This window comes from Lepus europaeus, chromosome 2 (genome assembly GCF_033115175.1).
Source record: "Lepus europaeus isolate LE1 chromosome 2, mLepTim1.pri, whole genome shotgun sequence".
Lineage (NCBI taxonomy): Eukaryota > Metazoa > Chordata > Mammalia > Lagomorpha > Leporidae > Lepus > Lepus europaeus.
In genome coordinates, this window is record NC_084828.1 from 95311656 (window position 1) to 95600013 (window position 288358).

At 45.9% G+C, this 288358-nt stretch overlaps 1 protein-coding gene across 2 annotated transcripts; it reads right to left on the bottom strand.

The window, feature by feature from the left end:
* Nucleotides 1–1817: 1817 nt before the first annotated feature.
* Nucleotides 1818–178507, bottom strand: IGF2BP2 (insulin like growth factor 2 mRNA binding protein 2). Of its 2 annotated transcripts, XM_062210991.1 has the most exons (16): nucleotides 178259–178507; nucleotides 176608–176668; nucleotides 51870–51918; nucleotides 50173–50224; nucleotides 43266–43329; nucleotides 40236–40508; nucleotides 38217–38351; nucleotides 27290–27412; nucleotides 26745–26880; nucleotides 23464–23592; nucleotides 12569–12637; nucleotides 11764–11880; nucleotides 8290–8364; nucleotides 6507–6638; nucleotides 5060–5173; nucleotides 1818–3705 (listed from the first exon to the last, which is right to left on the bottom strand). In XM_062210991.1, the coding sequence occupies exons 1-16, from the start codon at nucleotides 178434–178436 to the stop codon at nucleotides 3613–3615; spliced, it is 1800 nt and encodes a 599-aa protein (XP_062066975.1). In that variant the 5' UTR covers nucleotides 178437–178507; the 3' UTR covers nucleotides 1818–3612. The 2 variants fall into 2 exon arrangements, with proteins under 2 accessions (XP_062066975.1, XP_062066986.1); XM_062211002.1 differs by lacking the exon at nucleotides 23464–23592.
* Nucleotides 178508–288358: the final 109851 nt, after the last annotated feature.

The following is a 288358-nucleotide window of genomic DNA, read 5'->3' on the forward strand; positions in this document are numbered from 1 at the left end:
TTACTCTTCAAGTCCATGGCCTTCCTCCGTCTTCCCAGTGCTGATTCACATCCCAGTTGATGCAAGGTTATTGGTTTTCCCTGTTGCCCTTACAAGTCCCGTGTCTTCTCCCACCCTTGCCTCCTGTCCCTGCAAGATGTCCTCTCCCAAAGGCTAATCATTTCCTCTAGTTCTTGGCTGAAAACCCTCCAAACTTCTGCCAATTCTGCTTCTCGTGTTTTGAAATTCTCTTTTTTATGTCAGAACCATCTTTTCTGACCTGCTATCAGCCCGTCTCATGCTTCCTTTCCAGAGTTCCATGGTTGAGAACATGAGGATGGCAGGGGGCAGAGCTAGGGGGAAACCAAACAGGGGGCTCTTCAGGCCTGATCACATCTGGTGAGATGTTAGCACACTGAAAGACCACCGTGGTGACAGAATTAGCGGGGTGGGTGGGTGGGTTTCCATCTACTGTTCACCCTCCAAATGCCTGAAACAGCCCTAGGTTGGGGTCCAAAACCAGGAGCCAGGAATTTAATCTGAGTATCTCACGTGTGCAGCAGGGACCCCACTACCTGAGGCATCATCCACTGCCTCCCAGGGTCTGCATTCACAGGCAGCTGGAGCCAGGAGCTGGAGCCAGGTATTGAAGCAAAACTCTGGTATGGGAGTAAGGTATCTTCACCGTTAGGCCAAATGCCCTGCTCCTAAGTCAGATTTTCAAGAGTGCAATCCAAGGAACAGGGCGGGGTTTTCTGAATAGTGTAGGCTAATGAATAAAACCTTGTGGTTGAGCTTGGTCTCCGTCTAACAGCCATTCTTCTGTTTCAGTGTACAGTCATGCACAGGTAGGACCTGTGAGGTCAGGTGGTCTTGTCAAGGCAGGCCAAGTCTGGGACTTAGAGCTGAAGGTTCATGCCACGTCTGTGATGGTCTGAGCACACGTGAGGCACTCAGGACCTCAGCAGAGCCCTGCCACGCGGGGCTGTTCACATGGTAGGGCGGACAGGGTGATTCCCATGGAGGGGGAGCTCGTGTTCCTGCTGCCCTCTGAATGCCCAAGGGAGCAGGGCCCAAGTGTGTCATGAATTCTTGAAGCCTCCTTGAATGAAAGGTCACCCCCAAAAGCTAACTGAGCACCTCTTCCAAATATTAGCTCTTGATTCTCAAGACTGCCTGGGCTTCAGCACCATCTCCAGTAGCCCCCCCAGATCTATGAATAAACTTTATAAAGGGAGCAGGATCTTCTTGGCCAGCCATTTCACTGCGCATTCATGGGAGTGCAAGGACAGCACCTGCCCTTCCAGTCTAAGGCCGACACTGCCCTCTACTCTCCTGGGATACTGAAAACGTAGCTTCCTTTGGAGGGCAAAACAGGAGAGAACTCCAAAAAGTTCATGGAAAATACGTATTATGAAAATAGCTTCTTAAAAACAATTCTGCAGCCAAATAAACTAATTCTAGGTTTCCAAGAACTTTCTGAAGTTGTCTTCTGTCTCTTCCTGGCTTGACACTAGTTCTGGAGGTCTCAACCTTTGTGCACACAGGTTCACCTGGAGGGCTTGCTGAAACACATGCATGCCCTCAGCCCCAGAATTTTCGCTACCCTGAGAATCTGCATTTCTACCAAGTTCCCACGTGATACTGATGCTGGGGGTCCAGGACCACACTGGAAACCACCAATCTAGCGGGTTTCTCCCTGAGACCTTCCCAATGCTCACAGCCTGCTTGTACACACAGTCCCAGGCTCCCCACACCCCTCTGATTTGGGATTCGGCTGATGCCTTGGGATAAGGCAATGCTTAGTAAAAGAAGAGACCAGACACCAAGATCTTGTTAGCTGGATATATTTCTTTTTTTTTTTTTTCCTTTTTTTTTTCTTTTTTTGTCACAGAACACTGTTTGCAGTAGAGGAAACTGGCATTGCAGTCTGGTGGTATGATGGCTTGTTCACATAAACCAGTCATGTTCATCCTTTAGCGCAAAAAGCCCTAATGGCGCGTACCCTATTGAAATTCAGGACATCTCAAATATTTTCTCTCTCTGTTTTTCTTAGTCATTTTTTTTAAATAAACATTTTCAAGGTTTGTCCAAAAGAAGGCCATATAGGTTCTTGGCTAGCGGAAGACAATTCAGAACAGCTGTTGCACACTTGGACTGTCACCTTCTCCAGGCTGGCAGTTGTATCTTATTTTTTTCCAACTCATTTTTATTAAAAAAATAAAAAAATGCTCCAACTATCAGTTTTACAAAATCTCTAAGGGAAACACAAGAGCAAGGTGCTGAGGTAAAAAACACCTGAGGTAGCTTTTTTTTGTGTGTGTTTTTCTAGTTTAAAAAAATCTGTAAATTTAACGCCCTGGGCCAACAACCTTATGTAAATTGCTATTTTCCTCCATATTTTTTTAAAAGAAAGAAATCATTTTGCTGAATATCGATGGCTTATACACCAAAATGTAAAAAGACAAAAATACATTTCTTTCTTTGTGGAAAATTTCTTTGATTGGTTGGTTGGTTGGTTGGTTGGTTTGGTGGGTTCCTGTTTTCCTCTTCCAAATGCTAGGACAAGTACCATTGACTCTTGTTCTTTTGAGTGACCAAGTGTAAGTTGAGGCTGGTTTGTGTGTTTCGCTTTGTTCCTTTTGTGTGATGTGATACTCAGAGCACTGCTTTGCCTGGGGGGTGCATAGGTACAGGGAACTGAGACAGAGGGGGGAGGGCATTCAAAAGAATGGGGATGGGGATGGAGAAGAGGGGAGGGCGGAGGGGAGAGGGAGATAAACAGAGAGAGACAGAGAATTATATAGCAGTATGCAAAAAACCAGTTTAAAACCTGTGAAGCAAAGAGAAATGGGTGTGTGAGCTAGACAGGGATGAAGAGAGACAGCTTCCTCTTCAAGTGACGGTATCCCTTCTGTTGACACACACAGGTGATCCAGGACTGCTGGGAGTGTCCCACGAGACTGCTCTCTGGGTGAACTGTGTGTGGGCGGCCTCCAAGTTCCTTTCTACCCCATTAGACCTCCCAAAGAAAGACTTTGTTCTTTAAAGTCTAGAAAAGCCTGCTTTCTCTTTAAAAAGAAAAACATTAATAATTGATTAAAAATGGGAGTTAGTTGAGTTATTTGATATATTATTTCTAAAATATATTAACGCTGCAGGCACCCTGTGTAACCCACAGGCCACATATCTTAACATCTTTCCCCTTCTAATATGTACAGACATGTACAGAGACGTTTGTCCCCCAAAAAGAAAAGGGTGTCAATTTTGCTTTGCTTTGAACACGTTCACCTATGTTAGTTCAACTAAAAGGGATAGCGTCGTGGGAGTTTCGGAGAGATCCAAGTGGATGGCGAGGTGGATGGCGGGAAGCCTGCAGAGGCCCTGGGGGCAGGCGCTGGCAGGCGGGGCCAGGCTAGGGGTTCTGTGGGAACCCGCTGGCCTTTCTCTGCCCCTCCGCAGCCCCTAGGAGCCTCAGGGCCTCTGCAGAGCCCCTGGCCGCCTCCGCAGACTTCTCATTCCTCAGGATGGTCTTTGGTTTGCTCCCGATCTGGCTGGCTGGGTTTGGTCTCATTCTGTCAGGTGTTGGAAGGGCTACATTCATCCGTTGTTTTGCTGGTGCCTGTGGGAGCCTCACTTGCTGCGCTGTGAGGCGACTCCCTGAGGATATTTCTGCTCCTGCTGCTTCACCTGTTGTACAATTTCCCTGATCTTGCGCTGTGCGGTCTGCAGCAAGGGAGAGAAGGGGAGGGGACGGGGGAAAAAAGGAACCCAGTTCTAAGGACAAGCAGTTGGGGAGGCTCTGCGACTTGGGGGAGGGTCATCTCCCCCCACCCCCGTCCCACCCCAGGGCTGCTGGTGGTCCCCCCTCACCCCCAGCAGCCTTCAGTTCATTGCTAGGCAGGCCAGGAAGCAGCAGCAGGGGTCAGACAACGTCCCCTCCCCACCTCACAGGTCAGCTCTGCCCACTTTTCCTAGAGCAGCAAGAACAGCGAGGGATGCTGGGGAGAGGGAGAAACGCTACCCTGAGCAGAGGGCCCACACGCGAACCCCGATCTGACCCTCACCCCCCAGCACGCCCACGCTGCTGAGAGGCAGAGCTGGCGCCTCGCCAGGGCGCTCGGCATGGGGAGCGGGGCAGAGCAGGTGCCCTCTGACTCCACGGCTGTCAGACGAGGCCAGACTGAGCTCCCAAAACCCCACCAGCAAAAGCAACAAAGAGAACGAGGCCAAGGTAGGAAAGAGAAGCAGTGTGTTCTGACAGGGCGTATGGAGCAGCACGCGGGGGGCAGGAGAGAGGAACCAGAAAACAGGGCCCTCTTCAACGAACGCTTATCAAGCACAGTGAGGTTCTGGGACTCGGCTTCAGCCTCCGGGCTGAGATCCCAGAGGGTGGCCCTGCCCGATACGCGGCCCCTCACTGAGAAAGGCTGCGACTGGGGCCTAGGAAGAGATGGGAGGGAAGCTGAGAACTCACTTTTTTTTTTTTTTTTTTTTGACAGGCAGAGTTAGATAGTAAGAGAGAGAGACAGAGAGAAAGGTCTTCCTTCCACTGGTTCACCCCCCAAATGGCTGCTTGGCCGGTGTGCTGGGCTGATCCGAAGCCAGGAGCCAGGTGCTTCCTCCTGGTCTCCCATGTAGGTGCAGGGCCCAAGGACTTGGGCCATCCTCCACTGCCCTCCCGGGCCACAGCAGAGAGCCGGACTGGAAGAGGAGCAATCGGGACAGAACCGGCACCCCGACCGGGACTAGAACCTGGTGTGCCGGCGCCGCAGGCGGAGGATTAGCCCAGTGAGCCGCAGCGCCGAGAACTCACTCTTGAACATGTCGGGGGCCTAACAGTCTGAGCTCTTCCTCGCTCTCCTGGCGCACTGGGGAGCTGCGCAGGGAGCAGTGTGGCATCTGTCTCCTGCCCCATGGGCAGTCCCCGAAGAGCCAGGGACAACCCTGGAAAGGTTCCATTGAGGGGTTGGGGGTGGGGCGTGGGAGGAGTGTTAAGGACCTGTGGCCACCTGACAGCCCACCAACAGAGAAATTGTGAAGAGACTGGCAGGAGAGGTAGGGCCCTCGGCTCAGGTACCTGGCTGGCAAAGAAATGCCCGATAATTCTGACGATCACTTCCTCATTTTCATCTGGTGTTTGGTCACGAGGCACGATGACTTCTGCGCTGGTTAAGTTCTGCAGTTCATTCACCTGTGAAGGGAGAAAAGGCAGTGGGCTCCAGCCGCGTGGGACCATGTGGGTCTGCGCCTTGGCAGGTTCAAGGACAGGGAGAGGGAGTCCAGCCCTGGCTCCATGGGTCAGCCTCTGGCTGCATTCTCTAATTCTGGGCTCGATCAGTGCAGCTGCACACATGCCCACAGTGCCCTGGGTGAGAAAGCTGTTGTTCCTGGGTACTGAGCGTGAGCCCACGTCTCCTCCTGTCTGACGCCAGGGTAAACTGTGCTTTCTGATCACCCTGCTCTTCACTTGCACTCCTGCCACTGAGTCATTCTGATGCTGCTCCCTGGACCCTCACCCTCTCTCCCTGCCGCTGGCTTCCATCCCAGCCCCTTTCCTGCGCCCTGCGCCGCCGCCTCTGGCCTCCCTGGGACTGCTGCCCAGCAAGATCTGGTCCCTGGCAGGAGGCGGTCTCTGGGGGAATGCAGTGAGTGCCCAGATAGCCACAGAGGACATCCAGGTGCTCAGGACGCAACTCCTCGTGGGCTTTGTGCTCCAACACTGCCTGAAGCTCGGCGTGTGTGTTCTGGCTGCATTCCATGTGACTCTTGTTCTTTTGCTTAAAGCTAATGGCTTTGAATCCCATGTAAAAGTTTTATGTAAAGAACTTTACAAAAATAGCAAACCCTACACATAATCAACACATTCCCAAGCCTCCCTAAGTCCCACCAAGTGCGCACGGCATGCACCATCCTACAGGCTTCCGAGCTGAACGCTCCGGCACTTTGCAGGAGGCCAACGCCATGCTGAAAGCAGATGATGCTTTAAGACGGGTTTTTCCTCTCAGCTACCACCCTAGTGCGAAGCCAGCCCTACTGCAGATGGAGGGCTTTCGGAACTACCAGAAGGAAGACTCTCTGGGGGAGGAGTCTGAGGCAGGGCCCTGGAGGCTTCTGTCAGGAGTGTGAAGATTCGGCAGAGAGTGCAGGACAGCGGGCCTGCAGGCCTCAGAGCATGTGGGGCCCTGCCTCCTTTACTGTCTCAGGTGTGGGTATAGAGGAGGCAGAAGACAGCTTCCCTGTCTTCAGGGAGTAGAGACCTTCATTCACCTGCCTGGAGCCGAGATGAGGGTTACTGGCACAAGGACCTGGTGCTTTTGGTGCTGGGCTCAGCACAGTGGATTTGGGGTCCCGGGTTCTGCAGCGACGCTGACCACACTTTGGTCCTTGGCCTCCTCCTGCCTCAAAGAGCTCAGAAGTCAAGTGCGCCTTGCTCTGTCAACCGAAGACCCTGACCCTGCGTCTGGAGACAAAGCCAGCCCAAGTCGTAGGGAACCGGATGCAGGTGAGGACACGCACACACTTACGGTTTTGCCACCTTTGCCAATCACCCGGCCAGCTGTAGAAGAGGGCACCCGGATGTGGGCCTCCAGCTTCACCTCTTCTTTGGGGTTAAAGAAATTTTCTTCTTTCAGCTTCCCAAAGATCCGCCCCTGGGCCTGGAAAAGCAGGACAGGGCTGGTGACTCTGAGCTCCCGGCCAAGCTGCTTTGCCAGCACTGCTAAGGCAGCTGAGGGGCCCTGGCAGTGGGCAGCTCCTACCCGAACTCACCAGGGCCACACACAGGCAGCTGCACGCCGGCCTCAGGCTCACAGCCCTGGAGGCACTGCCGCTGTCAGGTGCAGCTGGCAAGGGGCGGGACTAATCCTATTCGCATCATCTCCTGCGCCTAGAAATGTGGTGTTAACTGAATTTGCCCAGGGAATTCTTAACTTCCCCCATCATCCAGGTCCAGAGCTCTGGTTGTTGAAGTAGGGAGGTGAGGGGACAGTGATGGGATTTGACGAACCTCCTCTTGCTATTTGATGGTGACTTCAAGGGCAGGACAGTCAAGGGGGATTGCTTTTTTGTTTAAACTTGAAACAACCGAGGTGACTCACACAGTCCACAGTTGATCATTTTAAAGTGTACGCATCGTGGCCACTGTGTGGTGCAGCTATCATCACCATCTAGCCGGCGAATTTCTATGCCACCCCCAAGACAAAAATGTGGCACCTGTTATTCCAATCCCTCCCTTCCCTATTCCCCGGCGCCCACAGATCTCCTTTGCCTGCGCTGGTCTGCCTGTTTTGGACATGGCCTGTCCATGGGATCACCACACTCGTCACTCATGGCCGTCTGTGTCTGTCTCTTCGCTCAGTGTGTCTTCTCGGTGCACCAGGCTGGCGCACGCACCAGTGTCATTCTTAAAGCCAAATAATATTGTTCCACATGTGTTAATTTTGTTTTCGCTGTTAAATTTTAAATACTTTTAATGACAAGGATTGTACTTTTAATACATGTGGAACCAGTCAAGAACAATAACCCTTCCACTTACGGATGGGTAAACAAAATGTGGTATTACCCATCCACTACAGTATTATTTGGTCACCTCCCCAAGACAAAAACCTGGTACCTGTTAGCCATTATTTCCAGTGCCTCCCCCCTTCCCTGCTCCCTAGCAAACGCTGATCTACTCTGTCCTGACATGCCTTCTGGACATCTTCCACCCACTGGTGCCCACAACAGCCAAGGGTGAGCCAGGCTGAAGCCACGAACTCCATCCAGATCTCACACATGGATGGCAGGGACCCAGGAACTTGACCCATCATCTGCTTCCTCCCGAGGTACGCACTGGCAGGAGGCTGGGTGGGAAGTGGGTGCAGGACTGTCTCAGGCTCACTCCCATGATGTGAGTGCCCCAGGCAGCAGCCTAGCCCACTGCACCACAACACCCCCCTCCCCTCTCTGACTTTTCTTAGAAAACTCAAGTTAAAATTTTCCTTGGGGAGAAAAACGAGGCAAGCACAAAACAATGGCCTTTACTGAAGATCTTCCAACAAACCACACGGTCTCAACACCATGGCGATGCCCTGGAGCCCGGCAGCAGTGACTACAGGAGTTGGCCACCTCCGTCCTGAGACTGGCGAAAGGATCAGAGAGGCCGGAGGAGCTGCCGCCTGAACTGGGCACGGCCAGAGGCTGCGTCCCCACGGCAGGGAAGGGAAAGGGAGGTTCTGAGCTGAGGGGACGAGTGAGTGAGACCAGTGAGCAGAAGGAAGGGGCGCAGGCCGCCTCTGAGCAGACCGTGCCAGAGCCTGCAGGACTGACCTTGAACTGGGCTTCGGGTGGTCCAGTGATGATGACCATCCTTTCGCTGACATCCGGGCCTTCTGCTGGGGCAATCTGCAGTCACAGGAAAGAAGAAATGCTGATGCTGCTACTCCCCAAGTCTCCCTCTGTGGTCTACGTGGATGCGTGGAGGGCACACATACCCGCAGGAAAGGATGGGGCTTTGCCCAACACCAAGCTGCCTACAGCCTGGCTTGTAGGAGGTCAAGCTCATAATGCTCACTATCAACTCTGGGTCTTTGGCCACCCAGGGAGACTAGGCAGCAGCTCAGCAGTCGCCAGGGCTGGCCCTGCTCTGAGCACCACAGTGACTGGCCGCCTCTCAGCTGGGCCAAGTTCATGAAGTCGGGGGGGGGGGGTCTTCACTCTGCCAACCCACCCAGCGCCCAGAGGGAAGGAAGGGCCAGTCTGTAGAGGCATTAAAACGGGATCTCACTTGAGGCATGGTCACCAGGGTTCTCACCCTCAGCTCACACAGGCCGTCAGCCACAAGTGACATTTGGGATGGAACACATATAGCCAGGACCACCCCGTCCATGGCAAGTGAATCATAAGCACAACAGTCCCAGTGCAGCAGGGACATCTGTGCTGTGATCCTAGCTCTGCCAACCCCTCCATGCCCCCGACTATGGCACGTGGAGGCTGGGACAGGCAACTCTCCTGGCTCACTTCCTGTGATCTGAGTTCTCTGAACAACGTGCCCAGCAGCATTTGTTTTTGAGGAGATCTTCCATTCTTCCTCAGCATCTCCTGACTTACACTCCCCAACCTTTCAAGCAGCTTTAAAAGTAAACATAAAATAAGTTAAAAGTGCACCGGGCATCTAGCACGACAAGGAGGAGCCAAGAGGGACGTTAGCCCACAGGTGCAAAAAAAGGAAACTTGGTCAACGACAGGGTCACACGGTGTTCCTAAGGCAGCACCGAGCAGGGGCTCAGGGACGTGGCCATTGCTGAGCCGCAGGCTGCAGGAGACCCGGCATTCACCGCTGGCATTGCATTCACGCCCGCGCCGCCTCTGGGGCACCGGGGCTCAGTCCTGGGCTCCTCCGGAAACCCCTCTCCCTCCGCACGTGCTCCACCCTGCTCTAGAAGGAGCCCTTCGTGGATCTTCACAGGATTCTTTGGCCTTGACTCCTCTGTGGCCTGAGGACGACTGTGAGGCACAGAGAGCCAACGGCCAAGATCCTCCGGGGCCTGCCCTCCCCCATGCAGTCAGTTTGCTTGGTGTAGCCTCAGCTGAAAAACACGAACCTGTGTGTCCAGGGGCCTGAGACTCTCTAGCAGGCACACATGACCTGGCCCTGGAGGCTGCTGGCAGGACCCCCGCCTCCAGCACCAGATGTGGTCACGGCCACGGTGCTCCCAGCTCTTCCCACCAGGCAAACCGCGAAGGGCTGAGAGGCAGCATTCCACTGTCACTGTGCACGTCCCACTGGCTCACGCCTGTCTTGTTCAGATTCTCAAAGAAGCTCACTGCTCAAGTGCCCAGAAGTCAGAGAATGGAGAATGGTGCTCCGCAGAAGCTGGCGGGGGACCCCATTTTATCTATGAACCCGGTGGCACCCAGGGAGGGGAGAGGAGTGCCAACATCACAGGGATAGCAGGTGCTCAGGACGGGTCAGGGGTCTGTGTCCCCGGCTGGCACTGGGGTCACACGGCTGAATCTGGGGAGGGACTCAGAAGCCTGCTGACCGGGTGCCCTGCTGAAGGGCGGGCAGGGGCTCGCTCTCGTCTGTAACTGACGCCCCTCCCGGATCTCTGCTCACCCACCCTCGAGCGCGGCTGCTCAGATGAGCGTGACACGCGCTGTGCCCAGCAGCCCGAGTGTGGCCCTCAGTGGCCCTGCGGGCTGGCAAAGCAGCCGCTGGGGTCTCTGGGTTTGCTGAGACTGTCCATCTTACTTCAGAGAAAAATGCTTTCAGAGACCTGTGAGATACAGGGATTCCAGCAAAAACAAAACCAGACTGCCACGTTGATTTTTCAAGGCAGGGAAAGAGAGATCTATATTCCATTCACTGGTTCACTCTCTAAACTGTCACAACAGCCGGGGCTGGGCCAGGCCAAAGCCAGAGCGTAGGTCTCTATCCAGGTCTCCCACGTGGGTGGCAGGGGCCCAATGACGAGCCGTCATGTGCCATTTCCCAGGCCCCTGGCAGAGAAGCTAGGTCAGAACTGGAGCAGCCGGGACTGGCTGGCGCCACAGCCCTCCAACTCCACCCGCCCACTGATTCTAAAGCGGGAAGTTAGATTTGACTTTAAAAAGTGGGAAATTTCCTTCACAAATATTTGTCTTCACTGGCTTTCCTCCCCGGCCCCCAGTGCCTGCAGAAGTGCAGGGTCGGCTCAACAGAAAACTCACAGAGACCCTGAGCAGAGTGACAGTCATCACCCCGCCTCAGGGCACAGGGCCGGGAAGGCCGCTAGGTGGAGCCTCGGGGGTCCCTCCCTCTCCCCGCGTCACCCTAAAGGCCTGGCTGCCGCGACCCCGGCATTGGGCCAGGAATCCAGAACCTGGGTGAGGCTGCGGCCTGATGAGCCAGTGAAATGAGGAGTTACCAGCGCCGTCAGCCCGGGCAGGCGCTCAGAATCCTGGGCGACAGCGGAGTTTGCATCTCGGGGCCAGGTCTGCCGCCTGCGTGTCCTGACCATGTCCCTGCTCTGGGTCTCTCCTTTCTCAGGGGAACCAGTGGGCATTAGATGTCCCTCAGGGCCGGCCGCACCGATAGCATCTCCGTCACCCGCCTCCCAGGCCCCACACTGCAGGGCTCCTGTGAGGCCTGAGGGAGGGGGTTAGCACCGTGAACTTGGTTCGTGTCTGCCTGTGCGCTCGGCTACCCCTTCTGTCCTGGCCGGGGAGAGGCCACACTTTTTCACTCGGCGGAATCCCGGGCCGTCCCCGGCAGCACGGCCTCTCCTGGGACAACACAAACTCTGTTTCCCGAGAGGTTCGCGAGGCTGGGGACACGCTCCGCCTTGCGCCCGGGAGTCCAAGCTGGTAGTGGGGCTTGGGGCACGACCAGAGCTGGATAATCCTTGCTCTCAGCTCGGCAGAGGATGCTCCACACGGCGGCCGGGGAGGCAGGAGGGGGGCGGCCGCTGTGCACCAAGGCCACCAGCTTCTGATTGTCTAGGACTCCACTACCGCTTTCCAGAGAGCTCTGCACTCAAGTTCCTTCCTCACTGTGTGTGTGTGTGTGGGGGGGGGGGCTTGAGGCTGAGAAAGGACAGGACGCACTGACGCCTGCGGAGCGCCAGCTACTGGGAAACCCTGCTTTAGCTTCTTGGGAAGAGGAACCAGCAACAGCCCACAGAGGACTGGGGCGGCTGATCGGGTCCAGTATTTCTTTCTAATCCGGCTGTTTGCTGAACAGAAAAGGAAAACAAGAAAGAGGGGAGAGGATGGGAACAGGGCTGCGGGCCACCGCGCAGTCCTGCGGGCCCGGCTCCTTACCTTGATGGAGGCCCCGGCGAACCGGGCCAGCTGCTTGATGTGTGCGCCCTTCTTCCCGATGATGGCGCCCACGGCCTGGGTCGGGATGAAGAGGTTCACGATCTCCTGCTCTGGGTACTGGCAGACAAGACAGAAGGCATGACTCGCCCGGCTCCTCCGGCAGCCACTCAGCACCTGCCCCAGGTCCCGCGGGAGTGGCCCCCGCGGCGGCCCTCGGGCGACCCTGAGCCCGGCCGTTCTCCGGGACAAGGCGCAGACCGCTCCTGGAGGGTCGCAGCTCACGGGACCCTCGCTCGCAGGTCTGCCACACGCACATCTGACGGGGACTTCTGCTTCTTCACCCAGGAATCCAAACAGGAAACAGCCCCGTGCTGGGCCTGGGGACAGGGCCTCCGGCATGTGGCAGAGGCAAAGCTCCACCCACCAGGCAGCCAGAACATTCGCACAGGCACAAGGCGGCCGTGAGAAGGGCATGTGCTCCTGGGCCATCCTGGCCGGCGGTCCTGGCCACAGCCGTCTGCGGGAGTGACTCGACCCCACTGGCCCAATTTCAAAGATCTCCAGAAGCTCTGTCCTCGGGCCCAACACCATCTAATCTGACCTCCTGGCTGCTCATTTGCACCAGTTTCTTGCCACCCGTTAGCAGGCCTGTTCTCTGGGACAGCCCCCATGAGGAAGTGACAGGTGCACTCCAGCATGGGGTGAGCTTAGCTCTGAGCTATGTCACTCCCAGGGCACCCTGGGAAGGAGCAGGTGGGGTCGGCCCTGGGGGGAGAGGGGCGAGGCTGAACAGAGGGGCACTTACGGAGTGGTGGTGCGGGAACGGGCCGAACTGGTGATGGGGGTACAGGCTGGAGAAGTATCCCGAGTGGGTCTGCAATGTGAGAGAAACCATCAGGCAGTGAGTGGGCGCCCCCAGCCATTCCCACGCTCACGCCACCGTTGCCCCACTGTGACAGGCACTCTGCCCCAGTGCCCAGAGCTCTGCCGCGCCCCCACCCCCCAGAACAGCCAATGCTTGGCGAGACACCACCTGCCCACAGGGGCTCTCTAGGCTGTGGGCTATGTGTCTGTCACTTCGACGCTGAGCTATGCTTTAGGCCTCCCAGGGACTTGCTGTGAGAGTGAATGTGGGTGTGTGCAGACACGCGAACATGCACGCCTGCACGTGCCCTTAACCTGCCCTCGGGAGTGGAGCCAAGGCTAGTGACTTGTCAGTACTGGAGAACGTGAGACGTGGACTGAGCGGACCAGAGGGTGCGGGGACGATACCCAAGAGTCGCTCAGAACAGGTGGCCGTGCTGCCAGGAAGACCCGCCAGTCAGCTCGGGCAGAGACGGAAAACAGAGAAATTGAAAAGGAGATCAAGAAGAGGGGACGGAAACGGCAAATATGCCCCGTGTGGGCGTGAGGAGGGCGGAGCAGGGACAGGAGACAGCGGCGCTGTGAGCCAATCCAGAATGCAGACGGTCGAATCCCTGTTGCACCAGGTCGTGTGGTGGATGTTACAGCCACTCGAAAACCCAATCCTGGCAAGTCCTGCGAGACAGGCACACACCTGATTTTCTACAGTCGCAGGGGCCGGACCCTGACCAAAGTCAGCAGACAGACGGGAGTCCCGTTCACTGTGCTCTCCAGATGGCCTAGGACACAGGACGTCACCAGACAGGAAAGGGGGTGCGCGGCTGTGAGCATATGGAACCGTCTCCGCAAGCTGCCGCTACAGACAGGTGGCCCCAACGCTGCCAGGCGCGCGAGACAGGAGCTGGGGTCCTCGTTTCCATCTGGGGGCTCCTGAGCTAATCTCACAGTGACCTCCCTGTCCTGCACCGCCTGAGTCTCAGCTGCACTTGGCTCCAGACTGCAATTAGGCAAATGACACTGGGAAAACATCAAACGGTTCCCCTTTGAACTTGGAAACAGAAGGCTGTGATGCACACCAAAAGCAGACAGGGCAAGACGGCTCTGACTTGGGAAGAGGCTGCAGTGACATGGCAGTCCCACAAGAGGGAGCTCTGAGACCAGCGGTCTTGGCAACCGCGGGCCTGGCGGGAAGGAGGGGGCGCGAGGAAGCGGATCTTGCTCGCTAGAGAGCGCTGCATCAGCTCCAGCCCCTCCTCCCGGCAGGTCCCCGTCCAGGGCTGCACCCAGACAAAACTACCCTGGGAAGGGGCACTTCTGCCCTCCTCTCGCCTGGCGCGAGTTCCCTCAGTCCTCCTAGTGGAAATAACTCCTTTCGAAATAGGATTCTCGTTTTCCTTAAAAACAGACCAAGAACAGACAAGCCCCTACACTGGGTTCAAACACTTCCAACACGAACATGGCATCAAATTTAGACCTGGCACTTGGCCTAGGGAGAGACTTTTAATTAGCTATAGAGGGATGCAAAGGACACGTTCCCTTTGATTCACGAGCCACAGCTGTAAAGCCGGCAAAGGGAAAGGCCTGAACTCAGCACTCCAGCGGAGCCCCTGGGCGCAGCATTTTGGAGGACAAGATCCGAGCCTGAAACAGTGGCTCCGCGAGCTGGAAGCGTTTACTGGACTCTCCCGAGCCTCATCCACAGACGGACTCCGATACTCTCTGTACTCTCTGGACCGCGCAGCGCTGCCGTGAGAGTTCATTCATGCAGGGTGTGCGCGCCTCCTGTGTGCGAGGCACTGCTCCTGGTGCTGGGGGCGCGGTTTCCAGACAGGAGCAGCGGCTGCCAGCACAGAACTTACATCCTGCTGGGGTGAGAGCAGTCCCACAGAAGAGACGGAGCCCTGTCTGACACACGGGGCGGGGAACGCGGTACGCGGGGCTCTCGGGGGGTCCAGGGCTGGGAAAGGGGCTGCCTGGCAAAATGAGGGGGGCCAGCACGGTGAACGCAAGTAACAGCAGAGCGCGCTGGGGACACTGGCAACGCAAGGTCACATGGGGCCTCGTGGGCCATGGTTTGGACGCGGATTTGAGCCCAAGCACAAGGGCTGCCCTGGGCGGTGACACACAGCACTGAATCAAAGGGCCGGTCACGGGGCCCCACACGGGCTGCATCTTCCCCAAGCCCACGCGGAGCCTGCGGCCTCGAGGCAAGGGGCTTGCACATGTGCTTCTCAGAGCGATGAGAAAAAGCAACCTGAAGGCAGGCTGCCGGCGCCCAACCCTTGGTCCCTGGCCCTGAGCGACAGAAGGGCGAGCAGGGAACCCCACTGGCCTCCAGCGGCTGGCCGCACCGTCCTAGATGGAGGAGTCCCGCTGCTTCAGGACGGGGAAGCTGCTTTACGTTCGAGGCCTCCAAAGCACTGTAGCAGGGCAGGGCCCAGGGAGAGCTACAGTGAGGGCCCCGGCCCTCTGCCAACCAAAACGCACGGAGGGGCTGTCATCACCATGGGTTCACTCCCGACTCCCCACTGCAGAGACTGCTGTCTGCCTCCCTCCGGGTCAGAGTCGGCGCGCGCACCCGAGACACAGGAGGCCAGGGAGCCCTGCGGTCTCCTGGGAGGACTGCAGCGTGCACGTGGTCGCGGGAGAACACAGGATTCACGCTGCAGGGATGTCCTGAAGCATCAGGAATCAGGCTGGGAAAGTGCCAGGTGCCCCAATCACGTTCAAATATTTAAGTAGCCCCAGGTCACGGCAGAGCGATCCCAGCCTAGGGAAGGGGTCTGTGTTGGGGATGTGGCTTCCCCAGGGTTCAGAAGGTGCAGTGGGCTACCCCAGCCTGCCCAAGGGTCTCCTGTCATGGCGGCTGCTTATGTACCTCTGTGCTGTCTCAGGACAACCCCAGAAACTGGCAGCTAGAACTTGGCAAGCCAGCAAGAGGTACAACTGGGACCCAACATGCACCTGTGGCCCAGGATCCACCAGCTGCATCCCATACTGAATTCACCAGCTCAGGCGGGCCTGGGGACTGTGGGATTAAAAAACTCCTCCAAGGATTCCAAGTTCTCCACTGAGTTTATTTATTTATTTGTTTTTTTGACAGGCAGAGTTAGACAGTGAGAGAGAGACAGAGAGAAAGGTTTTCCTTCCATTGGTTCATCCCTCAAATGGCTGCTACGACTGGCGCTGTGCCGATCTGAAGCCAGGAGCCAGGTGCCTCCTCCTAGTCTCCCATGCGGGAGCAGGGCCCAAGCACCTGGGCCATCCTCCACTGCCTTCCTGGGCCACAGCAGAGAGCTGGACTGGAAGAGGAGCAACCAGGACAGAACCGGCGCCCCAACCGGGACTAGAACCCGGGGTGCCGGCGCCGCAGGCGGAGGCTTAGCCTAGTGAGCCGCGGCGCCAGCCATCCACTGAGTTTATTGAAGTATATGGACGGACAACTAAAACTCATCAGCAACCGACAAAGACTTAGCAGCCAGGCCAAGCGGGGCAAGCAAACGCCGCCAGTGAGTTGATCCAGGAATGAGGGAGAAGTCAGACACAGTCCGAGCTCCTAGTGAGACTCACGTGTACAGCACTTGGATAAAGCGTGAGTCCACTGCATGAGAAACAAGCAATCAGAGGACTGGGGGATCTTGGGAATTAAAGACTCGATCGGCTGCGCAGACACTGGCAGAGGATCTGTGACTAGAACAGGCTCTGCTGGAGAGCTCAGCAGTGCCCGGGGAGAGGAGCCTGCACAGAACCGAGAGATGAAGGAGAGTGGCGGAAGAGCGAGACCCAGTCCCCGTCGAGTGGGAATTCCAGGAGAAAATGAAGAAGTGGATGGAAGAAAGCAAAGTGGAAATTAATTAGCGTATCATATGGGCACCGCTTCGAGTCCTGACTGGTCCACTTCCAATCCCGCTCTCTGCTAATGCACTCAGGAGAACGGTGGAAGATGGCCCAAGTGCTTAGGCCCCTGCACTCATATGGGAGACCCAGGAGAAACTCCTGGTTCCTGGCTTTGGTCTGGCCCAGCTGTGGTCATTGCAGCTGCTTAGGGAGTGAACCAGTAGACGGAAGCTCTCTCCCTGTGTCTCTCCCTCCGTCTCCTTAACTCTGCCTTTCATATAAATGGGATAATCTTTAAACAACAAAAATTATGTATTATATATACAAGCAATCCCTAAAAACCAACAACTAAAAATTAGTATTAAAAAACACTGGAGGACTTTTAAAAATATCTTGGATGGAAGAAAGCTTTTTCCCTTAGTATGATATTCAAAAGGCCAGAAACTCAGGGCCAGTGCTATGGCATAGTGGGTAAAGCTCCTGCCTGTAAAGCCAGCATCCCATATGGGTGTCGGTTCTAGTCCCAGCTGCTCCACTTCTGATCTAGCTCTCTGCTATAGCCTGGGAAAGAAGAAGATGGCTCAAGTTCTTGGGACCCTGCACCCACATGGGAGACCCAGAAGAAGCTCCTGGCTCCTGATTGGTCCAGCTCTGGCCACTGTGGCCATTTGGGGAGTGAACCAACGGATGGAGGATCTCTCTCTGCCTCTGGCTCTCTGTAACTCTGCCTTTTAAATAAATAAATTTTAAAAATTCAAAAAAGGCCAGAAACTCAGAGAGAAACATCACTAATTTAAGTACCTTAATTCTGAACATTTCTATGTGAAGTCTGTTGGAGGGAAATCTGTGAATATTTAAAATGTGTATACTTTTTGATGTAATAATTCCAGTCTTTGGACATAATAATTCTGGCTGCTGCTAATATACATATATATGTGTGTATGCACATATAAATATATATACATTCACTTTTGCAAAGACTGCTGCGAAAGGATATTCATTTTAACACTGTAATAACGAAAACCTGGAATCAACACAAGTATCTATTTTTTTTTGACAGCCAGAGTTAGACAATGAGAGAGAGAGAGAGAGAGAGACAGAGAAAGGTCTTCCTTTTTCCGTTGGTTCACCCCCCAAATGGCCCCTACAGCCGGCGCGTTGTGGCTGTCGCGCTGCGCCGATCCGAAGCCAGGAGCCAGGTGCTCCTCCTGGTCTCCCATGCAGGTGCAGGACCCAAGCACTTGGGCCATCCTCCACTGCACTCCCGGGCCACAGCAGAGAGCTGGACTGGAAGAGGAGCAACCGGGACAGAATCTGGTGCCCCGACCAGGACTAGAACCTGGTGTGCCGGCGCCGCAGGCAGAGGATAAGCCTAGTGAGCCATGGCGCCGGCCACAAGTATCTAAAAAGGGCACGTCGTTTAGGAAAATTATGGTAGATTTATGCAATATTTATTCATGGAATATTATGTAGTCATTAAGGAAAATTAAGCCTAGTTATGGAAAGATCCCCAGAATAAGGAAACAAAAACAAAAACAAAAAAGCTTGTAATTCATTGTGTATAGTATGATCTCACTTGTATTTCTGGATAATGTGATTTTATAAATACGTTTAGAAATGTGTAAACATAACAGTGCTTCACTTCTAGGGAGTGCGAGTCGGGTGAAAATTGGATAAAAGGAGGAAGGCTGGAGAAAACGGTACATTTCACACAACAGTCCATTTGTTCCACAGATACCACAAATGAAGCAAAGACAAGTGACAGACTGGTGGGAAATGTTTACAACACGAGAAGTGTTTAACAGCCTTCATAAAGGATTAGCTGCTACATATCATTGAGAAAAAGATGACAAAAGTGACAAAGGCGGTTAAGAGTCACACAGCAGTTACTATGTGCAAGTTTTACTTCTTAAAGAACCCTCACCAGTACCCGTGATGTAGGGGCTATTACTACTCCTGCTGTCGAGCTGGGGACGCGAAGACACACACAGAGGTAAAGTTGCTGGCCCCAGGATAAAAGCTAGCGAATGCTGGTGCAGACATTCAAACGCAGACACTCTGGCTCTTGAACCTAAGCCATACTGATTCTCGACAGACTGCTGGCGGCCAGTACAGAGACAGCTGTCTGAGGTAGGTTTCCCTGGCCCACAGCCCTGGAGGTGCGAGGGCTCTGGCCAGAGGGACGCAGGGGAGGTGCCAGGTCACCGACCACGACCCACTGCTGCGAGAACTAGTCCAGTTCCCCAAGGCCTCATCCGCTCCTGTGAGGCGGCATCAGTGCATTCGTGAGAAGGCAGCCCCCGGGCCCAGCGGCTTTCCACCAGCCCAACACGTGGACCCTGGGGGACACAGCACAGCACAGCACAGCACAGCACAGCACAGCACAGCACAGCACAGCAAAGAGGAGCAAAATGGCCAATACATCCAACGTGGTTTACTTGCATAATAACCAAAAAATGTGTATTTTCAAATATCGGACTGCAAGGAATAATCCAATAGGTAGTGAGCATGTGGGAAATTGAACTTGGTCCTGTCACACACTCTTGGAGGGAATGGAAAGGACACCCTGTGCACATCAGCAGGTAAGACGTATGCGCTTCAGCTCAGCAATTCTACCAGGCTACTTCAAATGTTCATTAACAATGGAATTAAAACACAAGTTTAGTTTGCTGTGGAAAATTCTGAAATCAACATACATGAGGAGAGGTCTTCAAAAGGCTCATGGAAGATATGTATTATGAAAAAGTCATGCATAGATTTCAAATATGTTCTGCACTAAAATCTTTTTTTTTTTTTTTTTTTTTTTTTTGACAGAGTGGATAGTGAGAGAGAGAGACAGAGAGAAAGGTCTTCTTTTTTGCCGTTGGTTCACCCTCCAATGGCCGCTGTGGCCAGCGCATTGTGCTGATCCGAAGCCAGGAGGCAGGTGCTCCTCCTGGTCTCCCATGGGGTGCAGGGCCCAAGCACTTGGGCCATCCTCCACTGCCTTCCCAGGCCACAGTAGAGAGCTAGACTGGAAGAGGGGCAACCGGGATAGAATCCGGCGCCCCAACCGGGACTAGAACCCGGTGTGCCGGCGCCGCAAGGCGGAGGATTAGCCTGTTAAGCCACGGCGCCGGCCAAATCTATCTTTTGAAATTAATTTTTACTTTATTATTCGAAAGGCTCAGAGAGAGAGAGGAGAGAAATCTTCCATCTGCTGGTTATCCCTCAGATGCCTACAACAACCAGGGCTGGGCCAGGCTGAAGCCAGGAGCCTGGAACTCCATCTGGGACTCCCATGTGGGTGGCAGGGCCCAAACGCCTGGCCATCCTCTGCTGCCTCCCAGAGTGCACATTGGCAGGACGATGAGGGCAGGCGGAGGCAGGACTCCACCAGGCACTCTGAAATCCGATACGGTGTCCCAAGGGGTAGCTTATCCTGCTGCACCACTACACCTGCCCGAACAGCCTTCTCTTTTAATTTCAGTTTCCATAGACATTTTGAAATACACTTAGATTTCTAGGCATTTATTCTGTGAAACAATTGGATAAGAGAGCCCAAACATATACACAAGGGCATTCATTACAGGGTGAAAAACCTGGCATATGTAAATAATACATACACGCATCTACACAGGAACACTGGTTTAGATTAAAAAAAAAAAAAGCAACTTGCGCTTTCTGTATTTTGGTGTTATTTGCCTCACAAATACTATACATGTATTACTTTTTAAAAAAATTTATTTGACAGGTAGAGTAATAGACAATGAGAGAGAGAGACAGAGAGAAAGTTCTTCCTTCGTTGGTTCACTCCCCAAATAGCTGCTTTGGCCGGCACTGCGCCGATCTGAAACCAGGAGCCAGATGCTTCTTCCTGGTCTCCCATGCGGATGCAGGGCCCAAGGACTTGGGCCATCCTCCACTGCACTCCTGGGCCACAGCAGAGAGTTGGACTAGAAGAGGAGCAACCTGGACTAGAACCTGGTGCCCATATGAGATGCCGGCGCCACAGGCGGAGGATTAACCAAGTGAGTCACGGCACCGGCCCCCATGTATTACTTTTATAACCAGAAAGCCATTAGAAAATGATGCTGTTGTCATACACATATGTGCATTAAGAATTCCAGAGCTGGAGACCAACCAATATACAGCCAAGCCAGCTACAAGGAGGTGCAAACACTTCCTAACTTTCGGATCCTAACAGCAAAAGTAGGAGAGCTTTGTGTAGTATGAAAGCAACCCAAGGGGCTGGTGGTATGGTGTAGCGGGTAAAGCTGCCACGTGCAATGCTGGCACTACTTCTGAGCACTAGTTCATGTCCTGGATGCCCCACCCCCACTTTTAATCCAGCTCCCAGCTAATGGCCTGGGAAAAGCAGGGGAAGATGGCCCAAGTGTTTGGGGCCCTGCCACCCACTTGGGAGACTGGGATAAGCTCCTGGCTCCTGACTTTTGCCTGGCCCAGTGCTGGCTGCTATGGCTATCTGGGGAGTGGACTAGCAGATGGAAGGTATCTGTCTCCCTCTCTGTTTCAAATGAATGAATGAACAAATAAATAAATAAATCATTTTTAAAAAGTACAATACCAAAATTTTCTACTCTCTTGAAATCTGAATGCCTATGAGAGAGAAGTGTACGTATTTCTTTTCTTTTCTTTCTTTTTCTTTTTTTTGACAGGAGGAGTGGATAGTGAGAGAAAGACAGAGAGAAAGGTCTTCCTTTTTGCCGTTGGTTCACCCTCCAATGGCCGCTGCAGCCGGTGCATCTCGCTGATCCGAAGCCAGGAGCCAGGTGCTTCTCCTGGTCTCCCATGCGGGTGCAGGGCCCAAGCACTTGGGCCATCCTCCACTGCCTTCCTGGGCCATAGCAGAGAGCTGGCCTGGAAGAGGGGCAACCGGGATAGAATCCGGCGCCCCAACCGGGACTAGAACCCGGTGTGCCGGCGCCACAAGGCGGAGGATTAGCCTGTTAAGCCACGGCGCCGGCCAAAGTGTAAGTATTTCAGTGCCTCTGGGGCTCCCTGCAGAAGCCCACAAGCTTCAGTGCAGACTCCCCATGTGCGGCACCTGTCCTAGGTCAGGCACAGGGGGTGGTGAGGGCGCCTGCCCGCCCCCAGCCTCATACTTCTGCAGCCCTCGTGTCTTGCAAATCGAGGCAACTGTGTGCTCTGGATCAGAATCTCATCTTGATCCACAGAATCAAGAACCACATGCTTTCATTAAAATAGAAATGTCACTTGAATCTGTTTTATAAAGAAAAGAAAGTATATAATAATAAAATGATTGCTCTATTGTTTTAGTAGAAATCTCAGATGGAAGGAAGTTTCTGAGTGGTAAAATCCATTTTCTGGTCTAGAGAAAATTCAGTTATCACATAAAAACTCCTCTCCAGGAATCGACAATAAAATATTTTAGGCTCTGCAAGTCGTACAGTCTCTGCTGCCTGTATTTAACTCTGCATGGCAGTAGGAAAACAGAAATAGACAATATGTCAAGAAATAGCCATGGCTGTTTCCCAGTAAGACTTTATTCACAAAATTAAATGGTGGGTTAGAGTTACCCTTTGGGCTATAGTGTGCTGACCCTTATCTTAGATTATCAATTTGAGAAGTGGTCTAATTTATTATGCTCTTCTCCCCCTTCATGCTGCCAGGCGGTGAGAGTGGCCTCACTTCCGAGGTCATTCTTCGCAGAGCCCCTCTCCCAGGAAACGAGCTGTGCCTCAGTGCCACTGAGCGGTACCATGCTGGGCCGGTCTCAAGCTTGCAGCAAAGGAACGGGCATGTGCACCTCTCACGGAGCAGCCGCGTGGCTGAACAGTTGCCATGGCCCCTCCTACCACATCTTCAGTCCCCCTACCACATACACACGCAGGTCTCGTCTTTCAGCCCAAGAGGAGATAGATGGTATGGAGCAATTCGGAAGTGACTCAGAAGCGCTGTGCGTGAGCAAGACGGCAGAACGTGCACATGCATGTGACTGAGGATGTGGGCGCCAGCTCAGTTCTGTATTTTGTTGGCAGAACAGCACAGTGGGTTCTTCCCGACTCTCAAAAACCTACTGGGAATTCACACAGGGCAATGCCTACAAAGTAGCTGCTAAGGTAATGTTTACCCACCTGATTGTTCCCATTTACACAGAACGAACATTTGAAGAAAGAAAGCTTACTTAAAAAAAGAATAAGCAATATGTACAGAGAAGAATTAGGAATGGGGAAAAAAACAACCCTGTCAAGTATCCTGAATCCCAATTTGGTAATGATGCTTGTGAATAAGAGCAACAAGCAGAAAACTCCCAAAACGTAGCTTCCGTCTCTGTTCTGTTGTGAATTGATTCAAACAATAAATACTTATAGAGAACCTACTAAATACCAGGCATCATGCTAAGTGTTTAGACGCAAACAGTGTCTAGCATCTCCTTTTAAGAACCATTTTATTAATAAATAGGATACGTGCTTGCTTCGGCAGCACAGATAACAATAAAATGGGATGCATCTGAATTGTGGGCATGGGTAGGGACTGTGTATATATACACTCAGGAATCATCCAGGTACTCTATTATTTTAATAGATATTAAAGACATTCTTACTTGAGCTAACAAATCCTTTTTATATAGCAAATGGGCCTCTACTTAATGAATTTGCTAGTAGTTTCTTTCTTTCCAAGATAGGACATATATGAGGGGGTCTTCAAAAAGTTTGTAGAAAATGCATATTTATGGAAGAAACTACACACAGACTTTAAAATTTTTTTGCACCTAAATAAGCTTATCTTTTAATTCCACTTTTCCACGGCCTTTGTGAAGCACCTTCACACTGCTTAAGAGCACACGGTTACAGGATGGCTTAGCATCACCCTGCCCATTAGAAGGAAGTCCCAAGAAGTGTTGGCTGCAGCCTGTAAGTGCTCCTAATAAGCACAGCATCCGAACAAAAGCTTTAGCTTTGGTTCAGCACAGAGCAACGCAGCTGCCTGAAGGTGCCCAGAGCACAGGCACACCTCCAGATCTGAGCTACTTACAGCGAAGGGGTGGTATGGGGCAGTGGGGGGAGCTCCGCGGGGCCCTGCTGGTGGAGGCAGCATGGACAGTCCCGTTGAAAAGATGCCAAGTGCGCTGAGGTTCAACCCCGGGATCAGATTGGCTTGTTGCTGGGAACAGAAATGGAGAAAAATAATGAGAGGCCCAGCTTGCCTGGGTCAGCCTCCCGCTCTTGCGTGGATGCTACCAGTGTCTCCTAATCAGCTCCATTGGCCCCAGGGGCCTCCTCTCCACCCTGCGTCCAGGAGGAGGGTGGGGCGCCAACCTCAACGTGACCGCGGCGTTCCTTCAAGGCTTTTCTGCTGCTACACATCCTACCAGGGCAAACAGGGCTCTTCCTGAGCACCCCGGCCATCCTGCCAGCTGCTCGCCTGCTCACCCCCTGTCCCCACCCTGCCCAACCCTCCCTGAACACCCCACACTCTCTCGCATCTCTGGGCCCTGCACACACCATCTCCCTTGCAAGGAAGTGCCTCTCTCCATGCGTTCCTGGCTAAGCCTACTCACCCCGTGGATTTCACCTGGGCTCAGGTGTGCCTGCACAATAGGAAGTTTTCCCTCTCCCCAAAGGTCCCACTCAAATGTTCTGTCTGTGATCCCCAAACAGGCCTTTGTTTCCTTAAAACAAATGCTCATCACACAGCATTTGAATCACCTGTTAGTTTCTGCGTTCCCTTTTAGACCACAATGCCTTGCAGACAAAGTCTGTCCTACTCAGGGTTGTGTTCTCAGTGCCTGGTATGCAGTAAGTACTCGATAAATATTTGTTGAATGACTACATTTTAAACAGATTAACAGTTTCTTAACTCCAACCACGGAAAGATCAGACCCCATACTTATGTACTACCCAGGTTCCAGACAGCTCACCACCCCAGCCTCACGCTCATCTCGTTTGCGGATTTGACATTTAAGCATGGAGAAGCTCACAGAGGCTGGAGGTGAGTTTTCACTGCACCCATCCCAGCCCGTACTCCACTTTCCTCCTGAACGTGAACCAGCTTTCTTTCTTTTCTTTTTCTTTCTTTCTTTCTTTTTTTTTTTGACAGGCAGAGTGGACAGTGAGAGAAGAGACAGAGAGAAAGGTCTTCCTTTTGCCGTTGGTTCACCCTCCAATGGCCACTGGGGCCGGTGTGCTGTGGCCGGCGCACCGTGCTGATCCGATGGCAGGAGCCAGGTGCTTCTCCTGGTCTCCCATGAGGATGCAGGGCCCAAGCACTTGGGCCATCCTCCACTGCACTCCCCAGCCACAGCTGAGAGCTGGCCTGGAAGAGGGGCAACTGGGACAGAATCCAGTGCCCCGACCGGGACTAGAACCCTGTGTGCCAGCGCTGCAAGGCGGAGGATTAGCCTAGTGAGCCGCGGCGCCGGCCGTGAACCAGCTTTCTAACACCTTCTGTTTTCTCATCTATGACTACGGTCACCCAGTAAGTTGCCTTCTTCGAGAACCTTAGCCTCATTTGATACAGAAAATGCAGCAATTTTGTTACTTATTCCCCAGCACATGATTTTGTTCCAGACCCAAGTGCATCTAAGCGATCGATCGGTTCAGCCAAAGATGTTTGGAGCATACAGACCCTTTGTAGCTTTTCCAGATGTCCAGAGAGAGAAGGTAACCATAAGACGACAGAGCCCACAGGAAGATGAGACCTTCACATGACACTTTCACAGACAAATACATCCAATTAAGGGGGAGTCTCACTGCAGTCCTCTGCCTCATCCCTTCACGCCCCTAACTCACAGGAGAAGGGGGGATGGGCACTGCCCTGGCCGAGTGCTACAGTGAGGGAGCTGGGATAGAAGCCACAGGGCTTGTTGTCAGCACCCACTCTCTATGAAGTATTACCAGCTCGGAGATTCGCTGCAGAGCCATCAAAGAGGGATGGGAAGTAGATGAGGGTTCAGGTGAAACAAAACAGGCCATGAGCTGACAGCTGCTGAAACTGGACTACGGGCATGTGAGGCTTAGCAGGCCTGCATCCCATACCTGAGTCCCGGGTTCAAGTCCTGGCTCCACTCCCAATTCTAGCTTCCTGCTAATGTGCACCTTAGGTGATGGGTCAAGAGGTTGTCTCCTTGCCACCCACCTCGGAGACTCACAATGCCCAGCCCAGCCCCAGCTGTTGGGGGCACTTAGAGAGTGAACCAGAGGATTGGAGGTCTCTGTGTATCTTTCTCTGCCTGTCAAATAAATTCCAAAAAAGAAAATAAAAGAAAGAAGAAAGTGCACTCCTCTGAGCCGAGCTGGAGCTTGGGTTTCACTGAGGGACAATTGTTTTTTTTTAAGTGCTTTTATTTATTTATTTTTTTTGACAGGCAAAGTGGATAGTGAGAGTGAGAGTGAGAGAGAGAGAGAGAGAGAGAGAGAAACAGAGAGAAAGGTCTTCCTTTTTGCTGTTGGTTCACCCTACAATGGCCGCTGCAGCCAGCGCATCTCATTGATCCGAAGCTAGGAGCCAGGCACTTCTCCCGGTCTCCCATGCTGGTGCAGGGCCCAAGGACCTGGGCCATCCTCCACTGCCTTCCCGGGCCATAGCAGAGAGCTTGCCTGGAAGAGGGGCAACCGGGATAGATTCCGGCGCCCCAACCAGGACTAGAACCCAGTGTACCGGTGCCGCAAGGCGGAGGATTAGCCTATTAAGCCACTGCTCCGGCCTTAAGTGCTTTTAAATGTCAGACTGGTGCGGTCCCATTCTGCAGCAGGAACTGGGTAGCAATGACATGGAGAACAAGCCCCCGTCTACTAGAAGGAAACACTGGGGAGAGCTCAGAGAGCGACGTTTACCTGAAATCTACACACGTAGCTCAGCAAGCAAGAAGTGAAAATCCAAAGTTAATTTTAAAGTATATATTTTTAACATTGTAAAAGTTACAAAACGGTATTACAGAAAGTTTGGGAAGTAGGAAAAAAATTCTTTCCTATCACATCAGCTCCTTTCATTTTTGTCTGTAGCCTCCCAGTCATCTTGGTCCGTGTTATTGTGTTAATGTAACCCTTTTATGTTTCGCTTTTCCTAACAAACATTCTACCCTCAGATCTCCTCATTTTGTACTCTTCTGAATTATGGTTTTAATGACCCCACACGACCTTGTCCAGTGTGCTTACTAGCTGGCTTGCTGGCTGTGTCAATGCCACTACCCTAAGAAGTAAGGAACTGTGCATACCTATGCAGAGGTGTTTCTCATTAGCCCACCGACAACCCCGAGAGCCGCGAACGACTGAAAGCCCACGCGAAACCACGGAAGGGCCCAGCGCGTCACTTACGTTGACGGCCAGCATGTCATTCTCAAAGGCCTCGCGCAGCTTCTTCATGATCTCAGCCTCGGCGTTGGCACAGGCCTCCACGGTGCCCTTCACAGTGATAGTTCTTTCAGGATTGTAGATGCTCAAATCCTGTAATCTGGCCATTGTGAAAAAGAGAAAAAGGTCCCTGTTTTCAACAGGAAAAATAAAATTCCAAAAAAAAAAAAAAAAAATCACAAAGAAGTGTTGGTGGAATAGTAGAAAGCTAGAGTCTCTCATAATACATTCTGGTATAGAATCTCTGACATGGTAACCGTAAGTCGTACTAATGACCTAGGTTAGATCCATACTGGACAATGTCTGGCTGACAACTATTCACATATTTATTTTTGACAATGATAGAGATCACTACTTGACTTACATATTATAATTGTATTCTAATATATAATATTATATAGCATAATTATATTATGTCTAGTTATATTCCTGTTTTAGGGAAACAGCAGAAGAACTAGTTAAGCATGTAAGTTCTCCATTATCAGACACAATCCGAATGGGTGGCTTACGATGAGATCGTTATCTTGGTCCCCGTCTCATGTTCAATTTTCTTCAAATTTCTGCCTTCTTTTCCAATCAGTCTTCCAACTAAGCCATTGTGGGCCAGGATTTTCAGAGGAATCTCTTCGGCTCTGAAACAGACAAACAGTAACTGAACGCTTGGGATGATTACAATGGTTGCCTTCCAAAAGCCACTAACCTGTTTTCTTCTTATAAATAGAAGCCATTTTGCTTAGGTACCAAGTGGCCCTAGACTCTAGTTCAACTACAGTCCATGAATTTTAACTGAGATAAGCTAAATGGTAATTCTACTCCCTTGTTGTAAGTGGCTGGAAGTAGGTCCATGAGGCAGATATAGAGAATGAAGTATAAGGGAAAGTCTGTGGATGACTGTGGGAAGCCCTTCCTTGCTCTTAAAAAAGGGCACAAGGCAGGGGATTCCAACTCAATCCCATCAAGGTGGCATGTACCAATGCCATCTCGCTAGTCAAAGTGATCAGTTTCAGTTCACAATTGATCATAATGATAGGATTAAGAGTCAAAGGGATCACATAAACAAGACTAGTGTCTGCTAATACTAACTGATAGAATTAAAAAGGAGAGAACGATCCAACATGGGAAGTGGGATACACAGTAGACTCACAGAATGGCAGATGTCCTAAACAGCACTCTGACCTCAGAATCAGCCCTTAAGGCATTCAGATCTGGCTGAAGAGCCCATGAGAGTATTTTAGGCATGGAAAGCCAAGACACTGTGGCAAAACCAAACCAAACCAAACCAAAAAAAAAAAAAAAAAAAAAGCACCTAAATGAAAGATCTCTGTGAGTGAGATCCTAGTGGAAAGAACAGGCCATCAAAGAAGGAGGTACCTTTCTCTGAAGGGAGGAAAGAACTTCCACTTTGACTATGACTTTGTCTAAATAAGATTGGAGTTGGTGAACTCAAAAGGCTTCCATAGCCTTGGCAACTCATGACAAGAGCCTAGGGTGATTACTGATGCCATAAACAAGAGTGTCAATTGTTAAGTCAACAACAGGAGTCACTGTGCACTTACTCCCCATGTGGGATCTCTGTTCTTACTGTGTTGTACAATGTGAATTAATGCTATAACTAGTACTCAGACAGTACTTTACACTTTGTGTTTCTGTGTGGGTGCAAACTGTTGAAATCTTTACTTAGTATATACTAAATTGATCTTCTATATAAAGATAATTGAACATGAACCTTGATGTGAATGGAATGAGAGAGGGAGCAGGTGAGAGGGAAGTTATAGGGGGGAAAAAGCCATTGTAATCCAAATGCTGTACTTTGGAAATTTATATTTATTAAATAAAAGTTAAAAAAAGAGGAAAAATAAAAAAAGAAGGAAAAAAAGGCACAAAGGAAAGTGAGTTCATCATGAAGAAACAGGCCCTCTTTACCACCCCAGTGGGACACCAGATTAACTAGATGGACCAGAATACTTCCGTGAGAACTGTGGAGATCAACTGAGAGGCTGCAGCACTGAGGCCACTGTAACAAACAAGAAGGGATTCCAGCAAACAGCAAAAGGGCTAAGAAAATTTGCAGCCTTGCTTCACTGTTCATGCCCTTCTCCCTACACGGCATAATCAAGAGCAACTTGAAGGAAACCACACAGGCTGGAATCTTCCCTTGGCATGGAAACAAAAACTGGATCATTTACCCAATATTCTGGCTTTCCTGGGAGAAATGTCTGAACAACTGGTATGTGTCACTGACTTAGACCACTGATAGGAGGGAAGGAGGGAGGGAGGGGAGAGAGAGAGAGAGAGAGAGAGAGAGAGAGAGAGAGAGAGAGAGAGAGAGGTCTTCCATCCACTGGTTCACTCCCCAAATGGCTGCAATAGCTGGAGCCCGGCCGATCCAAAGCCAGGAGCTGCTTCTGGGTCTCCCACGTTCCCAGGGCACAGCAGAGAGATGTACTGGAAGTGCAGCAGCTGGGACTCGAACCAGCACCCATATGGGATGATGGCACTGCAGGCGGTGGCTTTTGCCACTACACAACAGTGCCAGCCCCAGCCCCAGAGTTTAGAAGCTGCTAAAAACAGAAGTAAACTGGACATGAGAGCTGCAGTTCTGCAGTTAGATACTGGATGACTAATGAGACCATGAAAGGGTGAGAGGTCCTTGCTAGGCTGACAAGTTAAAAGTCTTCCTCTGCATGAAGCCAGCAGTATGCGTGGTTATTGTTTCATATGCCTAAATCTCACCTCCTCCACCCATCAAAATCACAAGGCATATCGAGAAACAAGGAAACATGTCCCAATCAAAAGAACAAAATGAAATTCTAAAAACTGACTTTTAAAATACAGATCTATGAACTCCCTGACAAAGAATTTCAAATAACCATACAGATGCTCAGTGAGCTAAAAAGAACACAGATAACTAAATGGAATCAGGAAAACAATGTATGAATAAAGTGAGAATATCAACAGAGAGACAGAAATTATAAAAAGTAATATAACAGAAATCCTGAAGCTGAAAAACATAGTAAATGAAAAGAAAAATGGTTTCAAGGAGTTCAACAGCAGGTGTGATCAGGCAGAAGAAAGAATCAACAAAAAGGTAGGTCATTTGAAATATCAAGTCAGACAAACAAGAAAAAAAAATGAAGAGAACTAAGGGATTTATGGAACACTATCAAGCAAACCAATATAATGTGTGATGGGAATCCCAGAAGAAGAAAACAAAGGAAGGGGCAGTGAGCTTATGTGAATAAATAATAGTCAAATTCCTCAAATCTGGAGAAATGATTGACAAACAGATCAAGAATTGGGATAAATCCACAGAGAACCACAGGGACTCACTAGGATCAACTGTCTAAAGTCAAAGATAGAAACTCCTGAAAACAGCAACAGAAATGCAATTTGTGACACATTAAGAAGTTTCCGTAAGATTCTGGACAGATTCCTCAGCAGAAATGTCTAAGTCCAGAAGGGAGTGAAATGACATTGTCAGGAAAAGGGGTACAGATTAGTGTCTCCTCACACACGGCATCAAACGTAAGGAAAGGGGCGCAGAACAGAGAGGAGACAGGGTTCGAACTCACAGCCAGACTCAATTTATTCAAAGAAAATAAATCCGCAGAGGTCGATCAACTGCCAGCATGCACACAGATCAAATGTGGCACAGCCCCAGACCCCAAGGCCTGGGCTTTTTACTGTTCTTCCCTTACCCCCCACATTCCTACCCCAGTTTGGAAGCCAGTGGGCCAAGCTTGAAAATCCTGTGTGGAGAAGCTCACCTCCATCTACTGCCCAACCCCACCCATTGCCCATCTAAGATATAAAAAAGCCCAGCCTCTGGGGTCTGGGCCCCCTGCCACGTGCTGGGTCTGTGTGCATGCTGGCAGCTGGTCGACCTCTGTGAGTTTATTTTGCAGCTGTGAGTTTGTACCCTGTCTCCTCTCTGCTTCTGTCCTCTGAGTGGGCACCAATCTGCACCCCTTTTCCTCACAGACATGAGTGTATTCAAAATGCTGAAAGGAAGGAGAAAACAAAAACTGCTAACCACGAATACTGTTCCTGGCATGAACTGGCAAAAATGGAAAAATGAAAGCTTTTCCAGATCAACAAAAACAAAATACTTCATTGCCACTGCATGACTCTGGAAGTAAAGCTAACTAGAGTCCCTCAAGCTAAAAGGAATGGCAGCTAGCAACACAAAGCCATATGAAAATGTATGGTTCTTCAGAAAAAGCACATACTAGGCACAGATTTTAAAATTATTTTGTACCGAAATAAGTATTTAAAAGATTTATTTATTTATTTAAAAAGCAGAGTTACAGAGGTTGGCGGGGGGGGGGGGGTAGGAGAGAGAAAAAGAGATCTTCCATCCACTGGTTCACTTCCGAAATGTCCACAACAAGAGGCTGGGCTAGGCTGAAGCCAGGAGCTTCACCTGGGTCTCCCATGTGCTGCTTTCCCAGGAACATCAGCAGCAAACTGGATGGGAGGTGGAGTAGCTGGGACTTGAAGTGGTGCCCATACAGGATGCCAGCATAGGAGGCAGCAGCTTAAGCCACTATGCCACATGTTGGCCCCAGTATCAAAGTAATTTTAACTCCATTTTCCATAAGTTGTTTTTATTTTTAACAGGCAGAGTGGACAGTGAGAGAGAGACAGAGAGAAAGGTCTTCCTTTCCCGTTGGTTCACCCTCCAATGGCCGCTGCGGCCGGCACGCTGCAGCCAGCGCACTGTGCTGAACCAAAGCCAGGAGCCAGGTGCTTCTCTTGGTCTCCCATGGGGTGCAGGGCCCAAGCACTTGGCCCATCCTCCACTGCATTCCCGGGCCACAGCAGAGAGCTGGCCTGGAAGAGGGGCAACCGGGACAGGACTGGCGCCCCGACTGGGACTAGAACCTGGTGTGCCGGCGCCGCAGGCAGAGGATTAGCCTATTGAGCCACGGCGCCGGCCTCCATAAGCTTTTTAAAGTTCCCTTGTACATGGAAAAATATACTAAGCTATACTACAGTGATTTGGGTGCACAGACTTTAGACAGAAACACTTTAAAAACTCTGTCAGTGGGCCTGCGCCGCAGCTCACTAGGCTAATCCTCCGCCTTGCGGCGCCGGCACACCGGGTTCTAGTCCCGGTCGGGGCGCCGGATTCTGTCCCGGTTGCCCCTCTTCCAGGCCAGCTCTCTGCTGTGGCCAGGGAGTGCAGTGGAGGATGGCTCAAGTGCTTGGGCCCTGCAACCCATGGGAGACCAGGAGAAGCACCTGGCTCCTGCCATCGGAACAGCGCGGTGCGCCGGCTGCAGCGTGCTACCGCGGTGGCCATTGGAGGGTGAACCAACGGCAAAAGGAAGACCTTTCTCTCTGTCTCTCTCTCTCACTGTCCACTCTGCCTGTCAAAAACAAACAAACAAACAAACAAAAACAAAAAAACTCTGTCAGTGGGTATACAACATATAAAAATATAATCAGGGACATTCAAGGGGCTGCAGAGATCATAGAATAGTATTTTTGTATGCAATTGAAGTTACCAGTTTAAAAGGGAGTGCTGTAATTTTAACATGGTTTTCATAACTGCAATGGTAACTGCAAAGAAAATATCTATAAGAATATACACAAAAGGAAATCAAAACATATGACTACCAAAAATCAACGAAACACAAAGGAAAGCAGTGAGAGGAAAAGAAAAACAAAAATGCAACAAGGGGCCTGCACTGTGGGTAGCAGATAAAGCCGCCACCTGCAATGCCAGCATCCCATGAGCGCCAGTTCAAATCCCACTGCTCCACTTCTGAGCCAGCTCTCTGCTATGGCCTGGGAAGGCAGTGGAGGATGGCCCAAGTGCTTGGGCCCCTGCACCAGCGTGGGAGACCTGGAAAAAGCTCCTGGCTTCAGATAGGTGCAGCTCCAGCCATTGCGGCCAATTGGGGAGTGAACCAGTGGATGAAAGACCTCTCTCTCTCTCTCTCTCTGTGCCTCTCAGTCTCTCTCTGTGTAACTCTGCCTTTCAAATAAATAAATAAATCTTTGAAAACAAAAATGCAATAAGACATACAGAGACAAGGAACAAAACAGCAACAAGCAATCCTTCCTTAGCAGTAACTTTAAATGTAAACAGACTCAACTTGCATGTAAAAGACACAGAGGAGTTTAATGGATTAAAAAAACAAACCAAACCCAGGACCTGACTAGATGTTGCCTACAAGAGACTTACTTTAAGAATATACAGAGGCTGAAAGGAAAATGGTTAAAAAGACATCATTCTATGCAAATGGCAATCAAAAGAGAGGGGGAGTGGCTATACTAATATCTTAATACCACACAAACAGACTCTAAAAACTGTTACAGGAGACAAGGAAGGACATTATATAATGATCAAAGGGACAGTTCATCAAGGAGCTATGTGAATTGTTAAGTATTTGTGCACTAAACCTCAAAGATCCTAAATATACTCATATGAAACCAATTTGACAGAATTAAAGGGAGAAATAGATAACAACATAATAAAATAGGAAACTTCAATACTCCTCTTTAATAATGGATAGAATCACCAGACAGAAGAACAATAGGGGGGCTGGAGCTGTGGCACAGTAGGTAAAGCTGCCACCTGCAGGGTCGGCATCCCACATAGGTGCTGGTTCAAGTCCTGGTTGTTCCACTTCAGATCCAGCTCCCTGGTAATGCGCCTGGAAAGTAGTGGAGGACAGCCCAAGGGGGCTCCTGCTCCCACGTGGGAGACCCAAAAGAACCTCTTGGCTCCTGGCTTCGGCCTGACCCAGGACCAGCCATTGTGGCCATCTGGGAAGTGAACCACTAGATGGAAGATCTGTCTGTCTCTCCCCATCTCTAACTCTGACTTTCAAATCAGTCAATCAATCTTAAGAAAAAAAAGTTGGTGCTTTGAAAAGATCAAACAAATTGACAGATCCTTAGCTAAATTAAAGGAAGAAAGAATATTCAAGTAATAAAAATCAGAAATGAAAAAGGGAATATTACACCTAATGCCACAAAAACAAAAAGAATTATAATACTATGAATAACAACATGCCAACAAATTGGATAAACTAGAAGAAATGGATCAATTTCTAGAAACACACAACCTTCCAAGAATGAATCACGAATAAAAGAAGATCTGAACAGACTAATAACATGTAAGAAGACTGAATCAGTCATTAAAAAATCTCCCAAAAAGAAAAGCCCAGAACTAGATGGCTTCATTATAGAACTGGATCAAAAAAAAAAATTTTTTTTTTTTTTTTTACAGGCAGATTTAGACAGTGAGAGAGAGACAGAGAGAAAGGTCTTCCTTTCCCGTTGGTTCACCCCCCCACCCCCCAAATGGCCACTACGGCTGGCGCGCTGCACCAATCCGAAGCCAAGAGCCAGGTGCTTCTCCTGGTCTCCCATGGGGTGCAGGGCCCAAGCACTTGGGCCATCCTCCACTGCACTCCCCAGCCACAGCTGAGAGCTGGACTGGAAGAGGGGCAACCAGGACAGAATCCGGCGCCCCGACTTGGACTAGAACCCCATGTGCCGGCACCACAAGGCAGAGGATTAGCTAAGTGAGCCACGGCACCGGCCTAGATCAAACATTTTTTAAAAAGTTTATTTACTTTTTATTTATCTGAAAGGCAGAATGAGAGCAAGAGCAAGAGAGATTTTCCATCTGCTGGTTCACCCCCCAAATGGCTGCAACAGCAGGAGCTGGGCTGATCCGCATCCAGGAGTTTCCTCTGGGTCTCCCACGCAGCTACAGAGGCCAAAGGACTTGGGCCTCTACTGCCTTCCCAGGCCATAGCAGAGAGTGGATTGGAAGTGGAAGGTCTGGAACCAGCATCCACATGAGATGTCAACATTGCAGGTGGTGGCTTTACCCATAGTGCCAGCCCTGAAGCTATACTGATTTGTACCCCAGGTTCACAGGAGTATGGTTCACAACAGCCAAGAGCTACAGCAACCCCAAATGTCCACCAGTGGATAAATAGAGTATGGTCTATACATACAATGGAACATTATTCAGTCTCAGAAAGGAAGAGAATCCTGCTACAGGCTACAACATGGATGCATCTTGAGAACATTATGCTGCATGAAATAAATAAGCTAGTCATAAAAAGGTAGGTACCGTATGATTCCACTTACAGGAGGTACCCAAAGTGACCGAATTCACAGAAACAGGGTTGGGTGTACGATGGTGGGTACCAGAGGTGATGGGAGGTGGGGAAAGGGGAGTTGTTCAATGAGTAGAGTTCCGGGTTTTCAAGGTCAGAAAGTTCTGGAGCTCCCTACAACAATACCATGAACATACTCACCACCACTATACTATGTGCTGAAAATGACTAGCCTGGTATATCTTTTTTTTTTTTTTTGACAGGCAGATAGTGTGAGAGAGAGACAGACAGAAAGAAAGGTCTTCCTTTACTGTTGGTTCACCCTCTAATGGCCGCTGCGGCCAGCGCACCGCGCTGATCCGAAGGCAGGAGCCAGGTGCTTCCTCCTGGTGTCCCATGGGGTGCAGGGCCCAAGGACTTGGGCTATCCTCCACTGCACTCCCTGGCCACAGGAGAGAGCTGGCCTGGAAGAGGGGCAACCGGGACAGAATCCCGCACCCCGACCGGGACTAGAATCCGGTGTGCCGGCGCCGCTGGGTGGAGGATTAGCCTGTTGAGCCACGGCGCCGGCCCTAACCTGGTATATCTTACTACATGTGTTTTTTACAACAATTCTTAGAACAGTTTTCAGAGAAGATACAGGGAAGGGATGCCCTCTTTTTCTCTATCCATTTTTTAATATTTTTGTGTGAGAACACCACGTTGAAATCACCACAGCTATGCTCTTGTCACCAAGGGAGTATGAGACATCCCAAGGAAGGCAATGCACGAAACATCCTGCTGACGTGAGGACCTGTCCCACAACGTAAGGATCCCATCTTACTGCTTAAGCCACTTGTTCTCTGTTATTAAGACCAAAAGCATCTAACAGATGTATTACTTCCTCAAAAGAAACAGGACGCTCGCAGAAGAACCACTAGGGGGCGACTTTCAGAGCACAGGGCTCTCAGCTTTGTTCACGGCGGGATTCCGGCCCCAAGGAACAGTGCCTGGCACTCAAGGTGGATGCTCAGTAAATATTTGGAAAATGAGTAAAAAGATGTAGGATCTGCTGTGATTTTTATGTCGTTTAAGCCCTAAGGATCCCTGTGCTGGCGGCCTGGTCCCCAAGGTGGTGGTACTCAGAGGTGGAGGAACTTTGTGTGCGGGGCCAGTGGACGGGGTGGGGTCACTGCCCTCAGACCCCTAGGGAGTGAGGTAGCAGTTGTGAAAGCAAATTGTGATGTGGCAGCCAGAGCAGTTCTCCCCGCGCTTCTGGCTTCTGCTCTCAGTATGACCTCTCCCTCTTGAATGCGCTGTCACCACCACACCGTCCACCATACTGTGATGCAGTCAAGCCAGCTCTCAGCAGAGGCTGAAGCCATGGTGCTCCCGACCTCCCAGACTGGGAAGCCAAACAGAGCTGCTTTCTTTATAAAGAACTCAGGCCCAGGGATTTGGCGTTGGCACCAGAAAATGGACAAATGCAGGAACGCTGTTCTCATACATCGCTCCCTTCCCACTCACCCCCTCGGGGCCTGTCACCTACCCAGGGCAGCCTTCCCTGAAACGCCCACAGCCCTGCTGTCCCCCTGAAATCGGATCACAGCCTCTACTTACACATCATCATTAGACACTGCATTTTCCCACTGTTGGGTTTCTCACAGCGACACTTAGTAACTTATGGGGTTTCCATTTCTTTAGTGAGCATCTCTCTCTCGGGCTGTAAGCTCTACCAAAGGGGGTCCTGGGTCTTGCTCAGGGGCATAGTCAGTTTCAGTCCCCAGCACCATGCTTAACACAGTACAGGCACTTAAGAAAATTGATTTCAAAGATATTCTACCTTAACTCTCCATGAAAACTTAAAAATTCCATTTATTAATAGGCATTTTTGACTATTTAGAATTTTGGAAGTTGTTTATACCAGGTCAGAGAACAGGATGGTGTTGTTTATAAAGTTCTCAATAATGTGGATGAGACAGGGGCTTGCTCAAATTACGTGGCATTCAGGGGAGCTTCAAAAACCCATGTAGAGAAAGTAATTCACAAGAGAACGGTCCAAGTTTCTAAGGAAATCTGAGAATAGACTTAAATGTTCTTCTGTTAAAGATGACACTCACCTTCTTGGTTTTGGACATTCTTGTTTGACATGATTTGCTAAATTAATTTTATATTCAATATACCACTTAATGCTCCTCATAAAACTGCCACAACTGTCTACAAATGGATCTTGCCAAACTGACAGCGGTCTTTTTATTTATTATTATATCCTCTGTTCCATTACATTTATTTGTTTATAGCACAAAATCAGTTTAGAAAGAACTGCATTTGCCATCAGATTGGCACAACACTCACACTGTAGAATCTTAAACATTTTGCAAAGAAAAAGCAAGGAGGTTATAAGACAAGAAGAGCAAGAAGAGTACAGCAGAAACTTGTAAACAGTAAACTTGTAAACCGTAAACTTGTAAAGTAGAAACCAGTTTCTACTACTTAAGGAAATGTACAAGTTTCAAGAATAAATGGTTGAGAGGACAGCACAGGATGGATTTGGTGTCCAATATGACAATCATCGGCCATGTACATGCCTATTTACACTGGAAGTAACTAAAGCAAAATCCTCATTTCCTTCCCTGCAACAGTCACATTTTAATTACTCAGAAGCAACATGGTGGTGGCTATGTCATTGAACAGTGCAGACAGAACACTTCCATCATTGCACAAAGTCTACTGGGCAGCACGAATCCATACGTTTTACCAATAATTACTTCCAGTGAGTGATGGAAGGTTAGGAGCAGCAAAAGAAACACACAGTGGAGAAATAGCCATAGCGTGAATACCAAAGACCTATTTCCCACTGCACTCTTCTTGGGAACAAACTTCTTAAACATAATCCCTCTCCTAGTTTTTTGTTTTTTAATTAATTTATTTTTCATCTACTTGAGAGGCAGAGAGAGGGAAGGAGAGAGTGAGTGGGAGGGAGGAGAAGAGAGAGGGAGAGAGAAAGAGAGAGAAAGGAAGGGAGTGAGGGAGGGAGACAGAGAGACAGAGATTGATTTATACCATTCACTGGTTTATTCCTCAAATGCCCACAATAGCCAGTGCTAGGCCAGGGCTACAGCCAGGATCCCAGAACACCACCCAGGTCTCCCATATGTTAGGCCCAAACACTCACACCATCATCCACCTCCTCCCAGGACTTGTTGGCAGGAAGCTGGATCAGATATGAGATATGGGTATCCCAAGCAGCAGTCACATTGGGCCACAAAGCCCGTCCCAGATTTAAAGCTTTAAAAACACACACTGGGCTAAACGAAGGAGCATCAACTCAAGTTCTCTGCCGAGTCGTCGGCACTGCATGCAGACTTACAGTTTGGTCTCATCAGCCTCTTTCTGCATGATTTCAAGAATCATGCGGCATGCTTCAGAGGTCCCCTCTGGGGTAGCATGGATAGTGACAGGTTTCTCCGCAGCCCCAGAGTTCTCCTTTCTATGGATGTCCACCCTGCAGGAAAAGAATCAAGAGCCCTAAGTATAACGTCATCCGGGCTAGGACCCTAGTCCCAAGAAAGTGTCACACCAGCCAACACTCAGCAAAGACACAGACAAGGAAGCATCGTGAGCATGTGTGCAACCAATGCCATTCTCCAAGGAGGAGGCAAGCAGTGCAGGGGGTCTTGTGCCAAACTCTAGTCCTTGAAGTCCCATTGAGAAGGGAATGGTTCTAACCATGCCACAGAGGCACCAAACCAACTTGGCAATGAAGTCGATTTGGTAAATGAAGTATTTTGTGTAGTTTTCCAAATGACTGCAGCAGCGAAGGCTAAAGTGAGAAGGGTAACACTGCACACTGGCACAATGCCGGGCTCTGAACTCACTGCAGCTTTTAAAAGCCATATGTTAATCCAAATCCAAACACCCAAATCAAGCAAGCTTTATATATTTGAGTGTGGAGAGAAAACAGAGGCATGCCCTCTCTCTGTCTCTCTAAGTTTTTGGTCTCCTTTCCATTGGCAGCCTGCCTTCTTCCAGGCTCTAAGGACTAATGGCTCAAAAGCTTGATGACTTTATCAGACTTCTCTGGGTAGTTGTGGCCCCAGTTGTTTTTGTTAACTCTCAAAATCACATAATTGATGACATCCCTTCCTACTTTGGCTGTCAGAAAGCCCAGTGCCAAATCTTCGTCTTGTTTCTAAAAAATGGGCACACACTTCAAGAGCTAACCTCACTGGTATTTAAACTTGTTGAAAAATGCGTTTAAGCGACCTGAAGCAATTTTTGGAACAAAAAGACTTATAAATAAAAATCACTTGCACAGTGAAGCAATCTTAGAGGGAAAGAAAGAGCTGATTTTTAAAATAGAAGGAACACCAGACAGTAACTTCTTCCTTTCCATTCTCTTTCATCATTTTATTCCTATGATTAAATACACCAGGACTCAGTCATTTGAGTGTCTGTTATTTGGGAGGATAACTCAGAAACTGAAGAAAACAGCATTTTCTTGTTGAGATTACAAGACACTCATTGAATGATTTGAATAAAAATACAATGGTCCATGTAAATTACCAATACTTGTCAGTCATTTGGCACTTTGCGATTTAAGTGTTAAGTATTTCACCAATCTGCCTGGTTGTACTAATTTACTGTGAACCCTGGAGAAACATAGCAATCTCCTTTTCACAGAAGAAGCAATCCATGCCTCAGAGAGGCTGATTTTTTCCCCCAGATCATTCAGCCATTAAGTGGTAAAACTTGAATCTGAGTCATTGTTTTCAAGTCCTGAGCTTTCTTCATTACATTGTGTTGTGGTGTTATGAACACCCAAAAATCAACAGCTCTCCAAGTCATTTTATCCACTAACTCCTACTTCCAGTTCTGTCTCCTGAACCAAGATGAAGTAAACACGAGACCAGTGTACTTTATTTCTTGCTCATCGGCAGTGACTCATTAGCTACTTTAATGCAGCTTTCTGTGAGACTACCTAGGTGGTCTCAGACAATGGCTACCCCCTGGAACCCTGACTCAGGGGAGGGGGAGAAGAGAGAGAATGAGTGGGTTCTCCATCCCACAGAACCCTGTACCTCTGCTGTTTTCCCGAAGCAGACGCATTCGTGAGCATTGGTTAGTGTATGGGAGCAGTCCTTGGCTGTGAGGTCATCAGAGCCAAACCTTTAGCCTTTCAGGGCACGACTGTTAGGCCGTTAGCACGAAAGCTCACCAAAGCCCTGCGCTTGTGTTAGTCTGTTAGTAGTCCTGTTTAACGAAGCCACTGTCCCATCCAGCACAGCCCCCACTGCTGATGTGAGCAAGTGACCTGAGGGTGGCTGAGACCCACCAGCACTCAGGGGACCCCTCAGAAGGAAGCAAAGGAAGCCCCGGAGGCACGTACCGGGACTGGGTCTGCTTAGTGATGTTCTTTATGGTCAAGCCCTCCTTTCCGATGATGGCACCAACAAACTGGGTGGGGACCAGGATCCGCAGCGGGAAATCAATCTGTCTGGCCTGAGAAGAGCCCCCAGGGGCGTGGCCTTGCTCCCGGGAAGAGTGGTCCCCACGCTGGGCTCGCTGAGGGGGCGAAGGGGAGCTCACCTCTTCATCCGGGATGTAGGAAATCTTGAAGGAGTAGTTCTCAAACTGATGCCCGCTTAGCTTCTCAATGGCTCTGAAACGCAGCAGAGAGCAACGTTAAGAAAGACCTTCCAAGGACTGACTCAGCCCCTCTCCTTCACCAGGTGCTCGTGAGGTGTGGAGGCAGTGGTGAGCAAGACAGATGCCATCTGGGCTCCCCGAGAGCACCAGGCCGACAGCCAGGCAAGCAACCCCAGTGCTATGCCAGATCGGCCGGACCTGACCCGCCTGCACGCTCTGCTCTTTCATCATCCAAGGTGTCTTCTCACAAAAAACTCTTTGTAAATGCTGGTATCCAGCTGAGACCTTCTTCTCTCATTTTAATTATAATACTTATTACTGAACATTCAGAAATAGGTAAGCGCAAATACAAAACTCCGAATCCATCCTGTATCTTTCCAGTCACGCTTAAATATAAATATTATTTATAAAAATAGATCAGTATTGTATAAACTATTTTCTAACCATTAGAAGACACTTAATATTGTAAACATTTTCCCATGTCATTAAATCTCCTTCCTTTTTTAATTATTAATTTATCTGAAAGGCAGACAGACACAGAGAATGCAAAAGGGACAGAGAGATCTTCCATCATCTGGTTCTTTCACCAAGCGCCCACAACAGTTGGGGCTGGAGCCAGGAGTCTGCAGTGTGGGTGGCAGGAACTCACCTACTTGAGGTGTCATCTGCTGTCACCCAGAGTGCACTTTTAGCAAGAAGCTGGAATTGGAAGCAGAGCTGGGACTGGAGTCCCAAGCATTTGTACAATTAAATATCTTTCGATGTAATTTCAGTTTAGCATTCTATTGATTGGCCATAGTTTTTGCAACTAATCCTCAACTGTTAGACATCTATGCTGTGTTCATCTTCTACAGTTATACACAGTAGTGTATCTTTTTTTTTTTTTTTTTTTCGACAGGCAGAGTTAGACAGTGAGAGAGACACAGAGAGAAAGGTCTTCCTTCCATTGGTTCACCCCCCAAATGGCTGCTACAGCCAGCGCGCTGCGCTGATCCAAAACCAGGAGCCAGGTGCTTCCTCCTGGTCTCCCATGCGGGTGCAGGGCCCAAGGACTTGGGCCATCCTCCACTGCCCTCCCGGGCCACAGCAGAGAGCTGGACTGGAAGAGGAGCAACCAGGACAGAACTGGCGCCCCGACTAGGACTAGAACCTGGAGTGCCGGCGCCATAGTCAGAGGATTAGCCTAGTGAGCTGCGGCGCTGGCAAGTAGTGTATCTTTGCAACTATAACTTTGCACACAGCATCATGGAATGCTAGGTCAGAAATTATGAGGAATTCTCGAGCCAGCACTGTGGCATAGTGGGTAAAGCTGCCTCTTGCACTGCTGGCATCCCATACAGGTACAGTTTGAGTCTCAGCTGTTTCACTTCCGATCCAGCTCTCTGCTATGGCCTGGGAAAGCAGTGGAAGATGGGCCAACTCCTTGGGCCCCTGCACCCATGTTGGAGAACCAGAAGCAGCTCCTGGCTTCGGATCGACCCAGCTCTGGCCATTGTGGCCATTTGGGGAGTGAACCAGCGAATGGAAGACCTCTCTTTCTCTCTGCCTCTGTGTAACTCTGCCTTTCAAATACATAAATAAATCTTTAAAAAAATTTTAAGAGAGTATGAGGAATTTTAACATTATTTTTCAGTTCTGCTCAACATGTACTATCCCATAGCAGTTTAGGAAAGCATTTGTGTCTTTGACTTCTCAATAGCATAGAATAATTTAGCACAACCCGACTGGGTTCATCTTCCGGGTTTATGAATTTATTACAAAACAGCACCTTTTGAAGCCAATAAAGGCAAGAGTAACACCACCCACAGGTGTCCACCTAAGTGAGCGGCAGATGGATATAGACTGTCAAGGAGAATTCTTGGTATACCCCCTGCTTATAGTGAGCAAAGATTCAAAGATTCACAGTAAATTAATTATTACCTTTTCCAGTGTAAATTAACTTAAAAAAATAAAAAACTACCAGTTTGAGAACAGGTTAAGTACGTCTTCATGTCTGTTGAAAGCTTGCAAAAGAAATAAGGCTATAATCCTGGAACATACACCCAAGGTTATATCACACCCATAAAGGATGGCCGCATGCAACCATAATTCTAGTTGTGATGACCCATCAGGTAGTTTAAGGATCTCCTATAAAAAGGCACTTCTTTCTACTCTTGTTGCTTTAAAAAAATCAATCCCATGTCCATCAATAGCTAAGGTCAAAGTTAACCATCAGTGAAGCAATGCAGAATCAATGGGAACTGGGAAGAGAATGAGGGTAGGAAGAGAGAAGCCAAGCCTGGTGACACTGATGAACTGCTCCCAAACAACTCCTGCTGCTGCTCTCACTGAGATGGGTCCCCTCAACACTCCACCGAGGAAAACCTGGTGCTTCTGATCCATTCAGTGAGCGTGGGTAGAAACAGGATTAGCATCTTCATCAGGGAGCCTGGAGGAAGCTCCAGGTCAAAGGGGCCCTGAGTAATTGACAAAACAAGTCTAGAGGACGTGATGTCACAGAGTGGGTGCTTGCTACTCCTGGCCATGTCAAGACACAGCTCCCACCTGAGTTTTCATTCCAAGGCTCCACATTCTTCAAGACAGAGTGCCTATGCCATCAACAAACATCCTGATATGAACACCAGAGGGTTCCCAGGGAACGTTAAAGATGGAACAGACCAGCCGCCACTGACTTGCATCTTTTCAGGAAAGGTTGATAAACCCAGGACTCAAAGGAATTCAAAGAGAAAACCACATAAGCTTAAAAAGAAACAATCCCAAATCGACTTACGTCTTTGCTTCTTCTCTTGTTGCATATGTGACGTTGACAACAGCAGTTTCTGTGTCTGTGTTGACTAGGGAAGAAGCAAAAAATGATGTTGTCACAGCAAAAAAAAAAAAAAAAAAAAAAAAAAAAAAAAAAAAACCTCTTACAGTAAACAGACTAATTACAGAGAAAAATGCACAAAAACCCTCATCACTCTAACCATAAAGTTATTTGCATCTCTATGTATTTACATGCATTCATAGTAATTTATAACCAATTATATATACATTTCAGAGCTATATTCATAAACACACTTGCATGAGTATACAATCTATACATTTTCTGTTTTTCATTTTTAATGTCTACATACAACTACAGTGAGTAAATGGACCATGATTTGCCTAACCATTTCTCACTTGTTGGCAAATGTGTTGTTCCCAGTATCTGCTATTCTTAATAGGGTTGCTAAAAATCACCTTTGTTGCAAACATCATTTGATTTTGTGTTCATCTGAATGACTTCTTTAGGCTAAAATCACAGAAGAAAAATAACTGGGCAAAAGAACACGCTTTTGGCCGGCGCTGTGGCTTAACAGGCTAATCTTCCACCTTGCGGCGCCGGCACACCGGGTTCTAGTCCCGGTTGGGGCACCGATCCTGTCCCGGTTGCCCCTCTTCCAGGCCAGCTCTCTGCTGTGGCCAGGGAGTGCAGTGGAGGATGGCCCAAGTTCTTGGGCCCTGCACCCCATGGGAGACCAGGAGAAGCACCTGGCTCCTGCCATCGGAACAGCGTGGTGCGCCGGCCGCAGCGCGCCTACCGTGGTGGCCATTGGAGGGTGAACTAACGGCAAAAAGGAAGACTTTTCTCTCTGTCTCCCTCTACTGTCCACTCTGCCTGTCAAAAATTAAAAAAAAAAAAAAAAAAGAACACGCTTTTAAATGCATGTTTTCATGTTGCTCTCCAGAAGTATTTATTATACTATTTTCAAGGGCTGAACCTTATTTTTAAATATGTATTTTATTTACTTGAAAGAGTTACAGAGAGAGGTAGAGAGGTCTTTCATCCTCTAGTTCATTCCTCAAATGGACGCAATGCCTGGAGCTCAGCCAATTCAAAGCCAGGCGCCAGGAGCTTCCTCCAGGTCTCCCACATGGGTGCAGGGGCCCAAGGATTTGGACCATCCTCCACTGCTTTCTCAGGAGCACCAGCAAGGAGCTGGATCGGAAGTGGAGCAGCCAGGATTAGAACAAGCACCCATATGGAATGATGGCACTTCAGGCCCGGGCTTTAGCCTGCTGTGCCACAGGGCAGGCCCCAAGGGGTGAACTTTTAATTGTCATGATTTTCATTCCGTTTTAATAATTAGATATATAATATAAACTGGATTTATACATACATAAAAGAAAATGCTTTCATTCATACATTTAATATTTTTAAAATTAATTTATTTGAGATGCAGAAAGACACAGACAGAGAGCTCTCATCTACTTGTTCATTCTCCCAAGTTCCCAAGGTAGGCAGGTGTAGGCAAGGGCCAAACCCAGGCACTGGGAACTCAGCCTAAATCTCCTGTATGGGTTGCAGAACTCCAGGTTTTGTTGTTGTTGTTGTTTATTTTTTTTTATTTTTTATTTATTTTTGACAGGCAGAGTAGATAGTGAGAGAGAGAGAGACAGAGAGAAAGGTCTTCCTTTTGCCATTGGTTCACCCTCCAATGGCCGCTGTGGCCGGCTCATCGCGCTGATCCGAAGCCAGGAGCCAGGTGTTTCTCCTGGTCTCCTACACGGGTGCAGGGCCCAAGGACTTGGGCCATCCTCCTCTGCACTCCCTGGCCATAGCAGAGAGCTGGCCTGGAAGAGGGGCAACCGGGATAGAATCCGACGCCCCAACTGGGACTAGAACCCGCAAGGCGGAAGATTAGCCTGTTAAGCCACGGCGCCGGCTGTTGTTGTTTATTTTTAAAGACCTATTTATTTGAAAGGCAGAGGTGCAGAGAAAAGAGGCAGAGAAAGAGCATCTGCTGGTTCACTTCCCAAATGGCCCCAACAGCCGGGGTGGGCCAGGCTGAATCCAGGAGCCTGGGACTCTATCCAGGTCTTCCTTGTGGGTAGCAGGGACCCAAATACTTGGGCCATCTTCTGCTGCTTTCTCAGGTACACTAACAGGGAGCTGAATCAGAAGTGGGATAGCTGGGACTCAAACCAGCACCCACAGGGGATGCTGCCATCACAGGCGGTAGTTTGATCCACTCTGCCACAGTGATGGCCCCAGGAACTCACTGTTTGAGACATCATCACTGCCTCCCAAGGTCCACATTAGCAGGAAGCTGGAGTCAGGAGCTGGACCAAGTGTTGAACCCAGGTATGTCAATGTGAGACAAGGGCATCTTAACTCGTAGGCTAAACGCCCACCCCTTAAAAATGTCCTGACAAATAAAAATCATATCTGTGATGTATAACATGATTTAACAAACGTATGTATTGTGAAATGGCTAGATAAAGCTATTTAACATCCACATTGCCCTACATTCTTATTTTTTGTGGCAAGAACACTTAAAACTAGTCTCTGAAAGCAGCGGAGGATGGCTCAAGTCCTTGGGCCCCTGCACCCATGTGGGAGACCTGGAGGAAGCTCCTGGCTCCTGGTTTCGGATCTGCTCAGCTCTGGCCATTGCGGCCACCTGGAAAGTGACCCAGCGGATGGAAGCGCGCTTTCTCTCTCTCCGTGCCTCTCTCTGTAACTCTGCCTTTCAAATAAATAAATGAATCTTAAAAAAAAACAAAAGACCACCCTTTGAGCAATGCTCAGTGCTGCTATGAATGAGTCACCATGAAGCCCAGTGGAGCTTCTGGACTCATTTTTGCAGGCTAACTGATACTTTGTATACTTCAACCAATAACTCATCAACCTCCCGACTCTCAGCCGCTGGTAACCAGCATCTGACAAAAATGGTCTCATTTTAATTTTGTTCATTGATAAGGTTAAACCCTTACTATTTTTTGTTCCCTTTGTGTGAACTCCTTGACTGTGTACCACATCATATGGCTGAAGGAGAGAACACACAAACACCAACACTAGCTCACAAGGGATTATTCATGTGAATTGGTTTATCTTGGTTTATAACTGCTTGCATCTTCTCCCACTGTTAGAAATCAAAAATAGATTGGAAGGGCCGGCGCTGTGGTATAGCAGATAAAGCCGCAGCCTGCAGTGCCGGCATCCCATATGGGTAACCAGTTCGAGTCCTGGCTGCTCCACTTCCAATTCAGCTCTCTCTGTGGCACAGGAAGGCAGTGGAGGATGGTTCAAGTCCTTGGGCCCTGTACCCATGTGGGAGATGGGAAAAAGCTCCTGGCTTCGGACTGGCGCAGCTCTGGCTGTTGTGGCCAATTGAGGAGTGAACCAGCAGATGGAAGATCTTTCTCTCTCTGCCTCTCTGTAACTCTTTCAGATAAAATTAATAAATCTTTGAAAAAAAAATAGATTCAAAAAGCCAGATAAACCTTTCTTAATCCAAACCAGCAAACTTACACCAAGAATATCTGTTTTTCAAAACAGACATGACTATATCAAACCCTCCCTTTAAAACAGTTAAGGAGAAATCAAGAAAATAATGATAAAGCAGCTTTTAAAGGGATAGAAAAACCTTCAACAGAGCGATTTTTACCCTTGGATCCACGCTGAGCTTCAGGAATTCTATACCATCTCCCCTCCAAATGAAGCAAACTTGTGGAATTGTGAATTCTTCTGGTTTATCACTTCCATAAATTCTCAAAGGGAAAACGTGACACCTCCATTTTGGGAGTCTTAAACCTTCTGGGACCCCATACAGGTTAAAGATCTTTAGGCTAAAAAGATTGTTTCGCCAGTCACTTCAAAGTACTCTCGGCCTCTGTGAGCAGGGGAAGAAGGGTGCTAATCCTGGAGAGGAACTGCTGCTGGCACTGTGGTACAGTGGTTAAGCTACTGCTACAAACCAGCATCCAGGTGAGCACCTGCTTGAGTTCCAGTTGCTCCTTGTTAACACACCTGGGAAGGCGACAGAAGACCACCTGTGTGCCTGGGTACTTGCCACCCACATGGGAGACCTGGATGGAGCTCCAGCTTCCAGCTCCAGGCCTGGCCATGGAGGCCATCTGGGAATTGAACCAGTGGATGGAAGCGCTCTTTCTGTCTCCCTTCTCTCTGTGCTACTGTCTTGCAAATAAATAAGTAGATAAATCTTAAAAAATGAAAGAGGAGGAATGGCCGCTGACATTGGCATGTTGCAGACATGGAGCCAGGCCTTGGCCTTTGCCCGGAGTATTCGTGTTGTTCTCTAAGTCACTCGCTCAGTGCAAAACAGGATGTGGGGCTCCTAACTGTCCCCATTCAGTGTGGACAGGGCTTGGACCTCATGACTAAAGCTATCCACTAGGATTCTGTTCTCAAATTTTTAATCTCTGTTTTCAAAGACACCTGTCTTCAGGAAACCAGAAAGTTCTTTGAATCACGAATAAGCTGCGTTCCATTCAAATAATTTATTTCATTGGTCACAACAGCTCTAAATAAAGTTCCCTAAAACTACCGAAAATGTCTTCCTGTTGAATCTGGAATGGCCCACACATGTAACAGGACACAACAATAGCCCAACAGCTCTGTCCTGTAGCAGTGAGGCAGCTGCAAACTAGGTGGTCTCCTGGCCCAGTTTACGGCTGAACAGCCCCAGGCACCTGGAACGCCTCCACCTTGAGCAGCATTGTCCTGAATTTATAACACGGTCTGAGCTGGTTGCTTTTACAGATCTGTGTCTGGCAGGCCATCCTGTCTACTACAGTCCATCACTAGAATGTCTTCTGTCCCATGCTGAGAGAAATAGGAACTTAGAAGCTGAGTCCTTGGAAACCATGTCTTCTTTTGAGCTCTTTTTCGTCACCTTTGGGCATGAGCATGTAGCAGCATGAAACTGAATAGTCCTATTTATAATATTCATGGAGTGGGGCCAGCATCGTGACCTAGCCGGTTAAGCATCCCATATTGGCACTGGTTTGAGTCCCAGGTGTTCCACTTCTGATCCAGTTCCCTGCTAACGTGCCTGGGAAAGCAGCAGAAGATGGCCCAAGTGCTTGGGAACCAGCACCCATGTTGGAGACCTAGATGAAGCTCCTGGCTTCAGCCTGGACCAGCCCTGGCCATTGCAGTCATTTGGGGAAGGAACCAACAGATGGAAGGTCTCAAAGTCAGTCTCTCTCTCTCTCTCTCTCTCCCCTTCTCTCTGTGTAACTCTGACTTTCAAGTAAAATAAATCAATTTTTAAAAAGTATATTCATGGAGTGGAGAATAACATCTGAATATTTACTATTTTGAAACTATTATATTAATCATCCTGGCAAAGAGAAGAGATTACCTATGAGACAATGTGTTCTCTATCATTTTGCTAACAGTCCCTTAAAATTATGGATGACTCCACAGTCTTCAAGTACTTCAGACAGGTGCTCTTTGGGTGCCACACTATTCAGAGAGATAGGATGGGCAGGAATGATTCTCCCCATTTTGCACATGAGAAAACGGAGTCAGTGAGGTCAGGTGACGTCTCCAAGGACTCACAGTCGACTACGCTGCACTTTCTTGGCCAAGGCAAAGAAGAATCTTCATCACACAAAATGCCTGTCCTCCCACGCTTTGGAAGACACAGAGTAGTTGGAAGAAAAGGACATTTGCAGCAGTGTTTCTAAGACACTGGTTTTCAAACTTGAGGGTACACTGGCGTGTGGTGCTTGTTTAAAATACGTAGCCATGAACTCTTCCCCTGAACAGCATTTCTCAGTGGGTCTCAGGTGTGCCTGAGGAACCTGAATCTTCATGAGAACTCCAAGTGATTCTTGGTGCAGGAATCCTACTCATTGCTCAACCTTTAAGAGACATGAGATTTGTTCTTCTTTCTTTTTTTTTTTTTAAAGATTTATTTTTTATTTGAAAGGCAGAGTTACAGAGGAAAGGGAGAGGGAGAGAGACGCAGAATGAGCGAGTAATTTTCCATCTGCTGGGTCATTCCCCAAAACAGGCCAAAGCCAGGAGCCCAGAGCTTCTTTAGGGTCTCCCACGCAGGTGCAGGGGCCCAAGGATTTATGCCATCTTCCATTGATTTCCCAGGAGAATTAGCAGGGAGCTGCATCAAAAGTAAAGCAGCAGGGACTCAAACCAGTGACCATATGGGATGCCCACTCTGCAGGTGCTGGCTTAACCTGCTAAGCCACAGCAGGGGATCTTGGGATCTGCTTTTCTTTTTTTTTTTAAAGATTTATTTATTTATCTGAAAGGTAGAGAGAGAGAAAGATCTTCCATCTGCTGCTTCACTCCCCAGATGTCTGCAATGGCCGGAACTGTGCCAATCTGAAACCAGGATCCAGGAGCTTCCTCCGGGTCTCCCACGCAGGTACAAGGGCCCAAGGACTTGGGCCATCTTCTACTGCTTTCCCAGGCTATAGCAGAGGGCTGGATCAGAAGTGGAGCAGCTGGGACACACACTGGTGCCCACATGGGATGCCGACACTGCAGGCAGCTGCTTTACCCACTATGCCACAGCACTGACCCCAGGGATCTATTTTTCTTAGTCAGAAAAAGGAAAGTGGCAACAGTGTCAATCTAATTACCACTCCACCCCTTCCCCACCCCAGGGATTTCGCTCACCCCAGCCTGACAATGTTTGCCCAGTGTCACACTGCAAGGTATAGAAATAGGAAAAATAGCCTGAAAATCATATTCCTGGAAAAAATACACTCTGCAGATAAATATACAAACATCTCTCTCTCACACAAATACATTCATGTAGTCTGGAAACTTGTTTCAAAGGTATGAATTCATTATTTCCCCCTGGAGTTGACCTAATCTATAGAAATAATATCCCTAATATCCCTTTCATAACTCAATAGGCTAATTTGCTCATTTTTACCTTGTTCCACATTCTCCACTGTCCCATACTGAGCCAAAAGTCCATCCAACACCTGAAAAAGAAAGCTTCAATGTCAAAAAGGGAAGCAAATATGGTACAGTGATACTCACTAGCAAATGAATGAAAGGAAAACAGGACAGTTACAGGAATAATTAAACTGATTTTTTTTGGTTCTTCCATAAAAACATTTAGAACTGACTGAATACATGGGGCTTTCATTTGCTAACTGGCTCCCGAGTGATCTGTTCCCTAAGGTGACACTGCAGAGTTTCAGAGTCTTGGTAACTGTTAACAATCATAGTCAACGTGATGGCCTGAATCAATCCACTGACTGTTCTTGAAATGAGAAGCTGAATAAATATGAAGTTCACTTCCGTTTCTTGGAAAATCTAACAATTCTTCATTCATTTTCCTGCCAGGGATCGCCTTATTTTACAATGTAGTGGCATGTGTATGTCTGAAATTCTCCATAATAAAAAGGTTTTCAAAAAGCAATGAAAATGTTACATAAAACATCCTGCTTCCTTTAAGGTGATTTTGATTTCCTTTGGCTTGGGGAATAAAACGTAGGGAAGTCTTGTTTTTAAGTAATACCTTAAGACCACTCCCCCATATTCTATCTTACTTTAAGGTAGCAATCTTATAAGTTTTACAACTGTGAAAATATATCTTAACTGTTGCTCATAGCAACTAACTCAAAACAAACAAAAAACCTACCCAGGGCGTGGGGTTTGACCTAATGGTTAAGACACCAGTGAAGGCACCTACAACCCACACCAGAGTACATAGGTTGAACTCCCAGCTCTGGCTCTTAAACTTCAACTTCCTGCTACTTAGACCCTGGAGGTGGTAGATGCTGACTCAAGTAGTTGGGTCCCTGTCACCCATATGAGAGATCTGGATTGAAGTCATAGCTCCCAGCTTCAGCTCCAGCCCAGGCCTGGCTGTTTATGGGCAATTTAGGGAGTGAACCAGCAGACAGGAGCTCTTTCTGTTTGTCCATATGCCTGTCAAATAAATTAAAATTTAAAAAGAAAAAAAAAAAACTTGCTCAAACCAACAGAGAACTTTCCATTTTTGTTGGTTTTATATATTGAAAGGCAGAGTTAACAGAGAGAGAGGGAGAGGCAGAGAGATCTTCCATCTGCTGGTTCATTCCCCAAATGGCAGCAACGGTCAGGGCCGGGCCAGGCAGAAGCCAGGAGCCAAAAGCTCCATCCCCATCTCCCACAAGGGTGCAAGGGCCCAATCACTTAGGTCATCCTCCATTGCCTTCCCAGGCACACTAGCCAGGAGCTGGATCAGAAGTGGAGCAGCCTGGACTCGAACTGGCGTCCATTTGGGATGCTGGCGTTGTAGGCAGCAGCATAACCTGCCTGCGCCACAATGCTGATCCCTACTTTTTTTTTTTTTTTTTTTTTCCAAATCATAAACACGTGTACAACTCATGATATAAAATCCACCAAGCCAGGCACACATTTCGTCTCACAGCTTGTCTACTGGTGCTTGCTCGTGTTGTGCTTGGGAGAACAGCACATGAGAGACAACAACGCACAAAGCCTGCAAACAGCAGAAGAGGAAGAAACAGGGCCCAGAGGCTTTGTGGAAAAGTCTGAGGCCCTTTAGTTCCTCACTGTGAAAGGGAGCTACGGAGGGGAGGAGTCTGGGGACCCCATTTAAAGCAGCATCTGGCTTACCTCCCACTGCAGGTGAGGAGGGATGTTTCGAATCTGAATTTTCCTGCTCCTGCAAAGATAAAACCACAGCCTGTAACTCTTTTTCCAGGACACAAACTTCAGCAAATAATAAAAACATGTCTAGGACCATAATTTGAGTTCACGTTCTCACTGTGTGCACCATGGCATGGCAAAAAGATTCCTACTGTGAATCACATTTTAAGGTTTTCAATTACTTTGAAAAACAGTAAGAATATTCTACACACTCTCTTCTTCTTGCTCTTTTCCACCTGTTACTAATATCTTGGAGATCCTTCTACATTCCTCACTCCACTTCATGCTTCATGGATGTCCTGAAGAATGCTAGCCCATCCCCCACTGGTGGACATTTGAGCCTTTTCCTGCCTTTTTATTCAGAGGCTTTCAACAAGACATCCTGTTGCTCTGACAGCTTTGAATGATTGATTTTTGCTTTTACTTAAGCATTAAAAGTAGAAAAAATAGCAATATGGGGGACACAAGTTTTTCTCTTTTAAGAACATGCTAGATCCTGGAAAGAAAACACAAACTAGCATTTAGAGATGTCATTTTAGTAGAAAGAGTTGATGTGAAATTCCATAAACACCCACGTGGGAGGCTGCCAGGGCAGTATACCCATTCTTTTTCCTTCCCACAAGGGTCTGAGGTACCATCTGGGGCTGCACAGCCATGTGTCTCCGCATGGTTTTATCTGGAACTTAGGTAGCTGCAGAGACTCATCACAGTCGAAGCAGAGAAAGGAGAGTTACAAACAAAGGTACAGGGACGGGAGGAACAGAGAAACAAGGACAGAAAGGAGGGGCTCCGAATCTTCTCTGATTCCTTTTATTGATTGGAAGGGGGAACACCCCTCTGTTCTCTGTCCCATACACTAAATCTTTTTTTTTTTTTTTTTTTTTTTTTTTTTTTAATGAAAATGTATTCATGCCTTACTAGGGTTGCTTTAATGACCATACAGGCTAAACTGCAGAACCTCTCATCTTGTGTCAGGTTGAAAAGGACGAGAAAGAACCAAGAACTCATTTCCACCTCCATGTGGGGAAGATGGCTTCTGACACGGCCTCCAGCAATAGCTAGAATAAAACTGCCAACCCCATCCCCAGATAGTAGCTATATGGAAATTCTCTAGGGAAGATGTCACCACAAGTATTTACAGAAAAGGCATCTGAATGGTCAAGAAAATGGAATATTTCTAAAGAAAAATATTTCTGTTATTTCCAAGTATAAACATTGACTCCAACTGCTTACCCAGAATTTTCTGGTAGAAATTCTAGTGGGAGAGACTGAGGCATGAGAAAGGAGAGATTTGAGCAGAGATAACTACTACAATGTTGTGTATAACAAAGATTGCAAACAATCTAAATATCTACCAACTGGAGAGAAAGAAATCATAATATGGCCGTAATATGGACTACTATACAGATTTAAAAATAAAAGACATACACACAGGAAACTCTTCAAGGCACACTGTTACAGGAGTAGAATTACAGATTAAGTTGATGCTATATTTTAAAAAAGCAAAAAGAGTCTGGCGCCGCGGCTCACTAGGCTAATCCTCCAACTACGGCGCTGGCACACCGGGTTCTAGTCCTGGTCGGGGTGCCGGATTCTGTCCCAGTTGCCCCTCTTCCAGGCCAGCTCTCTGCTATGGCCCGGGAAGGCAGTGGAGGATGGCCCAAGTGCTTGGGCCCTGCACCCACATGGGAGACCAGGAAAAGCACCTGGCTCCTGGCTTCGGATCAGCGCGGTGTGCCGGCCGCAGCGGCCATTGGAGGGTGAACAAACGGTGAAGGAAGACCTTTCTCTCTGTCTCTCTCACTGTCTAACTCTGCCTGTCAAAAAAAAGAAAAAAAAAAAAAAAGATATAACCTGAAAAAAACAAAAAGTATATACAAGAATACTTCAAAAGGTTCACGTGAAAATGGAATGAACAGGGGGTGAACATTTGGCCTAGCAGTTAAGATACGACTAAAATTCAGTGTTCCACATTGGAATATCTAGTTTAGATTCCTGGTGCAAAAATAGGGAAACCCCACCCCATGCAGATGAGACCCTCAATCCTACTGAATAGACCTAAACCAAAGGTGCTTCCCTGTAATATTTCCCGTAAAGATGGCACATCAGGCAATCAGTTCAGGAATTGGAACCTTCATTAGGCAGGATACTCACTCTGAAATCCAGGAAAGTATGGCCAGCTTTAAAACAACCAAACTCATACAATGACATAGGAAAGGGACCCATTATAAGAAAATACTTCTTTGTCCCTTAATAATTTCAGAGTTCCTTTATTTTTTAATTTTTTAAAAGATTTATTTATTTTGAAAGTCAGTGTTACATAGAGAGAAGAAGAGCCAGAGAGAGAGAGGTGTCTTCCATCTGCTGGTTCACTCCGCAATTGGCTGAAAATGGCCAGAGCTGTGCTGATCAGAAGCCAGGAGGCAGGAGCCAAGAGCTTCCTCTGGATCTCCCACGCAGGTATAAGGGCCCAAGGACTTGGGCCATCTTCCACTGCTATCCCAGGCCATAGCAGAGAGCTGGATTGGAAGTGGAGCAGCCGGAACTCAAACTGGTGCTCATATGGGATGCCAGCATTGCAGACGGTGGCTTTACCAACTACGCCACAGCGCCTGCCCCAAGAGTTCCTTTATTTTAAAAGAGACATCAAGCTTCTCTAAATATGAAGGCACTTCAGAAAGATCATGGAGGGGCCAGCACTGTGGCTTAGCGGGTTAAGCTGTTGCCATCTCAAATGGGTGCCAGTTTGAGTCCCGGCTACTCCACTTCTGATCCAGCTCTTTGCTTATGTGCCTGGGAAAGCAGTGGAAGACGGTCCAAGTGCTTGAGCCCCTGTACTCACATGGAAGACCTATATGGAGTTCCTGGCTCCTGGCTTTGGTCTGGCCCAGCCCTGGCCTTTGTGGCCACCTGAGGAGTGAATCAGCGGATGGAAGACTGACCTCTCTGCTTCTTCCCTGTCTGTGACTTTTTCAAATAATCTTTCTTTGTTGCAAAATGATTAAGAACAATAGCCTCTGCCTTTATGGAATCTAAGATAAATGTATATAATAGTTGTGAGAAAATAAAATGCTGGGGCCGGCGTTGTGGCGTACTGGGTTAACCTGCTCAGGCAGTTTGAATCCTTGCCACCAAAGTGGCTTCAGACTCCTGACTTTAGCAGAGCCCAGTTCTGGCTGTTGCAGGCCTCCAGGGAGAAAACTAGTAGACAGTTTTGCCTCCGTTCAAAAAACTTCATGGAAACCAGAACTAAAAAGTTTATTTTGGTGCAAAAAATTTGTAATCCATGCATATAAAGGGTCTTGAAAAAGTTCATGGGAAATGTGTATTTAAAAAAAAAAACACATGAATTCCAAAGTTTTCACACCTACATAAACTTAATCATTTCACTCCATTTTCCACAAACTTTTTGAAGTTCCCTTGTAGTTGTTTACAATTCGATGCTCTAAGTGTGTATAACTACCAATTAGAATATACAAGTGGTCACGTTGCCAGCTCTCCTGTTGAGAGAGATGGCTTCGTGGCAGCAGTGACAACCGCCTCTCCCTGGAAATCTGGAGTTCTTGTCCTTTCTCACGCAAACAGTGCCCTTTAATATGAGGGTGGTGAAATCTGAGTTCCCAAACCCCAGAGCCTCAGGGAAGGAACTTGTGTTTTTATTTATTTATTTGACAGGTAGAGTTAGACAGTGAGAGAGAGAGTCAGAGAGAAAGGTCTTCCTTCCATTGGTTCACTCCCCAAATGGCCGCCACGGCAGGAGCTACACTGATCCGAAGCCAGGAGCGCAACTGCTGGCCCCTCCATCATGCCTCCTCCTGGTCTCCCATGGGGTGCAGGGCCCAAGCGCTTGGGCCATCCTCCTCTGCACTCCCGGGCCACAGCAGAGAGCTGGACCGGAAGAGGAGCAACGGGGACTAGAACCTGGTGCCATATGGGATGCCGGTGCTGCAGGTGGAGGATTAACCTAGTGCGCCACAGCGCCGACCCCAAGAACTTGTGTATTTATAGTAAAGAGCACCTTGTTTTGACTTCGGGTCTCATTCTGCTCTCAATTAACAGAAAACAAGTCAAGCTCCTAGTGCTTTCGGTACTCTGGTTTCCAGGTGGACTGAGGGTGTGGAAGGCTCAGGCCTGGCTTCCTCACAAAGCACAGGTGTAACAGTTTGGTGCGGCAGGGGTAGCAGCAGATCGGGAAAGGAAATGTGGACGCAGTGACACCCATCAGGGAAGGCAGCAGCAACCTGTGTTTTAGAAACTCACTGGCAGTGGGCTGCTCCTCTTCTGATCCACTCTCTGCAATGGCCTGGAAGCAGAGGAAGATGGCCCAAGTGCTTGGGCCCCATGTGGGAGACCTGGTTAAAGCTCCTGGCTCCTGGCTTCTGTCTGGCTCAGCACAGCTCAGCCCTGGCCACTGCAACCGTTTGGGGAATGAACCAGTGGATGGAAGATCTCTATCTGTCTCTCCCTCTCTAACTCTGCCTCCCAAATAAACAAAATGTAAACCTTTAAAAAAAAGAAAACTAAATGCTTTCAATATAATAAACTGTTGAAAAACAAAAAGAGGCTTTGGAGTTTTTTTTTTTTTTTTTTTTTTTTTTTTTTTTAAGGGAGAAAAAACTTGTGATGAAAATAAAGTCTTGGGGCTGGAGCTGTGGCATATGGGGTGAAGCTGCCACCTGCAGGGCTGGCATCCCATATGGGCGCCAGTTCTTGTCCCGGCTGTTCCTCTTCCCATCCAGCTCTCTGCTATGGCCTGGGAAAGCAGTGGAAGATGGCCCAAGTGCTTGGGCCCCTACACCTGCGTGGGAGACCCGGAAGAAGCTCCGGCGGTTGTGGTCATCTGCGGAGTGAATCAGTGGGTGGAAGACCTCTCTGCCTCTGCCTCTCTAACACTGCCTTTCAAATAAATAAATAAATAAATAAATATATATATTTTTTTTTAAAGGAAAGAAAGTTCCTTTAAAATATCAGCAGTGTCAGAGTGTCTTGGCTTTCCATGCCTAAAATACTCTCATGGGCTCTTCAGCCAGATCCGAATGCCTTAAGGGCTGATTCTGAGGCCAGAGTGCTGTTTAGGGCATCTGCCATTCTATGAGTCTGCTGTGTATCCTGCTTCCCATGTTGGATTGTTTTCTCCTTCTTAATTCTATCAGATAGTATTAGCAGACACTAGTCTTGTTTATGTGATCTCTTTGACTCTTAGACCTATCATTATGATCAATTGTGAACTGAAATTGATCATTTGGACTAAGACACTCTGGCAAAAAAAAAAAAAAAAAAAAAACCACAAACCTAAATGAAAGATCTCTGCGAGTGAGATCCCAGTGGAAAGAACAGCCATCAAAGAAGAAGGTACTTTTCTCTGAAGGGAGGAGAGAACTTCCACTTTGACTATGACCTTGTCTAAATAAGATCGGAGTTGGCGAATCAAAAAGCTTCCATAGCCTTGGCAACTCATGACAAGAGCCTAGGGTGATTACTGACGCCATAAACAAGAGTGTCAGTTGTTAAGTCAACAACAGGAGTCACTGTGCACTTACTCCCCATGTGGGATCTCTGTTCTTACTGTGTTGTACAATGTGAATTAATGCTATAACTAGTACTCAGACAGTACTTTACACTTTGTGTTTCTGTGTGGGTGCAAACTGTTGAAATCTTTACTTAATTTATACTAAATTGATCTTCTGTATATAAAGATAATTGAAAATGAATCTTGATGTGAATGGAATGGGAGAGGGAGCAGGGGATGGGAGGGTTGTGGGTGGGAGGGAACTTATGGGGGGGGGAAGCCATTGTAATCCAAATGCTGTACTTTGGAAATTTATATTTATTAAATAAAAGTTAAAAAAAAATAAAATATCAGCAGTGTTATGGACCAAATCATAAAGGACTGAATCAGATATTGTGGTGACCCCCTGCAAGGGCTTTTGAGCCAGAACTGTAGTAATGAACCCATAACTGCCCTCGCTCTACAAACACATGTGCATAGTACCACAAACTCCCGAGAAGCCCTAACAACACAAGTTCCCCAAGCACTCTGTGACAGGAACTCACGGAAGTACACTGCCTGAGTGGAACACACAGGACATCAGTGAGAGAGGGTGATGTGAGTCTGCGTCCCCTCATGCTGCTGCGACACAGCACCAGAGGCTGAGTGGCCTGCAAGCAACACAACGTGTATCTCACGCGTCCGGAGGCTGGACAGCCCACAAGCCTGGCTCCGGTGGATCTGCTGTCTGGAGAGGACCTGTTCCTCATAGATGTTCTGTTTACTCACATGGTCAAAGGGGCCACCTACCTCTCTAGGATCTCTCTTATAGGGGAACCCGTCCCCTGCACAAGGGCTCCAGCCTCCCATTCTAATCACCTAATACCAACACCTTGGGTGCTAGGATTCCAACACAGGAATGGGGGGACAAATTTTCACACCAGAGCAATAAGCAATAGTCAGACCTCGGAGTTCACTTACCTCCCTACCCCTCTCAAAGGCTCACAAATAGAGCCTGATGCTAATTCAACTCCACATTGTCCCTCTGAGGACAACACCAGGGAGGGCCACCTGCCTACGGCCGAGGGAAGTGGAGAGCAAGAGCAGAGGAGACAGTGAGGGGGTCAGGTGATGCTTGGAGACGACAGGTGGGTTGGCTGCCCCTGGACCAGGTGTTGGAGGGATTCTTCTGCTGGGTTTAGGGGTACGGCAAGCAGAATCTGCATGGAATGACCGTTAAGATCCATTCTCACTCCAGCAGGATTCTCTGAGTCTTTTGGAAAGAAGTGTAAGAAGGAAAGTGAAAATCACTTTCCATGAAAAGGAATGGAGAACAGCATGCTTGTTTATAGGTTGAAATCATCCCACACCGTTTGTGAAAATACATCCAGATGTTTCAGAGATTCATTACTTTAGTTCTTTGAGAAGGAATTCAGTATCTAAAATTTTCATTTTGTTGGACTCATATTCAGTTTTTATCAAAGGCACTTTTCTTGGGGAATAAATATTTATTTATTTGAAAGGCAGAGTTACAAAGAGACAGAGAGAGGGGGAGAGAGATCTTCCATCTGCTGGTTCACTCCCCAAATGGTTACAATGGCTGAAGTCAGGACCTGGAACTGCATCGTGGTCTCCCACGTGGGTGGCGGGGAGCCAAGCACCTGGGCCGTCTTCTGCTGTCTTCCTAAACACTAACGGCAGGGAGCGGGATCAGAAGTGGAGGAGCCAGGACACGGCTCGCAAGCAGGGGCTTTACTCACTAGGCAACAACACTGGCCCCGGGAGTGCTATTTTTGAACTGAGGTTTATATGTTTAAATCTTTGCTTTAAGGGCCCTGTTGTGGAAAAGCAGTGGAGGATGGCCCAAGTGCTTGGGTCTCTGACACCCATGTGGGAAACCCAGGGGAAGCTCCTAGCTCCTGGCTTTGGCCCGGCCCAGCGCTGGCCTTGTGGCCATCTGGGGAATGAACCAGCAGACGGAAGAGCTCTCTGTCTCTCCTTCTCCTCTCCCTCTGTAACTCTTTCAAATAAACAAATTTTTAAAAAAGAATCTTTGCTCTTAAAAGGTCACTCTGGAATTGCCAATTCACCAATAATAACATTCACATTTCAGTTCAAGAGATCTGGACAAGACATGCCTCCCTCATCCTCCAACAATCCCTAGGAATGGTTTTAGGAATGGATGCTCAGTTTTTCCCTTTCAGAATCAACCTTACTCCAGATTCTTTGGCCAAAAATATCTCCACCAGGAGGAGTTATTTTGGAAACCCAATCATAGTGGCTTATTTTTTGCTCCTTAAAGGGGTTTATTAAATGCCCTTTAGAAAAGGCCATAGAGATACTAGCTGGTAAACTCCTTCATGGGATTGGGTGACTCCCGACTGATGGTCATCTGGGGAGTGAACCATCGGATGGAGGACTTCTCTCCCTCTCCCTCTCTCCCCTCCCCCCCCTCTCTCTCTGCCTCTCCTTTCTCTGTATAACTCTAACTTTCAAATAAATAAATAAATCTTTTTATGGGGATGCTAGCACCACAGGCAGAGGCTTAGCCTACTATGCTACAGCACCAGCCCCTAGAAAAGCTCTTAATCTTAGATATCATCCTATCGATCAAAATGAGATAAAATCTCTTAACCTTTGGTTAAAACCCTTGGGTATGGCCGGTGCCGTGGCTTAACAAGCTAATCCTCTGCCTTGCGGCACTGGCACACCCGGTTCTAGTCCCGGTTGGGGCGCCAGATTCTATCGCCGTTGCCCCTCTTCCAGGCCAGCTCTCTGCTATGGCCCGGGAAGGCAGTGGAGGATGGCCCAAGTCCTTGGGCCCTGCATCCGCATGGGAGACCAGGAGAAGCACCTGGCTTCTGGCTTCAGATCAGCGAGATGCACCGGCCGCAGCGGCCATTGGAGGGTGAACCAATGGCAAAAAGGAAGACCTTTCTCTCTGTCTCTCTCTGTCTCTCTCTGTCTCACTATCCACTCTGCCTGTCCAAAAAAAAAAAAAAAAAAAAAAAAAAAACAAACAAACAACCCTTGGGTTTGGGTGGTTCATGCCACCTTGCCTGTCGCATAGGTGAGATGGTCCCCCCTTGTGTGGATGGGGAATACTTGGTTGATTTATATGTCACGAAGAAGTTCCTTTAAGAGGGAGCGTATGCCTTTCTCTGCTTTCTTGGGTACTTACGCGTATATATATTACTAGTGTATGTATGATGAATTTAATGTCCCTTGGTTGTCATCATGACTATAATGAAGAACCTCAAAGTGTTTTATATCTGGAAGGAATAGTTCCTTCTTTCCAGGAGTACAGTGCTGTTGGCTTATCACTGATAAACTGGAGTGAAAGAAATTGGGTAGTCTGGTGACCAGTGTCTGCAGTAAGCACCTGTTTCTCTTAGAGTGGGAGGGTGGGATGAGAGTGGGGTTGGCCGGGGAAGACAGCGAACACTCAGCAGCAGGACTTGCTGATTGCTGAGCAGAGCTGTGTTCCAGACACTGCTTAGGCTGAAGAGGAAGAATGAAGACACAGGAAGGGGAAGGAAAGGGACAGATTTGTGCCCTTTGGGTACTAATGAGAGCAGTTTTTTGGAAATGATAGATGAGATGTTGGAAGGATGGCAGAGTTGTTGAGCATTGGGCATGAGACTGTATTTGACTTTCCAAAAGTGACTTCATGTTTCTATGTGTTATTTAATTGAGGCTTAAATTATTATGTAAATATTTGTTTTTACCCTGCTCAGTCTTAATGACAGATAATGAATAGAGGACCATGTAGAGGTAACTAGAACAGTTTCACATATCTAGAGACAGTTTGGTTTTGTTACCTGGAATCTTCATTACAGGAGAATAAAAGCGTGAAAGGAAATAGTTTTGGGTCTTCCTCTGATTGGACCTTTAAAAACTGAAGTGGAAGGGCGGAGTTTTGGCTCACAGAGGCAGCCTTACATCCCAGAACCTCAGCTTTCTAAGTCCAAACAGGTGTCTGTACTCAGGTGCACATAAATGTCGCAGCCCTTCTGAAGACTCTGTGTCACTGTCCTCTCTTTCCCTAGTAGCAGTACATATTTTGAGAGGGTCCTCAAAGTTGATCTTGGAGTTGGCATTGTAGCATAGTGGTTAAAACTGCCTGCAATGCCAGCATCCCATTTGGGTGGTGGTTTGAGTCCCAGCTGCACCACTTCCAATCAAGCTCCCTGCTAATGGCCTCTCTGTCTCTACCTCTCTCTGTAACTCTTCAGCTTCACTGATCCGAAGTGGAGCAGCCAGGTCTCAAACTGGCACCCATATGGGATGCTGGCGCTTCAGGCCAGGGCGTTAACCCATTGCGCCACAGCGCTGGACCCAATAAAATCTTAAAAAAAAGAAAAAAGAAAAAGCTTTTCCAAATTTACTTTAAAATGTTCACTAAGCACTTCTGTGCTTAAAGGCCAAGCACATGGTAGTAGGTGTTGGGTATGGCTGTGTTGGTATGTGCACGGTATGTTGGTATGGCTGTGAACAAAGCAAAACTGCCCTCATGCAGCTTATATTCCAGGGAGTGAAAAACGGGCCAGTACCCATCTCAGTAATCCTTAGACTGCTCCGTTTGACTTCAAACAATGTGTTTTACAGTTGGCTGCTTGATCCAACACCCTGCCTTCCTAGCTCATATTTGTTTTAACTAGAAATGAACCACGTATCTTTAGCCACTCATTTCTGCACAGAATCCTAACGATGTGGTGACAGCTACTGGAGAGCACCACTGAGACCCTGCACCCAGCACCACTGGGGCGGCCTGTGTAACTACAGTGGGACATCTTCACTCCCCAGAGGGTGCCCCTTGGCAATTCACCCTCAGATGTTTCCCCTACCACAGGGAGAAGCAGCAAGAAGCACTCTAGGGAGAAATAAAAAGACTCAGGGCGATCCTGTTTACGTGGTCCACAGGGGAGGAGATGAAGAGAGTTTTTAATGCCATGGGGAAAGCTATTTATCACTAATGTGAATGAAGAGAGCCAGAAAAATAACTGCTCACATAGCAATAAAGAACAAATGAGAGCACTTCACAGGATAGGAGAAGCATTCACTCCTGGAGCTGGTGTGACGCGATTTGAATACAGTGAAATCTACTTTCTAAAGCTCTGAGTAGCCAAGTTTTAAAAACAGATGAACAAACCAGGCAAAGAGCAGGAAAAGTGTTTTTTTTTTTTTTTTAAACCAGTTTATCCTTCATTGAGGATTGGACTTGGGATCCCTTTAAGTCAATTCTGAAACAAGGTAAATTATTGGGAAGATACCTTCAAATATGCAGGTTTGATATATAACCAATTTTGGGGGACCAGACTTTTTTTTTTTTTTTTGACAGGCAGAGTGGACAGTGAGAGAGAGAGACAGAGAGAAAGGTCTTCCTTTTGCCGTTGGTTCACCCTCCAATGGCCGCCGCGGTAGCGCGCTGCGGCCGGCGCACGGCGCTGATCCGATGGCAGGAGCCAGGTGCTTCTCCTGGTCTCCCATGGGGTGCAGGGCCCGAGGACTTGGGCCATCCTCCACTGCACTCCCTGGCTACAGCAGAGAGCTGGCCTGGAAGAGGGGCAACCGGGACAGGATCGGTGCCCCGACCGGGACTAGAACCCGGTGTGCCGGCGCTACAAGGTGGAGGATTAGCCTACTGAGCCGCGGCGCCGGCGGGGGACCAGACTTTTACAGAGAAATGTTTCCAGATTCCTGAACAGTTATCCTTCCTGAACCATGCACGTCCAATTCCTGTCCCTGCAAACCCACAGCTTCTAGGCTGGTGACGCATACACAGCTGTTGTTCAGTAAATCTGATGAATGAATGAATGTACATGACAGGGTTAACACGGCTGGCGCTTAACACAGAATTCCTCCCAGCTGCTGATTCATTTTCTTCTGAGTTCCCTGTCCTACAAAGACTATAAACAGAGCATCTGTCTCAGTTGGTTCCTGGGTTTTCATCACTTCCTCTAGAGCCAGCACCATTCACTGGGGAGGCTCCAGCAGGACCCATACCCCTGGAATCCCACAGAGGAGTCACCACCGGAACTGAATAACGGTGAGCAACCTACCTGGCTCGGCAGGTGGTCACAGAGGTCCTGGCTACCACAGCTTCAGATGCCTTCTCCCACAAAGTTCTCTTCCCTAGATGCAGCCTAGGACTGCCCTTATTTTCCTGTTCCTTTCTTGCCTGGAGCCAGGGTCCCCAGAACCACCACTGAGGCTGGGAAGAGAATACAACAAGTGCACTCTCCCTGGCGGTTCAGGGTTCTCAGTCCCACTGACACTGTGATGAAACTCTTGCCTTCTCTCATTTCTCTTTTTCATCAGCCACCATAAGAAAGCACGTCACAAACCACATGCACCCTACAAACACAGGTGTTAGGGCTATTTTGATAGAGGCATAATACCTCTGAACTCTCCCCCTCCCCCATTCCCAGCTTTGGTCCTGAGGTGCACAGAGAGCTGGTGCTGGAAGGAATCCAACTTCAGCTGATGAGCACAAACTCAGGTAATTAATTAGGAGGCATTACCTGGAGGCAGCATTGAACCAGGAGAGAAACTGCAAGATTTTACAGAGCCACCTATGGATGCAGGCCAAAGACCCAGCTCAGGGCAGTTTCAGAAGCTAAGAAGCAATAATTGTCAATTCAATAAATTATGCTTCTTTTTCATTTAAGTGCAATTTGATTGCTGTGTTTTAAATGAGGGTATTTTGTTCCTTGGTAAGAAATGCAAAATTTGTAATAATCAACAATCGTGGACATACAAAGACACTGATTTACAAATGTCTACAAGCAAAGCCACAGGCCTTGATTTCATATAGAAAAACCTATTCAATAGTTCTTCTCATCCCTAATAAAACATTTTATTGATTTTTTTAAAGAATTATTCATTTTGAAAGGCAGAATAACAGAGAGACAGACAGAGACAGAAGGACAGAGATCTTCCATCCTCTGGTTTACTCCTCAAATGGCCACAATGGCTAGGGCTGGGCCAATCCAAAGTCAGGAGCCAGGAGCTTCTTCCGGGTCTCCCACATGGGTGTGGGGGCCCAAGGACTTGGACCATCTTCTAGTGCTTTCCCAGGCACATTAGCAGGGAGCTGGATTGGAAGAGGAGCAGCCGGGACAAGAACTGGCGCCCATATGGGATGCCAGCACCACAGGTGGAGGCTTTGTCTACTATGCCATAACACTGGCTCCAGCCCCAAAACACTTTACTGTTAGCAAAGGCTACGATTATTTCAACACTACAGAGAAGGAGAGCAGGAGGCATGCCAAGTTGGGAACTGGAGACCAGGGTTCAAATCCTGACTCCAGCTAGCGCCGCGGCTCACTAGGCTAATCCCCCGCCTGCGGCGCTGGCACCCCGGGTTCTAGTCCTGGTCGGGGCACCGGATTCTGTCCAGGTTGCTCTTCTTCCAGTCCACCTCTCTGCTGTGGAGATGGGCAGTGGAGGATGGCCCAAGTCCTTGGGGCCTGCACCCGCATGGGAGACCAGGAAGAAGCACCTGGCTCCTGGCTTCAGATAAGCGCTGTGCATCGGCCGTAGCGGCCATTTGGGGGATGAACCAACGGAAGGAAGACCTTCCTCTCTCTCTGTCTCTCTCTCACTGTCTAACTCTGCCTGTCAAAAATAAATAAATAAACAAATAAATAAATTCCGACTCCAACACAGAGAAGCCATCAGACAAATGCTGTCAGTGGTTTGACCTCTCAGATTAATGCCTCACGTGAGGCACTTGGACAGATGAGTTAGGCAAGATTCTTTCAGAGTAAGTTTGCTCATTTTTTTCAGCAAAACAAACACATAGTAAAGTGAAGGTAAGGAAGACAAGTAAAAGGTATCCTACATGGACTAAAGTTGGAAAAAAAAAATCTCAACAAATCTTGCATTTTGTCTGCGTCACAATTTTGAACAAGCCAATAAATAAGTTAATGAGAACGTGCTCAGCATGCTACAATGGCTTACAAAACAAAAACAATGGGACTGTGACTATGTGTGTCACACCCACCCCTACAGCCCCGATTCACCCCACACCCTCCACATCCCCTCTTCTCGCCTCCTGCGGACGGCTTAAGTGTACACTCCCATAGTGCCAGGGTTCCTACTCTTGTGCAATCTTCCGTGTCCAGCTTGAAAGTATGAAGTAATTTCATGAGGTCTGCTCTGAAGAGAGGGTGCTGCACAGCTAAATCAGAGCTCCTTCATTTCCTAGAGGTCTGTGCAGGTCCTGGTGTGGGGCGGTGAGTGAGAAGACTGGAATTGCCCCCGGGGATCTACTGATGCTATAAACTACCAGATCAAAGCTCGTATTTCCACTACAGAGAAACTGAACTCTGGCCCTGATTCAGACACTGGTTAATTAGCATGGTAGTAACACTCTACTTGTTATTCCAACTTTGATCTAAGCAGTCTTGTGAGGTACACCTTCACGTGCTTATGGCGATTCGCTTATTCGCTGCAGCAGCAGCAAGAGAAACTTAGGCTTGACTCACTCAGTGGAAGAACAGTGGTGGGCGGCTTGATTCAATGGAAACACCTTTAGATAATTGTCCCAGGTCCTTTGCAGCTCCAAAGGTCTAGGTAACAGGTGAGAGAGACTCCAACGGCAGGGGGACAAAAGTAGTGAGGGATGGGGCCGACGGTGTGGTGCAGGAGGTTAATCCTCTGCCTGCGATGCTGGCATCCCATAGAGGCACAGGGTCTAGTCCTGGCTGCTCCTCTTCAGATCCGGCTCAATGCTATGGCTTAGGAAGGCAGCAGAGGATGGCCCAGGTGCTTGGTCCCCTGCAGTCGCATGGGAGACCCAGAAGAAGTTCCTGGCTCCTGGCTTCAGATGGGTTCAGCTCCAGCCGTTGTGGCCATCTGGGAAGTGAACTGGTGGATGGACAATCTCTCTCTCTAACTCTGCCTTTCAAATAAATAAAACGTAAAAGAAAAAAGAAAAAGATATAAAAGGCAGAATGATGGGGCTGGGGGAGACACAGCTATAAATGGAGATTGTCCGTATGCTGGTTCGCTTCCAAATGCCCACAACAAGGCCAGGCCAGGCTGAAGCCAGGAGCCCAGAACTGCTGGGTCTCCCGCACGGGTGACAGGGAGCCAAACCCTGCCTTGCAGGCAGTCAGAGAGATGGAGGCACAGCAGCTGCGTACAGCCCAAGCATGGGCCTAACATTCCGAGCCACAACACTCACCCCTTAGAAACAAGAATTACATTTTCTTTTTAACTTTTATTTAATAAATATAAATTTCCAAAGTACAGCTTTTGGATTACAGTGGCTTCCCCCCCCCCATAACTTCCCTCCCACCCACAACCCTCCCATCTCCTGCTCCCTCTCCCATCCCATTCACATCAAGATTCATGTTCAATTATCTTAATATATACTAAATTGATCTCTGTATATAAAGTAAAGATTTCAACAGTTTGCAGCCACACAGAAACACAAAGTGTAAAGTACTGTCTGAGTACTAGTTATAGCATTAATTCACATTGTACAATACATTAAGAACAGAGATCCTACATGGGGAGTAAGTGCACAGTGACTCCTGTTGTTGACTTAACAATTGATACTCTTGTTTATGGTGTCAGTAATCACCCTAGGCTCTTGTCATGAGTTGCCAAGGCTATGGAAGCCTTTTGATTCGCCAACTCCGATCTTATCTAGACAAGGTCATAGTCAAAGTGGAAGTTCTCTCCTCCCTTCAGAGAAAGGTACCTCCTTCTTTGATGGCCCATTTACATTTTCTTTACACAAAGTTGAAAAAGCATCAAATAGAGTAGAAAAATTCTTTCTTCTATAGCTAACATTCAGTCTTCTAGTTCCCATAGTCACTTTTAAAAAATTACCTTACAGAATATTCTGTACATAAGCATATGTTATACATCTGTGTATATATGTTTATTCTTTTTTCAGCAAACACAAATATTAGTGCTTTGTAGATGCCATTTCCTTCTAATCTTCCCTGTCCCCAACCCTAGCTGCCAGTAACCACCACTCTCTTCTACTTCGGTGAGATATACTGCTTAGTTTCCACATCATTGAGATCAGATTGACATAGGCCTCCTGTTTTCTGAGTTGAACCATGAAGGTGATGAATTCCCAAAAACGAATCACCACATCCTACGGCCCATGGACACTGGGTGAAACACGGGGAGACAGGCCACTCGACAGCAGCTCTTGCTTCCTTCCCAGAAGCTCTTCTCTTGGCTGCCTTGTTCAGGGAAGACAGCCCTGTGGGTTTACAGCTCCGTGTGCACGTACAACGCCACTCTCCTCTGTGGCTGTGCGCACCTCACCAGCAGCGCAGTCTACTGATGGCTGCTCACTTCTCTCTCTGACACTGGCTGTTAGATACATTTAACCAACAATTAAATGCCTCTTTATCTTAAAAGAAATGAGTACCTCAAATACCACGCCAATACTCTTGTATTCCCAACAGATACTTACCACACCTCTTGAGAGTCTAACAGCCCCATTAAATGTACTACGAGTGTTTTAGGTTAGTGGAGGGTATGATTAAATAACATGATTGATCTTAAACGAACACTCCAGAACTTTTATTTTAACACTCATGAATCTTGTCTTCATCAAAGTAATGACTTTAGAAAACTTCATTTATTACAACGATGATTTCTCTGCCCGATGTATTTTTGGAAATCTTTTAATGATCATCTCTGCAGCACCTGCCCATTAGACATTGAGTTCACTGGTTTACCTTTCGGCCTGCAGTGCAATCTTACAGACATGCTCTGCACTGAAACAGACTGTCCCTCTTCCCCTTCCCTTTTTCTATATTAAACATAAACAAAGCAAAACTCAGAGCCTCTTCTTATGCCTCTGCTAACAGCAAAGAGAACAGCTTGCCTGGGAATGAGCGCCTTTTTCTGTGGCCCTCCTTAGATGACAGGCCTACTGGGCTGGTCCCCATATTCCTACCACCAAGCTATCCTCACCAAGGCATGCACACACACACACACATACCCCACCCTGCCACTTTTCTTCAGGGGCAGTGAGGAGAAACAGCACCAGAGAGAACATACCCCTCAGCTCTCTTGAACTCCATGGTCAAGTTAAGAACAAAGTACCTGCTAAGGGCCATGCAGTGTGTGCTAGGGAGCCAGCCCACTAGGGATCAGCTCACTGTTGGCTGATCCTAGAATGGAAGCCAGGCAACATTCTTTACTTCCAGGTTGTGTCTGGTTATGATCAGTGCTAGGATCAATATTCTTTTAATTTTTTTTTTGACAGGCAGAGTGGACAGTAGAGGGAGACAGAGAGAAAGGTCTTCCTTTTGCCGTTGGTTCACCCTCCAATGGCCGCCGCGGTAGGCGCGCTGCGGCCGGCGCACCGCACTGATCCGAAGGCAGGAGCCAGGTGCTTTTCCTGGTCTCCCATGGGGTGCAGGGTCCAAGGACTTGGGCCATCCTCCACTGCACTCCCTGGCCACAGCAGAGAGCTGGCCTGGAAGAGGGGCAACCGGGACAGGATCGGTGCCCCGACCGGGACTAGAACCCGGTGTGCAGGCGCCACAAGATGGAGGATTAGCCTACTGAGCCGCGGCACCGGCCAAGGATCAATATTCTACCTCAACTAAAGGCTGAGCTGGAAGCTGTACAGCTGGGCAGGCTCAGAGCTCCTGCAGCCATGAAGCCTTATTGGTGGCATTTGTCACATCCGGCTACAACCCGCCGCTCTTGTCTCTGCTGCCCAGACTCGACCCTCCTATAATCTGTTCACCCCACCATCCAGTACTTTACACGCTCCAGTGATGCTGGTAATCAGGTGAAATGAACAGAGAGAGCAGGAGTGGCTGCTCTTCAGGCCCATGGAATCAGGCCTCTCAACTCAATGTGCCTGGATCAGCCCCGGTCTTCTGTATGTGAAAGGTCCACCCTGCCTCTGTCTGCCCAGGCAACCCTGCAATTTGACTGCCATGGAGCTCTGCGAGGGAGTCCATTCTCTGAGGGCTGGACACCCCAGGCCATTGGGAGGCAGTGGGCAGAGAGCTGGGCGAGGCACCAGGACTGTTGGGCGCTTGGCCACCGCCCAGCCATGTGACTCTGGCACATTATTCCACTTGTCTGGGGCCAGATGGCCTCTCCCGAGAACCTTCTCAGTGTGCAGTTCGGCACTGCAGCCCGCTGTCTTTCCACAAGGACAGAACAGATGCCTCTTCCTCCCCAGGAATGGTGCAAGAACCAAGCTGTCCAAGCGGAAAAGCGCCTTTGAAAGGAGAATTTGTGGGCTCTGAGTGGCTTAATCTGAGAATAAAGATTCAGAAAAGCTTTAAAATCTTCATTCAATGTCAGAGATAGATGGACAGCCTGTAAGCCAGGAGCCAAGAAAAACGGTTTGTAAGGCTAGAAGAAAAGAACCCCATGGCGAGGAACTTGTAAAAACATCCATAACAAACAAAAATTCTAAGGGAAACACTGCGAATCAGCAGGAGAGCGGGAGGTGGAGAGTGAGTCCTGAAAGGCTGGAATTAACTGACCAGAGGCAAAGAGTGCCAGACGCAGAAGGAGGATGTGAGGCCCAGAGTCAGTGGAGGACAGGGCTCATCTGCATTCCACTAGAACTTTCTGGCACATAGGGGTCACCAAAATTCATCAGAGCTGGTTAGGTTAAAAATCTTCAGGCCAGCGCCGCTGCTCACTAGGCTAATCCTTCGCCTGCGGCGCCGGCACCCTGGGTTCTAGTCCCATTTGGGGCACTGGATTCTGTCCCGGTTGCCCCTCTTCCAGTCCAGCTCTCTGCTGTGGCCCGGGAGTGCAGTGGAGGATGGCCCAAGTGCTTAGGCCCTGCACCCGCATGGGAGACCAGGGGGAAGCACCTGGCTCCTGGTTTCGCAGTGCGTTGGCCACAGCGGCCATCTGGGGAGTGAACCAACAGAAGGAAGACCTTTCTCTCTGTCTAACTCTGCCTGTCAAAAAAAAAAAAAAAAAAAAATCCCAGTCTTTGGATACAGAGGAGGAGAAAAAGGAAACGAGCGTGAGCAGCAGTGGCTCCTGGAGTCCTGGGCTGAGCCGATGCAGAGTGGGGATGCAGAAAGGGATGCAGCTCAGGCCAGCGCTGTGGCTTAACAGGCTAATCCTCCGTCTTGTGGCGCCGGCACACCGGGTTCTAGTCCCGGTTGGGGCGCCGGATTCTGTCCCGGTTGCCCCTCTTCCAGGCCAGCTCTCTGCTGTGGCCAGGGAGTGCAGTGGAGGATGGCCACCCACATGGGAGACGAGGAGAAGCACCTGGCTCCTGGCTTCGGATCAGCGCGGTGCGCCGGCCGCAGCGACCATTGGAGGGTGAACCAACGGCAAAGGAAGACCTTTCTCTCTGTCTCTCTCTCTCACTGTCCACTCTGTCTGTCCAAAAAAAAAAAGGGGGGGGGGGAGGGATGCAGCTCAGTCGAGGATGAGACACCAGGACCCAGCCACCAAGGAACCAGGCAGTAAAACCAGCCTAGGCAGTTTTACACACATGATCTCATCTGATTCTCACAATGGTCAGCAAGTCTCTCAGCTGTGATGGAGTGGGGCTATCCACAGATGTTTCTTACACACTAAGAACTACAAGGGCCTGGCGCAGTGCCATAGCACGTTAAGCCTCCACCTGCAACGCTGGCCTCCCATATGGGAGCTGGTTTGCGACTAGGCTGTTCCACCTCCAATCCAGCTCCTGTTAATGTGCCCGAGAAAGCAGCAGAGGACGACCGAAGTTCTTGGGACCCTGCACCCACGTGCGAGATCTAGAAGAAGCTCTGGGCTCTTGGCTTTGGCCTGGCCCATTCCCAGCTGTTGCTGCCATTTGAGGAGTGAACCAGCAAATGGAAGCTTTCGCTCTGACTTTCCTCTCTCTGCAACTCTGCCTTTCAAATAAATAAAAAATAAATCTAAAAAAAGGAAAGAGAACTATAAGAGACATTTTGAATTTGCAGAGGTTCCAATGACAAGGCTAGCTAATGCAAATGGGTGCCCCCGCTGGGGACTGGCCTGGTGCTGGGGGCTGTGTGGATAGCAGTACTGGGCCTGGCCCAGGCACAGTCCACACCTGACTCCTACATGCTGCATGAATGAAGGCAGGGAGTTCACTGCTTCCACTTTGCAGTTGGAGAATCTGAAGTAAAGTCAAGAATCTGAATAAACGTCTGTTTGACACCCAAGTTGCTGGCCCTTTCATTTTTTAAGATTTTATTTTTTTTGAGAAGTAGAGTTACAGACAGTGAGAGGGAGAGACAGAGAGAAAGGTCTTCCGTCTGTTGGTTCACTCCCCAGTTGGCCGCAACAGATGGAGCTGCGCTGATCCAAAGCCAGGAGCCAGGAGCTTCTTCCCAGTCTCCCACATGAGTGCTAGGGGCCCAAGCACTTGGGCCATCTTCTACTACTTTCCCAGGCCACAGCAGAGAGCTGGATCGGAAGAGGAGCAGCTGGGACCAGAACAGTAGCCCATATGGGATGCCAGTGCCGCAGGCAGAGGACCAACCTACTGTGCCATGGCGCCGGCCCCAGTCCCTTAATTTTGGTAGTGTTTTTTATAGGGTGCAAGAGTTAGGGGTTCCATGCAATGACTGCAGGGGGTGTGTAAACACAGCAGTGATGGGGCCGGTGCTGTGGCGCAGTGGGTTAAAGCCCTGGTCTGAAGCGCTGACATTCCATATGGGCGCCGGTTCTAGTCCCGCTACTCTTCTTCTGATCCAGCTCTCTGCTACAGCCTGGGAAAGCAGTAGAAGATGGCCCAAGTCCTTGGGCCCCTGCACCCAGGTGGGAGACCTGGAAGAAGCTCCTGGCTCCTGGCTTTGGATTGGCGCAACTCCAGTGGTTGCGGCCATCTGGGGAGTGAACCAGCAGATGAAAGACCTCTCTCTCTGTCTCTACCTCTCTCTGTAACTCTTTCAAATAAATAAAATAAATTTTAAAACAAAAAAACACAGCAGTGAAAACAATGGCTCCAGCTTCGTTTATTTTCTAATTTCTCTGTGTGTTTTTTTAAAAGATTTATATATTGGCCAGCGCCGTGGCTTAACAGGCTAATCCTCTGCCTTGCGGCGCCGGCACACCGGGTTCTAGTCCTGGTCGGGGTGCTGGATTCTATCCCAGTTGCCCCTCTTCCAGGCCAGCTCTCTGCTATGGCCCGGGAAGGCAGAGGAGGATGGCCCAAGTGCTTGGGCCCTGCACCCGCATGGGAGACCAGGAGAAGCACCTGGCTCCTGGCTTCGGATCAGCACGATGCGCCGGCCGCAGCGGCCATTGGAGGGTGAACCAATGGCAAAAAGGAAGACCTTTCTCTCTGTCTCTCTCTGTCTCACTATCCACTCTGCCTGTCAAAAAAAAAAAAAAAGATTTATGTATTTATTTGAAAGGTAAAGTTACAGAGAGAGAAAGAGAAAGAGAAAGAGAAAGAGAAAGAGAAAGAGAAAGAGAAAAAGAGAGAGAATGAATGAATCTTCCATCTGCTAGTTCACTCTCCAAATAGCCACAACAGTCAGGGCTGGGCCAGGCTGAAGCCAGGAGCCAAGAGCTTCTTCTGGGTCTCCCATGCCGGTACACGGACCCAAGCACTTGGGCACAGCAGCAGGGAGCTGGATCGGAAGTGGAGTAGCTGGACTAGAACCAGTGCCCATGTGGGATGCCAGTGCAGTAAGCCATGGCTTTAACCTGCTGTGCCACGACGCTGGCCCCTCTAATCTCTTTTTATGTTAGGGAAGAAGAACCAGTTTGGGGCTGGTCAGTCTTACAGACCTCTCCTGTCCTAATCACCCTCTCTCTTTGAAAAAGGAGGTGTTGTGCGCAGCACCTTCCAGCAAACGTCGCTAGCTGGAATGTTACAGTGCTAAGGTAGTTAGGCAGACAAGCCTATGGAGGGAGGTTGGGGGGGGGGGCAGAAGAAAAAAGGAATTTCTGTGTGATGAAACAAGGAAGCAGGCCCTCGAAGTTTATGTGTTAAAATTCCTCCCACTGTTCAGTAACCTGGCTGGGTGGGTCCCAGCTTAGAGGACTCTCAGCTGTCTTTCACCAAGGAGCCTATTCTGAAGTTCTGCGGGAAAACTCTCATCCCAGCAATCTTCCAGAACGGGGCCTGCACGCAGCACCCGTGAAGACTGCAGGGTGAGTGCAGCCCGGGCTCTCAGTTCTTTCCTGAGCCAGCTGCCCGCAGGGTCTGTCGGGGTACCCGCCGCACTGTTCCTCCTTACTGAACTTCGCTAGCTTGCTTACCGCTGGTCTCACATCGGAATTCCTTCTTGTGCGAAGGCAGCCAATCCCCGGCAACAGCAGCAGCACTTTAGTTTTCAGAGTATTTCATTTTCATGGCTTCTTCCTACTGGCAGCAGACAGTACTGGCTTTTTATTTATAGAAATGATGTGCTTCTTTCTAAGGTAAACTTCAGTTTTGAAAAGTTTTTCCAAGGAAGAAAAGTGTTTTCAAGTGGGGTTGCTTTAAAAGACAATATTAAGTAATTCATAGCCCAAGTCGTAGAGATTTGGCAAAAACATGAAAATAAGACACAGATGGCTGAACTTCGGGAAATGCTGCTCTGTGTCGCACTGGCCCTCAGAGCACAAGTGCTTCTGCCCAGTTCTGGGCCAGTGCTCCTTTGTGGGAAGGACAAATGGCACGAACCGTGTTCTCTAACTCTCACCTCTGAGGCTGCAGGGTTCCCAGCTGGCACGCTCATGTCCCACCCATGGCCTGCACTAATGAACATCACCTGTTCAGGCTGGGGGACAATTCCCTGAACAGGTGTCAGGAAAGGACATTCACAGGTGTCTAAGGCAGAGGTCAGCAAACGATGGCCCCTGTGTTACACCCAGCCTAACGCCTGTTTTTGCGATTAAAGCTTTTCTTGAAAGACCCATTTGCTCACTACTGTCTACAGCTGCTCCTGCTGTAACGACAAGGTGAGTAATTGCCAGAGACACCATACGGGCCACAGGGCCTGCTATACTTTCCACTGGGTGCTTTACAGAAAAAAGCAGCAGATCCCTGGACTAGGGGCCGGGGTGGAAGGCAGAGAGTGAAACTGAGAAGGTCAGGGCCAAGGGAGTGGTGTAGCTGTCGTTCAAGACAGAAAGCAGTAACCACCCAAAAGTTAAGTCAGAAACCTCCTCCTGGAACTGGATGGAGATGGACAGGACGAAATCTGAGTGGAAAACTGAAGCAGGAAAAGAGGAAGAGCACAGCCACGGCGGGGCCGGCGCTGTGGTGCAGCAGGTTAACCCCCTGTCTGCTTCAACGGCATCCCACATGGGCGCCGGTTCAAGTCCTGGCTGCTCCTCTTTTGATCCAGCTCCCTGCTAATGCTCCTGGGAAAGCAGTGGAAGATGGCCCAAGAGCTTGGACCTCTGCACCCATGTGGGAGACCCAGATTATGCTCCTGGATCCTGGCTTTAGCCTGGCCCAGCCCTAGCCATTGCAGCCATTTGGAGAGAGAACCAATGAATGGAAGACCTCTCTCTGCCTCTCCCTCCCCCTCTCCGTAACCCTGCTTTTCGAATAAATAGTTTTTTTTTTTTTTTTTTTTTTTTAAGAGCAGAGCCATGATTAAAACTCAAGAAATAGAGAGCAAGGGCAGGAGTAACAAAAACAATGATCTTGCATCTTTTGGAGTCTAGAACCACCCCCTTGAGGGGCTATTCTGGGCTTCCCAGACGTTCTCAAGGAGCTACCTCTTGCAGCACCCCACATTCTTGGAAAGTCAGGGACCTCGATCATGCTTGCCAGGTTGTGTTCAGTAAGGACCACAGCAGGATTGTGATGGTCAGAGAGCAGCCCGATGGGAAGAGGAAGCAGAGAGAGGAAATGACAGATTGTGTTTGGGCAAAGAGCAGACAGGGTATAGCTGACGGAGAAACAGATGAATACTAAGTGGGGACAACAGCAGAGACCTGATCTAACAGGGCAGGGACTGGAGCAGAGTCACTTTTTTTTTTTTTTTTTAATTTGACAGATAGAGTTAGACAGTGAGAGAGAGAGAGAGAGAGGGAGGGAGGGAGGGAGGGAGAGAGAGAGAGAGAGAGAGAGAGAGAGAAAGGTCTTCCTTCCGTTGGTTCACCCCCCAACAGGCCGCTACAGCTGGAGCTACGCCGATCCAGAGCCAGGAGCCAGGTGCTTCTTCCTGGTTTCCCATGCGGGTGCAAGCGCCCAAGCACTTGGACCATCCTCCACTGCCCTCCCAGGCCACAGCAGAGAGCTGGACTGGAAGAGAAGCAACCGGGACTAGAACCCGGTGCCCATATGGGATGCCGGCGCCGCAGGCAGAGGATTAACCAAGTGAGCCATGGCGCCAGCCCTGGAGCAGAGTCACTTTTGACTTCTGTGATCTATGAGACAAGGAGAGTGGAACATGACACAACTCTAAAACTCTGAGATACTACACATCTTTGATTGACAACACGCACTGGGTTTGCTAGAAAAAAGTGCCCCAAGATGGCCTTCACCTGCTGCCACCAAGGGCTCAAAACCACCTGTGCAGAGCCTGTCTTGCACAGGCTTTGCCTCCCTGGCATGAACACTTCTCCGAGTTAGGCAGGAAAAAGGCAGGAATGAGCCTCACATGGCCAGGAGTGTGGACTAGTGAACCTGAATGGAGACACATGAAAGAGGCCAGGCGTGATGGGTCCTCGCCACGGCTCTGCCTACCCTGAAGCTCTGGTGTGGGAACAGCTGCAGGTGTGCATTTCTCGCGGTCCCTTAGAAAGTGAAATGCCGGCCAGCGCCGTGGCTCAACAGGCTAATCCTCCGCCTTGCAGCGCCGGCACACCGGGTTCTAGTCCCGGTTGGGGCGCCGGATTCTATCCCGGTTGCCCCTCTTCCAGGCCAGCTCTCTGCTGTGGCCCGGGAAGGCAGTGGAGGATGGCCCAAGTCCTTGGGCCCTGCACCCGCATGGGAGACCAGGATAAGCCCCTGGCTCCTGCCTGTCAAAAAAAAAAAAAAAAAAAAAAGAAAGTGAAATGCCCTGGAAAGCGGGAGAACATCCTGTGGGTAACCTTCCGTAAACAAAGGGATTGCAGGCACTCGGTGCAGAGCAGCCTCACTGAGAGTCTTCAGCCTCTGGATGTGGTCTATGAGAAACGAGAGCCTAACTAGAGCAAGAGACAAATCTAGTGGCGTGATGGTCAATGTTTAACAATTAGCTCTTGGTGGGAAGAAGCAATGTGCAGCTTCCTTTCTGAGGTGCAAATCCCCTCATCATAGCCTATTTAAAGCTACTGATGGGGCTTTACCAAAAGCAAGTTAGAAACAGATGTGCCAGGGTGGACATTATGGCATGTTGGTTAAGCCACAGCTTGGCACACACACATGCCCCACTGGAACACCGGGCCCAGGCCTGCATACTCTGCTTCTGATCCCACTTACTGCTGATGTATCTTGGGAGGCAGTAAATGATGGTTCAAGTGCTTGGGACCTTGCCACCCACTTGGGAGACCCAGGTGGAATTCCTGGCTCCTGCCTGGCCCAGCCCCGGCCATGGTGGGTATCTGGGGAGTAAGCCAGCAAATGGAGGAGCTCGCTCTCATGTGGATGACAACATTTAAAAAACCAAATGTGTATATTAAAAAGAGAGGTGCACCAGTTGGCTCTGGTGAGCAAAGCAAGCCTTCACACACATCGCTGGGAACCTAGTATGTCACTCATATCAGCTATTAACTGGGCACCGGGCAGCTATGCTGTAAGATAACACTGACAGGTCATTAGGAGCCATGCTGCTGAAACCACCGTGCCTACCCACTCATTCAAAAGCAGGGAGCATACAGCTGGCCTTCAAGGCTGATGAAAAACCTCAGTTTCAGACTTCAGAACTTCACTCTGCAAACCAGGAAACTGAGGACCAGACCTGCAGAACTGCTGACTGTGGGCGACATAGCAGGCTCTGCGTAACCAGAACCAAACTCTGCAACCAGACAGGGAGTTAACCGTAGAAGGGGAAGGCAGACCACAAACGGTCAAGCCACATCAAAGTAGAGCTGATACAGGCTTCGCAAGTGCACTGTAAGTATCGTCTGGTCACAGGAGAGAAAGGAAGGGCTTCTGCGATGTCCAGAAGTTGCGTGTGCATGCGCACGTGCAGGCACACACGTGAGTGGGGAGATGTCACGAGGCACTCACAGTTGCCACCTCCTGTGTACTGTCAATAGAATAAGAAGCCCCAGGCATCTTACTTGAAATAACAAGAAAATTAGTATGTGAATTTTAGCCAATTAATGCCACATGGGAAAGGAGAGGTTCATATTCTCTTCTTCCATGTGGAGATTTTTTTCCTTCTTTCTTAATTTTATGATTAAAAAGTCTAATTTTGCCACCTGCTCACCTCAGCAAATGTATCATAAATTTTACTGGAAATCAGTTCTTTGTCTAAAAACCATTCTTTCGCGCTGGTTTCCTCCATTCTAACGAAATGCCGTTTACCAAGCTAACCCTCTAGCAGGTCTCTCATGCACCTGTCTTCTTTCTCCCTTTCTGTCCACCAGCTGCTTCAGTCTCATCTGCAGATTCATGGGGACAGCCCCCTAGTGAGTTCCCTGTGTCATTAGACCCCGGGGCAAACCCAGCCAGTCAGCTCTCCCCTTGGCTCCTTCAGCAAGGGAGGGCAGCCTCCCTCTGACTGTGAGGCACTTCCCCTTCAGGTGGCACCAACCACACACTTACCACTCGCCAGCCTCCTTGGCAGTGCCCACAAACTGCTGGGTGACAGGTGTTTGCTGGTCCCCTTTTGAAGAGGATGAAACTAAGGCACAAGACGAGGAAGTCGCTGCCTGGACAAGCCACAGGGCCAAGACAAGATGGGAGTAATTCAGCTTTGTGAGCTGTCTTCACACACGAAGCAAGGGCTTGCTACAGGAACTGAATCCCACCCTAATACGGTATTGCCTTCTGCTTCTTCCAATAGCTAACCATGAAATGAACCTTTATAAGGGGGTGACACCGACAAATTTAAGTTTTCAATTTTATGCCATTTTGGGCTTTTTGTAGAAGGTGTAAAGAGTTTGGAAACAGGTGATACAACAGTAGGGTGGAGACAGGAAAGGTAAATAAAGCAAGAGGTTTGTGTGAACCAGACCTGGGAAAATCATACAAAGAAAAATCCATGTGCTAGACCTGCACAGACTCTAGGAAATGAGAGCCCATCTCTGTTCACAGCTCACTGGAAAACTAAAAGGACAGCACAGCCTCTTTATGGCGAGGCTGGTGGGAAGAGAACTCTGGCCTGCTGCTGCTGTGTAATTATGCAAATAAACACACAAGCAGAAATGCACACACATCCGTGAACACATACACGTGAAACAGACACACTCAAATATCTACAGTTATGTAATTATAACTGAATTATAAGAACTTTATACGTTCAGGGTATTTTCAAGACCAGCCTTCATTACAGCACAGGGAAAACTGTCAGCCTCTACAACATTGTTCTGTCTTATACCCAGAGGGATAGGTCAGTTTGTCTGCCTTTGCTAATTAAGAGTTGAAAATCGTTTAAATATTTCTTACAGGCTAAACTAGAAAGAATACAACAAAATTCAATGGAAACTTTTAAGTCTGCTGATTTAGGATGCATTGAGGTTTATGTGGGAAGGGGAAAGGGCTTGTGAACTGTGGACATGTTTATGATTCCAGCAAATATAGTCAGCCACAGGCCCACACCAGAGGCACAACCAAAATTAAGAAACAACTGAGTTTCTATCAGATATGATGATATGGGGTCATATCTTCAATAATCAAAATTCACTGCTTGGTTCTGCGTCAGCCTATAACCCCAAACTCACCAGATAAAATCATCTTCACCGAATATCATGGGCAGAAAGTCCTTAGGGCAACTCCTTTATTTAATGAATAAGGACACACACATCCCAGATTTGCTCAAAGGCAAACAACAGGGTATAGGATGAGAAGCCACACCCTCTAATCTCAACATCACTGAATCTTCTTCCCACTCCAATGTCTCCACTGGTGGCATCCACCTCAGGGAATCCATTAATGGACATGTAATAGCACTGATGTTCCAAGCACTGAGTCAGCCAACTCAGGAGTGTCTGGTACCCAGTTCCAAAAAGGCACTGAGGTCTAGGAGATAAATGATACAGTTTCTTCCCTGCTGGAGCTCCCAAGCTAGTGAGCGTCCCATGGAACCAAATGACAGATAAGTACAGAATGGAGTGAAAGCTATTCTAGAAAAATGTACAGGATACTACAGGAACACGGGGGACTGGCCACACTCAGCTGGGAGGGAGGGAAAGCAGACACTCTCCAGGTAAAGACATTCATTCTGCAGAGCAAACAGCACAAGCCAGGCTGGGAGGCAACCCCAGGAGGGGAAGCAGGTTCCATGTGGGCACTCCCAGGGAAGCCAGAACAGCCAGCTCCATTGAGATGCCAGGGTACATAGAAACAAAGTTACAGTTACAGCAGGTGGAGCCACAGTAAGCATGAGCTGGAAGCAAACACACCATAGGGAAAATGAGTCCTAGGTGGACACTGAACAAGGGATCAAGAGAGAATCCAGAAGAAAAAGGACAGCCTCCCCGAGACCACACAAGTACAATTCAGAGATAACCACTGGGATCATTCCCTGCGTTCCTTGTCCTGTCCACATGCAGTCCAAAGACTAAGCCATCTGAGCCATCAGTCTTGTTTCTTGGGAGCTGTGAGCCCTAAAGACTGTCACAGGACACATCAGATTTTAAACTAAAACTAATTCCTAATATAACTGTTATTTGCTTTTTTCCTGTCCCCCCCACCCCCACCCCGTTACATGGGCTTCTGATCTGATAGAGTCACAGACAGTACAGCTTGGAGACTATGACTGGAGTCAGAGGCTCCAGGTTCAAAGCCCACCCAGTTGTTCACTAAGTGGGTGATCCTTGGCAAAACTGCTTTAACCTGCCTGATCCAGCTTCCTTACCTAAGCTCTCAGAGTTGTTAGATGAGAAAGCACAGAAAGTGCTTTCAACACAACATGTGGCAGGTAAGTGGTGTTCCGTGAGTGTTCTACTTACAAGGCCAGCGGGGCCAGGTTTTAGAGGGAATCCCACATTAGTCTGCATTTTGTGCAGGACTGTGTTTCCCAAAGATAACTAGACAGCTCTTAGGACTTTGTCATCTCTCCCCTTGAGAGAAGGGGTTCTATCTCCTCTGAAATCCACTCAACTAAGACCATAGCCTGCTTCTCAGGAATGCATGCTCTTGGAATCCAGCTACCATGCTGTGAGGAAGTGCAAGCAACCACACCTAGCTGGAGGCCCCGCTGTTCCATAAAAAAGCCCCAGCTGACGACCAGCATCAAGTCACAGACCTTCAGATGTCAAAGCACCCAGCCTTTCAATCTTTCTAGCACAGGCTCCAGACACCTTGGAACAGAAGCAAATCACCCCTGTGCCCTTCCCAAATTCCTGACCATAGAATCTGAGTCTAATAAAATGGTGCTTGTCTGTGCTGCTATGCTTGGATTTGTTATATAGCAAGAGATCATCAGTACAATGGTTTTAGGTGAGAGAGGGCCATGGCAAGATGTGGGGGTGGTGAAAAACCAAGATGAAGGTTTACAGAAGGCTGACCTCAGTGCAGTGGGCTGAGACAGGTGGCAGGAGATGCCTGACAGCCAGCTACGGGGGAGGGGAGGAGGGGACAGATCAGAGGAAAAGAGAAAAGTTAAAAGACTCCAAGGTTTGAACTTGTCAATGGAACCCCTGGCAGAATTAAGTTCACCCAGAAGGAAAAAACCTTTTCTTTTCTGTTGGGTAGTGGGAGTAGAGGAGAGAAAGTAAATTCGATTGTAAATATGTTGATAGAAGGAATAAGTTCTGGTGTTCTATTACACAGCAGGGCTCCAGTTAACAATAATGTATTGTATATTTCATAATAGCTGGGGTGGGGGAGTGGTGCTGTGGCACAGCTAGCAGGGTAAAACTTCTGTCTGCCACATTGGCAGCCCATATAGGCACTGTTTCGAGTCTGGCTGCTCCATTTCGATTCCAGTTCCCTGCTGATGAGCCTGGGAAAGCAGCGGAAGATACCCCAAGTGCTTGGGCCCCTGCACTTGATGCAGGCAGGCATATAGGATAAAAATGATTCAGTTTGTTAACTGGAAGATCATGCCTTCACCATGCCCCCTGTGTGTCGCATCCCCCTACCTGACCATACCTGTGTGCCCACCTGCCAATCAGACTAATTAACCACTCCCTTTTGGAAGTGGATTAAAGGCCTGAAACACGGTGGGCCATTATGGACCTTCTCTGCCTTCGCTCCGCTGCCCGTCATAAGCTGTTAATAGCTGCTCAAAACCAAACGCTTGCTCCACGTGGCTTTTGGCCTGCTTTCTGCTTGGTATGGATTCCAACTTAATTTCCAGACTTTTCCTTCTCCCTTAGATTAGATTAACGCCCTCTCCTATGCATTTCTCTCACTGAATAAAAAGCTTAAAACTTATCACGTTGCCTGATTTATTTGTGCCAGTATTCAAAATTCTTCTCTATGTGGCAAGAGCCCACACGGCTTATTAATATTTCAGATTATTAATAAGCAAATCAGTAACACACCCACATGGGAGACCTAAAGAAGCTCCTGGCTCAGCCAGTCCTAGCCGTTGTGGCCATTAGGGGAGTGAACCAGTAGATGGAAGATCTCTCTCTCTCTAACTCTGCCTTTCAAATAAATAAATCTTTTTTAAAAATAGCTAGGAGATTTTTAATGTTCTCACCGCAAAGAAATAATAAATGTTTGAAGAGACAGATATGCTAATTACTTAATAATTAAACAATGTATACTTGTATTGAAACATATTGTACTCTGTAAATACATATGTATAATTACGTATCACTAAAAAAATGTGTTGAATCCTTATATCAGAATAGTAAGTGTCAAGAGAGGACTAGAAGCTAGCCACCAGTTTTAGCTTGGTCATTCACAGAGGCAGAATTCTGAGAACACAATGTCACAACCAAGTTTTGGAAAAGTGTGGTCATTATTAGTGCCAAATGCTGCAGAGAGGGCAAAGAGGGAAAAGATCCAGCCAAGGGCTGGGACCCAAAAGGAGACCAACCAGGAAGGGACCCAGGGTCAGGGGACGCCCCTGTGTCTGACCAGAAGTGGAACGGCACACACAGACTGAAGAAGGAAGGGACACAGAACCCGCCCGGTCCAGCCCTCAGCCTGCTTCCAGTCTCCTCCAGGTGGACAGTTGAGTCTGGAACGGGGATGTTAAAATGATCCCATGAAATGCACAAAAGGAGCCTGGGAACACCTGCCACTCACCTACCTCACCAAGATAAAGTACAGATTAGATTCCTATAGAGTGCTTTAAGTTCTCTGGCACTGCAGCAGATCTGATACCTATCTTTCAACCTTTAAGAGGAACAGTTCTTAGCATTTGTTGAACTCCACAACATTCCTGGGAGGTAGATATTATCACTGGAGGAGGAAACAAAGGCCACACAGCAAGTCAAAAGCCAAGGCAAGATTAGAATGGGGCCTGTGTTGCGTGTGCGGACCGCCAGTTGGCTGGGTTCCTTTTGTGTCAGTAATAGGTTCTTTGATCTATAACATGGAAGAGGCTCTCTTCTCAGGTGGTTGTGAAAGCAGATTCACTAATGACCATCAGGTTCTATGAAGCTCACTGAGAGGGACAGGAAGAAAGACAAAAAGGTACAACCACCCAGACTGCAGAAACAATGAAAGAAATTCGAGCAACAATGGGGATTCTAAGAACAGCAAGGGAGACCTAAGGCAGTTTACCGGGATGGGGCGGATGTCAGATGTTGGAGCGGGGTTGGGGGGGGGGAGAGTGGGGGGGGTGGATTGGCGAGTGGCCCCATGCCAGCTGCTCCACGCATGGCCTCCTCCTGCCTCTTCACTTTGGGCAGACACAGCATTAAAGGGGCTGGGCAGGGCTGGGCTGGGTTGGGCAGGGCCTCAGGGCCTCAGAGACAGAGCAGAAATGGGATAACTCACAGGCTGAGATGGTGAACAAAAGAGGCAGGACTGTGCATCAGAGCACCGAGGCATCCCCAGAAACAGTGAAAGGAGACATGAGATTTTGTAGAAGACTTTTCTTGAAATTCCTGGAGAAGCAGAAGCATCACAATTCTCGGACTGTATTTACTTTTCCATAAAAAGTCAAATTCTTAATAAAAAAAAGCAATGATGATTCTGTTTGAGAAATAGCTAGGGGCTTGCTATAATTTAAATGGTGGTGTTTAAGATAAATGAAGTTGCTCTAGGGAAGGAAATAAGCTTTTTTAAAATAAGCATTTGATTTTTTTTTTTTTTTTTTTTGAGAGGCAAAGATAGAGAAGAGCAAGAGAGCACGCCCCATCCATTGGTTCATTCCCCAAATGCCTGTAAGGGCAGAGGGCAGAACTGGGAGCTGGGAATCCAACCAGAGCCATTATCACTGCCTCCTAGGTTCTTCATGAGTAGGAACCTGGAGCTGGAGCCAGAAATTGAATCCAGCCACTCTAATGTGGGACACGGGCATCACTGGTGTCTTAACTGTTAGGCCTAATGTCTGCCCAGGACATGTGTGTTTACTGAAGATTTACTGTAGGTCATCTCCATTAATACTTACAACCCCCTCATGAGATACTGGCAGTCCCATGTTAGAGATTAAACACAGGCTGAGAAAGGTTAAGTCCTTTGTCCAGGGCCGTACGGCTAGTCTATGATGGAGCCAGGACATGAGTCCTGACATGCCTGACTCCAGAGCTCATGTTCTCTTCTACAATGCACTGCCCACCTCTCAGCCGTCACCAAGTTCTACATTAGTCAGATCTGAACTCACAGAATGTACTGCAACAACCCAGGGATGACTGTACCTACAACTGGAGAATGCATACAGAGGGGCACTTATATTGTTCATGCCTGAACTATGTCTGCAATTCATTCATGTTCAACAGGTGACCAGGACCAACCCCAAGGTCTGAGAGGCAAAGTCACTGTCACCCATTCCTGGCCTGGCACTCCCCTGCTACACATCAGCTGTCCAGTGAACCTCACTGCTGTTGGGTATCTCCCCTTGTCCCTTCATCAAGCTTTCTGCCCCTCCTCTTAATTCCTTCAGAGCCTTGGCTCAGGTAACACATTACCTCTTCTAAGATGGGAGTTTTTGCTTAGTTAATAGGTGCTTTTCCAACAGAAGGGTATAAAGGAGAAATTACAGTGGTGGCTATCCCAGGCATCTGACTAACAGAGGAGACAGCTTCAGGACAAGCAAATCTCTGGGCGTTTCCCCAGCCAATCACCAACCAATCATGCAAGCATGCAATCAGTATATTAGACCTTGAGTCTCATCATTATCCATTTATAACTATTTTATTTTTTATTTTTATTTTTTTTTTTAATTTTTGACAGGCAGAGTGGACAGTGAGAGAGAGAGACAGAGAGAAAGGTCTTCCTTTTGCCGTTGGTTCACCCTCCAATGGCCGCCGCGGTAGCGCGCTGCAACCGGCGCACCACGCTGTTCCGATGGCAGGAGCCAGGTGCTTATCCTGGTCTCCCATGGGGTGCAGAGCCCAAGCACTTGGGCCATCCTCCACTGCACTCCCTGGCCACAGCAGAGAGCTGGCCTGGAAGAGGGGCAACCGGGACAGGATCGGTGCCCCGAGCGGGACTAGAACCCGGTGTGCCGGCGCCGCAAGGCGGAGGATTAGCCTGTTGAGCCACGGCGCCGGCCCATTTATAACTATTAACTATCAGGTGGATTAACTCATGTAGTATTGCTACCCCACCCATTTTACATAGAAGAAACAGTCATAGTGGGTTTCATTAACTTCCCAACACTACATATAGCAAATACGTAGCAGAAGCAGGATGCAAACCTAGGGACGACCAGATCCTGTCCCAAGGCTAAAATTACACCCTCATTAAACCAAGATAACATTTGCCTTTCCTGCTATTTTGATATTTGTATAGACCTCTTGACCCCAAAGTACAGTTCTGTCCAAATATCCTGTGTGACCAAATGTAAAGCATGCATAAGACACTTGTGCTGCATACTGAATAAGTATACCGCAGATGTCTCAGGGAAGGGCAATTGTGTGATTGTTTGAGCTATGAGCTGCAGTAGCCACTCTCTTCAGGGAATACCATTTTTATGGACTGATAGCTATGACTATTCAGTGTTGGGTATTTGACAGACATTCTCGTGGAATGAATGAAATAAGCCTATCACTTACTGTGAAGAAAACAACTCATAACATTTGCTGCCAATGGTGAAATTTGATCTCTCAAGCAAAACTCAGAATTTTGGGAAACTTGTAGTTACCATCATGAGCCTGTAGCTTCCTAGCACTTAGAAACTTTTGGGATGAGATTGGCAATGACAGTGATGAATGTGATTTTTTGATACTCTATAATGCAACTTGTCAACATCTGAAAGATCTGAACAACCCAGTGAACCAATACTTTCCAAACGACTAATGTACAATATTACACAATCTGCATCAGTCAAAGATCTTAATGTAACGGAATATTAAAGTTCACTCACATGGTTTCAGATACTACGTGACAACTAACCTTTAAGAAACTATTTGTCTACTTTTGGTGTGGTATCAAAGAAAAACATCCATAATTACCTGAAAAGGTTCAAAACACTCTTCTTTTTTTCCAACTATATTTCTGAGCCAAGATTTTCTTCATATTTTCAACCCAAAATAACATATTGCATCAGATTGAATGCAGAAGCAGACATGCAAATCTGTATGTCTTCTCTTATGCAAGGCATCAAAGAGATTTGCAAAAACAAAAAAGTACAACGCTTCTCAGTAAAATTTTTAGCTTTAGGAAATACAACTATTTTAAATAAAGATTATTTGTTAATACATAATTGTTTTACTATTTTTAAGTGAATTGAAAATACTTCCAAGGATTTCTTATTTTTAACTTCAGATACAGTAAATATCAAAAGTCTTTGAAAAGTCCTCAACAATTTGTAAAAGTATGAAAATCCTCAACAATTTGTAAAAGTATAAAGGGATCCAGATACTGAAAGTTTATAAATCGCTGCTGGAGAGCATGGAGGCTAAAGCAGAGAAGATTCAAGGGTGCACTGTGCAGCCCCCTCCCTTCTACGGAAGTGGTACAAACCTCTCAGCAAGTAAGCTGCAAAGACCCAATTTCCCATCAGGCTTTATGGCTCAATGACAACAAGCATGAAAAAACACTTTCGCCTCCCTGCAGGTCCCAGAGTGCATTCAGCCCCACCCTCTAATCTCAAGCACGCGTTGCTTCTTCTTGTCCATCTGGAAAACTCCTATTCTCCTTCACAGTTGATGCTCAGCTCTCTGCCTCAGAGCACCAGAGCTGTGTGCCCTTTTCTATTGCACGATACATGCGGCTTCATAGTTGTTTACATGGTGTTCTCTCTGTTGGAAGTGTGAGGCCTTGAAAGCTAGAATTTTGTCTATTTCAGCACCTTATGTAGTATCATCCACTTTGAAATCAAGTAAATCCCAAACATACACCAATCTTCCAAGAGCATTCAGCTTTACTGAAGACTAGGTTGTCCAACTAAGGAAAATGTAGTATGTTTAAAAATCTTTCTCAGTATGGTATTCAATGACATTTGACCATCAAGTTTTGTTAGATTGGTGTGAATACTGAAATTTCAAAACTGAGACCCAAACTCAGACTTGAAAACCCTCCCAGGCAAGTTCCTTAAGCTCCCCACACATACCCCAAGAACCCTTCGCTCGCACGCAAACCTCTGCCTTCCTATGTGATATTGCAACACAAGCTCTCTAAAAGCAACAGAATGCATTTAAACGACCAGGTTTGAAAGATACATGTTTAGCAAAATGACAAGTCTATTAAGACAATTATAAATTCACTGCTGTAGCTTAAACTTCTACATGATCAGGAACTTCACAGCCGAACTGGAAAAAAAAAGCTTCCCCCAAATTCAATGTAAGCAATGTGTGGGAATGAAGGATGTTGAGTGAGATAATCCCCAGCGAGTATCCCAGATAATACAATGTGTATAAGCTATGAAAAATGTTCACACAACTCAGGATGTTACAGCTTCCTTCTGGAATGCTGCTACTGTCCTGTTCATGCCCCACCTCCCAGTGTTCTCTTATCCTGTTGTGCGCCCTGCGCGGCCCTTCCTTCTACTCTAACTTGCTCTGCGGATTTCTCATTCTATCCACTTAGGACTGGGGGCTGCAGGAGAATAGGGTAAAGCTGATGAGCATAAAAGATTTCATAGCTTTGTAGGCTTTGCCAAAGAACACAATCTTACTTCCTGAGAGTAAGAACCTTGACAGTCACCTCTTCTCATCCCCTTATTTACGAAGGAGGAAACGGTATCTGTTAAGTGACTGAAATGCCATTTTCCCACAAATCATTTCTCAGTTTCAGGAAAACTAATGCCAAGAAAAAAAGTCGGTATCCCAAGGTCAAAAGGGAAAAAGAAAAAGGAGGTAATGGCTAAGAAGGTTGTCAGTATCTGCTCAACACTGTTTACTGAGCATCTGCTATACCCAGAGGCCCGGTGTCAACACAAGCAGACGAGGAAAGCTAAGCTGTTTACTCACAGTGACAGCGGCCAGCATTGTGGCACAGCAGATTAAGCTGCCACTTGGGACACCTTGCATCTTGTATCAGAGCGCTGGTGTAAGTTCTAGCTCCTCAGCTTCTAATCCAGCTCCCTGCTAATGCACCTGGGGAGCAGCATATAACAGCTCAAGTACTTAGGTCCCTGCCACCCATGTGAGACAACCAGAAGGAGTTCCTTGCTCCTAGCTTCAGTCTAGCCTATCCCCAGCTGTTGAAGCCATTTTGGGGAGTGAACCAGTGATGGAAGATCTGTCTCTGTCACTCCATCTTTCAAATGAGTAAGTAATCTTTTCTAAAAAGTTTAATACACATATTGAGTCATAGAAAATGTGAGATAAATACAAACAGCATGCACACACACAAAACCTCCAAATTAAATAGTACTCTAGGAAAGAAAAAGTCTACCGAGGCTCTCAGATTGAAAAAAAAAAAAAAGTAAGAAAAAAATTCAGCATGGGATAAGGACTAATCAATTTATCCACACTACAATTTAAGGATCTGTTTGGAAAGGGTGTATACATTCATCATGGGGAAAGGGTTTCTGGTGACCCAAAAAACCAACAAGACCAACACTGACCAATTTTGCAGAGGACACCTTTAGCCCCTACTTCACCACAAGAGGGTGCACGTTTCCTGACTAACACAGTCACCCAGGGAAAGCCTGTTCGGTTCCTCCAGCTGCTTACCTCTGCTTGGGCACCCCTCTCGCCACCAGAGGAGCCTCATGACTGAGACGAGCATCCACACGACATGAAGCAGGTTTCCCTTTCACACACTCCATCTCACCTAATTCTAACAGTAGCTCTGAGAGGGACATCAACCCCGTCTGGAAGGTGAACAAGCTGACTCGGGCACAGTGACTTGCCCAAGGTCAGATTTAGTTCAGTGTTTGGTCCCAAACTCAAACCAATGCCTTCTGATTCCAAAACCCTATGGATGGTTTCCTTATTTCCCTGTAAGGGGCAAATCAAAACTGGTATCACAATCATTCAATGCCTCTATCCACCCATTCTACAGGTATCTTTTCTGAGCAAAGAATCACACCCAGGGCAGATCAGAGACTGTTCACCCCTGCAGTGGGTGTGTTGGGCTGACATTGTGGCACAGTGGGTAAAGCTGCTGCCTGGAATGTTGGCATTCCTATTTGGGTACCAGTTTGTGTCCCTGCTGCTCCACTTCTGATCCAGCTCCATGTTAAATGGCATGGAAAAAGCTGCAGAGGATGGTACAGTGTTTGGGCCTCTGACACCAATGTGGGAGACCTGAAAGAAGCTTCTGGCTCCAGGCTGGCTCAGCCCTGGCCATTGCAGCTACTTGGGGAGTGAACCACAGTGGAGGGAAGACCTCTCTTTCTTTCTCTCTCTGTAACTCTGACCTTCAAATAAATAAATAGATTTTAAAGTGTGTGTTAATATCTGGCAACTATTTTCACAAGATTCCAATGAAGTGAGAAGTATGCTGACTCCTGTCTACATTATTCCAATGCAGCGGCAACATAGGCTAAAGTAATATTAAGTGTTACTGACCGGTAAGTTAACTGCAGGCTCACATTTCTTTGGTTTGACTCTATGAGATTCAAGCTAAAATCTAACTCGAGAGACATTCTCTCGTGAGAAGCAGGATAGCATAGTGGTGCAGAATCTGACCCTGGCAGCCAGACTGAGTTCAAATCCAGGTGTTACCGCTTACCACGTGACCTTGGCCAACTACTCAACACCAATGTGCCTCAATCTCCCCTCTGCAAGATGCAAGTAAGGAGGCCAGGGCTGTGGCATGGTGGGTTAAAGCCCCAACCTGAAGCACTGGCATCTCATGTGGGCGCCAGTTCAAGTCCCCACTGCTCCACTCCCTGCTAGTGTGCTTGGGAAAGCAGCGGAAGATGGCCCAAGTCCTCAGGCCCCTTTATCCACATGGGGGACCTGGTGGAAGCTCCTGGCTTCAGATAAGCTCAGCTCCAGCCACTGCAGCCATTTGGGGAGTGGACCGGCATATAGAAGACCTCTTTCTCTCTGTCGCTACCTAACTCTTTCAAATAAATAAATAATAATAAATATTTCTTTAAAAATCAACTACTTAAAGATGCAAGTAAGAGCAGCAGCCACTTCACAGCGTAACAGTTGCTATGTCGAAGAGCACAGATTTACACAGAGAGAAGGAGAAGCAATGAGAGAGAGAGAGAGAGAGAGAGAGAGAGAGAGGTGTCTTGCATCCACTGGTTCACTTCCCAATTGGCCACAACTGCTGGAGTTGCGCCGATCCAAAGGCAGGATCAAGGAGCTTCTTCCAGGTCTCCCACACAGGTGCAGGGGCCCAAGCACTTGGGCTATCTTCCGCTGCTTTCCCAGGCCATAGCAGAGAGCTGGATCAGAAATGGAGCAGCTGGGACTCGAACCGGCATCCATATGGGATGCCTGCACTGCAAGTGATGGCTTTACCCGCTAAGCCACAGCAACGGCCCCAAATCTTTTTTTTTTTAAAGATAAGTTTATTGGGGCAAATGTTTGGCACAGCCACAGTATACTGGGTTCAAGACCCAGCTCCACTCCCCATTCCAGCTTCCTGCTACTGCATACTCTGGAAGGTGGCAGATGACGGCTCCTGTATTTGGGTTCCTACCGCTGACGTGGGAGACCTGGATTGAATTCCGGGCTCCCAGCTTTTGGCTTGGCCCACCCTTTGCTGTTGTGGGCAACTGGGGAGTAAACCAGAAGATGGAAGATCTCTCTCTCTCTCTGTCTGTATCACTCTATCAAATAAATTTTAAAAGAAAAAAAAAAGACTTATTTTGGTGCAAAAAAATACTGCAGTTTTTTCATAACATGAATTTTCAATGAACTTTTGAAAATCCTTCATATGCCACACTCTTGGACAATATTTACACTTAAAAATAGATTTAAGTCTCTTCATAATCTGTATGTTATGTAATTCTGTATTAGAGCACACACATCAGTTACTAAGGAATACACTATCCTCATATTTTTGCTTGGATGACAACGTGCTCTCTACGGTCAGCTTAGAGGAGTCTTTGGTTAGGAAAGCACAGGGGAACTACAGAGTTCCTCTGTGAGGACAAGCTTTACACAGCAGAGGGGACCCCGCAGACTCAGGTGGCAGTCACAGCACTAAATATCTCTAAAAACCCACCTTTCATCTCCATTCCCACCACCAGGGTCCTAACTCGCAGCCCATCATCATGAACTAACAAGTTTGTTCAATGAGTGAATGAACAGGTGGGAACAGGTCATAAAAGCAAGGCGGTTAGTTCACAAATGATATGCACACATTTTGCTGATGAAGTCCTAGCTCAGCTCAGACTTTCAGAGGATGCTGGGCCACTGCAGTGAGGCTGACGGGAACGAACCCTCTCTCGCCCTCTGTGATAGTGTCATAAGTCCCTCCAGGAATCCCATATCACCTCGCTCAGATCTTTTCAGCTCTCATCCACCAGCTCATTAAGATGGGAGCTCCTGCACCTGGGCGAAGGCACTCTGGCACCTCTGGGCCTAAGATGGCCCTGGGCCTAGCCTCATCTGTGGTCATGTGGGCTCAGCACCGGGGGAAGGGGGCCCACTCTTTCACAAAGTCCAAGTGCCTTCCAGTCACGTCCAAGAGCCCCAACACTCGGACTCCATCCCATCCCAAACACTTAAACTCCTCCAAGATTGCCCTCTAAACTGTTTTCAGTTAGAAGGTCACATCTCTTGCCTAACTCCAGTGGGGCAGAGATATTTTGGTGGTGACATCTCAATGAAAGGTGAACGGCCTCAGATTTTATATGATGTCCCCACGGGCTCCGGTGCCCCTCCCTCCTCATACACGTGCAAGATCATTCCCCACTCATGCAATGCAATGTCTGTCTCCATTCAGGGGCTGGCAGACTGCATTTCCGCCCTTGGGAACATGCCGCTTGCTTCTGTCTTGTGGCCGGTTCATTATACAGCAAAGAGGCACCTTCTGCATCTTGCTCACAATCCCAGCAGGTGGCACCATGGAGGGGGAAGCAGTCAAATTCTTCGAGATTCAATCTAGGTTTCACAGACGGTTTCTGCGGCGTCAGGCTGCATGACGTTAAGGACATGCCTGAGTTTGGCTTCCACCAGATTGTAACAAGACTCTTCCTTTTGACCCTGATATGCAAAACTGTGCAATTAGAACTGGGTAGCAAGTCCACGCTAGGAAGGGACATGATCTCAGCCATCAAAATTAGAACTGGAAAAGTCCTCCCCAAATCTAGGCACAAGAGCTCAGTCCCAAATGCCTCCTATATAGGGCTTCTGATACTTCCCGCTTGAGATTCCAATTTATAAGCTAACAAGCCTCACCAGGAAAACAGCTTTTCCTGATGTTTAGCATTAATTTTTATTTCTTTTTATATGCTGCTTTGATCAGTTCTAAATACATTTTCTCTTTCCATGATGTTTACATCCTTCACATTCTTAGGGACTGTTATCATATCCCCTTTAATCATCCTTTGGCCAAGCTATACATATTTAGCTCCTTTCATCTCTCCTATGTCCTTCCTTCCAGCCGTGTTGGCTCCTCTTTAAATTCCTTCCAATCTGTCAACATCTTGCTGGAACTGATGCACACCCTCCCTTAATAAACATTCTAGGTACTCCTTGTTTCCTAAGAGTTCTCCAAAGACTCCTATAAGTGAAAGGAATATTGGACCAGGAATCAGAAGTGGTAGTTAACAGTCTTGGTCTATTCCAAGCCTCCATTACTCCCATTATAAAATGGGAGTGACACCTTTTCTGATTTGATGCAAAGAGAACATAAAATATAAAGTCACTATGCAGACTGTAAAGTACTGTGCATGAAGACCAGGTACATATATAACTTTCATAATTTAAAAAGTATAAATGAAAAATAAGATTGTAAATATGCATGTCAAATAACAACAGTAATTAAATCTGATGGTGATATTAAAAGTGGTGGTTACATTCGCCTAGGTATTTAGGGCTTCTGTTTCCACTTTAAGGAATTATAGATTCAGTTCCACAAATACAAAAGTTCACAGAAAATAAAATTAAAAGATAAGTTTATTTTGGTGCAAAAAAAGTTTGAAATCCATGCACACATATTTAGGTATCATCTTGTGGTAGTTAAGTATTCACCAAAAACTTCTTTCAAAAGACATTAACTGAATGTTTATTATTTTCCAAGAAACAACCCGGGGTTTAGACCACGAAGATCTAACATTCCCAGACTCTTCCCTCAAAAGGCTTGCAATCTGATGCAAAAGACACACACTATCAATTACAGTGCTTCTTGAGAAGAGGGAGCCAGGAACAGCCTGGGAAACCAGGTAAGGCTTCATGCAGGTGGTGACATCTGAGTTGGGTTTTGAAGGGGGAATGAAAAGAGAATAATTCAAACAAATTGCTGGTTTCTGCAACCATTATCAGCCTCGCTGAAATGTTTCATGTTATCTGGGTTAAGCTCATGCCTATCATTTGCAGTTGCAGTTCTGTCCCTGGAAAATGCAACCAACAAATCTTTCTGCTATTTTACCCAATACTGGGTACAAGATTACTCCTATTCCCTTCAGAGAAATGTCTTAACCTCTAGGCCAAATGTCCACCCTCCATGAACATTCTGAAGATCCCTTAGATACACAGATTACTGAAAACCTCAAAATAAACATCTTTTAATTCCATTTTCCATGAGCTTTTTGAAGTACCCTCATATGATTAGTGATACATACAAATACATGTGCATAGGATTTGTTCATTTTTTAATTTTTAAAAAATATTTTACTTATTTGAAAGGCAGAAGTTAGAGAGGAAGAGACAGAGAGGTCTTTCATCTGCTGGTTCACTCCCTAAATGGGCACAACAGCCAGCGCTGAGCCAGACCAAAGCCAGGAGATTCTTCTGGGTCTCCCACATGGATGCAGAGGACCAAGCACTTGGGCCATCTTCTGCTGCTTTCCCAAGTGCATTAGCAGGAAGCTGGATTGGAAGTGGAGCAGCCAGACACAAACCGGCATCCATATGAGATGCTGGTGACACAGGCAGCTGCTTTACTCACTATGTCACAATGCCGGCCCCTGTCTGGGACTTAACAGTGTTCTGAAGAATATGTTCTTATAGAATATGGATTTCAGGGGCAGGCATTGTGGCGCAGTGAGTTAAGCTGTATCCCATGTGAGAGTGCTGGCTCAAGTCCTGGCCATTCTGCTGCTTTTATTTTTTCTCCATTTGCTCCAAATTTTGATGGGTAGCACTACTAATATTAAGTGCAAGTCCACCTTGGGCATAGGGTGATTTTTGGGGGGCTAAGGGGTAGAAGCACTATAGTCTAATAGATGAGAACATGGGCACCCAAACAAGGTTTTCAAACATTTCTGCTGTGTCACCACTTGTGGGACTGCGACAACTGGGAACCTGTTTGTGCAACTACCAAAATCACGGGCCATGAAGATATCTAAGGAGTAAAGTGTATAAGGCACTAGCCTTAACCTATTATGTCCCAGAGCCTTAGATAGGGCACCTATAAAGCCTTAAATTGAGGAACACCACTTATGCTAACTCTTTTTCTGTGTTAACTTTGTTGAAGTATCGCAGACTTGCAAACTTAGGATTTAATAGTTAAGTACTCAAAATTAGTGCTGCTCAAAACAAATTTGGTTTGTGTCATTGGATAGTCAATTGATATGCGCTTACATTTGCAATCCTCAGATCATGTGTCTTATAATTTTTTTTGCAACTGAATTTGTATATCAATTCTGATTTCCTTCTCCTTCCAATACTGATGTAAGCAATGCTAGATGATGCAACATGACGGGAATGCCTAATTTGAGTATACTCTGCTTTGTATCCCCACAGCTTAACTGGTATAAAGTGCTCAACTGGGGCCAGCGTTGTGACGTAATGGGTTAAGCCACCACCTGCAACACCAGCATCCCACATGGGTACTAGTTCCAGTCCTGGCTGCTCCACTTCTGATCCAGCTCCCTGCTAATGTACCTAGGAAAGCACCAGAAGATGGCCCAAGTGTTTGGATCCTCATACACATGGGAGACCTGGATAAAGCTCCTGTCTCCTGGCTTCAACCTGGCCCAGTACCAGCTGCTGCGATCATCTGGGGAGCAAACCAGCAGATGGAAGAGATCCCTCTCTCTCCCTCTAACTCCTTGTTTCAAATAAAATTTTTAAAAATGCTTTAAATGCACTCAGTAAACAGTTAGTGGTTATGTATTCCCCTGAACTTTAAAATTATGGCAACAGGAGCCGGTGCTGTGGTGTAGTAGGTTAACGCCCTGGCCTGAACCACCGGCATCCCGTATGGGCACCGATTTGAGACCCGGCTGCTCCACTTCCAATCCAGCTCTCTGCTATGGCCTGAGAAAGCAGCAGAAGATGGCCCAAGTCCTTAGGCTCCTGCATCTGCATGGGAGGCCCGGAAGAAGCTCCTGGCTCCTGGCTTCAGATTGGCGCAGCTCCAGCCATTGCGGCCAGTTGGGGAGTGAATCATTGGATGGAAGATCTCTCTCTCTCTCTCTGCCTCTCCTCTCTCTGTGTAACTCTGACTTTCAAATAAATAAATAATTATTTAAAAAAATTATGGCAATAGACATCCTACTGCTTCTCCTACCTCCACCCTCCCAGTCTCATTACTTGGTAACACACAGTCTCTGGTTATAGTGGTATAAAACTGTAATCATCAAGATTCTTGTTCTACTCAGGTAAGTCCACTGTGGTAGCTCTGAGGTCAGCTCACCTAGGGAAACCCACCTATAGCATGACAGTGCTGGTTTGAGGCTGAGAAAAGCTTGCTTACTATAAGCTACTCTTTTTCTTTTAAACATGATTTATTTATTTCAAAGGCAGAGTTAGAGAGAAGGAGAGTGAGAAAGAGAGAGAGAGAGAGAGAGAGAGAGAGAGGTCTTTCATCTGCTGGTTCACTCTTCAAATGGCCATAATGGCTGGAGCTGAGCTAATCTGAAGCCAGGAACCAGGAGCTTCTTTTGGGTCTTCCATGTGGCTGGCAGGAGTCCAGAGCCTTGGGTCATCTGCTGCTGCTTTCCCAGGTGCGTGAGCAGGGAGCTGGATCAGAAGTGGAGCAGCCGGGACCCCAACTTGTGCCTGTATGGGATGTCAGTGCTGCAGGCAGCGGCTTTACCTGCTATACCACAGCCCTGTCCCCGCTACTCTGTTTCTGATCCAGCTTCCTGTTAATGCTCTTGGGAAACAATGCACAGCAGCTCAATTACTTAAGTCTCTGCCACCCATGTATGGAGTTCCTGGTTCTTGGCTTCAGGCTAGTCCAGACCTTGCTGTTGTGGCCATCTAGGAGTGACCCAGTGAATTAAAGATCTCACTCTCTCTCCTTCTCTAACTCTTTCAAATAAATAAATCTTTAAAAAACAAAAACAGGGGCTGGCGCTGTAGCACAATAGGTTAATCCTTCGCCTGTGGCACTGGCATACCATATGGGCGCCAGTTCTAGTCCCAGTTGCTCCTCTTCCAATCCAGCTCTCTGCTGTGGCCTGGGAAAGCAGTAGAGGATGGCCCAAGTCCTTGGGCCCCTGCACCCGTGTGGGACACCCGGAGGAAGCTCCTGGCTCCTGATCGGCACAGCTCCAGCTGTTGCAGCCATTTGGGGAGTGAACCAAAGATGGAAAACCTCTCTCTCTGTCTCTCCCTCTCTCTCTGTAACACTTCCTCTCAAATAAATAAAATCTTAAAAACAAAAACAAAGGTGATATTTACAAACACAAAATCACATGTACCTACAAATTTTGATGGGTTTGAGAAATAATCTGCAGATTTAGAGAGATACATAACATGTCACACAGTATGAAAAATAAGGTATGTACATATTCCTTTTTTAAAAAGATTTATTTATTTATTTGAAAGTCAGAGTTACACAGAGAGAGGAGGAGAGGCAGAGAGAGAGAGAGAGGTCTTCCATCCGCTGGTCCACTCCCCAATTGGCTGCCAGGAGCCAGGAGCTTCCCCCGGGTCCCCCACACAGGTGCAGGGGCCCAAGGACTTGGGCCATCTTCCACTGTTTTCCCAGGTCGTAGCAGAGAGCTGCATCGGAAGTGGAGCAGCCGGGACTCAAACCGGTGTCCATATGGGATGCCAGCATTGCGGGTGGCGGCTTTACCCGCTAAGCCACAGCACCGGCCCTGATATGTACCTATTCTTTGCTCACCATTTAATCAACAGCAGCTACTACATGCTAAGTATTGTGCTGGGCTGAGGATACTGAAATAAATGACAAATTGTCATTGTTGAAACACTCACAGTCTAGTATTGATCAATATTATTTTCTCCTTTATATTTAACTTCTATCTGCTGGGTTTCCAAGAACATTAGTGTAGACTACCAAATTTACTCACCTCCAAACCTAAATGCATAATCATTTGAAATGTTTTTTCCCCCAGCTTTATGTATACTAATGATCAAAGTAGTTAAAATGGACTGAATGCCTTCTCTGTGTCCAACATTAAACTCACCTATTTTCTGTAACATTGTCAAGCACAATTCTTTGAGCTAGCTACTCATTTTCACAGGGAAAGAAACCAAGCTCAGAACTGTGGATGACTCGCCCAAGGTCATTTCCCTAGTAAGGGTTGCAGCCAGGAAGCAAACTAGGGTTTGCCCAACCAGGACTTACGCTCTTAACCAGCAAGCTTGTGGCTTCCACTCACTTAAGGGATTGCCAACACTTAATACAAATAGACGGAATGTTTGGATATTTTCTTCTCAAGGAATCATGCTATCCAAGGCCACAGGGGCAAAAATAGTCAAATAGCATGCAAAATCCTCTTAGAGAAAAGTTCAGCAAGTTATTGGTTTGAAAACATTTTATCAGTCCACTGATGATTTCATAAAGCCGAAAACAACATATGGGGAGTTCTTGTGCCAGGAGAAGAGCAATTTTAATGCTACTGGTTGTAAATTCTGATTTTTATGAAACCTTCTAAATCTTGAGCCTGGTCTTTCAAATTTAGCCTTCCTTCCTATTCATGGGCTAATCTGACCAATAAACACATGCTGATAGAATGCATTGGTATCAATAGTGAGTGACACCTTGTCCCAAGAATAACTACCATTTGTCACTGTCAAAAAACCTGGAATTCACCCTGAACAGTAAAAAAATTTAGGGCCCTATGGGGATTACAGAGAAGCCAAATTCATAACCCAGAACAGAAAGCTATGGGAAATGACAACAATAGCAACTGGTTATTGGGACTACAAAAATAAATCAGGGGGGCCAGCGCTGTGGCATAGTGGATAAAGCTGCCGCCTGCAGTGCCGGCATCCCATATGGGCAGTGCTTTGAATCCCGGCTGCTCCTCTTCCAATCCAGCTCTCTGCTGTGGCCTGGGATAGCAGTAGAAGATGGCCCAAGTGCTTGGGCCCCTGCACCCACGTGGGAGACCCAGAGGAGGCTCCTGGCTCCGGATCAGCGCAGCTCTGGCTGTTGCGGCCATCTGGGGAGTGAACCAGCAGATGGAAGACATCTCTCTCTCCCTGCCTCTCCTTTTCTGTGTAACTGACTTTCAAATAAATCTTTTTTTTTTTTTAAGTTTAGACAATCGAATTTTTTTAAAGATTTTTAACTTATTTATATGAGAAGTTGAGTTACAGACAGTGAGAGGGAGAGACAGGGAGAAAGGTCTTCCTTCCATTGGTTCACTTCCCAAATGGCCGCAACGGCCTGAGCTGCGCCAATCCGAAGCCAGCAGCCAGGAGCTTCTTCCTGGTCTCCCATGTGGGTGTAGGGGCCCAAGTACTTGGGCCATCTTCTACTGCTTTCCCAGGCCACAGCAGAGAGCTAGATTGGAAGAGGAGCAGCCAGGACTAGAACTGGAGCCCATATGGGATGCCAGCGCCGCAGGCAGAGGATTAACCCACTGCGCCACAGTGCCAGCCCCTGAATATAATAAATCTTAAAAAAAAAAAAAAAAAAAAAGTCAGGGCATGGAACCCATACAATCACACAGCATCCTGTGCTGAGAAAGGCCCCAACTTTGGTTTGATGCTCACAAAGAAATTCTTAGTAAGTCACCTTCAAACTTTCATGTTGAGTATAAAACCCAATAGAACAATGGAGCACGTGTGTGTGCAGAAAGATCCATGCAACATGTGTGCTGCCATTCTTTGTCACCCTATTTGCACACAGCACTGGTAATGTCCTATGAGCACAGGATTCTGGGGACCCACTGGCAGAACAAAACTCAGAGCACGTACAAGGTAAGCTGAGTGAGAGTGCAGGCCCAAGAAGCCACATTTTCCATTTGAACCAGAACTTGCTTCCAACCCAGAAGGCAATGGCACTCTGAGGAACATCAAAGATCAAGGAACTGTGCAGCACCCTTTCTTATTCGTGTTACTTCTTCGGATTAGCTGATCATTTCCACTGAACATGATGGTGAATAATGTAAAAGGAAAAGATAAGGCATCCCGCACTCCATTTTCCATTAGCCCCTACTTATCTGCAAGCCAAAAGCAGATAGTATTGCTAGAATATGCACAAATTAAGAAGTGAAATAAAAACAGCTGGGTTTGGGCTGCGTTGTGGCACAGCAGGTTAACCCACCGTTTGCTATGGAGGCATTCCATATGGGTGCCAGTTCCAGTCCTGGCTGCTCCATTTCTTTTTTCTTTTATTTTTTTTTTTAAAAAGATTTATTTTATTTATTTGAAAGACAGAGTTACAGAGAGATGAAGAGACACAGAGAGAGAGAGGTCATCCATCTGCTGGTTCACTCCCCAGATTGCTGCAATGGCCAGAGCTGTGCTGATCCGAAGCCAGGAGCCAGGAGCTTCCTCCGGGTCTCTCACGTGGGTGCAGTGACCCAAGGACTTGGGCCATTTTCTACTGCTATCCCAGGCCATAGCAGAGACCTGGATTGGAAGAGGAGCAGCCGGGACTTGAACCGGCACCCATATGGGATGCCGGCGCTTCAGGCCAGGGCGTTAACCCACTGCACCACAGCGCTGGCCCCCTTTATTTTCTTTTTTTAAAAAGATTTATTTATTTATCTGAGAGGTAGTGTTACAGACAAGGAGAGGGAGAGACAGAGAAAAAGGTCTTCTGTTCACTGGTTCATTCCCCAGATGGCTGCAACAGGCAGGGCTGGGTCCATCCGGAGCCAGGAGCCTTTTTCACGTCTCCCACGTGGGTACAGGGGCCCAAGGACTTCAGCCATCTTCCACTGCTTTCCTAGGCCATAGCAGGGAGCTGGATTGAAAGTGGAGCAGCTAGGCTGGTGCCGTGGCTCACTTGGCTAATCCTCTGCCTGCGGTGCCGGCACACCGGGTTCTAGTCCAGGTCAGGGTGCTGGATTCTGTCCTGGTTGCCCCTCTTCCAGGCCAGCTCTCTGCTATGGCCCGGGAGTGCAGTGGAGGATGGCCCAAGTGCTTGGGCCCTGCACCCACATGGGAGACCAGGAGAAGCACCTGGCTCTTGGCTTCAGATCAGTGCCATGCGCCAGCCGCAGCGCGCCGGCCACAGTGGCCATTGGAGGGTGAACCAACGGAAAAGGAAGACCTTTCTCTCTGTCTCTCTCTCTCACTGTCCACTCTGCCTGTCAAAAAAAAAAAAAAAAAAAAAAAAGAAAAAAGAAAAGAAAAGAAAAAGAAAAAAAGTAAGTGGAGCAGCCAGGGCTCGAACCAGCACCAGCATATGGGATGCTGGTGCTACAGGTAGAGGCTCAGCCCGCTACACCACAGCGCCGGCCCCTGGCTGCTCCATTTCTAATCCAGCTCCCTGTGAAGGGGAAGATGACCCAAATCCTTGGACCACTGCACCCATGTGGCACCCATGTGGGAGACCCAGATGGAGTTCTGGGCCCTTGGCTTCAATCTGGCCTACCCCTGGTCAATGCAGCTGTTGGGCGAGTGAACCCTCTCTTTTTGTAACTCTCTGCCTTTCAAATAAATAAATAAGATCTTAAAAAAAAAAAAAAAAACCGAGTTTGGTGCAACATTTCCACTGTCTTGGTAAGAATAATGTATGATCTACAAGATGCAAATTATGATTTTGATGATTTCACAAATAAAATACTCCACATTTGCATTTTAAACTGCACTACACGATATAAAGGTGAAAAGCAAAATCCATACTAATATTTTTCTTTATTCAGAATGACATTAACTTGCAAATAAAACATACCATGACAAGTCAAACAGACTATAAAAGAAAAGAAAAAAAGCTTTGTGTTCTGGTACCTTTACCACTTCCCCCTGTTTTTGAGCAAGGATTCTACATTTTCATTCTGCATTTGGCCTACAAATTATAATGCTAACCTTAGCAATCATAACAGGTAAAAGAAATTGAAATAGATTCATTGCCTTTTCCAAATCATATTTCAAATCAAATCAGATGATTCAGTAATAAAGCAAACACTTTACTACATAGAATATGACCTTGGTGAAACCAACACACACCCACAATCTCCTCCTACCACATGTAACCATCCAGGTATCATAGAAAACCAAGGTTGTCCAGCCTAGAGTGGAGGAAGTAGGCTTTTTAACATCAGCTCAGCCGCAGCAGTTTTCTGAGCAACTAAGGCTGCGCCTCCAGGGGCTCCCTGGGAAGGGACACGTGTGCAGAGGCTGCAAGTGGCCCACTCTTCAGTGCATATCTCTGCATGGCCGAAGCAGCCTCAGACTTTGGCAATGACTTATTGCTCATGTACACCTGTCATCCTTGGCACTTTAAAGGCAAAAGGCAACTCCTAACGTTGGATGGACATCTTAAGGTTAAATAAGCATGTGTACTTTCATATACAGTCTCATTTTATTCCTCCCATTGCCACGTGAGAGACTCAGGAACTAAGTATTTTTAGCATAATTTTTATTGTTAATAATTTTAATGTTCTTGACCTGGATAGTGGCTACAGGGGCATTCACTTTACACTTATTCATGAAGCTGCACACATGTATTTTTATGTTTTTGTGTATAATATATCCTGCAAAAAAGGTAATAAATGCTCATTGCAGCAAATTAGAAAAGTTTATAATCTTCTATAATCCCATCAGAGGAACCTACTATTAATAACTCAATACTTTCCTTTCTTTGTTTTTATAAAGTTAATCATACTTTCCATGATGTTTTGTATCTTTTTTTTCCTCTAAGATTTATTTATATATTTATTCGAAAAGCAGAGTAATAGAGGGAGAGACAGAGAGAGATCCTCCACTGCTGGTTCATACCAAAGTCAGGAACTAGGAGCTCCATCCACATCTCCCAAGTGGATGCAGGGGCTCAAGGACTTGGGCCATCTGCTGCTGCCTTCTCAGGCAATTAGCAGGAAGCTACATCAGAAGTGGAGCAGCTGGGGCTCGAACTGGCACTCCCATACAGGATGCCAGCATTGTAAGCAGCGATTTAACCCTCTGCACAATGCTGGCCCCTGTATCTTTATTCTTAAACTCTACACAGATTATGTTTTCATACAGCATTAAACATTCAAAATTGTATTTCTTAATAAGTTCTAGTTTATTTAACCCATTCCCGTTGTTGGATATTTAGATGGCTTCTAATCTATTCCCACAGTGACCAGGGACACTAATCTGGAGGACTGTGATCTTGCTGTCAGTGAGTGGCAGAGCCAGAAGCCAGAGCTCACTGGCTCTGGAGGCTGAATTCCTGTTTCCAGGCACAGCTCTGCACTTCCTCTGATCACAAGGGCTTAACTCGACCAACTAAAGGCAAAGTAGTGGAAAACAATCAACCTGGACCCTTCCCCACAAACTCTCCCTCACCCTAAATTGGGGCACAGTCAGCCAAGTGCAGGGTGAGCTGCTGTGGCATGCAGCCTGCAGACGGAGGGGCACCATCACTGCCCATCTGCAGTGTGCTGCCAGGCCCAAACAGTCACATGGGAGGCCAGGGAAAGAGAACAAACTTTTCAAGGGTACAAGGTTGCAGGGTTCGAGGTTAGTAGGGAGGCTCTATAAATATTGTCTGAACAAAACTCTGCCTGTTAACTGGTAGACACAGAGCAAGGTGTGGTTTTCCTTCCCACCCCCGAGGCGGCTGGGAAAGTTGGTCTGACAAACCAGTGGGAAACGCTGCAGCCAAGATGGAACCAAGAAACGGCGAGAATGCCTAAGACGATTCAGGAAATGAGTCCGACCATCTTCTGTCTGTCCTCTCCCCTTGGCACCCACAACTCTCAGCCCTACCCACTGCAGCAGGAAACCGAACAGAACAAGACACTCACAAAGAAAACACTGGCCACGAAATTGAGCCCCCAGAGCAGCTGGCCAAGCAAACAGCTCTGGTCACAGGCCACAGGCTAGCTGCTTCCTAACAGGTTGAAATATCGGCAGCACCTTTTAATACCATGGATCCCACCGGGCAGCAGTCACAGTCATGGGCTGTGGGCTGCGGGCAGCCTGCACAACGGGGAAGAAAGTCCTCGCCTCCCTCTGGTTTGCTGGGTGGTCTGCAAGTTCCCTTCTTGGCAAGGATAGGCCCACTTTTTCCTAGTCCTTGCTAACTGAAGGAGCCAAGAACCTGGCTTTATGAAGATGACCTTCCCTCAGGTAGAACCACAACTAAACCACTCCGGTCTTCAAAGAATCTACCCTATTACAAGGACCCCAAAGATAATGATTTTAAAATCTACTACAAAACACAAAAACATTTAGCTACAGTGTACTGGGAAAGATGTACACACACACACGCACACACACACAAATTCAACTCTAACTTAATCCTTGATTCTAAAAATAACCTATCATTCAATTAATTTAAAATACTCTCTACAGATGAAGAAATACCCATATATGAAAATAATGAAACAAAGACCACATGGTCTTTTTTTTTACGACAAAAAATATAAAGAATAAGTGTAAATCGTGCATAACTAAAATCACAAACCTATTCCTCAGAAGAATTTAATTTTATATTTATGAGGGGCCTGTGTTTGCTAGAGGTACAGTTGGTGACAATAGCTGCTTCCTTTCCAGTCGAGAGAAGAAGCTGCCTGATCGCCATTTAATCATGCGCTCTTGACACTTGAGAGGAGGAAGGTTAATGTCTGCGATGTTTGCCTGCAACCAACATTAGTTACATTTGGCTGCCTTATCCCGCTTTTAAACTAAGGAAACACAAGTTTGAAAAATGACAAAGCTGTTCAGATGATGCAGTCAGAGAAATGTGTGCATCAGGCAAAAATATGTGGATAGTGACAAATATACATTGCTAAGATTATCTTGCAAGAGAGTGGTTTTCATCCAACATAGAGAACATGTTTTATCAGACAGATGCTTTTATTTTCAGTCTAGTCATTTGATACAGGAATTAGTAAAGGCATTTTTTCTTCATTTTATCTTCAGCAAATTCATTTAGTCTGTAACTCTGCATAGTAAGGCCCACAGAAGTGAGTGTGTGGTACCGCAGTGCTAGGTGGGAGGTCTCTGGCCGTGGCGGCTAGCAGCCCTGTGAGCACTGAGAACCGCAGCTGCCAGCCCGCCCTTCGCCACGCGGGCCCTACAGGGCTGTGACAGACTGCTCCATGCTTGCCAGCATCTCAGGTTCCTCAGTGCACAGGTGCACCTTGGAGGACCCTGCAGGCCATCCCCAGGGTACCAACACTGACGTAACTAGTCTTCCTTATTCCTCCAACTCGCAGTACCCAAACAGGGACAAGGAGAACATTAAGCCTTACTTTGTTTTACTTGCCATTTGTTGTAAGGAACCTTTAAAGCATTTTTTTAGGAAATACTCAAAAGCAAGGTTGGAAAATGTCTTATCTTTCTATAGAAAGTTGGGTACAGTATGTGACTGTGGGACACCCACTGCCGCTTTGTAAGCTGTGGAGCCCAAAATGTGTGGGGGATATTTGATGTTTTCAGCAAGATAAAAAAAAAAAAAAAATACTCTCTACAAGGCCTATACATGTCACTGGGGGGCACTCTGAGTGGGTGGGGCATTCAAAGGGGAAGGAAGCCATACTTCCAGTGCTGCTCAAACAGGCATGCCACCTGACTGCGCACAGCAACTGTGCACGTGACGGCAGCTGGTTCCAAACATCGGCACTCTCTGGGGCAGGCTCTCCCAATGGCAGGCTGACTCCGTGGCACCTCCTTGTAGAAGCATGGATTGATCTACTTAGTGATGATTTCCCTGAGCAACACGGGGAAGACCAGCCGGGGAATCAGAATTCAGAGGGACTGGCCTTTCCTGCACTGGGACACTAGTTCAAACTGAATGTCTCTCCCTTCTGGATCAAAACAGGCAGCTCTCACTAACAGGCGTTGGAGGCAGTTAGATTTATGAGCTTCGCAGGCCTTTAAGAGGAAGACTGTATATGGAGGTAGAGCAGGGAGGGGAATAAAGCCACCAGGAAACCTTTATCATAGTATGCAAGCCAAGCACTTGTTGGTAACTTTTGTTCAAACTTTTATTTAAATCACAGATTCTTAAGCGAGGAATTCCTGTAGAAAGTATCTGAAATATTATGTAGCAGGAGAAAAAAAGATTCTTTCATTGGGATATGGACAACAAGGATCCTCCTTGCTGTTCAAAGTTACAAAAGCAGGTGTGTAATGATCTCTGTGTCCCAACATATCTATGTTACATTTGAGTATGGGCTCTTCTGCATCCCTCGCCTGCCTCCTTTTAGAAGCACGATTCAGCATACAGCAACATCAAAAACATCAAAAAACAAGTCTGAGACCCAGAAACTCCACAATGAACAATTTTCAAATCGCTGTGAGCTGAGGATAATCATTCAGCCATTCACCCATGGGATGTCAAGGGTCTTCGTCCTTTCAGAACTAAATGCCCATTCACAACTCCTGGCTTTACATTGTACAAACAGGGACCCTTTAACTGCTCTGAAGAAATGCAGATGTTTGGAGCTGGCGTTGTGGTGGAGCAAGTCAAGTCGCTGCCTTCAATGCCAGCATCCCTAGAGGGCGCTGGTTTGAGTCCTGGATGTTCCACTTCTGATCCAGCTCCCTGCTAATGTTCCTGGGAGGGCAGTGGAGGATGGCTCAGGTGTTTGGGCCTCTGCATCTGCACAGCAGGCCTGGATGGGGGTCCTGGTTTTGGCCTGGCCCAGCCCTGGCCATAGTGGTCACTTAGGGAGTGAACCAGCAGATGGAAGATCTCTGTTTCTCCCTCTCTGTAACTCTTCCAATAAATAAATCTTAAAAAAAAATTTAATTTTCAAAATAGTAACATCTCTAAAAAGCTCTGAAAAACAGCAACACCTGGATTCATGACTTTCATCCTGAAGTTATGAACCACCACCAGTCCTGGGCTTGGAAGTCTTTGGTATTTAGAGTCTAGATGCTCTGTTATTACAGACCTGGATGCAGACAATGGATGGAGGGTCCCAAATGTGATGGTGAAGTTTTCTTCTTATCACTTTTTTTTTGACAGGCAGAGTTAGACAGTGAGAGAGAGGTGCAGGGCCCAAGCACTTGGGCCATCCTCCACTGCCTTCCCGGGCCACAGCACAGAGCCAGACTCTTCCTATCACTTTTTAAAGATATCCTATTCAGACCACCCTCAGAGGCAGCAACAGAAAAGGCAAGGAGGGAACAGGAGTTGGCATCATGGCTGCCCATGTGTCAGGAAACAAGCACTATTGTGACTTAACACCAGGAACAGCAACTGGCAAACAGAAAAACACGCCACAGAGCCTGCCGCTGCCTGCATCATGGGAAGTCAAACAGCAACCTTTTCAAATACCAATTTTCTTTCCTCTCAATAACAGGTTATAAATAAGCTCTCTTCCAAGTCACAGAATTTATTTCTTAAAAATCCCCGGCCAGCAAATCCCAGACCAGCAGCACTAGTAAGGCTTAATGTGTAACAATCACTAGAAGCTGAATTCCCCACCGCTTGCTTTAGACTATGCCAACTGCCACCTCGCCCGCCCCACCCTGCACTGGGACAGCCCTGTTCCTAAACTCTGGCTCTCTCCATTCTCAAAAGTCGACCTGATAAGTCTCATTCTGCAAAACCTGTTCCCCAAGTTCTTGACAGAAAAACTTCCAATGTCATTGATAACCTCAGAAATTCCACAAGGTACACTTACCAACCATTACATTTATTTTTAAATAGGCACAGTAATTCAAGAACTTCTCTCTTTTCTAGATTGGTTTTTATTGAGAAAAGTAATTTAACCTAAACTTTTACTCAGTCAAGGCCACACTGTAAAGGAGAATTTACCTATTAGTTTATTTTCAGATTCCTGGTTTTGAAAATAAAGTCAGAAGCCAAAGAACAGAAGTAAAGTCATTTAAAGATTTAACTTAAGGGGTGGGGTGGCACTGTGGCATAGAGGGTAAAGCCACTGCCTGCAGTGCCAGCATCCCTTATGGGCACTGGTTCAAGTCCTGGCTACTCCACTTCTGATCTAGCTCTCTGCTATGGCCTGGGAAAGCAGTGGAAGATGACGCAAGTCCTTGGGCTCCTGCACTCACATGGGAGACTGAGAAGAAGCTCCTGGCTCCTGGCTTTGGAATACAGCTCTGGCCATTGCAGCCATCTGGGGAGTCAACCAGCTGATGGAAGACTTTTCTCTCTTTCTCGACCTCTGCTTCTGCCTCTATGTAACTCTGCCTTTCAAATAAAATAAATAAATCTTAAAAAAAAAAAAAAAGATTCAACTTGAGAATGGCTTTGGGGCACAGCATAACATTAAGTTGCCAACCACGATGTTGGCATCCCATATCAGAGCGCTGGTTCCAGTCCCAGCTACTCTTCTTCTGATTCACCTTCCTGTCAATGAGCCTGGGAAGGCAGCAGAAGATGGCCTAAATATTTGGGTCCCTGACACTCATGTGGGAGATCTGGTCCTGCCTTTGGTCTGGTCCAGACCTGGCTGTTGCAGCCATCTGGGGAATAAACCAGGAGATAGACGATATCTCTCACTTTCTCTCTCTTACTCTTTCAAATAAACAAATAATCTAAAAAAAAATCTAATAAGTGGGGCTGGCACCATGTATAATGGGTAGGGCTGCAGGTTGCAGTGCCAGCATCATACATAAGTGCCAGTTTGAGTCCTGGCTGCTCCACTTGTGATCCAGCTCCCTGCTGATGCATCTGGGAAAGCAGCAGAAAATGCCCCAAGTCCTTGGGTCCCTGCACTCACGAGGGAGACCAGGAGGAAGCTCCTGGCTCCTGCTTTTGGACTGGCTCAGCTCCAGCCACTGTGGCCATCTGGCGAGTGAACCAGTGGATGGAGGACCTGTCTCTATCACTCTACCTGTCAAATAAATAATCTTTAAAGTAAATAAATAAATGTTTTTTCAAAATCTAATAAAGATTCAGCCCACTTAGAGAACTGAAATGCATAATCAATTACTAATTAGACACTAATGACTACAATGAAGGCTGGAGTCCACAGTTCAAACAAGCAATTAGCATTGATACTGGAAGTGTAAACAATTCATGAATGGGCCAACTGCTCTCCTGAATGGAGACTGGTTTCTACTCATATGGCAACTGTCTATCCCTGAATCTCTGTGGTAATGCTCAGGCCACCTCCTCCCAGGTACAGCAGTACTATGTAGGACACCACTATCTTTGATGGACATCACTTCTTCCTCTGGGTAATTTTAGGGAAAAATCTTGAGGCTGTTTTATTTACTACCCAGTGCGAAAATAAAACAGGAGTTACAATCAGACTGGGAATTAGCCAGGATATGATGGCTCATTGAAAGGCAAAGGCACTATTACAATGAACAGAGATGCTGCAGTGTGTTAAAAAGGTTCCTGACATCAAGCCAAGAACATGAATTAGCTTGGTTCAGAGAGCAAAGATCCTGTTCCTGAGACCAATCAGGCAAACACACACCTTTAACAAAAATTAAAAGGACACCAAAAACACAACGGTATGTTGGCTTTTATCCTCCTTTCCGGATGATGTGTGACTGAAGACTCATCAAAGCCAGGCACGATCTCCTAGCTCAGGCACTAGCATGCATCAGGATCCACTGGAGACCGCTAACACACACACGGCGTGATCTGGGGCAGGGCCTGAAAATTTACATTTCTGAAAGTTCCCAGTTGATGGCAAGGGGACCACAGTGAAAATCACTGTGCTGCTGGCTCATGTTACACAGACAGGTGTGCAAAGACAAGAGGATGTTTCCTTTTCTGTGGGGAACACCCTCTCCGTCATACTGGAAAGCTGCACTGTCAAAGGATCCCTCAGGAAATGCCCACAACTTGCCTTTGACATTGGAAATGTATTAGCTATTCACCTTTTATCTATAGGTCATAAATCCCTCTGGACTTCGAAACCTTCCAAAGCAAAGGAGAGCCATTCTCCCAGTTACATCACCTCACCTGGCATAACACTCATCCCACTTCCCTGGAAGTATTTCCAGAGTAGAAGGTAGATGGGTTCCTATCTTGGCCCTTTCTCTTCTAAACCATGAGCTCTTGGGCAAGTCATTTAATCTCCGAGCCACTGTTCCTTCATGTATGAATTGGGGCTAACAATGCCTGTACCTTACAGCGTTAGGAGAACTGAATGAAATAATGACAATATAATAAAACTCCTAGCCCTAAGTCTACGTCATAGAAAACACAATGTCAACCTGGTGCTTGCTGAAGGTTTCTCTTTAAAAAAGAGAGTTGAGAGGCAGAGGCAGAGGCAGAGGCAGAGGCAGAGAGAGAGAGAGAGAGAGAGAGAGAGAGAGAGTCTTCCATCCGTTGGTTCACTCCCCAGATGGCCACAATGGCCAGAGCTGCGCCGATCCGAAGCCAGGAGCTTCTTCCGGGTCTCCCACACGGGTGCAGGGGCCCAACCACTTGGGCCATCTTCTGCTTTCCCAGGCCACAGCAGAGTTGCCGAAGATTTCTACAATTTCCTGCCCAGATCACTTGTAATCCACAATCTCCCTCCACTGACAATTACCTACCTACGCACATTTTCCAAGAAGCTGTCAACACTAAGAGACAGCATTCTCCTAGGAAAAGACGGTTCACAGTCCTCTTAGCTCTCTTGGTCCTCCAACCACCCCTGGCCCTACTGTCCAATCCAGACCCTTCTCAGATGCCGCAAAGACCTTTCACCTGAAGTCCCTCGGGCACTCTTAATTCTTTCATCACAGCTCAAAAAATAGTCTTTCTAAATGAGGAACGGTCCAGGCCACCATCAAAGCAGTCTATCAAAGATAATCTGCCACATCATCCAAACACATGCATTTCCTTTGAAATTTATGGAAGTCAATTATATTCTCGCCTTACAAAATTTGCTTCTTGTAACATCTTCTATTGTAAAACTAAGGTCACTAGTGATTCCATCACCAACTGCTAACAGTTTGATGAATGTTATTGCAGTTGTGTGAGTATTCACAAACGTAGGATCATGCTGCTTATTATTGTTCTGCAAACTTTTTCACTAACGTATTGCACAATTCATTAAATATTCATCAGAAACATTAATTTTAATGGCTACAAAGGGTTTCATGGCATGGCTGGACAATAATTTACATAACCCTTTGGAGCCTTTCCTTTCGCACATGTCATATATATTTAGGATCCAAAAGAATGAACACATATGCTACAACTGTTACTCCATCAACTAACGCATGTGCAGGGATAGGACTACTGAATGATGGAACTATTATTATCTAATAAACTTGCAGGCTGACTACCTTATTCAGAGAAAAACATTTAAATTAATTAAAAACACTTCTGGGGTGGGCATTGTAATACAGTGGGTTATACTGGTACTTAGAATGTCCACATGCCCTGTCAGAGTGCCTGGGATGTAGTCTTCCCTCCACTTTTTTTTTTTTTTTGACCGGCAGAGTTAGAGAGAGAGAAAGGTCTTCCTTTTCCATTGGTTCACCCCCCGAATGGCCGCTACAGCTGCCGATCCGAAGCCAGGAACCAGGTGCTTCCTCCTGGTCTCGCACGCGGGAGTGCAGGGCCCAAGCACTTGGGCCATCCTCCACTGCCCTCCCAGGCCACAGCAGAGAGCTGGCCTGGAAGAGGAGCAACTGGGACAGAATCCGGCGCCCCAACGGGGTGCCTGCGCCGCAGGCAGAAGATGAGCCAAGTGAGCCGCAGCACCGGCCTTCCCTCCACTTTCAAGCCAGCTTCCTGCAAACGTGCTTGGGAGGAAGTAGGTGATGGCCCAAGTGCTTAGGTTCCTGCCACTCAGGTGAGAGGCCAGGACAGAATTCCTAGCTTCTGGCTCCAGCCTAGCCCAGCCCCAGCTATTGAGGGCATTTGGGAATGAAGTAGTGGATGAAAGGTCTCTCGGTCTCTCTCTCTCTGTCACTCTGCCTTTTAAATAAATTAAAAAAACAAACTCTTCATTTTCTGTGTACTCCAATATTAGAGAGAAGCAGTCTATACATTTCTTCCCTTTTGTATTCCAACACAGCTGAAACATTTTCCATGAGAAATTTAATTTTCTCAATGAAATTAGAATATGCTTTATACATAAGGGAGTTTCAAAATGTTCATGTAAAATCTAAGATTTTTGGTGAAAAAATTTTGAAATCCATGTATTTTTGTACATTTCCCAGGGTCTAAAGCTAGTTAGTGCATAATTTAAAACTCACTCCCATTTGGGGAGTGAGCCAGCAGATGGAAGACCTTTCTCTCTATCTCTCCCTCACTGTAACGCTCTCTCTCGAATAAATAAAATCTTAAAAAAATTGCTGAGAAAGATTCAGAAAAGATGATATATATTATCTAGGAAAAAAACAGCTCTCGTATCCCTTGTGAAAAAAAATAAATCACCTCCATAACAAGTCGTACCGGCAGGAGCAAGCTGCCACTGTATCACGCAAAAATAACTGCCCAACCCAGAGACAAGCAGGGTGGAGCCAGCATCCCCCACCACTTCCTTATGCTATCCCAGTGCCTCAAATGTAAAAGCTTATCTCCTCAAATCCATCTCCCCCTCCCGATTTCCTTCTTACACTTAAAGAAACAGCAGCAGCCTGTCCTGCTCCCAAGATTGCCCTGATGAGAATCGCTGCACTATCTTTGATTATCCCACTTCCTTAGCTTTGTCAGCTGCACATCCAGTCCCTAACTCAACAAGCCCTGTGTCTCCTAGCTTCACGATCCCTCCCAGGTGCCTCTTTTTTTCAGCTTCCTTATTCAACCCTTAATATCCAATTCCTAAACATATTGACAGCCTCCTAATTGGCTCCCCTCCACCAAACCATTCCACCTGTAGCCAGCCACCTGTTTTGATCATCTCTCCCTACAGATCAGAAACTTGGGAGGCTACAGAATGAAATCTGAAAGGCTTGATTCAGTGCTCAAGATAGTCCACAGTTTCAGCAACTCTCTCGGGCCTCACAAAGCTGTTCCGTTCGACTCCCGGGGCACACTGTGCACACTTACATCCCAATGACTCTTGACATCTTTTCCTGCATTCAGAATGTCTCCCAGTTCCCTCTTTTATCCTCCTCCTTGAATTTCATTTGTACCCAAGACACCTGCACAATCAAATCAACCTCAAATGCAACCTCCTCTACGAAGCCACCAGAGATGCTGCTAGTCTTCTGCCTTTGCATCCTCATTCACGGTTCCTTGAGTCCAATCTGTGTAAATACAGTGTAAAGTTGGTTTTTAATTCCTTCAGAGCTCCTAGCACAGGGTCAGGCACGTGGCAAATGCTTAGTAAATGTTTGCTGATTGATTTTTGATTAGTGGTTACAGATACAACCTATCCACAGACACCTTAACCAGCCTGGGACAGTATCTGTTTACACACCCACCCAAGCTAACTGGCTCATATCTAAAGAGATTAGCCTTTATTAACACTATGCTCGGAAACTCATGGAGCTCACTACCTGAGAACAATTACTGTCTTTCCCACAAGGAAGGTGAGTAGTTTGCCTTAGGCACTGAGAACACTTTGTGAAACCCTGCTACAACAGCAAAAGGCCCAAACTTCCGCACAGCAATGGGAGAGGGTACAGGCAGTCTTCCCCTTCATACACTTGCCTAGGCTACAAAACATGCGTTTGGTCAAAGAGTTCTACTCAATGCCTTTGACATTCCTTATAGACCCATAACTATTTCACATCATATAAATTTAGGATGTATGCAAAAGACTTGTCAACCATCCAAAATGTGCATAAATTTAGCAAATCTACCAAATATAACCTTCAGACAACACACAGGGAAAATAGCACGGGCTCTGAAACTAAAACACTTGGGTGTGATTCCCAGCTTCAGCACTAACTAGTTGCGTGGAACAAGGGAACACTCCAAAAAGCTCACATAGAACTAAAAGCTATGTCTAATTATCTGGGTGCAAAAAAAATGTTGAAATCCACGTACAAGTTTTCACAATACACACTTTTCATGAACTTTCTGAAGATCCCATACATGCATAGATTTCAAAAAAATTTCTTGCACCAAAGTCAGCTTCAATTCCATTTTCCATGAATTTTTTGAAGTACCCTCCTATGTCTGACCTTGCTCAGCTTTTGTTTCCTTCCCTGTAAAACAAAGATAGAGACAACTACCTCACAGGGCTTGCTCTAAGGATTAAAGGAGATGTGCACGCAATTTGTTGGTTCAGTAAGTGTTCAGTAAGTGGCACACTACTGCTATGGCTGAGGGAGATTAACAGTCAGGAGTGGCACCTGTAGTACGGATGAACATCCAAGACGACAATCTCCAGGGAGATCTTGACTTAGAGAAACAGGATAAACAAATAAATAGATAGATAGATAATTACCTTATGCCTTGGTACTATGTGCCTGACATTAAGGTCTAAGTAATGCGGAAACTCAAATGTTTCTTTGACATCACAAGCAACCTCATCCTGGAGCATTTTTTACTGATCCCCACCCACCGCCAGGTCAGGGTCACTTGGTACTTCCAACAAATCAGACTGAACTGCCTTGGAGGATATGGCTTGGTGGTGGAACATGTAACCGTACCTTCAATGCACTTTCACCTCTTTTACCTTGAGACCAATGGCCTGGGAACTCCCAGAAGCCCACCATTGTCCCCAAAATCTAGCAGTGTTGGTTCTGTAGGGAAGATAATGCTGTGAATCCAAAATCAGTGTAAGAACTCAGCTCTGGGGCTAGCGCTGTGGTATACTGGGTAAAGCTGCTGTCTGCGCCACTAGCATCCCATATGGGTGTCAGTTCAAGTCCAGGCCGCTCCACTTTTGATCCAGCTCCCTGTTTTCCACTGGGAAAGCAGTAGAAGATGGCCCAAGTGTTGGGCCCCCTGCCATATAGGAGACCCGGAAGAAGCTCCTGAATCTTGGCTTTGGCCTGGCTCAGCCTTGGCTGTTGTGGCCATTTGGGGAGTGAATCAGCTGATGGAAGACTCTCTCTCTCCCTCTCTCTCTGACACTCAAATAGGTTTTTTAAAAAAAAGAATTCAGTTCTGCACACCCTGCATATAATAGACACACAAACATTCACTTTAATGATGGACCTGTATATTCGGTGTAAAGCAATACCTGGGTTATCAGTGCAATAAATGTTACTACAGATAAGAGTCCCAGTGCTCAGCATCAGAGGAGGAAATGGGGCAAATACAAATGCCCAGTTTCACTCTCTGCTGGGAACAAAGAGGAGCACTGAAAAAAGTACCGAGACAGAAGCTGGCATTGACTTTGAAACATGTGCTACCATCAACTTCCCCCTCCTTCAGTCCACAGCCTTCAGGGTGTGTGCACACAGTTTGCTTGAGTAGGTTCCAAGTTCATATAGGAAGTCAAGGATAAATGCCATTCTTCAGTATCTTGTTAAAAAAAAATTAACTTCCCTCCCTGGAAGATATAAACGTAAGCACTCTAGCGCTCAACGCCTGCTGAAGAGCAGGGAGAACCAGAAGACAGAGAGCTGCAAACAAGGGTGCCCTTCAGAGAGGAAGAGTCCGCAGCGCCTCTCTGCCTTTCGGAGGAGCGGCGCCTGCTCCTTCCACAGTTCCAGAGAAGCACAGGGACGGCTGAAGAAGCTGCAGATGACCTTACTAGAATTTCATGCTTACTTATACATGTGACTTAGAGCCAGCACCCAAGCTTCCAATCTCTCACAAGTCACCCATAAATCAGCAAATGAGACAAGTGCTGCAAATAGCATAATTTCTCATGAGCAAGAACCCTGGCTATGTTGCTAGTTTTTTGTAGTTAACAGAGAGTGACAAAATCTGCTTTAACTTTTTATTGTAAAATGTTTTGAACTTACACAAAAGTAGAGAGATGGTGTGATGAACTGGGCTTTAATAGTTACCAATGTACGGACATTTTCTTTCATTTATATCCTACCCACGGAGTATTTTAAAGCTAAACCTAGTTCTAAAAGGTAAATGTTTTCTAAAAGTCATATCAGCATCATACATTAAAAATGGAGAGCAATTCCATTCTATTAAACATGCCCTCAGTGTTCAAATGTCTGCAGCTGTCTCATAACCCCTTACCTTTTTACAGTGGGTCAGTAACTGAATGTTCACAATGGAAAGCAGCTGAGACAGCACGGTTCGATGTCTACGCAGTACGACCCGCACAGCCTGAAAGCAGCACAGCTGTGGAGACGCTGCCCCTGGAGGGGCACCTGCGGAAGACCTGGACCTTCCGCTCCCCACCCACTTCCCCGCAGCAGGTTATTTGGTTATTTTACCGTCTTTTATAACTGCATTCTTTACACAAAAATTAATGACAGCTTTGTTGAGACATAATTCATATACTGTAAAATTCAACAACTTAAAATGTACAATTCAGTGGTATTCACAAGGTTGTACAGCCATCACCACTATCTAACTTAAAATCTGTCTACCACCTACCAAAAACTTCAGTGCCTATTAGCACCCATTCTCTAACGTTCCCCCTATCCCCAGGCTCGGGCAACCACCAGCCAGCCTTTCATCTGCAGATTTTTGCCTTTTCTGGACATTTTTATTCCACTGTCATATAATTTAAAATTGCTTAGGTCTGTCCCCTACCAAAGGCAGGAACCTTGGGAGGATACTAGGGGTATCTCCCTGGCACTCAGGGAACAGGGTTCCCAGTAGGCTCTCCTTAACCTTCACCCTCGCCCCAATTTGGGAGCAGAGGATCAGCTGTTTCTTTTTTGCTTATGACTGTTAGAGAGCTCAGAGCTGCAGCTGTGACCCAACTTTTGTATTTATCATTTACATTCCTCTGATCAAACTTTCCCTCTGTGCTCTACCTGGTATTCTACCTTAATCTTCCTTTTGTTTGGCTCCTTTGTATTTCAAGCATTTTTAAAAGTTTAAACTTTATTTTGAAAGGGAGAGACAGAGACCGATATCTCCCATTTGCTGGTCCCCTACCCAAATGCCCACAACAGCTGGGCTGGGTCAGGCCAAAGCTGGAGCTGGGAACGTAATCCAGATCTCCCATGTGGGTAGCAGGGACTCAAGACACCTGCTGTCTCCCAGGGTGTGCATGAGCAGGAAGCTGGAATCAAGCACAGAGCGAGGACTTGAATCCAGGCACTCTGACATGGGGTGTGAGTCTTCCAAGGAGCATCTCAACCACTATGTCCAAACACCCATCCCCAAAGTATTTTTGTACTTTGTCCCAAATTTGGAACCAGGAAAGATTTACACACATAACATTTCTCTCCAGGTGTTCTGGTACTACGTTACACGCCTTACAGCCTAGGACAATCCCTCTCATTTGGCTGTGATTATTTTCTTCTTGATGATGACCATTTAGATTGGTATCCCCCAGAAATATGGTTTTTGACTCCTACTAAAGGACACAAAAGAAAAGAGAAATACATTAAAAGTGGTCTAAGAAAGGATGTGTGAAATTTATTTCTGTACATATAAAAAACAGGTTTATAAGGATACCCAACAAGTTTATTGAACATGAAAATAAAAAACTTACATAAGAAAGAAAGAGGGAAGGAAGGAGGGAGGGAGGGAAATCCATGTAAGAAGTCTGTGTGGGGCAGGACCTGTGAAGGCAAAGTTGGTGCGTCAGTGGTTAGAGAACTCAACCTAACAGTGATGTCTAGGGCAACAGGGAAAAAGAAGACAGCAGGCCTGGCAGGTGCCACTCTGGGATCCTGAGCTGATGCCTCAGTCATGCATTACCCCCGCACTTGTGGTGAGGTATGGCTGTGTGTCTTTGCCAGAGAACAAGAAAGCCAGCCTTCCCACTGAGGTGTGAAGTTCCTCAACCCAACTCCGAGAGCGGACAATTTAGTACATTTTACTCGGTGGTAGTATTGGTTACTCTGCTCTTGCCAAAAGAGAAGTATCCTGTGCCGAGTAACACTGAGGCCCAGACTTTCCCACGGAAGGACCTCACAGGAGGATGTTCATTCCTGCCCCGATAGAGTTCAACAAAACTCTTCCTGCACCCAGGAATGCAATGATTAATCAACTAATTTGGACCCCAGTTCTGTTTATGTGTTCCAACCTTAAACATTAATTGAAATATTTCCATTGCAACAAAAACACTTGGTCTTGGATTTAAACTCTTCTGTATGACAACACACAAGCGTGTTTCAGGACATGAAAGCACAAGTTAGCAAAATAACATTTCCTGCACTCAATCCAAGGGGAACATAGTGAATAATGTAATAGTTATTCTAAGGTGCATGGAGCCTTGACAGTAGAGCAAGAGAACAGAACTCCCTTTTCTGTGTGATAAACTGTAGTGATACCCTGCTTTTTGGTATTAGAAAAGCTTGCAGGAAGGAAAATTTGCTTGTTAGTGTTTGGTTGAGTTTGGGCGGGGGTGTGTTAAAGCATGAAGAGGAACAAGTGTGGGAAATACCACACCTGAGAGGAGGTGTGCTTTGATAGTCTTTTAACATGGGAGACACCTGGATATAATGCAGGTGACTGTGATAACCAGACTTGCATGGGTTGTGTTGTTTCAGTTCCTATTCTGGGAGAAAGCAGCCTTTGAGATAGGGGGAAAGTCTGGGTAATTTAAGTTGCACAAAGACTCTTAATAATAGCTATAGAATAAATTTTGTCCAAGGGTTTTAAAGTACAGAAAACAGCACCAGCTACTCTCCTTCCTGCCAAAACCTCTCATCCTCACGATGTATCTATCTCCTGGTTTCTCAAACAATGTTATCACATATTTACTTTCTTCTTTTAAGAAGGGGTCTCTGCCTAGATTGTGGTTCTCGGGCCTGGATATACATTAGAGTACAGCTTGCACAAACATTCTAATTTAACTGCTCTGGGATTGAGCCCAGGCGCTGGTAATTTTTTAAATGTTTACTAATTTATTTTTTATTTTATTTGAAAGGCTCAATGACAGAGAGACAGACAGATCTTCCATCTGCTGGTTCATCCCCCAAATGATCCAACAGCCAGGGCCAGGCCAGGTAAAAGCCAGGAGCCCAGAACTTCATCCAGGTTTCCTTCGTGGATGGCAGGAGTCCTACCACTTGGGCTATCATCTGCTGCCTTCCAGGATGCATATAAGCAAGCAGCTGTATTAGAACTAGAGTAGCTTGGACTTGAATTGGCACTCCAATATGGGATGTAGGCATCCCAAGTGGCAGCTTAACCCACTGTGCCCCAACACCTGCTCCCAGGCACTGGTATTTTTAAAAGCTCCCCAGTGATTCAAATGTGAGCCAGGGTTGAGAACCAATGGTCTATGTAGACCTCTCTTCTCTTTCCATAGCTAGTCATGTCTTTTTTTCCTCCCATTTTAAATTGAGATTTTTTTTCTTCCTTCAAGGCTGAATCTCCTCCATGTATTGTACTCAAATTGTCTGACCTTAATAGGACACTCCAATATTAAGGCTTCTATATTTCTCCTGTGACTTATTTGGCACTACATTCATTATACAAGCATCATGATCATGGTGCCTGGTTAAGTTACAGGCTGCTCTCTCTCCTTTGACTCAACAAATGATTTTGGGCTGCTTATTATGGGAAAGGCACTATGCACAAGCCTGTGGGGACTGCAAAGATGAAAAATGACTCTCCCGGTCAAGGAACTTAAACTCCAGAATGGAGATAAGACAGGGATGAATAACAACACGACAAAGAATGTAACGTCTATTACAGGCACCCAAGTTGTACTAAGCCACTCTCCTCTGCAGAGCTGGGGCATGTATCAAAATGTTAGCAGCAATGCTCTCTAGGAGGAGGTAGGATTAAGGATTTTATCTGTTTTATGTGTGTGTGTCTGTGTTTTTCCCAGCTCTCAGAGGGAGTATGTGATGAGAAATACTCTTTAAAGAAGGCAAAATCAGTTTGAGAGATGAAAAAAAAAAAAAAAAAGTCTTCCATCCACTGGTTCACTCCTCAAATGGCTGGAGCTGTGTCAGACAGAAGTCAGGAGCCTGGAGCTTCTTCTGAGCTTGTGTGGAAGATTTTTGAGCAGGAATGTGACGCCATCTAGGCTACACTTTAGGAAGGCTGGGTCATGAGACTTCCTAAGTCCCAGGTAGACTTTCTGGGAATGGAAGTGAGCAGCTGAGGCTTCCCACACACATTCCAAGCTTCTCCTGTTTATGGTTCTGCACCTGTACAAGTCAGAAGAGTCTGAGTATTCCAGGCAGAGCCACCAGGATGTCCTGAGCGGCAGGGGATGCTCAAGGCGAACAACCCAGAGGCCAGCATTTTCACTATTCAGCAAAATGGAGTGGGGAGGGTGTTGGACCTTGTGCTTAAGACACCAGTTAGGATGCCCACCTTTGTCCTACATTGGAGCACCTGGGTTCAATACCCAGCTCAGCTCCTGACTCCACTTTCCTGCCGGTGCAGATTCTGGGAGGCAGCAGTGGTGGGGAGACCCAGATTGAGTTCCAGACGTACCCCAGCCATTCTGGGCATCTGGAGAATGAGCCAGTGGATGAGAATTCTCTTTTTCCTGATCTCTGTCTCTCTCTCTGCCTCATACATAAATACTGTTTTAAAATTCAGCAAAATGGCCGGCGCCGTGGCTCTTCAGGCTAATCCTCCGCCTTGCGGCACCGGCACACCGGGTTCTAGTCCCGGTCGGGGCACCGATCCTGTCCCGGTTGCCCCTCTTCCAGGCCAGCTCTCTGCTGTGGCCAGGGAGTGCAGTGGAGGATGGCCCAAGTGTTTGGGCTCTGCACCCCATGGGAGACCAGGATAAGCCCCTGGCTCCTGCCATCGGAACAGCGCGGTGCGCCGGCCGCAGTGCGCTACCGCGGCGGCCATTGGAGGGTGAACCAACGGCAAAGGGAAGACCTTTCTCTCTGTCTCTCTCTCACTGTCCACTCTGCCTGTCAAAAATTTAAAAAAAAAAAAAAAAAAAGAAGAAGAAGAAAAAATTCAGCAAAATGGGAAGAGCTGGTGAAGGTGGAGGTACCGGCAAAGCACCAAGAGGTGACCAGGCCTGGGATTCCCAGCTGGGAGGTTTCCAAGGACTGGGAGGAGTTTCTCTGGAGACCGTGATCTTCACCATGATTGCCAGGAAGGAGATGCCTAAAACTAGGTGATTAGCGCATCACAGCTGTGCTAATGACCACAGAGCAGTGCACAGCGCGACAGCTCCTGCCTGCTCATCAGAAATCACACTGACGCAGATCGCAGCCTCAGGAGGCTGACCTGTGTCAGAATTCACTGACGGCTGCACTGCCAAGCCAGCTCTCAGCGTCGGCCTTGCCTCTACCCAGACAATGGGGCTCTGTTGAAGGAGCAGAGGCCAAAGACTGGAGGACATTTGCATGCCTCTTCTCCCCCCACGAGGTGTTTATTATTTTGCTTCCAAACAGGCTGAGTCCAATGTTTCATTTCCTCCCCCCTTTTCCCTTGGCTAATTTTAACTCAATTTCAAATTAATATTTTTCAAGAGATAACTTAATTCCCAGCCCCTCCTACCCCTGTTTATGACTTAGGAATGAACGTAAGCACAAAACATCTTGTGATGGCCTCAAAATAGAAAGCAAGTTTAAAGTTTTATTTTTCTGTCCCAAAGCTGCCAAAGCACTGGCGTGTTTTAACTTCTGCTCTACACACTGTCTCCCCCTCCCCTCCCCTCCCATCCAGCTATATTTAGTAAAGCCCAAATAAAAGGATACATACAAAGCAAAATTAAATATAGTTTCTTTGAATCAGTAAACCCCAGTGTCAGTCTATATGGCAGCCAGGAAGAAAGGAAAGCTCATTCAAACACACATACAAAATGAGAAACACTGGCCTCCAAAGACGACTGGCAGCCTTGCTGGCTTCACCAAGCGTCAGGTGCACCTAGCTAGCAAACACACCATCTCTCCTTCTGCGTCTCAGGCCACCTCTGTTCCTCTTGCTTCCTCATCGGCCCCCTTCAGGGCCTGCCCATTGCAACCACATCGTCATCCACTACTCTGCCTGCACCTGGAAACAGAGAAAAATTGAGAAGGGTGCATCTAAATGGAAAGAAGTATGGAGAAGTGCCAGGGGGCCACGGAACTCAAACCAAGGTACTTTAGAAACACACTCTGTAGCTGCTTCTCACTACACGTTTTTACCCCAGCTGATTTAACTTTGTTGACTGAAGGAAATTCTATGAGATTGGAGGACAAGGAAAACATTCTGATCTGGTCTTAGAATGAGGATGAAGAGACTATAATAGCAATGGTTTTTTTGTTTTTTTTTGGGGGGGGGGGGAATCTTGTGTAAGGCAACAAAGCTGTAAACCTAAGCAGAGAATGTTCCAGAGGCGAGTGGAGTAGGTTTAAGGAGCAGGGACTTGTAGGCATGCGTAGAATGGCACCAAATGCAACTTTAGCTTTTCCATAAAAGAAACCGATTGCCCCACCCCTTTCCCAAAACCAAAGGCACAGATGCAGATGGGGAGGTTCCAAGAACCTGATGGCTGGGTAGCAAACACATGCCCACCTCAACACAGCCTGTGTTGTCAAACATGAGCACTAAGAAATCTAACTCTCTAGAGGGAGCTTCTGTCATGTCCAATTTGAATAGCAATAAAGACGACAATTCCCTAATTAGTATCATCAGATGAACCCCATATTTATTTGTCCAAACAATACTAGGCTTGAACACATGTTAAGGATGATCTGGATCTAGAACGCTTTTCATCAGATGTGGCTGACAGGCCAAATCCAAGCAAACTTTTTTTTTTTTTTTTATCTAAGATGCAGACACAGAGAAACAGAAAGAGTGAGCCCCTAACTGCTGGTTCACTCCCCAAATGTCTGAAATAGCTAGAACTGGGCTTGGGTGAAGCTGGGAGCTGGGAACTCAACCCAGGTCTCTGACGTGGGTGGCAGGAATCCAACTTCTTGAACCATCAACTGCTACCTCCCAGGGACTGCATCAGCACGAAGTTGGGAGTCGGGAGTTGGGGCCAAGTACTGAACCCAGACACTCTGATAGGGGGTACAGGTAGGCCAAACACCCACTTCTGCCGTCCTGTTTTTTATGTGGTCCACAAGGTAAGAACATGTTTTTACTTTAATGGTTGAAAATAATATTCCATGACAAATGTAAACTATATGAAATTCAAATCTGAGTGTCCATAAATAAAGTGTTGCTGGAACACAGCCATGCTTACGCATTTACATATTGTCTATAAGTGCTTTTGCAGAGTTGAGTAGGTATGAAAAAGACCATCTGGCCCATAAAGCCAAAAATATTTACTATCTGGTCCTTTGTAGGAAAAGTTTACCAACCCCTCATCTAGAGAGAAACCTGGGATGTGAAAAAGCCTTTTTGCTTATTCAATACTTGAGAGTTTATCCTGGTAGATTCACATCTGTTACTTTATTACCTATTAGCCCAAGTCTACAAAAGTTAGGTAAGCAGGAACTAATATGCCGTCTTTAGAGACAAGAACACAAGAGTTAGAAAATGTACTTGCAGGGCCAGTGATGTAGCATAGCAGGTAAAGCCGCCTCTTGCCAGCATCCCATATGGCCGCTGGTTGGAGTCCTGGCTGCTCCACTTCTGATCCAGCTCCCTGCTAATGCACCTGGGAAAGTATTGGAAGATGGCCCAAGTGCTTGGGTCTCTGCACCCACATGGGAGACCCAGAGAAGTTCCTGGCTCCTGGCTCCAGATCTGCCCAGCTCCAGTCATTGCAGTCATTTGGGGAATGAACCAGCAGATGGAAGCTCTCAGGCACACACACAGTTTCTCTCTCTCTCTCTGCTTTTCAAATAAATAAATTAAAAAAGAAAAAGAAAAACAAAACGTACTTGCCCAAGGTCATTTTGCTGCTAAGTGGCAAGGCCAGGAGTACACCACAGCTTTCTGACCTACATCCTTAGGCATTCACACACACAACTCTGTCTTCTTGGATGTCTGCCAACAGTGGCTGCCCAAAGTCTTTTAAACCTTCTCTCTCCATCTGATAGTTCTAAAATCCATCCCTCCTAAAACAAGACTGAAAACAAACTTCCCAGACCCACTTCCCGCTAGGGCAGAGACACACAACTGTGGACTCAGTGGTTTCCCATCTTGGCAGAGGCCAATCTGGTAGAAGCTTCTAGATGGTGGCAGAGGCAGCAGCTCCTCTGGCAGAACAGTTCTGTGGAGTTTCTAGAAAGAAGCTCTGCCCGCAGGCTGTTCCTTTATCCCACCCGACAACTCTGTGATCTGTCTATATACCTCAATACATTCCTTTCTGCTCAACCCAGCTCCTGTGGGTTCCGTTCTCCACGACTGAAACCACAGACCCACACAATCCAAGTTCAGAAGAAATCCTTATAATACTACAGTGTTTCCTAAAAACCTTTGGAAAACTTCCTACCACCATCACCATCTTCCAAAATACGTTCCCATTTCCATGAGATATTCCTATCTGTGACTGTTCAAGAAGGATTCTGTAATTAATTACGTAAAATTATGAAACACCAAGTTAAACAGATTTCTTTACTGTAGGACATCTCAGAGCCTTAAAATACGCATGTGCTTCACAAATCTCCAAGAAAGAAACAAGTATGCAACATTTGAAAATTTGACCACTGAACCATTTTTATTTTTTTTTTTTATTTTTTTGACAGGCAGAGTGGACAGTGAGAGAGAGACAGAGAGAAAGGTCTTCCTTTGCCGTTGGTTCACCCTCCAATGGCCACTGCAGCCGGCGCACTGCGCTGATCCGAAGCTAGGAACCAGGTGCTTCTCCTGGTCTCCCATGGGGTGCAGGGCCCAAGCACTTGGGCCATCCTCCACTGCACTCCCTGGCCACAGCAGAGAGCTGGCCTGGAAGAGGGGCAACCGGGACAGAATCTGGCGCCCCGACCGAGGACTAGCCTATTGAGCCGTGGTGCTGGCCTATGAACCATTTTTCAATTTATCTCATCAGGATGGTAATTGTATTTTGGGAAATATTGATAAACTTATCTTCTACTTAGGAAACAAATTACATGATTTTTAAAATAAAGTTGCTGAAATGAAGAATAAAATTCCACAGTGTGTTGAGGTAAAAAAAAAAAAAAATATGCTTCCATACACAAGTGGGGGATATACTCTGGTACAAGCTATTGCAATTTGGCAACACTCAGCAAGTACCTTAAAACCTGTACTCTTGGGCCCAGTAATTCCATGCCTAGAGATTCATTTTGAATAATCTAAAATGTGGAGAAATACCAGATCTTCAGTCCTTATGTACAACCTTTGTGATTTTATGCTAAGGAAAAAATCTTTCTTTTGTGTCTGAGAAAGACAAAAAAGGGCTGCTTCATCCTTCTACTCACGTGATAAAGAATTTCCTTGTGATTGAGGGAAAAGAGACAAAGGAACTTTTATATTCCTTACATGCCTTAGTGGCATCTAGATACTACTATATAAATGTTTGTGTGTGGATCTTTACTTTCTACCAAAAAGGAACCAGTAAAGTTGAAAAATTTCTCCAGACTTTCTCTATTGTTCATGAAAACATCCTGGGCCAGAGGCACAGCATTCCCATAGCGGAGGCAGTTAGAACATATGTGAGTGATGCAAATGTGCAGTAAGGGGGGCCGGCACTCTGACATAGCGGGTAAAGCCACCGCCGGCAGTTGCTGGCATCTCATGTGGACTCCGGTTCGAGTCCTGGCCGCTCCACTTCCAATCCAGCTCTCTGCTATGGCCTGGGAAAGCAGCAAAAGATGGCCCAAGTCCTTGAGCCTCTGTACCTGCAGGGGAGACCCAGAAGAATGCAGCTCCGGCCACTGCGGCCACCTGGGGAAATGAACCAGTAGATGGAAGACTTCTCTCTCTCTCCCTCCCTCCCTCCCTCTCTCTCTCTCTCTGCCTCTAACTGTAACGCTGCCTTTCAAATAAAACAAATAAATATTTTTAAAAAAATGTGCCGTTGAGGTGCTGGAGCCTGAACTGACCCTGAAGGCTGATGACAAACCACACAGCTCTGGGGTAGATTTTTACTCCAGGATTTCGGTTACTTTGGTAAAGAACAAGATAATGATAATAAAGAAGTGTTAAGCCTTTTTTAAAAGTTAATTTAGATATTTTAAAAGATCAGTTAATATAGTTACTTAAGATATATTTTAAATATACATGTATATATTTGACACATAAAAAGAAGTACCAGAAATTTTAAGGACCAATCTGTAGGCAGTTAAAGAGTGCTTCCAATTCAACAATTTGTAGATTCAGATCATGTGACTAAGGCAGTAACACCCTCTAGTGGTGGAGTATCACACAATCGCTTTGAGGCTTTTGATCGATAAGCACCTTCAAAAGGTTGAATTCACACGTTTGTGAAGAGACAGCAAGCCAATTTGGGATATTCGGTTCAAAGGTCATTCCTCAATTTGCTCTATTTCACAGGTGGAGAAATCACGGTCGCAAAAGGTTAGAAATGATTTGATCTCCACCACAAAACCACAGGAACCCAGAGGTCTGTGTCTCTGCCATGCTTACTACCTCCCAGGTGAGAACCACAGAGCAAGCATGAAGGAACCACCTTTTCATGTGTTATCTCTCACGAAGCGTCAACCGTCTACAGTGCAGTCACGACATCCTTCCTTCCACAGTCCAGTCCCCGTGCACCAGGGGCCCACACGGACCGTGTAGGGTCCAGGACCCTTGGAAAGGAAATGACCGCTGAGCCCTGTGCACACCCTCTCGGTGAGAACAGGGAGACAGCTTCCCTTCTAGGCTCATGCGGCAATGGAATCCAAACATCGGAGCAGAAAACGCAGCCCACAGCCTGTGCTGCCATCACACAGTGAGGACTCGGGACAGGTCGAGAAGGTCCTGCCAGCCCTGGGGAGGGTGTCCACTGATCTGCAGGAGACCCTCTGGTTCTCTCAGGCAAAGTGGAAAAGGAAAACCAGAGCCCACAGACTCACCATGTTGGTATGAGAAACGGTGGTGGGTTGTACCTGGAGAATATTTCATAAGCTACAAGAATTTCCACAGACATTGCCTTGACTCCTTTAGTTATGACTCTAAAGGCCTATATTCCCAGGCTGTGGATTAAGAAGAGAAAATTGAATAGTTAAATGACTTGTTTGCATAACCTGGCCAGTTAGCAGCAGACTCAAGACACCCTGAGGTCTCCTGTTTCCCACAGCACCTCCAACACCCAAGTGGGAGGCGGCTTAATTACTGGCAAATATCAACGATGAGAAGAGCAGCCCGGCAGGCAGTCACAGAGCAGCAGACACCGTAACAGACCACACCAGGAAAAAGCCTTAACAATCCCAGAACAATCACAGAATCTAAGAAGCAAAGATTCCTGAGACCATTTAGAATAAGAACAAACAGGCCTATAAAACTTGAAAAGAGCCTAAGGTAACCACTATACTACAATTAAAATATGTTCATTACAGTCCATTTAAGAGGCAGGAAATTGAGAAATCCACTTTAGAAAAACTGCTACCCAAAACTCCTAAAACATTTGCTTAAGGAGGTAAACTTTCCACTTTCCAAAAACCTATGTAAGCAAGGTTCTAGCTAAACCTCTTCTAACTATTTCAATTAATCCCCTTTCTTTTAAAAAAAAAATTATTTATTTGAAAGGCAGAGTGATAGAGAGAGGAAGACACACACACACACACACACACACTGGAGTAGGGGGGAGGAGATCTTACATTTCTGGTTCCCTTTCCAAATAGCCACAACAGCCAGGTCTGCGCCAGGCTAAAGCCAGGAGCCAGGAGCCAGGAAATCCATCCAGGTTGTGCACATGGGTGGCAGGGACTCCAGTGCTTGGGCCATCCTCTGCTGCCTTCCCAGGCACATCAGCAGGGAATCAAATCAGAAGAGGAACAGCCGGGACTTGGACTGGTACTCTGTGATGGGATGCCAGGTTGCAAGGCGCAGCTTAACCCACTAAACCACAACGCTAGCCCTTCCTTCCCCTTTTCTTATAGTCTCATTTGCCCCTGTAGCTGCTTAAAGTTTGACCATGTGTACTCTGAATTTCTAAGGTAGTACATTTCAAACCCTATGAGCTTATTTGCATTGCAAAATTTACTCCTGATAATGAAAGAAAACAATGGGACTGGGAAGGTAGAGGACCTGTAGCAGACACTTCTCTCTGCAGCTCACAATGACTTAATCCACAGGGCTGGGCACCTGGAGGCCGAGTTGCTGTTCCAGGAACCCCATCCCCGTGGCTTACTGACTGCGGCAGCAGCAGGCACCTGCCCCAGGTGGAGCAGTCAGACTTCCTCATAGCGGCTCCCTTCACGTCAGCTGGCTTGATTCTGTTTCTGCAAGAACCCAAAAAGCCTAAATAACACATTTTACTTATTTATTTTCTGCTTCTCCACAATAGTTTGCTCTGAGGGCAGAGATTTTGTCCACTGCTAGTGCCTGGCCCCACCCAAAAATGTCTGCAGAATAAGGAAAATTCTTTTCTTTTTTTTTTCTTGAAAGGCAGAGTTAGACAGTGAGAGACAGAGAGAAAGGTCTTCCTTTTCCATTGTTTTACCCTCCAATGGCCGCTGTGGCTGGCGCACCACGCTGATCCGAAGCCAGAAGCCAGGTGCTTCTCCTGGTCTCCCATGCGGGTGCAGGGCCCAAGCACTTGGGCCATCCTCCACTGCCTTCCTGGGCCACAGCAGAGAGCTGGCCTGGAAGAGGGGCAACCGGGACAGAATCCAGCGCCCCGACAGGGACTAGACTCCAAGTCTTTCCTGAACAGTTTCCAGAACACGTCTTATTCAATGGGTACATCCTATTTCCTGAAGAGAGAAGGCTCAGCCCCACCAGGCTTGGCCTGGCCAGCCTTCCACAGCATCCGAACGATTTTCCAGTCCATCCATTCCCAGAGATCTACTCATACGTCCGTGTCTGAAAGGTTCTCCCCTCCCGTCTTCAAAGGTGAGCTCTTTGTACTACACCTGGTGTATACAGTGCGCTATTTCATCACAATGGGAGAATCTCTGTGTTCTCCTTTCTCCCCTTCTTTTTTATCCTTCCAAACACCTGCTGGCCGTTATGTCACAGGCTAGGTCACCTATTGATGAACGGCAGAAGATGTCATTCCTGTTTCACAAGCTCCTGGCTCTGATTGACAGCAGCAAGGAATGAAGAGTTGCTTGGCGAGGCCTGATGACTCCATTATCCTACCAATCACGCTTCCAAGATTACTACCCAGGAAGGCAAACAATACCAGTACTCCTCCAAAACACTTCACCAATGCAAAAAAAAAAAAAAAGACAGCTGTCCACATCTTTCTACCTCCTAGATACTGTTCTAGTCCCTATAGCTAAGCTACTCACCCAATCTGTATGTTGTTAGAAAAACAGATAATTTCTATTTCTCTTTATTGTTAAATAATCACTATTTAACAATAGTTAAACAAGGTTATAGGAGTTGAAGTCTTGGCCAAAATAAAAAAAAGATCTGCTAGACTTTTAAGTAATTTAAAATTTAGTGTGGTGATTAAAAGACCAGCTGGGATGCCGACATCCCTCACTGAGGTTCCTGGGTTTGAGTCTTGGCTGTGCTTCTAATTATAGCTCCCTATTAATGCAGACAGAGCGGTAAAAAGTGGAGGCTCAAGAACTTGGGTTGCTGCCGCACATGTAGGAGACCCAGATGAAGTTCCAGGCTTCTGGCTTCACCCTTGCCCAGCCTAGGCTGTGGTGGACATTTAGGAAGTGAACCAGCAGATGGAAGACCTCTGTCTCACTTAAAATATAAAAGAAATTTTTAAAAAACTTTAATTCTGGGTCCAACGCCATGGCTGGGTTAACCCTCTGCCTGCGGCGCTGGCATCCCATGTGGACGCTGGGTTCTAGTCCTGGTTGCTCCTCTTCCAGTCCAGCTCTCTGCTGTGGCCCGGGAGGGCAGTGGAGGATGGCCCAACTCCTTGGGCCCCTGTACCCGCATGCGAGAACAGGAAGAAGCACCTGGCTCCTGGCTTCGGATTGGCACAGCGCCAGCCGTAGCAGCCATTTGGGGGGGAAACCAACAGAAGGAAGACCTTTCTCTCTTTCTCACTCTATCTATAACTCTACCTATCAAATAAACTTTAAAAAACTTTAATGCAGAAGTGTGAAACATAATTCATATACAAAGTTCAAGTCTAAACTATAAATTCAAATAGACACATATATGAAGAGACAATTTTTTAAAAGAAAATTTCTCCAAATACATGACTTCAAAATTCAGTGATTGTGTTTAAAATGTATTTGGTTACAAACAAAACAACACAGGTAAGTTTAAACTACCCAATAAAAACCAGGAGGCACTTAGTAGCTTCCAAGAAACATCTTGACAAATGGACAAATGAGCACCATTCCAATCGCCTCATTTTCTCATGGCTGCCTTCTTTTGCTTATTAACATTTCTCAATGTAACTCCTTGGATTTAGATGCTTACAACTCTTTTTTTCTTAGTGTGGCCACTCATCAGTCCAACAACACGTGTTCTAACTGTCCTGTGCTGCCTGCTGAACGCCGAGCGCCCTTGTTCAAGTGGCCCACAAAGGCAAACACTCCTCAGCTCCATTCACCGGGAATTCCTGTCACTTCTGGCCTCCCTTCCAGGAAGTCCTGCCTTTGCTGATCAGGGGCAGAAACAAATCTCTTTTGATAGGCGGCAGTTAGAGCTGCCAGCCACGCTCCGACTCTCCCCGCTACAGCGCCGACACAATGTTCTGGAGCAGATCCTGAGTGTGTGTGTTCTAGGAGACCAAAGAATGGCAGCCATCTCCGTATTCCAGTTCACACACCACAGTGACTGGAAGGTCCAGGACACAAGGGAGGGACCCAGGAGCCGACAGGCCAGGGCTGACGTGGTCTCAGCAGCACGCAGCAGGTTCCAAATGTTTCCCTCCTCTACTGCAAAAGAAAATGACAACTGGGCCAAGTCCTGAATTCCCATGACTAAATAAATGAGTCTCATAGACAGAATATCGTGATGGTTAAAAGACAGCTAGGGGGGCTGGCACTGTGGCACAGCAGGTTAAAACCCTGGCCTGAAGCGCTGGCATCCCATATGGTCACTGGTTCTAGTCCCGGCTGCTCCTCTTCCGATCCAGCTCTCTGGTATGGCCTGGGAAAGCAGAAGATGGCCCAAGTCCTTGTGCCCCTACACGTGGGAAACCTGGAAGAAGCTCCAGGCTCCTGGCTTCAGATTGGCACAGCTCCGGCCGCTGCGGCCATCTGGGGAGTGAACCAGCTGATGGAAGACCTCTCTCTCTCTCTGTCTCTACCTCTCTCTGTAACTCTTTCAAATAAAATAATAAAATAAATCTTTAAAAAAAAAAAAAAAAGGACAGCTAGGGTTGGGAGGCAGCATTGTGGTGTTAAGTTGCTGCCTGCAATGCCAGCACCCCACATGGGCACGAGTTTGAATTCCAGTTGCTACACTTTCAATCTAGCTCCCCACTAATGTTCCTGGGACAGCAGTGGAAGACAGCCTAAGTGCTTGGGCCCCTACACCAACACAGAAGAATTGGATGTGGCTCCCAGCTTCACCCTGGCCATTGCAGACATTTGGGGAGTGAACCAGCAGATGAAAGATTGAGCTTTCTCACGCTCCCTTTCTCTGTAATTCTGCTTTTCGAATAGATAAATGAATCTTTAAAAGAGTGCGAGGCCAGCGCCACCGTAGCTCAACAGGCTAATCCTCCACCTGCGGCGCTGGCACACCAGGTTCTAGTCCCGGTTGGTGTGCCGGATTCTGTCCTGGTTGTCCCTCTTCCAGGCCAGCTCTCTGCTGTGGCCCGGGAAGGCAGTGGAGGATGGCCCAAGTGCTTGGGGCCTGCACCCCATGGGAGAGCAGGAGAAGCACCTGGCTCCTGCCTTCGGATCAGCACGGTGCGCCAGCCGCAGCACGCCAGCCACAGCGGCCATTGGAGGGTGAACCAACGGCAAAAGGAAGACCTTTCTCTCTGTCTCTCTCTCTCACTGTCCACTCTGCCTGTCCAAAAAAAAAAAAAAAGTGTGAGAGAGAAAGTGACAGATTACTCAGTAGATGTGAAGGAGTGGAGCCCGGGAGGTTAAGCCATCATTAACCCACATCCCACAGCCAAGTGCCTGGGACTGAGTCTCACCTCCACTTCCAATCCAGTTTCCTACTATTGTGTGTCTAGGGGGACCACAGGTGATGTCTCAAGTACTTGGGTCATTGTCACCCAAACAGGAGACCCAGATTGTGTTCCTGACTCCTGGCTTCAGGCTGACCCAGTCTCAGCTGTTGTGGCCATTTGGAGAATGAAAAACAGATGGAAGAGACTTCTTTCTCTGCCTTTCAAATGAATAAAATAAACATTTTAAAAAAGAAAATATGGCATTAGATTAAGAGATCAAAAGCAAACTGAAGAAAAAAGTAGAAGGGCCGGAGCTGTGGTGTAGCTGGTAAAGCCACCACCTACAGTGCTGGCACCTACAGTACCCACCATGTGGGCACCAGTTCGAGTCCTGGCCGCTCCACTTCCGATGCCTGGGAAAGCAGTAGAAGATGGTCCAGGTCCTTGGGTCCCTGCACCCATGTGGGAGACCTGGAAGAAGCTCCTGGCTCCTGGCTTTGGATCAGCGCAGCTCCGGCTGTTGCAGCCATCTAGGGAGTGAACCATCGGATGGAAGACCTCTCTCTCTCTCTGCCTCTCTGTAGCTCTGCGTTTCAAATAAATAAATATATAGATCTTTAAAAAAAAAAAGTAGAATAAGAAAAAAAACTGCACAAACTAGGGAGGACTAAAAGTTGCTGTAATAGAGATGCAAGTTTGGCTCTGAGCTTCCCAGTGAGCAAAGTAAAAAGAGGAAAGTTATGTCCATAAGAACAAACCATACTCCTCTTCAGAATTATCTGATTGTCCAAGATCACTGAGTTAAAAGGTGAATGGCCTCTTGCACTCTAACAAGCTGCTTCACGCTGCAACCAGGAGCACTCGATGTTGGTTAGCTCTCCAGCATCTGGATGAAATGGCAAAAAGGAACAGGACTGGGAAACAGGACACCTGGTTCCAGTACTAGCTCTCTGCTAACCAGGAACGTAAGGCAGATTATTTAAACTGTTCTGTGCATTATGGCGCAGCAGATTGAGCAGCTGCCCGCAACGCCAGCATTCTGTACCACAGCACTGGTTTAAATCCCTGGGGCTCCGCTTCTGATCCAGTTCCCTGCTAATGCACCTGGGAAAACAACAGATGATGGTCCAAATATTTGGGCCCCTGCCATCCATGTGGGAGACCTGGATAGAGTTCCAAGCTCCTGGCTTCAGCCTGGCCCAGCCCAGGCCGTTGCAGCCATTGTGGCCATGTGGGGAGTGAACCAGCAGATGGAAGATCTCTCTGTGTCTCCCCTTCTCTCCGTCACTCTTTGTGCATTGTTTGGTCAACTATATCAGTGAAATAGGTGCTTTCACTGAGCAGGGTAAACCAATACGTAGGATTTGTGCTATAATTCTCCAAACCAATATACCTTGACACAGTACTAATGAATCACACAACTCTTCTTGGTTGAATACTGGCAAAACACCAAAATGCTCAGTAGTGTTCCAGATTCTCACCCACCCATCAACATGGGCATTCTGGCCCCAGTGGTTCTCTACAGCGCCTTCAAGGTTAGCACCATACATGCTGTGATTACGGCATGTGAGTATGTCATACTTTATAGCACCACTGAAGGAAGAAAGTTGAAGGGGAATTTGCCTGCAGCTTCTAAGGTAGGCAGATATAGAAAAAAGCTCTTTTTTGGTAATTATTTTAAAAAATACTTTAAAGATATTGAAATTAGAACTCACATGGGTCAAAATATACCACCAGGGGCCAGTGCTGTGGCACAGCGGGTTAAACCACTGCCTGCAGTGCCAACATTCCATTTGGCCGCCAGTTCAAGTCCCGGCTTCCCCACTTCCAATCCAGCTCTCTGCTATGGCCTGGGAAAACAGTGGAAGATGATCCAAGTTCTTGGGCCCCTGCAACCATGTGGGAGAGCCGGAGGAAGCTCCTGGCTCCTAGCTTTGCATCGGCACAGTTCTGGCCATTGCGGCCAATTGGAGAGTGAACCAGCGGATGGATGAAAGACCAACCTCCCTCCCTCCCATCCTCCCTCTCTCTGCCTCTCCTTCTCTTTCTGTGTAACTTTGACTTTCAAATAAACAAATAAATCTTTAAAAAAAAATACCACTAGTAGATTAAAACACTTCCAAATCATGGAGCTGAGGATGCAAGAAAAATTAGCAAGGGTGGGTATTCAGCACAGTAGTTAAGCCACTGCTTGGGACGCCTAGCAGTGCCTGGGTCTGAGTCCCAGGCCCGCCCTTCATTCCAGCTTCCTGCTAATGTGCATCCTGGGAGGCAGTGAACAATAACTCAAGTACTTACATCCCTGCCACCCACATGGGAAACCTGGATTGAGTTCTTAGCTCCCGGCTTCAGCCTTGTCCAACCCTGGCTGTTGTGGGCATTTGGGAGATGAACCATCAGATGGAAGATTTCTGTTTGTCTCTGTATCTGCCTTTCAAATAATAAAAAAAGTACAATAGCAACAAATAAAATAATTTTAAAAGAAATAAGGGAATAAAGGAGAGGAGAAGAGGAAAAGGGTTGGGGAGGAAGGAAGGAAGAAAAGGGAAGGAAAGAAAAGCATAGCAGCATTTTCCAAGCTGAAAATCTTTAGGAACAACTCAGATTTTAAAATGACCTAACTTTATTTTATTTTCAAATATTCTGGGCATTTAGAGAGATAATGAACTTACATGCACTTGTCACCCAGTTTTGACAAACATCAGCCTGTGGCCGTACATGTTCAAAGGTCAACTTCTGGGGTTAGAGTTCAAATACTTCTGGCAAAATAAAGTTTTCTATGGGAACACACTCATGGCCATAAGCTAACACATGTGCAATGCATCTATAGAAAGTTACTTCCAGGTAATATCAAGAAATGAGCTAGAATGAGAACTCTTCTCTAGATGTTTGCTACTCTATGTGTGATACCTGAAAAGTAGCATCAGTATCATTTGTAAAAACACAGAACCTCAGGGTAAGCATTTGGTCTAGTGGTTAAGACACCATTGCACATTAGAATGCCTGGGTTCATGGGGCCAGCGCCACAGCTCACTTGGTTAATCCTCTGCCTGTGGCGCCAGCACCCCATTTGGGTGCTGGGTTCTAGTCCCGGTTGCTCCTCTTACAGTCCAGCTCTCTGCTGTGGCCCGGGAGGACAGTGGAGGATGGCCCAAGTGCTTGAGCCCCTGTACCCGCATGGGAGACCAGGAAAAAGCACCTGGCTCCTGGCTTCGGATTGGCACAGCACCAGCCGTAGCAGCCATTTGGGGAGTGAACCAACAGAAGGAAGACCTTTCTCTCTGTCTCTGTCTATAACTGTCATAAAAAAAAAAAAAAATGCCTGGGTTCCATACCCAGCTCCAGCTCCTGGTTCTTGCTAATGCAGACCCTGGGAGGCAGTGGTGAAAGGCCAAGCAATTGAGTCCCTAACCACTCACATAGGAGACCTGAGTTTGTGGCTTCCAGCTCAGGCCCACAGCCCAGTCCAGCTGTTGCAGGCATTTGGGGAGTGAACCAGAGGACAGTAGCGCTCGTGGGTGTGTGTGTGTGTGTGTGTGCGCACCATTCAAATTAAACACACACACAGTGGCCAGCATTGTGGTATAAGGGTAAGCCTCTGCCTGCAGCGCCAGCATCCCATATGGGTACCAGTTCAAGTCCCAGCTGCTCCACTTCTGATTCAGCTCTCTACTAATGGCCTGGGAAAGCAGCAGAAGATGGCCCAAGTGTCTGGGTCCTGCCACCCTTAATGGGAGACCCAGATGAAGCTCCTGGCTCCTGGCTTCAGCCTAGCATAGCCCCAGCCATTACAACCATTTGGGGAATGAACCAGCAGATGGAAGATTGATCTCTCACTTTCTCCTTTGCCTTTCAAATAAATAAATAAATCTTTACACACAAACACACACACACACCTTCAAGCCCCATTCCAAACTTACTGAGCAGCAATTTGCATTTTAGCAAAACTCCCAAATAATTAATTAGTCTGTACATTAAGGTTTAAAATCACTGGTCTACTCCAGAGCACCATAACTAGCCTCTACAAAGCTTCTCCTAACCATGTGGCTCAGAAACTGCTGGTGTCACAGTGTCCATTTTACCTGGGAGAGTATGTCATCGGTCAGTAAGAATTAAATGTATGTACTTTATGACTTAGCAATTCCACTTCTTAATACCCACCCTAGCAAACAGGATGGTACAAAGATATTTATGGTAGCACTGTTTGGAATTAGAAACAACCTAACTGTACTGTCTACCAGTCCATCACTAGGTGAATGGTGAGCAAAAGCAATACAGAACAGAGGGATTAAAGTGAACAAGTCAGATCATGGAAAGTCCTCCCAGACACGTTGTTGAGTGGAAAAACCTAGTTGCAGAATGTCCTACTTGGTATGACATTTGTTTAAAACAAAAGGAACTCCAATGCTTCCTTACGTACAATTATCTTAAAAAAGTTCATGGAAAGGCTGGTTCAATAGGCTAATCCTCTGCCTGCGGCGCCAGCACCCCAGGTTCTAGTCCCAGTCGGGGCACCGGATTCTGTCCCGGTTGCTCCTCTTCCAGGTCAGCTCTCTGCTCTGGCCCGGAGGTGCAGTGGAGGATGGCCCAAGTGCTTGGGCCCTGCACCCACATGGGAGACCAGGAGAAGCACCTGGCTCCTGCCTTCGGATCAGCGCAGTGCGCCAGCTGCAGCGCACTGGCCGCAGTGGCCACTGGGGGGTGAACCAACGGAAAAGGAAGACCTTTCGCTCTGTCTCTCTCACTGTCCACTCTGCCTGTCAAAAATAAATAAGTAAATAAATAAAGTTCATGGAAAATGAGTATTAGGGGAAGTTCCATGTATTTAAAAAAAATTTTTTGTACCAAAATAAACTTATCTTTTAATTCATTTTTCCCATGAACTTTTTGAAATGGTCTTGTATTCTCCATAGACACAGAGTCCTATATGCACAAGAAAAGGAAGAGGCCGGCGCCGTGGCTCAACAGGCTAATCCTCCGCCTTGCGGCGCCAGCACACCGGGTTCTAGTCCCGGTCGGGGCACCGATCCTGTCCCGGTTGCCCCTCTTCCAGGCCAGCTCTCTGCTGTGGCCCGGGAGTGCAGTGGAGGATGGCCCAAGTGCTTGGGGCCTGCACCCCATGGGAGACCAGGAGAAGCACCTGGCTCCTGCCATCGGAACAGCGCGGTGCGCCGGCCGCAGCGCGCTACCGCGGCGGCCATTGGAGGGTGAACCAACGGCAAAAGGAAGACCTTTCTCTCTGTCTCTCTCTCTCTCACTGTCCACTCTGTCTGTCAAAAATAAAAAAAAAAATAAAAATAAAAATAAAAATTAAAAAAAAAAAAAGAAAAGGAAGAGAAGTACAAAAAGATAGATACCAACAGGAAATGGTAGTTACATCTGGGAAGGACTGAAGGGAACCAGGATTAGGGATGGGGAATCAAGAAAGGATTATAGGGGCTGGCACTGTGGCACACTAGGTTAATCTTCCACCTGTGGCGCCAGCATCCCATATGGGCACTGGGTTCTAGTCCTGGTTGCTCCTCTTCCAGTCCAGCTCCCTGCTGTGGCCTGGGAAAGCAGTGGAAGATGGCTCAAGTCCTTGGGCCCCTGAAGCCTTGTGGGAGACCAGGAAGAGGCACCTGGCTCCTGGCTTCAGATCAGTGCAGCTCCAGCCGTTGTGGCCATTTGGGGGGTGAACCATCGGATGGAAGACCTTTCTCTCTCTCTCTCTCTCTCTCTCTCTCTCTCTCTCTCTCTCTCTGTAACTCTACCTGTCAAATAAATAAATTTAAAAAAATTTTAAAAACTAAAGGATTATAAAGTTCTATCTAGTTGCTTACATACTAAAAGGAGAACGTATCATACATCACCTATAGACAAGTATTTTTAGGTGGCTATATAGTTTCTTTTATCAAGTTGAGTTTATACTGAGAAAAGGTGGTCAGATAAAGTTGAATGACCTCTCGAAAATAGAAATCAAGTATGCCAGCATGGATCTCTATCATGGACCATGTCTTTGTGCACTGTTTTCTTTAATACTGAATTTTTTCGTATGAAACATTCCTAATTTGTCTTACTGGCTTTTGTGAAGTTCATTTTTTTAAAAATTTTAATAATTAAATATAATACATATCCATTTCTTCGGCAAGTTTTAGATGGCTTCAGATTAGAAACTCTCAGGAGATATGTTGGAACTCAAACAATATGTTTTCTTTGGGTATCACCGCAATTATCTGAGTTTTTTACTTTTAGATCCTAACCTCATCATTAAAGCAGACAAAGGATGCATTTCAGTTATTCTGAGTTGTTAAAGTGTCTGTTTTCCTTTTTATGGAAAAAAGAATTTAAATATGAAAGTAAAAGATACCATATATACATCTCCCAACTTTAACAACTGTCACAGCCCCTTATAGAAATTCTAGTGACGATGTGAACAGTGCTTATGGGTGAAGAGAAGGGAGAGTCTAGTTGCCTGTCCTAAATAAGAAGGTCAAAAATTCCATTTCTAAAGAAAACAACATAAGATACCTTGAAGTTTTTCACATGAAACATTCCTAATTTGTCTTACTGGCTTTTGTGAAGTTCATTTTTTTTTTTTTTTTTAATTTTGAAGTTAACAAGGTCAAAAGGTTACACTAGCCCTTAGAGAGTAAGATAATACAGCCAACTTCTTGAAGCTATCTCCTTAATCCCTGCGACTCCAGCACAGTCATTCCGGACATATAGGCATGCCTCTATTTATAGCAGCAAGCACCAAGTCTTATGGGAAAAGTTCCTTAATCATTTAAAAATCAAACTATTTTAAGCACTTCAGCACTTTCTAAGAATTTTGCTTGTTTGTTTTAACATTGTTCCCAACAGTTGGATCATAAGAGTGTGTGTGTGTGTGTGTGTAAAGGCATAGGTGTGCTTGTTTTTGGGAAATGTGCAAACTGAGGTTAATGGGTTTGAAGCATTAAAGGATCTATGAAGAGTTCTAGCCAGAGTTGCATTTGGGGAAGAAGGCCCTGGGAGTTCCAGAATGGTTAAGAAATTAATTCTCTATTAAATTTGTTTTTTTAGAGTTGAGGATATAAATATTGTTAAAAATTATGAATCGAGTAGAGCTCATCTCAAGAAGGCATATTTCCCATAACCACTTAAAACGTATGTACTTGCTTTGGGATCTTGCTAAATTTAAACCCTGACTCAGGAGAGTAGGACAAGTCCTTCCTTCTTCTTCTGGGGAGGGAAGAGCGGACGAGGTCGCCCCAGAAGAGAGCACTGCTGAAAACACCCTCTATGTGCCAGGAACTCAACGTGCCAGGAACTTTTTAATGATGTAGAGAACTATTAGCCCCCACCCCCTTTTCCTTGGATGAGAAAACAACGGGTTGCAGACATTTAAAACCTGTTCAGGATCACACAGCTAATTTCCAGCACTGGTCTGTCTGGCTCCAAATCGCCTCTATTCCCGTGACTCACACTGACCACCAGGCCCAGGCACCACTGGCTTGGCTCAGAGGGTCTTGAGATAAGCTTTCCTGAGCACCCCCACTCAGCGCTAACCTTCTGTCTTTAAATCCGGCTGTTCAGGAAACTCACCTTCCTTTATACGGAAGGTTACATTACACCCACGCATTTTGAGAAAGCTTGAAAAAAAAGGCTGCTCACTACCACATGGCACTTACGAGGTGACCATCAAAAACAGTTATTCCTAGTAATTTTGCTCCATCACCAGGAGCTCAGAATGTAAATTAATGGGCACAGCCACAGTGGCCTTGTCTGAAAATAGCTCCGTGACTAACTACCCACACAGCAACGAGGACATGGCAAAGCACAAGACTTCAGGGGTGCAGAGTGCTCACTGGGGAGAAGCCTCCAGGAAGGTGGACCAGGACCCCAGGTGTGCCCCTGGGGAGGTGGATCTCGCTGGCCTTCCAGCTCAAATACCAAATAACACCGACTTGAGATTTTTACTTAGAACTCTTGGTGTGGTGGTGGTTGTTTTATTAAACTCCATCTTAAGGAACACATAGGAAGAAGCTATGTGGTAGGGATTAACCACCTGTTAGCTATGACCCTTGTGTTATCAAGTTACAGGCCTCACTCAATTAGTAGTTGTAATTAATGACACAATTTTTTGTTCAAGTTCAATTCCACTAAAATGTCCTGATGAGACCAGGTCATTTATGAAGAAAGTTTACAGAACAAAGGAGAATGATACAATTAAAGGTTACCATACACTGGATTCACCTGCAAACCAAGCATGACGCCTCTTGTTGCAGGAGCAGCAATACAAGGAAATGTGTGCTTCACCTACGTGGGTTTCTGAGCACTCAGACTCTGAGTGAAAACAGACTGGTGCCTCTACTCTGAATTCGACCTCAGCCCTTGGCTAGAATGTGTCCGGCCTCCCTAGGGCTGCAGGAACTTCTGCAGAGGTAGAAAAGGACTTTGCCAAGGCCAGCAAATGGAAATCGTCACCCTTGAGGGCAGGACAAACGGTTCCCAGACATTCTCGCCCAGCAGGTGACCACATATGCAGGGACAGAAACCAGAGGAATCTATGAGGGCTGTCACTCAGTCACTCCAGCCACAGGCCCCTGGTTCTGTACCTAGTTCTTTACCACTTTATGTGAAAGCATACCTCCGCTTCCAAGAACCAGTGACCAAAATGGCAAATACCTATGCACAACCAATAGCTCAGTTAAGTCTTCCTAGAGATGCAGAATGGAGGGCTGGGGGTACACTACAAATGTAGTTGATTTTTGTGGAAAGTACTTTGATATTGTTATGTGAGGACAAACATATTTGATGGAGTATATTACTAGAAACACATACATGTTAAAAAAATAAATACAATCTTTGTCAATTCAATATTCCACAACAAAAAATAAAACATGGGACAAGTTTTTGTTCACAAATGACACTTTGGTGGCCACTTCCTGATCTCGGGTACATCTCTGATTCTCCCTGCTCTTCTAGAGGGTTACCCTAATTTTATTTTGGCTCCTTGCAAATGTGCCCGCTGGAGTCCCCACATTCTGTCCTAACTGTCCTACTTAGAATCAGTTCACCATGCACCCCGTTTTCTGGTGCTCTCAGCAGAGGGAGTTTGAGTTTGCTCCCCTGGCTCTCTGGCTTTCTGGGTTGTTAGTCCCCTCACAGCTGCACACTGCGATGGAAGGTCCCTCTCCCCAGAGGCCACCTCCAGCTTCCAGCATGGCACGAGGCATGAATCCTTAGCATCGCACTCTATTTTTTTCTTTCTTTTTTTTTTTTTTTTGACAGTCAGAGTTAGACAGTGAGAGAGAGACAGAGAGAAAGGTCTTCCTTTTCCACTGCTTCACCCCCCAAATGGCTACCACAGCCGGCATGCTGCGCTGATCCAAAGCCAGGAGCTAGGTGCTTCCTCCTGGTCTCCCGTGCAGGTGCAGGGCCCAAGGACTTGGGCCATCCTCCACTGCCTTCCCAGGCCACAGCAGAGAGCTGGACTGGAAGAGGAGCAACTGGGACAGAATCCAGTGCCCCAACCGGGACTAGAACCCAGTGCCCATATGGGATGCCGGTGCTACAGGCGGAGGATTAACCAAGTGAGCCGCGGCGCCAGCCCAGCATTGCACTGTAAACCATTGTAGCCTGGGCACTACTACATCAGCAGTGGCCATGCTGTGAGGATTCTCCCTATGCCACAAGTGCCATCTGAACAACTCTCTGCTATGTTATCATACTTAAACCCTGCAACAGGGGCAGAAAGGCCAACTAGTACTGGGGCCCAAAGTAAGACAGTAAGAACTGTATCTAAAGGAGTACATCTATAAGGGAAAGCAAACCAGGGTAAGGGAAAATTGCAAGTGGGAAGAATTCCAAGGTATAGTGGGCATGTGCAGAAATACCACCAGCATAACCAGTTTCAGAAGCAGTCACAGGCTGGCGCCGCGGCTCAATAGGCTAACCCTCCGCCTCGCAGCGCCGGCACACCGGGTTCTAGTCCCGGTCGGGGCACTGGATTCTGTCCCGGTTGCCCCTCTTCCAGGCCAGCTCTCTGCTGTGGCCAGGGAGTGCAGTGGAGGATGGTCCAAGTGCTTGGGGCCTGTACCCCATGGGAGACCAGGAGAAGCACCTGGCTCCTGCCATTGGATCAGCGCGGTGCACCAGCCGCAGAGCGCCAGCCGCGGCGGCCATTGGAGGGTGAACCGACGGCAAAAGGAAGACCTTTCTCTCTGTCTCTCTCACTGTCCACTCTGCCTGTCAAAAAAAAAAAAAAAAAGAAGCACAGTCACTAACCACCTGCTCTGGGCCAGGGGCACTGGGGACATAGAGATGTCTAAACACAGTCCTCCTCTAAGAGGCAAGAGGAAGACGACCTACGATTCTGATGACTTCAGGAGCCTGCTCCTAAGGTTTGTATGATCTGCGCTACATTTGACTTTTTTTTCCAGTAAAATAATGAGACACCTGTGTTTTCTTTTCGATTTAGAGTTGGCATGACTGTGAGGGGCAAGCATGGAGCTTTAGGGTTAGAAATCTTTACACTTCCACACCTACACTCATTTTATTGTGTAACAAATCTCAGAAAAATTAAGAATTCTAGTCCAACTAGCAGGAAGCATCTGTCTGATACATCAGAGACAAACTAATCATTTGCAAACTTCTAAAAGGTTGAAAAGATGCCTATATTTTTAAAATCTGCAGTGCTATGGAGTTTGTTGTGAAAGCAATTTCCAGACTGAATAGGTCACTGAACCAGATCAGAGGTTTTATTCATTCTATTACACACTTAACAGCTTGAAGAAGGTCATAGATCCTCTGCTGAATATGAGTGTACTCCGTGGTTAATAAGCCACACACTCTGCCTCCCAGAATTCATTCGTGGGCAGTGTTTCTCAAACCTGTTTTCATTCTTGCTTCCTTAACCAGCCCAGTCACACATTTTTAAAAACAGCCTGGCAATATGCTGTAACAGCAGAGATGTACACTATACACCTGTTATGAATAGCAGTCCTTGGAAAGGCTGCATATCACCCACACTCTTGAAGATTTGACTCCTGCAAGACCCACTTTTCAGCCCTTTTGCAAGCAATAGGCTGCACTGAGAAAGTGTGGTCTAGATGTTCCTTATAACCCTCTTAACAGATGTAAAAGGATATACAAAGGCACTTTAAAAAGTCAGTGGAAAAATGGAATTAAAAGATCTGTTTCGATGCAAAAAAATCTGAACTCCATTAATAGCTTTTTGATAAGATGCATTTTCCATAAACTTTTTGAAGACACACGTGTGTATCCACAAATACATGTGGGTTTGGGTATTTATATATATTTAAATCAAATTCCTAAAGGACTCTATGGTCAAAAAAAAAAAAAAAAAGATTAGACCAACAACAGGGGTCAGAAAATTTGTCCTGTAAATATTTTAGATATTTAGATAGTAAATATTTTAGGTTTTGTGGGCTACATGCTGTCTGTGAAGCATATTCTTAATTTTTTGTTTTGTTTTTCAAAACTTTGGAAATGTGAAAACCTTTCTTAGTTCAAGGACTCTACTAACACAGGCAACTGACCAAATCTGGCCCTCGGGCTGCACTCTGCTGACTCCTGAACAGGGATAATAGTTAACATTTTTTGAAATCTTAACATTTATAAAAAAGTAACTGTTTGTAGAATGGTGGTTTACAGGGGCTGGAGAGAAGGGGAAATGAGGAGTTATTGTTTAATGGGCATAGTTTCTGTTTTGCAAGAGGAAGAGATCTGGAGTTGGAGGGTCGTGATGTGGATGTGCTTAATGCCACTGAACTATACCCTTCCAGATGGCTAAGAGGGGGGCCAGCATCCCCCTACGGGTGCCAGTTCCTGTCCTGGCTGCTCTACTTCCTATCCAGCTCCCTGCCATGGCCTGGAAACAGAAGCACAGGATGGCCCAAGTGCTTGGGCCACAGCCAACCACCTTGGAGACCCAGAAGCAGCTCCTGGTTTCAGTCTGGCCCAGCCTTGGCTGTTGTGCTCACCTGCAGAGTGAATCAGTAGATGAAGACTCTCTCTCTGTGTCTCTCCCTCTCTGTGTAACTCTTAAAATAAATAAATAAATCTTTACATGTCATGTTGTTAACATGTAACTTTCATTTAAAAAAATAAATATTTCTTAGCCAAAGAACAGGAAACTCAAAGAGCTCCGACAACCTGCCAATCACAAAGCTAGCTGGCCGCTCTGGGGTCTCTTCCAGTTCTAAAATGTTCTGGTTCTAAGCCCTACTGTGCTCATTTCAGTGGTATTCATGCAGTCAGCCTTAATTCCTGTGAACACTCTACAGCATACGGGGCTATCTTGTACTCCTGTGGAAGCAGTGAAACTGTTCCAGAAATCTAAATGCACAGGCTGAGGAGGCTGACAGAGCAGGAAGGGTCAGGTCCCACGGAACTCGGGCTGAGGATAACCAGCTCCTCTGCTCACCCCAGGCTTGCTCCCTATCCTTTTGCCTTTGGTTGAGTATCGTCTGAGAAACTAGGTTAAACCTCTTTGCCACCAGGTGTGCTGGAATTCCTTACCCAGGGAGATTTGACATCAGGTATGATCTCATCACTGTTGTTTTTAAGCAGAAATGAGTCTCCCATTATCCCCAAATACAATAATCTTTACCTTAAAAGCTCCCTTAGATTTTATAGAGCAACCATGCACAGAAACAAGGGAGAAGTGACTGGGCTTCAGGCTTTAAGGGACCTGCTAAGAATGTAATCTCTTCAAGTAGCCCTGTAAATTACACTAATCTACCAAAAGAAATCTTGTGTCACCAAGACAATGTCAAGAAAAAAAATTTCATTTTCTTCCAATTCCAACCATACTCTTTATCTTGCTGATACCATATTATCATTTTCTTATCTTTACTTCTTATGATATTGATTTTTTCATTGAAACTAGATTAAGCTATTCACATAAAACCTTTCTAAGATTAGGAAACTAGGAATAGAAACAGTATGCACCTAAATTACTCACCTGTAAGTTACTCAGCTCCAAGTAAACCTGATATTTGTCTTAGAAAAAAGAATAACATTAATAATTAAGTAGCTAAATAAATGAAAATGTTACCTTTTTTTTTTTTTAGTTTTTTTTTTTTTTTGACAGGCAGAGTAGACAGTGAGAGAGAGACAGAGAGAAAGGTCTTCCTTCCGTTGGTTCACCCCCTAAATGGCCGCTACGGCCAACGCTGTGCCGACCCAAAGCCAGGAGCCAGGTACTTCCTCCTGGTCTCCCATGCGGGTGCAGGGCCCAAGCACTTGGGCCATCCTCCACTGCCTTCCCAGGCCACAGCAGAGAGCTGGACTGGAAGAGGAGCAACTGAGACAGAATCCAGTGCCCCAACCGGGACTAGAACCCAGGGTGCCAGTGCCACAGGTGGAGGATTGAAAATGTTACCTTTTAAAAATATCTCAGGTTACTATGTTAAGACTTTATTTGGAGCAAAGGGAAATGAGAATTTCTCCCCAAAGACTGCATGAAACCAAACTGCCAACATCACACTGTTCTCTAGCTTATTGGTAAGAATAATTCTGAGCAACTTTAAAAGTCACTCTCTCATCATTAATATCAAGGGAAGAAGTGTGGGCTAACTCAAGGCCTATCTGTGCGTTTCTGAAACAGCGCGTTTCCAGATGATGCGGCTTCCCAGAGTCCACCCTAGATCTGGCTACACCCTCCTAAGGACAATCTGGATTCTCCCAACAGATTAGAAGCTACAAAGGGCAGACAGGCAACTGAACTGGTCCCCTGCTGGTTTGAGTGCCTGGTAGTGCCTAGTAAATCAAAAAATGATCGATGAGTAAGCAAATAAAAGGACCAATACATTAATCCAACTGCATGTCCTACTTCGAGCTTTAATGAAGAGTTCAACATAAGAAAAGTCCCTGGGAAATTGTCAAATATAAAAATGGAAATGGTCAAAGTTTCTGTTCTCTCAATTCAACCAAATTCAACAAGTACCTCTGGACAGGTCCCCTGTGCCAGGGACTGGGCTAACAGCTGCCAACATAGATAAAGATACACAGACCCCACGGCCAAGGTGTGCACCAGCAGGGTGAGCCCATATGTGCACACCAGCAGGGTGTGTACCTGGAGGCCCATATTTCAAAGGTCCTATTCATTTAACAGAATGGCTCATCTTAAGGAGGGCTGTAAAACTTAAAGAAGACAAGATCATGAGACACTTGAGAAAATCACATTTTTTATGCATTTCAGTATTCTAATTGCATAAATGGTTTATAGAATCATATAGCCTATTATCCCCATGACATAATTTCTATCGAAAAAATATGTTCTAACAGAGATGCTATAGTTCTAGAGACAAATACCCAAATTTCTAATTCCTCTTCTTCATTTAAAACTGCTTAGGCAGAGGTGGAGGGGAAGGAATAAAGGGCAACTTGACAGTGGGGCTCTCCTAGGATGGGGATATATGGGAAGGAAATATGCAGACTATAATATTCCTATATATGATAGGCACATTCAAGTATTTGAAAACAGGAGGGAAAATACATTTATTTATAACCTCATCAAACCTATGTGTACCTTTACATACTGAATACCATCTGACTAAAAACATTACTATCACTGATGTGCTTGGATATATGATCATAGATCAATCATGCATCAAATTATAGTAAATTCTGTTCAAAAGCAAACCATAACTTAATAACAGCATCCAATTCTGACCCCTCCAAACACAGCAGCTACACAGAATTAAAGCTTAACTGATTTTAAATTTTTTTTTTTTTGACAGGCAGAGTGGACAGTAGAGGGAGACAGAGAGAAAGGTCTTCCTTTGCCGTTGGTTCACCCTCCAATGGCCACCGCGGTAGCACGCTGCGGCCGGCGCACCGCGCTGTTCCGATGGCAGGAGCCAGGTGTTTATCCTGGTCTCCCATGGGGTGCAGGGCCCAAGGGCTTGGGCCATCCTCCACTGCACTCCCTGGCCACAGCAGAGAGCTGGCCTGGAAGAGGGGCAACCGGGACAGGATCGGTGCCCCGACCGGGACTAGAACCCGGTGTGCCGGCGCCGCTAGGCGGAGGATTAGCCTAGTGAGCCGCGGCGCCGGCCAGCTTAACTGATTTTAGAAAGGAGTGTTTGCATTTCTCCCAAACACCCAAAGTAAAAAAGAAGAAAAATGCATATAGTTTCCTTTAGCATGGAGTTTTATCAAGGATGCAAAGAGTGATTCCCTAAAACCTGCAAGCTCTTCTACCTATCCATCCATTTATTCATGGAGCATCTCATTAGCCTTGGGAAAAACACGGGAGGGAGCACACAGAGGGACACATCCTTAGTCATTTCAAGTAGGCTTCTACTTCTTACCTTGACTTGTCAAAGTCTAACTGAAGAACTAATAAATGGAATAGGAAAATAATATAAACTCCAAGACTTGACCCGTGGTAAATGAAAGTGTAATGTAGATGCAGAGCCACTACTACTTAGATACAAATAAAACAAAAAAGGACCTGCTCATACCATCAGCATTCCTAACAGAAACCACAGATCAACCTACAAAGAACAGCATTAGACTCTGGAACCACAAGGGACCATGTCATAAGCAGCTCACAGCTCTCACTCCTCTATCTCAGCTAGAATAACCTAGAGAGAAGGGTTGCTCAATACTTTGGTCTTGTTATCACAAACAGGACTCAATACTCACAGGACTATTCTGATCCCAGAATTACAAGGGTGGCAATGGGGATTACAAACAGATTCAGACACTTGTTCTATTACAGCCTTTCTGAATTGGAGATAAACCTCCAGTTCTAAATTATTGAAGTGCACAATTATGTGCCTTCCTATATTAGGAAATGTGGTGTGGCAGAAAGGACGCAGGCTTTGAATTGGAAGCTCAGATCTAGGGTTTACCACCCTTTCTTGCTGGTGACTTGGGAGAGTGGCAATCTCTCTGAGTCTGTCTCCCCTTATGAGGAATAACGTTGCCACCACAAGGCTTTTGGGAGATCAGCAATAACCCAGGTAAAGCAACTAGCCCAGTAAATGGCCTCTGTTTTTCACACCAGGCTGTCTGTTCCTTCTCTCATCCAAAATACCCAAGTACGGTACTCAAGAGTGTGATAAAGGGAAGCTTCAGCCTGTCAATCAGTCCATGTGTACCTAGTAAAAGCAACGCTCTGGTAACAAATGCCTGTAGGCAACCTAAGTGGGAGGATTAACTTAGTACTAAATTACATGCTCCAGAGTCAGTAAGAAATAGCATTTATACAGCTGACATATTAGCCCAGGTAAGAGAATCATTTCCATGGTTTGCTGAAAATAAGGGAAACTTGAGAGGACAATCCCATTCTTCAGAGACTAGTAAAGAAACTGATTTCTTCTGACATCACAACTGCACATCAAAAGCACTGGCTTGGTATCAAAGCAGGTATGGGACCCTGAAATATAACCCTGGACTCTGGCAGCTCTGCGGAGTTCTGGTTTGCCTACAGAACAGTGAGGCAGGATGGGCAGCAAGTTAAAAGATACGTACAGTGTTCTCAAAACACCCCAACCTGGAGTTGGCCAGAACAGGTTCTGGATTCCTGGGCTTCCCTGACATCACAAATGTGCTGGCTTCTTATTCCCATAGAGGCACGTGTTCCTAAACAAGTATTTCTTTGCTAAGGACCTATCATAGGCTCTCAGTTTCTAAAGCAAGCAGTTAGAGATAAATCAGCCTATAACCACACTTTATTGATGAAAACACTAACAGCCAGATGGGTGGATCACAGAGATAGTTAACGACAGAGCCACTATGCCACTACTAGATGGAGCTCAAGCTGGCATTCCTTTCACCAGATTTTTACTCTCACTCAAAACGAGTGAACAGCCAGAGCGCTCTCCCTAACAGTGCTTTTTTATTAAGTCTTTCAAAATCTTGGCTTTATTTGGAGGTCATCTTTTTTTTTTCCCCCTCGACATTTTCTCTCATTAAACAAAGCTAAATTCAAGAACAAAACAATACTCAGGGCCAGCGTTGTGGCACAGCAGGTAAAGCCATTGCCTGCAACACTGACATGCCATATGAGCACTGGTCCTGGCTGCTCCACTTCCAATCCAGCTCCCTGCTAACGGCCTGGGGAGAGGAAGATGGCCCAAGTACCTGGGCCCCTGCCACCCACATGGGAGATATGGAAGAAGCTCCTGGCTCCAGCCTGGCCCAGCACTGGCATTTGCAGCCATCTGGGGAGTGAACCAGCAGATGGAAGATCTTTCTCTGTAGCTCTTTCAAATAAATTAATAAATGTTAAAAAAAAATTTATTTTTGTAAAAAATTCTCCAATCAGGAGTATTAAGTCCTTTCTTTGTCTCTTTTGAGACACATTTCAAACCAGCACTGATACCTTTTACAATCCAGCAATTCTACCTCTGGCTCTGTACCCTAAAGAACTGAATCAAGCAAGCACTAGAAGAGATACCTGGACACCGTATTCACAGCAGCATTTTTGCAGTAACTGAAAGATGGAAGCAACCTCAATATCCCATTGACAGATGAGTTGGTAAGCTTAAAATATTAACCATTTTTAGATATACAATTCAGTGGCGTTAAATGCATTCACACTGTCATACACCGTAACCACCATCCATCTCCAGATCTTTCATTTTCCCAAACAAAAACCCTGTTTCCAGGAAACAGTAACTCATTCCTCCCTCCATGTGGCAACCTCCTTTTGACTCTCTGTGTCTATGGATTTGATTACTCCCGGGATCTCCTACAGGTGGAATCATATAGTACCTGCCCTTTTGTATCCAACTGATTTCACTCAGCATCCTATCTTCAAAGTTCATCCACATTCACCCCATGTCAGAACCTTCTTCCTAAGGCTGAATAATATTCCAGTGTATGTCTATACCACATGTTGTTTACTGACTCATCTGCTCATGGGATACTTAGGCTGCGTACATCTCTTGGCCATGAACGTGGTGTCCAAATATCTGTTCCCACCCTTCTTTGAATTCTTTCCCATACTGACTAAAAGATGGGCTTGCTGGATCATACAACACACCAGCGTTATTCTGAAATACATCTCAAAAGGAACAAATGGCCCTCAAAAGGGCTAAATTATCTTGCTGGGTGAATCTTTTATGAAAATGAATCCTTTTTTTGTGTTTGAACTTAGCTTTACTGAGAAATGTATAATATGAGATCTTCTAGAGGCTACATTGTGAAGAGAAAAAGTACAGCAAAGGCACAAGAAGAGGACCGCTCTGTAACACCAGCCATGCCTCTGGACCCTTGTGTGTGGGAATTTCCACAGGCAGGGAAGAGAAGCCCCAAATAATCTCTCCAGTCCACAGTTTCGGTGGGTTCTGTGACTCTACAGAAAAACTTACTTAGAAGATTATTATTTAATCATTTTTTCTTTTCCATCAATCCTGCTTGAATTACCAAGCATATCAGAGTTTAAAGAACTGTTTCTAAAGAATTCAGTGTATTCTCGAAACAAGTTTCCTGAACAGGAAAATCGCCACTGAGACTAATTTAACAGTAACCATTTTCTCTAGCAATACATGCATTTGATTTCTAGAATGGGGCACCTGTACAATCCAAGTCACTGTGAACTTGCAGTTACTTTGTAGTCACTGGCATAAAACTATCAATATCAATGTACAGTGGGCTCAGCATCAACAGGGCATAGCTGCCAAGAAAAGTTTGTGCATACCTTTGTCATCAAGATCCCCAACTGGCAATGCGCTCCGAGTCAAAATGCAGACTGAGCTCCAGGTAACACACCACAACACCATACAGCAACCCTCACCTACTGTCAGGCCTCGCCCAATATACAAGAATGTAGATCTTACTCTCTCCCCCCAGGAAGGATCTGTACAGTGAGAAACACTTCTACATCCTGCTTCTCCCAGCGGCATTAGAACTATTTCTGCTTGAGTACAGACCAAGAAGCAAGCTTTCGGGGCCAGCGCTGTGGTGTAGCGGGTAAAGTGCCGGCATCCCATATGGGCACTGCTTTGCATTCTGGCTGCTCCACTTCTGATCCAGCTGTCTGCTATGGCCTGGGAAGGCACTGGAGGATGGCCCAAGTCCTTGGGCCTCTGCGCCAATGTGGGAGACCCAGAGGAAGCTCCTGGCTCCTGGCTTCGGATCAGTGCAGCTTTGGCCGTTGCAGCCATCTGGGGAGTGAACCAGCAGATGGAATAAACCTCTCTCTCTCTCTGTGCCTCTCCTCTCTCAGTGTAACTGACTTTCAAGTAAATAAATAAATCGTAAATAAATAAATCTTTTTTTTTTTTGTCAGGCAGAGTAGACAGTGAGAGAGAGAGAGAGAGAGAGAGAGACAGAGAGAAAGGTCTTCCTTTTCCGTTGGTTCACCCCACAATGGCCGCTGCGGCTGGTGCACCACGCTGATCCGAAGCCAGGAGCCAGGTGCTTCTCCTGGTCTCCCATGGGGTGCAGGGCCCAAGCACTTGGGCCATCCTCCACTGCACTCCCTGGCCACAGCAGAGAGCTGGCCTGGAAGAGGGGCAACCGGGACAGAATCCGGCGCCCCAACAGGGACTAGAACCCGGGGTGCCGGTGCTGCAGGCGGAGGATTAGCCTATTGAGCCGTGGCGCCGGCCAAATAAATCTTAAAAAAAAAAAAAAAAAAAAGTAAATAAAAAGCAGCAAACTTTCTACCCTGGGGGCAACAAGGGTTAAGATACAGAAAGAATTTCCCAAGTTTGCTTCACCAGTTACTATCCCAACTATCTAAATGAATTTTATGGAAAGCTTCCTGTGCTGGCATTAATTTCTTCAATCACTATAATCCTGAGTTAGATGTGTACATGCTCAATCGCTTCTCAGCCTTTTGGCTAAGATCAAGTGTAGATGTGTACATGCTCATGTTTCAGGAAAGGAGGCAGAAGCTCAGAGAGCTGTATGGAGCCACACAGCACCAGGTCTTCAGCCTCAAGTTCAGCACTCTTTTCCACACCATCTGCCCACAGTCTCACAAGCCTATGCCAACTGGGTCATCCCAAGCAGACGATCTGGAAGTCCTCTCTTTAAAGCAGGCCCATCATCTCTGATTCATCTCTCTCCTTTTAAAGTAAAGGAAAAACAAATCTTTCCAAAAAAGTACCCTAGGAGGCAACAGGTGATGGCTCCAGTAGCTGGGTCCCTGCCACCCAGGTGGTAGACCAGGATTAAAATCTCAGTTCCTGGCTTCAGCCTGGCCCAGCCTCAGCTGTTGCAGGCATTTGGAGAATGACTAGAAGGAAGATCTCTCTCCCTCCCTCACTTCCCCCGTGTGTGTGTGTGTGTGTGTGTGTAAGCAGTGTAAGACAGCCCAAGTGCTTGAGGCCCTGCCACACACATGGGAGACCTAGATGAAGCTCCTGGCTTCAGCCAGGCCCAGTCAAAGCCATTGCAGCCATTTGAGGGAGTGAATCAGTGGATGGAAGATCCTTCTCTGTCTGTCTCTCTGTTACTCTGCCTTTCAAATAAAATAGCTACAAAAAATTACTTTAAAAAAATGCTTTCCAGCGAAGGCAGCCACACTCTCATGCCTTCCCCAGGGCAGACAGTGACTGGGCCCCAGTGCTTTTATACACCTCCAGGCTTCTCTCAGGAAGTGCACTGTGGGAAAACCAGTCTATACAAGATAGCTCAGACTATCCCAATCTTCCCTCTCCAAATCTCAAGCATACCCAACAGTGTTAAATACAAGGAGTCCTTCAAAGAGTTGATGGAAAATGTGTATTATGAAAACGTTATTCACAGATTTCAAACTCTGTTGGGCCAAAACAGCTTACCTTTTATAAAGATTTTTAAATTTTACTTGAAAGGCATAAAAAAAGAGTTACAGAGAGAGGTGAGGAGGGAGAGAGGGCGCAAGCGAGGGAGCGAGAGATCTATCTGCTGGTTCACTCCTCAAATGGCTGCAGCAGCCAGGGCTGGGCCAGGCTGCAGCCAGGAGCCAGGAGTTTCTTCTGGGTCTCCCACGTGAGTGCAGGGGCCCAAGGACTTGGGCCATCCTCTTCTGTGGAGCAGTCAGGACTTGAACTAGAGCCATATGGGATGCCAGTGCTGCAGGAAGCAGCTTTATCCACTATGCCACAGTTCCATCCCCCTAAACAGCTTACCTTTTAATTCTATTTCCTGCAAACTTTCTGAAGTATTTGTGTATCCTATAACAGATTCAGGAAACCGTGCTCCCACTACCAAATGCATTGTTCTTCCATACTAGAGAGCAATCCTGTGGTGTATACCACATTCATACCAATTTTATTGGACCTGGAGCATAACTTTATTAATTTAAATGACTATGGAGGTTTATAATTATGTATCCTTGATTTTATGACACGTTATTGGTCTCATTTATGATTTATTTGATGCCAAGTCCTTGATCAGAAAGTTAACACCCAAAAATGACATTGTTCCTGTGGCAAAATACCACTGGCTTTAAAACACCTACTTTTATGGGCAGATTTTTGTTAACACAATGCCATGAAAATCAGGGGCTATCCAATAAAAAAAATTGATTCAGCAAAATATATATGTAGGTGATTTCCTCGATTCAACTTTTAGGAGAAAAAAGTCACAAGGATAAGCTGGAGTACATTCCAAATTGTACAGCTGTAGCTCTCAGCTCTGGTTGCACATCAGTATCACAGGAGGCACTTAAAATACAGCTGGGGTCCAGCACTGTGGTGTGTCGGGTAAAGCCGGCGCCCCAGCATCCCACATGTGCGCCAATCCAAGTCCCGGCTGCTCCACTTCCGATCCAACTCCCTGCTAATGCACCTGGGGAAGCAGCAAGATGGCTCAAGTCCTTGGGCCCCTGCACCCATGAAGGAGACCCTGAAGAAACCCCTGGCTCTTGACTGACCCAGCTCCAACCATTGCAGCCATCTAGGGAGTGAAACAGCAGATGGGGGTCGGCGTTGTGGTGCAGTGAGTCAACACCCTGGCCTGAAGTGCCAGCATCCCATACAGGCTGCTCCACTTCCAATCCAGCTCTCTGCTATGGCCTGGGAAAGCAGTGGAGTATGACTCCAAGTTTTTGGGCCCCCGCAACCACGTGGGAGACCCGGAAGAAGCTCCTGGCTCCTGATCGGCACAGTTCCGGCCACTGCGACCCATTGGGGAGTGAACCAGCAGATGGAAGACCTCTCTCTCTCTCTGCTTCTCCTCTCTGTGTAACTCAGACTTTCAAATAAATAAATTAAAAAAAAAAAAAAAAAGAAATGGCAGATGAAGATTTCTGTCTCCCTTGCTCTGTAACTCTTTCAAATAAATAAATTATATATACATCCATGTACATACATACATATACATACACACACACACACATAGTGCTATGGAATGGGTGTTTGGCATAGTAATTAAGATGCCACTTGGGACGCCCACATCTCCTATCAGAGTGCCTGGTATGAATCCCAGCCACTTCATTTCCAATCCAGCTTTCTGCTAATGCACCACCTGGGAAGGCAGCAGGTGATGGCTCAAGTGGTTAGGTCCCTGTCATTCACATGGGAGACATGGATTGAGTTCTGGGCTCCTGGCTTTGGCCTGACCCACCCAGGCATTTGGGAAGTAAATCTGCATATGGATGATCTCTCTTCCTCTGTCTCTTCCTTTCTGGCTTTCAAACACAATGAACAAATAAAAATTTTTTCAAAATTTTTATGGTAGTCCTCACCCCAGACCAACTATCAATTTCTGGGGACAAGCTCCCCGAAATAATTAAAATGTGAATCCAAGGTGGAGAAAAACTACCCTTGGACCAGTGGCTCTCAAACTTGCGTGTGCATCCAACCCCTCCAAAGGCCTTGTTCTGACACAGGTTGCAGAGCCAGCACTGTGGCATAGAAGGTTAAACCACCACCTGCAATGCTAGTAACCAACATGGACACTGGTTTGAGTCCCGGCTGCTCCACTTCCCATCCACTCCCTGCTAATGAGCCTGCGAAAGCAGTAGAAGATGGCCCAAGTACCTTGGCCCCTGCCATCCATTTGGGAGACCTGGAAGACGCTCCTGGCTCCTGGCTTTGGATCAGCCTAGCTTTGGCCATTGTCGTCATTTGGGGAGTGAACCAGCAGATGGAAGATCTCTTTCTCTCTCAACCTGCCCCATTCCTCTGTATCTCTGCCTTTCAAACAAATAAATATTAAAAAAAAAAAAAAAGAAGAAGAAAAAGACAAGACACAGGTTGCTGGACCCTATGTGGGGATTTCTGATTCAGCAGGTGTACGGTGGGGTGGAAAACTTGTATCATTGTTTTTTAAAGATTTATTTATTTGAAGGGGAGGGGATAGGATGGGTTCAGATGGGATAGGACAGGAGGGGAGGGGAGGAGAAGGAAGGGAAGGTTTACTCCCCAAATAACCACAACGGGCAGTTGAGGCTTGTCCAGGCCAAAGTCAGGATCCTTGAGCTCCATTCAGGTCTCCCACATGGGTGGCAGGGACCCAAATATTTGGGCCATCATCTGCTGCATATTAGCAGGGAGCTAGGTTGTAAGTGAGGCAGCTGGGACTCAAACTGGAACTCTGGCATGGGATGTCAGCACCGCAGGAGGTTTAGCTCACTGTGCCATAACACAGGATGTGAAAACTTACATTTCTAACAAATTCCCAGATAATGTGGATGCTGCTGGTCCAAGGGTCACACTTAGAATCACTTCTCTACACCTCCTCTAGTTCAATAACAGTTATGCTAATTTTAATTATAAAAATAGTAGACTACTATTTCTTAAGGAGGGCCCAAGATTTCAGGAAGGTTTTCTAAAGTGTGAGCCAAAACAGCAAAAGATTTTCTGCTTAATCACCAGTGAAAATAGATAACTTGATTTATCAGAATGCATCATTCCCTCAGAGTTTCAGTTACTGATGGTAAACCAGGATGAAATCAGACACAATTCATTTCAGCCCTTAGTAAGCGCCTCCATGTGCTGGCTGATGCAAAGTGTATACAGAGTGAAAGGACTCTCAGATACCACTGGCATGCATGCAAACAATTATGCAGAGAGTGTGGCAGGAACAGTAAGAGTGAGAACATGAGCCTGGCTACGGCAGAAGGACCTGGGGAAGCTTTATACAGGAGGTGGCCTTTTAGCTGATGTGCAACAGGGCTACCCAGCTGTCAGTTTTCCACCATCCGTGACAAATGTGACAAGGCCAGTGCAGCTTACTCCCTGTCTCCGAAGGCTGCAGGTGGACCTTGGCCCGGACATCATACGAGTGATCTGCAACTACAGGTAATTTGACTTGTAGGCTGCAGGCAGGTTCCAGGCTTTGTCTACCTTTGCACTTTTTATGACAGCACAACACTTCAACACACAGGAGGCACTTGCTGAATACCTGGTGATGAATGATGAAAAGCTGCAATCTGAAATCTAAGCCTAATGCATCCCAGAGGTGCACAAAGGCAAAGAAAGCAGGTCAGATGAAACTTGCTCTCACTCTCTCTCTCCCTATTACTCTGCCTTTTAAGTAAATAAACAATTCAAATACACACACACACACACACACACAAAGAAAGAAAAAGAACTGGCAGGTCATTCATTTATTTCTTTTTCTTTTTTTTTTTTAAGATATATTTATTTACTTGAAAGCCAGAGTTACACAGAGAAAGAAGGAGAGGCAGAGAGAGAGAGAGAGAGGTCTTCCATCTGCTGGTTCACTCCTCAGATGGCCACAATGGCTGGAGCTGCACCAATCCGAAGCCAGGAGCCAGGAGCTTCTTCCGGGTCTCCCACATGAGTGCAGGGACCCAAGGTCTTGGGCCATCTTCCACTGCTTTCCCAGTCCACAGCAGAGAGCTGGATAGGAAGTGGAACAGCCAGGTCTCGAACCAGTGCCCATATGGGATGCCGGCGCCACTTACCCGCTATGCCACAGCACCAGCCCCAGGCCATTAATTTCAAAAACCCAAATGCAACTTCACCCACTAGACTGAAGCACTATCAAAGAAGTGTGGGTCTCCAAAGATCCCTAGCAGAGAAAACTATCCAGAAGTAAAAGCTTTCTTCAAGACGAAAACACCCACAAATACCTTGTTGTTGTTGGAACTGAAATAAATGCAGAAGTTGCATGCCAAAATACCTTTGCAGGGGTTTACACCTCCCACTGGAACACAGCTCTTGGGCAGCCTTTTACCTAACAGAAGGGGATTACAAGCCATCATCTTATTTCTGACAAATGTAGTTTGCCAGAATCAATCTCAGAGGCCACTCACACCATTCTTCTAAAATTAAAATTAATTTAAACTTTATTTTTAAAGGCTGCACAGAACTCTGAAAAAGATTAAAACAAAAATAAAGGGTAGCGGCCGGCGCCGTGGCTCACTAGGCTAATCCTCCGCCTGCAGCGCTGGCAGCCCGGGTTCTAGTCCCGGTCTGAGCGTCAGATTCTGTCCCAGTTGCCCCTCTCCCAGGCCAGCTCTCTGCTGTGGCCCGGGAGTGCAGTGGAGGATGGCCCAAGTGCTTGGGCCCTGCACCCGCATGGGAGACCAGGAGAAGCACCTGGCTCCTGGCTTCGGATCAGCGCAGCACGCCGGCTGCGGTGGCCACTGGAGGGTGAACCAAGGGCAAAAGGAAGACCTTTCTGTCTCTCTCTCACTGTCCACTCTGCCTGTCAAATAAAAAAATAAATAAAGGGTAGCACAGAATCAAATGTCCAATGATCCAGTATTGAAACAGCCCCAAATTAAAGTACTATTGGTTCTCTCTGTCTCTCTCACTGTCTAAATCTGCCTGTCCAAAAAAAAAAAAAAAAAAAAGTACTATTGGTTAGTGGATTCCTCTTGTGAATATTTCCCAAATAAAAGTACTGAAAAAAAGCATTTCCATTTTATTAAGAGTATTCTGATCGAAGATACTTTCATTTTCCATCAATTAAATAACTATCATGTCACGATTTAAATGGAATGCTCTTTTGAACAAATGCATTTTTAACCACTTTCTGTCACAGGAAAGTAATGAAGGCATCATTCAACTTCTTTCAGATTAGAACATTACCCAGATATCAACTAGTTGTGTGTCCTCAAGGGCATCAAAAACCTAAAATGAATCAAGAATGCAGAGTTCACTGAATAGTGAAATATCCTTAATTATAATAGGACAAAACTCGAATTTACCTTTCCTTTTAAAAGGAAGGTTGTTCATTCAACAAAGGAATCATATAAATGAAATAAAAAAGGGGAAATGTAACCTACTTAATAAGCTATTGGAACACATTCAGAAGTATTTATACAAGTTTATAACTGGTGCACTAAACATAAATCATTTCTATTCAATGACAAGGTCCAGCAGTACTGTGTAGTGGCATTTTGTCAGATTACTTGGGTTGTAATACTTAATTGACAACATTTTTTCTTTTAAAAAATCGGCCCATTCAAACATTCTACTAATTATCACCAATTTTCCTCTTATCTCAATTCGCTTTAATCAATGAGGCCTCAATGTACTTAACTCCAACTATAAGCTCATGTTAAGAACGGAACAGCAGGGGCCGGTGCTGCAGCACTGGCATCCCATATGGGCGCTGGTTCGAGTCTTGGCTGCTTCACTTCCCTGATGATGTGCCTAGGAAAGCAGAAGAGGATGGCCCAAGTCCTTGGGCCCCTGTACCCATGTGAGAGCCATGTCGCAGCCATCTGGGGAGTGAACCAGTGAATGGAAGACTTCTCTGTCTACCTCTCTATATAACTCTTTCAAATAAATAAAATAAATCTTAAAAAAAAAAAAAAAAGGAACAGCATCCACCAATTTCACAAACTGTTATTGCTTGTTTTTTCAGAGAGAGGAATTTGCTGCATTTGATGATGAAACATGCCCAACCATTTTCTCTGTGACTCCTAGGGCTCTTGGACACACCCTGAACGTCTCAGGTTCAAGTATCAGTTGTATTAGCTCAGACACCATCTCTGAAAATCCAGAACACAGATGTTTCTGAAGGCTGATAACCACACATTACAGCTACCTCTACCTACCTACGGATACCCAGAGGGATGTGTTCCTGATTGGAGCTCTCCAAGCTCTTGGGGTGAGGTTTTGTAGGTAGAGATACCCATCTGGTACTGTCAGGAGACCAGGCAAACAGGCTGTGGTTGTCAAGCAGGAAATACTCTCTTCTACCCCAAATGCTGCTTCTCTCGACTTGAAATGCAAATCGACTGCGGGGCAAACTGGGGAGGAACTCCTTGAGACCTGAGCAGGTCACTGGAGGCGGTTCAGCCCCACCAGGTGGTCTCTGATTTTCCCTGCTCCTTTCCTTCCAGGCTGGGTTTTTACCAAAAAGAAAAGTCAAAGGCAAAGTGAGAAAAAAACACATTCACTTGGGTGTATATCCACAGGCAGTCAAAATATTAGAAAACCAACGATAATAAAATAAGAGTGTAAAGTCATATATCACACTTGGTCCTCTAAGCTCAACGAATTCCTTGTTTATGTTCACTTTTAACTTCCTAACTCAGGAAGATTATAAAAATCTGAAATAAATCTTAAACCCAGTCTCTCCACTGAGAACAAAGTTCTCTCTGAACCCTCTAAAAGAGGGTAAAAAAATTTTAAATATAATCATTTGACTACTTTGTGGAAAAAAATACATCAAAAATTCTAACTACACAGAGGTTAAGAAGCTACTCCTCAGAGCACACCACAAAATGGCAGAGGCGAGGGAAGGATGACTGAGGGTATCCTCTGGCTTACCGGGACATAAATGGTATTTACTATTATATTTATCGCAAGTGGGTTTAAAAAGAGAACAATAAAATAAGCATCCCTCTTTCCTGTAGAGTAGGCACTCTGGGGGACTCTAACATTCTCCGAGCCTCACTGTACACATGTTCGAAGGAAACAACCAAAATCACTTTCCACTTCACAGAACTATCATGTTATCAGGACCTGAAAGAGAAAACGTCAGGTAGGGTATGGGAATATGCAGTACAAATAGTAAACACCGGGATTCAGCAAAAACTTACCGACACACTACTACTATACGCTATGTGGCCACAGTCAGAGTAATTTAGGACATTCTGCAGGCAAGACCGAGAAGTCTGCATGAGCTTAGCAAAAACGTTCACACAGAACGAATCATCCAACACCAACAAGGATATGCCGCACATCAAAAACAACAAACACTACAGAGTTTCTTCAAGACAAGAATTCCATGTGCCATTAGAAATGTTTGGAATATTGTTCTAATGCATAACACAAAGGCAGATACCAAAGATGTGAGGACCCAGGCTGTGTGCTTTTAGGGGGAAGAATGGAGGGAAGTAGGGTGACTGGCTGTTTCTGATATCAAAGTGACCACCACATTTTGCCTGAAAAGTTTTTCTCAAATTTGGTATAGTAAATGGCATATTTCTTAGAAAACCAATGATTTTAAAGAAGGATAAATATATTTTCTTCTTACAGGCCAGGGCTAACCACAGTATGGTACAATTCTGGAGAAATCAGACCTCACCCAGTTATAAAAATAGCAAAGAGGACTCTTGCTGCTGACAGAAAAGTGACATCTTTATTGATACTAGAAGAACAGTGTTTTAAAAATTTTCAATTAGGTATTTAAAAAAAAAAAAAAAAAACAGCTCAGTGGCACAGTGGGCTAAGCCTCTGCCTGCAGTGCCAGAATTCCATATGGGCGCCGGTTTGTGTCCCCACTGTTCCTCTTCTGATCCAGCTCTCTGCTGTGGCCTGGGAAAGCAGTAGAAGATGGCCCAAGTGCTTGGGCCCCTGCACCCATGTGGGAGACCTGGAAGAAGCTCCTGGTTCCTGACTTCGGATTGGCCCAGTTCCCACCATTGCAGCCATTTGGGGAGTGAACCAGCAATGGAAGTCCTTTCTGTCTCTCCCTCTCTCTATATAACTCTACCTCTCAAATAAATAAAATCTTTAAAAAAAAAAAAAAAAAGCTTTCTCAGATAAAAGAGAAAAGGAAAAACTACATAGTGCTTTATTAAATGGGGAAATAATTGTATTTATTTTTCAGGGGAAAGAACAGAAATAACAGATGGAAAAGGAAAAAAAAAAAAACTGAGGTTGAATGTTAAAAATACACTATCTGGGCCTTGGTTTTCTATCTATAAATGGGGATAAGTAGGTAGATGCTTTCCTCACTCTACAGGGTTTTGTAAAAAAATTAATAAGGATGGGTGGGCATCTAGCTAGTGGTTAGGGTATGTCCCATAGAAGAGTATCTGGGTTCAAGCTCTGGCTCTCAATTCCAGCTCCCTGCTAACGTGGACTTGGGAAGCAGCAAGTGATAGCTTAAGTGACTGCATCCCTGCCATCCACACAGGAGACCTGAACTTCGTTTCTGGCTTTCGGCTTCAGTGCAGCTCAGCCCGGCCTGCTGCAGACATTTCAGGAATGAACTAGAGGTTCAGAGTCCTCCCTTTCTCTCTCTGCTTCTCAAAAAGAAATTTATTTTTTATTTTTTTTATTTTTTTGACAGGCCGAGTGGACAGTGAGAGAGAGAGACAGACAGAAAGGTCTTCCTTTGCCGTTGGTTCACCCTCCAATGGCCACCGCGGTAGGCGTGCTGCGGCCAGCGCACCGCGCTGATCCGAAGGCAGGAGCCAGGTGCTTCTCCTGGTCTCCCATGGGGTGCAGGGCCCAAGCACTTGGGCCATCCTCCACTGCACTCCCTGGCCACAGCAGAGAGCTGGCCTGGAAGAGGGGCAACCGGGACAGGATCGGTGCCCCGACCAGGACTAGAACCTGGTGTGCCGGCGCCGCAAGGCGGAGGATTAGCCTATTGAGCCACGGTGCCGGCCCAAAAAGAAAAATTTTAAGAGAAATTATAAAAGGATTTAGTGATCACAAGTTATTTTTACTATTGTTTTATTAGGAATTTCAGTTTTATGACCAAAAGGGCGAATTATAAGTATTAATACAAAGAGATCATCATTTTTTCAGTATAAGCCCCAAATTAAGCAAGTATCTGATCTGTTTACTTATGCCAACCTGATAGACGTAAATATCAAGATGACTCCCAATGAGCCCCGCTGCCCATTTTTCACCTTCTGAGTAATCCCTACCTACAGGACGTGGGCCGAACCTCGTGTCTCACATCTAATGAACAAAAGAAGCCAGAAAGGAGGGTGTGCAGCTCAATGACTGGGCCATAAAAAGCTGTGTGATGTCACTCTCCCTGGCTCTCCTGCATCACTCACTTTGGGGAAAGCCTGCTGCTACGCTGTGAGCAGACCTTAGGAGAAGCCGCTGGCCGACAACTGCAGGGGTAGCAAGCATGGTGGCCGATCTTCCAGCCTCAGCTGAGCCTCGGATGACTGCAACCCCATCTGACACTTTGCAATTTCCTGAAAGATGCTAAACCACAGCAACCTAGCTAAGCTGCTTCCACACTCCGGACCTTCAGAAATGTGCGAGATAATGTCTGCTGTTTGTAAACTGCTGATTTGGAAGGCCATTTGTATGTAGCAATAGATTACTAATGCGGATGAGCGTTTGGCGTAGCGGTTAGGACATCATTTGGGATGCCCACATGCCACAGCCGAAACGTCTGGGTTTGAATCCCAGCTCCACTCCCAATTTCAGCTTCCTGAAGACCCTGGTAACAGATGATGGCTCAAGTAGTTGCATCCCTGCCTACATGGGAAACCTGGATTGAGTTTCCAGCTCCCAGCTTCAACCTCGCTCAGCCCCAGCTGTTATGGGAATTTGGAGGGAGTGAACCACAGGATACAAGATACTGCTTTGTCTCTCCTTCTCTATTTCTCTGCCTTTCAAATAATAATTTTTTTAAAGACTTATTTATTTATTTGAAAGGCAGAGCTACAGAGAGCAGAGAGAGAGAAAGAAGTCTTCCATTCTCTGGTTCACTCCCCAAATGGCTGCAATGACCAGAGCTGCCGATCCAAATCCAAGAGCCAGGAGCTTCTTCTGGATCTCCCAGGCAGGTGGGTGCAAGGGCCCAAGGACTTGGGCCATCTTCCACTGCTTTCTCAGGCCATAGTAGAGAGCTGGATCAGAAGTGGAGCACCCAGGACTCGAACCGGTGCCCACTATGGAATGCTGGCACTGCAGGTGGTGGCTTTACCTGCTAGGCCACAGCGTCGGCTCTGAAATAATAAATTTTAAAATTTTTAAATAGATTACTAATATAAACTTCTGACAGCATCTTGCTTTGGAAGTAACACTGAAGATCAGCCTTTTTCCTGGTTATGAATCCCCTTTTCCAACAGTAAATATCACTGTTGGACTTATCTGGTTTTTTTCCACAGTAACCTTAGATACTGCCTGCTTAATTTACTTAGCATCCCTAATCTGAAATATCTGAAAGGCAAATGCTCCAGAATCTGAAACTTTCTGTATACCAATATGACACAAGTGGAAAATTCCACACCATGAAACCTTGGTTCATGCAGAAATTGTTAAAATATTGTGTAAAATTGGCCGGCGCTGCGGCTCACTAGGCTAATCCTCCGCCTTGCGGCGCCAGCACACCAGGTTCTAGTCCCGGTCGGGGCGCTGATCCTGTCCCGGTTGCCCCTCTTCCAGGCCAGCTCTCTGCTGTGGCCAGGGAGTGCAGTGGAGGATGGCCCAAGTGCTTGGGCCCTGCACCCCATGGGAGACCAGGATAGGCACCTGGCTCCTGGCTTTGGATCAGCGCGGTGTGCCGGCCGCAGCGCGCCAACCGCGGCGGCCATTGGAGGGTGAACCAACGGCAAAGGAAGACCTTTCTCTCTCTCTCTCTCTCTCACTGTCCACTCGGCCTGTCAAAAAAAAAAAAAAAAAAAAAAAAAGACTTATAAAAAAATTATTGTGTAAAATTACCTGTAGGCTATGTGAATAAAGTTTGCATGAAACATAAATGAATTCTGTGTTTTGAGCTGGGTCTCATCCCTAAGATATCGCATCATGTTTATGCAAATATTCCAAATTCCAAAAGCAGAAACTCTTCTGGTCCCAAGTATCTTAGGTAAGGCGGATTCACCCAATATCTACAAATGCCGATTCCTGTATCCACCCATTAAGTTGTGGTAAGAGGACAGTATTTAGGGTTTGTTTTTTCTCAAGTAGGTTTTCCTTCTGTGATTCCTAGCAGATTTTTAATTCAATTTGGATTTCAGAGAGAAACATCTATAGGAAAAATTGTACTTTCAAGTGATCATATTGAATCTAAGAACCAGCCTATCCTTACTTCATTAATAAACAACATTGCAAAACCTATCCTGGTGCCACCAAATCTAAAAACCTGCTTCCCAATGCTCATTTTGCATCCCACCTCATGTTTTAAAGAGATTTCATACCCAAAATGCCCAAGAAAAGATTTTCTTCCACTAAGGCAAAAGATTTAGTCCAAAATTTCAAAAAAGCCATTCACAAAAAGAGCAAATCTTTCCACCTTTATTTTCCCCTTTCAGTCTGAAAATAAAGAAGAAAAGCAAGAGAAAAAAAGGGGAAGAAACAAAAGTAAATTATTACTAATGACACCATGTGGCTTCAATTTAAATTAATTTATTAAAAATATTTAATGAGCAGCTATTTCAAGGCACTCAAGATGGAGCTGTGGAAATAAATAACAAAGACAAGAATCAGCTCTCAGAGACCTAACAGCGTTTACAGACCAAAACGGAGTAGGCCCTGGCTGTGGAACCATGCGTGGCCATCACAACGGGGAAGCTCTGCTTGCCACTCTATTGTACCTCACCACGCACCACAGACGATTTGCTAACTCAAGCTCTCCAAGACATGTGCTTTACTTCACCACTATAAAGTGATTAGTAATGAGCTATTTCATATGCATCTAAGTTACAGAACAAAATGATACATTTTAAAAATGCTAATTATAACTGTCAGTCATTTTTGCCTTTTTGTTGTTGTTTTGTTTTTTAAAAAAGGTGCCTTAGGCAATTGGCAGTTTTCTTTAGTTCGGCCTTAATAAGTATTTACTGTACCCAGCGTCCAGAAGCAGAATCCATATGGCCTTCAATTTCCTTAACTTAAACACAAGACAGTAGAATAGTAACCAAAACACATTGAATTTTCCTCCTGTCACACTCTATACTTTTGAAACCATTTGCCTTATATCAGACATTTAACAAATATAATAACTCAAGTTCTTATTTTAAAAAGTGCTTGCCAGTCATAAAAGAATCAAATTTCTTAGGAAAAGGATTAAAACATTTATAGTTAGTTGATTTAATGTTTAAATGGTGTAATTTAGATTGATGTGAAAACATGTTACACAAGTCATATGGAAATACAGGCTTACTTTTTCTCATGAACAGCTAGTATGAAATACTACCTACAGAAACTTAGAAGACTGTCATATATTCAATATATATACATTCTATATTTACAAAAAATATTTTAGATGGTCCAATATAGCAGAAACACAATAAGATCATCACACAGAGATAAAATATAGGGTACTTTATAGTGGAGAAAACAAAACAATTATTCCAGCAAAACTAGATGGAGGATAGTCACTACAACAGCACCCAATTTAAGGCTTCCAAACAGCTCTCATGAGATAAGAGACATACTAGTTCATCCAGTTTATCAAGAGAAGAACTTTTCCCTCTTGCTCAGAGACAAGCCTAAGATGTTAAATAGAATGTACAATATCTTCAACAATACTTTTAGCCAATACAGATTTTCATGAGGCAGAGACTGCGTGCTGGCAATCCATGGGCCAGAATCAACCCACAGCTGAGTCTTTTTTGAGCTTCACAGTTTCTACAAAAATGTCTGAATTATTGCCAGTATTTTTAAATCTGGAGATTTAACATAAGAATTCCGACTTCTGGCTTCTCTCGAAAAGTTAGGTTTGGGAACACTGGCCTACTGGCAGCAGCTGGCAAGAGCTAACAGCTCTCCCTCCTGCATGCCACAACCTACTCACGTCATCTACAAGGCCCTGTCCTAGCAGCATCTCTGTGTGGACGCCTGTAAACATATGGCCATCTCTTAGGACATTCTTACTCCAGAAGTCGGACGCATGATAAGAAATCATCCACCTCTGAAGACCAGTCTGCAGGAAGCACAGGTCCATGAACACAGGCACAGCGGGGAGAACTCAGAGTGGGATCTCTCCCTGGCTGAGCAACAGAATCACCTATGGAACTCTTCAATAACACAGAAGACAAATTCTAAGGACTTGCAGGACTGTGCAAGAGTCCATGACCATGACCACAGGGTAAGAAATCAGAGAGCGCACTATTTTTAACTTTTTAAAGTTTTATCCTTTTTTTTTTTTTTTAAACAAAACCCATACATCTAAGACGGATACCAGGAAAGTAAATCTTGTAATAGCTCTTGTCCCATCTGATTTGTTGGACATCCATTCCATTCCATCCATTCCAGTTGAAAATGTTTAAGATTATTCCCATGTTCATGGAACCCCAACACAAACAGATAAAAGGAAGAGGGCCAGCACTGTGGCACAGCAGGTTAAGCTGCCGTCTGCAGTGCCTGCATCCCATACGGGCACCAGTTCGAGTCCTGGCTGCTCCACTTCCGATCCAGCTCTCTGCTAATGTGCCTGAGAAGGCAGCAGAAGATGGCCCAAGTCCCTGGGCCCCTGCACCCATGTGGGAGATCCAGAAGAAGCTCCTGGCTCCTAGATTTGGACTGGCCTAGCTCCAGCCGTTGCAGCCATTTGGGGAGTGAACCAGCAGATGGAAGATGGATCGCTCTCTCCTAACTCTGCCTTTCAAATAAATAAATAAATAAACCTTAAAGGAAAAACAGAAAAGGAGGGCTGCTCTGCCTGAAGAGGGGTAGGAAGGCCAACTTGCTTGGAGCTCCTGACACAAACACTCGTTCCAGATGGATGATTGGGTTTCATGTCACTATCCTCATACTCTTGAAAGTCAGTTGAGTCCAATGGCGCACAATCATTGGCCAAGGAGCTCCCTGGAAAGTTCCTGAAGGGCAAGCATTCTGTTGTTGACTATAGGAAAATCCACCAACATGCTATCCTGGCCTACAGCTGGCAAAGCAAACCTTTGTTACTGAAGGGCAAGGGACAGGAGACGGGAGGCCACGGCTGGAGAAGCAGACCCAGAGGTAACCAAAGCAGTGTCTCAAATTTCCCCAGGAAGTGTTTCTGGATCTGCTGGAGGCCTATGGAAACTCGACTCAATACCCAGAGTCCCATACTTAAAGCTGCGTAAAACAGCATGAGTGCAGCTCTCTTCAGATTAGAAAGTGCGTGAGAAGCCAGGGACTCCCACGTACATACACCCATTCCCGTCCACAAATTCAGCATCTTCTGAGAATCCCATAGTTCCATGTAGTATTAAAAACACTGTTATGGGGAATAAAAGATTTGACTTCAGCCTGGAAATTTTTAAGGCAAGTATTAACACCTTGACCACAATTGTTGTATGTGAACAAAATCCACCAATCAATTTCAATATCGAAATTGTTTTGAAACCATTATTAAAATAGACACACATGTCAAAATAGACACACATGTCAAACCACAAATACAAAGTCAATGAACCAAAGAGCTAATTCTTCTCTGCTAAAACTGTTAACAATGTAGAAATAATTATATTAGTACCAGTCACCTGTTCTGGTTCCTCTAAATGCTTAAACAAAATGCCTTTTTAACTTACCCACCTCACAAACCTAAACTGCTGTCTCCCCAATTTCAAAACAGCCAAGCAACCAGCGGCTTTGCTGTGTCAAATATTTTGTGAAGGAAACATAAAATGTGTAAAAGTTTCTAAAATAATAAGCAGCTAAGCAATTAGTTTTTTTCCTTCTTTACTCCTTAGGAGGGAGACTAAATCCTACATTTTGAAATATCTGAGCTTACAATCTGCTATCTCAAGACCTTGATCTCATCATCTTTAGCGGTGGCACAACTCTGGAGCTTTAAGAGGCTTCCTTTGCAAATTCAGTGTTCATGATTTGAAGACTCCACTATCAGTTTGAAGAGAAAGGGAAAAGAGGCCAGCTGGATCCAGGAGAGAGGCCAGATTATTTATGCATCCACAAAATTTTTTCTATCCTTTAATGGCTTAAAAAAAAAAAGAGATGTTTTTCTTTTACAAAGAATAAATACAATTGTACGTCTGGAGGAAAAAGAAATAAAATCTAAACTCTGAGCACTGGGAAATTCCTTCCCCAATTTTCGTAGACCACTGACAAAAGCCTACAGGGTTTGACCCCCACCACCATGGCAGCGCGTGTGTGTTGCACATTCCGAGGAAGCGTATGCCACAGAACCCATACATTCCAACACATTGAGCAAGCACACACACGCCTCCCTGGCTTCCCCAAACCTCGGCCAACCCAACGAGGGGCAACAGGGCTGCAGGCAGGCCTGCACACCAGGCAATGCCCTGCCAGCCCTTCCCAGCCATCCCCACGGAAATCCAGAAGCAAAGGAGAGAGAGAGAGAGAGAGAAAGGAAGTGGCCAGTGCAGAGCCTCACAGAAATGCAAAACCTTCTGCAGGGCAGGCCAGCCACACACTCAAAGAGTTTTAAATGTCAAAGAAAAGAACGAGTTAGGGGAGACTCCCAGTCCTGCTGTCACCATTGGAATCACTTCCTGTCTTCCATAGGCCATCAGAGAGGCCCTGGAATTAGAGAGAGAAAATGCACCAGCTCACAGCATGGTCCAGTCACCCAGTCACCTAAGCTCTGCGGCTGCCTCCCTCTCTACCTTCGTCCTCCCTGCCTCCCCTGCCCTCCTCCCCTCTCTCAACAACTGAAGACACTGAACTGCCTCTGTCAGTGCGAAACTGCTTTCATCATCTACATCTGAGTCTCTCAAATAAGCAGGCACCAAACATTTTATTTCAAGACTTTACCGGTACAATGAGGAAGAAACACAATTTTGCAAGTATGCCCTGGTAGGATCCCAGAGCTCAGGAGGGAATGAGGGGTCCCCACAGACAGGCTTCCTCAAAATGCTACAAGGATGCTAACTTGTCCATGGAATCAGAGCCACCCCTCGATTTACACCAGAGTAGTAAGAACACCTTTTCTGATATTTTAAGCCCTATTAGAGGTTCATGACTGGAAAAAGTAATGATTTTTATCTCTTAATCACAAGTGGTACTTTTTTTATTGGGACATAATTTCATAACATATCTAGATCCAGAAGAGAGCCTCTTGTACATCTCAATTCATTGGTAGTAGAACTACCTTAAATCTTCTGTTACTAAACAAGAAGTTACAAATGCATAAGATGTTTAATTGGCGGTCTTCCTCTCTGAGCCCCCCCCTCCTGGCTGCTGTGGCAGGTTTCTCACTTAAATAAATCTTGCTTTGCTAAAAATAAAAATAAAATATAAGAAAATAAAATAAAATGCTTTAAGTATTGTATCAAGAAGACACAAATTCTTCTACTTCCTATCCCTTCAATGACTTGTTCAAGTGTTAAAATGTTTAAAATTTTCTACTGTAAATGAGGTGATCCATTTTTAAAAAGTAATTTGCAAGAATCCCCTATTTTCCTTCTCCAATCCATAGACACTTTAAAGATAAAAATGAAAGCCAAACTGTTTAACATTCCAGGTCCTAAACAAAAGAGCCTAAGTTTCTTTCAGGATTTGAAAACAAAATATTTGAGCAAAAATGGAATACAGATCCATCTTCTACATTGTATATGTATATATGTGTGTATTTATACTTAAAATCACAATTTTTAAAATCATTTTTCTATCTTCATATAATCACAACTGCCTCTACTTATAGGACTACAGGAAAGTTCTTCAAATAATGACTAACATTTTAAATTGTTTTTCAGTTTTATGAAATAAAGAATACGCTGAACTTCAGTCCAGTACCTTTCTCAGCATCTGTTGTATATATGTCAACTCTGTCTCTTGTTCTGAGTAAGAACAATATACAAAGGTTTTCTATAATCTATGTCCCCATCATCACAATTTCTTACTTTATTGCTAGGGTGCTGTTTCTGTATTCAAGCCACAAGGACAGCAAGGATAATACCTTGGTCAGGTAGAAGGAGGGGCTGTTTGGAGTCCGAAGCCCCACCTGTCACAGGGATTAGTTAGGGCTCTCTTCCAGACTCTGTCCTGGGCCTAGCACACCGCAGCCTCTTCGTAAGCTGCCATTCTCCCTGCATGGGCAACGCAGTACCCCACTCTGGACTCTACCAACCTGATGAAATGCATGGAGAGTAGAAATAACCTTCCTTCACCTTCATTCTCCTTCGCTTATTTCTTCCTTCTCCCCCTCCCCCCAATAAATATGTAACAATCAACAAAAGTTAAAGGAAACTAGAGAATAAATGCAGGAAAAGTTTGCAATGAAGGGGAAAAGGAGCTGCACTTCACATGCTTTGTTATTGAGTATAAGTGTTTGAGTGATTCTAATTGTTAAAGAACTCTGAAAACTTTATGGAAGTCATCCTATTAATCCTTACGTCATCCCTACGAGAGAGGCAAAAGGCTTTGTGTGTATACAAAGTGAGGCAGAGAGATACCACTGCTGGGGAAAGACCTGGCAGATCTGTCCAGGAAATATTCAGAGCAAAACAAGGTCCCCAGCTGCCTGCACAGGGCTAAAGACCAGTGAAGACCCACCCCCACCCCCAAGTGATTCCTTCAACTGGACTTCCACTCACCACACACCACACAGTCTTGAAAAGAGCTACACACTGCCTATTCTGTCTGGGCAAAGTTAAGTTTCATAACACGACCACTGAACAAAGCAACATCACAACAATAAAATATAACCTGCCTAAGTATATCCCCTACTTCTGTCCATGGGTAAGTGTGGTGAAAGGAAGAGGCAAAACCATTTTAAAAGTTCCTTGGTTTCCATTATTTTCCTTAAAAAAAAAAAAAAAAAAAGTACAGATCTCTCCTACCGAAGTGAAAAATAAGATTGTGACAGTGTCACTTCACAAATCTATTTTCCTACCTGCGCACCACTCTTGAATGACACTCTGTGACTCATAACACTCTGGTTGACTTCTTTAATTTTAAAACATGAAGTGGGGGGATGAGATATGTTAGAGTGAGAATAAGAGCTGGGCATTAGCTCTACTACTTAATAGCCACGTGGCCTTAGGCAAATTAGTGAACTCCTAGACTGAGTTTCCTCATTTGAAAAAAAGAGGCCATATGAACTGTCTTATCTTTTTCACAAAATTATTATTTGGAATAAATTAAGTGATTTGTGAATAGGCTGTAACAGCATCAGTGCTATACGAATATAAGATGCAGGAACACAAAAATGCAGCTTTCTGGGATAACAGGGCTGGTGTTATTTACATATCAACACAAGGGATCACATTTAAAACAAAAGAATCTAAAAACTCAAACTTCCCTTTTAAACAAATTCACATTTCTGGATGTATTAATTACATGCCCTAAGCAAAACTGAAAACACTCTCATTGCAATGGTCTCCTACAAATTTTCCTGGTTATTAGGAACAATGTTTCTTATAAGTAAATATTAGAACTCTACAACATGCATCAGAACGTTTTCATTTTCACTTGCTGGACTTAAAATGCATATTTATGAACTGTCCTTGGGAAAATCTTAATTAAAGTTCACATTTTAAGAATAAAGTAAAGTATAGAACAGATAAATACTCAAAAAGGCCAGAAATAAAGAAGCAAAATAGACCTCAAAATTGGAAGCAATATTCATGGAAACCAGAGGCTTGAGGAACAGATACACAACTAGTAAGTGATGGACCTAGGGCTGGCTTTTGGACTTAACTGATCTTATTGCAAATGCATCCATTTTCACTGGTCTACTTACTCTACCTCAACATGCCATCAATCTCTAAACCAAATTAAAGAACAGTTCCTATATCTCCCCCCAACCACCACCACCACCACCACCATGGCAGCCAAAGCAACAGAATCTAAAGCTCTCTGCAAAAGAGAAATTTTTCTTCACTATTTTATGGAGAGACTAGACTAAAATCCATAATCAAAACAGGAAAAGTAAAACCTTAAAAATAATGTTGTGAGCACTCTGCAATTTTGTTGCCCAAAATAGAACCCATACAGTCCATGCCACCAAATGAAAATTATAAGTCTGTAAGCATGAAGTCAAATTATAAAGTAAAACACTTAAAATGTTTTAATGGTGATAAATGGGAAGAAAAGCTGTCTTTATTGATAGGTGTTTGTTGTTTACCATTATTTGTTCAATGACATAGTTTTGAATGACTATCCAAACTAATTTGAATTTGAATATAAGAAGGGTAAAACTTGACCAACAAATTATTTGGACATGCTCTTTCAAACAAAACTTGCCCACCCCTCAAATTAAGATGTTAATCATAGCTTTTGAGAGACTATGCTTTTGACTAAAAGTTTCAGAGCAGAAATTTTTAAAAAATTGATTCAACCAAGCCTCACCATTCTCTAACACTAAAAAGAACACTTAAGACACTTTTGTAGAGCTTAAAAATAATTTTTAAAATATATTATGAAATTAATAAATCATCTTTTTAAACAGCCTGCAAAGAAACCATTTCAACACTATGCTGCTTCTAATGAAACTGATTCACTCGAGGATCTGTGTTATGCAAATTAATATCCTGCTTTCTAAAGTATAGAATTTCTAAATCAAAATGAATATTCAAATTTTGACTTTTCTGACACTTAAACAATGGCTTAGAGATCATCAAAGACTTCACAGAATCACTTCTGAGAGAAGACATTCAAGCTACAAGGAAGAGAGGGTGGGTTTTGCTCTGGATGGTCCCTAGAGTAGCATGGCTCCCTGAAAAAGCCACCACAGGTGCCTGTGACCTGGCTTCCACAAGACCACTGACAGGAGCGCTGCCTCATTCAAGGCGAACACCACGGCACCTGTCCCTTGGCTACACGTTTCAATCATTGACTGATTTCCATTAGCCTTGTTAGTGCTGCAATTCAGAGCAACCATTACTCAAGTAAAGACCTCTTTTTGCTTCCTGATACCATCTCTCTGAAACTACTGCCCCCCACAAAATATACACACATGCCTGCACACACCCCACCGAACCAGACACGGCACATGTAGCACCACTGATATCCTCTAACAACTCCCAACAATTGCTCATGCACTTCTGAGTGTTCCATTAGCAGACCTGGAAGAGCAATTCAGCTGTGGACAGCAAATATTTAGAAAGTTTTACAGTATCAACTATGTATAAGTAGCTCCTGTAGAAATATGCTTTCATAGCTTTTTGGATTTTTAATAAATGTGTCCAAACTGCTATCTTTTTACATACAAGTCAACATCACTTACATTCCCTCTAACCCAATACTTAATCAGAGCAACCTCCAGAAAAAGAATTTGTTTAATCAAAAAACTGAAATGCTAATTCTGATATGCAATTATTTCTAAAGTGATCTCTTTTTGAAAAGTATTTTAAAAGTTAAAAGTATTCCTTTTTAAAGAAACATATAACGCTTTAGATCATTAAAAAGTTTTGTACAAATATTACTAATCTTCTCTCACCTTCTAATAAATGATAATCTCAGATTAACATAATAAAAAACAAAAAACTCTTAGACCATCTCTTACCAGTCATTATTATTATTGAAAAGCACAATTTGGCAAATGTACTACAACACTTCCAGGTCAACTTTCAGGATTAATGTTTAGGTGTTTAGCTATTAAATATTTTTATAAGTTGTTACACTACACTTTAAAATTGATATCAGTTTGATGAATTAGAAAAGCAAGCAAAATATAAAATCTATTTTTATCTGTAGACTTTACTAGTTTTTAATATATAAATGATGTAAAAAAAATCAAATGACCAGTCTTTTAAAAATATAAACTAATATTTTAAATCTACACCATCACTTAAATTATCAAGTAATTTTTTTCTTTCTTATTTCTATTTTAACTCTAGTACTTATCTCCTGGAGATCACTAAAATATGCAGTTCTCTATGGCTTTTCCTAGAACCATATGAAAAATTACCAAGCTTTTTTAAGATGAGAAACTAAAGGTCCAACACCAAAGCCAAATCAAAAGTAACCTTACAGTTTGAGGTCATATGTTTTTGTATTTACATGTTATATCTGTTATATCCACACATACAATCTATTCAGTTAAGTGCAGGCATTAATTCCTAATTCAACAACTTCTTGAAATAGGTGGCTACTATATGACTGTAAGCTAAAGAATTCTTTTCTGTTTCTAGAAAATTAAAAATTGATGCAGCAAAAGCCTTTGTTAAAGGAATGGCTTGAGTTGGGTGGGTTTTTTTTTTTCTTTTTGGTATTTAATTCAACCACACACAATGTAGTACATACAAGCAAAATACAATTGAGATACTGTTTTCTTTAACATTCCTATAGGAGATGAAATTCATTTGCATTGGAGAGAACACAATTACTGATTTTTAACTCATGAAAGACAAATTCATAGCTTCTTCCCTACAGGACCTCATACTGTTCACACCATCTCAGTGGAAGCATACCCAGCATGTCCTAGTTACTTCCTAGAGGTAGGCAGAAACTGCATTTTTCAAAGTTTTGTTTCTCACAAAATCATTCAACTTTAGATATAAAAGTACATTCAAGCTCAAAGAGGTCTCAGCTCAAAACAATGTATACAATATGTGTGTGCCTATATGTATATTTACTTACAGTAACTTCCATTAATGCCAAAAATTAAATTTCTATTGAGGAAATTTCTACAACTTTTAACAGCATTTTAGAGGTTACCAGTTTTTTCTTTTTAATAAATCTTTGATTCATTTATATTACCAAGAAACATGAACAGAAAAAAATGACCCAAAGATTTTTATTCAAGAAAGATTGAAACCAAGTTAGAAAATAAGAGAAATAGATGTTCTGTGCATGGTTTACATTATAATACTTTGCATTTAAGAAGAATGAAACTCATGTGTCAAAAAGAAAAGTTTTTTACTTCTGAATGACTCTAAGAAAAAAATGCTATCTATTCTGATTACTATAATAACACATATAAAATGATACTAGAATGACATGTAACCAAAGATTCTACTGGTAAGTAAATGGCATGCCAATCATTTGGTAATTTAAGATTAAAAAAAAAAAATCTCAACTACCATTTGCTCAAAGAAATTTACCTGGGATATAGATATTAAAACTGATTCTTGAGAAATCAAAGAAATTAGTACAATATAAAGAAAATCAGCACTCAACTGTCGAGTGATTTTCTTAAGCAAACAAGTACTGAGGATGAACTGTTTTTTTCCCATTTCTCTTTAACACACACAAAAGCCATATATAGAACTGACTTAATGCTCACATATTTACTTCCAACTTAATAATTTTAGCAGAAATGCAACCAAAGAACACCAAAATAGTCACCACATAACATGGAAGCCATGGTTTCCAATGTCACAGCACCCTGGTTTTTGAAAGCCACCCAGGGAGGGCGGGGGTGCCCAGCACAGGAGAGCACTCAGCGGCTCATCCCAGGAGTCTGAATCCAGCACACAGCACCAGCCATCAACTATGTCTCCCTCAGCCTGCAGAGCAAGTAGCTAATTTCTGCATTTTAAACTAATAGAGGAAAGGAAAAAAGATGAAAACCATCCAATCAGAAATGATGTGAGTCCTCTCCAGCAGCAGCTTATGCATACATTTGGTATGTTAAACACCGTCAGTGTCGTGAATCACACACAGCGCATGCTCATCTACCTCCTCAGCATTTCATATCGCCCACATGGCCAAAAACATCAGGCACCAGGGGACTGTATAAGTCCTGGATCGCTCTTACTTAACCTATACTCAAAATGTGAGACATGCTTCTGATTCTCAACTTTATACAACAGAACAAAATTATTTAAATGACACTACAGCTAACAGCAAATAATCTCTGCATTTTAAAGGAAAAAAGCTGCCAAGTGGTATAACAAGTTTTAGATGTTAATACATTTAGATAAACTAGTATTTTACTTATATTGCAAAATTAAATAGTGTACAGTCCACCATGAAATGAGACACCAACTAACCAAAGTTAAAATTCTAGTGATTATTTTTTACTCATTGTAACCCCAAAAATATTCACAAGAGCTATAAAGTCAAAAGAATCAGAGACTGTAGAAACACAATGCATCAAGTATTTTGGGTAGTTCTTTCTAAGGACTGTCCAAAGTATTTATCAAATCTCCAAGTGTTGTGGGATAAGTAATTTAAATTTACAAGAAATGCTTCTATGAGAAAGCTTCAATTTGGACTTCTCAAGCAAAAAATACTATTATTTTAAAGAAAAGTATACAGATTTAGAATATTGAAAACCAATTAGTCACACATTACATCTTTTCCAAGCAAAAGAACTAGCAAATCATAGCTCCTACCTCTTTTTAAAAAAAGGTATTAAGTAGTTTTCTGATGTACCAGAGTCAACTGCAAACAAAAGACATTCTGTTGCTTAAAATAAAACATATCTGGAAACGTGCACACAGTCTTTAAAAATCCCTTCAACAACACATCTAAGCATTTATAAAATGAGGAGAGTTTCTTCTAGAAATCTGTTCAATCCTGGCAAAAATCAAGTGAGTGATGGTACTACTGCCTCTCGCAAACTGCAGAGGTGGTAAATCAAAGGCTCCGCTCTGCCTCTCCAATTCAGCTCCTTCATGACTAATGGCGGAGAAATGTATGTGAATGGGATATGAACTAAGTTGCGCCACACAGAAGAAAAAACATTAGAATGAGTAATAAAGGGCCCAAATTTAAAGTCCACAATCAACTTTAAACAAAGATGTTCTCCTCCTTTCTTCCTCATAGACATTTCTCATGTGAGCAAATCACTGTGGAGAAACCCAGCCTCCACGACCCGTGTTACGCCTTCCTCCACAACCCGGCACTTAAACAGAACTATAGATTCCACAGGGGCATTTGTTTAGCTCCAAACGGCTCTTAAAAACAACAACAAAATGCTGAGAAGCAATACTCAGTTGTCCCAGTGACTAAAAAAGTCTGGCTTTTAGCTGCCATCCAATCCAAACAAACCTACTTCTTTAGAATGCTATGCAAAATATTGAGCTCTTACTGAATTATCTTATTATTCCACATTAAACCATCTAAGAAAGAAAAGTAATTAATCGTGAAGTTTAGTTAGGCAATTCAGCTGACACAGTAAATATTTACTCTTAACATCTCACAGGAAGTCTTGACAAGCCTGTGTGGCCATTGTGCTGGGGGGCAGGGGTGGGAGTGGGAAGTGGGGGGTGGGCGGCCGCCACAGAGCGACGAGGTAAATGGCCCCAGCGAGCGAGCGGCCAGCGTCGCCACCCCGACCCCCAATTAGGCACCAGCTATTTTCCAAGTACAGTAAACACCTTATATAATGAAAGTAAAAGATGTAACTTTCTAAACCATGTATCTCCCCTAGCAACACAAACAAAAGCCTTTTTAAAAAACTATAGGAACACGTTTCCTAAAGCGGGGTCTATTTCTTTCTTTTTTTTTTTTTTATACGCAAGCCCCATCGCAAAAAAAAAAAAAAAAAAAAAAACTAAGCAAAATATATTTACCTTAGCTTTTTAGACACTGAGTAATCAACTTCCATGATTTTCCCATGCAACTCCACTTTACCTTTAAAACAGAAATTAAAGCACTCTCAGAACCTTGCTCGGATCCCACCCGCCAGGGGCTAGGAGGGGCACGCACACAACTCCACGCTCGGGCTCCGCCTTCGGGCGCCCTCAAGGGGTCTCCTGCCCGGCTGGAGCAGAGCGAACTTGGTTCCCAGGGCGAGGGGAGGTGGGCGCCCCGAGCCTCGGGCCGAGGTGCGAAGGGTGCGAGCCCGGATCCGACCCCAGGTAGAGCTGTGGGTGGCATTACCGGAAAAACAAATTTAATAAAGAGCGGCGCCAATTTGAAAGGATGAGCTCATTTGAAACTCAAGCTGCAGGGCTGGCGCGGCCCCGCTCCCCTCCCGGCCCCCACCCCCCCATTCCGCTCCCCCGCGATCCCGAGGCTCCGCCGCGCTCCCCCGCCTGCCCCCTGCTCCCCGCGACCCCGCCAAGACCCGCCGAAGCCCCCCGCCCGGGGTCGGCTGCCGCGGGAGCCGCGTCCCTGCCCCGCTCCCGGGTGTCACCTTGGCCTCGCCGCCGCCCCGCCCCCACCCCACCCCACCCCACGCGCCCGTGGGGAAGGGGCGCCCGCCGGGCCGGGGTGCGGGGGCGCGGGCCGGGGGGCGAGCGCGGCTCCGAGCCCCGCGGGTACGGGAGGGCGCGTTGCGAGCGCGCGCGCCAGTGTGTGTGTCGCTCTCCGTCTCCCGTCTGGGCTCCGGCGCGCTCGCGGGCCCCCCGGTCGCCTCTTTCCCGGTTCTCAGCCCGGGCCCCCACCGAGTTGAGACAGGGCACCTCGTAAAAAGGTGCTTCTGGCCGAGCGGGAGGCGGGGGGACAGACGGCGGAAAGCCCCCAGCCCCGAGTTCTTCTCAATAAAATCGGACAAAAAATTCAGGGAAAAATAGGAGCGCTGGAGAGAGCAGCGAAGAGGGGACTGGGGCTCGGGAGAGGACCGCGGGAACTGTGCCGTCGTGCGGGGGCTGGGGGAGCCCTGAGACCTCCAAGGGGGTCATCGGGGTGCCCTCGAGGGGTCCCCAAAGCGGGGGGGTCCGGGAGCAAGATGGGGAGGGGCTCGAAAGCAGAGTGCGGCTCCGCGGACGCCTAAGGGCGATAGGTACCGGGCACGAGGCGAGGCAGAGGGGGAAGGTCCGGCCAGGGGAGGGAGAGGGGATGCTGGATTTGAGGAGGGGGTCCCGGACAAAGGGGGCGACGGGAAGGTCAGGGCAGAGGGGGGACCCGGCACTCCGGCAGAGTGGGGGCGGGGGAGCTCCGGAGAGCGGCTCGGGGCGCCAGGGGGTACCAGGGGACACCTCCGGAGTGCTGGCGAGCCCCCGGGGACCCCCCCCCCAGCGCGGCGCGGGGAGCGCCCCCCGGGCTGCGGCCCCGAGGGCCAGGGGTGAGCCCCGGGCTAGGGCGGGGGGAGGGGAGCGAGCCGTCCCGGGAGCCGGCGGCCGGGCGGGCGGCGGGAGTTGAGGGTCTGGTGCGTGGAAGTGAGCGCGCGGACGCCGGAGCCCCCGCCGGGCGCCGCCCGCCGGGCTCGGCCTCGCTCGGGGCGCCGTCCCGGCCTGAGCCGGGCGAGGCGGGGGGGAGGGGGCAGCGCCGAGTGCTCACCCGAGAGGGTCTCGATGGCGCGGATGGCCCAGTTCTGGTCGGGGTAGTCCACGAAGGCGTAGCCAGACTTGAGCAGGACCTGTCCCGCCAGGGGCAGCTTCCTGTCCCCAAAGAGCTGCCGGAGGTCGTCGGCGGTGACGGCGGGGCTCAGGTTCCCGATGTAAAGCTTGTTCATCATCCGCGTCTTCCCCGAGAGCCCGCGGCTCCCCCGGCCCGGTACCCGGCGCTCCTCGCCTCCTCCGCTGCCCTCGTCTCTCCTCCTCCTCCTCCTCCGCCCGCCCGCCACCCACCCCCACCCTCACCCTCAGCCTGGCTCCCCCCACCGCGGCCGGCCCGGCCCGCCCGGGGGCAGAGGCGGAGGCGGGGACTCGGCGCGGCTGCCTCCTCGGGGCAGAGTCCCGGGCCGGGCGGCGGCGCGCGGACAAAGCGCTCTCTCTGCCTCCCTCGCTCCCTCTCAAGGCGGTGGCGGGAGGAGGAGCAGCGGCGGGCGGCGGCAGCGCACCCCGCGTGTGTCTGTGAGAGAGTTTGTACGGGCGTGTGCGCAGCCGAGAGCGGCGAGCGAGCGCCCCCTCCCCGGCCCGCGCCGCTGCGCCCCTCGCCTCGCGCCCCCCGCGCGGCTGCCCGGGGCTCCTGCACCCGCAGCCGGCGGGCGGAAGCGGGTCGCGGCTCCCGGGCGGCGGAATCCTGGGCGGACGCGCCGCGGAGGCCGGGCGAGCAGCGGGGCGAGGAAGGCGCGCCCCGGGGCGCGGGGTGGGAGCGCGCGAGGGGGCGCGGGGGAGCGGCCGGGACCACAGGCGTGGGAGGCAGAGGGGCCGCGGAGGCGCGTGGACACGGTGTGCGCAAGGTGGACCGGATGTGGGAGCGCGGCTGCCGGGCCCGCGGGAAGGTGCGTCTGGGAGGTGAGCGGCGAGGGCAGGCTGCGAGACAACAACTTTGGCGGCGAGTTGGCCGACACCGGCGCCCTGCGCGATGCGCTCGCTCCGAGACCCGCTCCTCCGGGCGACCGGGCGGCGCGTGCGACCGGAGACACCGCGGCCGGGCGGGCCCCGCCAGACCGTGCACCCTGGGGAAGTCGCCCCGGGCCTCAGTTTCCCGACCCGGAGCGGAGCGGCGGACAGCCCGGCTTTGGCAGCTGCTCTCTATTCTGGGAAGCGCCGAGGGCTTCCCGGGCGGCCGCTGCGGAGCCAGGTGGCGGCGGGTGGGGAAGCGAACGCGGAGGGGCCGCGGGCGCGCGCTGCGGGACTGCGCGGCTGGGGCCGCTCCGGGGGCGAGGCACCCACCCGGGCTGTGTAGGAGTTCTCGGAGCCCTGGGAAGGGCAGGGAGAGGAACGAGGTCTTCCCGAGCCGAGGAACCGGCGTGACCGACGGAAGAGGCAGGGTTGGGATGAAAGCAGCCAGAGCCGAGCCCCCTCGGAGTCCGACCGGCTGGAGGCGGGCTGCAAGTTCTGGGCGCCCGGCTGGAAGCCTGGTGGTTAGAGCCTGATCCCAGCCAGAAAATGAACTTCCATGGGAGAGAGAAAAAGCAGTGCGAGGTGAAGAAGCCCTGGGCGTCCGGGGACTTCACGAGAGTTGCCGGTTTCGCTGGGTTGGCGGAATCGCTGGGTTTGTGGGGACGAGCGTGTTGTTGGGTGGAGAAGCTGCCGATGTGGGAATGGGAGACATTCGGGTTTTCCTGAGCTTCCCTGTGGACAGCATGGAAGGATCGCGGCTTGCCGGGTGTCGTGTTGTTCACGAGCAAGACCCAGGTGGTTCTCGTTTGGGAAGCACTGTTTTCGGAGGAAGGCCTCGCACCTGCCCCGGCCATGTGGCCTGGGATGTTCCAGCATCCCTGAGCCTCAATTCCTTCCTTTGTAGAAAGGCGGGCGTTAAGGGGCGGGCATTTGACTCCAGGTTAGCACTCTAGTTGAGATCCCAGAATCGTTTCTTATCAGAGGAAATGTCTGAGTTTGAGCCGTGAGTCCCAGCTCCTGCTAATACAGACCCTGGAGAGCAGCAGGTGTTGATGGCTCAGAATTGGTTCTCTGCCGCTCATGGAGGAGACCTGGATTGAGTTCTCAGCTCTCTGCCCGCCCTGGGTGGCAATGCGCACTCTTTCTTCCCTTCTGACCCCTTCCTCCCTTTCTATGCCCTTCCCCCTCTCAATAAATAAGTAAATTTTTAAAAAGATCAAACAACCCTTGCAGAGCTGTTGTGAGGGCTGTGTGAAAGATAAGGCACTGGGCACAGGACCCACACACACAGTGCTTGTTTCTTTTCTTGGTCCCAGGAACTCATGAGTTTTCTTTTATATATAACATACAGAGAAGTAGATCTTCCACTCACTGGTTTACACCCCAAATTCTAGCAACAGCCAGGCTGGGCCAGAACTCAATGCAGATTTCCCATGTGGGTGGCAGGAACCCAACTAGTTGATCCATCACCTGCAGCCTCCAGGGGTGCGCATGACCAGGAAGCTGGAGTTAGAAGCTGAAATGGATCTCAAACCCAGGCACTCCAATGTGGAATGCAGGGATCCCAAATGGCATTGAACCACTGTCCCAAACACCTACCTCTAAAAGACTTTCTTTGGGGGAAGGAGATTTTAAATAATTAGTTGTCCAGAGGAAAAAATATCTATTCACACCTCCATACTTGTAGTGATATCAATTCTTGCTTTTGTCTCAAACATTCACAGACTTCCTCCTCTCTAGAAAAAGTATTAGTTTTCACTGCACTGGAGTTTGGAATGGACTTTGACATTATTCTGCAAACTAAGAGATGAACAAGGTTTGGATGCTTCCCTACTAAAATGCAGAAGGGAATCATGAGTGAAACCCCCTTGTGTGTGCTTCAGGTCATTTACACAAATGTCCCTAATGTGTACAGTCACTTTTGTATTATACAACAGTATATTTGCTTGTTTTTTAAATAGACTTTTAAAAATATGATTTATTTATTTAAAAGGTAGCAGGGGACACAGAGAGTACATGTGTGAGCTTCCATTCACTGGTTCATTCCCCAAATGCCCACAACATCCAGGGTTGGCCCAGGCTGAAGCCAAGTGCCCGGAACTCCATCCTGGTCTCCCATGTGGGTGGGCAGTGGCCCAAGTACCTGGGCCCTCATCTACTGCTTTCCCAGGCACATTAGCAGGAAGCTGGGTTGGAAATAAAGCAGCTGGAACTCGAACAGGCATCTACTATGGGATGCCAGTGTCACAAACTGCAGCTTAACCCAGTGTGCCACATCGACTTACCCTGTTTGCTCATTTTATTTACAGTCATTTAAAGCTACGTATTGTAAAACAGAAGCAAGAGAATGGCAGAGGTAGTTGGACTAGCTCCTCTCTGAAAAGTTACTCAAACTGTTTTCTGTTGTATCCTGTTTTCAGACATGCTAATTATTTGGTCCTACTGCAAAACCACAGACATTTTAACATGCATGCTCTAGTGGGCAGCAGACATAATCTATGGCTGCTCCACAGAGGTGGCTCCTGGAGAGTTCCTACCCTGTAACTTTCAAGCTTTGCTCTAAGAAATAACTAATGGTTACTGTACTCTGTGTCTTCTGTCCTACTGGCATTCTGTACACCGGGTGCTGCAGAAAGGGTTCAGCACTGGTGGGGACAATTTTTCTCCATGGTCTGCGGCATCCATGGTTTCTTAGAATGCAAAGTTGCTTTTTCATATGGTAGGGAAGGGACTGGGAGCCCTTTGAGACAACAAGGGACAGCTTCCACATGCAAAACCAGAAATCCAGAGGTCATTGCTTCTGCCTGACATTGCTTATCTCCTACTTGTTTTCTCTTGGGTTCTCTTACCCAGAGAGCAGAAATGGAGCTCACTTAGAGATCTTGATTGATCTGGACTCAACTTAAGCCTAACTTGAAGTTAAGATTATTTCCATCTTCTGATTCACTTCCCAAATGCCTGCAATGGCCAGGGATGAGCTGGTCTGGGCCAAAACCAGGAGCCAAGAACTCAATCCAGGTCCCCTACTTGGGTGGCAGGAACCCAACCACTTGAGCCATCACCACGGTCTCCCGGGTCTGCATTAGCAAGAGGGTGAATTTGGGACCCAGATCTGGGAATCACACTCACACTCTGATGTGGAACACAGACATTTGAACTAGGCTAAATAGCTGCTCTGATACAAAAAATTTTTTTAAGTATATGTTATCTAACCCTATCCTAAAGAGTTTTCAAGGAAGTTCAGATTCTTGTGGTTTCCCAGAGATCTTTTTGGGCAGGATGATGGTACAGGATGAGACAAGATTTCTTTGGCCCACTAAGGAAAACTGAAGCCTAGGGAAGCAGAAGAATTTCTTCATGGTCATACTGAGGGCTTGAAACACCTGAGAAATGCATTTTAGCCTAAGGGTTCCTGAAGCATTAAACCTTCATATTGGATTTTTGTGACCAAAACATTTCTATCCATGGACAGGATACTTCCAATTATGGTGGCCTTAACCCTTTGAATCTACAAAACCACAGTAGAAATGATTTTTTGCTCAACTGACAGTAGGTCCAGGATAACCAATGTTTCTAGGTAATGTGAGGAGTTAGAAGAGAAAATGAAGCTGGTTGATCAGAAAGCTGAGGCAAAGCTGGCACGTAGAGGCAGTTCTGAGAAGGTTGTGCCGTGTGCCAGCACATGCCTATGTGTCCAACAGGAATGATTTGGTGGCAGGCAGTGCCCTTTAGACACTTTTTCTTGAATCCATGTTAGAGAAGTTTTCTGACCTCGGTTGAGCCACTTCACCTCTCTGGGGTTCAGAGTCCTCATTTGTAAAATAGCTCAATCATTTTTTGCACAGTAAACCGCAGCTCCCCCACGCTTTTCATACTTTCTAGATACTGGGCCATCTCAGAACTCTGCCCCTCCGCTCATACAGCTCCCTTTCGCTGGGCTGCATCTCTTCCCCTGGTTAACTACCTCCTGCCCTATCTTGGCACCATGATACCCAGCACTTCATTCAGGCAGATAAAAAACATCTTGTCCAGGGTGATAGCTGCATTACCTTGTGAGTGGACTAAAAACCGCTGAAGCATACATTTTAAATGGGTGAATTTTATGGTATGTGAATATATATCAGTTTTTTAAATCTACGAGAAAAAAGTTGTTTTGCTTGTTCTATGGTAAGTTTCTCAAGGAATGAGATCTTGCTCTTTTTCTTCTTTGGACCTCATTTTGCCAGTATGAAACCTATCCTGCAATAGAGACACAGGTGGTGTTTGTGGAATAAACAGTGCCCATCTGAGGTTTGCTCTAAGAATTGAAGGTGTATGTGACAGTACCTATCTTGCATGGTGCCTGACACACAGCAGAGGAGTCCACACCTTGTCCCCCTTGTTGGATTCATTTCTATATGGCATTTTACAGTACCAAGCACTGAGGATCCAGATGTGGCCAGTGGGGGAAGCAGATGTATAAGTATTATAATATAGCATTAGAAGTGCCTCAGGAACTGTGAGTGTAGAAAATAGCATCTCATTCAGTCCAGGGTTGGGGAAAGGGAGCATCATGGAAGAACTGATGTTGGAAATTGGATTTTGAAAGATAAGTAGGGATTTGCTAGGATAGGAGAAGGTGTGAGAGAGGAACTACTATGTAAGCAGAATATAATAGAAATATATGCAAAGGCACAGAGGCACAAAAAGCATCTGCTGCACACCTGAAATCAAATCAAAATGTTGATTCAGAAATAAGTTTCAGAAAAGAGAACAAAGGAAATAATTCAAAACAAAACAGATTCTCAGAATCAAAGACATGGATCTCCAGATTGAAGAGGTTTGCAGAAGGCCCAGCACAGTGAATGACAAAAGATACAGAGCAAAAGCTCAGTGAAATTACAAAAGTATCTGGAGGAAAAACAGGTCACATCTCTGGAAAGAGAATAGGAATGCATTTTTCTAAAACATAAAGGAAACTGCAAGAGTAGAGCAGTGCCTTTAATACAAAGTGGAAATTATTTTCAATCTAGAATTCTAGACCTAATGAGACCACCAATTAAAAAGGCACGCTCAAACACAGCCCCCTCTCCTACCCCTTTTTGGAAGCTACTGGGAGATAGGTGCCCACAAAACCATGTAACTTGAAGACCTGGGATTTGGGAAATAAGGAATCTAATACAGGAGGCTATGAATAGAAAAGCCAGAATGCCAGCAATGCAACCATCCAGAGAAAAACCAGCACAGCTTGGAACAAAAGGATGGGTGGCTTGGAGTGAAAACTTTAAGGGACCCAAACATTTAAAAAGGAATTCGTCCATATATGTACACAATGCTTGTTTCTGATAGGATGGCAGGCATGTTGGCACATTTGGAAAAAATTAATCACAGGTATATGGAAAGCTAGGCAAATGGGAAAACAAGGAAATCATTAACTCTGGGAAAAACACATGGTAATACAAGAAAAGAGCAATGGTCATAGGCTCAACAGTGAAAATATTTGTATAGTCATAATGTAAACACTGATGTATTATTCAAACTGCATAAAGAGAACTTATAAATCAACCAGAAAAAGACAGTCATCAGAAAAAAACTGGGCAAAGAATACAAACGGACCACTTCATGGAAGACGAAACTAAAATACATGTAAGCTCAATTCATAAGTAATTGGAGAAACTGAAACTCTTTGCAACCATCAAATTGACCCAAAAAATTGGAATTCTGATGGTACAGGGTATTCGTGGGGGTGTAGAGTATCAAAAACAGTCATTTGCTGGCACATGTATACATACATACACAGGTAAAATTATTCTGAAGAGTAATTTGTCAATATCAAGTAAAGCTGAAGAAACAGGCCTTGTGTGCTGCCTGGCAATCATTCTCCTGAGTGGTCATTTCTTATCTCTCTCCACACCTCAGATTGTTCCTTCTCCGCCCTTGGTCTCAGCTGATAACCTTGCTTTGTATTCCACTGAGAAAACAGAGGCATTCAGAAGAACACTTAGGTTGGTTCCTGCTCATACATTTACATCTGTACCCATAGACTTGCCTCCTTTTTTATTACTATGGGTGACTGCATGATCTAGAAGAAAAGGAAAAGTTGGTATCTCCAGAAGAAAAAAAAAAAAATCACATCCTTTGATCTAGCAATTTCTCCTCTTAAAAAGTTCTTCACACAAACATGTACAAGACTGTCAATTATAGCACTGTGATGGTGAAAAATTGGGGGAAAAAACCTTAGTACACTTTGTGCTGCTATAGTAATACCACAGATGTGTAATTTATAAACAATAGAACTTTATTTGGCTGAGAAGTCCAGATGAGGGGGCCACATCTGGTGAGGACTTTCTTGCTGCATCCTAACATCTCTCACATAGCGAAAGAGAGCATGTGTGAGAATTACGAGTGATGAACTTGTTTTTGTAACAGACCCACTCATGAGGACCACCTCTTAAAGTCCCACCTCAACATCATTGCATTGGTGATCAGGTTTCCAACATGAACTTTGGGGGATACATTCAAAATATAGTGGATCCTAAATGTCAGCAAGAAAATGAATCTAAAATACTGGCCACGAGAAAGACATTATGGTACAGCAGATTAGGAAGCCACTTGGAATGCCTGCATTCTACATTGGAATGTCTGGAATCAAGTCTTACCTTTGCTTCTGATCCAGCCTCATACAAATGTGCACCTTTGGAGGCAGAAGATCTGGGTGGAATTCCTGGCTCCTAGCTTCTGCCTAGCCTGATCCCAGCTGCTGTGATCATTTTGGGGAATTAACCAGTAGGTAGATTGATCTCTTTCATCTGCCTTTCAAATAAATAAAATGTGACAGAGCTATAAATTGAATATTAAATATAATTTTCTCTGAACAAAATAGGGTACCTGTAACACCATTAAGAACAAGAACATGCTAGGTGAAAAGTTATAGAACTGTTATGATAACATACAAAATTTCAAAACATGCAAAAACAATTCTGTTGGTATAGATATAAGTGTATGGTATGATTATGTGAAAATATACATGAGAACAGCAAACTCCAAATTTAAGATAATGATTACCTCTAGAAAGGAAAAAGAATAGGGGTTGGAGGGGCACATAACTGAATCTCAATTGTTTTTTGTTTTTAAAAGCTAGGTAATAGGTACATGGATGTTTATTGTCCTTATCTCTTCAGCTACAAAACATTTGTTACCCTAAGAGACAGGGGATGATTCTTAAACCAAGTTATGCTTCATAGTCACCAAGAGAACTTTAAAAATGGAGATTCCCAAAACCCACTAGAAGTCCTGAATTAAAATTACTAGATACATATACTAACATACATTTGCACCTATACAGTGTACATACACATAATGTCAGACCTAGGAGGGCTGCAATCATACTACTCCCGTATGCTGTTCTCCCAGATTCCTCAAATGCTTACATTTTATCACAATTTTTTATCTCTTTCTCTGAACCATTTGAGAGTAAACTGCAGACAGGATGCCCTTTTACCTCTAAATACTTCAGTCTGTATCTACTCTCAAAAAACAAACAGAAGTTCTATGAACCACCACCACCACCACCCCCCCAGTGAAATGCTCAAAACACCATAGACACTGATGCTGCATTCTGTAGACTTCGTATAATTCACTAATCATATCAGTAATGTTTTTTACAATATGGCAAAGAAACTCCCAAATTATTTGTTACTGATGCTTGTCTCTTTACTCTCCTTTAATCTATGGTTCCCAGGTTCTTTATTGTTGGTAATATTGACACTGTGGATGATGATTTATTTGGTAGAGTGCTCCTCAGTTTGAGTTTGAGGTTTTCTCATGATTAGATTTAGGATAAGTATTTTCTTGCAGAAATGTCACAGAGGTGTGTTGTGTTCAGGTGACATTTTGCATTGTATCAAGAAGCACATGATGTTGATTTGTCCTATTCCTGCTGAAATTAACTGTGCTCCCCTGGTTAAGGAGGTATGTTGGCATGTATCAAGTTTCTCTTTTGTAAAGTTACTGTTTTTCTTGGAGCAATAGATACTTTGAAACCACTCAGAGTTCTCCCTTGATATTTCAACCTCCAGTTTGGGTATCTGTTGATATTTTTCCTGCATTAACTATTATTTTGTTTATCAAATGGTAACTCTAATTTCAGCATTTCTTTTATACTTTTTAGTTGGCTTTCTACAAGTGTAAAGAACAACTTTCCTTTCTCTTCCAATTATAACAATATGCACTAATTAATTGCTTTTTAAATTTTTTGTTTGTTTTTGTTTTTTTTTTTTTTTTGACAGGCAGAGTGGATAGTGAGAGAGAGAGAGAGACAGAGAGAAAGGTCCTCCTTTTTGCCATTGGTTCACCCTCCAATGGCCGCTGCAGCCGGCGCATCTCGCTGATCCGAAGCCAGGAGCCAGGTCCTTCTCCTGGTCTCCCACGCAGGTGCAGGGCCCAAGGACTTGGGCCATCCTCCACTGCCTTCCCGGGCCATAGCAGAGAGCTGGCCTGGAAGAGGGGCAACCGGGATAGAATCCGGCGCCCCAACCAGGACTCGAACCTGGTGTGCTGGCGCTGCAAGGCGGAGGATTAGCCTGTTAAGCCATGGCGCCGGCAGGCTTTTTAAATTTTTTAAAGATTTATTTATGTATTTGAGAGGCAGAGTTACAGAAAGAGGGAGAGACATAGAAAGAGGTCTTCTGTCCACTGATTCACTCATCAAATGGCTGCACCAGCAGGAGTTGGATCAGTCCAAAGCCAAGACCCAGAAGCCTCCCCAAAATCTCCCACATGGATGCAGGGGTCCAAGCATTTAAGCATCCTCTACTGCTTTCCCAGGCCACCAGCAGAGAGCTAGATTGGAAATGGAGCAACCAGGACTCAAATTGGTGCCCATTTGGGATGCCAGTGCCACACGCACAGACAACCCACTATGCCACAGCTCTGGCCCCATGAATCCTTATTTTAATCATTATTATCATTAAGAATTTTGAGGCCAGTGTTGTAGTGTAGCGAATAAAGCTGCCACCTGCAATGCTAGCATTGCATATGGGTGCTGGTTCGAGAACTGGCTGCTCCACTTCTGATCCAGCTCCCTGGTAATGTGCCTGGGAAAGTGGCAGAGGATGGCCCAAGTGCTTGGGCCCCTACACCCATGTGGGAAAATGGAAGAAGCTCCTGGCTCCTGGCTTTGGCCTGGCCCAACTCCGGCTGACACAGCCATTTGGGGAGTGAACTAGCAGATGGATAGAAGACTTTCTCTCTCTCTCTCTCTCTCTCTCTCCCTCCCTCCCTCCCTCCCTCCCTCCCTCTCTGTAACTCTTTCAAATAAATAAACCTTTAAAAAAAAAAAAAAAGCTTTGCTTGCTACATTGTCCCAGCTTTGGCCAGCAAGAGCCCCCTTAAAGTTTGCACATATGAACTTCTGGTATTCTTCTGGGTTTGTACTTTCTCTGAGTCCAATAATCAAGCCCTTACCTAAGGAAACCTGGTGCTTTTTAGCTGAGAGCAGTGTTGAGAAACCAAGATCTGCATGCTAGATATGCTTATTGCTGCTGGAATATCATTTACTCTAAACCCTTTAGTTGGGGAGCTAGAAAACAGATTAATGTAAACACACACGTGCAAATCTGTATCTGTCTACATCCAGTGCTCTATTAAAAATTGTAGTTCATACTGATACCTCTGATCCCATCAGAACACTACAGGAGTTATTCCCTCTTTCCCACCTTTTTAAAAAAGATTTATTTATTTATTTATTTGAAACTCAAAGTTAGGAGAGGCAGAGAGAGAGAGTGCGTGTGCGCGAGCGCTTCCATCCACTGGTTCATTCCCCAGTTGGCCACAACAGCTGAAGCCAGGAGCCAGGAGCTTCTTCCGGGTCTCCCACACAGATGCAGTGGCCCAGGTGCTTGAACCATCTTCAACTGCTTTCCCAGGCCATAGCAGAGAGCTGGATCAGAAATGGAGCAGCCAGGATTTGAACTGGCATCCATATGGGATGCTGGTACCGCAAGTGGCGGCTTTACTAGTTATGCTATGGCACTGGTGCCTCCCACATTTCATATTTGTAATTCCTTCAACACTGAGAACCTGGCTTCCAATATTAACAATATATTTACTTATTTGCTCAATCCTGGAATACAGAATTGCTCATGCATCTTTGAAAAAATTCTGTTAGCAAGACTTCTATTATATTTGTTGAAAGTTCTTTTTTTGTTAGCCCAAGGATGTACAGTCCAAATACAGTGCTTAAAAGTTGCTAGAGTTTCATTTCCTCCTCCAGTTTGGTTCTCATTTATTTGAGATTTAATTGGTTCATGTGTTTTCTGGTACTTTTTTTCCACTTTGTTTTTTTTGCTCCATTTTTGTTGATTTTTTTTTTTTTTTGACAGGCAGAGTGGACAGTGAGAGAGAGAGAAAGGTCTTCCTTTGCCATTGGTTCACCCTTCAATGGCCTCTGCAGCCAGTGCACTGCGGCCGGCGCACCGCGCTGATCCAAAGGCAGGAGCCAGGTGCTTCTCCTGGTCTCCCATTGGGTGCAGGGCCCAAGCACTTGGGCCATCCTCCACTGCCTTCCCGGGCCATAGCAGAGAGCTGGCCTGGAAGAGGGGCAACCGGGACAGAATCCGGCGCCCCGACCGGGACTAGGACCCGGTGTGCTGGCACCACAGGTGGAGGATTAGCCTATTGAGCCGCGGCGCTGGCCGATTTTGTATTTGTTGAGTATATAAAATATTAACATGCTTGCAAAACACAGGTTAAGTCAGAAGAATTCCACTCTCTCCTCATTACTTCTATTCTGTCCAGCTCGTTTCCATCTAAACCCTGAGGTAACCAATCTTCAGCACTGGTTTGTCTTCCCTGGGCTTTACTCAAATGAACTCATACAAGCATTTTTTTTTTCATTCATGTTCGTTTCTACAGGAAAGGTGGCAAATTACTGAGAGTCTTTCATTTTGCTTTCTTACTAGTAGATCCTGGAAATCACTCCCTTTCAGTTCATGGAGATATTTCTCATTAAAAAACAAAAGCTACACAGTACTCATATGGGAATGAACATGTCAGTGGTTTCCAGTGTGTAGTGCTCTTACATACAACAGTCCTATGAAGGATCTTTTATGTGTATTTATCTATAATGATAGAGAGTTATCTTCAGAGTAAATTATTAGGATTGGGATTGCTAGGACAAAAAAATAGTATGTGTTTGCCATGTGTGTAAATATATATTGTGAAATTCTCCTTAAAGATTGTACTGGCGTGTATTCCACCAGTACTATATAAATGCCCATTTCCCCACAGCCTGCCAACAAAAGGTGCAGTTATGTTTTTTAATTTTTGCCAATCTGATAGATGAAAATGGTATCAGTGTAGTTCTAATGTATAAATTCCTTAGTTATGAATAAGAGGAGACATCTTTTCATGAGTTTAAGGGCCTTATTTCTTTCTTCCTTGTATTTTCTGTTTGTGTCTTTGGCCCACTCTTCTATTGGGTTTTGACCTATTTTTCTCTTCAGTTTTTGTGTGTTCTTTAAATATTAGGGATAGGTGCCCTTTAACTAGGATACACACTGCAAATATTTTCTCCTAGACTTTAATTGTCTTTTATCTTTGCTTATGGTATTTATTTCCATGCAGAAGTTTTTGCTTTTTTTTAATGTATTAATTTATTTGAAAGAGTTAGAGTTAGAGAGAGAGATCATCCATCAATGGTTCACTCCTCAAATGGCTGCAATGGTCAGGCCTGGGGTCAGGCTGAAGCTTAGAACCAGGAGCTTCATCTGGGTCTCCCAAGAGGGTGGCAGGGGTCCAAACGCTCGGGCCATCTTTTGCTGCTTTTCCCAGGTGCATTAGCAGGGAGCTGGATCTGAAATGGAGCAGCCAGAACATGAATTGGCACCCTTATGGGATGCTGGTGTCCCAGTTGGCAGCCTTACCTATTGAGTCACACGCTGACCCCCTGTTTTTAGTTTTATGTGGTCAAGTCAAGCTTATCAGTCTCTCTTTTTAAAAAAAAAAAAAATTTTTTTTTGACAGGCAGAGTGGACAGTGAGAGAGAGAGAGACAGAGAGAAAGGTCTTCCTTTTTGCCGTTGGTTCACCCTCCAATGGCCGCCGTGGCTGGTGCGCTGCAGCCGGCGCACCGCGCTGATCCGATGACAGGAGCCAGGTGCTTCTCCTGGTCTCCCATGGGGTGCAGGGCCCAAGACTTGGGCCATCCTCCACTGCACTCCCTGGCCACAGCAGAGAGCTGGCCTGGAAGAGGGGCAACCAGGACAGAATTGGTGCCCCGACTGGGACTAGAACCCGGTGTGCCGGCGCCGCAAGGCGGAGGATTAGCCTGTTGAGCCGCGGCGCCGGCCCAAAAAAATTTTTTTTATTTATTTATTTGAAAGGCAGAATTACAGAGAAGCAGAGACAGAGAGATAGGTCTTCCATCCACTGGTTCACTCCCCAGATGGCTGCAACGGCTGGTGCTGAGCCAATCCGGAGCCAGGAGCCGGGACCCAGGAGCTTCTTTCCAGGTCTCCCACATGGATGCAGAGGCCCAAGGACTTGGGCCATCTTCTACTGCTTTCCCAGGCCATAGCAGAGAGCTGGATTGGAAGTGAAGCAGCCAGGTCTCAAACCAGTGCCCATATGCAATGCTGACACTGCAGGCAGCAGCTTTACCTGCTACGCCACAGTGCCAACCCCCAGTCTTATCTTTCCTACCATTTTATTATTTTGAGTTATTGTTTGAAAGCTTCCCTCTATAGCCAGCTTAGAGGAATTCACTCATTTTAAAAATAGAAAATGTATGGTTTCTTTTTTATATTTAAATCCCTGATACACTTGAAAGTTGCTCTTGTGGATAGTATGAGGTATGGGTCTAATTTTATCTTTTTTTCTAAATAGTTAACTAGTTATTCCAGCACCATTTATTTAAAAAAAAAAAAAAAAAAAACCTTCTGGCCCAAGTGTTTTGAGATGCCACCTTTATCACGTACTAAATTTCCCCACATACTTGGGTCTGTTTCTGGATTTTCTTTTCTACTGGTCTATTTATTCATATGAGCAAACCTCACTATTTAACCACAAAGGCTTTGATATATATTTTACTGTCTGGTAGGCCTAGTCCATCTTATAGCATTTTTCTTTTCTTGGTATTTTCGTAGCTATTCTTACACAGTTGTAGTTCCACACAAAGTTTAGTATCAGCTTATCAAGCTCCATTTAAAAAGTTGTTGGTGTTTTATTAATATTGTATTACATTATAAATTAATATAAGGATAACAACCATTTTTATGATGTTTAGTCACCCTACCTAAGAGCAAAGGCTACCTTTCCATTCTCCAATCTCATTTAACGAAATATATTGGTTTCCAACTATGTGGGAAAGCTAAGTGTGATTAACTCAATGGGAAGTAATTAGATAATGGCTAAAAAACCTAGATAAATCAAATAATGATATAATTAGTAGGAATATATAGATAAAAACCAAGGGAAAGAGTTACAAGAATGGAAAGCCTGTTTTTGGTTTTTTGTAAATAAGGTTTTTAGGCCAGCGCCATAGCTCAATAGGCTAATCCTCCGCCTGTGGCACCGGCACCCCGGGTTCTAGTCCCAGTTGGGACACCAGATTCTGTCCCGGTTGCTCCTCTTCCAGTCCAGCTCTCTGCTGTGGCCCAGGAAGGCAGTGGAGGATGGCCCAAGTGCTTGGGCCCTGCACCCACATGGGAGACCAGGAGAGGCACCTGGCTCCTGACTTCAGATCATTGCGGTGTGCCGGCTGCAGCGGCCATTGTGGGGTGAACCAATGGAAAAGGAAGACCTTTCTCTTTCTCTCTCTCTCTCTCTCACTGTCCACTCTGCCTGTCAAAAAAAAAAAAAAATAAGGTTTTTAGTACATGTATTAGTCATAGTCCTAGTAGAAAAGAGATGACACACTTAGGGAGATTAAAAATCTAATAGGAAGAAGAAAATAGCAGGGCCAGTGTTGTGGCATAGCAGGGAAGGCTGCTGCCTGCAATGCTGGCATCTCATTTGTGCACCAGTCTGAGTCCTGGCTGCTCCACTTCTGATCCACCTCTCTGCTAATGGCCTGAGAAAGCAGTGGAAGATGGCTCAAGTGCTTGGGTCTCTGCACCCATGTAGGAGACTCTGCTGAATCTCCTGGCTTCAGCCTGGCACAGTGCTGGCTATTGTGGCCATCTGAGGAGAGGCCAGCAGGTGGAACATTTCTCTCTCTCACTCTCTCTGTAACTCTGACTTTAAAATAAATCAACCCTTTAAAAAAAAGATTTCCATTAAAAAAAAAAAAACAAAAAAACTAATAGCCGGCGCCACGGCTCACTAGGCTAATCCTCCGCCTAGTGGCGCCGGCACACCGGGTTCTAGTCCCGGTTGGGGCACCGATCCTGTCCCGGTTGCCCCTCTTCCAGGCCAGCTCTCTGCTGTGGCCAGGGAGTGCAGTGGAGGATGGCCCAAGTGCTTGGGCCCTGCACCCCATGGGAGACCAGGATAGGCACCTGGCTCCTGCCATCGGATCAGCGCGCTGCGCCGGCCGCAGCGCGCCAGCCGCGGCAGCTATTGAAGGGTGAACCAACGGCAAAAAGGAAGACCTTTCTCTCTGTCTCTCTCTCTCACTGTCCACTCTGCCTGTCAAAAAAAAAAAAAAAAAAACTAATAGAAGTGCTATTTACAGGTATGGGTGGCATAAGAGACAAACTGGAGCCACTGAAGTACCCTGCCAGTAGCAACAACAGGGAGCCATTACACCCCTTGCCCTGGACAATAAGAAAGACCACTTAAAAGAACCAAGAAATGTATAGGACAGGACTGCCCTTAGAAACCTTGGATTGCGTGGAACAGAGTCACAGCCCACTGCAGCAGGACAGGTTGGGAGCTATGGGAATAAACATCATCTTACCCTCCTCTCTCCTTGCCAGAGTCTCCTAGTGCTAAACAGAAGCGAAGGCAGAGGGCAAGAGAGCTCGTTGGTACCATTTGTAACAGGCAGTCTGCAGTCACAACGAGGCAGACACAGATGGGGATGGCTCTGGAGAGGCACAGGGAAGATACCCAAGAAGTACTGTAATGCATTGAAGTATGGCAGTGCACAGCTTGGTGATAAAATGATAAAGATCGGGGCCAGTGGTGTGGCATAGCAGGTAAAGCCACCACCTGCAGTGCCAACATCCCATATGGGCACCATTTTGAGTCTTGGCTGCTCCACTTCCGATCTAGCTCTCTGCTATGGCTTGAGAAAGCAGTGGAAGATGGCCCAAGTGCTTGGGCTCCTGTACCCATGTGGGAGACCCAGAAGAAGCTCCTGGCTCCTGACTTCAGATCAGCACAGCTCTGGCCATTGTGGCCATCTGGGGAGTGAACCAGAGGATGGAAGACCTCTCTCTCTCTCTCTCCCCCTGCCTCCCTCCCTCCTTCCTCTCTCCCTCTGCTCTCTGTAACTCTGCCTTTCAAATGAATAGATATTTTTAAAAAGACTCTGGTTCTGGGCTGGCGCTGTAGCTCACTTGGCTAATCCTCCGCCTGTGGCACCGGCATCCCATATGGGCGCTGGGTTCTAGTCCCGGTAGCTCCTCTTCCAGTCCAGCTCTCTGCTGTGGCCTGGGAGGGCAGTGGAGGATGGCCCAGGTGCTTGGGCCCCTGCACCCACATGGGAGACCAGGAGAAACACCTGGCTCCTGGCTTCGGATCGGTGCAGCGCTAGCCATGGCAGACATTTGGGGAGTGAACCAACGGAAGGAAGACCTTTCTCTCTGTCTATCTTTCTCACTGTCTAACATTATCTGTCAAATAAATAAATAAATAAAGATTCTGGTTCACTCCCCAGTTGGCTGCAATGGCCAGAGCTCTGCCAATCTGAAGCCAGGAGCCAGGAGCTTCTTCCGAGTCTCCCACATGGGTGCAGTGACCCAAAGACTTGGGCCATCTTCCACTGCTTTCCCAGGCCATAGCAGAGAGCTAGATCGAACGTGGAGCAGCAGGAACTTGAGGCAGTGCCCATGTAGGATGCCAGCACTGCAGGTGGCGGCTTTACCTGCTATGCCACAGTGCCAGCCCCTAAATGAATCTTAAAAAAAAAAAAAAAATCTGTCTCTCTCTCTCACTGTGTAATTCTGCCTGTCAAAAAAAATAAAAAATAATAATAAAAAAGGCTGGCTCCGTGGCTCACTTGGCTAATCCTCTGCCTGCGGCGCGGACACCCCAGGGTCTAGTCCCATTTGGGGTGCCAGATTCTGTCCCGGTTGCTCCTCTTCCAGTCCAGCTCTCTGCTGTGGCCCAGGAAGGCAGTGGAGGATGGCCCAAGTGCTTGGGCCCTGCACCCGCGTGGGAGACCAGGAGGAAGCACCTGGCTCCTGGCTTTGGATCAGCACAGCACGCCAGCCATAGCGGCCGTTTGGGGAGGTGAACCAATGGAAGGAAGACCTTTCTGTCTGTCTCTGTCTCTCTCTCACTGTCTAACTCTGCCTGTCAATAAATAAATAAATTTTTAAAAAGTAAGGAGCAACTTTGTTCAATGAATCTATGGTTTAAACAGGAGTCAGATAATTATAGAATTATAGTAAAGTTGAAAAGGAGAGACTGGGGGTGTTCCCAGGGACAGAATTCCAGCAGACACTCTGCAAGTGGTGGTCTTTGAGCTGGGCATCTAAACCGTTATATAATGGCTGAGTAATGGTAAGGGTCTATTCTTCTGTAATAAAGCTTCCCTGGGAGAGACTGAGAGGCCACTCAAACCTCATGGCTTCCATTTTGTTTCCTGTGGATATTTGCTTCTTGTTTTAAAGGGTTTTTTTGTTATTATAATTTTCCTGATTTCTGTTTTATCATTTTTTAAAGATTTATTTTATTTATTTGAAAGACGAAGTTACAGAGAGAGAAGTCTTCCATCCGCTGGGTCCCTCCCCAGATGGCCACAATGGCTGGAGTTGTGCTGATCCGAAGCCAGGAGCCAGGAGCTTCTTCCGAGTCTCCCACATGGGTGCAGGGGCCCAAGGACTTGAGCCATCTTCCACTGCTTTCCCAGGTCACAGCAGAGAGCTAGATCGGAAGAGGAGCAGCCGGGACTAGAACCGGCGCCCATATGGGATGCCGGCGCTTCAGGCCAGGGCTTTAACCTGCTACACTATAGCACCAGCCCCTCTGTTTCATATTAATGCCTGCTGATGGAATGACTGCGTCTGCACTCAGGCCCCTAGCACAGTGCTAAGGGCTTTAGATGTATGAGCTCGCCTATTCTCCACTAGCATGTCAATCTTAGTACTGCTCAAATTATCTTTTCTATTGGTGAGAAAATCACAACACAGTGTTGATTCCAAAGTTCATCTTTTAGCCACCATTTGATATAGGAGTTTTCAATACAATTCCTAATTTGTCTTATTCTTCCAATTCAGTTTTTAACTCACTTCTCGGGGAAAGCTTTGGTAAATACATTGATAGCTTGGTCGGGCCTTCCCTGGTAAGATCCACTGGCCTTCCAATACCAACCCCTACCAAGAAAGAGTCAGTGGCTTAGAAATGCCAGTGCACATGGGAATCAACTGGGGGCGTTTCTCAAACATCCATATTCCAGTGCTCCACCCCAGGAGATTAGTCCTCTAGTGAGACCTAGAAACCTGTTTTTATCTGAGTGCCCCAGGCAGTTCTGGCAGCCAATTCACAGATCATAGTTGGGAAGTCATAGTGAAACCAGGTGTACCCAGACTTTTGCTAAAATTATAAGTCTGAAATGGGTTGTATTTTGGCTCATGGATGGCATGGCCCATCTTTCCCTCGTGAGTGTTCTGGGCTCATGTTGTGATGGATTTTACAGCACCTCAGGCCAGAAAATTCCTTGTGATGGACTTTAGAGAGAGGTCAAGGCAACGTGTCCGAAGCTCTTGATGACAGAAGCCCCTCTTGCTTCATAATTCAATGTCCGGTGTTGGCACAGAGACCTCTCAGATTCAGCTTTGAATTACAAAGTCATCAACCTATTTAACAAGATGATCTGGGTATTCTTTTAGTTTTTCTTTTCTAAGCCTTAAAATCCAGTGATCATGGATATTGCTAGAAAGGGTAGATTGAATTCTAATTTTAGTGGGAACTACCCATGTTTACATTCAGGTAACTTGATGTTCCTCTGGCAATTTTTTTTCATTTATCTGTAATTTTTTCAGCAAATTGAATAAATGTCCTCCTGAATATCAATTTTTAAAAATCACCTTTGTTTATATGAAATCTATTTTTCTCAGTCACACAAAAAGTGGTCTCAAAAGCCACTGACCTGATTCAATAATTATTGTCAAAAAGAACAACTAAATAAACTAAAACTAGAATAGTTATTTGTCAGAAGTTTGCCATTAATTCAGACAGTTCAGAATAATACACATGTAGCTTCTATAGGCATTTTTGGGGTAATAGTTGCTACTATGAAAAGAAAACTCACAGAAGTACTAGCTGGCAACCCTTACTGGACAAGGAAAGAAACCACGAGCTCGCGCACTCTGCAGTGCACTGTCTGGGAGGATTTGTCCTGGGCTCAAGCTAGACTGTAAGACTAAACGTGAAAGGCAGGCAAGACACCCCTGAGCATCTTCTCACTGTGTTCTGGGCTCAGGGGTCGCTTTCTGCAGCTTCACAAAATACCATTGGGTTTCAGTTCAGCAGAGCGGCTGTGCTTTGTGGCTTACTTTGCATTATTTTTAAAAGGCTGCTTTATCAAATCATATTGCTTTCTTAAATAGTATTTATCTTACAGGCAAAGCTTTTTTCTCAAATGAATCATGGAAGTCATGGAAAGTGGGATTCTGCTCTTAGTGTTACTCCCAGCTCCCTGTAAGCCTGTCACCTGGTGTGAATTGCTCTTCTGAGATCAGGGGAGCAGGGAGGTGAAGCTGGGTGATCCCCATGTCAACAAGGTCTCTGATACTGTTCATGCCAGCACTTCTCTGACTGTTGTTTTTTTAAATCCAGAAGTAAGGAATTTTGAATGCCCAACTCAGTTACTACTAAAAACTGTTGCCAAAACCAAAAGGGACAAAGACTGGTGACAAAACTGTTGATTTTGCTAGCAGACCAAAGCAGGCTCCCTTAAGGACGTCCCTTCTATCAGAAGCAAAACAATGGCACAGCTCTAGAAATTGAAAACCAGGATTCTGGTCCTGCCATGCCTTCACCCCTTGACCTCGGGACAATTCATTTAGTCTCAGAGTCTCCATCAGTAGCTGAAGGCAGACTGCTGGATCTAATCATCTTTTGGGGGTATCTTTCAGCCGGTGATATCTATTCACGGAATTCTTGGGAAAGTAGCTGTCTGTTTCAGGAAATACCAGGGTAAACCCCTAGGGCATAGGGGCTGGCTAGGGCTCAGGCAACCAAAAAGGACCCACAGGCTGCACTTGCAGAAGCAGGAAATTAATTTTTCTTGGGGGCTGGGGGTGGGGGAAGGTGCCCCCTGAAGGGTGCAGGAGTAAGGATTGGAGAGGGGAGGGCTGGGAGACAGAGAAGGCTCTGTAGGAAGTAAAAGCCGGTGAGAAACCTCCAGCAAGGAATGATCAAAAGGAATCTTAAGAAGAAAGCCTGAAATGAAATTTAAAGTGGTTTGTGACATAATGGGCAAGGTGACCCCTCCACATGACCCTTGCATGTTCTCGAGCTATAACACACTACAGCCCTGTGTATGCGGTGGGGGAGGGGCTCGGTGAAAGAGGAGTAAGGAGCCATATGGACACCGGGAAACAAGACAGCCTCAGAGAGCCCTGACCTGGGAGGCAGAGGCTGCGGCAGACCTTCGGGCCAGCAGAGCCCAGCTGTCCGTGGGGCCACCCTCTCTGCTAGTTTCCTCAACAGTGTTGCTTTTTTACATTTTTAAATGTATTTTCATTGTATTTGAAAGCCAAGAGACAGAGGCATACAGTCAGAGATCTCCTATCTGCTGGTTCACTCCCCAAATGCCCACAACAGCCAGGGAGCCTTGACATTGATTGGGGTCTCCCACATGGGTGGCAGGGGCCCAAGTACTTGGACTGCTACCTGCTGCCTTCCAGCTTGTGTACCACCAGGAAGGTGGAATTGAACCCAGGCTCTCCGATATGGGATGCAGGCAGCTTAACCCTGTGCCGGAGCCAGCCCCAGTCCTCCATGTTTCTTCCTTTTCGTGTCTTTTTCACATTAGTGGCAGCTTAAGGGGTGGTGTCAGAGTCTCATTAGGATCACCTCTGTATGGCTCCACGAGCATTTTTCCCTCGTATAATTTTCCTCCTCAATGTGTTTCTTAAGCCCCTCTGTATTCTCTTAAATCATTTGCTAGCTTTCACTCATTTCCTCAGATGTGAATTAACAGATCCTGGTTTACTTCTCACTACTCTTTTTTTTTTTTTTTTTAATCTTTCTACTTTTTGTGTACTTGATGAATTCTTTTTTTTTAATTTTTTATTTCATAAATGTGAATTTACAAAGTGCAACTTTTGTATTGTTGTGGCTTCCCCCCCAACCTCCCTCCCTCCCGTGGCCCTCCCCTCTCCCACTCCCTCTCCCATCCCACCCTTTATCGAGTTTCATTTTCAATTACCTTCATATACTAAAGATCAACTTAGTATATACTAAGCAAGGATTTCAACAGGCTGCATTCACACAACCGCACAAGGTATAGGGTATTGTTCAACTAGTAGTGTTTTTAAGTTTCATAGTAAAGCACATTAAGGATAGAGATCCTACGTGGGGAGCATGTACCCAGTGACTCCCGTTGTTGATTTAACAATTGGCACTCTTATTTGTGACGTCAGCAATCACCCGAGACTCTTGCCATGAGCTGTCTAGGCTATGGAAGTCCCTTGAGTTCACCAACTCTGAACTTGTTTAGTCAAGGCCGTGTCACAGTGGAGGTTCCTTCCTCCCTTCAGAGAAAGGCAACTTTCTCCTTGATGGCCTGTTCCTTCTGCTGGGGTCTTGTTCACCAGGATCTTTCATTTAGATTGTTTTTTGCCACCGTGTCATGGCTTTCCATGCCTGTGAGACTCTCATGGACCTTTTAGCCAGATCCGAATGTCCCAAGGGTTGATTCTGAGGCAGGAGTGCTGTTTTGGGCATTTGCCATTCTATGAGTCTGCTGTGTGTCCTGCTTCCCCCGCAGGATCATTCTCTCCCTTTTAATTCTATCCTTCATTATTTGCTTACACTGGTCTTATTTGTGAAATCTCTTCGACACATACCCTATCTTTTTGATTGGTTGTGTATTTATACTTATCACTTTACCAAGTGCGCTGGCATTGGTACCTGCCTCCTTGGTAAGATTGATTTGAAATCCCCTGGCACATTTCTAGTTCCACCGTACTTCTCACTACTCTTTTCCACTTTTCATTCAGATTTCTCTTTACCTGGAACTCTCTGAAGATTATTTATAAGGTTTCCATTATAACTGTTTGTAGTTTGCTTTCTATAAGCACTATTCTATAAATTTTAATATATTTAATAATAATCTCATATCCAAAAATTATATTGCTTCTTCCAACTTGCTTTTAAAAATATACATTTAAGTGTTCTGAATTTAGTTCTATGAAAGTTTCACATTTCTTTTTCTTTTTTTACAGAGAGGAGAGAGAGATATTCCATCTGCTATTTTACTCCCCAAATGGCTGCAATGAGGGCCAAAGCCAGGGCCCAAAGCATTTGAGCCATCTTTTGCTGCTTTCTCAGATGCATTTGCAGGGAGCTGGATTGGAAGTAGAGCAGCTGGGACTCGAACCGGTGCCCAAATGGGAGCTGGCATCACAAGCGGAGGCCTAACCTGCTACACCACAGCGCTGTCCCTTGTTTTGCATACTTACTGTAAGTGAAAATGATCGCTTTGGAGTTCCAATTAAAAACCTCAGCAATACCCTGTGAAGATTATGCTAGTAGGAGGAAACTTGCTATAACCTTTCCATCAAGCAATTTGGTAATATAGTCCTTATCAAGAACCTTAAAAATATTTATTGCCCTAGGCCCAGTGATCATGGTTCTAGGATTCTTTCCATTGGAAATAATCTGACATGTGATAAAAGATTTATGTGCAGTGAATTTGTTGCAACATTGTTTGTGTGACAAATTGGAAACACCCTGAATGCCTAGAAAGAGGAAGCATAGGATAAAAATTAGGTAGCAATTAAAAACTATGCTTTTCTCTGAACCTAGAAGCTAGTTAGAAATATTTGCAGGGCCTCTCTGATTGTCCATGGCTTGCATGATAGCAAAGCAGGAGTGATGGCCTGGGTCCTTTAGGGATAACACCCCCCCTCCTCCTTAACTCACTGTGCAAATCGGCCCATCCTGGAGGGAAGGCTCTTCTCAGTACCCAGCCACAGGCATTTTGTCTTCTCTAGACTAGGGACCAGCAGAATCCATATTTCTGCTAAGATTTCCATGGGATTTTTTAAAAGATTTATTTATTTATTTGAAAGGCAGAGCTACAGAGAGCAGAGAGAGAGAAAGAGAGTGAGAGAGAGAGAGAGGTCTTCCATCCGCAGGTTCACTCCCCAGATGGCCACAATGGCCAGAGCTGTGCCAATCTGAAGCCAGGAACCAGGATCTTCTCCTGATCTCCCATGTAGGTGCAGGGGCCCAAGGACTTGAGCCATCTTCTGCTGCTTTCCCAGGCCATAGCAGAGAGCTGGATGGGAAGTGGAGCAGCCAGGACTTGAACTGGCACCCGTATGGGATATAGGCACTGCAGACGTTGGCTTTACCGCTAAGCCACTACGCCACCCCACCATGGGATTCTGACATGAGCACTGTGTGGAACGCTACCTCCACCCCCAACACACAAACTCCAAGGTCTGAATGCCAAGAATTGGGGAAAGGAATAGAAAAAAATATTCTTTCAATAAATTTTTACTATCTGGAGAAATGCTGCTGTGAAGCTTTTAAGAAATTATATCACATTTCCAAATTGTGTGGGGGAAATTAATATGTGCTTAGAAAAAATAAACACACCAAAATAGTTACAGAGTTTGTATGTGAGTGATGCATCGTAGATGACTTATGGGGAAGCATGACTCAGAGAGATGAGGTAATTTGCTCAGGTTCTCATAGCTGACCAGTTGCTGGAGGAAAGAATCAAACCCAAGTCTACCTGACTATTAAGCCTGTTCTCTAGCATTTGATGAAATATTACTTAAATCAAAAAATCATGTAAAAGAAATACAGAAATGGAACTCTAAGAGTGGTAGGTTGATTTTTAAAAAATTTTATTTAAGGTGTGCAAATTTATAATATTTCATATATTTCCTATATAGCAATTTTAGGAACATAGTGATTCTTTTTACCCTTCCTCCCTCCAGCCCACACTCCCATCCTTCTTCCTTTTCCCTCTCCTATTCTCATTCCTTTTTTTTTTTTTACAAAGGTCTATTTTCAGTTAACTTTACACTCATAAGATTAACCCTACACTAAGTAAACAGTTCAACAAATAGTATGAAGAAAAAAAAAAACTATTCCTCAACAGTCAAGACAAGGGCTATTCAAAATCATGGCATCTTGAAGTGTCAATTTCACTCTGATACATTACCTTTTAGTTACTCTATACTTACTACAGATCAGAGAGAACATATGGTATTTGTCTTTTGAGGACTGGCTTATTTCACTAAGTATAATGGTTTCCAGTTACATCCATTTTGTAGAAAATGAAAGGATTTCTTTTTTTTTAACCTCTGTGTAGTATTCCATAGTGTATATATATCATGGTTTCTTTATTAAGTCTTTAGTTGATGGACATCTGAGTTGATTCCATATCTTAGCTATTGAGAATCAAGCTGCAATAAACTTGGGGTACAGATCACTCTTTCATATGCTGATTTCTTTTCATTTGGGTAAATTCCCAGGAGTGGGATGGCTGGGTCACATGGTAAGTCTATATTGAGATTTCTGAGGTATATCTATACTGTCTTACACAGTGGCTTTACCAATTTACATTCCCACTATGTGTGGATTAGGGTACCTTTTCCCCCACATCCTTGCCAGCAGTTGTTTGTTGATTTCTGCATGAGAGCCATTCTAACTGGGGTGAAACCTCATTGTGGTTTTGATTTGCATTTTCCTGATGGCTACTGATCCTAAGCGTTTTTTCATGTATCTGTTAGCCATTTGGATTTCCCCTCTTGAAAAATATTTGTTCAAGTCCTTTGCCCATTTCTTAACTGGATTGTTTGTTTTGTTCTTGAATTTCTTGAGCTCTTTATGGAATCTGGATGTTAATCCTTGAACAGTTACATAGTTTGCAAATACTTTCTCTTGTTTTGTCGGTTGCCTCTTCACATTGCTGAGTATTTCTTTTGCAGTGCAGAAGCTTCTCAGCTTTATATAATCCCATTTGTCAATTTTGACTTTGATTGCCTGTGCTTCTGGGATCTTTTCCAAGAACTCTTTGCCTGTGCCAGTGTCTTGTAGGGTTTCCCCAATGTTCTCTAGTAATTTGATAGTATCGGGTCATAGATTTAGTTCTTTGATCCATTTTGAGTGGATTTCTTTGTAAGTTCATACTTCTTTTTCTTTCTTTCTTTCTTTCTTTTTTTTTGACAGGCAGAGTGGATAGTGAGAGAGAGAGACAGAGAGGAAGGTCTTCCTTTATGCCGTTGGTTCACCCTCCAATGGCCGCTGTGGACGGCGCATCTCGCTGATCCGAAGCCAGGAGCCAGGTGCTTCTCCTGGTCTCCCTTGCGGGTGCAGGGCCCAAGCACTTGGGCCATCCTCCACTGCCTTCCCGGGCCATAGCAGAGAGCTGGCCTGGAAGAGGGGCAACCGGGATAGAATCCGGCGCCCCAACCAGGACTAGAACCTGGTGTGCCGGCGCCGCAAGGCGGAGGATTAGCCTGTTAAGCCACGGCGCCGGCTGTTCATACTTCTACAGGTGGAGATCCAGTTTTCCCAGCACCATTTGTTGAAGAGACTTGCTCCAGGGATTGATTTTTTAGCTCCTGTGTCAAAGATAATGTGGTTGTAGATGCATGGATTGATTTCTGGAGTTTCTATTCTGTTCCATTGCTCTACACATCTTTTGGGGTTTTTTGTTTGTTTCTTTGTTTGTTTGTTTTTTTGGTTGTTTGGTTGTTATTGCCAGTACCAGGCTGTTTTGATTATAACTGCCATGTAATATGTGTTGAAATCTGGTATTGTGATGACTCCTGCTTGTTTTTATTTAAGATTGCTTTGGCTATTAGGGGTCTCCTGTGTTTCCATATGAATTTTGGCATCATTTTTTTCTAAATCTAAGAACAAAGGTTCTTGGTATTTTGATTGGGATCACATTGATTCTGTGCTTCTTAATTTTTATAATTTTCAACATAAAGATCATTGACATCCTTGGTTAAATTTATTCCAAGGTATTTAATTTTTTGTAGCTATTATGAATGAGATTGATTTTAGAAGTTCTTTCTCAGCCATGGCATTTTCTTTTATATCTTTTTTTTTTTTACAGGCAGAGTGGATAGTGAGAGAGAGACAGAGAGAAAGGTCTTCCTTTTGCCGTTGGTTCACCCTCCAATGGCCGCTGCGGCCGGCGCATCGCGCTGATCCGAAGCCAGGAGCCAGGTGCTTCTCCTAGTCCCCCTTGCGGGTGCAGGGCCCAAGGGCCATCCTCCACTGCACTCCCGGGCCACAGCAGAGAGCTGGCCTGGAAGAAGGGCAACTGGGACAGAATCCGGCGCCCCAACCGGGACTAGAACCTGGTGTGCTGGCGCCGCAAGGTGGAGGATTAGCCTATTGAGCCGCAGCTCAAAAAAGATACAACAGAGAAAGAACTATAGGCCAATTTCCCTGATGAACATAGATGCAAAAATCTTCAACAAAATACTAGCTAATTGAATCCCAAAACACATCTGAAGGATCATTCATTCGAAGTGGGATTTATTCCTGGTATGTAGGGATGATTCAACATTCACAAATCAACAAATTTGATACATCACATTAATAAACTGAGGAAGAAAAACCATCTGATTATCTCAATAGATGCAAAGAAAGCATTTGATAAAATGCAACATCCTTTCATGATGAAAACCTCAAGCAAATTGGGTATGGAAAGAACATTCCTCAAGACAATCAGGGCAATCTATTACAAACCCACAGTCAGCTTCTTTCTGAATGGGGGAAAAATTGAAAGCATTCCCACTGAGATTTAGAATCAGACAAGGATGCCCACTCTCACCATTGCTATTCATTATAGTCCTGGAAGTTATAGCCAGAGCCATTAGGCAAGAAAAAGAAATCAAAGGGATACAAATTGGGAAGGAGGAAATCAAACTATCCCAATTTTTTTTTTCTTAAGATTCATTTTTTAATTTGAAAGTCAGAGTGACAGAAAGAGGAGAACACACACACACAGATATCTTCTATCTGCTGGTTCACACCCCAAATGTTTGACGGCCAAGGCTGGATCAGGCAGAAGCTAGGAGTCTGGAGCCTCTTTCAGGGTTCCCACGTGGGTATAGTGGCCCAAGGACTTGGGCTGTTTTCACATTTTTCTGCTGTGAGTGCTTAACAAATAAAGATGGTTGGAGAATCAATTCTATTTAAATTTGCCACCATTTTTCTGAAATTTTCCTGAATTTAAAACCAAAGGTAAATGTTAAAATAATTCTCTTTCAACATGCCTAGATAACAATAGGACCAGTTGTTCCCCTGCTATAAAATCACAGGCCGTGTACTGACATAACAAATTATCCAGTCCCTGACCCATGTTCTTTCCTCTATTACACTTCCTCCCTTCACTGTACTGAGACAAATTCTTCCAAAAAAAGCTGTTTTGATGGTGAAGATTATTAGATACAAAACCCAATTTTAAGAAAGAATGTAAAATGTTTATGGATTCAGAGTCATCTTGACAATTGGAGAATCAGTCTTTGAGAGTTCATTTGAGAGGGGAAGTCAGTTCTTAAGTGTCTCCCCATGGGAGTCCAAGAGAAGCACCTGGCTCCAGCCTTCGGATCAGCGCGATGCGCTGGCTGCAGCAGCCATTGGAGGGTGAACCAACGGCAAAGGAAGACCTTTCTCTCTGTCTCTCTCTCTCTCTCACTGTCCACTCTGCCTGTCAAAAAATAAAAAGAATTAAGGTGATACTGGATTCACAGAAGGAGTTTTGGAGGATTCCCTCTCTTTCAATTATTTTGAATAGCTTGAGAAAAAGTGGAATTATTTCTTCATCAAATGTCTGGTAGAATTCAGCAGTGAAGCCATCCGGTCCTGGGCTTTTCTTTATTGAGAGTCTTTATTACTCATTTAGTTTCCATCTTGGTTATAGGTCTGTTCAGTTTTTTTTTTCCCCAGAAACCTTTTATTTAAGGCATACAAACTCCATGTATTTCATAAAAACAACTTTAGGAGAATAGTGATAGTGATTCTTCCTGCTATACCCAACCTCCTACCCCTACTCCCACACTTCTTCCTCCTCCCTCTTTTATTCTCATTCTTATTTTTTTTAACTAAGATCTATTTTCATTTAACTTTATACACAGAAGACTATACTAAGGTAAGAGTTCAACAAATAGTATGAAAAAAATACTGTCCCTCAACAGTTTTTTTTTAAAGATGAATTTATTTATTTGAAAGGCAGGGTTACAGAGAAGCAGTGGCAGAGAGAGAGAGAGAGTGCGCAAGAGGTCCTCCATCCACTGGTTCACTCCCAGATGGCCACAATGTCTGGAGCTGTGCCCATCCAAAGCCAGGCGCCAGGAGCTTCCTCCAGTCTCCCACATGGGTGCAGAGGGCCAAGGACTTGGACCATCTTCTGCTCTCCCAGGCTATAGCAAAGAGCTGGATCAGAAGTCACGTGTCCGGGACTCAAACCAGTGCCCATATGGGATGCCAGCACTGCAAGGGGTGGCTTTACCTGCTATGACACAGTGCTGGCCACTCAACAGTTTTTTTTTTTCTCTTGTGATTTCTTCCATGACCCACTTTTTATTCAGGTGCATGTTGTTCAGTCTCCATGTATTTGCATATATCCAAGAGATTATTGAGTTCTTGATTTCCAGCTTCATTCCATGTGGTCAGAGAAGATGCATGGTAGGATTTTTTGAATTTGCTGAGACTTGCCTTATGGCCTGGCCTGTGGTCTATCCTAGAGAACGTCTATGCTCTGGTGAGAAGAATGTGTATTCTGAAACTGTAGAATGAAAAGTTCTGTAGATATCCATTAGGTCCTTTTGGTCTATAGTGTTGATTAACTGTTGTTTCCTTGCTGATTTTCTGTCTGATCTATCCATTGTTGAAAGTGGAGTATTGAAGTCCCTCATTACTGTTGTATGGGAGTCTATGTCTCCTTTCAGATCCATTAACATTTCTTTTAAATAGCCAGGTGCCCTGTAATTAGGTGTGTATACATTTTTTTTTCTAAAATTTTGTTTATTTGAGTGGTAGGGTTACAGACATTTAGAAGGAGAGTAGACAGAGAGAAAGATCTTCCTTCTGCTGGTTCACTCCTCAAGTGACCACAGTGGCCAGAGTTGTGCCGATCCAAAGATAGGAGCCAAGAACTAGGAGCTTCTTCCATGTCTCCCACGTGGGTGCAGTGGCCCAAGCACTTGGGTCATCTTCTACTGCTTTCCCAGTCCATAGCAGAGAGCTGGATTGGAAGAGGAGCAACTGGGTCTAGAACTGGAGCCCATATGGGATGTCAGTGCTACAGATGAAGGATTAACCTACTGTGCCACACTGCCGTCCCCTACCTATACATTTATTATAGTCACATTTTCCTGTTGAATTGATCCCCTAATCATTGCATAGTGCCCTTCTTTGTCTCTTTTAAATTTTTATGTTAAAGTCTATTTGTCTAATATTAGGATGGCTACACCAGCTCTTTTTTGGTTTCTGTTAGCATGAAATATCTTTTTTCCATCCTTTCACATTCAGTCTGCATGTATCTCCAACTGGCCACAATGGCCAGAGCTGCGCCAATCTGAAGCTAGGAGCCAGTAGCTTCCTCTGGGTCTCCCATGCAGTTGTAGGGCCCCAAACACTTGGACAATCCTCCGCTTCTTTCCCAGGCCATACCAGAGAACTGGATTGGAAATGGAACAGCCAGGACTTGAACCAGTGCCCACATGGGATGCCAGCACTGCATGCAATGGCTTTACCTGCTACACTACAGCACTGATACTTATGCATGTATCTTTATTGATGATTTTTGTGTATAGGAATCTATCCATTTCCTCTAGCTTTCATGATTTGTTGGCATAAAGCTCTTTGTAGTAATTTCTGATGATTCTTTTTATTTCTGTGGTATCTTTTGTTATATTTCCTTTTTAATCTCTGATTGTATTGTATTGAGTCTTCTCCCATTTTTTTTTTAGTTTGGCCAATGGTTTATCAATTTTTTTTAAACAAAACAGCTCTTCATTTCACTGATCTTTTATATTTTTGTTTCAATTTGTTTATTCTCTAATTTTGATGATTTCTTTCCTCCTACTAATTTTGGTTTTGCTTTATTGTTGCTTTTCTAGGTCCTTGAGATTCTCTGATAGCTCATTTATTTTGTCCCTTTCCAATTTCTTGATGTAGGCACCAGTTACTATAAACTTCCCTCTGAACACCACTTTTGCTGTATCCCATAAGTTTTGATATGTTGTATTGTCACCTTCATTTGTTTCCAGAATTTTTTTGATTTATCTTTTGATTTCTTCTATGACCCACTGCAACTGAGGGATGAAAAGTGTAGTTAGGTGCATATACATTTATTATAGTCACATTTTCCTGTTGAATTGATCCTTTAATCATTACATAGTGCCCTTCTCTGTCTCTTAATAGTTTTTGTGTTAAAGTCTATTTTGTCTGATACCAGGATGGCTACATCGGCTCATTTTTGCTTTCTGTTAGCATGACTATCTTTTTCCATCCTTTCACTTTCATTCTGCATATATCTTTGTTGGTGAGGTGTGTTTCTTGTAAGCAGCAAATAGATGGGTCTTGTTTTTAATCCATTCAGTCTATAGCTTTTAACTGGATAGTTTAGGCCATTTACATTCAAGGTTACTGTTGATAAGCAACAACTTAGCCCTGACATTTTTCCATAAATGTTCCTATTGTTTACTTTGGATTTCCTTTGTACTTTTACTGGGAGATTTTTCTGCTTTCACATTCTTTCATAACGATGACTATCTTTCTATGTTTCTGGGTGTAGCACATCCTTAAGCATCTTTTGTAAGGCTGGATAAGCTTCTCAGGGTACAGTATTCTGAGTTGACAGTTTTTTTTTTCCTCTTAAGACTTAGAATATATCTAGTCATTCTCTCCTAGCCTGTATGGTTTCTAATGACAAGTCAGCTGTGAGTCTAATTGGAGATCCTCCTAAAATAATCTGGCGTTTCTCTTGTGCACATTTTAGAATCTTCTTTATGTTTTACTGTTGAAAATTTGACTACAGTGTGTTGTGGTGAAGATCTTTTCTGGTCATGTCTATTAGGAGCTCTATGTGCTCCTAGATGTCCCTTTCTTTCTCCAAACTGGGGAGACTTTTTTTTTTTTTTTTGACAGGCAGAGTTAGACAGTGAAAGAGAGAGAGAGACAGGAGCCAGGTGCTTCATCCTGGTTTCCCATGTGGGTGCAGGGCCCAAGGACCTGGGCCATCCTCCACTGCACTCCCAGGCCACAGCAGAGAGCTGGACTGGAAGAGGAGCAACCAGGACAGAATCTGGCACCCCAACTGGGACTAGAACCTGGGGTGCTGGTGCTGCAGGCGGAGGAAAAGCCAAGTGAGCCGTGGCGCCAGCCAAGACTTTCTATAATTATTTCAGTTGTTTCTTAGGTACTCCTAAGACCCATATGTTGGGTCATTTGATAGTATTCCATAATTCTCCAACACAGTGTTTAAAATTTTTCTAATTTGTTCTTTTTTTTCCTTTTGGTCTGACTGAAAAATTTCCAAAGATTTGTCTTCTAGCTTGAATATTCTTTCTTCTGCCTCAACAAGTCTTTTGTTAAGGCTTTCCACCACATTATTTATCTGATCTGTTGAATCCTTCATTTCTAATATTTCATTTTGATTTCTCTTTAAAATCTCAATTTCATAGGAAAAATTTTCATTCATGTCAGGTATGGATTTCTTTAATTAGTGGATTTGCTTCTCATTGCTTCTGAGTAATCTTATGATTAATTTTTTGAATTCCATTTCAGGTATTTCATCAATGTCTTCATCTTCACATTCTAATATTCAGTTGTTGTGTTCCTTTTTGGGGAATGGGGTCATGTTGTCTTCCTTATTCTTGTTTCTTGAATTTCTGCATTTATTTTTAAGCATTTGTGGAGATACTTGGTGGTTTTTTCCTCTGATGGCTTTCATCTTTTAACTATGCCTCTGTGGCTTTGTGGAATGTCTACTTTTTCAATGAAGAGGTGTGTGCTGGGTGTGGCCTGGGAGCTGTGCTCAGTGCTCCATGGTGGGGCTAGTATTGGGGTGACACCCAAGATAGGTGTGGTTGATCTGTTTTTTTTATCAGAAGGGAGGGGTTGATCATCTCTGTTTGCATAATCACACCCTCACCTCCTCTCTTCAAAGGTAGTGAATGCCCAGGTATTAGCCCATAGCCAGTGCAATACTCATCCACGCTGCCATAAGAACTGTGCAGAGGATCTGTGCAGTCCACATTGTGAGCACAGATCCTGCTGCAGTGACTCACCCCAGGTAATCAGGGGGCTCTGAGCATGTGGAGCCACTCACAGTGATTGCTCAGAGACCCCGCTGTACCCTGAACCCTCTCATGCAGTCAGAGTTCTCACAGTGTCAGCACACAAGGCTCCCACAGTCACGGGGTGTAAGGATCTGGTCCACCCTGCTAGACTGTGCTTTCTACAGAGAGGGAGAGATGTTCCCAGAGCCAGCTGTCTGTGGGTGCTCCACTTAGGCTGTTTCAGCCCAAGAGCCTGTGATTCGTTGAAATGCTCGGGGCACTTAAGTCCAATGTAGGTGCCCAGCCCCCTGTCAATCCTCCCAAGCAGACTCAAAGTCAATGGGCAATGCAGATTTTTCTCTCCTGTAAAATCCCTGGATCACACACATACACAAGAAGTCGCAGCCCCTTCTCATTTTACAGTGGTGGGTTTTCACCACTGGCTGCCAGTGTGTGGCCCCCAAGCCACTGCCACAGCTACTGACAAGTTGACATCCTTCTCATCTCAGCCAGTTGCTGAGCGTGCAGAGTTGGCACAGCTGTTACATATGTACAAAATAGCGTCCACCCTCTCTCAGCTGGTAGCCAGGTGCCCTTGCTGGGGGGACAGAGAGGGAGAAACGTGCCCCTTTCTTCTGCTTCGTTAGCAGATATCCTATCCCCCACAGCACTCCAGGCTGGACTCACAGCAGGCTCTCCCCCCAGCTATATTGCTAGTGGCATGGGCTGTTGCAGTCTGATCTGACCTCACTCTCCAAAGCTGGCATTCTCTGCATGTCTGCACCCCCCATGTAGATCCACGGGTTCCTCTTCCTTCCTTAGAATTTCCACTGCAGTTTTCTCCCTAACTCTCCACCGAGAAGGCACTCTCTCCACTTTTTTTTTTTAAACTATCTTCCCCTAGGCCATAACAGTAAGCTACATCCCTGTTCTGCCATCTTGTACATTTTTGTGGGGTACGGTATACTTCACTACATGTATACAGTGTGTAAGGATCACATAGATAGTTAGCATTTCCATTTCCTTGGACTTTAAAAACATTTTTTTGATTCATGTGTAATAATGATACATACTTCTGGGATATAGTGGGATTTTTAAATTGTTTATTTTTTAATTTATCTGAAAAGCAGTGCGAGAGATACAAACAGACATTGGCTCACTCCCCAAAAACCCACAGAGCTGGGGCTAGGCCAAGTTGAAGCCAGAACCCAGTGTAGTCTCCCATGTAGGGCAGGGACTGAAGCACGTCTGCTGTCTCTGAGGGTGCACATTAGCAGGAAGCTGGGAGTGGAAATGGAGCCAAGACTCAAACCAGGCACTCCCATATGGGATGCAGGCATCCCAAGTGACATCTTAGCTACCAGTCCAAAAGCTTGACCCCTGTGTGAAATTTTAGCTTGCATTGTTGGTACCAAATCTTCCCTGCCCTGTGGGAGTATTTCACATTCCCACTTTGTCACTGCCTCATGGTAGACAGGATGCATTCCATGCACTTTTTTTTTTTTTAAGATCCATTTGAGAGGTAGAGTTACAGACAGTGAGAGGGAGAGACAGAGAGAGAGGTCTTCCTTCTGTTGGTTCACTCCCCAAATGGCTGCAATGCCGGAGCTGTGCCCATCAGAAGCAAGGAACCAGGAGCTTCTTCCAGGTCTCCCACAGGGGTGCAGTGGCCCAAGGAATTAGGCCATCTTCTATTGGTCTCCCAGGCCACAGCAGAGAGCTGGATTGGAAGAGGAGCAGCCGGGACTAGAACTGGCGGTGCCCATATGGGATGCCGGTGCTGCAGGCGGAGGATTAACCTACTGCATCACAGCGCTGGCCCCATCGTTCCATGCACTTTGATTCTGGGATTGACCATGACTTCCTTTGGCCAATGGATTGAGGATGAACATGAAAGGGAAGGCTTAGAATGGGCTTGCACAATTGGGCCTTTTCTCTCATACTTTTTCCTTTTCCATGAGACTAATATGCCTCAGGTAACATCCGGTCCAAGGAGAATGAGAAATGTGTGGAGCAGACGTGGACCCAACCTGCAGCTTAAAGCTTAAATCTTAGCCAACTGTAGATTAAAATTGAAATAAGGTGAGGACACATAATGAAAAATAAGTGATTATGGTTTAAAGTCATTGTGTTATGGCTTGTTTTATTTTTTGTAGAATGATTGTGGTTGGTGGACATAAAACACAAAGATGTTTGTGTTAAATAACAGAACGGACTCTCTTGACTTGTCAGTACAAGTCCAAATTTGGCTACGCGTATGTTGTAGGGTCTCTATGTATTGTGTAACTGGGAAAAGGATTTAACAAGACCTTTTATTTGATGCAGGCTGCCTTATTGTCTGTTATCAACGAGTCTCCAGTGAGAAGGGAATGTTTACTTAAGGAATATGCGGCACGCTGAGAAAAGAGGAACCCAAACCTGAAATCTGTAAAGTCTAAGGATGGGAAAGGTAGTTCATGTAGGCCAGACCCAGTCACAGGATCAACGATGGGGAAAAGAGAGGAAACAGCCTATTTCCAGAGCTCAAAAGGAAGTCCTTTTTAGGTATAGAAATACATCCTGCCCACCATGAAGCCACAGCAAGGACATGAATGCAAAGAGCAGAAGATCTGAACCGAGCAGCCCTTGTGGTTGGAGCAGAAAGGACCAGCCACTCAGCCGCTGTGGCACCGTCCTGTGGGCTCTGGAGAACAGTGACAGCCTGCGGACTGCACTCTCAGAGTCCAAGCACTGCTCCTACATTTATACTCTCTCCAGGTTTGCTTTTTTCTTTTTTGCAAAAATGGGTTCATATTTCTTTTTAATGTCCTATATTTTGTAGGATACCATGAAATATTTTTCAAACCACTATTCTTATACAATTGATTTCTTTTAAAAAATTATGTATTTTATTTATTTGAGAGACAGAAAGAGAGAAAAAGCCCATCTTCTGGTTCTTCCCCATATGCCTACAATGACTGGAACTGGACCAGGCCAAAGCTGGGAGCTGTCTCCCACGTCAATGGCAAGAGATGAACTACTTATGCCTCCACCTACTGCCTCCTAGGGTCTGTGTCAGTGAAAAATTGGAATCAGGAGCAAAGCCAGGAATGAGCACCCAGGCACTCTGGTATGAGATGCAGGTATCCAGAGTAGAATCCCAGCCATTAGGCCACTGTGGGCTTTGGAGAGTGAACCAGTGAATGGGAGCTTTCTGTCTGTCTCTGTCTCTCAAATAAATAAATAAAAATTTTTTAAAAACTACATACATGAATCTAAATCCAAAGCAAACATGCTAAATGTAACTACTAGAAAGTAAATTAATAGGATATGAGAAAAAGAGAATAAGGTAGGTAAAAGAAATATTTCAACCAAAACCATGAACCAAGAAATAAACAATAAACTTAAAGGAAATTATTCAAATACTCATTGATATTATTAAAAAATATCTGTGGCTGGCGCCGCAGCTCACTAGGCTAATCCTCCACCTGCGGCATCAGCACACTGGGTTCTAGTCCTGGTCGGGGCGCCAGATTCTGTCCCGGTTGCTCCTCTTCCAGTTCAGCTCTCTGGTCTGGCCCAGGAGTGCAGTGGAGGATGACCCAAGTGCTTGGGCCCTGCACCTGCATGGGAGATCAGGAGAAGCACCTGGCTCCTGGCTTCAGATCGGCATGGTGCGCTGGCCGCAGCGTGCTGGCCACGGCGGCCATTGGGGGGTGAACCAACGGAAGGCCAGCTCTCTGCTGTGGCCAGGGAGTGCAGTGGAGGATGGCCCAAGTGCTTGGGCCCTGCACCCCATAGGAGACCAGGATAAGCACCTGGCTCCTGCCATCGGATCAGTGCGGTGCGCCGGCCACAGCACGCCTACCGCGGCGGCCATTGGAGGGTGAACCAACGGCAAAAGGAAGACCTTTCTCTCTATCTCTCTCTCTCACTGTCCACTCTGCCTGTCAAAAAAAAAAAAGGAAGACCTTTCTCTCTGTCTCTCTCTCACTGTCCACTCTGCCTGTCAAAAAAATAAATAAATAAAAATAAAAAAATAAAGAAATATCTATGATTGGGGCCAGAACTGTGGCATGGTAGATTAAGCATCTGTCTGTTGTGCCAGCAACCTGTAAGGGTCAAGCATCCAGGACTGGTTCAGGTCCTGGCTGCTCCACTTCTGATCCAGATCCCTGCTGATGGACCTGGGAAAGCAGCAGAAGATGGCCCAAGTCCTTGGGACTCTGCACCTGCTTGGGAGACCTGGAAGAAGCTCCTGGCTCCCGGCTTTGGATCAGCCCAGCTCCAGCGGTTGTGGCCATTTGGGGAGTGAACCAGTGGATGGAAGACCTCTCCCTCTTTCTCTAATTCTGCCTCTCAAGTAAATAAATAAACCTTAAAAAAAAAAAAAAGAAAGAAACATCTATGATGAAACATACCATGAGATGTAAAATTCTATGCCCTCCTTATAAACTCGTACCCTGAAAATTTATCCTAAGCATATGATTCAAAGCAAGAATAGAATAGGGCCGGCGCTGTGGCATAGAGGGTAAAGTTGCCACGTGCCGTGCCAGCATCCCATGTGGGTGCAGGTTCGAGTCCCAGCTGCTCCACTTCCGATCCAGCTCTGCTAAGGCCTGGGAAAGCAGTAGAAGATGGCCCAAGTCCTTGGGCCCCTACGCCCATATGGGAGACCAGGAGGAGGCTCCTGACTCCTGGCTTCGGATCAGCTCAGCTCTGGCTGTTGCAGTCATTTGAGTAGTGAACCAGTGGAATGCAAGACCTCTGTGTGTATGTGTGTGTCTCTCCTTCTCTCTCTCTGTAATTCTGTCTTTCAAATAAATAAAATAAATCTTTAAAAAGAAAAAAAAAAGGAGAGAGGGAGCGAGAGTATTATGAGAATGATCTGGTTCAGAGAGAATCTGCTGTTACAGGTCCTGAGGCAACCCTGCTCTCCCATATGGGTGACAGGAACCTGATTACTTGAACTATCATAGCTACCTTCAAGAGTCTACATTGGTGAGATGCTGGAGTTAGGAAGCAAACCCAGGGACTCCAATATGGGAAGAGGGGGTCGTCATCTTTTTATTAAGATTTATTTTGTTTATTTGATAGGCAGAGTTAGAGAGGAAGAGGGTAAGAGAGAGAGGGAGAATCATCCATCTGCTGCTTCACTCCCTAAATGGCCATAACAGCTAGGGCTGGACAAGGCTAAAGCTAGGAATCAGGAACTTCTTCTATGTCTCTCACATGGGTAGCAGGGGCACAAGCACTTGGACTACCTTCTACTGCCTTCCCAGGTGTATTAGCAGGGAGCTGGATTGAAGTGGAGCAGCCAGGACTTGATCCGGTGCCCCCATGGGTTTCAGGTGTAATAGGTGGTGGCTTCACCTGCTGTGCCAGAATACTGGCCCTTAGATGTTGGCTTCTTAACCACTAGCGTGGACACCTGCTCCTAAACTTACCTTTTAATTCTAGTTTTCACAAATGTTTTACTTCTATAGAAGTAAGATACATGATAGGTATTTCATAAAGGATGGTGTGGGGGTGGGGTAAGCTAAAGGGGTTTCAAGGTTCTCCTTTTGCATTGCTATGGTCTGAATGTGTCCTCCAAAAGTTCATGTGCTGGAGCCTTCATTTCTAAGCGCTGCAGTGTCGGGAGATGGAGCTTAGGAGGAAATATTTAGATCTGGGGTTGGAGAAAGGATCACCTCCCTTTCCTGAATGCATGAATATTCGCTCTCTCGGGGCTGGATTAGTTACTGTGGAAGCAGGTTGCTGTAAGGCAAGTCCACCCTTTGCCTTCTGTCTCCTCTGTGTGCACCTGCTTGTCTATCTGCTTTCTGCCATGAGATGAAGCAACATGAAACCAAGAGGATGCTGGTGCCACGCTCTTGGACTATCCGGCCTCCAGAACCGTGAGCCAAAGTAAACCTCTTTCCCTTATAAATTACCTACACACAGGTATTCTGTTACAGCAACAGAAAACAGGCTAGGAAAGTGAAATAGGAACTGTAATTAGGTTGTGAAGTTGAGGATGCGTATTGGAATCCTTGGAGAAAAAGCACTAAATAACTTAGGAAATGTTAGTGAAAAGATCATATATTAAAAAAAAATTCAAATAATCCAAAAGTTATAAAAGGAATAGACAAACATCGGGCTGAAGGAATTAGCAAAAAGTAAAACTTTCAGTGGTTTCCCTTTGTCCCTGTAACAAAATCGATGACGACAGCATGCTCTCACCTTGTCAACCTTGCAAGCCTCAGCTCAGCACACACACAGCTTTCTCCTCGCCAGCCTCCCTTTCCTGTCATCTCCTGCCAGGAATGCTTCCCCCAGGCCTGTCACCTGGATGACTCCTCCTCATTCCTGTGCTCTCCGCAAGGGTGACACTCCCTTCCAGATCTTCTGGGACAGTATCCCTCTGCTGTGCACTCCACTGCACCCCAATTTTCACTCAGTTGGCGTCTCTGAATTTCTGATCTGGTGCATCTGTTACCCTAACTGATCTCCAGGAGGGCGGAGGCGTGGGCCGTTGTGCTCAGCATTGCATGCCATGGCCTGGCGCCATGCTCAGCACATAGTAAATGCTCAGCAAACATTTGTAAGGTGACTTAAAGAGCGACTGAGTGGAGGAATAGAGAAAATCCTGATTAGTTTGCCTGTGGGACAATCTTGTTACAGCTACAACAAGGAAAAATGAAAACAAACAAAACCCAAAAAAACCAGCATGAGAAGCTGAAGAAAGTCAGGGAAGCCTATCAGAAGCACTGAGGCAGCGCATGTTGGCATGGAAGAGGGGCAAGGTACCCTGTCCTCTGGGTTCAGCCATACTGTCGCCAGTGGCAGGGGCCCTTTTTGGAACGCTGAGAAATCACAATGCAGATATATACCATTCATCCTTCAACAGACACTCCAATTGTTTCCACGTCTTACCTGTTGTAAATAATGCTGCAGTGAACATGGACTGCAGAACTGTCTTCGACACACTGATTTCATTTCCTTTGGTTTACACCCAGAACATACAACTCAGCAACAGAAAAACCAGTAACCTGATAAAAAATTGGCAAAGGATTTACTGATCATATGTTAGGGTTTTTTAAAAATATTTTGAGGAAGCACTATAATGCTTCCCACAATTGCCATACCAATTTACATTTTTTTCTTTTCTTTTCTTTTCTTTTCTTTTCTTTTCTTTTCTTTTCTTTCCTTTCCTTTTCTTTCTTTCTTTCTTTCTTTTTCTTTTTTTTGACAGGCAGAGTGGACAGTGAGAGAGAGAGACAGAGAGAAAGGTCTTCCTTTGCCGTTGGTTCACCCCTCCCTCCCCCCCAGTGGCCGCTGGGGCCTGCACACTGCAGCCAGCGCACCACGTGGATCCAAAGCCAGGAGCCAGGTGCCTCTCCTGGTCTCCCATGCAGGTGCAGGGCCACTGCCTTCCTGCACCACAGCAGAGAGCTGGACTGGAAGAGGAGCGACCGGGACAGAATCCAGCACCCTGACTGGGACTAGAACCTGGTGTGCTGGCGCCGCAGGCAGAGGATTAGCCTATTGAGCCACAGCGCCGGCCTCCCAATTTTTATTTCTGCCAGCTGTGTGCAAGGATTCCCTTTTCTCTACTCTCTCACTAGCACTGCTGTCTTTTCACTTTCTGGTGGAGGCCATACTAATGGCTGTGACATGATATCTGCTTGTGGTTTTCATTTGCTTTTCCTGATAATGAATGAATGAGAGCTTTTTCATATACCCATTGTCCATTTGTCTGACTTCTTTGGAAAAATGTCTGTTCAGGCCCTTTGCCCATTTTTTCTCAGGTTAATTGATTTTTTTTTTTTTTTTTTGCTATTGAGTTGTATGAGTTCCTTATATATTTTGGATAGTAACCTATTATTGGATATATGGTTTGCAAATACTTTTTCCCATTTCATTGGTTGCTTTTTCATTTTGTAAGCTATGTAGAAACTGTTGTTTGATGAAGTCTCATTTGTTTATGTTTGCTTTTGTTGCCTGTGCTTTTGGTGTCATTATGCTAAGTGAAAAAAGCCAGACAGTGAAAGGCAAACACTGCATGATCTCACCTGTAGGTGTAATTTTAAAAAGTTAAACTCCTAGGAAGTTCCCTGAAAAGAGGGTAGAATGGCAGTTACAGGAGTCAGGAAGTAGGGCAAATGGGGAGATGTTGGTCAAAGAGTAGAAAATTTCAATTACAAAATGAAAAGTAACTTTTGGATACCAAATGTACAGCATGTGACTATGGTTAATAACAAAGTATTGTGTACTTGAAATTTGCTAGTAGAGTAGCTCTGAAGTATTTTTACAACACATACACCACACACACACACACACATATGCACACACACACAGTAGCTATGTGAGCTATGTGAGGTGATACATATATTAGTCTGATGGTGGAAATAATTTCACAATGTATATACATATCTAAATATCAAGTGGAGAGGGCAGGTGTTCCCCCCCAAAAAGAAACCTTTTATTTAAGGAATACAAATTTCCTAAATACAACTTTAAGTATATAGTGATTCTTCCCACCATACCTGCCCTCTCACCCCCCAACTCCAACCCCACCTTTCTCTCCCATTCCCAGTCCCATTCTCCATTAAGATTCATTTTCAATTAACTTTACACACAGAAGACCAACTCTATACTAAGTAAAGATTTCAACAGTTTGCACTCACATACACATGCACACACACACACACACTCATACTGAGAACAAGTTTTACAGATAATTCTCATAATACAACTCATTGAGGACAGAGGTCCTGCATGGGAAGTAAGTGCACAGTGACTCCTATTGTTAATTTAACAATCAACACTCTTATGTATGACATCAGTGATCACCCCAGGCTCTTTTTTTTAAAGATTTATTTATTTATTTATTTGAAAGGCAGAGTTACAGAGCGACAGAGACAGTGAGAGAGAGAGAGAGAGAGAGAGAGAGAGATCTTCCATGCACTGGTTCACTCCCCAAATGGCCACAATGGTTGGAGCTGCATGGATCGGAAGCCAGGAGCCAGAAGCTTCTTTAGGGTCTCCCACTTGGGTGCAGGGGCCCAAGGACTTGGGCCATCCACTGCTGCTTTACCAGGCCATAGCAGAGACCTAGATTGGAAGTGGATTAGCCAGGACTTGAACCGACACCCACATGGGATGCCGGCGCTACAGGCAGTGGTTTTACCCACTATGCCACCATGCCGGCCCTCATTCCAGGCTCTTGATATGAGCTGTCAAGGCTATGGAAGCCTTTTGAATCCGCAATCTCTGTCAGTATTTAGACAAGGCCATAAGCAAAGTGGAAGTTCTCTCCTCCTTTCAAAGAAAAGTACATCCTTCTTTGATGGCCACTCCTTTCCACTGGGGTCTCACAGAGATCCTTCATGTAGGACATTTTTTGCCACAGTGTTTTGGCTTTCCATGCCTGAAATGCTCTCATGAGCTTTTCAGCCAGACCAAAATACCTTAAGGGCTGATTCTGAGATCAGTATGCTATTTAAGCGATTGTCATTCTATGAGTCTGCTGTGTGGACTGCTTCTCATGTTGGAACATTCTCTCCTTTTTAATTCTATTTATTATTATTACCAGACACTTGATCTTATTTATATGATCCCTTTAACACTTAATCCTATCTATATGATCCCTTTAACACTTGACATGGTCACTTTAACACTTAAGATGGCATTTTTACCACCTAGCTTCATGGGATTTGGGATCCCATGGCAAGTTTTTTTTTTTATTTGACAGGTAGAGTTATAAACAGTGAGTGAGAGACAGAGAAGAAGGTCTTCCTTCGTTGGTTCACTCCCCAAATGGCCACCATGGCCGGTGCTGCACTGATCCAAAGCCAGGAGCCAGTTGTCTCCTCCTGGTCTCCCATGCAGGTGCAGGGGCTCAAGCACTTGGGCCATCCTCCACTGCCCTCCCAGGCCACAACAGAGAGCTGGACTGGAAGAGGAGCAACCGGGACTAGAACATGGTGCCCATATGGGATGCTGGTGCCACAGGCAGAGGATTAACAAAGTGAGCCACGGCACCGGCCCCCCATGGCATGTTTTTAAACTGTACCCTTAGAATTAAGTTACAAACTTCCTCCTCCATCTCTTATTCCCACTTTTATTTTTTAGTGAGATTATTTTCAATTGACTTTATATACATATGATTAACTATATTAAGTAGGGAGTTCAACAAATAGTATGAAGAGGGAAAAAAAGTTTCTTGACAGTCGGGACAAGGGTTGTTCAAATCATTGCTTCTCAAAGTCAATTTTGTTTCTGCAGATTGCCTTTTATGTGCTCTGTTAGTTATCACATTTCAGAAAGAACATATAGTATTTGTCCCTTTGGGATTGGCTTATTTCTCTAAGTATGATATTTTCAAGATTCATCCATTTTGTGGCAAATGACCAAATTTCATTTTTTAAACTACTGTGTAGTATTCCATGGTGTACATATCTGAAATTTCTTTATCCAGTCTGAAGTTTATTGGCATTTAGGTTGATTCCATATCTTAGCTATTGTGAATTGAGCTGCAATAAACATAGAGGTGCAGATAACATTTTCATATACTGAATTCATTTCCCTTGGGTAAATTTCCAAGAGCGGGCTGGCTGGGTCATATGGTAGCTCTATATTCAGATTTCTGAGGTATCTCCATACTGTCTTCCATAGTGGCTTTACCAGTTTACATTCCCACCAACAGTAGATTAGGGAACCCTTTTCCCCAAATCCTCGCCAACATTTGTTGTTTGTTGATTTCTGTATGAAAGCCATTCTAACAGCGGTGAGGTAAAACCTCATTGTGGTTTTGATTTGCATTTCCCTGACAGGTAGAGATCCTGAGTACTTTTTCATGTGTTTGTTGGCCATTTGGATTTCCTTTCCTGAAAAATGCATGTTTAAGTCCTTTGCCCATTTATTAACTGGGTTGTTTGTTTTGTTATGATTGAGTTTCTTGATGTCTTTATAAATGCTGGTTATTAAGCCTTTATCGGTTGCATAGTTTGCAAATAATTTCTCCCATTGTGTTGGTTGCCTTTCCACTTTGTTGAATGATTATTTTGTAGTACAGAAGCTTCTCAATTTGATGTAATCTCTTTTGTTAATTTTGGTTTGATTGCCTGTGCCTCTGGGGTCTTTTCCAAGAACTCTGCCTGTGCTAATGTCTTGAAGGGTTTCCACAATTTTCTCTAATAATTTGATGGTATCAGGTCATAGATTTAGGTCTTTAATTCATTTTGAATGGATTTTTGTGTAAGGTTTGAGGTAGGAGTCTTGCTTCATACTTCTGCATATGGAGATCCCAATTTCCCAGCACCATTTGTTGAAGAGACTGTCCTTCCTCCAGAGATTGGTTTTAGCTCCTTGGTCAAATATAACTTGGCTGTAGATGCTTGGATTGATTTCTGGTGTTTCTATTCTGTTCCATTGGTCTACCCATCTGTTTTTGTACCAGTACCAGGCTGTTTTGATTATAACTGCCATGTAGTATGTGTTGAAATCTGGTATTGTGATGCCTCCAGCTTTGTTTTTGTTATATAAGATTACTTTAGCTATTCTAGGTCTTCTGTATTTTCATATGAATTTCAGCATCATTTTTTCTATGTCTGAGAAGAATGTCTTTGATATTTTGATTGCTATTGCAATGACTCTGTATATTGCTTTTGAAAGAATGGACATTCTGATGATATTGATTCTTCCAATCCATGAACATGGAAGATTTTTTCATTTTTTTTGTATCTTCTTCTATTTATTTCTTTAATGTTTTGTAATTCTCATCATAGAGATCTTTGACATCTTGGTTAAAATTATTCCAAGGTATTTGATTTTTTTTGTAGTTACTGTGAATGGGATTGATCTTAGAAGTTCTTTCTCAGTTGTGGCATTGTCTATGTATACAAAGGCTGTTGATTTTTGTGCATTGATTGTATATCCTGCTACTTTACCAAACTCTTCTATGAGTTCCCATAGTCTCTTGGTGAAGTCTTTTGGATCACCTATATATAGAATCATGTCATCTGCAAATAGGGATAGTTTAACTTCCTCCATCCCAATTTGTATTCCTTTAATTTCCTTTTCTTTCTCTGGCTAAAACTTCCAGGACTAAATTGAATAGCAATGGTGAGAGTGGGCATCCTTGGCTGGTTCTGGATCTCAGTGGGAATACTTCCAACTTTTCCTCATTCACATGACACTGGCTGTGGGTTTGTCCTAAATTATCTTGATTATGTTGGGAATATTCCTTCAATACCCAATTTGCTTAGATTTTTTATCATAAAAGGGTATTGTATTTTATCAAATGCTTTTTCTGCATTTATTGGGATAATCATATAGTTTTTGTTCTTCAGTTTGTTAATGTGTTGTATCACATTGATTGATTTGCGAATGTTGAACCATCCCTGCATACCAGGGATAAATCACACTTGGTCTGGGTGAATGATCTTTCTGATGTATTGTTGGACTCAATTCCCTAGAATTTTATTGAGGATTTTTCATCAGGAAAATTGGTCTGTAGTTCTCTTTCTCTGTTGTGTCTTTTTATGGTTTAGGAATTAAGGTGATGCTGACTTCATAGAAAGTATTTGGGAGAATTCCCTCCCTTTCAATTGTTCTGAATAACATGAGAAGAATTGGAGTTAGTTCTTCATTAAACACCTGGTAGAACCCAACAGTGAAGCCATCTAGTCTTGGGCTTTTCTTTGTTGGGAGGAGTTTTACTACTGATTCAATTCAACTTGGTAATTGGCTGTTTAGGTTGTCTATGTGTTCATGGCTCAGTTTCGGTAGGTGTATGTGTCCAGGAATCTATCCATTTCTTTTAGGTTTCCCAGTTTGTTGGCATACAGCTCTTTATACTAATTTCTGATTTTTTTATTTCCGTGGTGTCTGTCATTACATTTCCTTATTCCTCTCTAATTTTATTGATTTGGGTCTTCTCTCTCATTTTTTTTGTTAGTTGGGCCAATGATGTGTCAATTTTATTTTGTTTTGTTTTGTTTTCTAAAAACCAGCTCTTCGTTTTGCTGATCTTTTGTATTGTTTTTATTGATTCAATTTTGTTGATTTCTTCTCTAATTTTAATTATTTCTCTTATCCTACTAGTTTTGGGTTTGGTTTGCTGTTGTTTTTCTAGATCCTTAAGATGCATTGATAGCTCAGTTATTTGGTGCTTTTCCAATTTCTTGATGTAGGCATCAATTGCCTACTTTCCTCTTAACATTAAACTGTTTTTGCTGTATCCCATAAGTTTTGATATGTTATATTGTCATCTTCACTTGTTTCCAGAAATTTTTTGATTTCTCTTTTGATTTCTTCTATGACCCACTGTTCATTTAGGAGCATGTTGTCCAGTCCCCATGTGTTTGACTATGTTCTAGAGATTTATGATTTCCAGCTTCATTGAATTGTGGTCTAAGACGATGTATGGTATGATTTTGATTTGTTTGAATTTGCTGAGACTTGCTTTATGGCCTAGCATGTGGTTAATCCTAGAGAAAGTACCATGCACTGGGAGAAGAATGTGTATTCTGCAACTGTAGGATGAAAAGTTCTCTAGATATCGGTTAGGTCCATTTGGTCTATTAGCCAAGTGTCAATTAACTGCTTTTTCCTTGCTGATTTTCTGTCTGGTTGATCTGTCCATTGCTGAAAGTGGAGTATTGAAATCCCCATTACCATTGTATTTGAGTCTATGTCTCCCTTTAGATCCCTTAGCATTTCTTTTAAATAGCCAGGTGCCCTATAATTAGGTACATATACATTTATAATAGTTATATCTTCCTGTGGAATTGATCCCCTAATCATTACATAGTACACCCTTCTTTGTCTCTTTTAACAGGTTTATGTTAGTCTATTTTGTCTGATGGCTACACCAGCTCTTTTTAGGTTTCTGTTAGCCTGGAATCTTTTTCCATCCTTTCACTTTCAGTCTGCATGCATCTTTGTTGGTGAGATGTGTTTCTTGCAGGCAGCAAATAGATGGGTTTTGTTTTTTAATCCATTTAGCCAGTCTGTGACTTTTAACTGGAGAGTTGAGGCCATTTACATTCAAGGTGATTATTGATAAGTAATGACTTTGCCCTGTCATTTTTTCTATAAATATTCCTATTGTTTACTTTGGATTTCCTTTGTACTTTTACTGGGATATTTCCTTCCTTTACTTTCTTCTGTAGTGATGACCATGTTTTTGTGTTTCTGTATGGCACATCCTTAAGTGTCTTCTGCAGGGCTGGATGGGTGGAGACAAATTCTTTCAGTTTCTGTTTGTCATGGAAGGTCTTTTTTTCACCTTCATTCATAAAAGAGAGCTTTGCAGGGTATAGTATTCTGGGTTGACAGTTTTTTTCTCTTAATACTTGGAATATATCTCACCATTCTCTCCTAGCCTCTAGGGTTTCTGATGAGAAGTCTACTATAAGTCTAATGGGAGATCCTCTGAAAATAATCTGGCATTTCTCTCATGCACAATTTAGAAACTTTTTTTATGTTTTACTGTGCAGAGTTTGATTGCAATGTGTTGTGGTGAAGCTCTTTTCTGATCATTGTCTGTTAGGAGTTCTATGTGCTTCCTGTACTTGGATGTTCTTTTCTTTCTCCAAATTGGGAAACTTTTCTGTTATTATTTCACTAAAAAGGCTTTCTAATCCTTTCTCTCTTTCCATGCCTTCAGAAACTCCTAGAATCCTTTTGTTGAGTTGTTTGATAGTATCCTGTATATTATCAACAGTGTTTTTTAGTTTTCTACTTTCTTCTCCTTGTGTTTGGTCTAACTGTCTAATTTCCTGTGATTTGTCTTTTAAGTCGGATATGCTTTTTTCTGCTTCACTGAGTCTGTTTTTAAGACTTTCCACTGCATTTTTTTTATTTGTTCTATTGAATTCTTCATTTTCAAGATTTCATTTTTATTTCTCTTTAAGATCTCAATTTCGTGGAAGAAATTTTCTTTCATGTCATGTATGATTTCTTCATGCATTTTCTTTTGATTACTTCTCAGTAATACTATGATAAATTTTTTGAATTCTGTTTCTGGCATTTCTTCAATCTCATCATCTTCACAATCTAGTATTGAAGCATTGTGTTCTTTTGGGGGCATCATGTTGTCTTCCTCATTCTTGTTTCTTGAATTAGTGCATTTGTTATTTGGAATTTGTGGAGATATTTGTTGGTTTCTGTTTTTTCACTTTGGCAGCTTTTATCTTTGTGCTATTCCTTTGCAGATTAGTGGAGTGTCTACTTTCGGTGACTACCTAGAGGTGTGTGGTAGGTGTGGCCAGGGAATTCTGTTCAGTTCTCCGGGGTGAAGGGCATGTCTGAGATGACACACCCAAGTTTGGCATGGTAAATCTCCTCTTTCTTTCTTTTTTTTTTTATCAGAGGGGAGGTTTATTCTTGTCTGTTGGCGTAGGCTCAGGTGAGCTCCCCTCCTCAAAGGAGACCAGTTCCTGGGCGCTAGCCACAGTGGGTATGTTATTCATTTGCTCTGCCACAAGGATCACACAAAGGATCTGTGCAGTCCTCAGTGTAAGCTCAGATTCCCCAGCAATGTCCCTCATCAGGTAACCAGGGAGCCCTGAGTGTGTGGAACCTCCTGTAGTGACTGCCCAAAGTCCCAACCACACCCTGAGTCCTCTCACATGGCCTCAGTGCTTTCACAGTCACAGCACACAAGCCTCCCACAGTCATGAGCACCCAGCCCCGTGTCTGTTCTCCCCACCAGACTCAGGAGTCTCCACTTGGCTGGTTGCTGGGCGTGAACACAGGCTGGTGCAGCTGTTATGTATGTCCAAAATAGCACCTGCTCTCTATCTATCAGCTTGTTACAGGACACCGTTGCAGGGTGATTGGGGAGAGATAAACATGCTCCCTTTTGTTTTTTCTCCTCTAGTTTGGTGGGTACACTATCCCCCACAGATCTCCAAGCTGGATTCCCTCTAGGCTCTTCCTGCAGCTATTTTGCCAGTGTCTTGGGCTGCTGCAGTCTGGTCTCACCTCACTCTCTAGCACTGGTGCAGAGGCTCTCAGCTGCTGGGGTCCTGAGTTATGCACGTCCATGCCCCCCATGTAGGTCCACTATGTCCCTCCAATTTCCATAGTTTCCTTTGCTGTTTTCTCCCTAACTCTTCCCTGAGACTCCCTTCTTTCCACCTTTTTAAAATTATCTTCTCCCAGACTAGAGCAGCAAGCTCCATCCCTACTCTGCCATCTTAATCCCTCCAGGTTTTTTTTTTTAAGCTTTATTTATTTAGTTGAAAGAGTTATATATAGAGAGGGAAAGACAGACAGATTTTCTATCCATCCACTGGTTCACTTCCCAAATGTCTGCAACAGCCTGGCCTGGGGATCCAGGAGCCTCTTCTGGGTCTCTCACGTGGGTGCAAAGGCCCAGGGACTTGGATCATCTCCCACTGCTTTTCCCAAGTGCATTAGCTGGATAGGAAGTAGAGCAGCCAGGACTCCAAACTGAGTGCTGCAGGCACTGCAGGCCACAGCTTAACCCGCAGCTCCGCAGCACTAGCCCCAGGGAAGCTGTTTTGTAGAGAAGTCAAATTGCTGCTTGGGAGGCTTGCATCCCATATCAGAGTGTGTGAGTCTGAGTCACAGCTCAGCTTCTAATCTGGCTTCCTGCTAACACTGGAAGGCAGCAAGGGTGGCTTAAGTACTTGGGTCCCTACTTACATGGGAGACCTGGATTGAGTTCCTGGCTCCTGCCTTTGGCATGATCCAGCTCCAGCTGTTGTGTGTATTTTGAGATTGAACCAGAGGCCAGCGCCATGGCTCAACAGGCTAATCCTCCGCCTTGCGGCACCGGCACACAGGGTTCTAGTCCCTATCGGGGCGCCGGATTCTGTCCCGGTTGCCCCTCTTCCAGGCCAGCTCTCTGCTGTGGCCCGGGAAGGCAGTGGAGGATGGCCCAAGTGCTTGGGCCCTGCACCCCATGGGAGACCAGGAGAAACACCTGGCTCCTGCCTTCAGATCAGCGCAGTGCGCCGGCCGCAGCGCGGCGGCCGCGGCGGCCATTGGAGGGTAAACCAATGGCAAAGGAAGACCTTTCTCTCTGTCTCTTTCACTGTCTACTCTGCCTGTAAAAAAATTTAAAAATTTAAAAAAATAAAATAAAGAGATTGAACCAGCAGATGGAAGAGCTCTCTCTGAATTTCCCTCTCTTCTCCCTCTCTCTGCCTTTCAAATAAAATAAAAATAAATTTTAAAAAGTTTTTAAACCCAATATTATGTTAGGAGTGGGAATGTTCAGCCCAGCAGTTAAAACACAAATCAGTATGCCTGTGTCGTGTCCCACATCTGAGTACCTGAGTTTTATTCCAGGCTCCAGCTTCTGACTCCATTCTTCACCCATACAGGCCCTGGGAGGTAGCAGTGATTTCTCAGACCTGGACTGGTTCCCAGCTCCTGGCTTCAGCTCCTACCCTTACAATCATCTGTGGATTGAACCAGTAGATAGGAGTGCTCTGTCTTTATCTGTCTATCTCTGTCTCTTTGCTTCTCAAATCAATAAATATTTTGAATGTTGTGCCATACACCTTAAATATATACAATTACTTGTTAATTATACCTCAGTAAAGCTGGAAAAAACCTTAAGGAAAAGAATGTCAAAGGCACTGAATGAAATGCACAGAATAATGTGGGTAGTGAGCTCCACTGTGTGACATGAGCAGTCTGCCTGTGGAGGTGTGCAAGAAGTTCGCAAGAGTGGGTTTCATTATGGAGGCAGGGAAACCTTTTCTTTTTCTTTTTTTTTTTTTTGTTTGTTTTTTAAAAGTATTTAAAAGCAGGATTTATTTAAGTCAGAAACCTCCTGGCCCAGTGGCCATGAAGGAGGAGGGAAACCTTTTCAATGTATACAAAGGTGAAATAGTGCTCATTTAGAATAAATGAGATTTAAAAATAATATAGGCCCAAAGACTACATGTGCATTGCAATCCATAATTGAAAAAACTAAAAACCAGGCTACATGTTTGCCATGGTCAGGGTTCTCCAGAGAAACAGAATATACATGTGTGTATGTGTCCATACATTTATATGTGTTGCATCTATATTTATTTGTTTTAAGACTTAGTATATTTATTTTCATTTTATTTGAAAGGCAGACAGGGAAAGAAATCTTTCACCCTCTGGTTCACTCCTCAAATGTAACAGCTGGGGTTGGGCCAGGCTGAAGCCAGGACCCCAATCTAGACCTTTATTTTCTTTTTAAAGATTTATTTATTTATTTGAAAGGTAGAAGTACAGAGAATCAGAGAGACACAGACAGAAAGAGAAGTCTTCCATCTGTTGGTCCACTCCCCAGATGGCTGCAACAGCTGGAGCTGTGCCGATCCAAAGCCAGGAGCCAGGTGCTTCTTCCAGGTCTCCCACATGGGTGCAGGGGCCCAAGAACTTGACCCATCCTCCACTGCCTTCCTAGGCCACATCAGAGAGCTGAATCGGAAGAGGAGCAGCCAGCACTCAAACCAGTATCCATTTGGAATGCTGGCACTGCAGGTGGTGGCTTTACCTGCTGTGCCACAGCGCCAGCCCCCCAATCTAGATCTTTTAAAAAATATTTATTTTATTTATTTGATAGGCAAAGAATCAGAGAGAGGTAGAGAGAGAGAGAAAGATAAAAGAGATCTTCCATCTGCTGGTTTGTCTCCCAAATGAGCACAACAGCTAAAACTGGGCCAGGCTGAAGTCAGGAGCCTGGACTCAGACGGGTCTCCCATAAGAGTACCAGGGCCCCAAGCACTTGGGCCATCTTCCACTGCTTTCCCAGGTGCATTAGCAGGGAGTAGATTGCAAGCAGAGCAGCTGGGACACAAATGGGTGCCCCAATATAGAATGCTGGTGGCGACTTAACCTGCTGCACTGCAATGCTGGCCCCATCAATCCAGGTCTTGATGGGATCTCAGTCCTAAGCCATCACTGCCACCTCTGGGGTGCAACTAGCAGGAAGCTGGAATCAGGAGTGGAGCCAGAACTCAAACCCAGGCACCGTGACATGGAATGTGGTCATCCCAAGCACTGTGCCACATGCCCGTGCCCTGAAAGGATTTCCGAGAAGGAGCAGGCTTATGTGATCACTGATGCTAAGTCCCAAGACCTGCAGGATGAGTGGACGAGCTGAAGACCCAGCAAGTGCTAATGTTTCCATCTCAGGCCCCAAGGCAGTGTCCTTGTTCCAAGACAGGCAGGCAGAAGGAACTCTCTCACTTTGGGCAGGTCGACCTGTTTGCTCTATTCAGGCCTTCTCCTGGCCAAATGGGGCCCACCTGCATTATGGAGGGCCACCTGATTCACTCAATCTACTGATTTAAGTGCTGATCTCCTCCAGACGCACACTGAATAACCTTTGACCAAATATCTGGGCACCCTGTGGCCTAGTCAAGTTGACACCTAAAATAAGCCATCACAATACCCTACAATAGAGTGATGGGGTATAATGCAGTCATCGAAGTCTTAATTTTTTTTTTCATTTTTATTTATTTATTTATTTTTTGACAGGCAGAGTTAGACAATGAGAGATAGAGACAGAAAGAAAGGTCTTCCTTTTCCATTGGTTCATCCCTCAAACAGCCACTACAGCCGGCACACTGCACCGATCCAAAGCCAGGAGCCAGGTGCTTCTGGTCTCCCATGCGGGTGCAGGGCCCAAGGACTTGGGCCATCCTCCACTGCCTTCTTGGGCCACAGCAGACAGCTGGACTGGAAGAGGAGCAACCGGGACACAATCCGGCGCCCCAACCAGGACTAGAACCCAGGGTGCTGGCACCATAGGTGGAGGATTAGCCTAGTGAGCCACAGCGCCAGCCTGAAGTCTTAATTTTGAAAGTTGGAAGAAAGGAGTATGTTAGAGAGCTAAGTGGGAAAGCAAATCATAGGATACCAGGTGTACCTACAGTTGTACCTGTGAAATGTGTGTGTGCCTGGGTGATGAATGGGGAGGGAAAGGAAGGAACAAAAACAGTTTTGTGCTGAGCTCATGAGATTATGGGATAGACTTTCCATTACCTTTTTGTCCTTTCATTTTTTTTAAATCCTGTAATGTTAAAAAGGAAAGAAACCAGAAATCCCCAGTGTCAGGGGTTTCAGGAGGATGGAGCATCCCCCTCTGTCCGCACTCAGTAGCTGCTAATGAGGGCAGAGTGGCTGCTGCCTCCAGCTGGATCCCCCAGCAGCTATAAGGGTTTGGGTGCAAGTGGTTTAGCTTGGGAGTGAAGTCTGGTGAGGGAGTGGGGGAAGGAAACCATACAGGGTGCTTGAAGGGGAAGGTTAGCACTGGGCCTGCGGGTTATAATCCAGGGGGCACACGTGGGAGAACTGTGACATAGGCGTCAGGCTTGTGCTGCTCAGAGCACAAGAAAGAATGAGCTTTCATCCTCCACCCCTCATTCATCAATGACCCAAAGGGCTGCTCCCGGGGGCATTGCCTGCCTGGCGTTTCCAGCCCATCCTGAGCAAGGGCCCATTGCATCTCTGTGGCGTACAGCAGAGCCACGAGTGCTTGTGGTATGGGACGAGTGATGAGAAGGGGACAGGAGTGGGGCACTGACAGCGTGTGCTGAGCTTCCGTGATGAACACCTGCTCTGATTCAGGCACCTGGAGAGCACTTCCTCCAAGCCCCCGCACCAGCTTTACACAGTCAGTATTATCAGTGGAGACGCTGAAGCTCAGGAAGGTTGCGATTTACTCCAAGTCGTGCAGGGCAAGGCACAAGAATCAAGTAAGCTACTTGAATTACAGCCCAAGACGTTTTTCCCTTCCTCTTGCTACATCCCAATAAGCTCAGAACTGGAAACTTCCTAGAAGTAAATTCATCCAAAGAGTGAAACAGTGACATCTGGAAGGTAGCAACAGTTCATTTAAATTGGCTTCAAAACAGCACAGCCATTCAGGTTCAACGAGGCAATTGATGAGGAGAGAAACCTGTGAGAGAAAAAGAAAGTCAGTGTGGAGAAGAGCGCATCCATCACAGCAGAAGCACCAATACCAGCTGAGACTCAGGCCAGGGCCACTAAGCCCACCCTTGCCACTTGCCCAGAGAGAGAAGCAGAAATCACAGTTGTGGAAGGAGTTGTAGGTGCAGAGCCAGCCTTGTAATGCAGTGGGTTAAGCTGCCACTTGCGTCGCCCACATCTCGTATCAGAGCGCTGATTTAAGTCTGGCTGCTCCACTTCCAATCCAGCTTCATGCTAATGTGCCTGGGACAGCAACAGAAGATGGCCCAAGTCCCTGGCCCCCTGCCACCCATGCAGGAGACCTGGAGTTCATGGTTCCTGGCTTAGGACTGCTGCAGCTCTGGCTGTTGCAGCCATCTGGGAAGTGAACCAGCAGATGGAAGACCTCTCTGTCTCTCCACCCCCACCCCCATGTGTGTCACTCTGCCTTTCAAACAAATAAATCTTTTTTAAAAATCTACTAGTTCCTAATCTGCCTTTGTCATTGCCCCCCTCAGAATCCTTCAGTGGCCCCCACTTGCCTTCGATATAATTCCCTTAGTAGTGCCTACAGTGCTTCAAGATTAAGCCCCTGGCAGCCCCTCCATGTACTCACACAGTCACATGAAACTACCTGCAGTCCCCACAGCAGCCCGTCTCTGTCCCAGCCCTGAGCCCTTGTTGCTCCTACCTGGAATTCCCTTTTCCACAAGGCTGTGCTACTCATTATTCAAGGCTCAGCTTAGACACTGCCCAGTCTGGAGAAGGTTCTCAACCTTTAAAAAACCACACCCTAAGGAATACATGCTAAGGTCTGTCTCCTGAGACTCTGATGGTTTCCCTTTGAGAATTGCTGCTATATAGAACACACAGACTATGTCCTCTATCTTTTAAAAATCTGTACCATCTAGGTACAGTTACTCTTTATGGTTACTCTTTTTTTTAAAAAAAAACCTTTAGTTATATATTTAAAAGTCGGAGTTACGGGGGTAGGGGGGGACAGAGAGGGATCGTCCGCACTAATGCACTCCCTAGATGGACACAACAGCCAAAGCTGAGCCAGGCTGAAGCCAAGAGCTTCATCCAGGTCTCCCACATGGGTGGCAGGGACCCAAGCATGTGGGCCATCTTCTGCTGCTTTCCCAGGCGCATGAGCAAGGAGCTGGATTGGAAGAGGGGCAGCCATGACTCAAACCGGTGCCCATGTGGGATTCTGGCGTCACAGGTGGCAGCTTAACACACTGCACTACAATGCTGGCCCCTGTACGTACTTTTTATAACTACTAAGACAGCAATTCTTTCACTTCTGTAAATATAAAGTCATCTCCTAATGTAAATAATTTTCCCAGCTCTCCCTTTCAACTTGAAGATTTCCCTGCTGCAGTGTCTGCACCTCCCCACACCCGCCCCAAGATGAGAATTCTTTCTGCAGGAAACTTTCTCAGGTGCCAGGATAGGCTATGGGCCTATATAGACATCAACTCCTTCACATTCTTTTGAAAAATTTGAATGTAATTGTTCCTTTTCCACGGAGTCCTATATTGAAAAAGAATCAGCATACAGTGAGACCACGTTCTGGGCCCTGTACAGTTTGGTGAGGTAGCATTACCACCCTCCAGCAGGAAAAAGATCACAAAAGGCTGTGTAATTTTTTTTTTGACAGGCAGAGTTAGAGAGAGACAGAGAGAAAGGTCTTCCTTCTGTTGGTTCACCCCCCAAATGGCCGCTACGGCTGGCTCTGCGCTGATCCGAAGCCAGGAGCCAGGTGCTTCTTCCTGGTCTCCCATGCAGGTGCAGGGCCCAAGCACTTGGGCCATCCTCCACTGCCTTCCCGGGCCACAGCAGAGAGCTGGACTGGAAGAGGGGCAACCGGGACAGAATCCGGTGCCCCAACCGGGACTAGAACCTGGGGTGCCAGCACCGCAGGCAGAGGATTAGCCAAGTGAGCCGCGGTGCTGGCTAGAGCTGTGTAATTTATCAGGTAAGCCCCCTACCAGTGAAGGATGAGGCTGCACGGCCTGGCCGCCTGCCTGGTCTCACAGCCCCTGCTCCTGTACCACAGAGCGTTGCCTGCCTGCCTGAGGCAGATGCCGTGTACATGATCAACATAATGCCCGAAACCTGGTAGGCCTGTGATGCTTTAGAGGTAGAGAAATGAACCAAAGACTGCAAGAAAAGCAATAAAAACCTGAACAGGTGTCAGTGAGCAAGGGAGCAACTGAAAAGAAATCACCAAACGAGAAACCCACGTCTCAGGGCAGTTGTACAGAACTACACAGAAGAGAAAGAGCCACGGAATCGTGTGAGAAACATTCAGAGATCCAGAGCATGGATCAGAAAGATTCCAGTGGAAACAGTGTGCAGAGCTGGGGGGGGGGGGGGGGCTCTAGGAGATATAGAAGGCTGACTCCATGGGAATTATCATCAGGGAAGTAGAGAAAGTATAGCCGAAGAGGAAGAAATTATACTTTTTTTTTTAAAAAAAGGATTTAGTTATTTAAAAGAAAGATTGACAGAGAAGGATCTTCACCCACTGGTTCACTCTTCAAATGCTCACAACATGCAGGGCGGGGCCAGGACGAAGCCAGGAGCTGGAAACACCATCTGGGTTTCCCCTGTGCATGGCAGGGTGACGTGGAGGAGCTGGGTCTCTGTCATTCCCACATGGGCTGCAGGCATCCTAGGTGGCAGCTCCACCTGCTATGCCACAATACCCCCCCCCCCCAGTGCACATCCTTGGTGTGTGATCCTCTGTCTACTCTCTCCCTGTTTGCACAGTCAGCTCCCAGGGACTAGGAAGCTCTTGCTTATCATTGCCTCTGCAATGATTAACACACTTTGATATAAGGTAAGGACTCGATCAGTATTTTGCCAAATAATAATTTAAAAAAAGCTGAGCTTTGATACCAAGAAGACAGGTAAAGCCCCATTCATATTTCATCAAAGCAAGATGCCTGTCTGGGTTTGAAGCATTGCCCTGAGAGGTCAGTGCTTTGGAGCCTGGGGAGGAATTGTGCATGCTTCAGTCCCAGAACCTGACAGAAGGGGCGCTGTATAGCTTCTAAGGCCAGGTCGGAGAGCCAGTGAGGCTCCCACTCCGGCTCCCCACACTCTCCCGGTGAGCCCAGTCCTCCCGCTGTGAGGAACTCATGCAGCCGGGAAGGCCCCGGATAAGCCCTGCAGCCAGGTGCCAACCCTGTGAGTGCCAAACCCCCTAGGTGCTCCATCTTCTGGCCTTGCGAGTCTCCTCCCACGGCCATCCCAGGCCCTGGGCAGCAGGGAGGAGCCAGCTGACCCGCTGAATCCCCAAGCGCAGTCAGATGATGGTTGTTAAGCCGCCATGTTCAGGGTGGCTTGTTATGGAGCTCCATCTGAAGATATCTTTGTCAAGTGCTGAAAAATTTTAAAAGGGTTTTATGAGTTGTAATTAGAAAAAAGGAGAAATAAGAGATTCAAGGATCAGAGTTACCTTAACACCTAGTCTGGAGATGTTGGATTAAAGGAAGATTTAAGAAGAAATCTAGGGGCCAGCGCTGTGGCATACCAGGAAAAGCTGTGCCTGCGGTGCTGGCATCCCATATGGGCTCCGGTTCAAGTCCTGGCTACTCCACTGCTGATCCAGCTCTCTGCTATCGCCTGGGAAAGCAGTGGAGAATGGCCCAAGTCCTTGGGCCCCTGCACCCACGTGGGAGACCTGGAGGAAGCTCCTGGCTCCTGGCTTCAGATCGGCACAGCTCCGGCCATTGCAGCCAACTGGGGAGTGAACCAGCAGATGGAAGACCTCTCTCACTCTCTCTCTGCCTCTCTGTAACTCTGCCTTTCAAATAAAATAATCTTTAAAAATAAATAAATTATTAAAAGAAGAAATCTAGGGGCCGTTCTTGTGGCATAGGGGGTTAAGCTGAGTCCTTGGAAGGTGTATAGCAGCCCTTCATCAGGTTCTGGACTGAAGCACATGCAATTCCTCCCCAGGCTCCATTTCCAATTCAGCTCCCTGCTATTTCCCTGCTATTGGCCTGAGACAGCAGCAGAGGATGGCCTAAGTGCTTGGGCCCCTGTGCCCACGTGGGAGATCTGAAAGAAGCTCCTGGCTTCAGCCTGGCCAGCCTCCTCTGTCTCTGCCTTTTGGGGAGTGGATAGAAGATCTCTCTCCATCTCTCCGCCTCTCCCTCTCTCTCTGTAACTCTGCCTTTCAAATTAATAAATAAATCTTACAAAAGAAAAAAAGGGCATCTAAGAGAACGGAGCCTCTGCATGGTCAGGTTGATTTTTCCCTTTGAAAGTAGAAGAAAACTAGGCCGGCACCGTGGCTTAACAGGCTAATCCTCCGCCTTGCGGCGTCGGCACACCGGGTTCTAGTCCCGGTTGGGGCACCGGATTCTGTCCCGGCTCCCCCTCTTCCAGGCCAGCTCTCTGCTGTGGCCCGGGAGTGCAGTGGAGGATGGCCCAAGTGTTTGGGCCCTGCACCCACATGGGAGACCAGGAGGAAAGCACCTGGCTCCTGGCTTCAGATCAGCGCAATGCGCCGGCCACAGCCGCAATTGGAGGGTGAACCAACGGCAAAAAGGAAGACCTTTCTCTCTGTCTCTCTCTCTCACTATCCACTCTGCCTGTCAAAAAAAAAAAAAAAAAAAGTAGAAGAAAACCATGTCCCAGTCTGCAAAATCACACACACTCAGGATTTCCAGACTATCCTGAGCTGTACAGTCCACTCCAAGGAGACCGAAGATACAGAGACTCAAATAAGTTAAGCGAGTTTAAACAGTAACAAAGAAAAAAATGTAATATTTTAAATCTGACCCAGCCTGGGGCTGTGTTTTTCAAAGTGCAGGTCACAATCCATTAGTGGGTTATGAAATCAAGTTAGTGGCTCTCAACCCGCTCTGTTATAAAAGTGAAATAGAATATATGAGAATATAATGGACCAGAAACACCAGAGTTCACAGTAAGGATGCTTAGCAAAAGCTGCATGTTGTACCTATTTTCTGCGCAATTGCAGTGAGTAGGCAGAGAGACAGGGATGTGATAAATACATGCCCCCTGGTAGATAATGGTCAATTTGACTACCACCATGATGAGAGGGTTAATATTGCACAGTTACAGCTAATGTTGAAGCAAAGTTTAGTATATTTTTACCTGCTGTTAGCAAAATTGTTAACACTTTAATGAGTTTTTTTTTTTAAAGATTTATTTATTTGAAAGGCAGAGTTACAGAGCGGTAGAGGCAGAGAGGGACAGAGAGAGAGATCTTCCTTCTGTTGGTTCACTCCCCAGATGGCCGCAATGGCCAGAGCTGCACCTATCCAAAGCCAGGAGCCAGGAGCTTCTTCCTGATCTCCCATGTGGGTGCAGGGGCTCAAGGACTTCGGCCATCTTCTACTGCTTTCCCAGGCCACAGCAGAGAGCTGGTTTGGAAGTGGAGCAGCCTGGACTCGAACTGGTGCCCATATGAGATGCCAGCACTGCAGGCAGTGGCTTTACCTGCTACACCACAGCACTGGCCCCTTTAATTAGTTTTAAATAAGAATGCAATGTAATTTGTTTGTGACAATCTATAACATTGTAACTGAACTTGTGCAAAGTGCTTTAAAGTTGATTTTTCTAAAAAGATTTATTTATTTAATTGAAAGTCAGAGTTGGGACTGGTGCTGTGGTGCAGTGAGTTAAGCTGCTGTCTGCAGCGCTGGCATCCCATATGGGTCCTGGTTTGAGTCCTGGCTACTCCACTTCTGATCCAGCTCTCTTCTATGGCCTGGGAAAGCAGCAGATGATGGCCCAAGTTCTTGGGTCTCTGCACCCATGTGGGAGACCTGGATGAAGCTCCTGGCTCCTGGTTTTGGCCTGGCCCAGCCCTGGCCTTGGTGGCCATTTGGGGAGTGAACTAGTAGATGAAAGGTCTCTGTTTCTCTGCCTCTCCTTCTCTCTCTGTAACTCTGCTTTTCAAATAAATAAGTAAATATTGGGGATGGGGAAAGGGAGAGAAAGTCAGAGTTATATATAGAGAGAGACAGAGAGAGATCCTCCAATCTCTATCTCACTTCTCAAATGGCCGCAATCACCAGGGCTGGGCCATGCCAAAGCCAGGAGCCAGGAGCTTCCTCCTGGTCTCCCACACAGGTGCAGGGGCCCAAGGACTTGGGCCATCTTGTACTGCTTTCCCAGGCCACAGCAGAAAGCTGAATTGGAAGAGGAGCAGGCGAGACTTGAACCAGCGCCCATTTGGGATGCCAGGGCTTCAGGCCAGGATGTTAACCCACTGCATCACAGCACCAGCCCCTTGACCTCACTTTGTAAAGAAAAAAAGTAACTGCAAAGTTTTATAATAAAAATTATTTGAAATATGGCTCTGTGTCAAACACAGATGACCCTCAACGTAGTTGAAAATGCCTGCAGGTCATGCCAACCACAGCTTAGCACCCAGCACGCTACTGCAGAGCATCATGGTTGTCCTCGAGGATCAGGGGGCTAACCAGGAGAGCCCCACAAGAGAGCCTCACACCGGGTATCACCCGCCCAAGGAAAGATCAAAATGCCAAGTACGATTTCTGCTGAATGTGTATCCCTTTCACACCACTATAAAGTAAAAATCTCCTTAGGTTGAACTGCCATGTAAATTGTAAATCAGGGCCCATCTACATTCAGGACCCAGAGAAAATGACAGTAATGGATTCTTTGTATTGGTGCTCTCACAAGTGAGCTCTAAAGCTTCAAAAGATAAAAGGATTCTGGGAAACAGCATACTAATTTTGGTGATCCCCCCCCCCCCTCCTTGAATATTTAAGAAAGAAAGAGATCTAAAGTTACCCACACGGTTTCTTAGACATTCTATGACTGACAGGCAGAAAGCATCATTTTCAGCATACCTGGCTGTGTGTTCTGTGTGTCCCCATGTCCTATGATTAAAATTAAGAGAAGGGGCCGGCGCTGTGGTGTAGGGGGTAAAGCCACTGCCTGAAGTGCCGGCTTCCCATATATGGGTGCTGGTTCAAAACCTGGCCACTCCACTTCCGATCCAGCTCTCTGCTTCGGCCTGGGATAGCAGTGGAGGATGGCTGAAGTCCTTGGTCCCTTGCACCCAAGAGACCCAGAGGAAGCTCCTGGCTCCTGCCTCCTGGCTTCTGATCAGTGCAGCTCCGGCCATTGTGGCCAATTGGGGAGTGAACCAGTGGATGGAAGACCTCTCTCTCTCTCTCTCTTTCTCTCTCTGCCTCTCCTCTCTCTATGTAACTCTGACTTTCAAATAAATCTTAAAAAAAAGGAAAGAGGAAAATATTTTTTTAAAAAAGAAAGAATATATATAACAGCTATAAACAATAGTTGAATGGAAAAATGATCATTTCACCCATATATAGGTTTTTTGTCAATTAGTCGCTCATAATTTCTTTCAAAGAAGTAGAACCAATGACAATGTAACATCTAAATATTTCTTGTGTGCTTACAAGATAAATATGGGATGCTGGCACGGCAGGCCAGGGCTTTAACCCACTGTGCCACAGCACCAGCCCTGCTTTTTCTCTTAATGCTAAAATACATTATGAGTTTGTAGTGGTCCTTCCAATTCAAACTCGGGAACACAAGATTTTTCCTTAACCTCACATATCTTAGTCTATTTCTCCTGTTTTTTCTCATACCAGAAAGCCAACATGTTCAGTCTTTTTTTAACATAAAAAAATTATTTACTTATTTTATTTGAAAGAGAGACAGAGAGTTCCTGTTTGCTGGTCCATTCCCCAAATGCCTACAACAACCAGGGCTGGGCCAAGCCAAAGCCAGGAGCCTAGAACCCAGTCCAGGTCTCCTGGTAAGTGGCAGAGACCCGAGTATTTGTTCCATCATCTGCTTCTCCTAGGGTGCACGTTATCTGGAAGCTGAACAAAGAATAAAGCTTGGACTTGGACACAGGCACTTAACCACTATGCAAAACACCCACCCCAATTGATCACTCATTGGTTTGATCCCCTAACACACACATGCACACACACACACACACTGGGCTTACAATAGCAGTATGACACAATGCAAACATTATGATTAGAGAAAACAGTTTGTTTTTTTCCCAGTTATTTTGTCTGTAGGGTGTATCCCACTAAGAATATATAATCAAATTACAGCATTTAAAATCTATGTAAAATAATTCGTATTTGTGGGTGATGTCACCCACTCAATGCATAGTTAGATTTATTTGTCTCATTTTACTTTTGATATCTAGGCATTTTTTTTTCTAAAAAAGATTAATTTTATTTATTTGAAAGGCAGAGTACACACAGAGGGAGAGACAGTGACAGAAACAGAGAGGGAGGGAGAGATCTTCCACTTCCAGATTGGAAGTGGAGCCGCCAAGACTGGAACTGGCACCCGTATGAGATGCCAGCATCACAGGCGATGGCTTAACCTGTTATGCTAGCCCTAGGCATTGTTTTTTAAAAATCACCTATTTTTCAATTATGTCAGATGTTTACAGGATTCCATAATCGAATGTATCAAACAAACTATATTCAGAAAGGTTTGACCTCTATCCCTGTTTCCTCTCTCCTTCTAGCATATTATTCACACATTTGGCTGCTTTTTTTCATGTACTGATTTGTGCATAATATCACTGTAACAGTATACAAAGTTATTCCTCATTCCTCTGTTCATCTGTATTGTATTCCTTTATATGTATTTACCATAGTTAATCCCATCAGTTCCCTCTTAATAAGTATTTGGGTCATTTTTCCTTTTTGTTATTATAAATTAAAAATGACTTTTAAAATTACTTGTTCTGACATTGAAGCCATCCATACCCAAGTTTGTGGATTGTCTTCATGGGAAGTACTAAGCAGGCTGTATGAACCACAAATGAGATTCATATTTTTCTTTTTTTTTTTTTTCTTTTTGACAGGCAGAGTGGATAGTGAGAGATAGAGACAGAGAGAGGTCTTCCTTTTTGCCGTTGGTTCACCCTCCAATGGCCACTGTGGCCGGCGCATCTCGCTGATCCGAAGCCAGGAGCCAGGTCTCCCATGCGGGTGCAGGGCCCAAGCACTTGGGCCATCCTCCACTGCCTTCCCGGGCTATAGCAGAGAGCTGGCCTGGAAGAGGGGCAACTGGGACAGAATCCGGCGCCCCGACCAGGACTAGAACCTGGTGTGCCGGCGCCGCAAGGTGGAGGATTAGCCTGTTAAGCCATGGCACCAGCCGAGATTCATACTTTTCTAGTCTTGGTACTTCCCAGTTGTGTTTTTGGATTGTTTATTTGGAATTTCTCTATTTTATATTTATATATTAATAATATTTAATATGAAAGTTGTTATTCCTTTAATTTATCATACAGGGCAAGAATTTATATTCTTATTTAAAATTTTTGTTACTTATATAGTTTTATATTAGATTACAGTACAGTGGCTGGCATTGTAGAACAGCAGGTAAAGCTGCCACTTGCAGCGCTGGCATCCCATATGGGCACTGGTTCAAGTCCTGGCTGCTCCACTTCCAATCCAGCTCCCTGCTAAAGTGCCCAGGAAATCAGCAAGGGACTACCCAAGTCCTTGGGCCCCTGCACCCGCATGGGAGACCTGGAAGAAGCTCCTGGCTCCTGGCTTCCAATCTGTGCAGCTCCAGCTGTTGCGGCCATTTGGGGAGCAAACCAGCAGATGGAAGACCTCTCTCTGCTCTCTGTCTCTCTCTGCCCCTGCCTCTCTATAACTCTGCCTTTCAAATAAATAAGTAAATCTCTAAAAATAAAGAAGAAATGAACACTTGCCATGATCACCAAAGACACTGGCGATTCCTGCAGTCCCTCTGTGCAGTCATCCAACTTAAACGCTCACTGTAGCACTTGGCATTGGCATCCACCATTCCTCGTTGCTCCTTGGTTTCCTCGATGACATTCTCCTGTCTTCCTCTGACAATTCCATCTCACTGTCCTTTCCATGTCATTTAAATGCAAGTGTGCCCCCTTTTAATTTAGCTTACTGTATTTTACTTTCCAATTATGATATGAATACAGTCTTATTCAGACACATCCATAAACACAGAATTGTACAAAAAAGGCAGCTATCTCCTTTTCTGTATTTAGAGTTAACTTAGGATTCTAAAATCTAGCACTTTTACTATTTAAAGAGGTTTAAAGACTAGCCTGTGTTCCAGTAAGCCCTGATCCTGTGACTGAAATACGAGTATGACCACGCTGTAGGGAAGGTGGAGGCAGATAGATCCATCGTGAGACTGCTGCTGAATATCCAGGTGAGAAGGGTTTGGCAGCTTGTGCAAGGAACTGTTAGTGGAGATGATGAAACAGACCCAAAGAATGAACAGGATTTAGATTTTTAAAAAAGATTTATTTGAAAAAGACAGAGTTAGGGAGAGGGAGAGGGAGAGAGGGTGAGAGGATGAGAGGATGAAAGGGTGAGAAAGAGAGAGAGGGAGAGAGAGGGAGAGAGGGAGAGGGAGGGAGAGGGAGGGAGAGGCAGAGGGAGGGAGAGAGGGAGAGAGGGAGAGAGGGAGAGGGAGAGGGAGGGAGAGAGGGAGAGAGAGGGAGAGGGAGAGGGAGAGGGAGAGGGAGAGGGAGAGGGAAAGAGATTGATCTTCTACTTGCTGGTTCATGCCCCAAATGGCTGCAATGGCCAGGGCTGGGCCAAGCCCAAGCCAGGAGCCAAATGCTTCTAGGTCTCCCCAGGGTACAGGGATCCCAGCACTTGGGTTGTCTTCTGCTTCTTTCCCAGGTACATTTCTTTTTTTAAAAAAAGTATTTACTTATTATTTATTTGAAAGGCAAAGTTAGAGGCACAGAGAGAGAGAGAGGTCTTCCATCTGACGGTTCGCTCCCCAAATTTGAGCCTATCCGAAGCCAGGAGCCAAGAGTTTCCTGCAGGTCTCCCATGCGAATACAGGGGCTCAAGTATATAGGCCATCTTCCACTGCTTTTCCAGGCCATTAGCAGAGAGCTGTATGGGAAGAGGAGCAGCCGGGACTTGAACCAGCATCCATTTGGTATACAGGCACTACAGTCAGCAGCTTTACCCGCTATGCCACAGCATTAGTCCCTCCCAGGCACATTAACAGGAAGCTGGATTGGAACTGGAGCATCCGGGACTTGAACTGGCACCCATGTAGGATGCTCGTGTTACAGGCACCAGTCCCTAGATTTTTTTTTGAATATAGCATCATTATTACTGGATGATTGATGGGATGAGGGTCTGGGAAAGAAGAGACCAGGATACTCTAGTTTTCCAAGTAAAACGTATGGGAGGCTGAGTATGACACAAACTGAAGTAGAGATCGTGGAAGGAGGAGCTGGTTTGGGGAAGGGGTTAGGGATTCAGTTTGAAATGCCGAGGAAACATCTATGGAGAGAAGTCCTGTGGACATCTGGATCCACGGGCCTGGGGGCTAGGGCTACAGAGAGGGGTTTTATCTATTTATTACAACAATGGAAGCCAAGGTCACACTTGTGTCAGAAGAGGGTGTTTGATGAGACAGAAAATGGCCCTGGGCAGAAGGGAAACCTTGCTGGAGCCACGTTGGTGCTGCCACTGGTTACCACCCATCTGCTACTTTCCATCCCGACTACCAGGTGTGAATGCACAAACTGTGACCAATTATTTATCTTTAATTTTTTTCCTTTTGCACAGCTGCAGAAGAAGATAATATGCCAATGCGTAAGTGCCTACTCCATACCAGAGTAATGTTCTGAATCCTTGCTGTGGATATAGGGGGAACTTCAAAAAGTTTGGGGGAAGGGAATGGAATTAAAAGATGAGTTTTTTTTTAAAACATCAGTTTATTTTGGTACAAAAAACTTTTGAAGTGTATGCGTAGCTTTTTCTGAGTATGCATTTCCAAAGAGCTTTTTCAAGACCCTTTGTAAGTGTGGGTTTAAAAATTTTTATGCTCCAAGACAAGCTTATCTTCTAATTCCATATTGATCATGCCCTTCTATTTTTTATATTTTCGACATGTGGACATCTGGTGCACGACCTTGGAGAGCATGCCCCTCCCAGGGCTATTAGCCAGTTCCTAGAGGGTGGATGGGTTTGAGCAGTGGTCAGATGCCCGTGGCTATCCGCTAGCCTATGCGCCTCACAAGGGACTAGTGTTACACTGGGCATCTCCAGGAATCTGGAAGCTCTTTCACATAATGCTTAGATTCACTATTTAGGGTCAGCAGAATTCGTCTCTGGACAGAGAGAGGAGGTGGTGTCTTCGAAGGCTGGGCACAGCACAGGAGATGACGTGTCCAGTGGGCCAGTAGGAATCTGAAGATTGGTGTGATTAGGTGGCATTAAGGGCTGGAATCCAGGATCATTGCCCCTCAGGTCACCTATGGTATCTGACCTGTTTCTAAATTGGTCCCTGATCTGAAACCCCCTGGTTAGTGTTCTCTGCTTTCTAGCTTTCAGCAAGAAGCAAACATTCAGTGGTGTAGTGGACATGACACAGCCATGTACTCATGGAACCTGAGGACACCATCCAGGGATGCCACTAGCAGTCACTCTACAGTTAGGGTCCAAAGTAGTTCCTGGGCAGCAGTGGGCTGGCTTTGGGAGAAGACAGTGTATGTCACTTCTACCAGGCAGGAAGCCACAAAGGTGACTTTTCAGATTTCTCAGTGAACCTGATTTCATGCTTCTACAAATAGTCCAATCTTCACAGGAAAGCAAAACTCAGAACAGGCCATCGAGAGGGACCTCCAGTGAATTGTCTCCAGGGAAGAGGGGAAAAGAGTGGAGAAGACTATCTCTGGCTATCCTGCCACCTCTACCAGGCGCACAGGGTGCTGAGAACAGAGTGAGCCAAGCTTCTCCCACTGCATGCAACCCATCGCTCCCAGCCAGGAGGTCCTTACTGGTTCTGGGAGTTGGGCCTTTGTCTTCTCTGTATCAGGCTCTATTTCTGTAAGAGGAGGATCCAAGGTGAGCTGGAGGCATGGTATCCCTAAAGAACAAAGGATCTTGAAAGAGAAATAAAATGGATCTCATAATGAGAACTATTTATGTGAAAGAACTGCTTGTATTAAAGATGTATGGTAGGGCTGGCATTGTGGTGTGGCCTGGTAAGCCACCACTTGCAATGCCAGCATCCCAAATCAATGCCAGTTCAAGTCCTGGCTGCTCAAATTCCAATCTAGCTCCCTGCTAATGGCTTGGGAAAATCAGTTGAAGATAGCCCAAGTCCTTGGGTCCTTGCACTACATAGGACACCTGGAAGAAGTTCCTGGCCCCTGCTTTCAGTCTGGGCAGCCCCGGCCATTGCGACCGTCTGGAGAGTGAGGCCACAGATGAAAAATCTCTCCATGTCTCTGTTTCTCTCTCTCTGTAGCTCTGACTTTCAAATAAATAAATAAAATCTTTTTAAAAAATGTATGGAAAGATACAGCCTAACATTTTTTGATAGGGGAAAAAAATGGAGCACAAAGGAGAGAAATAGGAGCTAATATTTAGACTTCTTTTTGTTCTTTGTTGAATTGACTTAGGAACTATATAAACATTTTACATAATTATGAAACAACATTAAATTTTAAAAACAATCTCTTAAAAATTGAAAATGAAAAAGGAACAAATTGGCCGGCGCCGCGGCTCACTAGGCTAATCCTCCGCCTTGCGGCGCCGGCACACCGGGTTCTAGTCTCGGTCGGGGCGCCGGATTCTGTCCCAGTTGCCCCTCTTCCAGGCCAGCTCTCTGCTGTGGCCCGGGAGTGCAGTGGAGGATGACCCAAGTGCTTGGGCCCTGACCCCCTGGGAGACCAGGAGAAGCACCTGGCTCCTGCCATCGGATCAGCATGGTGCGCCGGCCACAGCGCGCCAGCCGCGGTGGCCATTGGAGGGTGAACCAACGGCAAAAGGAAGACTTTTCTCTCTGTCTCTCTCTCTCACTATCCACTCTGCCTGTCAAAAAAAAGAAAAAAAAAAGAAAAAGGAACAAATGATGTACCTGTGAATCAAGTTAGTGGCATAGACACAGAGGGGCCTATTTCAGAAAGTTTGAAACATAGTAATTGGCTTATTCCAGTAGGATACATCCTAAGGACAAAAGCAACTGCTAAAAAGTATTTTAAGCTGCTGTTTCTGACAATCATATTGTTGGTGGTAATGCTGCTATTGTTAATCTGAGACCACTGAATGTGTGTTGTGGGGTGAGGAAAATGAGTAATTCCAGTATAATTCTCAGTGAACCAGGATTCTCCACATGAGAGCAAAAAGACACAAATCTAAGACAGAACAAGTTAGTGTAAATCCTGAATTTGGATTGGAAATGTCACTATAAATGGATGACAAATCAACCTTAGAAAAGAGTATTTTCTACTTGCGTCCATTTCCAAGGCCTAAAAACAGTGACCAATCAGTATCCAGATTATGATCTTGAAATGCCATTTTCCATTAGAAAGGACTAGAATTCCTTAGAAAAATGGCTAATTCTATGGCAAGGGTAGGCTGGATCACCACATAACAAGAAAATTATCGAAAAGCATTAAAGTTAAAAAACAAACAAACACGTAAGTCTGGTCAAAAGGGCTTAGAGAGAAACTCTAAAGTCCTCACACTGGCCGAAGATGGCATAATTTGTGCAGGATATCAATATGTTTACATCAATGCCATTTCACAATAATAAAAATAAATTGGTCATTGTTGTACAATGTGTGCAAACAATTTGTTATTTTGAGAACTGCTAACTAAAGAGGTAGAATTAAGCATTTATTCCATGTTCCCTTTATAAACTGGTAACCAAATAGTTGTGAGGAAGTTTCTTTATAAAGGCATTCCAGCTAATTAATGAAGGAAACATGATTGAATTTGAATATCACCACCTAGATGTTCTAAAGAATTAACAGATCTTGGGGTCGGTGCTGTGGCTTAATGGGTAAAGTTGCAGCTGGCAGTGCCAGCATCCCACATCGGTGCCAATTCAAATCCCAGCTGCTCCACTTCCAATCCAGCTCTCTGCTATGGCCTGGGAAAGCAGTAGAAGATGGCTCAACTCCGTGGGCCCCTGCACCCATGTGGGAGACCTGGAAGAAGCTCTTGGCTCCTGGCTTTGGATCAGCATAGCTCCAGCCATTGCGGCCATCTGGGGAGTGAACCAGCAGATGGAAGACATCTCTCTCTCTCTGCCTCTCCTTCTCTCTCTGTGTAACTCTGACTTTCAAATAAATAAATAAATCTTTAAAAAGAATTAACAGATCTAGAAATTAGTGTTCAGTAGCTGGCAGACACCAGACATTATGTGCCTCCTGAGCAAGCACAATGCCATTCAAAGTGGAACAAAGGTGACGAAGCCTCTAAGTCCAATTATCGATTTAAAGGAGGCAAAACTAGGAGGGTAGGGGCCGGTGTTGTGGCACAGCAGGTTAAGGTGCCACCTGCAATTCCAGCATCCTATAATGAGTGCCAGTTCAAGTACCAGCTGCTCCACTTCTTCTTTTTTTCTTTTGAAGATTCATTTTATTTATTTGAAAGGCAGAGTTACAGAGAGGGAGAGACAGAGAGAAAGGGGTCTTCCATCCACTGGTTCACTTCTCAAATGGCCGCAACTTGACTCAAACTGGTGCCCACATGGGATTCTAGCATCAGCAGGCTGCAGCTTAATCTTCTGATCCAGCTCCCTGCTAGAATGCCTGAGAAAGTAGCCAAGATGGCCCAATTGCTTGGGACCCTGCATCTACATGAGAGACTGGGATGGAGTTCCAGGCTCCCAGCCCCAGCCATTACAGTCATTTAGGAGTGTACCAGCTGAAGGAAGATCTCTCTCTCTCTCTCTCTCTCTCTTTCTGTCTCTCCTTTTCACTGTAACTCTTTCAAATAAATAAATCTTAAAAAAAAAAAAAGAGGGTAGAGAAACATGTTTAATGATACCATGAGAATGCCATCTGAAAAATCCAATGGGAAACTCTTCAGGACAAACAAATAATTTTTTTTAAGATTTATTTATTTATTTGGAAGGCAGAATTACACAGAGAGAAGGAGAAATAGAGAGAGAGAGAGAGAGAGAGAGAGAGAGAGAGCGCGCTCTTTTTTCTGGTGGTTCACTTTCCAAAATGGCCACAACAGCCAGGGTTGGGCCAGGCTGAAGGTGGTTGCAGGGGCCCAACCTCTTGGGCCATCTCCTGCCGCTTTCCCAGGCACATTAGCAGGGAATTGAATTGGAAGTGGAGCAGCCAGGACTCAACCAGTATCCATGTGGGATGTAGCATAGCCACAATGCTGGGCCCCAAACCATTTTCTTTTCTTTTTTTAATATTTATTTATTTATTTGAAAGTCAGAGTTACACAGAGAAAGGAGAGGCAGAGAGAGAGAGGGGTCTTCCATCTGATGGTTCACTCCCCAGTTGGTCACAGTGGCTGGAGCTGGGCCGATCCGAAGCCAGGAGCCAAGAGCTTCTTCCAGGTCTCCCACACAGGTGCAGGGGCCCAAGGACCTGGACCATCTTCTGCTGCTTTCCCAGGCCACAGCAGAGAGCTGGATCGGAAGTGGAGCAGTCAGGTCTTGAACTGGTGCCCATATGGGATGCTGGTGCTTCAGGCCAGGGTGTTAACTTGCTGCACCACAGCGCCGGCCCCCAAACCATTTTCTTAAGCACACAGATTTCAAGGAAAAAGAGGTGTAGGTGGACTCTAAAGTAAAACAGACAAGGTAGATCATCCAGTCAAAATATATACACCTTTTAAAATCACAATTCAAGCAAATCACAAAGTACACGCACAAACACATATATTCTTGACATTTGAGACAACTGTAAACTTAACACCGAATACTGATGCTATTAAGAAATTACTGATCATCTTTCTAGGTTTACATTTTTTACTTAAAATTATTTTGAATATTTATTTTTGTTTTATTTTGGAAGGCAGAGACAGAGAGAGACACAGACAGACTTTCCATTGATTCCTCCGCAAATGCCTACAGCAGCCAGAACTGGGCCAGGCTGAAGCTAGGTGCCTGCCACTCAGTCCAGGTCTCCCAAGTGTGGCAGGAACCCAACCACTTGAGTCATCATCTACTGCTTCCCAGGTTGTGATCAGTAGGAAGCTGGAGTCAGGAGGGGAGCTGGGACTCGAATCCAGGCACGCTGAGTTTTTACTTTTGAAAACATAGCATTCCCACTGTGTTGATTTTTTTGAAAAGCAAGACCTTAAAATGTTAGTAATGCATACTAAAACTTATGAATAAAAGCACTTGGGCCATCCTCCACTGCTTTCCCAGGCACATTAGCAGAAAACGGGACCAGAGGTGGAGTGGCTAGGACTCAAAATGGCACCCATATGGGATTCTAGCGCCCCTGGTGGAGGCTTAACCTACTATGCCACAGTGCCAGCCTCTCAGAATTTTTATTATGGAAAACTCCAAACCAAATATAAAAAGAAAATAGTATAAAGAGGTCGGTGTTTGGTTCAGCGGTGGCTGGCCACGTCTAGTATCGGAATGCCTGAGTTTCGGTGCCAGCTCCTCCACTTCCAATCCATATCCTCACAGGCGGCAGCTGGTGGTTCAGTTTCCTGGCTCCTTGCCCCCCAAGTTGGAGACCCAGATTGAGTTCCTGGTTGCTGGATTTGTCATGGCCCAGACCCAGCTATCGCAGACATTTGGGGAGTGAACCAGCAGATGGGAGATCTTTCTATGTCTCTGTCTCTGTCTTTCTCTTTCTGTCATTCTGCCTTTCACATTAAAAAAAAAAAAAAAAAAAAGGTCACAGCCAAAAAAAAAAAAAAAAAATAGTATAAGGAACCTCTGTGTACCTCTTAGCCAGCTTCAAAAATCAATATTTTACCAATGTTATATCATTTGCATACTTCCCAAATTTTTTGATGAATCAATTGTTAGAAAATTTTAGGTATGATCATTTTCCTTTAAAAAATTATTCATTTATTTGAAAGGCAGAGTCACAGAGAGAGAAGAAGAGACAGAGAGATCCTCCATCCACTGGTGCACTCCCCAATTGGCTGCAACAGCCAGAGTTGAGCTGATCTGAAGTCAGTAGCTGGAAGCTTCTTCCTGGGTGCAGGGGCCCAAGGACTTGGGCCATCCTCTGCTTTCCCACGCACATCAGCAGAGAGCCAGATCAGAAGTGGAGCAGCAGGAACCCAAACTGGCACCCACATGGGATGCTCGCCCTGCAGGTGGAGACTTAACCTGCTGTGCCATGGCACCAACTTCTAGGTATCATCTTATTTCACTTGTAAGTAATCTAGTATTTATTCCCAATTGATGAGAACCTTTTTCTAATTAACATCACATCATTGCCAGAGCTGATAAAAATAAAGGAAGATTTCTTTATAAGATATACAAAAAACCAGAAAGCTCATATATCTATTAAGATTGAGATTTTGGGGCCAGTGCTGTGGCGCAGCGGGTTAACATCCTGGCCTGAAGCGCTGGCTTCCCATATGGGCGCCGGTTCTAGTCCTGACTGCTCCTCTTCCAATCCAGCTCTCTACAATGGCCTGGGAAAGCAGTGGAGGATGGCCCAAGTCCTTGGGCCCCTGCACCCACACTGGAGACCCGGAAGAGGCTCCTGGCTCTGGCTTCGGATCGGCGCAGCTCCGGCCATTGCAGCCATATGGGGAGTGGACCATTGGATGGAAGACCCCTCTCTCTCTCTGCCTCTCCTTTCTCTGTGTAACTCTGACTTTCAAATAAATAAATACATCTTTTTTTAAAAAGAGATTGAAGATTTTAAAACTGTTTAATGAGGCCGGCTCACTAGGCTAATCCTCCGCCTTACGGCACCGGCACACCGGGTTCTAGTCCCGGTCGGGGTGCAGGATTCTGTCCCGGTTGCCCCTCTTCCAGGCCAGCTCTCTCCTGTGGCCAGGGAGTACAGTGGAGGATGGCCCAAGTCCTTGGGCCCTGCACCCGCATGGGAGACCAGGAGAAGCACCTGGCTCCTGCCATCGGATCAGCGCGGTGCGCCGGCCGCAGCGCGCTACCACGGCAGCCATTGGAGGGTGAACCAACGGCAAAAGGAAGACCTTTCTCTCTGTCTCTCTCTCACTGTCCACTCTGCCTGTCAAAAAAAAAAAAAACAAAAACAAAAAAACAAAAAAACAACAAAAAAAAACTGTTTAACGAGGCTGGTGCTATAGCATTGCGGGTAAAGACTCCACCTGCAGTGCTGGCATCCCATATGGTTGCCAGTCTAAGTCTTGGCTGCTCCACTTCTGATCCAGCTCTCTGCTATGACCTGGGAAGGCAGTGGAAGGTGGCCCAAGTGCTTGGGCCCCTGCACCTACATGGGAGACCTGGAAGAAGCTCCTGGCTCCTGGCTTCAGATTGGCTCAGCTCCAGCCAATCTCTCTCTGCCTCTCTCTCTCTCTCTCTCTCTCTCTCTCTCTCTCTCTCTCTCTCTCTCTCTCTGCCTCTGCCTCTCTGTAGAATCTGCCTTTCAAATAAATAAACAAATCTTTAAAAAAAAAGTGTTCAGCAAAGATTGTCGCAGAAAATGGAAAAGACAGACAAAACAAAGACAGTGCATGTAACAAAGTTCGAAGAGATACAGCAACTCAAAAAGGAAAAGGCAGGATGATAGAAAAATGGTCAAAGAATGACAGAAACTTAGAGGAGGCAACCTACAGTGCCAAGAAATATGAAATGGTGCTCAAGCTCACTAACATCCGAAAGAAGCAAATGAAAACCACAAAGATGCATCATTTTCCATCCTGAACACAGGCAAAGTTTACCCTGATCAAGCTTTACAATGGCAAAGATGGGAATACTCAGATCTTGTGGGTATGAATAAAAGTTGGACAGTTGGGGCCAGTGCTGTGGGTTAAGTGGGTTAAGCTGCTGCCTGCAGGGCTGGCATCCCATATGGGTGCCAGTTCCAGTCCTGGCTGCTCCACTTCTGATCAAGCTCCCTGCTAATGCACCTGGGAAAGCAGTAGAAGATGGACCAAGTGCTTGGGCCCCTGCACCCATTTGGGAGACCTTATGAAGCTCTTGGCTCCTAGATGCGGCCATATAGGGAGTGAACAAGTGGATGGATGAGTTTTCTCTCTCTTTCTCTCCTTCTCTCTCTCTCTCTGTAACTCTGACTTTCAAATAAATAAACAAATCTAAAAAAAAAAAAAAAAAAGTTGAACAGTTGTTGAAGAGAAATTCAGAAAGACCTACCAAAGTTTGAAAAGGGTATAACCCTGGGACTCAACAATTCCCCTCCTAGATATAAAGTCTGTAAAAACTTTGCATATTTACTTAAGGAAGCAAGTAGAAGAATGTTTACTGCAGTATTGTTTGCAACAGAAAAGAATGGGAGCAACCTAAATACCCAGCAATAGGTCGATAGATAAATAAATTGTGCTTCATTCATATAATGGAATGTAGAAGTTTAAATATGTGTCTACCTCAAAAAAAAGTGCTGAGTAAAGGACACAAAATATAGGGAAACTAGAAAGTATCACAACACTTAGAAAACATTTGAAAGCTGTAAAATAATGGTGTGTATTATTTATGCTTATGTATACACAGAGAAGATAATAGTATATACTCAGGCGTGCGATGTGAGATGCTGATTTCAGGATGGTGGTTACCTCTGTGAGAGAAGAGATGAACCCAGTAGCTTCAATGGTATCTGTTTTTATTTATTTTTAACAACCTAAGATTCAGGTTTAAAAGGGGTCTGGAAGATTAAGAACTGGCCCGTGGATGTCTCTTGTATTTTGTTTTCTCTTTACCTTGCTTTACGCTTGAAATAGTGCTGAACAGAAGAAAAGGAGCGAGTGGGGAGGTGAGCAAACAGCAGCAGTGTCGATCTTGGCTCTGCAGTCGGGGCGAGAGAGGGTAGCGGAGAGAACAGGGGGAAAGCCAAAGCTCTTAAACCCGGGCACGGGTCTGCAGCGCTGGCAGGTCACGGGCCCGGCCGTGCCTTTCATTTTTTATTATCCCCCTCCAGTTTGACAAATAATACTTGGCAAATAGGTTAGCACTCCATGACTTGTTGAATGGCTGAAGAGAGTTAATAGCCAGAATTGCTTCCAAAGAGCCAGTTGGCATCAATAAGACATATAGTTGAACGTTCCTTTCTAACAAGGTTGCTTAGAATTTCCTGAATAGATTCCTCAGGGGACAGTTGCTTCCCTCTTTAAAAAAGCCATATCCTCTAACTAAATGGATCTCTCTGCCAGACTTGCTAGCACTGATTACAGTTCCTCTTCCTTTCTTGATTAAAACCCTAAGATAATTAGGTAACTTTTTTTAAAAGCATCTTTATTGAAGTATAATTAACACACTAGACCATAGAATCCAGCTATTATAAAAGTACAATTTAATGACTTTTAATAAACATATATAAAGTTGTACAACTATCACCATAGTCTAGTTTTTTTAAAGATTTATTTATTTATTTGAAAGAGTTATAGAGAAGGAGAGGTAGGGGGGTGGAGGGAGAGTGAGAGAGAGAGGGAAAGCATCTATCTGCTAGCTCACTTCCCGAATGGCCACAATGGCCGGGGCTGGGCCAGGCTGAAGCTGAAAGTCTAGAGTTTCTTCCTGATCTCCTGCATGGGAGCAGGGACCCAAACATTTGGTCCATCCTCTGCTGCTTTCCCAGGTACATTGACGGGAGCTGGATCACTGCTAGTGACCTGGGAAAAGCAACAGAAAATGACCCAAGTGTTTGGGCCCCTGCCATATGGGAGACCTGGATGAAGCTCCTGACTTCTGGCCTGGCCCAGTTCTGGCCACTGCGACCATTTGGTGAGTGAACCAGTGGGTTGGAAAATTCTCTCTCTCGAACGATCCAACATGTGAAGTGGGTTACACAGCAAACTCATAGAATGACAAATGCCCTAAACAGCACTCTGGACTCAGAATTAGCCCTTAAGGCATCCAGATCTGGCTAAAAAGCCCATGAGAGCATTTCAGGCATGGAAATCCAAGACACTGTGGCAAAAAAAATGACCTAAATGAAAGGTCTCTGTGAGTGAGATCCTGGTGGAAAGAAGGGGCCGTCAAAAAAGGAGGTACCTTTCTTTAAAGGGAGGAGAGAACTTTCACTTTGACTATGCCTTGTCTAAATAAGATCAGAGTTGGTGAACTCAAGAGGCTTCCATAGCCTTGGCAGCTCATGACAAGAGCCTCAGGTGATTACTGACGTCATAAATAAGAGTGTCAATTGTTAAATCAACAACAGGAGTCACTGTACACTTGCTCCCCATGTAGGACCTCTGTCCTTAATGTGTTGTACTAGGCGAATTAATGGTAAAACTAGTCTTCAAACAGTAATTTATTCTTTGTGTGTCTGTGTGAGTGCAAACTGTTGAAATCTTTACTTGGCATAGAGTTGATCTTCTGTATATAAAGATAATTAAAAATGAATCTTAATGAAGAATGGGATGGGAAAGGGAGTAGGAGAAGGGATGGATTGTGGGTAGAAAGTGATTATGGGGGGAAGAACTGCTATAATCCAAAAGTTGTACTTTTGAAATTTATATTTATTAAATAAAAGTTTTCTATTAAAAAATTTCTCTTGGCCGGCACCGCAGCTCACTAGGCTAATCCTCTGCCTGTGGCGCCGGCACCCTGGGTTCTAGTCCTGGCTGGGGCGCCGGATTCTGTCCTCGTTGCTCTTCTTCCAGTCCAGCTCTCTGCTGTGGCCCAGGAAGCAGTGGATGATGGCCCAAGTCCTTGGGCCCTGCACCCACATGGGAGACCAGGAGAGGCACCTGGCTTCTGGCTTCGGATCAGCGCGGTGCGCCGGCCACAGCACTCCAGCCACAGCGGCCATTGTGGGGTGAACCAATGGAAAAAGGAAGACCTTTCTCTCTGTCTCTCTCTCACTGTCCACTCTGCCTGTCAAAAAAAAAAAAACAAAAAACAAAAAAAAAAACTTCTAAAAATTTCTCTCTCTGTAACTCTGACTTTCAAATAAGTAAATAAAACTAAAAAAATAAAAATGCCAACTGATACTCCACTGTATGGATAGAATATACTTTGTTTACCCATTTATAAGGTGATGAACATTTCACTTCTTTTCAGTTTAGGGCTATTAGGAACATTTGATCATGTGGTTTTTGTGTGGCTGGATGTTACATTTTCTCTTGGGTGGATTCCTCGGAGTGGAATGTCCGAGTGGTAGGGCAAGCTTACCTTTTGAAGAGACTGCCCAACCATTTTCCCAAACGGCTGCTCCACTGTGCATCGTGTGAAGGTTCCAGTTTCTCAGCTTCCGCACTGCTACAGCAATTCTAGTGGGTGTGAAGCAGTATCTCATTATGGTTTTAATTTGCATTTCCCTGTTGAGTAACGATGCTGAGCATATTTTCATGCGCTTATCAGTCATTTACATGTCATTTTTGATGAAACGTTTATTGCCCATTTTTCAGATTGAGTGTTATTTTTCTTCTTGCTGAAGTGAAGAGTTCCACGTATTCTGCAAGTCCTTTATCAGATATTTGATTTGCAAATATTTTTTCCCAGTCAATGCTTGTTTTTTCATTTTATTAATGAGATCTTGTGATACCACAGATGTCAACTTAAAACAAGAAGTATTTAAAATTTAAATTAAAACAAAATTTTACAGAAGATAAAAGACCACTGTACTTTTCTGTTCTGTTTTCATACAGCAAAAAAAGAAATGCAATATAAACAGCTTTGTTTTAAACAAACCAAAGAGATCTATTCAAAGAAAACAATAAAATTCTAATGAGATTAAAAAGAAAAGAACTTGGCATGAATATGAACAGGTGACCTTACTTGAGAAGAATCAGGTGGTAAAGGTGACACATATTCACAATGACTATAGAGATTTCAATTCAACAGGCATTTTTTTAAAAAGATTCATTCATTTGAAAGGCAGAATTACAGAGAGAGAAAAAGAGATCTTCAATCAGTTGGTTCACTCCCCAAATGGCCACAACGACTGGGGCTGGGCCAGGCTGAAGCCAGGAGCTTAGAACTCCATCCAGGTTTCCCACATCTGAGGCGGGGGCCCAAGTAATTGGTCCATCTTCTGCTGCTTTCCCAGGTGCAATAGCAGGGAGCTGGATTGGAAGTAGAGCAGCTGGGACACGAACCAGCACTCGTGTGGGATGCCAGTGTTTTAGGCAGCAGCTTAACCTGCTGTACCACCATGCTGGCTCCTCAACAGGCATTTTTAATGCCCATTATTTGCTAATCATTAAATGTGATGCTAGAACAAAATATGAATAAGACATAATGTTGCACCTTAAGAAATTTACAGGTGCTGAGACACCACATCACTGTGTGGGAAAGATGTAGCTGGGATTCCTACCTTACAACATACAAGTTAATTTATAAGCCCGGGTGACCCTTCTCTTTATTCCCTCCATTCTAGTTCTGTTACTGCATAACCAATCACCCCGACACTTAGTGCTGCACATAAGCAACAATAATTTATTTTGCTTAAGAACATGTGATTTAAGGAGAGCTCAACAGGCATGCCTCTGTGTTCTGCAATGTCTGGGGCCTGAGTTTGGGAAGCTCAGGTGGCTGCTAAGGACTCAAGCAGCTTCGGGCTGGAATCCCAGCAGGCACACACATGTTTGGAACTATCTCTGGGAGGACCAGTGCGTGTGAGCAGGAGAAGAATGGAAATGTTCTGGAGATGCTGCACAGTAGGCAATAGAAAATTAAGCCTGGGATCGACAGAGATGTAGATTTGAGGAACTGTTCACTTCGTAGTAGTAGTATTAGGTGTTGTCAATGCAGAGTGAAGATTGTTGAGAAATTAAAGAGAGCAATGCCTACAAACATGGGCCAGGAGGACAGGAGGCAGAGTAGAGAGAGAGAAGAGTTAAATGCCAATCCCCAAACCATATGTACTTTTTCCTTGTTGCACTAAGTGAAGAAGTTAAGTGTACGTACTTGCTATTGTAATAAGATCAGGTTTTTTCTTTTAAAGATTTATTTATTTATTTGAGAGTTAGAGTTATAGACAGAGAGAGGAAGAGACACAGAGAGGTCTTCTAGCCGCTGGTTCACTCCCCAAATGGCTGCAATGGCCAGAGCTGGGCCAATCCAAAGCCAGGAGCCAGGAGCCTCCTCTGGATCTTCCACATGGGATGCAGGGGCCCAAGTTCTTGGGCCATCTTCTGCTTTCCCAGGCCAAAAGCAGAGAGCTAGTTTGGGAGAGGAGCAGTGGGGACATGAACCGGCTGATTCACTCCCTAAATGGCGGCAACGACTAGAGCTGTGCTGATCTGAAGCCAGGAGCCAGGAGATTCTTCTGGGTCTTCCACATTGGTGCAGAGGCCCAAGGACCTGGGCTATCTTCTGCTGCTTTCCCAGGTTCATTAGCAGGGAGCTGGACAGGAAGTGGAGCAGCTGGGACTCAAACCAGTGCCCACATGGGATACCAGCACCAAAAGCAGAGGCTTAACCTACTATACCACAGCACAGACCCCGATTTCATTTAATCTTATTGCTTAGGTGTTTTTTCTGTTGCCGTCATGCCTCTTTGTCACATAAGGAAACCGAGACTCAGAGAGTTTGAGTGACACCCCCAAGGTCAAGCATCCATGGTCTCCATTCAAGCCTGTCCTCCTTTGCAGAGCTGGGGTGTTACCTCATTCTCTATCAAAACTTGCCGCTCCTGCGGCCAAAGATGTAAATGAGAACTCAACAGCACTAGTCATACAAGATGCAAATCAAATACGAAAGTGATAGGATTTGTACCTTGACGAATTGGCGGGAATTTTTGAAATCTTTAGTGAGGATGGAGGGAAGCAGGAACTGGTGGACATGGACATTCATAGCATTTTTCAGCGAGATCAGTTGAGTTATATGTGTTAAAATCCTGAAAGAGGGTGGGTGTTTGGCCTACTTAGATGCTAGGTGGGACACCCACGCCCCATATCACAGTGCCTGAGTCTGAGTCGAAGCTCTGCTCCTGATTCCAACTTCCTGCTGATGTGCACCGCGGAAGGCAGCAAGTGACAGCTCAAGTACTTGAGTAGGTGCTACTCACATGCATGAGTCTCCACCCACGCAGGAGACCCAGAATGAGTTCCCAGCTTTTATCTTCAGCGCGACCCAGCACCAGCTGTTGCAAGCGTTTGGGGAGTCAACCAGCAAATGGGACATTTCTTTCTCTCTCTGTATAAACAAATAAACTAGCCTTAATGATGTGTTTGCCTTTTGATTCTGGAATTCCAAGTCAGAATTTTTTACTCTGAAGAGATATATGTGGGCAAATAATTGCAAATATATATTTGTACAAAAATATATAGACCCTGGGGCTGGTATTGTAGCACAGAGAGTTAAGCTGCTGCTTGCATCCCATACTAGAGTGCCAGTTAGAGTCCTGGCTGCTCCACTTCTAACCCATATTCCTGCTAGTGCATCTGGGAAGACAACAGAAGATGGACCAAGTACTTGGGCCCCTGCCACCCATGAGGGAGACTAGGATGGAGTTTCTGGCTCTTGGCTTCAGTCTGGCCCAGCCCCGGCTGTTGCAGCCTTTTAGGGAATGAACCAGTGGATGGAAGGTCTCTTGCTCACCCGCTCGCTCGCTCTCTATCTCTTTCTCTGTCATTCTGCTTCTCAAATAAATAAATAAATCTTTAAGATAGATAGATATAGATAAGTAGATATGGATATGGATATAGATAGATAGCAGATAGATAGATCCTGGAGTGAGCATATGGCATAGCAGTAAAGATGCTGCATGGGATAACTGTATCCCATGTTGGAGTGCCTGCTTTGAGTCCCAGCTACCCTGCTTCTGATCAGCTTCCTGCTAATAGACACCTTTAGTGGAGGCAGATAATAGCTCAAGTACTTGGCTCCCTGCTATACACATGGGAGACTCAGACTGAATTCTGGGCTTGTAGCATTGGTCTGACCCCAGCCTGGCTGTTGTGGACATTTAGGAAGTGAACCAAATGGAAGATCTCTGTCTGTATATATGTCTCTCTACTCTCCAAATAAAGTGAAAATAAATAAGTAAAAAATTTAAAATATATACAGAGATCCTATGTTTACTTTTTTAAAAAAGATTTTATTTGTTTATTTAAGAGGTAGAGTTAAAGAGAGGTCTTTTTTTTAAAGATTTATTTATTTATTTGAAAGAGTTACAGAGAGGCAGAGGCAGAGAGAGCAGGAGAGATCTTCAATCTGCTGGTTCATTCCCCAAATGACTGCAATGACTGGAGCTGGGCCGACCCAAAGCCAGGAGCCAGGAGCTTCCCCTGTGTCTCCCATGTGGGTGCAGAGGCCCAAACACTTGGGCTATCTTCCACTGCTTTTCCAGGCCATAGCAGAGAGCTGGATTGGAAGTGGAGCAGCCAGAACTCTAACTAGTGCCCATATGGGATGCCCGCACCACAGACGGAGGCTTAGCCCACTACACCACAGTGCCAGCCCCCATGTTTACTTTTTAAAAGGAAAGAAAAATACATACATGGAACTCTAAAAGTTATGGACAAATGGAAATAAAAGATAAGTTTATTTTAGTGCAAAAGAATTTTTTTTAGGATTTATTTATTTATTTGAGGGCAGGTATGGGGGGGAGGAACCACTATAATCCAAAAGTTGTACTTATTCAATTTATATTTATTAAAAGCTTTCTATTAAAATTTATTTATTTATTTGAAAGACAGAGTTACAAAGAGAGAGAAAGAGAGAGACAGAGAGACAGAGACAGAGAAGTCTTCCATCTGCTGGTTCACTCCCCAAATGGCTGCAAAAGCTAGAGCTGGGTCAGCCTGAAACCAGGAGCCAGGAGCTTCTTCTGAGTCTCCCACGCAGGTACAGAGGTCCAAGGACTTGAGCCATCTTCCATTGCTTTCCTAGGCACATTAGCAGGGAGCTGGATCGGAAGTGGAGTAGCCAGGACTTGAACCAGCACCCATATGGGATGCCAGCACTGCAGGCAGCAGCTTTACTCACTACAACACAAGTGCCAGTTCTAGTGCAAAAGATTTTTGCAATCTATACTTCTTTTTCCCCCTCAACATGCAGTTTCCATGAACTTATTGAAGACCCTTCATATGCATGGATTTCAAAAAATTTTGGACCAAAATAGAAACTTATCTTTTAATTCCGTTTGTCCCTGAGCCTTTTGAAGTATCTTTTTACGTAAATGCACACAAAAATACACAGTAAAGCCACTAAAATTAAATATGCCCAAATACTAATTGTGGGTAATTGTGAACAGTGAGGTCAAGAATGATTATTTTCTTCCTTTTGCTCTCCAAGTTTAGAGCTTTTTTCTTTAGCAAATATATGTACAATTTTGGAAAAAATATCATGCCATGAAGATGAATTTATGTTCTTTGCAACTGAAGCAAGAGTTCATTTGTAGGGAGGGGTCTAACTCTTTTGGAAAATCAGAAACAAGCACTAATCTGTCTTCCAGAAGCACTGGCCCAGCTGCACAAATTACAGCTTGTCTGGAAATCCAAGGAGCCATGATGAGCTATTGAAGGGGGCCGTGGAAGGGAGAAGTCCACGACAAGCTGTTGTAGCTACTGCGCCGGGGAGCCACTGCAGGGCAGCATTTAGGAAGATGAGCAGCGTGTGGAACAGACCAGAGGGAGGTGCCAGGCACCTCCGCTTCCCTCACTGCCTGCGATCTCATCAAGCGCAAGTTTCTGATTTCTCTGAACCACACAGAGAGGAGGATTCTAAGGATGATAGTTCCTAGTTTAACCATGTTGATGATAGTACTACCAGACACAAATTCATGGTCTGACTATGTGAAGAACGCCTACAAATCAAAAGAAAGCAATAACACACCTTTAAAAAGGAATGAAATACCAATAAGGCATTTCTCAAAAGGAGGTATCCGAAAGGCAGATAAGGATCAGGGAAGTGCAAATTAAATGGTCAGTAAGCACTAGGGAAGTACAACTTAAAATCACAGTGGTAGGCTGGCGCCGTGGCTTAACAGGCTAATCCTCCACCTTGCGGCGCCGGCACACCGGGTTCTAGTCCCGGTCGGGGCACCGATCCTGTCCCGGTTGCCCCTCTTCCAGGCCAGCTCTCTGCTGTGGCCAGGGAGTGCAGTGGAGGATGGCCCAAGTTCTTGGGCCCTGCACCCCATGGGAGACCAGGAGAAGCACCTGGCTCCTGCCATCGGAACAGCGCAGTGCGCCTACCGCGGCGGCCATTGGAGGGTGAACCAACGGCAAAAAGGAAGACCTTTCTCTCTGTCTCCCTCTACTGTCCACTCTGCCTGACCAAAAAAAAAAAAATCACAGTGGTAGACCACTCTGCATGGACAATGCGGGAGCCATCCAGGCTGTGGGGATGTTTTGCATTCATCTGGGAAGTCATTACTGAATTGTACATAATTAATACAACTACATGCTAAGTACTCGGCTATGCATATTTTTTAATCCAATGAAACAATTAATAAGGAATGTCAGCAGAATATTCTAGGCAGCAAATACTGTTACAGTTGCCATCCTAGCCCAAGTTGGGTTGTGGTGGAGTCCATCGTGATTTTGTATTAGGAAAGTGTGCAGGGCGGGAGCAGATAGAGTGAGTGAACTTACAGGTTCTGGCAAGTGCTGCATTGTTGTTGATTAGAGAGCATTTTGTTGAACATGGGCCTAGTGGATGTCCTTCTGTGCCTGATCAGGACTTGGATGGTCTGATACATCCACGTGAGCCATGCCATTGCAGAACCCAACATAAAGTGGGCTCTGGGGCCAGCGCTGTGGCGTAGCAGGTAAAGCTGCCGCCTGCAGTGCTGGCATCCCATATGGGCGCTGGTTCAAGTCCTGGCTACTCCACTTCCGATCCAGCTCTCTGCTGTGGCCTGGGAAAGCAGCAGAAGACGGCCTAAGTCCTTGGGCCCCTGTACCTGCATGGGAGACCCGGAAGAAGCTCCTGGCTCCTGGCTTCGGATCGGCGCAGCTCCAGCCGTTGCAGCCAATTGGGGAGTGAACCAGCAGATGGAAGACCTCTCTCTCTGCCTCTCCTCTCTGTGTGTAACTCTGACTTTCAAATAAATAAATAAATAAATCTTTAAAAAAAAAAAAAGTGGGCTCATCCTGCTAAGACCACAGCCAGTGGTTCTGGTGGAACAGGCTATGCCTGCTCTCGGCAGCTTTAGGCACAGGCGCCACATGGCTCTGGTGCATCTCCATCTACACGTCTAATGGTTGTACTTTGCTGGTTGCCTGAAGGCTGCAGATGAAGGAGGTGACTACAAAATTCCTGGTCAGGAGGCTCCGTGGGGTAGGGTAATTTATGCTGCTCCTCTCTGACCCAGAGCAACCCTCGCTGAGGGTGGCAGCCCCAGTGGAACGTGTTCTCTGCTATTTGGAGAGCGTGGACGCAAACCTGTCAAAAAACAGACCCCACTTGGGCTGCCAAGCCAGAACTTTCAGGATGACCTCCAGCTCGAGGCAATAATGCTTGGACTCTCCAGGCCAGACACAGTGCTGAGCCTGCTGGCGTTCTCTCCCCACACCTGGGAGGCAGTTTAATAATCTGCAAAGCTGCTTCTTGGAGCAAGGTGGCTTCAGCTAAGTTTAAGAAACCCATGAGTGAGTGCCTAGTCCGGGATCCTTTTATTTAGTGTTGGGACATTAGTTTCCCTCAAGAAGCTGATTTGGGCCAAGGTGGACAAAGACCTAGGTGGAAATAAATTGATTTTTTTGTTGTTGTTGTTTATTTGTTTTGGTCCCTAAACCACCATGGCTCATGTTAGATAAATGCCTTTTTGGTTCTAGGTGGATAGAAAAATGTTGCTCAAACCACAGTTAGTTGTAGGAATCTTAAGCCTACTCTATTTATGGCTCTGTGCACCGTGTTTTTCATGTAATAGTACAAGGAAACTTCAGAAAGTTTGTGGAGGGGTGTGGGTTTGGCACAGTGGTTAAGAAGCTGCTGGGGACATTGGCATCCAAATTGGGGTACCTGGAGTCACGTCCCAGATCCAGTCCTGATTCCAGCTTCCTGCAATGCACACCCTGTGAGGCCGCAGGTTTACATAGTTGGATCTCTGCCATCCACGTGGGAAACTCGTATTGAGGTCTGGGCTCTTGGCTTCAGCCTGGCCCAGCCCCAGCTGTAGTGGGCATTTAGGGAATGAACCCTGGATGTAAAATCTCTCACTGTCTCAGTCTCTCTGCCTTTCAAATAGAAGGCAAAAACAAGTTCAGGGAAATGCACTTAATGAAAAAAAACTGCATGGATTTCACATTTTTAAAAATTATGTGATTTATTTGAAAGGCAGAGTTAGAGAGAGAGAGAGATCTTCCATCTGCTGGTTCATTCCCCAAGTGGCTGGGCCAGGCTGAAGCCAGGAGCTTGGAACTCCATATGGGCCTCCCCCACGGGTGGCAGTGCTCAAGTATTAGAGCCATCTGCTGCTGCTTTCTTGGGCACATTAGCAGGGAGCTGGATTAGAAACAGAGCCGCCGGGATGCGAACCTGTGCTGCTACATGGGATGCCAGCACCCCAGGCTGCAGCTTAATTCATGGTGCCACGATGCAGGCCCTGTTATCTTTTTTTTTTTTTTTGCAAATTAAACTTACTTATAAAAAATATTTATTTATTTAGAAAGGCAGAAAAAGAGACAGACAGGCAGACAGAGGGACAGGTATCTCCCATTAGCTGGTTCACTTTCCAAATGCCCACCAACATCCAGGACTAGACCAGACTGAAGACAGAAGCTGGAAACATGGTTTCTCACATGGGTGGTGGCAACAAAACTACTTACAACATCACCTGCTGCCTCCCAGGGTGCACAGCAGCAGGAGGCTAGAATCTGGAGCAATCAGGAGTCAAACCCAGCCACTCTGATATGGGATGCATGGATCTCAAGTGACGTATTACCTCCCGTGCCAAATATCCACCCCAAACTTACCTATTTTACAAATGTATTTATATATTTATTTATCTATTTATTTGAAAGGCAGTGTTACAGAGAGACAAGTTACAGAGAGAGAAGTAGATTTCCATCAGCTGGTTCATTCCCAAATGGCTGCAATAGCCAGGGCTTTGCCAGGCAGAAACCAGGAGCCTGGAACTCTGTCTGAGTCTGCCACATGGGTGGCAGGGGCTCAAGCACTTGGGCCATATTCCATTGCTTTCCCAGGTACATTAGCAGGGAGCCAGATTGAAAGTGGAGCAGGCCGGCGCTGTGGCTCAACAGGCTAATCCTCTGCCTTGCGGCACCAGCACACCGGGTTCTAGTCCCGGTTGGGGCACTGGATTCTATCTTGGTTGCCCCTCTTCCAGGCCAGCTCTCTGCAGTGGCCCGGGAGTGCAGTGGAGGATTGCCCAAGTGCTTGGGCCCTGCACCCCATGAGACCAGGAGAAGCACCTGGCTCCTGGCTTCGGATCAGCACAATGCGCTGGCCGCAACTGCCATTGGAGGGTGAACCAATGGCAAAAAGGAAGACCTTTCTCTCTGTCTCTCTCTCACTGTCCACTCTGCCTGTCAAAAAAGAAAAAAAAGAAAGAAAGAAAGTGGAGCAGCCATGACTAGAACTGGTGCCCATGTGGGATGTCAGCGTTGTAGGAGATGGCTTAACCCACTGCGCCACATGCTGGACTCCAAACTTATCTTTTAATTCCGTTTTTCCATCAACTCTTGAAGTATCACTGTACATATATACACACACACACACACACACATATATATATAGTAAACATTTTCAAAATTATTTTAAAAATCCTTTTGGGAGCCAGCACTGTGGCATAGCAGGTAAAGCCTCTGGCTACCGTGCTGATAGCCCATATGGGCGTATGTTCAAGTCCCAGCTGCTTCACTTCTGATTCAGCTCTCTGCTGTGGCCTGGGAAATCAGTGGAAGATGGTCCAAGTCCTTGGGCCCTGCATCCATGTGGGAGACCAGGAAGAAGCTCCTGGCTCCTGGCTTTGGATCGGTGCAGCTCCAGCCATTGTGGCCATTTGGAGAGTGAACCAGGAAGACTTTCTCTCTCTCTCTCTCTCTCTCTCTCTCTCTCTCTGCCTCTCTGTAACTCTGACTTTCAAATAAATAAATCTAATAAATAAATAATCAAAAATCCTTTTGAGGCCGGTGCCACGGCTCACTAGGCTAATCCTCCGACTTGCGGCACCGGCACACCGGGTTCTAGTCCCGGTCGGGGCACCGATCCTGTCCCGGTTGCCCCTCTTCCAGGCCAGCTCTCTGCTGTGGCCAGGGAGTGCAGTGGAGGATGGCCCAAGTTCTTGGGCCCTGCACCCCATGGGAGACCAGGATAAGTACTACCTGGCTCCTGCCATCAGATCAGCATGGTGCACCGGCCGCAGCGCGCCTACCGCGGCGGCCATTGGAGGGTGAACCAACGGCAAAAGGAAGACCTTTCTCTCTGTCTCTCTCTCACTGTCCACTCTGCCTCAAAAAAAAAAAAATTCTTTTGAATGACTGGCACAATATCTGTCATGAATATATTAGAACTTATTTAAATATTCTTCTATTACTAGATATTTCTATTGTTGCCAACTTTTTGCTATTATAAACAAATAATCTGTAATGAAATCTTCTATGTTAGTAAATACAAATCTGTTTCCCTTTGGGATTGAGTCTTGAGGCTGAAATGACCACATCACAGGGTATGTGTGTTTAAGACAGTTAAGACTGCCTATGAGAAATACTCTGATGGGCCTACAGGTGCAGGGGACCCACTGGGCCTACAGGTGCAGGGGACCCATGCTCCTGACACAGAGCTTTGTGGAGATGACTGAGCATGCAAAAGTCAGGTGCTCCTTCACCCAGCTCCTCTCTGCTAAAATCCTCTGTATTTACAGCTGATTTTTTTAATTAAAATTTCTTATTTATTTTCATTTTATTTAAAAGGGAGAGAGAGAGAGAGATCTTCCATTTGTGGATTCACTCCCCAAATGGCCAGAGCTGGGCCAGTCTGAAGCCAGGAGCCTGGAACTCAACCCGGGGCCCATGTGGGTGGCAGGGACCTAAATACTTGAGCCATCATCTTAAAGCTAATTTTTTTAAGAGCAAAGACTGTGGCATCAGATAGATTTCAGTTCAAATATTTACTTTTCCAAGTCCTGGATGTGTGTCTTTGGATCTCAGTTTTTCCATCTCTAAAGCAGAGGTATTAAAATAGTTGTCTTGGCAGGCGCCGCGGCTCACTTAGCTAATCCTCCACCTGGGGCACCGGATTCTGTCCCGGTTGCCCCTCTTCCAGGCCAGCTCTCTGCTGTAGCCCGGGAAGGCAGTGGAGGATGGCCCAAGTGCTTGGACCCTGCACCCGCATGGGAGACCAGGAGGAAGCACCTGACTCCTGTCTTTGGATCAGCACATTTGGGGGGGTGAACCAACGGAAGGAAGACCTTTCTCTCTGTCTCTCCCTCTCTCACTGTCTAACTCTGCCTGTCAAAAAAAAAAATAGTTGTCTTTGTTAGTTTGCTTGGTTTTCTTTTTTTTTTTAATTTGGTTTAAAAAAATTTTTTTTTTTTTTTGCTCTAACAAGAATGTACAGGTATATCCACAGGAATAGATAAAGTGTTCAGTATTTTAAAATTCCTATCTTTTCCTTTATTGATGTCACAAAGGCTAACTCAAAAAGTCAAACAATCTTGCTTTTTGCCAATAATAATATTAGCTAAAATAGAACCATTTTGCTAAAAAAAATTCTGATTAATAGTTAAATATTTTTATCATAAAAATATTAGAAACAAATTGCTTAATAATATCTTGTTAAGTGTTTGGTAGACAGGAAAAAATTATACTATGAGATTCATGGTGGAAAATGGTAAAAATCTAAAGCTGCCTTTGAGCTGAAATCTAACCCTCCTCCAGGGTCCAGTACAAACCCCACCTCACCCATGAGCTGTTCTTAGGCAAGTTCTTACTCGGGTCTTGCAATACTTTTTCATGTGTTTTGTACATTTGTGTTTTGTGTCCCTAAGAAGATTGAAAGCCACTCGTATGTGGGGACTCATGAGGGACAGCCTTTGGTGCAGTGCTCAGTACGCCACTTGGGACACCTGCTTCGTATGGGAGCACGTGGGTTGAATCCCAGCTGCATTTCCAATCCCAGCTTCCTGCTAATGTGCTCCCTGGGAGGCAGCAGGTGATGGCTCAGGTACCTGGATCCCTGCCACCACGTGGGAGACCCAGATGGAGTGTTCTGGACTCCTGGTTTGGCCCTGGCTATTACGGGGCCTTTGAGGAATGGAACAACAGATGAGAGATTTCTCTCTCTCTCTCTCTCTGCCTACCTTTCAAGGAAATGAAAATAAATCAATTTTTAAAACTTCATGGGAAAATGGAATTAAAAGATAATGTGACTTTTCCGTGAACTTTTTGAAGTCCCTCCCATTTGTCACCGTAAGCCCAGGGCCAGGTCTGAAGTGTACTTGAGCAGTGATATTGATGAGTTTACATTTGTAGGAAAGTGGGAGGAAATCTGGGGGGAATTGACATCCTCACTGTATTTGGCCTCCCAGCCCTTGAACATGGTGTTTTTGTTTACTTCAGTTTTCTTAGATTTCTTTCATTAGCGTTTGTCGACTTTCTGTTATTAATTTCTATTTCAATTTCATTGTGGTCAGAAAACATCCTCTGTATGATTTCAGCCCTCATGAGGTTGATGGCGTTTTGAGCTGATATTCTGTTGCTGAGCCATTCTATTGACCTTGGAGGAGTGCTGAAGCCTCCAGCTGTAACTGTGGATTTGGCCATTTCTCCTTTCAAATGTATCATTTTTGCTACCTTTGTTTTAAAGATTTGTAGGAAGGTACATGCACCTTTAGGATTGTTATGTCTTCTTGGTGAATCCACCCTTTTATCACTGTAATATTCCTCTTTATTCTTTAAGAAAATTTTAGACTATTTATATGTAATATAATCATTGGTATATTTGAATTTAGGTCTTTCATTTTATTATTTATTTTTGTTTGCCCCCTCTATATTTTGTGCATCTGAAATTTGGTTTTTTGGATTATTTGATTTTTTCAGGATTCCATTTTAATTAAATGCATTTTAATTCAAGAGACATGACCAAATCTCTTTTTATAGTTTTTTCTTTTTTAGTCATTCCTTTAGGGATTGCAATATACATAACTTTTCACAACCTTCTTTTTTTTTAACCACTTTGATCATAGTGATGAAACCTTACCACCAAATAAATCTTCAACCTTCCTCATTTTATGCTGTAGTTGCCTAGTGTAGCACATCAATATTTTTTGAAATTTCTCACCAGACAATGTTACAACTTTTGTTTTCAACAATCATATTCATACACAACTTAATAAAATAAAGGGAAAATAGTGTACTGTATTTTCCAAGACTTGACCATTTCCATTGTTCTTCCTGCATTCCTGATGCTTTACCTTTCCATCTCCTTACACTTGAAGAATGTCTTGCACTTCTTTTAGCACAGGTCTGTTGGCAACAAATTCTCTTACTTTCCTTCCACTGATGAGAATGCAATGATGGGTTCACAGTTCTTTTCTTCCAATCCAGGAAAATCTTTGTTCCAGTGTCTTCTCATACCCATGGTTTCTGATAAGAAATCCAAACTCATTTAAATCATTTCTGGAGCTGACATTGTGGGCAAGTGAGTTAAGTCACCCCTTGTGATGTTGGCATCCCACACTGGAATGATTTGAATCTTGCCTGCTCTGCTTCCTACCCAGCTTCCTGCTAATGTGCCTGAGAGGCAGCAAATAATGGTCCTTTCAAATAGATAAATAACATTTTGGAAAGAAAATGTATTTGAAAGGCAAAGCAACAGAGAGAATGAGAATGAGAGAGAGAGAGAAAGATCTTCCATTCACTGGGTCACTCCCCACAACAGCAAGGTCTGGACCAACAGGAAGCCGGGAGCCAGGAATCCCATCCTGGCCTTCCATGTGGGTTGCAGGGAGCCCAAGCACTTGGGCCATCTTCTGCTGCTTTCCCAGGTGCATTATCAGGGAGCTGGATCAGAACCAGAGTGCCTGGGACTTGAGTCCAATATGGGAAGTTGGCATCAAAGTCAGCAACTTAACTGGCTGTGCCACCACACTGGCCCTTAAGTTAACAAATATTTTAAAAATTCATTATTTTCCTATATCGGGAGCATTTTCCTCTAATAGCTTTCAAGATTTAAAATTTGTGTTTGGTTCTAAGCAGTTTTGTTATGGGTGTAGATTTCTTTGTTTATTCTTTTTGGGTTGTTGGAGCTCCATGAGTCTCTACATTTTATGTCATTTTTTCCAAATTTGAGAAGTTTTTAGCCATTATTTCCTCAAATTTATTATTTACTTTAAAAAAATTTTTTTATTGGCCGGCACCGCGCTCAATAGGCTAAAACTCCGCCTGCGGTGCCAGCATCCTGGGTTCCAGTCCCGGTTGGGGCGCCGGATTCTGTTCCAGTCACTCCTCTTCCAGTCCAGCTCTCTGCAGTGGCCCGGGAGTGCAGTGGAGGATGGCCCAGGTCCTTGGGCCCTGCACCCGCATGGGAGACCAGGAGAAGCACCTGGCTCCTGGCTTCGGATCAGCACAGTGCTGCAGCGCGCCAGCTGCAGTGGCCTTTGGGAGGTGAACCAACGGAAAAGGAAGACCTTTCTCTATCTCTCTCTCTCTCTCTCTCTCTCTCTCACTGTCCACTCTGCCTGTCAAAAAAATATTTTTTTTATTTATTTAAAATGCAGACTTACAGAGAGAGAGAGAGAGAGACAGAGAGATCTTCCATTTGCTGGTTCACTCCGAGAATGGCCACAATGGCCACAGCTGGGCTACGCTGAAGCCAAGATCCAGGAGCTTCATCTGGGTCTCTCTCATGGGTGACAAGACCAAGGCACTTGGGTCTTCTTCCACTGCTTTTCCAAGCCATTAGCAGGGAGCTGGATGAGAAGTGGAGCAGCCTAGTCTTGAACCCATGCCCATATGGGATGCCGGCATCACAGGCAAAGGCTTAACCTACTACAGCAGATATATTGGGCAATTTTAAATTGTACCCTAGACATTGTGAATTTTATGTTGTGAGAGTCAATGCCTTGTTCAATTCCTATGGAGAATTTGTATTTTTATTCACTTTGTTTTATTCTACTTTAGCTGTAAATCAGCCTGGTTAGGCTCACGCTACAAATCCCGACCCACCTTGTGTGACTCAAATGTCAGCCCCTATTTTAAAGATTTTGTAGTGCTCTTTGGATCAAACTTTCATATGCACTACCAGGAAAACATAATATATTTCCTCTACTCCCTCTGACCTGTGGAGATCCTAATTATTCTTTGAACTAGAAAAAGATTGGCCCTCTTGGAACTCGTTCTTTTTTTTCCTTCCTTCCTTTCTTCCTTTCTCCCCATACTCCCTCCCCCCACCCCAAGATTTATTTATTTATTTGAAAGACAGAGTGACACAGAGACAGGGAGAGACAGTTGAGGGCAGGGATGGTCTATCTGCTGGTTCACTCCCCATTGCCCACAACAGCCAGGGCCAGGCCAGTCTGAAGCCAGCAACTCCATCTGGGTCACCCACATGGGTGGCAGTGACCCCAGCACCTGAGCCATCGCCCCGCTCCCAGGATGCGTTAGCAGGAAGCTGGATCAGAAGCAGAGAACCAGGACTTGATCGGGCACTCGGATGTGGCATGTGAGCCTCCCAAGTGGCAGCCTCACCCCTGAGTCACAAAGCTGCTCTCTTGGAGCTCTTTCCATTCCACGTGAGACACACAGTTCTGAGATTTGGGCTCTCAGTGCAGTCTGGGAGGTACAGGAGGAAAAAGCAGGAACTCTATCGGTGGATTAGTAGCACCCTGAGATGATTTCTTCCTCCAATTTGCTCATTATATTTGCTTTTCTTTTTCTTTTTCTTTTTTTTAAAGATTTATTTATTTAAAAAGCAGAGTTATAGAGAGGCAGAGAGAGAGAGAGAGAGAGAGAGAGAGAGAGAGAGAGAGAGGTCTTCCATCTGCTGGTTCACTCCCCAGATGGCTATTAACGGCCAGAGCTGCACCAATCTTAAGCCAGGAGCTTCTTCCGGGTCTCCCACGTGGGTGCAGGATCCTGAGCACTTGGGCCATCCTCTCCTGCTTTCCCAGGCCATATCAGAGAGCTGGATCAGAAGTGGAGCAGCCGGGACTTGAACCAGAGCCCATATGGGATGTCAGTATTGCAGGCGGTGGCTTTACCCGCTATGCCACAGTGCTGGCCATCATTTGCTTTTCAGACTACTCAGTTAATCCACACATTCTCTCCAGAGTTCTTAGCTGCATTTAGGGGGAGAGATGAGGGAGTGTGCTTACTCCGTTTAACCAGAACCCAAATTTTTGTGGCTTCTTCCAGATGCTTTGTAATTTTATCTTTTGCATTTAAGTATATGATCCATCTCAAAATTCAAGTTCACCTTTTACCTATGGGTAGCCAATTATGTCAATATCATTTGTTGAAAAAACTTGGTTTCAACATTAAATTCTCTTGCTACCTTGGTAAAAGAAACAAAGAAGTGATCATATAGGAGTGAGCCTAATGTTTGTTTAAGGTTTATTTTATTTATTTTGAAAGACAGAGTTACAGAGAGAGAGAGAGAGAGAGAGAGAGAGAGAGATCTTCTATTTGCTGGTTCACTCCCCAAATGGCCACAATGGCCAGAGCTGAGCCAACCCAAAGCCAGGGACCAGGAGCTATTTCTGGGTCTCCCACGTGGGTGCAGGGGCCCACGGATTAGGGCCATCTCCTACTGCTTTCCCAGGCTCATTGGCAGGGAGCTAGATCGAAAGAAGAGCAGCCAGGACTCAAGCCGGTGCCCATATGGAAATGTGGCGCCACAGGCCAGTGTTTTAATCTGCTGGGCTACAGCACCAGCCCCAGGCATGGTTCTGTTTCTGGACTGTGTTCTCTTCAATGGGCCTTTCCTCCCTGATGTTGGTACCACACTGTGAATGATTCCTGAAGCCTTATAGTGTATCTTGAAATTAGAAAGTACAAATCCTCTGACTTCATTCTTTATCAAAATTATATTAGCAATTCTAGATTCTTTATATTTCCATATATATTTTAGAATCAAGTTGATAATACTTTGCCCAACCACCTGAAATCTTCCAGTCCAGGAAGGTGGCATATCCTCTCCTTTACTTAGGACCTCTTTGACTTCTCCTAGCCATATTTTATGGAGATCAGTGTGAACATCTCAACATAAACTCTTAAGCTTATTCTTTTCTTTTTTAAGATTTATTTTATTTATTTGAAAGAGTTACAGAGAGAGGCAGAGAGAGAGAGAGAGAGAGAGAGAGGCCTTCCATCCGCTGGTCCACTCCCCAGATGGCTGCAACGCTGGAGCTGCACCAATCCAAAGCCAGGAGCTAGGAGCTTCCTCCAGGTCTCCCATGTGGGTGCAGCGGCCCAAAGACTTGGGCCATCTTCTACTGCTTTCCCAGGCCATAGCAGAGAGCTGGATCGGAAGTGGAGCAGCCGGGACCAGAACTAGTGCCCATAAGGATTCTGACACTTCAGGCCAGGGTTTTAACCCGCTGCACCACAGCACCATCCCCTTAAGCTTTTTCTTTAATCTTTTTTATGGTTTTGGATTCTATTGTAAATTGTTATTTTTAAAATTTAATTTTCCAGTTGTCATTGATATTATATAGAAATGCGATTTGTTTTCATATATTGACCTTAATTTAACATTTTTTTTTGTTGTAAATGCCTTAGAATTGTCTATTCATACAATTGTGTAACCTGCGAACATAGAGAAATTTCTTTCTTTTTGAAAAAACTTATTTTTAAGACTTTTTCTATTGGTTTTCAGAAATTTGATTATGATGTTCTTTGGCATCTTTTTCTTTATTCTTTTAAATCGTTCTTGAAGCTTTGATTTGTATCTTTATATTTGAAAAATTTGGGGAAAACTTACCATTGTTTAAATGCTATAATGTGATAATTATTCAAACATTTTCTTCCTCAATATTTCTCTCTTTTGCTGCTGGTACCTGAATTTCACATAGAGCAGATGGCCTGATATTGGGCAATGGATTTCTGAGTCTTTGTTAATATTCTTCCAGGCATTTTTGCTCTGCGTGCTTTTGCTGGGACAGTTTCTATTGCTGTGTGGTCTTTCTTCTCAGTGTCTAGTCTGCGGCTCAATCAAGCCGGTGACATTTTCAGTTGAAATATAGATATATAATTCTACATTCAAGTAATATTTTTTGATTTCTAGAATTTTCATTCTCCCTGCATTTTTCACTTTTTCTATTGAGATTTCTCAGTTGTTCCTTCATTGTCTTCATTTTTTTTCCCGTAAAATAGTTGAATGTGTCTGTAATTCTGATCTAAGTCCCTGCTGACATGGACAGAGGCTGTGGTACAGCAGGTTAAGGCCCCACTGAGGACACCCACATCTTCTCTCCGAGTGCCTGGCTTGAATCTCAGCTCCTGTGCCTCCAATCCAGCTTCCTGCTAATGAACTTGGGCAGCAACACATGATGGTCCAAGTACTTGGACTCCTGTCACCCATGTGAGAGCCCCTGATAGAGTTCTGGGCTCCTGACTTCAACCTGGTCCAGTCCTGGCTGTTGCAAAAATTTGGGGAGTGAGGCAGAAGTTGGAAGATCTTTCTCTCTCTCTCTTTGTCTCTCCCCCCTTCTCTCAGTTATTCTTTCAAATAAATAAGTAAAATGAATATTTAAAAAATAAATTTCTTGTTGATGACATTATTTCCATAATCTGGGGCTATATTTCTATTGATTATATTTTACCCTGAATATGGACCATACTTCCCTGCTTTTTTTTTGTATCTAGTACTGTTTTTATTATATGATAGGCATTATTAATGCTACATTTTTAAAATTTGGTTTAGTTTCTTATTTATGTCCCCCAGAAAATTTTTATTTAAGGAATACTTCATACATTTCATAATTACAACTTTAGGAACATGGTGATTCTTCGCACTGTATCCACCCCCTCACTCACTCTCCCACCCCTCTTCCTCCTCCCTCTCCTAATCGCACTCTTATTTTCTTACTAAGATCTATTTTCAATTAACTTTATACACATGTATATAAGTTATACACGTGTTAAGTAAAGAGTTCAACAAATAGTATGAAAAAAAACTGTACCTCAACAGTTGAGACAAGTGCTGTTCAAAGTCATTGCTTTCCAAAGTATCAATTTCATTTCTATAGATTGCCTTTTAGGTGCTCTATTAGTTATCACAGGTCAGGGAGAACATATGGTATTTGTCCCTTTGGGACTGGCTTATTTCACTAAGCATGATGTTTTCCAGTTTCATCCATTTTGTGGCAAATGACCAGATTTTATGGGAATTTCGGTTGAATCCATATCTTAGCTATTGTGAATTGAGCTGCAATAAACATGGGGATACAGATAACTCTTTCATATGCATTTTTCATTTTCCTTGGGTAAATTCCCAGGAGCAGGATGGCTGGGTCATATGGCAGGTCTATATTCAGATTTCTGAATTATCTCCATACTGTCTTCCATAGTGGCTTTACCAGTTTACATTCCCACCAAGAGTGGATTAGAGTACCTTTTCCCCCAAATCCTTGTCAACATTTGTTGTTTGTTGATTTTTGTATGAAAGCCATTCTAACAGAGTGAGGTGAAATCTCATTGTGGTTTTGATTTGCATTTCCGTCACAGCTAGTGATCCTGAACATTTTTTCATGTGTCTGTTGGCCATTTGGATTTCCTCTTTTGAAAAATGTCAGTTTAAGTCCTTGGCCCATTTCTTAACTGGGTTGTTTGTTTTGTTGTTGAGTTTCTTGATTTCTTTATATATTCTGGTTATTAATCCTTTATCATTTTCATAATTTGCAAGTAATTTCTCCCTTTCCATTGATTGCCTTTTCACTTTGTTGTTTGTTTTGCAGTACAGGAGCCTCTCAATTTGATGTAATCACATTTGTCAATTTTGGCTTTGATTGCCTGTACCTCTGGGGTCTTTTCCAAGAACTCTCTGCCTATGCCAGTGTCTTGCAGGACTCCCTCTGATGTTCTCGAATAATTTGATGGTATCAGGTCATAGATTTAGGTCTTTAATCCATTTTGAGTGGATTTTTGTCTAAGTGTAAAGTACGGGTCTTGCTTCATACTTCTGCATGTGGAGATCCAGTTTTCCCAGCACCATTTGTTGAAGAGACTGTCCTTGCTCCGGGGATTGATTTTAGCTCTTTTGTCAAAAACAAATTCATTGTAGATGCGTGGAATGATTTCTGGTGTTTATATTCTGTTCCATTGGTCTATCCATCTGTTTTTGTACCAGTACCAGGTTGTTTTGATTATAACTGCCCTGAGTATGTCTTGAAATTTGGTATTGTGATGCCTCCAGCTTTGTTTTTGTTGTATAAGATTGCTTTAGCTATTTGGGGTCTCTTGTGTTTTCATATGAATTTCAGCATCATTTTTTCTATATCTAAGAAGAATGTCCTTGATATTTTGATTGGTATTGCATTGAATCTGTAAATTGCTTTTGGTAGCATGAATATTTTGATGATATTGATTCTTCCAATCCAACATGGGAGATTTTTCCATTTTTTTTGTATCTTTTTCTATTTCTTTCTTTAATGCTTTGTAATTCTCATCATAGAAATCTTTGACATCCTTGATTAAATTTATTCCAAGGCATTTGATTTTTTTTGTAGCTATTATGAATGGGATTGATTTTAGAAGTTCTTTCTCAGCCGTGGCATTGTCTGGGTATACAAAGGTTATTGATTTTTGTGTGTTGATTTTATATCTTGTTACTTTACTAAACTCTTCCATAAGTTACAATAAATAGTCTCTTAGTGGAGTCTTTTGGATCCCCTATATATATAATCGTGTCATCTGCAAATAGGGATAATTTGACTTCCTCTCTCCCAATTTGTATCCCTTTGATTTCTTTTTCTTGCCTCATGGCTCCCACTAGAACTTCTAGGACTGTATTGAGTAGCAATAGTCAGAGTGGGTGGATGCTACATTTTTGACTGCCCAGATTTTTTCTTTAACTTCCTTAAAAGAGTTTTGGATTTTGTCTTGAGAAGGAATCGGTTTACTTGGGAATTAGCTTAACTCTTTTGAAACATATTTTTAAGTTTTATTAGGGTGAGTGTAGGGCTGGATTTGTCCTTCTCTTAAGTTGGGGGTCTTTCTGAGGCTTCTACTGACATCTCAGTTTTTGTAAGGTGTGTCTACCTGGATCCACTGAAACGTGAACGACTTCCGGCCCCGCCATATGCGGCTCACTAGTGATCCAGCCCACAGGTTATCTGTAGTTATTCTTTCCCTGGCCATTGCTCTTGGTCCAGGCTTTTGGAGTCTTGACTTGAGCATGCCCGGTTTGATATTTAGTCAAAGACTCAACAGGGTCCCATTGCGGATTTCTGGAGCTGTTCTTTGGCATTGCTCCTTTGTCTTTGGTGCTCAGTGCCACAAATGCTAGACAAGTAAGTGGCTTGAACTCTGGTATCTGTCTTAAGTCAGGAAGACTGCTGCCTCCTGTTTAGCTCCTTCTCCTGTCTCCAGAGTCCAGAACTTGGCCCCACACTGTGTGTTCCTTTCTCTCAAGGACCAAGGTTCTGTATGGCCTGTTGTGCAACTCTTATTTCATCTATTTTGTCCAGTTTTATGGTTATTTATGTGTTTTGCCATGAGTAGAGGCATAAATGCATGGCTTTCAGCTGATTTTAGATGTTTAGTTTTCAGGGGGGGTCATAGAAATATTCTGAATTATGAATTTTAGAGGTGCCTCCATGCCCACACGCTTCTCACAACTCACTGAGTTGGATACTAAAAATGGGTTCATTTTGTTGTCTGTAAATTATACCTTAAGAAAGCTAATAAAAAGATAGAGGCTTTTTGAAACAAATGAATAATACCATTAAATAGCAGAGGCACACAATACAGAGACTAATGTAGGAAATGCCCTTAGGATGACCACTCAGACAGCAAAATAAGAAATATTGCAATTACAACCAGAGGCTCCTTGGGTGTGCCTTCCTTCTCTGCCGCGGTAACCATCTTACACTTTGTGTTTATTATCGTCAAGCTTGTCCTTTTAAGAATATTTATTTTAAAGGTGGAGAGACACAGAGAGGTTTCCTATCTGCTGCTTTACTCCCCAGGTGCCGGCAAGAGCAGGAGCTGAGCCATCAATGCCAGGAACCCAAAACTCTCGCTGGGTCTCCCACAGGGGTGGCAGGGACCCAAGTACTTGAGCCATCACCCACTGCCCCAGGCTCTGCATTAGCAGGGAGCTGGGATAGAAGAGGGCGCTGGGACTTGAACCCAGGCATCCCAAGCAGCAGCTTAGCCGCTGTGCCAAATGCTCCCAACCTTGAGCTTGTCTCTCTAGAATCATCCTCACAAGGACACTTCAAAATGGAATAAAACCATAAGTGTATTTCAGTTTGAAAAAGATTTTGAAACCCATGTCTTTTTTCCCCTGCAAGACGCATTTTCTGTGAACTTTTGTGAAGCGACCTCATCATGCTTGAGACACACCAATCATCTCACTCCGGTCTTGCGCTCCCTGTTTGTAAACGTCACATCAGCGTTTTATCCGCGGGACACTACACAGGCAATCCCACAAACACAGCGATGTTTATCGGGCCTGTGTAAAATGCAAAGTGGACCAGCTCCAGTCCACGCTCAACTGACTGCACCGCCCTGCGGAGAGGTGGTCACGGAGCCTCCGCCCCGGGGGGAACACGCGCTCCCGGCAGGACGGGCTGTCTGCGAACCTGGCCCCGCTCCTGCGGCTGCACGCGGAGGGGCTCGGGGGTGGCCTGAGTCAGCGCCCCGCTGGTGCCTGGTGTCAGCAGTTTCCGGTCAGAGAGGGGCTGGCTGGACACCCTCCTCCTCTCCGCTGGGTGCAGGTCAGCGTCCCGGGGCGACGGATTCCAGCCCCCAGCTCCAGGCTGCAACGCCGCCTCTGTGCCTCTCAGGAGTCCCTCCCGGAGGGTCACCGGCGTTTCCCGTGCTAGGGGCTCCCTGTGGCGAGCCCACAGGCCCCGCCCACCCGCCCGGGCGCAGCTGCACTTGGCTTCTACCTGCGCCTCCTTTTGTCACTTTCGCTGCGCTACCTTGATTGTAGTGCCTGTCTTATCCTCTATTAGGTAAGAATAAGTGCCTTTACATTTAGGGGCCGGCCCGGGTGTTTGGTGCAGTGTCCAAGATACTGCTTAGAATGCCTGCATCTCGGACGGGGGTGCCTGGCTTCCAGTCCCTGTCCTGCTCTCCATTCCAATGTGATGTGCACGCTAGCAGGCAGCAGGCCAGTGGCTCAAGTACTTGGGTCCCTGTCACCCATGGGAGATCAGATTGGGTTCCGGTTCCTGGCTTCCATCTGGCCCAGCCCTGGCTGCTGTGGGCACTTGAGTGAACCAGATGGGCGATCTCTCTGTGTGTTTGTCTGTCTTTTTTCTTTTTTTCTTTTTGACAGGCAGAGTGGACAGTGAGAGAGAGAGACAGAGAGAAAGGTCTTCCTTTGCAGTTGGTTCACCCTCCAATGGCCGCTGCAGCCGGCGCGCTGCGGCCCGTGCACCGCGCTGATCCGATGGCAGGAGCCAGGTGCTTCTCCTGGTCTCCCATGGGGTGCAGGGCCCAAGCACTTGGGCCATCCTCCATTGCCTTCCTAGGCCATAGCAGAGAGCTGGACTGGAAGAGAAGCAACCGGGACAGAATCCGGTGCCCCAACCAGGACTAGAACCCGGTGTTAGGCACTGCAGGCGGAGGATTAGCCTATTGAGCCACGGCTCCAGCCTCTTTCTCTCTTTCTTCTTCTTCTTCTTCTTTTTTTTTTTTTTTTTTTTTTTGAGAGGCAGAGTGGATAGTGAGAGAGAGAGAGAGAGAGAAAGGTCTTCCTTTTGCCGTTGGTTCACCCTCCAATGGCCGCTGCGGCCGGCGCATCTTGCTGATCTGAAGCCAGGAGCCAGGTGCTTCTCCTGGTCTCCCATGCGGGTGCAGGGCCCAAGCACTTGGGCCATCCTCCACTGCCTTCCCGGGCCATAGCAGAGAGCTGGCCTGGAAGAGGGGCAACCAGGACAGAATCCGGCGCCCCAACCGGGACTAGAACCCGGTGTGCCGGCGCCGCAAGACGGAGGATTAGCCTGTTAAGCCACGGCGCCGGCCTCTTTCTCTCTTTCTAAGACATATTACTTTATTTTTAGTTTCAAAAATAAGTTAGGGACCAGCACATGCCAATTTCTCTTTGTATCCTTCTGCCCCAACCTCTTACCCTCACTCTCAGTGCCGAGAAAAATGCCTAACACAATAACTCTTTATTGAATAAATGAAGGAAGGACTTTAAAACATATTTTTTTTTTTGTTTCACTTTTTCTCACCAAACTGAAAACAACAGAAACACTTGGCTCACGGAACTACTCTGTATACAGCCTAACATTTGCATTCTCCTGTTTGCTGAGCAATTTACACTGTAGTTTGCAACTTTGGGTTCACGGAATCCTCAAAAACAAGCCCATCACAGAAATCATGAGCAAGACCACAGCTCATACACACAGCCAGGCCATTCAGGCCCAGTTTTACTTTCTCCTATCCCTCGCTTCTTCTAAGCAGAGTTTCGCTTTCTTTTCTATTGTTCTTTTGAGCTCTGACAAGCCTCTCCTCTGTCCATTTTTTATTTCCCAGCAGTTCAGTTTTGGTCACTGGTGGTGCAGTTACATTCCCTGAAATGGCACACAACAGAGCCAAAAGGCCCCTAAGGTTCTCAACTAAAGGGACATGGAACAGAGGAGGCTGTGTTCAGCGTTCCCAGACCACACGAAATGCAGAAGCACTAAGTGACCCTTTGAAGGTTAGAGGAAAACAGCAGGAAAAGTGATGACGCACTCACCAGCTTAGTGCAGGTGCACCCCCAGCACACACACGCTTTCCTCATGCTCCGCTTCAAGCTGATCATACTGCATCTCTCTCTCAGTGGAATCAGTTCCTTTAGTGAAATCAATTCCCTGATTTGGAACTTGTGGCATGTTATTAATAAACTAAACAGGGGGTAACAGGATTAATTTCTTTATAATCTATTTTATTAAAAAAATTTATGGAGGGGCCAGCTCCGTGGCACAGTAGGTTAATCCTCCACCTGTGATGCCAGCATCCCATATGGGCACAGGTTCAAGTCCCGGCTGCCCCTCTTCCAATCCAGTTCTCTGCTATGGCCTGGGAAAGCAGTAGAAGATGGCCCAAATCCTTGGGCCCCTGCACCCACATGGGAGACCTGGGAGAAGCTCCTGGCTCCTGGCTTCGGGTCGGCACAGCTCCAGCCATTGGAGCCATCTGGGGAATGAAACAGCAGACGGAAGACCTTTCTCTCTGTCTCTTCCTCTGTCTGTAACTACCTCTCAAATAAATAAATAAAATCTTTAAAAAATTTATTGAAGTAGTTTTAAAACTATATGAAGCCTTAAAAAAAAACTTGAATATTGGCCGGCGCCGTGGCTTAACAGGCTAATCCTCCGCCTTGCGGCGCTGGCACACCGGGTTCTAGTCCAGGTCGGGGCACCGATCCTGTCCCGGTTGTCCCTCTTCCAGGCCAGCTCTCTGCTATGGCCCGGGAAGGCAGTGGAGGATGGCCCAAGTGCTTGGGCCCTGCACCCGCATGGGAGACCAGGAGAAGCACCTGGCTCCTGGCTTCGGATCAGTGCGATGCGCCGGCCGCAGCGGCCATTGGAGGGTGAACCAACGGCAAAAAGGAAGACCTTTCTCTGTCTCTCTCTCTCACTATCCACTCTGCCTGTCAAAAATAAGTAAATAAATAAATAATAATAAAAAAAACTTGAATATAAAAACTTAAGAGGGGTCTGGCACTGTGCCATAGCGGGTAAAGCCACTACGTGCAGTGCTGGCATCCCAAATGGGTGCCAATTGGAGCCCCGCCTGCTGCACTTCTGATCCAACTCCCTGCTAATGTGCCGGGGAAAGCAGTGGAAGATGGCCCAAGTATTTGGACCCCTGCACCCACATGGGAGTCTTGAAAAAAGCTCCTGGCTCTTGGATTTGGCCTGGCCCAGCTCCAGCTGTTGTGACCATTTGGGGAGTGAACCAGCAGATGGAAGATCTGTCTGTAACTCTGCCTTTCAAATAAATAAAATAAATTTATTAAAAAAAAAAAAAAAACACCTGAGAGAGCCCTCCCATTCTTGTCCCCTCCCAATCCTTTTCCTCGGAGGTGTCACCATCTCAGTGTTTTTGCTAGTATTTACTTCTATTCCTGAATATTACACTTATACTGTCGGTTTTTATTTTCTTACTTTTAGACATCATCCATTTCTTGTTGTGGAAGAAAACAGATACTCTTTGAATAAAAGGATTTATTGCTTTATTTGAAAGGCAGAGTGACAGAGAGAGAGGGAAGGAGGAAAAGAAAGATGGAGAGCTTCCATTCGCTGGCTCACTCCCCAAACGGCCGCACTGGCTGGGGCTGGGGCTGGGCCAGGTGGAAGCCATCAGCCTGGAATTCCATCTGGGTCTCTGGGCCCAAGCACTGCTCTCCCAGGTGCATTAGCTGCTCTGCCAGGTTCATTAGCAGGGAGCTGGATCGGAAGTAGAGCAGCCGACAGGAACCTGTGTCCATACAGGATGATGGCGTTGCAGGCGGTGCCTTATCGTGCTTCACCACAACGCTGGCCCCAAACTTTAAATTTGTAATAAGGTCCAATTCATCAACACTTTGTGTGGTTAGTGGTTTTTGGTTCTTTGAAAACGTTCTGATCTGCATTTCCAATTGTTTGCTTAGCACTCCCCCGCCCCCCATCTTTCCTTGTGGAGGCCTTACAGCCTAGTAGTAGACCTCAAGTTTAAGAAACAGACATTTTGCACGAAAGCCTCCCAATCTTTTGTACATGAAGGCATACATGGAAAAGGGCAATGGAGCCGCTGCTGTGGCACAGTGGGTTAAGCTGCTGCTTGCGATGCCAGCATCCCATATTGGAGTGCAGCTGCTCAGCTTCCGATCCAGCTCCCTGCTAATGCACCTGGAAAAGCAGTGAATGATGACCCATGTACTTGGACCCCCACCACCCATGTGGGAGGCCTGGATGGACTTCCTGGCTCTTGGCTTTAACCTAGCCCAGATCTGGCTGTTGCAGCCATTCAGAGAGTGAATAACAGTTGGAAGATTCTCTCTCTCTCTCTCTCTCTCATTCTGCCTTTCAAATAAAATACAAATAAACCTTAAAAACTGTCAGAGGCAGGCACTATGGCCCCGCAGGTTAAACTGCTGCTTGAAATGCCGGCATCTCATGTCAGAGTACCTGGTTCAAGTCCTGTCTTCCTGAGCAGGCTGCCTGCTAATCACCATCCTGAGAGCAACAGCTGAGGGCTCAAGTACTTGGGTCCTTGCCACCCACATCAGACCTGGATGGAGTTCCTGGGACCTTACATTCACCTGGCCCAGCTCTGGCTGTTGCAGGCATTTGGGGAGTGAACCAGTGTTAGATCTATGTCTGTCTGTCTCTGTCACTCTCCCTTTCAGATGAATAAAAAACAATGCAAAGCAAACTAAAACACCCTCCTACCTTTACTAAAAAGAAGGTGGTCAGTTAAGCAGGCTGCTTTTTCAGCGCCAGTAGTTATCCTTCGGCAAATTGGTGAAGTGAGGACTATTCATACACACAAATTCCAGCTATTCCTTCTGCAAGACCACCAACATTTGACAAAAGCCATTTTTTATTTTGAAGTGAACTAGTTTAATCTTCAGTATGAAACAGAGTAGGGGTATGATACTCTTGATTTGGATGCAACTGAAAAAAGAACTGTTGTGGCTTCAATTTTGATGACACAACACGTAATTGAAATCTATAAGCAAATTCTTTTTCTTTGGGCCAGTGCTATGGCATAGTAGGCTAAGCCTCTGCCTGCAGTGCCGGCATCCCATATGGGCACTGGTTCACATCCCAGCTGCTCCTCTTCTGATCCAGCTCTTTGCTATGGCCTGGGAAAGCAGCAGAAGATGGCCCAAGTGCTTGAACCCATCTACTCATATGGGAGACCCGGAAGAAGCTCTTGGCTCCTGGCTTCGGATTGGCCCAGCTCTGGCCATTGCGGCCATCTAGGGAGTGAACCAGTGGATGGAAGACCTTTTCTTTCTCTCTCTCTCTGCCTCTCTGTAACTCTGCCTTTCAAATAAATAAATAAATAAATAAAATATTTAAAAACATTCTTTTTCTTCTCAGACTTTTTAAAAATTGTATTTATTATACAAGTTTCATGTATTTCATACATACAGATTCTTCTCAGACTTAGCCAATACTCATTTGTGTGTCTGTATGTTTGATTCTGAACAATTCTATTCTGTGTGAAGATGTGTGTATCTATCACCACAGTCAGAATACAAAATATTTAACAGGCAAAGGTGTTTTTTTTAAGATTTATTTATTTGTATAGAGGCAGAGTTATAGACAGCGAGAAGGAGGGATAGAGAGGTCTTTCATCTGCTGTTTCACTCCCAAATGGCCCCAATGTCCAGAGCTGGGATGATCCGAAGCCAGGAAACCAGGAGCTTCCTCGGGGTCTCCCATGTTGGTGCATGGGCCCAAGGACTTGGGCCATCTTCCACTGCTTTCCCAGGCACATTAGTGGGAGCTCGATTGAAAGTGGAGCAGCCGGGACTCGAGCGAGCTCCCATATGAGATGCCAGTGCCATAGGCGAGGGCTAAACCATGCCACCGGCCCTGTTCAGACAAACTTCTATACCTAAGAGTTTCTCCAAGATTCAAATGATGTCATTCTTTAATTGCAGGCTTTTCAGAATACATTCCAATATAACTAAAGCTTTCTGTGGACTCATCATTATACAAACTTATACACTTTCCATATCTCATTTGTCCCAAAATATTCATCTACCATTCAAGTGTTTCATCAGTTTTTTGTTGTGATATTTTTTCAGAATATAAGTTCTTTTTAGATTTCTCTCCAAGAATTCTAATTATTGGCATAAATTGAGTCTAGATTTTATCATTCTGCAAAAAAATTTTTAATTGAATAATCTCTTGTGTTTCTTCTATTTCTCTTGTGTTATGTGGCAGTTCAGAGCATCTGTGCCATTACTTATACCATATCAGAATGTTTCTGCTTGTCTCACTGGCTCAAACATCGAGCGGCTATTTTCCACAGGACTTATAAAAATGAGCAGGTCTGCAATTATGTAACACATCTGAGCTTTAGTAATGAATTGCCAGACCTTAGAACTATATTCAAGCTCAGTCTTAAATTGTTATAACCCAAAAAATAAGCATAAAGTGTGCTTACAAAAATGTGCTAAAGACAAAGGAATAAACAAATAGATCAATGGAATAAATTGAAAGTCCAGAAAATCCATGCTTGCAAAGGCAAATTACTTTTTTCTTTAAAGATTTATTTATTTATTTGAAAGGCAGAGTTACAGAGAGGCAGAGGCAGAGAGAGAGGTCTTCCATCTGCTGGTTCACTCCCCAAATGGCCACAAGGGCTGGAGCTGAGCTAATCCAAAGCCAGGAGCCAGGAACTTCTTCCAAGTATCTCCCATGGGTGCAGGGGCCCAAGGATTTGGGCCATCTTCAGCTGCTTTCCCAGGTTCATTAGCAGGGAGCTGGACTGGAAGTGGTGCAGCTGGGACTTGAACTGGCGCCCTTATGGGATGCCACTGCTGAAGACAGCGGCTTTACCCACTAGGCCACAGCAAGACACCTCAAGGGGCCAGCGCCGTAGCTCACTTGGTTAATCCTCCGCCTGCGGCGCCAGTATCCCATATGGGTGCTGGGTTCTAGTTCCAGTTGCTCCTCTTCCAGTCCAGCTCTCTGCTGTGGTCCGGGAAGGCAGTGGAGGATGGCCCAGGTGCTTGGGTCCCTGCACCCGCACAGGGAGACCAGGAGGAAGCACCTGGCTCCTGGCTTTGGACTGGCGCAGCGCCGGCTGTAGCGGCCATTTGGGGAGTGAACCAACAGAAGGAAGACCTTTCTCTCTGTCTATCTCACTGTCTATAACTCTACCTGTCAAATTAAAAAAAAAAAAAAAAGACATCTCAAAAAAGATATGTGAATAGCCAATAAGCATACAAACTAAGCACAACAACAATAGTCATTAGCAAAATGCAAATAAAAATCATGAGATATCATTACAAAACCAACAGAATGGCTAAGCTTTAAAAGACTGACAACACTAAATATTGGCAAATCCGTGGCAGTCACCTGAGCACCTGGCAATAAGGAAGTCCTCAGTGAAAATCCCCAGCAACAAGGAAATCACCAGTGATGGAAAACCCCTGGCCACGGCCCTGTGTCTCACACACTTCTCCCGGATCCTAATGCCCTCACAGCAGCCAGCCAGCCGCCGCCCATGGCACCCTGGCTCCCGGGAATTCTTTCACGCCCTCAGTGCTGGTATGAGTCGGTTGCTTCCTGTGACAAAAAGGAGCAAACTATGATCTCTTATACACTGGTGGTGAGAATGTAACAGGGTACAACCACTTTTTAAAACTAGAAGTTTCTTTAAAAGTTAAACATTCGTATTTCCATTTCTAACTCAGTGATTCCATACCTAGGTATTTATTCAACGGAAATGAAAATATATGTCCACATGGGGCCGGCGCTGTGGCTCACTTGGCTAATCCTCTGCTTGTGGCGCCAGCATCCCATATGGGCACTGGATTCTGTCCCGGTTGCCCCTCTTCCAGGCCAGCTCTCTGCTGTGGCCCGGGAAGGCAGTGGAGGATGGCCCAAGTGCTTGGGTGCCTGCACCCCATGGGAGACCAGGAGAAGCACCTGGCTCCTGGCTTCGGATCAGCATAGCTCCAGCCATGGCGGGCGTTTGGGGGGTAAACCAATGAAAGGAAGACCTTTCTGTCTCTCTCTCTGTCTGTAACTCTGTCAAATAAATAAATAAAAAAAGAAAAAAGAAAAAAAATATGTCCACAAAAATGTTTATGCGGGAGCCAGTTTTGTGGTGCAGTGGGTAAAGCCGCTGTCTGCAGTGCCAGCATCGCATATGGGCGCCGGTTCAAGTCCCGGCTGCTCCACTTCCAATCCAGCTCTCTGCTATGGCCTGGGAAAGCAGTGGAAGATGGCCCAAGTCCTTGGGCCCCTGCACCCATGTGGGAGACCAGGAGAAGCTCCTGGCTCCTGGCTTCAGATCAGCCCAGCTCCAGCTATTGAGGCCATCTGAGGAATGAACCAGGGATGGAAGCTCTCTCTTTCTATCTCTGCTTCTCTCTAACTCTGCCTTTCAAATAAATAAATATTAAAAAAAAAAAAAAAAGTTGAGCTGTGACTCAAACCAGGCACTCTGATATGGATGCAGGTGGTGACTTAACTGCTGTGTCAAACATCTGTCCCAAAAGAATCATTTTTGGCCGGCACTGCAGCTCACTAGGCTAATCCTCCGCCAGTGGTGCCGGCACCCCGGGTTCTAGTCCCGGTTGGGGCGCCGGATTCTGCCCCGGTTGCTCCTCTTCCAGTCCAGCTCTCTGCTGTGACCCAGGAAGGCAGTGGAGGATGGCCCAAGTGCTTGGGCCCTGCACCTACATAGGAGACCAGGAGAAGCACCTGGCTCCTGGCTTCAGATCGGTGCAGCGCGCCTGCCGTAGCGGCCATTTGGGGGGTGAATCAATGGAAAGAAGACCTTTCTCTCTCTCTCTCACTGTCTAACTCTGCCTGTCAAAAAAGATTTATTTATTTATTTGAAAGAGTTACACAGAGAGAGAAGGAAAGGCAGAGAGAGGTCTTCTGCCCACTGGTTCACTCCCCAGTTGGCTGCAATGGCAGGAGCTGTGCCAATCCAAAGCCAGGAGCCAGGAGCTTCTTCCAGGTCTCCCATGTGGGTACAGAGGCCTAAGGACTTGGGCCATCTTCTACTGCTTTCCCAGGCAAAAGCAGAGAGCTGGATCGGAAGTGGAGCAGCCGGAACTTGTACCAGCACCCATATGAGATGCCAGCACTGCAGGCGGCAGCTTTACCCGCTACGCCACAGCACCAGCCCCGAATTTTTTTTTTTTTTTTCAAGAATTGTCTCAAAATTACAAAAGTCAAAAATGCAGTAAGGAAAGTGTTAGGGAATTGTTCCCAAGTGTGAGAAACACTACCATGAGATAGTTCCAAATTAAAAAAAAAGAAAAAGTTTTAAAAATAATTTTAGAAGCAGAGATACACACACGAGAGGAGAGAGATTGAGAGAGAGAGAAATGAGAATGAATCATCTTCTGGTTCACTCATCAGATGCCCACACCAGGGAACTGGAAACTCAAACCAGGGCTCTTATGTGGGCTGCAGGGATCAAATCTGCCTCAGAGGGTCGGAATTGGCAGGAAGCTGGAATCAGGAGCTGGAGTCAGGAATGGAATCCACTCTAATGAGGGACAGAGGCATCCTGACACCCCAACCCCTAGGCTAAACGCCCACCCCCGGTTCCAAGTCTCCACCTGCTCCTCTCATCCTCACGTGACTTCATGCTTGCGCTCCTGCGCTAGGTTACTAAAATCAAGGAAGCACCTGCTTCCAGTAGTCAAAGAAAGGAAGTTGCAAAATGAGGTTTGAGAGAGAAGTGGGGGCTTGAGAGGTGGCTTCTCAGTGAAGGTCTTTGCAGACCACCAAAAAGTTTAGATTTGTATCTAAATACAAGAGGAAGTCATTAAATGATTCTTTTTAAAAAAAAGATTTACGCATTTGAAAGTCACACAAAGAGAGGGAGAAACAGAGAAAAGATCCTCCATCTGCTGGTTCACTCCCAAATGGTCAGGAGCCAGGAGCTTCATCCAGGTCTCCCACGTGGGTGCAAGGACCCAAGCACTTGCACCATCCTCCACTGCTTTCCCAGGCACATTAGCAGGGAGCTGGATTAGAAGTGGAGCAGTTGGGGACTCAAGCCAGCGTCCGTGTGACATGCAGATGGTGTTGCTGGTGGTGGGTTTAAACCCCTGCACCCCATTGAAGGACCTTAAAACAATGGATGATGTGATCTGGTTCACCTTTTAAGATAGTTACCTCCACCGCTAAGTGGAGAGTGGATTGGAGATACGAAGACTAGAGATGGCTACTCCTTAGGCACCATGACAGATTAATAGTTATCAGTCAGGAAACCCGGTTGTGAACAATAAGTAAATAAAGCTGATTTAAGCAGAGGGTTTCTTGGCAGAATACTGGGTAGTTAGGGACTCTGCAGTGGCTTGGAATCTGGCCACTGAGAACTAGACCACTCCCTCAAACCTCTAAGCCGACGTTGCAGCCATCCTGGAGGCACACTGACCATCCACTCCATCCACATAGATTTACCATGCTCTACTTCTCAGGTCACTGGTTACTGATGTAAAGTTTAGATGCATCTAATTGATAAGCCTAGGTCATGAGCATATGCTCTAGTTGCCCAGGTTATCTTGGGTTTTGTAGCACTTGTGGTGTTTGGTGGACTCTGCCTGCCAGCAAAACTCCATCAGTGGGGAAATGACCTAAGAAGGTAGGTCTTGATGCCAGGCAGCTGAGCAATTGAACAAATTGCACATATCCAATGCCAGGCTGGAAGACTTGGTGTGCCGCATTGCATTGCTGATCCTTCCTGTATCTATGCTTTTGCCACGTAACTTTGCGATCTTTCCCACAACATGGTGTGCATTTCCACGTTCCTTGACTTTTGCCATGGCCACAGGATTTGCTTTTGCGTATGGAAAGTTGCTAGATGTAATATAAGCAGAAGCTTGAAATGCACTCAAGTGGTTGAAGCTGGTGCTGTGCTTCTGCCGTCAACATAGAGAACTTCGTGGTTGGTTCTCTCCATCACTGCACCACTTGTAGGTCAATAAATGTCCCAACAGCCTGGCCGAGATAAGCAAGCCTCCCCTACCCTTAGGCAACTCCTCGGTCTCACAAGTTGAATCAATGCT

What these genes read in the sequence shown, in the direction of transcription:
- IGF2BP2 (XM_062210991.1), bottom strand. Translation starts at nt 178,436, where the DNA reads ATGATGAACAAGCTTTACATCGGGAACCTGAGCCCCGCCGTCACCGCC. An exon ending in TCAGTGTCTAAAAAGCTAAG is followed by an intron (nt 51,919 to 176,607) that starts GTAAATATATTT and finishes TTATCTTTGCAG; the next exon opens with GAGCAGGAAAATTCAGATTC. An exon ending in CCCCATACCACCCCTTCGCT is followed by an intron (nt 12,638 to 23,463) that starts GTAAGTAGCTCA and finishes CTCACATTGCAG; the next exon opens with ACCCACTCGGGATACTTCTC.